This window comes from Odocoileus virginianus, chromosome 15, assembly GCF_023699985.2.
Source record: "Odocoileus virginianus isolate 20LAN1187 ecotype Illinois chromosome 15, Ovbor_1.2, whole genome shotgun sequence".
In the NCBI taxonomy this organism is placed as follows: Eukaryota; Metazoa; Chordata; class Mammalia; order Artiodactyla; family Cervidae; genus Odocoileus; species Odocoileus virginianus.
The window spans coordinates 13,669,655-13,914,711 of NC_069688.1; the positions used below are offsets into that span (position 1 = coordinate 13,669,655).

A 245,057-nucleotide genomic window follows, 5' to 3' on the forward strand; every position below is an offset into this window, starting at 1 on the left:
GAGAGCTGCAGTCACTGTGCTGCAGGGAAGAGTGAGCTGAAAGAAGTAAAGAAAATGCGAAATTATTCTTGGCGTTCTGATTGCTCGTTGGGGGTGCGTCCAGGTTACTGCAGCAGGGAAAACAAAAGGAATGAAGTAAAATCTGTCTTGAAAATGGGATTCCTTGGCAGATTCGATGACCCTGTCCCAAGAGCAATGGCTGATTCAATAGTGCCCATGAGGCCTGTCTCAATGCATCGTACTTTGTCCACATCTTTGGTACTTGGTGTCTTTTTTTAAGGAGGAAGGAAAGGAGGGAGAGAGAAATATTCTAATTCTCAAAACTATGCCTCAGTCAGCCAGCATCCTACCCAGAAAACTCCACAATTAATAAGAAAGTAAACTGCTAGGTCTCCTGGCTCAGGACCTTCTGAAATTTCTTACTGCTATTCAGTCATCGCTAAGTCATGTCCAGCTCTTTGTGACCCCATGGACTGCAGCACTCCAAGCTTCCCTGTCCTTCACTCTCTCCTGGAGTTTGCTATATTAGTTCAATCCATTAACTATGAGATTATTTCACTGCCTTTAACAAATAAGGTTTTTCCGAGGTGGCTCAGCTGGTAAAGAACCCACCTGCCAAGGCAGGAGATGCAGGTTCGATCCCTGGGTTAGAGCCCCTGGAAAAGGAAATGGCAACTCACTCCAGTATTCTTGCCTGGAGACTCCCATGTGCAGAGAAGCCTGGCAGGGCTACAGTACATGGGGCTGCAAAAGAGTTGGAACGACTGAGCTTGCACGCACCAACTAACAGAAAATACTTCACTTGCCTCCAGATTCTTCTCTATCATGGCCTCAGTCAAATTGTAAAAGGCCTTCCCACTTAGTGATAATGATGTGAAAAGAGTACTGTATGCCAGGAAGGTGTGCCTTGCGAAGCTCCAGGAGGTGTCATTTACAGAAGTGACAGTGTGCCCCTGGAACTGAGTGTGCAAAACCCACACAACTACACTCTCGTCTTACAAGAGAGGATCTCAGCTCAAGTTCCAGCTTGATGGGAAGGTCATGCACACACTGCTATATTTAAAATGGATAACTAACAAAAACCTATTGTATAGCACAGGGAACACTGCTTAATGTTGTGTGCCAGCCTGGATGGGAAGGGGATTTGGAGGAGAGTGGTTTCGTGTATATGTATGGCTGAGCCCTTTCAGTGTTCACCTGAAACAACCACAACATTGTTAATAGGCTATACCCCAATACAAAATGTTTTTGGTGTTAAAAAAAAATAAAAATTAAATTTTAAAAAAGTTCCAGCTTGATTTCTTAATGGTTATCAGCATCTCTGAATGAATCCCTTTCTCTCTCTAGGCCTTAGTTCCACTGGCTGCAAAATGGGAAAGAAAAAATGGATCAGATTGATTTTTCCAAAAATGTGTTTCCTGGAACACTCAACTCTATGGCTTATTATTAGGTCTTGTATAGAAAAAGAGTTCTAAGATAAAAAAGTTAGATTTTAATAGTTAAGGTGGGATTTTAAATGTTTTTATTTTTAAAAATTTATTAAGATGGGATTTTAAAAATGAACCTATCTGAACCTATAAGATAATAATGTACAATATGAAGCAATAAAAGTGGAGTTACAATTGCAGAGTCTCACCAAAGTTTGACATTTTTGGACCAAGAATATATTTTTATTTTTCAATGTATGATTAGCCTATGCTTGCTAGTACACTACTTTGTGGCTAGAAAAATTTTTTGCAACTTCAAATTATTCGCTAGAGTTATGACACTAAAATTAGAAAATACATATCAGTGAAAGAGAAAATGAAAACCACTCAAGGAATTGAAATATTTATAAAATGCTTCATTTAAATGTAAAAACTAAGATCTCCTGCCATCCAAAAAATCTACACAAGTAACGTTTTGTGTATTGCCTCCTGAATAATTTTTTCTCTACATATATTGGTATTGCCCAGATGGGATGATGGTATTTGACAAAGACCCATGATGCCAACCTTCTGAGTTGTGACCATAGGAAAATATTAATATACACATAAAGGATGAGGCCAGACAGCACAAGCTTTCATTACACTGAAACATTTGCTCCAAGTCCTGTGATGTCCTGGTGATCTGGCCTGGGAGAATGGAGGCTGCCTTTTAGCCAGGTTACATGAATTCCAAGTGATGGACATAGGTGGTAGGCTAAGAATACACCATGGTCCTTCCCCTGTGTCACAACCACACCTGAGCACTCGGTAACTTGCTATTTCAGTGGTAGAAAGTGTTTTCAAACACATGCACAAAGCAGACCAGAGCTGTCAGAATGTCATCACCCCAGACCTGCCTGGAGAAAGGGCATCTCTCAGAGGGGACACACCTCACTCTTGTTACAGCAGCAGTCTGGAGAGAACCCCCAACAACTAAATCCAAGACAGGCAGCACATATGTATACAAAAGGAGAGGGCCAGGCCACTTGACAGAAATAATCTTTTTCTTGGATCATTTAACCTGAGGATGGTGGAATAACTACTGTTGGCCACAGCCTCTTGGACCACAAAGGTGGCAATAATCAAGGACAGAGTTATTGGAAGGACTGTTCACATTCTGATCAAAGGGTCAGGGTGGGGGGATGTTGGCAGGGGGAGATGGACGGGCTTGGGGGTGTTCTCTGAGGGCCCTCCAGCACTTGTGGTCAATCCCTTTGAAGAGCAGAAGGACTTCCATCCCTTAAACTGGTGTTTCTGAGGTAGAGGATGTATATTCCTGGTTCTGTTCATTGATGATTTCAAGGCAAGTCATGAAACTGCATCAGCTCAGAGTGAGGGAACAATTCTCCTTTCAATTTTCTTTCACCTTTCCAATTGTATCAAGAGAAAGCAGTCCTTAGCAGTGTCTTCAGCAAGCAATACTATTTAGTTAGAGCCTGATTAGACTGCTCTGTTTTCGTAGTCATCATTTTGAGCGACCCTCAATTGTTGCAAGAATTGCAATAACAGAGAAAGATCTTCCCGATATAGATAGATAGATCTTCCCAACTATCATTTATGATAGTCATGTACAGTTTCCTTTTGAAATGAACTTAAGTTAAAAAGTGACTAGATTTAAAGAAAGCTATTGGGTAAATAATAACGTGGCTGGCATCCGAGTATGACAGAAACTTGGAAGTTGAAGGTGAGGAGAGACTGTGGAGGGAAAGAATTTGCATGAGGTGAGGATGTGCCTGTTAGGGATTCTCTAATTAGGAAGGACCATTGTTGTCCACCTCCCACGCTGGTTTCTCCAGAAAGGAAGTGATGCACACGAGGGCCAGGTTTCCGTTTCCGGGGAATGGAAGAGACACTTCTCTCTGATTCTCAGGTACTGCGAGGCAGGACAGAAATGTTGGGTGTTGGAAGTGGATGAGAAAAGGGAGCTAGACTGGCTGGCAGGGCGGGACTGGCGGTGTTTGTGATGCCTCCTTGGGAAGAATCAGGACATCGAAGCTGTGCCTCCTGGGACTCGGGTCCTTCTGTCTGTCCTCAGGACGGGAGACAGATCTACTGGAGGGTTGGTGGTGCATTCTGCCACGCTTTATGGTGATATCATCATAGGCAAAATTTCAGGACTTGAAAGCCCAAGCATTGAGGACAGACTAAGCCTCCGTGATAACTTACTGAGAGAAGGAATAAACACCCTGAGTTTCTGCTTACACTGTTTCTCACATTCTCTCTTTGGAGTCCTTGCTGCTGGCTGGAGAAGCTATTACTGGAGTTAAAAATGAGTTTGGTTTTTCTTTCTTTCGTCCCTTTTTTTTTTGCCACACAGCGTGGCATGTGGGATCTTAGTTCCCCAACCAGGGACTGAACCTGTGCCGCCTGCATTGGAAACATGCAGTCTCAAGCACTAGACCACCAGGGAAGTCCCAAACCTGAGTTTTCACTTGAAGATTTGTCTGATGTGAATATAACCCCTGGAAAAAAAAAACAGAGCAGCTCAGCAACAGCTGTGACATTTCAGTTTGACCAGAAAAACTTAATTTAATTAAGTTTAATTTAATGAAGTTTAGTTTAATAAAGCTTAATTTAAAAAATAAAATACCTTCTGGTTTTAAAATTACGTTCATGAACATTAGCTCACATTTCTGAAAAACACTTCCAACAGTGCCTGAGGCATATTCAACGGCATAGAGATGTTAGCTTGGTTCCTGTTGTTATTGTAATTTTTACTCACCCTGAGAGGTAGACAAGTCAGTGGTCAATACTGGAGTCATTTTATGGACAAAGAAAGAAACTCAGAGAGAATAAGTCACTTATCTAAGTCTGTACAGTAAATGAATGACAGAGCCAGGACCAAAAGCCAGATTTTCAGGCTATAAATTTCAGCTCTCAAACAATAACAAAACACCTCCACATATGAAGTGCTCACATGTGTGACTTCATTTGTCACCTCACCACCCTCTTAGGCAGGTAGCAGTGAGACAATGGAAGAACCAGTCATGGATGTAAGTTCAAGTTCTATTGCTTATCAGCCCTGTGACCTTAAGCTGGTTTCTTAGCCTCTCTGGGCCCCAATCCTTCTATTGGTAGATGGGCTGTGAATGAGGCTTGAGGGAGATATTTTGATGTAAGTCCAACACTTAGCACACCATGGCAGCTGTTATCATCACCATGTGGTCCTTTTTCTGAAGAGAAAATAGGCTCGGAGAACGCATGTGACTTTCTCAAGTTCTTGGGTTTCCCAATTCCAAGTTCAGGTTCAAATGATTCTGCCTCACTCTGAATGCTGTTAAAAATATTATCTGAACTAGGAGTTGGAGGAAAAGGGAAGTGGTGTGAACCTGTTTAAAGCTGAAAGCCCTCTGATGAGAATCAAGAGGATGACAGTATTGAATTGATCAGAAAGATCTGACTGCAAAAGTGTTTTAAACTCCCATATTTCTAAGAATCTTCTCCTTAAACAAGATAATGCAGTGAATCAATAATAATAAGTTCTCTTTCCTCAGACCAGGTCCCAGAAGTAAAGAAACTAACCAGAAGAGAGCCTCTGCTTCTGATGCTACAACCTTGGGGGAAATAGACCAATGAGCATCAAGCACTAATTTTGATGGACACGAGGGATGGAAGAAAAGACAGTCTGAGACGTTGCTGTGGAAATTCTAGTCCTGGGCAGTGCGGACATCAACTGAGCGTTTGTCAGAAATGCAGAATCTCAGACTCCAGCGCAGAGCTACTGAATCTGAATCTGCAGTAATATTTATGCATGGTTTCTACTCCTGGAACATTTAAAGTAATCAGTCTGGAGTGTTGTCTGGGCGTTAGGACTTTCAAAGCTCCCCACTTGATTCTAAGGGGATGAGCAGGGAGAAGAGGCAGAGACTTTGTAGTTGACCTACTGTTATCCTGTTGAGATAACAACTTCAGACAACCTGGGGCTCTGATTTTAATTGGAGACACAGTCCAGTCCAGTACTAGTCCATCAGGGTCACTAAAGTGCCTCTGCCACTAGCCATAGACGTTCTGCTCGTCCCTGGATTACAAAGACACGTTGCCATAAACCACGGGCAGAGATGAGGAGTAGACACATGAGCACTGGGACTTCCTTTCACTTCTGCCATTGTCCGCTACAACCCGTCAATAGGGCCCATCTCTTATTTTTAAAAGCTTCCTATTGAGGTCTGTTTGGTTGACCTGTGGGGTGTATTAGGCAGGATTTAGAAAAGTCTCAGGCTCGGAGCTTATAAAACTACAAATCCTTCGAGAAGAGGTCAAAGGAAAGACTACTTTCTGTCAACCACATTCTATTGGGGATTACTTTTCTCTTCTCTTCCTGAGGTCAGTTTGCTTATAAATTGAACAAGGAAACACTGGACCCTGGAGAGAGAGATAGATCTCACTAAATGAAGTTAGAGGGTAAATAAGACAAAAAAACAGAGAAAGTCAGGTTCCAACCAAGTATTTGCTCCTGGAGACATTGGAGGATTGCCAACCTAAATGTTTATTCAGGAGCGACCATTGCTCTAAGGGCTTTGCAAAATAAACTGAATCCTCACAATAACCCTATAATGTAGGAACTGCTACTATACCCACTTTACAGACATGATCACTGAGGCTCAGAGGAGTTCAGGTTGCTTAGCTAGTAAGGGCTGGAGCTGACCTTCCAATCCAGGCCTCCTACTGACTCCCAAGCCCACTCCCTCTCCTAAACACACTTTCTACTAAGACGTAGCACATGAGGATCCTAAGATAGGATCACTTTAATTCTGGAAAAAACGGAGGCATCATTTGTCAAAGAGACTAAATAGAAGAAGAGTTACACAAGGAATAATATGGAAGCTTCCCTGGTGTCTCAGAGGTAAAGAATCTGCCTGCCAATGCAGGAGACATGGGTTCGATCCCTTCAATCTCTGGGTCAGGAAGATCCTCTGGAATAGGAAATGGCAACTCACTCCAGATTTCCTTCCTGGGAAATCCCTTGGGCAGCAGAGCCTGGCGGGCTACAGGGCATGGGGTCTCAAAGTCAGACACAACTAAGCGACTAAACAACAACAAAAACATGGAAGCACTCTTCTGCCCAAGCAGCATTTAAAAGAGAATGAACTGCCTCTTAATTACTGATTTTCTATTGAAGTATAGTTGATTTATGGTATCATATTAGTTTCAGGTGTACAACACAGTGATTCAACGGTTTTACAGCTCATACTCCATCTAAAGTTGTTACAAAATAATAGGTGTATTTCCCTCTGCTGTAACTTCAACTTAGATCTCAGTTTTCTTATGGGTGTAAGGAAGTGTCCTTGTGGTCATCGGTTTAGCCTAATTTCATTGTAACAGTGCTGTGAAGTCCTAAGTTCCTGAGAACAAACACTCCATTGCTTTTTGCCATTAGCAAGTAACTGCTGTTAATGTCAAGTAGACATTTGGTAGCAAAAATATTCAGGTACTTGTCTGTTGCATGCATTTTTAAAAAGTTTTTTAGATGAAAATCACCTTTAAAGTCTTACTGAATTTGTTACAACATTGCTTCTGTTTTATCCTTTGGTTTTTTGGCACTGAGGTATACGGTATCTTAGGTCCCTGACCAGGGATTGAGCTCTTGCCCTCTGCATTGCAAGGCCGAGTCTTAACCACTGGATCACAAGGGAAGTCCCAGCGTGCATCTTTTGCAAGATTATTCAATCAGCATTCACTGAGTTGATGCCTTTGTCACACCTTATATTTTGTTTGTTATGCACACTCTCTAATAAAAGGAATGAGCATAATGTTCAATTTCATTTCATTTTACTCTATTTTATTTGACCTAGTCATGTGGCTTGCAGGATCTTAGTTCCCCGACCAGTGATTGAATCCAGGCCCTTGGCAGTGAAAGCTAGGAGTCTTAAACACTGTAATACCAGGGGATTTAAAGTGTTCCATTTTAGAGATGAAAACATTGAAGTTCAATGAAGACCTGAATATTCTCAACTGTAAGGGTCCTTTACTGTGTAATAAACCCTGGAAATCAAACTGGGGGTATCCCAGCCCAGTCAGTCCAAGACCACTGAGGCAACCCTATTGTCCAACACAGTCAGTGTTAATTGGCCCATTGGGATGAGGCAGGTCACATACCACAAGGCCTATGACGTTTCTTGCCAAACAAAGAAAGGATAGAGATATTGTAGGATTGGAGGAAGTGTGGAGTGTAGGTAAAACTTACAGTTGACCCTTGAACAACATGGGTTTAAACTTTGAGGGTCCACTTAAATGTGAGTTTCTTAAATAAAAGCACATAGTTCTACAAGATCAGTGGTTGACTGAATCCATGAATGTGGAACTGTGAATACAGAGGAATGACTAAGGTTAGACCTATGTAGTTTTGACTGTGTGGGGTTGGCATCCTTAGCTCTGATGTGGTTCAAGGCTCCACTGTATATGAAACAGAGCTCAAAGGAAACCAACTCTGTGGATGTAGGATCAACATCAGTTCTGGAGACAAAGTGGATGAGGACACCTTCACAACAAAGTGATACTAGGCGTAGACTAGTGTCTGGAAAACCCCATCAGATACTCTGTACCTGGGCTGGAAATGAAGTCTCTTTCTCAGGGTCATAGTGATTTAGATTCTCCAGGCAAAGGTGGAGCATGTCATTCTTGCTAATATAACTTCAAACAACCAAGTTTCTGATAGTCAGTGATTTTGTAGTTCAGGGTAAGAAAGTAGGCCATCACAGAGCAGGGGGATGTTATGACACTTTGAGGGTTATCTCAGCAGCAGCCTGTTCTGGGCAGAAATATTGTCACCTAGTTACTCAGCATGCATGTGTGTGTGCTAAGTTGCTTTAGTCGTGTCTGACTCTTTGTGACCCCATGGATTGAAGCCTGCCAGGCTCCTCTGTCCATGGGATTCTCCAGGCAAGTAGAGTGGGTTGCCATTTCCTCCTCTAGGGGATCTTCCTGACCCAGGGATCAAACCCACGTCTCTTCATGTCCTGCACTGGCAGGCAGGTTCTTTACCACTAGCGCCACTGGGAAGCACAGTCACTCAGCAGTTGATTTCATCTGTGTCTGTTATCTTATTATTTGATCTGTATGATCTGCATCTAGAATTATCATCTGTCTTTTTTATCTTATTTGTGTCTGATCTGATGAACAGCAAGGCAGATTTTTTACTTTCTTATTCTGGGCTAATTTTTATTTTCTCAGAGTTTGTGAGTGTATTAGCTTCCTGTGGCTGCTGTAACAAGCACCACAGATTGGGTAGCTTAAAAAAATAGAAATTTTTTTTCTCTCACAGTTCTAGAGGCTAGAAGTCCAGGATCAGGACTTTGGCAGGACTGGTTCCTTCTGAGGGTTCTGAGGGAGAACCTGTCCCCAACCTCTCTCGTGGCTGCTGGCAATCCTTAGCCTTCCTTGGCTTGGAGTTGCAATTACTGCAGTCTCTGCCCCCATCTTCACATGGCCTCCTCCCTGGGTATCTGTCTTCATGGGGTTGTTTTCTGTGAAGGACGCCAGTCATATTACATTAAGGGCCCAACCTATTCCGGTGTGATTTCATCTCAGCTCTTTCTGAGGTATTGGCGGTTTCAGATGTCAATGTATCTTTTCTTTTTTTTGGAAGACAAAATTCAACACACAACAAAAAACATAACAAACTTGTTCCTGAGTCACAGCCTGTTGAGAATTCGTGCCTCATCATGACTCGAGTGTGGCATGCAGATTAGCAGTTTCAGCATCTCCTGGAGCTTGCTGGAAACGCAGAATCTGGGACACCACTCCAGACAGAAGCCCCAGAATCTATGTTTCAACACAATCTCCAGGTGATCTGTCTGCACATTAAAGTCTGAGAAGCAATGCAGTCAGAGATGGCGCCTAAGCAATCCCACAGACATGCACGGTCATGTCAACACGGCCGGATCTGAATCTGTTTGTTGTTAGGAGTTAAGATCCTCAACAGCGGCTCTCTCTCAAAGAAACTGCTCCAAACCAGCAACCTGAAGGGTGGCAAGGAACCAAAGATGGGGAATGGAATGGGGGGAAGGCTTTCTGGGGTCTTAGAGCAGGCTGATGGAGAAAGAAGGGGAGGGAGCAGTATGGGGGCTGCCAGCACCACAGCTGCTTCCAAACCATGTGCTGGGCTGGGCTGTGCTGAGTCACTTAGTCATGTCCAACTCTTTGTGATCCCATGGACTCCTGCCAGGCTCCTCTGTCCATGGGATTCTCCAGTCCAGAATACTGGAGTGGGTTGCCGTTCACTTCTTCAGGGGATCTTCCCAACCCAGGGATCGAACCCACCATGCATTGGTAGGCGTGTTCTTTACCACTAGCGCCACCTTGGAAGCCCCCAAACCACATGACCACCCCTAAACTTTACTCTAACTTTCTGTTCACAGGTGTAAAGTGGAATGAATACCTCTTATCGAATGACTGGTGTGAGAATTAAGAGCAAAAATATACCTAGAGGGTCCAATACAGGATCTGCAGGGAAAAATGCAAAATGAAGAGTGACTGTGTCCACCTTTGGAGAAGAGGAAGCTTGAGAGGTGGGGCGAAGCTTGTTCAGTTATTTCTTCATTCATTCAGCATTTGGATCCTATGAAGCTAGCCGAGGCGCTGGGAATACAAATAGGAGTACGTCCTCCAGTGCTTCCAGGCCAAAGGGAGGAGAAGATGAGGCAGCTGCTGAGGCAACAACAACGAGGCTGGATCAGGAACTTCTCCCGGTGTGGCCCACGGGCACCAGGAGGGGCTGCACCCCCAGCTTGCAGCAGGCAGGCTGCTCCAAACCCCCACCCCCTGACTTACTATGCTGTGCTGTTTCACGCTTCCCTACCTAATTCTTTCTCTCACCAGTTGGGTTCTGAAAATCGCTGGTCATGAGCCTTTAGCTGCCAGATCTTAGAGTCTAACTGATGAACTACAACAGCAATGAGAAGGCAGCTTTCTTAGAATGGAATAGGACTTAACCATTCACCAGATGTTACCATAAGCACAATTCATGGATTATCTTATTCCAAATTTGAGGCAGACATTTGAGGGGTATATCAACTTCTGGCATCAATAAACCTAGGTCTGAACTCTGGGTAACTTGGATAAATTACTTAACCTCTCTGAGTCTGAGTTTCCTCCTCATTTTTAAGTGGGATAAAAATGGTACTGCCTGTAAGTGCCTGGAACATGCGATAACAGTATTTCATTGAATTGGACTGAACATTGTGAGTGTCAGTGGCAAGGAGACTCCCAGCCACTTTCTTTTTGGAAGACATTGGTGATACCCCCCAGTTCTCAGCTGTCAGCTAGGTATTCAGGAGCCCTCATGATGCTTTAGTGTAGGTTTTACTAGATTACAGGAAAGAAAGTAGAAATTAGACTTTTTATTTGAGTAACAACCAAATTGACATTTCTCAGAATTGTGTCTAAGCCATTATGAAGAACCCAAATGATCTGAGCTAATGAAAAGACATGAATATCACCTGGGAATGACTTTGGGCCTAAGCTTAAAACTCATTTTAAATTGGGACCCTTGGAGTAATCCAACTGCCAGACAAAATTTGTCTCATTTTCTCTCTCTCTTCACGTACCTTTCAGTGGAAGGGCTAAGAAAGTCTGGAAGGGGAGGAAGGAGAAGGTTAAGTTGAGATAAACACAACTGAAAGACTTTCCATCATCCTGCTCTAGTTTTGTCCTGAAATGTCTCACTTTCTGGTAATTACAGTTTCTCTGCTTTCCCTCCACACTGCATTCTAAGCTCCATGAGAGCAGTGACTGGCTCATGGCTATCTCCAGTACCAAGCACAATGTCTGGCATATAAAAGCCCAAGCTCAGGCACTTCCCCAGTGGTCTAGTGGTTAATACTCTATGCTTCCACTGCAGAGGGCATGGGTTTGATCCCTGGTTGGGGAATCAAGATCCCACATGCCGAAACAGCACAACCAAAGGAAAAAGAAAAAAGCCCAAGCTCAATACATATATGTTGAATGGATGAAGGAATGAATGATGAATGAATGAGTGACATAGTAGTGTATTTTTTTTTGACCCCTGACTATAATTCAATGGTACTGTGGGCTTTAAAATAAAATCAAAGTTTGTAGATTCTCTATCCTGGAAATTGTGCTACAGAAGGTCTATGTGTGAGGTCCCAGAAAGGGCACGTCTTAAAAATCTACCCATATCTCTGGAAAGACCCAAAAGAAATTGATAACATCGTTTGCTTTCAGGAAGGAGAATTGGCTGGTCCAGGGCCACAGAGGGAGATTTATTTTTCCCTTTTTGCTTGTGCGTCATTTATTTCCTACTCATAAAAGAAAGTAAGATTTAAATTAAAGATTAAAAAACTGCCTAGGTAATTCTGATGTGCGGCCAGGGTTGAAAATAACCAGCTGAAGACAAGTTGTTATGCCTACCCAGGAGCTGGTATTGGGCAGACGGTTGAAATATGGGTCTTCCGTGCTGAGTGAGTAATGGGCTGTCACTGAAGCAGGCCAGGAGGAGAATTTACTCTACTGACATATGAGGTCAGTTAATCAATTGGGGAGAAGAAGTGAGGGCTCTTGTCTGTCATGCCAGGTGCTCAGAAGCCTTGCAAGCCTGTGTTTGAGTAAAATAGGAAAGAAGTTTCCTGTGCTATGTGATAGCCAAGCATTCAACAAGAAGCCACCATGTCCATCCTTATCTGCTCATCAAAAGTTCACCAAAACATCAGATACATTTTCTTTTTTGGCTTATCAGATTGGTAGCGATTAAAAGACTAATTTCTAGCATTAGAAGGCTAGAGAAACAGAGACTTACACGCTGCTTGTGGGAGAAGACAGTGCTACTGGCTTCTTGAAAAGTGATTTTGCCATTAAACACAAAACCTTAAAGGCATTTCATGGTGTTTTGACTTAGTAATTCTGAATGGTCCATCCTGTGGAAGTCTTCAGGCGAGTGAAAAAATTTGTATACGTAAAGTTGTTTATAGGGACTTCCCAGGTGGTGCTAGTGGTAAAGAACCTGACGTGGGTTCACTTCCCGGGTCGGGAAGATTTCCTGGAGGAGGAAATGGCACCCCGCTCCAGTATTCTTGCCTGGGAAATTCTATGGACAGAAGACCTTCTCTGGCTATAGTCTATGGGGCCACAGAGAGTTGGACAGGACTGAGCACAAAGTTGTTTATCATAGTATTTATAATAGTCATTATGTTGGTTAAAAATTATAAATGATAGAAAAATCTACCAATGTAAGATCATTTTAACTATGTTGTGGGGACATCCCTCGTGGTCCAGTGGTTGGGGCTCCACATGGGTTCAATCCCTGGTTCAGGAACTAGAATCCTGCATGTCATGCAGCGTGGCCAAAAAAGAAAAACTAGTTTAAAAGTAAAAGAGGAAATTGTAAAACACTCAGTAATTATCCTGGGATAACAGCTATAAACTGGGACTGTCACAGACATGATGGGAACTATGGTCTCCCAATTAAAACCAGAAGCTGTGAGACTGAGCAGATCACTCAACCTTTTGGAGCCCCACTGAATCATTTACAAGATGTGACTAATAGTATCAACCTCTTAGGAGTGTAATGAGGATAAAGAGATACCATATGTCATGTTCTTACCCAGCACAAGGCTGTTAATTTCTCCCAGACCCAACACTAGCACGTTAGACTAAAATGATTACACAAAGGCAACTTTCCTCCCATGTCATCATTTCTGGTCTGTGTGGATATAAACAACCATGAGATAATTGCATTCAAACTTTGAAAAAGTGTGTATTAACTTAATTGCCTTCAGAAATGACCTGTGTTACTGGCAGACCAAGGGGGGCGTGTTGCATAGATGTTTTGTTCTTTCAATTTAATTAATTTTTATTTTCCAAATAGTTTCTCTGCATTAACTCTTGATTATAGTCTGGAGAAGACTCTTGAGAGTCCCTTGGACTGCCAGGAGATCAAACCAGTCAATCCTAAAGGAAATCAACCTTGGATATTCATTAGAAGGACTGATACTGAAGCTGAACCTCTAATACTTTGGCCACCTGATGCAAAGGGCCGATTCATTGGGAAAGATCCTGATTCTGGGAAAGATTGAAGGCAAAAGGAGAAGGGGGCGTGAGACGATGAGATGGTTAGATGGACATGAGTTTGAGCAAACTTCAGGAGATAGCGAAGAACAGAGGAGAGTGGCATGTTACAGTCCATGAGGTCATGAAGAGTCACAACTTAGCAACTGAACAACAACAACAGTTTTGGAGGCTCTGTTTTTAGGTGTTTGTAATTTTCATTTCATGGGACTTTGTAGCTTTAAAAAAAAAAAAAGACTAAGTAATCAACAGAACCCTGCATCAGCTCAGGAACTTCCAAATCCATGTGACCACCCTGAGTGAGCAAAGGGGCGGGTTGTGAAGTAGGTCAGTGTATCTCACTTCTCTCTTCCCCTGTGAAAGGGTGCTGGAATCCTTTAAGTCTGGAGTCAAATCAGTCACCACTTTGCATCAGCTACAAAACCTCTCTGACACTTAGATTCTTAACCTGAGAAATAGAAAGCATAATAGTGCTCATTTCACAGGATGATAATGAAAGCCAAATGAGACTATGCATTTGTTCCTTCTTAAGACTGGTCTCAGAATGGTGATGCTTCCAAAACAATAATGCCAGGACATTTTTCCAATCACTTTTCAAATACCACCCTCCCCAAAGTCCCACCCATGATGGTACCTCTCTCTCTTTTTAAAATGTTTATTGGGGTTATAGTTTCTTCCCAATGCTGTGTTAGTTTCTTCGGTACAGCAAAGTGAATCAGCTCTACACATACATGTATCCCCTCTTTTTTTGTGTTTCCTTCCCGTTCAGGTCACCACAGAGTGCCGAGTAGAGTTCCCTGAGCTGTACAGTAGGTTCTCATTCGTTATCTATTTTATACATAGTAGTGTCTGTATGTCCATACATAGTAGTGTCTATATGTCCATCCCAATAGTAGTGTCTATATGTCCATCCCAATCTCCCAATTCATCCCACCCACCTCCTTCCTGCCTTTGTGTCCAATCACTTGTTCTCTCTCTCTGTGCCTCAATTTCTGCTTTGGAAATAGGTTCGTCTGTATCATTTTTCAGGGCTTCCCTTGTGATTCAGCTGGTAAAGAATCCACGTGCAGTGCAGGAGACCTGGGTTTGATCCCTGGGTTGGGAAGATCCCCTGGAAAAGGGAAACATTACCCACTCCAGTATTCTGGCCTGGAGAATTCCCTGGAGTGTATAGTCCATGAGGTCATAAAGAGTTGGACACGACTGAGCAATTTACACTTTCACTTTCAGGTACCGTTTTTCTAGATTCCCACTAGAAAAAGGCTTTATCCCATTCCTGGGAATATACCTGGAGAAAACCATAATTCCAAACTGTACTTCTCTCTTCCTGCCCCCCGCTCTGCCATACTGCCTGTCTGTAATCCCCTTTTCCCACTTCCACGTCTTTCTTCTCTGCATAACTCTGAGACATTCCTTTTGCTTATTCACTAATCTTATTCCCACAAAAAGAAATCAGAAGCTAACGAACTGAAAGAACCCTCCTTAGAAAATAGGGAGATAAGAAATGCTGTGAATACCTATCATAGGTACATTTTTGTTGCTGTGACTGCTGTGGTTTATAATGCATCTGGGTACAAACTTATTGCTTGGTACATGTATATTCTCGTTTTCTTCCGGATTCTCTTTTAATCTCCTCCTCTCCTTCTTTCCCCTAGTAAGATCTAGTGCCCTCAATTTTCCTCTCTGTCACCCCACCCAGAGTCCAAAGTTCTTTTTATGGATGTTTTATATTCAGTTTCTTCTCTGGAGAAAGGAAGAGTCAGTAAGGTGTAAGTTTAGAGCTAATACCTGACTGTGGGTCAAGGAAAAGTGCTCTGAGTTTGGGAATCAGAAATTCTGGGTTCCAGTTAACCATGGTCAGGTTTTCTGTTGCAAATAACAAAGCAAACTGTTGCTATTTCAACCAAGAAAATAATCTATTTAAAGATAGTATGTAGGTACCACAGTCTGGGAGGGTAGGGAAGATTCCCTGGAGAAGGAATGGCAACCCACTCCAGTATTCTTGCCTGGAGAATCCCATGGACCGAGGAGCCTGGCAGGCTACAGTTCATAGGGTCACAAAAGTCAGACACAACTACATGACTAACACACACACATATACAATCTGGGAAGACTCAGAGATCTCTGAAGCTACATAATCAGTTTCAGCATCACAGGAACTGCTGTGGTGAAAGGCCCGCGAGGATCCGCACCCTCTCTGAACCCCAGCTGGGCTCAGGACTAGCCTCCAGCTCATCTACCTTGCATCACCCTTGACAGCAGACATCTCCATCTGTACATCTGCTTCCTCAGCAGGTGGACTCCTCCCTGGAATGTTCACGTTGGAACCCAGGCTTTGTGTGCATCTAAAGGGTGGAACCCAAGTCACATGTGGAAAATCAGCTGCAAAGGAATGTGAATGTGAGGTTTTTCAGAATGGCAGGGCTCATGATGTGAGTAATTGCCAACAGGGAGACAAGGGGTTCAGAGAGTTGGGGAGACACAGTGACAAGTGCCTATAATCATCTCTCCTGCCTGACCTTCATTGGTGATACTACATGAGACAGATTCCTCTGAATTTCAGTTACATATCTGAAATATCTGTCAAATGATCAAAACCTGGTGAAGATGGAGGTCATAGGATGAATAACCCATTTCCCCTAATTCTGGGTTCTAACCATGAATGTGTTGTCCAAGGAGCTGGGTAGGACCCAGTGCCAACTCTGGAAATAACAGCCAGCTAGTTCCCACGTGGTGCTAGTAGTAAAAGACCCGCCTGCCGATGCAGGAGACGTAAGAGACACAGGTTTGGTCCCTGGGTCCAGAAGATCCTCTGGAGAAGGAAATGGCAACTCACTCCAGTATTCTTCTCTGGAAAATTCCATGGACAAAGGAGCCTGATAGGCTATGGCCCATGGGGTCGGACAGGCTGAAGTGACTTAGCAGTGATGGATAGCTTCCTTGGTGGCTCAGATGGTAAAGAATCTGCCTGCAATGTGGGAGACCCAGGTTTGATCCCTGGGTCAGGAAGATCCTCTAGAGAATGGCGTGGCTACCTGCTCCAGGATTCTTGCCTGGGAAATCCCACAGACAGAGAAGCCTGGCAGGCTATGGTGCATGGGATCTCAAAGAGTCAGACACGACTGAGTGACTAACACACCCACACAGTGATGGATAACCCTCAGTGCAAAGCCCTTGGTGCAAAGTGTAATTCCTCATTTGGAGAATGTGACAGGACTGCATGTCTCTCCTGCAGAAATGGATCCGCCAGGTCCCAGGGATAGACAGTTTCAAGACGGTTTGGTCACAGATGGAACGGGCAGACTTTGGCTGGTCTTGCTCAGGCAGGAATCAGGAAACGCGAGCTCCGGTGCACCTGGGCACCAGATCTGAAGAGCAGGTTGTAACGCCCTTGGGAATCCTTGAGGCGTCCACTGTGCCAGCCCCGAGGCAGTGACGCGGAGAGGAGGAGCTAGAGGTTGCCTCATTACAGGAACATGCCTTCCTGCGCTGGGCACTGGGAGGATGTGAGTGGTGAAGGAGAAACAAGGTTTGAAACAGAGCCAGAAGCTACCAGAAGCATGTAATTATTTTGTCGTCAAACGTACAAAATTGTACATGGCGTGTTGTTTCCATTCATGCTGGGTCAAGATGGAAGTACTCTCCCGTCAGGAATAAATTATACAGTGCAATACTTGTAATTATAAATGCATCTTGCCCTTTTATTGATGAGAACTGGAAAAATTTATGAGAAGTTTTGTGTTTGTAGGACCCACATCTATAGTAGTACTTCAAGGAGTGAGTGCAGTCTTTGTATGACATTTCATGTTTTATGTACCTCAAGGTATCAGATTGCCCCTTCATATGTCTGATACCACCTGTTCTGATGAAATCTAATGACTCCAGGTGAAACAGCCTGAAAAAGCCCCTGTATTTTTTATTCCATATTTTAAACTTTTTAGTTTTGTGTTGGGATATAGCTGATTAACAATGTTGTGATAGTTTCAGGTGGACAGCAAGGAGATTCCAGGGTTCCCTTCTATACAGAAAGTCTTTGCTGATTATCCATTTTAAATATAGCAGTGTGTATAGGTAACCAGAAGTTTGTTCTTAAGTCTGTGAGTCTCTTTCTGTTCTGTAAGTTCATTTGTATCATTTCTTCTTATATTCCACCATATGAGGGATGTCATAGGATAGTTCACCTTCTCTGTCTGACTTCACTCAGTATGAAACTCTCTAGGTCCATCCATGTTGCTGCAAATGTCATTATTTCATTCTTTTTAATGGCTGAGTAATATTGCTTTGTACAAATACATCTTTATCCAGTCCTCTATTGATGGACATATAGGTTGTGAAGAAGCCCACATATTTTCAAGGTATTGAGTACTAGTTATCTTGGGATGCCCACCTCCTATTCCAAAGTCTAGACAAAGCAGCTTAATTCAATATATTCATTATAGTAATCCGTGCTGAATGGATTCCAATTCAGCAAATTGAAATGGAGTAATTAGCAATTATATGAGGTGGCCACTAGCTCAGATTTGGAGAATGGGGCAGCTGGAGAGTCCCAGCCTTCAAGGACTTGTGGGTTAAAAGTCTTTGGAAACAAATACAGCTTATTATTGTTAACTTTTGAGCAGCAAGATCATCAGTAGAGAAATCTAAGAAGGAGCTGAGAGCTGCTGGGAGGAAAGCCTCTCTCTTAGCCCCTATCATCTTACACTCACCCTACATGACTGTCCCTGCTGGAACATAAGCTAATTATAGTCTGATAGAGAGTGACAGTGGCATGGAACAGGAGACCAGGGTTAGGACAGGCCTGGGCTCCCCATGTGTGTGTGTGTGTGCACACACTTGTATTCGTGTATGCTTCCCTGGAGGCTCAGATGATAAAGAATTTGCCTTGCAATACAGGAGACCTGGGTTCAATCCCTGGGTCAGGAAATCCTCCGGAGAAGGGAATGGCAACCCACTCCAGTATTCTTTTCTGAAGAATTCCACGGACAGAGGAGCCTGGCAGGCCACGGTCCATGGGATTGCAAAGAGTCAATGACTAACAGGCACACACGTAAGGCCAGGAGTTACAGAACAAAATTAAATCATGCTTTCAATCCTTTCACTGTGATGACAACTACTCATTTCTAATGGATAGCAGCTGCTTCTTGAGGAAACAGGCCCAAGAATTCCAGAGAAATTAAATGACTCTTGAATGGCAGAGGACACCTGGTGTCACATAAGATGGGAGCTGTCCTCCCACTTTTCTGTCCCGTGCCTGTCAGTCTGGCCTGGTACCCCAGGTCCTTCCCACCGACTGTTGCCCTTCCATGGTAAGGAAGCCTAGAACGTGGCTATTCTACCTGGGGGACCCTTTCAAGCTACCCATCTCAGTTTCCAATCTCTCCTCCTACTGCCTAGAAATTCGGTAATAATTGATTAACTATATTTGTTTTCCAAGTGATGAGTCTCACAAATAACGAAGTAAGGTAATCTTTGAAAAGAGACATACCATTTTTAACTTACTGGATTGTCAGCTAAAACAAATACTCAGTGACGTTGAAGGTACAGAGGCTGATGATAGTTGCATAACTTGCTATAATTTTTCTGGTCCTTGGAGAGCAACTGGCTACCTGTTTAAAAGCCTTCAAGTGTGTGTATCTTTTAGGTTGGCTGTACTGTGTCCAGAAATTTACGCCAAGAAAATAATCAAGAATATGACAAATATTTAGCTACTTAGATGTTCAGTTCAGTTCAGTCACTCAGTCATGTCCGAGTCTTTGCGACCCCATGAACCACAGCATGCCAGGCCTCCCTGTCCATCACCAACTCCCTGAGTACACCCAAACCCATGTCCATTGTGTCAGTGATGCCATCCAACCATCTCATCCTCTGTCATCCCCCTTCTCCTCCTCCCCTCAATCTTTCCCAGCGTCAGGGTCTTTTCAAATGAGCCAGCTCTCCTTATCAGGTGGCCAAAGTATTGGAGTCTCAGCTGCAACATCAGTCCCTGCAATGAACGCCCAGGACTGATCTCCTTTATGATGGACTGGTTGGATCTCCTTGCAGTCCAAGGGACTCTCAAGAGTCTTCTCCAACACCACAGTTCAGAAGCATCAATTCTTTGGCGCTCAGCTTTCTTTGTAGTCCAACTCTCATATCCATACATGACCACTGGAAAAACCATAGCACTGACTAGACAGACCTTTGTTGGCAAAGTAATGTCTCTGCTTTTTAATATGCTGTCTAGGTTGGTCATAACTTTCCTTCCAAGGAGCAAGTGTCTTTTAATTTCATGGCTGCAATCACCATCTGCAGTGATTTTGGAGCCCAGAAAAATAAAGTCTGACACTGCTTCCACTGTTTTGTCATTTATTTCCCATGAAATGATGGGACCAGATGCCATGATCTTAGTTTTCTGAATGTTGAGCTTTAAGTCAACTTTTGCACTCTCCTCTTTCACTTTCATCAAGAGACTCTTTAGTTCTTCTTCACTTTCTGCCATAAGGGTGGTGTCATCTGCATATCTGAGGTTATTGATATTTCTCCCGGCAATCTTGATTCCAGCTTCTGCTTCCTCCAGCCCAGCGTTTCTCATGATGTACTCTGCATATAAGTTAAATAAGCAGGGTGACAATATACAGCTTTGACGTACTCCTTTTCCTATTTGAAACCAATCTGTTTTCCCATGTCCAGTTCTAACTGTTGCTTCCTAACCTGTATACAGGTTTCTTAAGAGGCAGGTCAGGTGGTCTGGTATTCCCATCTCTTTCAGAATTTTCCACAGTTTATTGTGATCCACACAGCCAATTGTATGGCTTTGGCATCGTCAATAAAGCAGAAATAGCTGTTTTAGAAGCCTTCACCTGTGTGTATCTTTTAGGTTAGCTGTGCTGTGTCCAGAAATTTAGGCCAAGAAAATAATCAAGAATATGACAAATATTTAGCTACTCAGATGTTCACTCCAGTGTTATTCCTAGTAGAAAAAAGTTGCTGGGGAGAAAAACCCTTGTCTGTCCAAACTACAGACAACTGATTTAATCAATTATAGCAATGTAAATCAATGCAGTGAAATAACATGCAGCCATTAAAATGATAATATGAGAGATTTATTTGTATGAAGAGATGATCCATTGAAAGCAGGTTATACAACAATTGAGCAGAGCTCTTCTGGGAGATGGAATAGACACTGTTTTCTTATTTCTTTCACTAAGTACAATTAAAACCCCCAAATGTGGCATATGGGCTTTCCCTAATGTCTCAGCGGTAAAGAATCTGACTGAAATGCAGGAGACCCGGGTTCAATCCCTCAGTGGAGAAGATCCCCTGGAGGAGGAGATGGCAACCCACTCCAGTATTCTTGCCTGGAGAATCCCATGGACAGAGGAGCTTGACAGGCTGTATGTAGTCCATAGGGTTACACTGAGTCAGACATGACTGAAGGAACTGGACTCACATGTGATGTATAAACCAAGTGGATGAAGAGTAGAGAGAAGAAGGCAAACTGGCAGAGACCTCAGGATCCAGCAGTGAGTCTCCTGGGTTTTATTTTGCCTCATATATCCTGGACTTGAGCTAATGAAATCAGCAACCTGGGAACATCATTGGGCACAAACATCAAAAGACCTAAGAAAGACTCATATTCTCTAGCCACCAAAGCAGAGGCTGCCCAGCAAGACAGAAAACTTTTAAGCAATAACTCCTCTACTCCAGCTAAACAGCGTAGAGAAAACTGCTCACCCACCCCATTAGCAAGGCTTAGTGGCAGCTGTGACTTCCCCACTCACCCAGCTGTATTGAGGCACCCCAATACCCCCCAGGATACCCAAACTCAGAAGCATCAAGGTTTGCCTGAGTCTCACAGCTGTTACAATCCTGTGCTGCTAAAACCACCCTTCTCTGTGTCCTGTAGTAAAACCTATACTGTTTTACTGGCCTTGGCTGGTTTAGCTCAGGGAGAAGAGTGTGAACTCTTCAGAGCAGGCAGCAGGTAGGACTGAGGGATGCGTGCATGCTCAGTCATCCGACTCTTTGCGACCTCAAGGAATGTAGGCCACCAGGCTCCTCTGTCCATGGGATTTCCCAGGTAAGAGTACTGCAGTGGGTTGCCATTTCCTTCTCCAGAGGATCTTCCCAATCCAGGGTTCGAACCCTCATCTCCTGCATTGCAGATGAATTCTTTACTGCTGAACCACAGACCCTTATTTCACCTGGGGGGATGGCTTTTATAAGATTCCAGGCTCCTGTGCCTTCCTGTTTAACTCAAGGTCGTGGTGGGGGGAGGGGAAGAAACACTAAGAAACAGCCCGAGGACAATGCAATCACAGGATTCCACTCTAACAGGGTGGTACAGCTGAAAGAGATACAGGGTGATTGAAGTTGAACCCACAAAGGGAGGTGGACTTCCAGAACCAAATAACCTAAGGGGATCACCCAGGTCCTCAGTGGGTGTGCAAAAGGGTCTTGCTCAGATGTTGCTGTTCAGTCGCTCAGCTGTGTCCGGCTCCTTGTGACTCAGTAGACATAGCCCAGCAGGTTCCTCTGTCCATGGGACTTCCCAGGCAAGAATTATTGCTCAGATGAGAAGTACTTGCACCTCTGTTCCCTCTGGCTTTGGAAACTATCTCCAGATTCCGAAGAGGTGCTGTTTCTGTGGGAATCAGACACATTATGGGGGGCTGAGAGCTGTTGCAATTCTGTGAGGTTGCTGGGAGGAAAACAAAACATTCAGCTTTCTCAGCAGGGGAACCTCAACACCCACAGCGTCACGAAGGAGCAGGATGCAAATATACCAGATTGAAACACAAATATGCGCAAGCCCAGGGTCTGGAAAATTAGTAGTCTTAGGTGTCCTGGAAGGTTCAAGCATTTTGATTGAGTTGGTTGGCTGGAAAATAGTCCAACTCTTTCTTGGCCAAGCTCAGAGGTGGTAGAACCAGAATTAGCATGCTTCCTATACTTTCCAAAGAGCTGATGGAAGCAGATTTTCAGTGGGACTTCTGAACTATTGTTTAAATTTGTATTTTAGCCTTCATTTGGACCTTCAGAATAAATATGTTCACTCTTGAGAAAATGACACTTTTTAAAGGAACCTCAAACCCACATGGAGACTTTTGTTTTAATTCTGCTTCTGAAACATCACCAGCAACCACTGGATATGCCTTTAGGATGTTTTTGAATAGTTTTTAACTCTAAATCATGTGGTTTTACTGGTGGCATGTCTTAAAATGTAGAAAAATTTAACAAGAAATTGACTTTGGGAAATCTAAATGTGTTTACAGAGCAGTTTTTAGAAAAAGATTCTGATGCATTTAAATAGCATCTGTGGGGATTTTCCCACAAAGTCCCCTCTCATCTGCCAGCTGGAAGAAGCAATTGATTAGTAAGGATTATACCATGTCAACAATTTATTGAGCACCTACCATAAGCCAGCCACTTGAGATATATTCTTTCCAATCTTTATGTGACAAGCAGACTCTTTTGATGTAGTTCTCACAAACATATCAGGATGCTGGTCATGAGGAAAGCCAGTGTGTGCAAGACCTACTGTGTCTAGCTCCACCCTCACCTGGTTTGAAATCATGATGAAGGACTGAGAGATTACTAAGCAGGGTGGAGGCGCCACCTTCCAGCCTCAAGCCCAGTGAAACGTGGGATGTGCTCTCTGACATCCCACCCACCTGCATGGTCAGATTGTGCAGAATCACTTGCTTCATGAACTGTCCTCTTCTCTCACCCTGGTCCCAGCTCCCCTCTTGGTTCCTGGCCTGGGTGATCTGAAGGAGCAGGAGGAGATGTATGGGAAAGAGTGGAAAGTCAGCTTCCCCTTCCCCACTGTTCCCTGAAACCATAGAGTTACTTGCAATATTATATTAAAGTACACACCATAGTGATTCGGTATTTTTATAAATTATAGGGCTTCCCTGGTGGCTCAGATGGTAAAGAGTCTGCAAGCAGTGTGGGAAACCAGGGTTCAATCCCTGGGTTGGGAAGATCCCCTGGAGAAGGAAATGGCATCCCACTCCAGTGTTCTTGCCTGGAAAATCCCATGGATGGAGGATTCTGGCAAGCTACAGTCCATAGGGTCACACAGAATCAGACACGACTGAGCGAACTCACTACTACTTACAAAGTCATTCTAAAATACTGGCTATATTCCCTGTGCTGTACATTACACCCTTGTATCTTATTAATATTTTTTAAAATTTTATTTATTCGGTTATTTGTTTATTTTTGTCTGTGCTGGGTCTTCATTGCTGCATGGGCTTTTCTCTAGTTGCAGAGAACAGGGGCTACTCTCTTGTGGTGCTTGGGTTTTGCAAGTTGTGGAGCAGAGGCTCTGAAGCACAGGCTTAATAGTTGTGGCTTAGCTTCTCCACGGCTTATGCGATATTCCTGGATCAGGGATTAACCCGTGTCTCCTGCACCGGCAGGCAGATTCTCTACCACGGAGTCACCAGGGAAGCCCCTTGTATCCTATTTTAGACCTAGTAGTTTGTACCTCTTAATCCTCTTTCCGAATCTTGCCCCTCCCTCCACCCTTATTCCCACTGGTGACCACTAGTTTGCTCTGTCTGACAGTCTGTTTCTGTTTTATAATGTTCATTTATTTGCTTTTTAGATTCCACGTCTAAGTGAAAACATGCAGCATCTGTCTTTCTCTAACTTATTTTACTTAGCATGACACCTTCCGGTTCATCCATGTTGTTGCAAATTTCATTCTTTTTTATGTCTGAGTGGTAATATTCCATTGTATATATGCCATGTCTTCTTCAAGCTAAGTCACACATTCAGAGTTTAGGGTCATTACAAAGGCCTGGACTTTCTAATTGCTGAATTGGGGCTCTAAATGCAGCCTTTAGACTATCAACTGACCAAATGTGAGTGGAATAGGCAGAAGCCTGCAGGATTTGTCACTCAGAGGCGAGGGGAGACCATCCCCCCACCTCCAATGAAGTTTAAAGGTAAGAACAACAGTGGAAGTGCATTTTGATTGCAGTGCCCCATTGCGTTTATGCGGCAACCAGTTACATTCAGCACCACCAACCACGTGGGATTATGTTCTCCTTTTGTAGATGAGAAAATAAAGGCCAGAGAGTTTAAATGACAGCTGGGAATCAGTTTCTGATTTCTCTGTCTTTCAAGTCTTATGCCTTACTATTTTTGGTTATTATACCAAAAGGGGAAAAGGTTAACTAAAGATTAGAAATAAGGAAGAAATAGATTTCTAAGCAGAAAAGGTCAGTTTCCTCTAACACCTGATTTTAGATATTGCTTATATTTTTAAGGCACTTTGACAAAGTCCACTATTAAAAGGTAGAGGTGATTTTTTTCTTTTTTTTAAAGCTAGGGATATTTTGTTTCATTCCAATCTGCATGAACCACACAAGGGTATATTATTTCCTCTGCTTCCATAGTCTCCCAGGATAGCATAGAACCCTGAGTCCTTTTCCATCTTGAGGGTATATTGTTCTGTGTGAAAACTTGAGCTTATAAATCAGATTTGAAGAGCCGAGTCTTTGCTCTGTAAAATTATTCACTGTGGGTTTTATCTACTTACAAATAGCAAGGGTGCCAATTGCATTTTGAATTTCATTTGATTTACAGAATTTAGGAAATAAGAAAGAGTCCAGGAACATATCAACGTCCAGAACTTCAGGGTGTGCCTGTAATCTATTTCATACAACTTCCCATTGATGATAATCTCTGGATGGATGGATAATAGGGGTGATGAATGAGGCTCAGACATACAAACAGTAATAATCAGCTGTGTAGGGAGAAACCTACGGTTATTCCTCCTGTGGATCTTTCTTTGTTACTAACACAGAACACTCCTGTTGCTTCTGGTCACCAAATGTGTGAAGCTTCTTCCCCACATCAAGCAATTCTCCTCAATGCCAGCTGGGTGTCCTACAATTTGGACACGGTTTACCCAGAGAAAGTGTCAGATTCTGCAAGTTGAGGGCTGGGTCCCATGAGACTACTCCCCCTGACTTCAGATGCCAATGGCAAGTAGTAGATCCCCGAGTTACCCGTGTTTTATGTTCCACTTGGAAAAAAATCAGAAGTTCCCACAACCTCTCCCCTCTCTCAGATTCCATTAATTTTTTATGTTGCTCACAGAACTCAAGGAAATATGTTTATCAACTTATTAAAGGAACCACCATCTCTGTTGAGTTGAGGTCTATCACCTTTCAGGTATGTGGATGTGTTCACCAACCTGGAAGGTCTTGAAATTTGTGTGTATATATATATACATATATATATACACACACACACATATATATATAGAAATTTTTGTATATATATATGTATATATACTTATGTGTATATGTATATATATATAGAGAGAGACTTCATCACATAGACACAATCGATCATTAACTCCATTTTTCAGTCCTTTCCCCTTCTAAAGGGAATGGGGAACAGGGCTAAAATTCCAAGCCTCTAATCATGGCTTGGTCTTTTTGGTGACCAGCCCTCATCCAGGAGCCATAAGGGCCCACCCAGAGGGCCTCTAATATTACCTCATTAGAACAAAAGATGCTCTTATTACCCAGGAAATTCCAAGGGTTTCAGAAGCTCTGTGCTAGCAACTGGGGACAGAGACCAGAATCTATTTTCTTTTATCTCATATTTAATCATATCCTTACTCATTGAAAAAGTCCCAATGCTGGGAATGACTGAAGGCAAAAGGAGAAGGGGGCAGCCCAGGATGAGATGGTTACATAGCATCACTGACTCAATGGATTTGAGCAAACTCCAAGAGACAGTGGAGGACAGAGGAAGCCTGGCGTGCTGCAGTCCATGGGGTCGCAAAGAGTCGAACACAACTTATTGCCCAAACAACAACATAGTCTCCTTCTTGAAAGTGAATTGTGTCAGGTGCTTTACATGTATAATCACCTGGAATCCTTACAGGAACTGTGAATAGTTCTCATTTCACAGAAAAAAAACAGGAAGAAAGAGGCTGTGACTTGTCCCAGTTAAGGAACTCACCCTCACTCTGTCTACCCGATCATGCTGCCTCTTGTGAGTCCTCAGTGCATTCAAGTCAAAGGTTGGCCGGCCCAGGGAAGAGGAGATGACTATGAGGGCTGAAGGTCAGGGCCAGGGAATGTCCTCTGTCTGCAAGCTGTGTGACCAAAGGCCACACCATCACACCCAACATGAGCATCTGCAAGCCCATCTTTGTCCCACCTTTTTTTAAAATTTAAATTTATTTTTTTGGTAACACGGTCCAGTTTATTGTTTTTTGTTTTCACAGGACTGTTTTTTTGCATACTATTTAAGACTCTTTAATGACAAGATCATGAAGGTATCTACTAATGTCTTCTTTTTATAGTTCTATTACTTTACCTTTCACATTTAGAGCCACAGTCTATCTGGAGTTGATTTTCATGTCTGGTTAGAATTTTGTCTCTTATGGATATTTTGATGATGAAGCACCATTTGTTGAAAAGACCATTCTTCTGCTCATCACACACCCAGTGCCACCACCTCCTTTTAAGATGTGTAATTGGGTCAGCCGATCTCCTCCCACTCCGCACTCCAAATTGAAGTTGTTAATGCACTAGAAATGCAATTGAGCTAAAATTAGTCTAGATTCAGTCTCCAAAGGCCATCTTTCCCCCTCCTTGCAGAGAAAAAATTTGCATAATTTTATTCTTAGAGGAAATCATCCCTCGGTCTTTCAAAAAATGAACCTCTTTAAATATATAGTTTTGCCCTCTTCAGTCACCTTTCACAAGCTGCCTGGCAGTTCTGCTTTATGATCTTTGTTCTCATTTCAACATTGGTAATAATCCCAACAAAATGGGGAGGCAGGCAAAGCAGGGAAGCTTGGAGTTTACATAAGAGCAGAAGAAAAGCAATGGGGGCTTCGCTGGTGGCCCAGTGGCTAAGACTCCACACTCCCAGTGCAGGGAACCCAAGTTCCTCCAGGGAACTAGATCCTACATGCTGCAACTAAGACCCAACTCAGCCAGATAAATAAATAAATATTAGAAAAAAGAAAAGCAAGGGCCTCCCCCTGAAAGGCTGTACCCCACTGCTTCATCATCCACCTGAGATCCACAGGGGCCCCAAATTATCTTTTAAAGTGATAAAACTATGCAGGCAGGACTCACGCAACATAAGATACCCCAGATCCACTGTCAGATGGGGCAGGCCCCTTTGCTTCCTTCAACTGTAAACTTTTCCATCTGGAAAACGGGAATTATAATCCAGAATCTTCTCCAGAGATTCCAGTGGCTCATTGTTTTTGTTTCGGGGAGAGTTTGTTTGTTTTAGGACCACATGAGCTTGGAGAGTGGTTATGGAAACATGATGGAGGTTCCAAGCACAGGTTCTCCTGTCTTGGGTTGCACTGCCGGGCTTATTCTCTGGTTGAGTTTCTTGGTGTGTTACTAGGTCATCATTTTCCCATTTGTTGTACCTTAAACCTCGCATTAACTGGGACTGGATTTCCATGTGAGCCAGATGACAGATTTCCATGTGGTCCTACAATGAGAAGACCCCTGGAGAAGTTCCTCTGCCCAGAGTAGGAATGCAGATACAGTCTGTATGTAGGGAGTTTGTATTCAAGTTTTCTGCCCCCAGCCTGTGTGTGTCCAGTTGTAGGAGCTGAGTGTTTCTCAGGCCAGTAGGCATCGCAGGTACTCTGGGGGTGATTACCTGGGGTGGACCCTCTCGTCCAGGTGCTTTCTCTGTGCTTAGGCTCCAGTCTCTGTGTCCTGGTCAGTACTATGTAACTAACTGCTTGTGCACCTGACTGGCCATGGATGGTTTAATTTTTCTAGAGGTGAACACTTGACCCTGCTGGGCTAATTAAATTTCTTCCCTAGAATTTGGAAGAAAGGGACCGAGACTGGGGTTCGTGAATCTGGAAGCAACGATGGTGAAGGCCAGTGACCTGCTGCTGAATCCTCAACCATGTGACACACACAGCTGTTGTTCCTTCCTTAAATATTTGATGGGTTTTACCAATGACATCATCTGGTTGTGTGGGGACATTTTGTACTATGAATGCAATTTCTCTGATAGAGCAGTATTTGAGTCATTCATTTTTCTCTTGTTAGTTTTGGTAAATTGTGTGTTTCAAAGAACTGGTTCAGGTACTGACGTTATCGGCATAAAGATGTTAGTACTATTGCCTTAGTGGGTACATGCTCAGTCATGTCCCACTCTCTGCAACTCCATGTTCTGTAGTCCACCAGGTTCCTCTGTCCATGGAATTCTCCAGCCAAGAATACTGGAGTGGGTTGCCGTTTCCTTCTCCAGGGGATCTTCCTGACGCAGGGATTGAAACTGTGTCTCTTGCGTCTCCTGTGCTGGCAGACGAATTCTTTACCATTTGTGCCTCCTCAGAAGGGGATAATATTGCCTTATTGTCCTTCTAACATCTGGGGTTATATCTCCTCTTTAATTCCTAATATTAGCAATTTTCTTTTCTCTGTTTTTTCCTTATTATTTTGGGCTTTGTTAACACATCTCGTGTTTGTTTTCCATTGTCGTTATTTCACAGATTTCTGACCTTTGTTATTTTCCTTCCTTGATTGCTTTTCTTTTTCTGATTTTTTAAGATAATTTAAATCATTAAGAAATTAGTCTATTTTAAACTCTTCTCCTTTTACTTATTGAGATATAATTGTCACATAATATTAAGGAAGTTGATTTGATGCCCTTTATGTACTGCAATATAATTACTGCTGTAGCATTAACTAACCCTTCTATCACATCACATAATTATTATTTCTTTTTTTAGTGGGAACAATTAAGATCTAGTCTCTTAGAAACTTCAAAGTTTATAATAACTTTTGTTGACTACAATAACTATGGTGTGGATTGGATCTCTATGACTTATTTATCCACTAATTGCAAGTTTGTGCTCTTAAATATCTCCCCAGTTCTCACTGCCCCACCCCCAAAACTATTCTACTCTGTTTTTATATGTTTAGCTTTTTATGTTTCACTTATAAACTGTATCATATAATGTTTGTCTTTCTATGTCTGACATCTCACTCAGTGTAATGCCCTCCAGGTCCATGCATGTCATCTTAAGTGGTAGGATTTTCTTCCTTCTCATGACTGCATAATATCCCATTGCATACACACACACACACACACACATTCATCACATTTTCTTTATCCATTCATCTGTTGACAGGCATGTCACTTGCATCTTAGCTATTATATATAATTGCATATAATATAATATTATATTGCATTTAATAGCAGAGATGTCTTTCCAATACCCTGTTCTCATTTTCTTTGGATATATACTAAAAGCCAGATTGCTGGATCCTATGGTTGATCCAGTGTTAATTTTTTGAAGAATTTTCATACTGTTTTCCACAATGGCTGAACCAATGTACATCCCCACCAACAGTGTATTGGGGTTCCCTTTTCTCCACATATTTGCCCGCACTTGTCTCTTGTCTTTTATTTTAATGTTTTTTTTTTTAGATAAATGGGAGTGTGCATTTTATTTATTTATTGGCTGCACCATGTAGCGTGTGGGATCTTAGTTCCCTGATCAGGGATCGCACCTGTGGCCCCTGCATTGGGAGTGCAGATTCTTAATCCCTGGACCAACAGGGGACAGGATATGAGGTGCCATCTCATTGCAATTTTGATTTGTATCTTCCTGATGATTAATGATGTCAATATCTTTTCATGTACCTGTTTGTCATTTGGATATCTTCTTTGGGAAAATGTCTATTTAGGTCCATTTTAAAATCAGATTTTTAAACATTAAATTTTATTTTGAGATAGTTGTCGATTCACCCATAGTTTTTATTGTTGTTGTTATTGAGTTGTATGAGATCTTTATATATTTGGATATTAACCCTTGTTAGATATTTTCAATATTTTAAAATATTTTCTCCCATTCCGTAGTTTGCCTTTTCACTTTGTCGATTTTTTCTTTGTTGCTCTGCAAAAGTTTTTTAATTTGATGTAGTCCCACTTGTTGATTTTTTATTTTGTCGCTTGTGTTTTTGTGTCATATCCAAAAAACCACTGCCAAGGCCAATGTCAAGGAACTTCTCTTGTTTTCTTCTAAGAGCTTTATGATATCAGGTCTTATGTTTAAGGCTTTAATTCATCTTGAGTCAATTTTCTTCTTTTTTCTAACATTAGTATCTAATGTGCATTTCCGTCTATATACTGTTTTAGCTACATGTCACATGTTTTGATGTGTTATATTTTTATCATTCAGTTAAAAATGTTTTCTAATTTTACTATTGACACATGATTGTTTAGCAGTGTTTTTTTGTTTTGTTTTTGGCTGCACTGTTGAGCATGTGGAACGTCCCTGACCGGAGACTGAACTCATGCCCCTGCAGTGGAAGCAAGGAGTCAACCACCGGGCCACCAGGGAAGTCCCAGCAGTGGGTCCTCATTGCCAAGTGCTTGGATGGGTTTTTAGAAGACTTTTTAATAATTTCAATTTTGATTCCACTCTGGCCAGCCAAGAATATACCCTGTAAGATTTTAAACCTTCATGTATATTAAGACTTATTTTATGGACATACATATGGTCTATCTTGGTAAATGTTCCTTGTACGTTTGAAAAGAGTATGTATTCTGCTGTCATCAACAGGTTTTAAATTCTGTAAATGTTAGTTCAAGTTGGTTGATAGAGCTAATAGTAGTTGATAAGTCTATCAAGTATTGAAAGTTAGAAAAAAATTAAAATTGTGTTAAAATATCCAACTGTGATTGTGGATTTCTCCCTTATTTTCTTTTAGTTGTGATCAATTTTTAATTCAAGTATCTTAAACCTTTGTGATTAGGTACATATTTATTCAGGATTGTAAAGTCTTAATGAATTGATACTTTCATTATTTAGAAGTGTCCCCTTTTATCTCTGGCAATAATTCTTTATCTTGACATCTGCTTTGTTATCAGTATATCCACACCAGCTCTCTCATGCTTAGTTTTTCATGGTGTATCCTTTTCTGTCCTTTTGTTTTCAAGTTATTAGTGTTCTTGTACTTAAAATACATATCTTATAAGATGGCATGTAATTGGATCTTGCTTTTTAAATCCAGTTTGACAATTGTTGTTGTTCGATTGCTCAGTCATATCAACTCTTTGCAACCCCATGGACTGCAGCACCCCAGGCTTCCCTGTCCTTCACCATCTCCTGGAACTTGCCCAAACTCATGTCCTTTGAGTCAGTGATGCCATCCAAACATCTCATCCTCTGCCGTCCCATTCTCCTCCTGCCTTCAATCTTTCCCAGCATCAGGGTCTTTTCCAATGAGTCAGCTCTTCACATCAGGTGGCCAAAGTATTGGAGCTTCAGCTTCAGCATCAGTCCTTCCAATGTATTTTCAGGGTTGATTTCCTTTAGGATTGACTGGTTGGATCTCCTTGCAGTCCAAGGAACTCTCAAGAGTCTTCTCCAACACCACAGTTCAAAAGCATCAATTTTTTGGTGCTCAGCCATCTTTATGCTCCAACTCTCACATCTGTACATGACTACTGGAAAAACCATAGCTTAGACTATACAGACCTTTGTCAGCAAAGTGATATCTCTGCTTTTTAATACTCTGTCTAGGTTTGTCATAGCTTTTCTTCCAAGGAGCAAGCGTCTTTTAATTTCATGGCTGCAGTTGCCATCTGCAGTGATTTTGAAGTCCAAGAAAATAAAATCTATCACTTTTTCCATTGTTTCCCCATCTTTTTGCCATGAAGTGATGGGACTGGATACCATGATCTCAGCTTTTTGAATGTTGAATTTCAAGCCAGCTTTTTCATTCTCATCTTTCACCTTCATCAAGAGGCTCTTTAGTTCCTCTTCTATTTCTGCCATAAGGGTGTTGTCATCTGCATATCTGAGGTTATTGATATTTCTCCAAGCAATCTTGATTCCAGTTTGTGCTTCATCCAGCCCAGCATTTTGCATGATGTACTCTGCTTGTAAGTTAAATAAACAGAGTGACAATACACAGCCTTGATGTATATCAAAATATACAGTTTGACAATACCTGCCTTTTAATTGGAGTGTTGAACCCAGTTTAACTTATTTATATGACTAGACTTCAGTCTGACATTTTGCTATTTGTTTTTTCTTTCTTGTATTTGTTTTTTGTCCCTCTGTTGGAACTATACTAAATTAAGCTGAGGGCAGAAAGAAAGTGAAAGTGTTAGTCACTCAGTCGTGTCTGACTCTTTGAGACCCCCATGGCATAGCATGACCACGTCAGGCTCTTCTGCTGATGGAATTCTCCAGGCAAGAATACTGGAGTGGGTTGCCATTCCCTTCTCCAGGGGATCTTCCTGATCCAGGGATCGAACCCGGGTCTCCTGCATTGCAGGAGCCATTCAGGAAGATCACCTTATCAAATCAGGGATTGAAATTGTTGGAAGCCTCTGTCCTTGGGAGGGATATTTCACTTCCCATTTACTGTTGCTTCTGGGATGCCTTCCTGTTTCCCAACTAAAATCTCTGCATAATTTTCAAAGCTCCTCTTCTTTGAAGGATGGTGAACCCATTTCATTTCCCTCTCGTCCTATGAGAATCCCTACTCTCTTGATAAGAAGTTCTACTCTCAAGTTCAGCTTTGTTGTTGTGTTGTGTTTAGTCACTCAGTCGTGTCTGATGTTTTGTGATCTCATGGACTGTAGCCCACCAGGCTCCTCTGTCCATGGGGATTCTCCAGGCAAGAACACTGGAGTGGGTTGCCATGCCCTCCTCCAGGGGATCTTCCCAACCCAGGGATCGAGCCCAGATCTCCCTAATTGCAAGCAGATTCTTTACCATCTGAGCCACCAGGGAAGCCCAAGACTACTGGACTGGGTAACCTATCTCTTTTCTAGGGTATTTTCCCAACCCAGGAATTGAACCAGGGTCTCCTGCATTGGAGGCAGATTCCTAACCAGCTGACTTACCAGGGAAGCCTTGGAATCAACAGTTGAACTTAGTAGTAAAGGAGTTCCAGTTTCTGGTGTCACTTCCTCTGGTTTTGATGGATCTTAATCCTGTAAATTATCTTTACCTTGGTAGCTCTTTGATTCCTTCAAATAACCACTATTTTGTGTAGGTTTTCTTATGGCCCTCAGTGGGATGGTTGGTCCTAGTCATTGATGATAGTGAAACTCACCCTTAAAATTTGTAGAAAAGTCAACTCAGAAATGTCAAGGCCTTATCTGGAAATCTAAGCTATATGACTTACTGCTATATGATTTGGGTGAGTCATTGCCCTGCCCTGAGATCTGGGTTCCACTACTGGCCAAGCACTCAGAAACCTCTGTCCTTCATGTGTTTTGGGGGCCTGGCAGGAGTTCACCTTGAAAAGGGATTTTTGTTGTTTAATAATTTTTTCCTTTCTATGGAATGATATTGCTTCATCAATCATCATATAATTAAGTTTCTGAAGCAATTAGCAATTTTTATTATCTGAAAGTGTCAGTTCATTTGATTTAATCAAAGTGTGGCAGGACAGCAAAACTTAATTCTGTTCTGTACCTATATTGCTCCACAAATATTATTAGTTTCAATTTATTTTTGCATAATAAAGATTTACCCAAACCTTTAGTGACATTTTCAGGACATAATTTTAAGTGTCATCTGTTATCTCATCAATTTGTTATGTTTTTGTTGTTTTATCATAGTTGATTGATTGATTTGTAAGAGTTTGATTTAAGGATTGCTCAGACAGTAAAACATCTGCCTACAATGCGGGAGACCCGGGTTCAATCCCTGGGTTGGGAAGATCTCTTGGAGAAGGAAATGGCAACCCACTCCAGTATTCTTGCCTGGAAATCCCATAGATGGAAGAGCCTGGTAGGCTACAGTCATGGGGTCTCAAAGAGTCGGACACAACTGAGCGACTTCACTTTCACTTTTCACTTACACTGGAAATATACAAGTAATTAAGTAATTTTTTGTTTCAATCATCCTACTTGAACTATTTATCACTTTATGAACTGAAACTTAGGTTCCTTTTTAATTGGAAAGGGGTAGGGATGCATTACATAAGAAATCAGTGAAAATGGAGCTCAGAAACAGAATGGGAGGGGAGCAGCTGGCTGGGAGGGTGGAGGAAGAGATTTTAAGAGACTTTGAGGTTCCCAACAGAATAAATCTTAAGAGTTCTCATCACAAGGAAAAAATATTCTGTACTTATGTGAGGTGATGGATGTTAGCTAGATTTATTGTGTGATCACTCTGAATATAATCAAGTATTAAATCATTATGTGCATACCTGAAATTAATATACCTCAATTTTAATAAAAGAAGAGAAAAAAACAAAATAAAACAAAGCAAAACATGACTTCTCTGGTAGTCCAGTGAGTTAAGAATTCACCTGCCAATGCAGGGGACACAAGTTTGATCCCTGGTCTGGGAAGATCCCACATGATCCCGGACAGCTAAGTCCGTGTGCTGAAACTGCTGAAGCCCCCTCACATAGAACCTGTTCTCTACAAGAGAAATCACCGCAATGAGAAGTCAGTGCACTGAAATGAAGAGAAACTCCCGCTCAACACAACTAGAAAAAGCCTGCATGCAGCAACGAAGTTCCAGCACAGCCAAAAAAAAAAAAAAAAAGCAAAACAAAAAAGAGACTTTGGGGGCAAAACTTGTTATGGAAAAATGCAATGGGGTGGGAGTTAGGAGACCTGAGTTCTAGTCTCTGGGCTTCTCTTGAACATCTGTGAAGCTTTGGGCAGGTCCTTTCTGCCAATAGGAAGCTCAGGAGGGTGAGACTTGGGAGAAGAACAGGTCTTAACAAGGTGGAGTGTCTCTTTCCTCAGCTTACTCTGAGGAGGATGCCCAAACAGTTGGTATCCCACGCCTTCTGTGTGCGCACCCTAAAATCAATCTGCCAGAGAACTCCCTATCTCTGGTCTTTGGTTTCATATTTGTAGAAATAAGGAAATTGAAACCAATCATCTTTAAAGCTCTTTCTAGACCCTAAAACTTAAGTAGAAGAGATTTTTCAGGTTTAACTCAGTTTTAGGGGCTCTGGGCACCTGATGAAACTGATGCATAATTTCATGTGCTTGTGTGCATTTGTATAGATGTGCATTTTTCTGGGGAGAGGGTTCTTAATGCTGTTATTCATTTCTGAGATATTCCATGAGTGTGAAGTATCAAGAAACAAATGGATAATAATATAATCACACTAATTCATTTAATTACAATAATCTAACAAATGACTATCTTTTATGTATTCACATCAACATGTAGATGAATAAGACAATTTAGTGACTAAATCATCAACACCATTGTATTGTTTCTCCTGGAATGTGTTGAATTGGGTCAGTGTTGGAAATTCTGGCATCTAGTCCTGCCTGTGGTGCTTGGCTGTGACTCTGACCCTCAACTTCCTCAAATGGGAAATAGACTTAAATATGTCCTACTCTTTAGGGATGACAACTCAGTTGATAAACAGGTTATAATAATACACAACACTATACATTAGGCACCTTGCTAAGTACAAGTGATACAGCCATGAATGACACTGCAACCTGTTACCATGGAACATAAAGGCCATTTGAGCTACGGATTTGATTTTCCTGGGGTAAATATGCTACCGTGTGGGACTGAGAAGTGGGAAATATCAATAATCCTGTTATTCTCCTCAGATTAGAACCTGAACAGATGTCTTCATTTCTCCTCCTTTTCTTCTCTCTGTATTAAATTGAATCAAAGAAATAAAGAAGCATTTAGACAAACCATGGATGTCACCATGCTTCCTGAATAAAGAAAGGTAACAGAAATGGTAACTGTGGGATTTCTCTAAAAGACAGCAAAGGGAGTTCTGCAAATTGATCTCTGGGCTTTTTGGAGATGGACTTCCTGGAGTCTTCTGGCTCCAGAAAAGGGTTGAGAGCAAATGGTCGTACTTCTCATCCAGATGTTAGAATGAGCATGGGGGAAAATGCCCTCATTTCAAAAACACATAGAAATAATAAAACTATTTTAAAATATTTACATATAATTAATGAAAATTAAAAAGTATATTATATGTGTAATTAAATCACTTTGGTGTACACCAGAAACTAACACATTGTAATTCAACTATACTTTGATTTTTAAAAACATAAATTTTTTTAAATGTGAAAAGGTAAAATTTTTAAAAAGAGTAAAATTATGAAATAGCATACTAAAATGAGGTAGAGAAATATTAAACACATCGGATGCCAGGAAACAATGGAGGATCAGTCTCCGAGTTTTGAGCATATGTACTTTGGTGTTTTCTTAATGATAAAATGATGATATGACTTATTTTATACAAATATTAAAACTAACAGGCTATTTCTTACATCAGATAATTGTGTAACAAGGATGATATATCATAAGAGTGTTAAGGTACATGACTTCAGGATATTCTTGGGAAATTTCCGAAATACCTTGGCTGTCTAGCATAAAACCAAGCTCTTTATTGAAGACCTGTTGATATACTTGATTGGCAGTGCCAAGGAATTCAGTGTATATTAAAAACAAAGAGAAAGTGGTTAGAGGATATGTGCCTTTGAACCCGAAATTCTTTATCAGCAAGGGTGGAAGAGCACTGGATTTCCACAAGACTTTCAGGTGATTCTCAGGCACATGAAATTCGAGAACCAACAGGCTTGAGCATTCTCCTGATAGACATCCTGGGAGGGCTTCTGATTTCTGACACCTCACTGTTAACTTCTTCCTTCCTGCAAATACTTGGAATTTGACTCAACTAATTTTGCCCACTTTTGCCAGCACCTGAAGTAGGTTATATATCAGGTAAAATATTTTTTTTAAGTAAATACATTTATTCTAGACTTTCTTGGAGTATGGGGACCATGAACATACATTCCATGTGTGTGTGTTTTTTCTAACAAAATCATACCCAAAATTCATGATCTGCACTCTCCAATTCTGTTTTTTTGTTTGTTTGTTTTTAATTTCCCTATTCTAAACTCTTTATTTGTACTACTTTTAAAATTTTTAACTGGAGGATAATTGCTTGACACTGTTGTGTTGGTTTCTGCCATAAAACAACATGAATCAGTCACCCTCACCCCCACCCCCAACCCACCCCTCTAGGTCATCACAGAGCACCAAGCTGAGCTCACCAGGGACAAGGTCTTAATCTAGAAGAATGCAATCACAATGATTGAGTTTCAGATACCCAAAGGCAGGTGTGAGTGGGACAGGAGGGGCTGAGTTAAGATGTGATATCTGGGGAGCTGGTCACCTTGTTCCATGAGGGTGTTGCCTGCTTGTGAAGCAGATCTGGTCCATGGGAACACGAGTCATCCTTGTCTTCCCTCAGCCTCAGTCCTCAAGGAGTGGAGGTTCTGAATGAGTGTGTCTGCCTATGTGTGTTAAATTATTTCTTTGCTCCAAGACAAAGCTAGAGATGAAATGTGTCATGAACCTACATGGAGGGAATGAGACCCATCTGCTCTGTTCTTAAGAGTGTTTATTTTCAGCCTCTTTAGTGCATGCCCCGCAGAAGCTCTTTAGAGATCTTTTCTCCCTGCTAGCTTGAGTGTTTACTGTCTGGTTTCTCTAAGTCTGAGTCCAGTTTCCTGGCTGAAGTCCTTGTGTCAGTTTTAAAGTGTTTATTTTTCTCTTTGGTAAAAGGAGAAAAAAATGTGAATTTCTCTCAGTCAGTAGTGGAGAAGTAGCTGGAAGCTTTGCTTTTCAATCCTAGCAGACTTGTCTCATTACAGTCCCAGTTGTTCAGTTACTAAGTTGCGTCTGACTCTTTGTGACCCCACGGACCGTCGCACACCAGGCTTCCCTGTCCTTCACATCAGGTGGCATGAGTGTTGGAGCTTCCGCGTCAGTCCTTCCAATGAATATTGAGGATTGATTTCCTTCAGGATTGACTGGCATGCTCTCCTTGCTGTCCAAGGAAGTCTTGAGAGTCTTCTCCAGCACCACACTTTGAAAGCATCAGTTCTTTGGCGCTCAGCCTTCTTTATGGTCTCACCTCTGTACATGACTACTGGAAAAACCATGTGTGTGTGCTGTGTGTGTGTGTGTGCACATGTACACGTGCAAGCTCAGTCATGTCTGACTCTCAGACCCCATGGACTGTAGCCCACCAGGCTCTGCTTTCCATGGGATTTTCTAGGCAAGAACACTGAAGTGGGTTGCCATTCCCTTCTCCAGGGGATCTCTGTGACCCAGGGATTGAACCTGCGTCTCTTGCATCTGCTTCATTAGCAAGCAAATTCTTCACCACTAGTGCCACCTGGGAAGCCCCATTTGACTATACGGACCTTTGGCTCAGTTCCAGAACCCAGACCTAATAGGGGTGGGTATAAGGTGGTCTGGGAGCCTGTAGGATCACTGTATACTCTACCTCTCAGACTCAGTCTCAGGTTATAAACTACTTTATTCATCAGCATCCAGCTCCAAGCACTGAGATGATGGTGGTGACCAGCAAATGCCTTTTGGATATGTGAATGGATAAATGAATGAACAAACACATTTTAAATTTTCTAGTTGAATTGGTTTCTATGTTTCCTGGCACCTGAGGCAAAAATTCAATCCCTTGGTCACTAGTTGCAAATATGTAAACAGTGACCTACCGTATATAGAGCAGCTCCACATCCACTGTTTGTGACTGATGTCCCAGGGGGCACTCTGAAGCTTGGGGGAAATGTGCTTTCCAGCTCCACTCATTGGATCAAGAGCCTGAGTCCTGGGAACATAAGGACATACATTCAGATTATACCTGAATTGAGACAAAAAAATCCATCTCTTTAGAATCTCCCTCTCAGTTAGGTGGGCAACAGAGTAATTGTATCTTCAGCCATACTTGCTCAAGAAGTGAGAAATGCTGCTGAAATGGAGAGCTTGACTTTGAATCCTGGTTTTGTCAGTGAATATATTTGGTAACAGGACAGGGAAGGAATAGAATAATGTAGTCTGTGTTTTGGGAGAATCCAGATAAATACCTAAGTTGATTATGATTGAAAAGGGGAAAGTCACGGAACAGAAGCTCCTTAAAAATTGCAGCACCACCACTGGATAATCCAAAGGTCATCCAGGGTAAATCTGGAGCATATTTTTCATTTTCCTTACTCATTGTTCTGCATCAGTTGATAAAAACAACTTTGCCTCCCAGAAGTATACACCCCATCTAGAGTACACAAGAAAATGTGCACATTTTAAACCATTTAAAAAATAGGTTTCATTATTTAAATTACTGGTCTTTTCTTATTCCTTTTGTTTAACTATAATTTAGGTGTGCTTTTCTTTCCTAATTCCCATGCTACAGATGTTTATTGTAGAAAGTTGGGGAAAAAAACAGAAGCAGAAAGAACATACAAATCACCAGCAGTCACAGCACTGAGAGCAGTGCTTTGAAACCGAGGGTAAGCATCAGTTAGATCCATTAAACTTATAACCTGTCCCATGGCCACCCTAGTCTCTGCCTCTGTCCACACATCTGTTCCTGCCCCCACAACTGGAGAGGAAATGAGGATGGGTGAACTGTCCTAGGTCTGGTTTAAGGTTTTATTTAAAAGCTTCTGGGGCTGAGTAAGTGAATACGACTTTTTAGGAGGCTGAGTTCCTATAAATCAAACTGGGTTAAAAGAGTCTTGACCTTGGGGTTATTACTGTTACTGTCATTACATTTCTGCACATCAGGGTGATAGGACCTGAAGAAACTCAGGACACAGAGGTGAATAAGGCATATGACAAGTACATATTGATTGCAGAGCCAGATAAAGTATGTCTGGATCATAGAAGAGGCCCAAGAAAAGTGCACCAGGGCTTGGCAGAAGGAAAGGCAGCAGGACAAGAATGAGCAGAGCATGAGGTGCCTTCGAGGCTGCTTATCTTAAGAACTGACATCAATGCAAATTGACTTCTACTTGGTGGCCTTGGCGGCTGCCTCTCCACGCCTGGATCCTCACTGCGAAGACTCCAGCTGAGCTGCCTGAGTCAAAGGAAGTCAAGTGCCACTGGGTGTTTCTTGAGAGCCCCAGGTGGACTCTTAGCAGCTGTAAGTGGTTCTGGTGAAGGAGCTCAGGAAAGCCGTAAAAATGATTCACCACCATCTGAATCATGGTGTTTTATTGAAAATCACTTGGCTTACACTTAGCAAGACATTTCATTAAATCATCATAAACATCACAAAGACTGATACAGGCAGAAAATGAGACAGTTCTTTAGGGAGAACTTAGTCTATATCCAGTATACTAAAATGTAATTATGTCACCAGCAAAAATTCTCTTTACTATATATTAGAAAGAGTGAAAACAATGTCAAAAATGCCACCACATTTGTTGACCTCCTAATAGCTACTCGTGACATCATCCACATTTGTAGCTCTACAGCTGTGGAAATCTGCTGAATTTCTAGAGCCATGGTTAAGATTTCCCTGATAAATTCCAGGTTTGGAATAAAATAGCACCAGCCTCCCCAGCAAAGTCCCTGTGTTCTACATGTGTGTTGAAACCTCTAATTGCAGGTTTAAAAAAGTGGGAATAAGGAGAGAAGATGGTTTAGAACCAAACAGAACTTCATTGTAATTAACTCTGGAGCCTTAATTTTTTGACGTGTAACCTGCAAGTAATCATACCCCCATGCAGAAAGCATTGCTATTGTTCACCAACACCTAGTTCTCCTCTGTTTCTGAGCACAAGATCCTTGATGTTGTTCAGTTGCTAAGTCACATCTGACTCTTTGCAACCCCATGGACTGCAGCACGCCAGACTCCTCTGTCCAATACCATCTGCTGGAGTTTCCTCAAATCCAGGTGCTCTAGTGGTAAAGAACCCGCCTGCCAACGCAGGAGACATAAGACACCTGGGTTCAATCCCTGGATCAGGAAGATCCGCTGGAGGAGGGCAAGGCAACCCACTCCAGTATCCTTGCCTAGAGGATCCCATGGACAGAGGAGCCTGCAGACTACAGTCCACAGGGTCACGAATAGTCGGACAAGACTGAAGCAAATTAGCACACATGTCCATTGAGTTGATGATGCCATCCAACCATCCATCTCATCCTCTGTCACCCTCTTCTCTTTTTGCCTTCAATCTTTCCCGGCATAGGGTCTTTTCCAATGAGTTGTTTCTTCACACCAGGTGGCCAAAATATTGGAGCTACAGCTTCAGCATCAGTCTTTCCAGTTCAATGTTAATTTCCTTTAGGATTGACTGGTTTGATCTCCTTGCTGTTCAAGGGACTCTCAGGAGTCTTCTCCAGCACCACAATTTGAAAGTATTGAGCACAGGGTCAGAGGATTATAGTTTCCTGCTCCTTTGAAGTTGGGCATGTCCACATGACTTATTTTGGCCAACGAGGTGTGGATGGCAGTGTCTTGTGTTACTTCCAATGGAAAGCACTGTTGGAGTCTGATTGTTCTGTTTTCCCTGGCCCCACATTGTGGGGCTTCCCAGGTGGCTCAGTATTAAAGAATCTGTCTGCCAGTGCAGGAAACACAGGAGATGTGGGTTTGATCCCTGGGTCAGGAAGATTCCCTTGGAGTAGGAAATGACAACTCACTCCAGTATTCTTGCCTGGAAAATTCCATGTTCAGGGCAGACTGGTGGGCTACAGTCTCTGGATCACAAAGAGTTGGATATGACTGAATGATTGAACCACATTGTATTGTCAGTGTTGACATGGAGAAGAAAGTATTTTATTTTATTTACTTTTTGGTCATGCCAAATGGCATGTGGGATCTTAGTTCACAGACCAGGGATCAAACTCACATCCCCTGCACTGGAAGTGCAGTGCCTTAACCACTGAACCTCTAGTGAAGTCCCAGATACAGTATTTTAGACCCTTTGTGATCCCATTTATAAACCGGCAGAGTTGGACACAATTTAGCAATTGAACAACAACATAATCTTCTACTTCTGTTCCCAGAGAAGACCACTACCCAAATGCCCAAACACAGACAATCCCATAAGATCTTACATATCCGAAAGATAACATTCAGAGTTGCTGAGTAACTCATTCAAGGTCACACCCAAGTTTCACATGCTATTATCTGAGTCTCCAAAGGCCATTTTTCTTTCTACTAGTAAAACAATTCAGTGAAAAATAGAGTGCTTTTTTCTCAGATCGCCCTTTATGAACTACAGAGAGCCAAGACACAGGTTTTCTCCAGATTTAGAAGAAACTACTGCTGTGTTAAAGGAAAGCTGAACCTAAGAGGCTTATTTGAAAACTCCTGAGGCAGAAATGCAAGAGGAAACAGCAGAGTCCTTTCATAGCCAGCTGCAAACACACCTCATCTACTGTGCTTGAAAGGACTTTAATGAATCAGGGAAGGATGGAATGGATCTTACCTTTTTCCCTGAGACAATTGTTGCTTGAGAGGCTGTACAACAAATGGAAACATCTTGTTCCAGAAAGAAAAGTGTCTGTGGAGCCTCCTTCTTTCCATACACCCATATAATCACCCCACCAGCTTTCAAATCTCTGTTGAAATGGTTTTCAAATTGAGCTGAATTAAAATACCAGGGTAATGCTCAGTGTGGCAGACAGAATAGTGCTTCTGTCTGCAAAAAAAAAAAAAAAAGTCTAGTCATAATCCCTAGACCCCATGAATATGTTACTTTACTTGGCAGTAGGGTATTTCAATGGAGACAAACTTGGGCAAACTCCCAGAATAGTAGGAGACAGGGAGGCATGGCATGCTGCAGTCCATGAGGTCGCCAAGAGTATGAACAACAACAGGGTCTTTGCTGATGTGATCAATTTAAGGACCTTGGGGTAGGGAGATTATCTTGGATTATCTGGGTGGGTCTGATGTAATCACACAGGTCCTTGAAAGCAAGAAAATGTCTTTCTACAAAAACAATGCACAGAGGGATGTAAACTTGCCGGCTTTGAAGATGGAAGAAGGGGCCACAGATCAAGGAATGTAGGTAACCTCTAGAAGAGCAGTCCCCAGCCTTTCTGACACTAAGGACCAGTTTCATGAAAGACAGTTCTTCCGCAGATGGGGTGGAGGGGGATGGCTCAGCGATGGGCAGTGATAGGGAACAGCAGGTGGAGCTTCCCTCCCTCACTTGCTGTTGCTCACCTGCTGCTGTGTGACCTGGTTCCTAACAGTCACCTGACCCATACAGGTCCACAGCTTGGGGGTTTGGGAACCCTTACTCTAGAAGGTGTAAAAGGCAAAAAACCAGACTCTTCCCTAGGCCCCCAGGAGGGAAGATGGGCACAATAAAGGGCAGAAATGGTATGGATCTAACAGAAGCAGAAGATAATCAAAAGAGGTGGCAAGAATACACAGAAAAAATATACAAAAAATATCTTCATGATCCAGATAATCATGATGGTGCGATCACTCACCTAGAGCCACACATCCTGGAATGCGAAGTCAACTGGGCCTTAGGAAGCATTGCTACAAACAAAGCTAGTAGAGGTGATGGAATTCTAGTTGAGTTATTTCAAATCCTAAAAGATGATGCTGTGAAAGTGCTGCACTCAATGTGCCAGCAAATTTGGAAAACTCAGAAGTGGCCACAGGACTGGAAAAAGTCAATTTTCATTCCAATCCCAAAGAAAGGCAATGCCAAAGAATGCTCAAACTACCACATTATTGCCATTATCTCACACACTAGCAAAGTACTGCTGAAAATTCTCCAAGCCAGGCTTCAACAGTACATGAACTGTGAGCTTCCAGATATTCAACTGGATTCAGAAAAGGCAGAGAAACCAGCACTCAAATTGCCAACATCCACTGGATCATCAAAAAAGCAAGAGAGTTCCAAAAAGCATCTACTTCTGCTTTATTGATTATGCCAAATTCTTTGACTGTGTGGATCACAATAAACTGTGAAAATTTCTGAAAAAGATGGGAATACAAGATCATCTGATCTGCCTCTTGAAAAATCTGTATGCAGGTCAAGAAGCAATAGTTAAAACTGGACATGGAACAACAGACTGGTTCCAAATTGGGAAAGGAGTACATCAAGGCTGTATATTGTCACCCTGCTTATTTAACTTACAAGCAGAGTACATCATGTGAAATGCCAGGCTGGATGAAGCACAAGCTGGAATCAAGATTGCTAGGAGAAATATCAATAACCTCAGATATGCAGATGACACCATCCTTATGGCAGAAAGTGAAGAAAAACTAAAAAGCCTCTTGATAAAAGTGAAAGAGGAGAGTGAAAAAGTTGGCTTAAAACTCAACATTCAGAAAGCTAAGACCATGGCATCCGTTCCCATCACTTCATGGCAAATAGACAGGGAAGCAATGGAAACAGTAACAGATTTTATTTGGGCGGGGGGAGGATTCCAAAATCACAGATAGCAACTGCAGCCATGAAATTAAAAGACAATTTCTTCTTTTGTAGAAAAACTATGACCAACCTAGACAGTATGTTAAAAAGCAGAGATGTTACTTTGCCAACAAAGGTCCATCTAGTCAAAGCTATGGTTTTTCCAGTAGTCATGTATGGATGTGAGAGTTGGACTATAAAGAAAGCTGAACTCTGAAGAATTGATGCTTTTGAACTGTAGTGTTGGAGAAGACTCTTGAGAGTCCCTTGGACTGCAAGGAGATCCAACTAGTCCATCCTAAAGGAAATTAGTCCTGAATATTCATTGGAAGGACTGATGTTGAAGCTGAAGCTCCAATACTTTGGCCACCTGATGCGAAGAACTGACTCACTTGAAAAGACCCTGATGCTGGGAAAGATTGAAGGTGGGAGAAGAAGGGAACGACTGAGGATGAGATGGTTGGATGGCATCACCAACTCAATGGACATGAGTTTGAGCAAGTTCTGGGAGTTGGTGATGGACAGGGAAGCCTGGCATGCTGCAGTCCATGGGGTCACAAAGAGTCAAACACGACTGAGCAACTGAACTGACCCCCTAGGCCTCCAGGAGGGAAGGTAGCTCTGCTGACATCTTGATTTTAGTTCAGCAGACTAAATCTGGTGGACTTCTTACCTACAAAACTGTATGAAAATTTGTGCTGTTGTAATCCACTGGGTTTGTTGTAATCTATTACAGAATCAATACTAAAGAAATACACTTGGGAATATTATGGGTTGAAAGTTTTTTCTAAAACATAAGTCTGATCATCTTTCCTCACTTCCAGGTCCAGTTAGACCACACATCCTGCTGATTCCACCTGTAGAGATAATATTTATGACACTAGCTACTATCCTTTGAGGACTTGCTTCATGCCAGGCACAGGCTAGACATGTTACATACCTTTTCTCCAATCTTCACAACTCTTGCCAAGTAGGTAATCATTCCTTTACATCCGATGAGAGAAATGAGACTCAGAGATCAAGTGACCTGCCCAGATAGAAAGGATGCAGCCAGGATTCAAACCTTCCTGTCCTCCTTTGCAGGTATCTTGGGTGCCAGAGATAGGGGTGGTGGTTGGGGAACCTCACCAATGTTCCAGAATCTGGCTCTTCCTGTCCATCCCCATGGCCATGGCCCTGAATCTGGTCCTCCCACCAGGGTTTTGGCTCATGTCATGTGTCATGTGCTCAGTCATGTCTGACTCTTTGCTGTGACCCCATGAACTATAGCCTGCCGGACTCTGTCAAAGGAATTCTGTCAATTCTGTCAAATAAATCCTCTGTCAAAAATTCCTCCTGTCAAAGGAATTTTCCAGGCAAGAATACTGGAGTGAGTTGCCATTTCCTCCTCTAGGGGATCTTCCCCACCCAGGGGTTGAACCCGCGTGTGTCTCCTGCACTGCAGGCAAATTCCTTTCCCACTGAGCCATCGAGAAAGCCCAGAGTTTTGGTTACTGCTTCCTGAAAGGTTCCGGCCTCTGGATCTCATCTTCATCCATCCGTCATGCACTGCAGGGAGAGCAACTTCTGTAATACATAAACTGGTTCTTGTCACTTCTCTGTTTAAACTCTTCCAGGGGTCCCCACTTTCTGCTGCAAAAGGTCCAACCTTCTTGCTTGGCAGTCAAAGCCTTTCATAGTCTGATTCTGAGTTCAATCCATCCTGCTCCATGATACAGACCCATCAACACCTGTTTTTCACCAAAATATGCCATGGTCTTTTCATCACCATATATGTGAACCTCCTTATAACACAGACAAGGAAAGTATAGATCAGAGATGTGAAGTTAGATGCCTTAGGTCACATAGCCTGTATGAAGCAGAGTTAATACCAGACCCCAAACTCCCCATTAGACCACCCTGGAGCCATTGAGGGATCATCTCAGATCCCTTCTCTTTCCTTCTTTACCACAGGTGCTGAGTGAAAATAACCATTCTCTCTTGTGGGAAGGATGACCTCCAGTCTGTTCTCCACATGAAATAAAAATCTATTCATTCTTTTCCACTTCTTAAAAATCCTCACTATTCACTGCCCTTCAAGTGAAGGCCGAAGCCTTTAAGGGTGTGGCCCCTACATGACTTTTCAGCTCCATCTCAGGACCCTCTGCTTCTCACTTGGTACCCACTGTCTTTTGCTTCCTCCCACCTCAGGGCCTTTGCACATGCTACTTTCTTCTGCTAGCATGCTCTTCCTCTCCATCTTTCTTCCTGACTGCCAGACTGGCTATGGGTCCTTGTTGAGATGCTCTTCTGATCCCAGTACTTTGCTCCTATTAAATCTATCAGTCTGTATTTATCTGGCTTTATGTGATTATTTGATTAATATCTTCTGTCTAGCAAACCCTATGCTCCTTTAGAGCGAAGATTTACTTTATCTAGAAAATTGTGTACTTTTGAGTCCCCAGAGTTGATCACAGCAATTGGAATTAGGATGGAACTCAATAGTTATCTGTTGAATGAATAAACATCAACTGGCCCCAGCTGTGCAAAGACAGTTTAGTTTTCCAATTTCTATTCATGTGTCTTTTGAGGGAAAAGAGCAAGAAAGGCATAGACCATTTCTATTACTGGAGAACTGGATATCATATCCTGTGAGTTGTTTCATGATGTTGTTGCTGGTATTCCATTTTTCTTAGTTAGTTTGAGGGGAAAGATTTAAATGTTGTTTTTTTTAAAAAAAAAAAAAAAAATAAGCAAAATCACTCTGAGCCAGATTTAAGCAGTAAGAACAACTCTAATCCATCAAACGAATAGATTTAAATTGATCAACCCTGTGGGATGGGATGGGGAGGGAGGTGGGATGGGGGTTAAGGATGGGGAACACATGTATACCCACGGCGGATTCATGTCAACATATGGCAAAAACCACTACAATATTGTAAATTAGCCTCCAATTAAAATAAATTAATTAATTTTAAAAAATAAAAATAAAAAAATTAATCCCATTGAAGAATACAAGTAGGGACTCATGACAGCTTCTTGGGAAATGGGTATTCTGCTTTAATTTTTAGAATTGTTTTAGTTTTTGGTTGTGCTGGGTCTTCTTTGCTGTTTGTGGGCTTTCTCTAGTCGCGGCGATCAGGGGCTACTCTTCATTGCGGTGCACGGGCTTCTCATTGCATCGCTTCTCTTGGCGCGGAGCACAGGCTCTAAGCGCGTGGGCTTCAGTAGTCGTGGCTCGAGGGCTCTAGGGTGCGGGCTCAGAAGTGGCACAGGGCTTTAACTGTTACACGGCATCTGGCATCTTCCCAGACCAGGGATCAAGCCCTTGGCAGACAGGTTCTTAACCACTGTACCACCAGGAGAGTCCTAAATTTTTAAAATTCTTGAGCTGTAGTTCCTTTAAGGCTAGCTGTGCACAGTTGGCCTAGAACATTATTTTATTTTATTTATTTATTTTCTACACAGGATAAGCCATGAATGATAATCTATATGTAAAAACACCAGACAGAGCTGATTCCAAAATTATCCTCATTTACCATTGCTCCTCACACGTTTCTTATAGCACCATATGATCTGAAAAGTGTTTCAAATACTTTTGCTTTTCAGCATTCAATATGACATCAAAGATAATTTGAGCTGTATTTAACTTAGAAGAATTTTCCATTTTTATTGTTTTCATTGTGGGTTGAACAATGTGTATTGTTTCGTCAAGTGTTGACTTGGCATTTCACTGTCCAGAATCCAGCAGAAAGCATAATACTTTCCTCCCAAATCTGTCCTAAAAATAAAGTTGTTCTTTTGCTTTTCAACATGGCCGCAAACGTGTGTTGTGCTTTTCCCTAAACGTCATCCATGAAAAACACATTCCTTATTTAGTGTTCTTCTTAGACAAACCATAATCTGGAGATAAACAATATCTTGAGGAGGTTCTGGATGCAAAATCCATGGCAACAAGAGGCTGCGTTTATCTTACCTCTGCTGTATCCCACTGCTATGCACACAAGGGACACTCAATACATAGTTTTAAATGAACATCTTTAAATTTATAATTATTTATTAAACATTTGATGTTAAAAACAAAGCATATTTATTTTAGAAGTCTTAGGAAAAATAGAGAATCAAGAAGGGAAAGAAAAGATACTGCTACTTAAAGAGACAGTGAAGTCGTTCAGTCGTGTCTGACTCTTTGCAACCCCATGGACTGTAGCCTACTAGGCTCCTCTGTCCATGGGATTTTCCAGGCAAGAGTACTGGAGTGGGTTGCCATTTCCTTCTCTAACTGCTATTTAAAGATGACCACTATTAACACTTTGGCATATTCCTCCAGACATTTAATTTATGCATATGTACATATTTTTCTTTTTAAATCATGCTATACATAGTTTTTTTTTAATTTACAGTGTACTCAATGTATATATTCCATGCCATCAAGTAATTTGAGCTATATCATTCTTGATGTCTGTTATTTCACAATAAGAATGATCCATAGTTTATGTAACTAATCACACTAGGAAACATCCTCATGCTATAAATGCTCTAGTTCTTGGCACTTCAAGAAAATAGGACATATGTTTACTAAGGAGTGAGTGTTTAGAATTCAGGGAACAACACTAATACCTCAATCTTTTATGAATCAGGAACATTCTAAATGACTTCTCATGTGGAAGTAACATGCGTCATTTTACAGAAATAACATATGTGTGAAGTGAAGTGAAAGTCGCTCAGTCATGTCCGGCTGTTTTCGACCCCGTGGACTAGAGTCCATGGAATTCTGCAGGCCAGAATGCTGGAGTGGGTAGCCTTTCCCTTCTCCAGGGGATCTCCCCAACCCAGGGGTCAAAGCAGGCCTCCCTCACTGCAGGCGGGCTCTTGACCCGCTGAGCCACGTGTAAGGCTGTCTAAAGAAAACAGCAGCCCCAGTGCTTCTGGTGTCGAGAGGGGAGCCCCATCCAGCTTCCTCCATGCCGCCAAATGGCCCCTCAAGAAAGAAAGAAAGAAACGGTTGCCACACTTATTCATGTTTAAGGCCACACATTCCAATTCTTCTGTTTCCTATTTCACCTGAGAACACTAGTCCCTCACTTCCGCTCCCTGCTTTAGACAGGATGGCAGATCTAGACTGTGTTACTTTGAAGATCAAAGATTTAATTTAAGAAAAACTGACCCCATCTGACAAGTGTATTGGGTATTGTTTCTAAGACTGCTTTTGAAATGAATCTGTGCTTAAGAGTCATGACAGAACCTACCATATATGGTGGTAAGACTGAATAATGCAAAGGATGGTTATTCACATCACGGTGTAGGGCTAGGGGAACACCATATTTGGTGGGGACTATATATATGACTAAAGAGAATTCCTACTGGTCTCATGGAGCTCCCCATCCTATTCACACATACCTAGAATCATATTTTAATTCCCACTTGGAAATTGCCATATGCTAAATCCATTTAGCATAAACACAAATGGACTTCTCCAGAACTCACTACTACTACTGAGCATGTTCTACAAGCATTTAATGGAGAACCAGCAACATCTCCTTTTTAGATGGGACTTTATTTTAAGTGGTATATATACAGTTTATTCTAAGCCAGCTTCTCAGCCTGAATAACTGAATGTGTCCTATAAACTGTAAGGATTAAAACAAGGTTAAGATATATGGGTCAGGTGGTCTGGTATTCCCATCTCTTTCAGAATTTTCCACAGTTTATTGTGACCCACACAGTCAAAGGCTTTGGCATAGTCAATAAAGCAGAAATAGATGTTTGTCTGGAACTCTCTTGCTTTTTCAATGATCCAGCGGATGTTGGCAGTTTGATCTCTGGTTCCTTTGCCTTTTCTAAAAGCAGCTTGAACATCTGGAAGTTCACGGTTCACGTATTGCTGAAGCCTGGCTTGGAGAATTTTGAGCATTACTTTACTAGTGTGTGAGATGAGTGCAACTGTGCAGTAGTTTGAGCCTTTCTTTGGGATTGGAATGAAAACTGACCTTTTCCAGTCCTGTGGACATGACTGAGCGACTGAACTGAACTGAACTGAAGATATATGGGACAGGTTAAACATCTAGTATTTTGCTAAAATGCTTTTAGTTAAATTTGCAGTAAAAAAAATTACTTAATACTTAAAAAGAAGTGTTTCCAATAATATCTGAGACCTAGAATTAAACTTCTCAGAATAAAACCAATTATGGAAAGGAAATATTCACCTAAGTCAATTTGAGGTCACCAGTGATTATTATAGGGTGAAGGAACCATTATTTCATGCTGCCCGTGGGCAAAACCATGACTTAAGGCTTTTCAGTTGGAAAAAGGGGTAGCAGGGGTTGAAGTAGGAAGGGACTGTTCCTCCTCCAAAAAGAGCTGATGTGTCTTTAGTTATAGGGAGTGACTCTTAGGTCTTTGGGTTTACCCCCTTAGCACCCAGTATGGTGCTTGCACAGAGCACACATTCTTATCTATCTATTTACAGATGAGAAAGAAGAGGGAATCAGCAGAAAGGGAAGGTCTGGATTCTCCATGACCCTCTACGAGCCCCCAACAATCCTTTGGCTGATGGCTCCCGGCAAGGTATAGATGAAGAGGACCAGGAAGATGATGAGGATGATCAGAATGAAACCGATGATGATGTACTTCTTGTAATTCCTCCAGATGAGGTGGTACAGGCACTTGAAGGGGCTCACGAACCAAGAGAAGGAGGTGTTCGGGCGGCTGAGAAGGAAGAAAGAGAAGATCAGGGAAGGTGCCAGGTTGTCAACACATCAGAATCTCAAGATCTCAGGAAGGATTTCTGACTCTGTTTTGTGAGGAGCCACAACGAGAGGCCTGAAAATGGGAGAAGACCATGTTGTCTTCAGGCAGGAGCAAGCTAACTTTTTATGTGATAATGATTCCTCATCATTCTAAAGAGTGGTCCTGAGGAGGGCAAGAACCTAGTTAGAACCTAGCCAGAGAACTGAAAGCCCTCTGTCTGCCCTACCCTGACCAGTTCAAGCCTCACCTCTTCCATGAAGCCCTCCCTGACTACCCCAGTCCACAATAATTCCTCTCATTCTGAATTCCTACCTCACTCATTGCTTGACCTACCCCCTTTTTGAACCTAACATGTGTTTTCCACACTCTCATAACTATTTTATGAATCTGTGTGCCCTCCCTAAATAGACTGAAAGCTTCTGGAAGGCAGAGTTTATATATTATATTTCTCTGGTGTTCTTCAAAGTGGTTTTTTTTTTTAAGTAGGTACAGTAGAACTTAGTAAATAATTTTGAATTAATGAAGCGACGATTATGTTCCCAACACTATGATAGATTAAATATAGGTGCAAAGAAGGGAACACCTACTCATCAGGAGACACTTGGGGTCCAGGGAGGAATAAGATAGCTGTAATTTGAGAGGGTATTTTGTGTACATATTTCATATCTATCAATGTATATGTTTACTTTTTTTAACTTTTTTTTTTTTTTTTAGTTTTTCTGATTTGGACCATTTTTAAAGTCTTTATTGAATTTGTTTCAATATTGCTTCTGTCTTACGTTCTGATTTTTTTTTACCACAAGCCATGTGGGGTCTTAGCTCCCAACCAGGGATCAAACTCACACCTTCAACATTGGAAGGTGAAGTCTTAACCACTGGACCACCAGGGAAGCCCCGTGTGTTTACTTTTTAATTGATATATAACCATGGTTTAAACTGAATATGGTAATCCTCGCTGCTAGTAATTCTACTTCTGGAAATTTATTTTAAGTGATAATTTATAAAGGGGAAACATTTTTATCATATTATAATAATGGAAAAAGGTAGATGTAAATTAAACATCCAACTATGCGATGGCAACCAACTTAAATATGGGTATCGAGTCTGTGAACAATTCCACAACCATTAAAAAAAATCCTCTGACAGTTATGGCAACAAGATAAAATTTTTCAGCCAAGGATAAGTGAAATATAAAGATAATTTTGCATGCATGATTAGAGAAAGACTAGGGAAAAAATTCATATAAAACTCACATTTGCATACAAAATTAGTTGAAAAAATATATGAAATTATTCTGGAATTGCTTATTTGGTAGTATTATGAAAAAGTGTCCTTTCCATTTGCCAGATAGTAGGATTTTTGGAATATTTTTCAATTATAGAACCATGCCAATAAAGAATCAGCCTGCAATGCAGGAGACACGGGAGACCTGGGTTTGATCCCTGGGTTGGGAAGATCTCCTGGAACAGGAAAATGGTAACCCACTCTAGTCCGTGGAGAATCCCACGGACAGAGGAGCCTGGTGGGCTACAGTCCATGGGGTTGCAAAGAGTTGGACATGGCTGGGTGACTAAGCACAAACAAAACACAAAGAAGCAAAAACTACATGAATTGTGCCTATTGACCCCTCCTCACTTCTCGCTTCTCCCGGAGGGATGTTTTGGAGAAATGCTTGCATCCACTGGTGTGGGGACCACAGAGGGCCTTTCCCGAGTCTGAGCCCCTCGCCCCCGTGACTCCACTCACTTGGGCTTGTCCAGGGGCTCTGGCTCCTTTCGGGCCTTGCCAACAGGATTTTTCTCAGCTTCCTCTGCCGTCACGAGGTGGAACTCGGCTTCAACCTTGCCCTGCACAAAGACAAAACTCTCAGTTTCTAGTCACAAAGCGCTGCGGGGTGGGGGCTGGAGGGGAGGGCAAGGCCAACCTTCTAGAAGAAGGGTTATCATGTGGGAGAACGCCAGGAAGGATTTTGACTATCTAGCTGCTTTATTTTGAGGAAATATTATCTTTTTGGTCCTGGGAGAAGCCATTTTTACGATGGGTAATAAAAGTCCTGAAATAATGTTACTCCACTTTTGTGAGGTGAGGGAGTCCCATGTGTACACATAGACACACAGATTTCACTTGTAATCATTTAATATCTGTAGAAGCAATATGAATTATAGAAAATAGAAAAGGAGACTAATTACTTGAGTAGCAAACCCCTTTGAATCTGCTACCATCTTTCTTCTCTGTCAATGACTCTCAAGCGGAGCTGGGTGTCTATGGACCTACATTTGCCAATTGGCTTTTCTGTCATCCTTGTTTTTGTTGTGCCCTCTAAGTATTTTAGAATTATCCTTTAATTCTAGCACTCTCTTCCCTTCTCTTCCCTCAGAGAGAAACAGTCTCTTTGGTTTGAAAATTATGAATCATATGATTCTTCAGAGCACCGTGCCAAGGTTATTGGCAGGGATGTAAGTCTTGGGTTATCAAAGGATGAGACAGGACGCCTGTAAAAGGTGAGAGTCATTCTTTCTTGTTCATTCACTACTTTTGGAGGCTCCCTACTGTTCTCGGCCCTGGGGACTTAATGATTAAGAAAAATAGGACCCTTGATCTACTAGAGCTCCTGTTCTTGGTGGAGGAAACACTCTGTCCTGCTCCTTTGGTTTTGTGGATCAAGATTCAAGGTGAGGGACTTCCCTTGTGGTCCAGTGGTTAACACTCCATGCTTTCAATGCAGGGGACACAGGTTTAATCCCTGGCCAGGGAATTAAAGTCCCACATGCTGTGTGATGTGGCCAAAAAAACAAAATTAGAAAAGATTCAAGATGATAGGAGGGACACAGAAGTGGCAGGAGACTGGAGCAACATCAAAGAATTTTAGCACCTATGTTTGCTGTTAAGTTTGCCTTTCTGAATCCCGTGTGGATGGGGCATTACCTGACTTCTGAGGTTGATTTCCTACCCAGTAAAAAGGTCTAAGGTTCTAATGAACCAATGATCTAGTGTTAACTTATTTATTCTTCCTGAAAAAGCCAGGGTTTCTTCATATATATATATATTTCATTTTTATTTATTTATTACTTTTTGTCTGTGCTGGGTCTTCACTGCTGCCCGGGCTTTTTCTCCAGGTGCATGAGTGGGTCTGCTCTCCAGCTGTGGTAGGCAGGGCTCTCATTGCGGTGGCTTCTCTTGTGGAGCACCGGCTCTAGCTCACGCAGGCTTCGGCAGGTGTGGCACATGGGCTTAGAGAGGCTCGACAGCTGTGATCTGCAGGCTTAGATGCTCCGCGGCATGTGGGCTCTTCCCAGATCCAGGATCAAACCTGTGTCTCCTGCTTTGGCAGGTGGATTCTTTACCACTGAGCCACCAAGGAAACCCAAGCCAGGGCTTCTTAACAAACAGGTTTAGTTGCTGGCAGCCACAAAAATGTAATCATGGGAGAAATTAGAGAGAAATAGAGTATTTGGGGTGAGTTTGGGTCCCTGGGTTGGGAAGAGCCCCTGGAGAAGGGAAAGGCTCCCCACTCCAGGATTCTGGCCTGGAGAATTCCATGGACTGTATAGTCCATGGGGTCACAAAGAGTCAGACACAACTGAGTGACTTTCACTTTCACTTTTTTTTCACTTTTTTGGAGCAGGCGCAGAGAGGTACTGTCATGGCTGTCTGAATTAGGAAAGAAGCACAGTGGGCTTTTATTATAAGTGAAGTCATGAGTTCAAATCTAGGTAGACTCATCCATTCTTTAGACTAGTACAGTGACCAAACTCAGAAGGGATTAAATTCATATGACCCAGAAATATTCCTTAAAAATATGTGTATATATACTCATTCCTGTTGAGAAATTTTGGCTCCATCAGCAATGACTTGCACATAAAGGGACTAAGGAAATACTTGGAAAGAAAGAATATAAAGCTTTTATCCATTCTTGTCACGCCTCTACACATCTTTTAACAGCACAATAATAGTAATATAACTCTAACTATAACTGCAATGCTTTATTGAATGCTTGTTTTGTCCCAGAATTGTTTTTTTGTCTATAATCTATCTATCGTAGTGACTAGCAAAGTAAGTTTCCTTTATACTGATAGAGAAATAAAGCCATAAAAGTCAAATAACTTTCCCAAGATCCCATAGGCAATTAGATAACCAACTGGAATTTGAACCAAACTCTGTATGATTCTGAAGTTCATGCTCTTTCCTTTATAGCAGGCTGCCTTCCAATTGCCAGATAATTAGACTAAAATTTTTATGAGACCCTTCCCAGCTCTAACATGAGATGATTCTATGATTGCCTTCATCATTGCCACCTAAAGGTATTTGTCTTCTTGGGCCTTAGTTTCCTCATCTATCAAATGGCCAGAGGCTCTTTAAACCAACTTGGCTCTAACTTTTAGGTTTCATGAAAGGCAGAGTTAGAGCTTAGGATAACCGTGTAAGATTTCATGACTGGAATAAACCCAAGAAGCCAGCTCTCAATGCATGGCAGAGAGGGCTTCCAGTCTGCAAGGTAAGACCCTCTGGCTGGTCTCCAGAGGTTTTTCAGCGATGATTTGGGCTCCACTGTGCAACACTTTTATATGCTAGGAGCCTCATTCAACTCCTCTATACTTGACAGAGCTTAAGAGTCACTAACCAACTGCTGGGCTCCAGAATGTTTGGAAGAGAGGACAAAAGCCAATGGCGAACAAGTGAGTATGAGAGTGAAGGGATCACAGGTGCCTTTTTTTCTTCATTGCTTAACAATAAGCTTAGCTAGAGTGTGTATAACTTGCATGGTGGTGTATTATTCCATTTAAACCACTTGACAGCTTGGCGAAATAGATGACATTTTTATTTCCAGTTTATAGCCCAGGAAACGAAGGCTTGATGATGTTTGCTAACTTATGTCACACAACTAGGATTTGTACCCAGGTCCTCTGACAGGACCCATCCTCCGCTATTTTGGAAGAAAAGCTATGACAAACCTAGTGTTTTAAAAAGCAGAGACATCACTTTGCCAACAAAGGTGCATATAGTCAGTGCTATGATTTTTTTTAGTAGTCATGTATGGATGTGAAAGTTGGGCCATAAAGAAGGCAGAGCACCAAAGAATTGATGCTTTCAAACTGTGGCACTGGAGAAGACTCTTGAGAGTACCTTGGACAGAGAGGAGATCAAATCAGTCAATCCTAAAGGAAAGAAACCATGAATATTCATGGGAAGAACTGATGCTGAAGCTCCAATACTTTGGTCACCTGATGTGAAGAGCTGACTCATTGGAAAAGATACTGATGCTGGGAAAGACTGAAGGCAAAAGAAGGGGACGACAGGATGAGATGGTTGGATGGCATCATTGACTCAATGGACATGAGTTTGAGCAAACTCAGGGAGACAGTGACGAATAGGGAAGCCTGGTGTGCTGCAGTCCATGGGGTTGCAAAGAGTTGGACACAACTGAGTAGCTAAAAAACAACATCTTCTGCTGTTTTATGTGTCTAAGTGGTTTTATTCTGTGGAAGAAGTGAGACAGCCTATTTATCTAACAATCAATCAATATGCCTTTTCTGAAATGTTCAAGAAGAATTTCACAATCACTGCCATTCCCCAGCATTAGAATATATTTTTGATGTTAAATGTTGAAAAACACACACTTTCTATAAAGAGGAAAAATGTTGCACAGATGAGGCCAGATACAAAATGATACACTATGCGTGATTTCATTTAGGTAAAGAGGGCAACGGATCAATTGATGAGGTCAGAGGTCAGGATAGCGGTCAGGACAGAGGCATGAGGGCTCTGGGTCACTGGAGAGGCTCTGCTTCTTTGTCTAGGTACTGATGGGAGTGTTCACTGTGAAAAATTCATGGTTGGTACACTTCTCTAGAATGTATATTACTCTTTTCTGTATGTAAACATATTATGTATTAATAAAATTGGCTTTAAAAAGAAAAGAAAAACATGTTTTTGATTTCCATCTAATGGCTGGCCTTCAGTAACAGGGAATAGTAGGGCAAGGCATAGCATAACACAGCACAGGAATTGAGTGAGTAGGATTTTGTGCAGATAAATTTATATCTGAAATCAGATTCTACCACTTACTAGCTGTGTGACCTTGGATGAGTTACCTGCCCGCTCTGAGTCTCACACATCTGGGGATGTTAATAGCATGTACCCCATAAAGTTGCTTTGAAAAATAAATAACACTTATACAGTGCTCACCCCAGTGCTTGGTGAATATCAAACTCTTAAAAAATCATAGTTCTTACCTTCAACACTACTTCATGGACAGAAACGCATAATTTAATGAGAAATATATTCCGCTTATTCAGAAAACTCTCAAAAAAGTCCCAAGGACCCATATTCTCACAGAAACATTTTAAAGGAGAAAAAAAAAAGGAGGCAGAGGATATGAAATGAATTCTGCCCAAGTCATAGGAGTCATCAGCTAATATTATGAAGAGCCTCGACCCCGCTTCACTGCCCTGCCTGAGTGGGCATGAAGGGTTTATCCGGCATCACAAAGGCGACAGGGGGAAGGTGTTTCCTGATGCAGTCTGATAAATGCTGCTCCTCATTCCATATCTCTCCACACAGAGGCCATATCCTATTTCAATCATCAGTATTCAACCAAGAACCAAGGAGAGGCCTTAAGTTAATAATATCCTCCCAAAGTAATTTTAAATCAGAGTTGGAAAAAGTGGACACTTTGAAAGACTATCTGTTAACCTAATGACATCTATGGATGGAAGAAAATGATAAGGAAAGGTCCTGACAAGACTAGGTTTGTGGTATCACGGCCATTGCTTATGGGCTTCACACTTCACTGAGCCCGGAGGGTGGAAGCTGGGGGAGGCCAAGAACTGATTCTGTTGAGGTTGGATATGCTGTCTTCAGCAATAATGATTGCTTTCTAAACACAGCCTTCACTTGTATGAGATGAGGCATTCTCATACATTAATGGTGGGAATGTATGCTGGTTAAATCCTTTAGGAAGAGGAATACATATATACACAATACATACATATACACATGAAAGTGAAAGTTGCTCAGTCATGTCCGACTCCTTGGGACTCCATGGACTATGCAGTCCGTGGGATTCTCCAGGCCAGAATACTGGAGTGGGTAGCCTTTCCCTTCTCCAGGGGATCTTCCCAACCCAGGGATCGAACCCAGGTCTCCCACATTGCAGGCAGATTCTTTACCAGCTGAGCCACAAGCGAAGCCCACATACCCATATATGTGTACATGTACATATGCATGTGTGTGTGACTGTGTGCATTACAGTACATGATCGCACCCTGGACCTAGGAACTCCATTTCTCGATAGCTAATTTAAGGAAATAGTCCAAAACTCAGAAAAAGCTTTAACACAAAACACATAGTCATTATTCTTTTGGATATTCAAATTGTCTTATTTGTTATAATGAGATGTCTCAGGGTCACATTGCATTTATCTGCCCCTGACCTGGAGTCAGCCATTTCCCCAAAGATATACGGATTCTTTTAGTAGGAATTGGTATTTAGAAACAAGTGTCAGGGTACTAGGGATCTTGTTTGCTACTGGGTTAGAAAAAAATAATTTTAAATTCATGAGTCAATGATGATACAAAAATATAAAGCAAGAGAAAAAAATCTCATTTACCACCACTAAGTATGAATCTTACACTAATTCTTGATTCAAAAACTTGGTAGTGAATGGAGAGAATTAAACATTTATCTGATTTTTTTTAGGGGATGTGGTGACTATAATATATATCCATTTGATGAGAAAAAGCTCTTCTTAACACATAAATGCCAACTAATAAATGAAAAACAATGATATAATTAGATAATATATAGATGGATGGATAGATAGCCAGATAGATAGACAGATGATAGATAAAAATGGCTGGGGGCCTATTTGAAAATAAAGTAGATCAAAAAGATAAGTAATAGCAACATATCAACTATGACTGAATCTTATTTAAAAAAAAACAGCTAGAAAATACATTTGAGGACAATAGGGTATCCTTTTTATAGAAGGAGAAATGAATATGATATGGATATCGAGTTATATTAGGCAATATTGTTAATTTATATGTGATGACGGCATTATAGTTATGTAAGAAGATTTCCATATTCTCAGGATATGTACATGGAAGTATTTAGGGGTTAAGTGTTAGAATGTCTACAACTTACTCCTAAATGGTTCAGCCAATGTATGTGTGTGTGAATCTATACCTATACATATATATATACACACACACATATATATATTCACATATAGAGGCAAATAAATATGGCAAAGTATCAACAAATGCTGACTCTAGATGGTGGGTATATGACTGACTGATCCTTGTCCTAGTCAACTTTTCTGCACACTTAAATTTCTTTAAATGAACACATGTTGAGGAAAAACACATGATTTAACTGTGGCATTTCTATTTTGAGAATATAAAGAGTTAATCATATTCATAATACTATGTAGAGGAATGCGTATTATAACATTGAGTAAAACAAAATGAACAAGGCATTATTTTTAACACAGAGTGAAAACGACTATATAAAATTAACCAAAATCTATATATATCGGGAATAACAGTATGTATTAACAACTGTTTTTTTGAGTAATGTGCATGTGGGCAGTATTTCTTCCTTTCTGCATTTTGGTGTCTTTTGAATTTTCTATAAATGCATATAATATAGTTTGTCTTAAAAATAATCTTCAGGTGAAAAATATCTCCCCTCTCTGTTCCTGTAGAATCTGAATTTGCCATGTACTCTTCAGATAGTTTGTCTGTCTACAGGTCTCCTCAGCTAAACTGTTAATTTCTGGATGGCAGGCATGTGTCTTATTGATTGCTGAGCCTTTAGTGCCTAGCATATGAGTATGTAGCCATAGCAAATGCTGACAACTGTTTTTTTTTGCACTAAACTGAAGGCAAAGAAACTTCTCTTTTAATTTTAGTTACTATGCTCTTGGGACTTACCTGGGCTACCTACCTGTAGACTCACAAGATTAACCTATAAAAGAAATTTATCTTCATCTCCTCGAAGACTGATTTCTTTGAAGGTTGCTTTTAGCAGGATAATAAGATGCATGATGCAATGTGTTTAATGAAAAATGTGTTCTATACATATTCTCGTTCCTTCACCAAAGGATGCCCATGCTTTTGTAATTCCATTTGGAGTTGTTTTTCACTCACTCTCCATATTCCACACTAGGAGCTGTATGATCCAAGTCTCTCAATTACACCACTTGGGTGTACAGATAAGTGGCTTTAAAAATAAGCCTGGCAGGTGGCAGAGCCCATAAACAAACCCCTCCTGGCTGCTGGTAATTGGAATAAGAGGACAGTGATGTTCTGACTGCTGGCTTCAAGGCACAGGAGGGGAGTTTACGCAGAGTTGGAAATACAGAATGTCTTTGCTAGAAACACATCTTGGAGGCACCCTGTCTAAACTACTCATTTTACAGGCATGGAAACTGTAAAAATGAGTAGACGGAAATCTCAATTTAAATAGAGTGGAGAGATCAGAAAAGGGGGCTCTCATGCCCTACGCGGACAGCAGAACCTAACAGGAAGAAGAAAGACTTCCTCTTCTCGCCTGGTCACAGCTTATCCAATGAGAGAGAGTCACGACTCTGCCAATGCAAAGCCACGGATTCTTTGTTAACTATAGTACTCCCAGCTTCTTTTTTCCCTCCATAAAAGAGTTCTGTCCATTTTTTTTGCTGGGGACTTGCACATGGCTAGCCATGGTTGCAGATCTTGAACTGCAGTTCTTTGTTAATCCCAAATAACCTGTTTCTGCTGGAGAAATAGCTAGCAGTCTACTGTTGGAGCATGTATCAACACTTTATACCTTTCTGTGGTTAAATTTTATTCCACTGTATGGATATACCTGATGGTGACATATTTAAAGCCACTTAAAACTCAAAATGGAGTAACTATGGTTCAGGTATCCAAAATGGATGCCAGGTGGTTTTGCGGATGCAAGTTCCTAAATCATTGAGAACTTCAACTTTCTGAATTATATCAAATTCTAAGACACCACTCAGTTCAGTTCAGTTCAGTCGCTCAGTTGTGTCCGACTCTTTGCAACCCCATGAATCGCAGTATGCCAGGCCTCCCTGTCCATCACCAACTCCCGGAGTTTACTCAAACTCATGCCCATCGAGTCGGTGATGCCATCCAGCCATCTCATCCTCTGTCGTCCCCTTCTGCTCCTGCCCCCAGTCCCTCCCAGCATCAGGGTCTTTTCCAATGAGTCAACTCTTCGCATGAGGTGGCCAAAGTACTGGAGTTCCAGCTTCAGCATCAGTCCTTCCAATGAACACCCAGGACTGATCTCCTTTAGGATGGACTAAACTAGCCATCTTCAAAACAGTATCTGCCACCAGCTGCTCCCTGCAACCTTGCAGTTTCAAAGTTCCCCCTCCTTTTGCAACAATGTAATCATTTCAAACCCCAACCAATCCTTGCTTAAAAAGCACTCTTCTTGCCAGCTGGTTTCTGATTGGTAACCAAAAATATTATGCTTAACTTTGTGGTGTTTTGCCTTTACCAGGCTCCCCCATATTGTAGTGGAACAGCACACAACTCAAGTGCTTCTTGAATCTGCCTCTCTCTGGCTGTAGTCCTAACAAATTTCAAATAAATGCGTCTTTACTTCAATCAGGTCTGTGTTTCTGAAATTTTTATTAATATATCAAATTTGTTTATCCATTCATCAGTTGATAGACATTTGGATGGCTCCAATTTGGGATATTATGAATAACATTGCTATGAACCATCATTTCTGAACTCATCCATTCATCAATCAGTTCACTAACTGAGCATCTATTATGTGCTAAGCCATGAAGCTTGGAATGGAGTGCAGAGGCTGCCACATAGTAAAACCTCAGTGCATCCTTGAGGGGACAGGAAAGAAGGAGCCTGCTTGAATCCTCATTCTTCCGATCCCATCTCACAGAGAGAACTGAAGTGAGAATGGAGGGAAGAGAAAGCCTCCAAGAAAACACACTAGAACTAGACTCCATGGAGTCAGGTCAGCAGCTGCCATTTACCCAGGTAGGCTCAAAGAAATCCTTGTCTTGCTCCCACTGAGCCCGTAGAACAGAGGGACTGAGAATTCAGTCTCTATCTAGACTTGCGACCTGAAAGGTCCTGACTTGGGTTTGCTTTGACCTCTGGGCACTAGGAGCAAAAGGGAGAACACGCTCACCCCAAGACAAGGACAGAAGTGAAAGGGGGCCATCCATGCGGTCCTGGCTCCTTTTCTCAACTTCACTGAGCACTGGAGTCCTCCATCCTCCCTTACGCAGGAGTGATGGGGGGGCTCAAAGAAAGGGTAAGAGAATTTTGTTCCCACTACTTGTGAAATGTCTGAACTCCTACAGTATGCGCCACGCAGGATGGAGCAAGTTGGCAAGTTGGGAGAGGGATGAATGGCTCTCCTTTCTGCCAGCATCCTCTGGAGCAAGTTTTAAAAGGATTGATTACTTTTTAAATTGAGTTTTTCATTTGAAGGTGAAGGCATGAAGCATTTGCATTAAAATTGCACATTCTTCAGGAATATATGAATAATTTCAAGAGATGTCAAAAAAAAATTAATGCCGGGGGCATATTGTTCAAGCCAAGAGCATGGAAACCCACCCTGACATAGATTGCTATTAAATCTAGCATGCCGAAATACGGAGGGCTTAATGCATTTATAAATTTTTCAGAATTCTTCCTTCTCAGCAGAACCTTTGCCCTAAAGGGTTCTCTGTCATTTCAAGTCATTTTTCTTGAAGTTTACAAAATGACTCATTTAAAGAGCATGGGTCCTCTGCCTGCCCCACCCCCACACCATGTTCACTTACTGTGAGTTCTTTGCTTTTAGCAAAAGGCCACCAGCCCCGCACACGCTTTTGCTGGAATATGGAAATCTTGTTCTCCTCACTTGCATTTTCAAATTTGGTGAGATCACAGGCTTTGGCAGACTTCGCTGCTCTGGGGAAACTATTGAGGTTCATCTCCAGGGAGCCTGTGAAGAGATGCCCTTAATGGGTTAGGGAAGGGCTTTAAAATCCATCATTATCCTCATTCACCCACCCATTCATCTATCCTCTCACTGGTCATTCAATCAGAACCACAAGGGATCAACAGCCTGTGCTAGGTATCTGCAACACAAATATGACCAAGACATGGTTATTGCATTTAAAGCTTTAATAATGTGGCAGCACACCAGGACTTGCCTGGCAGTCCAGTGGTTGGGACTTTGTCTTCCAGTACAGAAGGTGTGGGTTCGATCCCTGGTCGGTGAGTTAAGATCCCACATGCCTCGCGGCCCAAAAGCCAAAACATAAAACAGAAGTAATATCATGGCAAATTCTATAAGGACTTTAAAAAGTGGTCCACATTTTTTAAAAAGTATTAAATAAAAGAAAGTAACGTGGCAGCAGGTAGAAGACCAGGGCAGAGCAACCGTATGTAACTTTCAAGCCTCAGTTTCTGATGTCATCTGCTGGGCCTCTCCTCTGTTCCCCGAGTATGATCTAGATTCTGTATCTACCCTCTGAGCTTTTCCCTGCCTTAGCACCGATCAGCCTGTAAGAACGTCCTCCCCCCATCATCCCTCCCTCTCTGGGTCCACTGAACTCCTCCAGGTTGGGGGGGACTAAGTCTTACTGTCCTGGTAGCAACTCTTCCAGTACCTTCGTGGGTTCTCAACAGCGAATTTTCTCTTTTAAGAAAATTTATATACAATCTTTAAGGGGTTAGTTTCCACTCACAGTTGTTATAAAATATTCGCTGTATTTCCCTATGTTGTGTAATCCATCCTGGCGCCTATCTCACACCCAACGGTTTGACCTCCCACACCCCCTCCCCTGGGATGCCCCTCCTTCCTTCCCTCTCCCCACTGGTAACCCCTAGTTTGTCCTCTGTATCTGTGTGTCTGCTTCTATTTGGTTGCATCCACTAGTTTTCAACAATGTGTTTTCAACAAGTAAATATAAGTCATAAGAGAATGCCATGAGATGATATTATATTTCTCTCTCTTCAATAACCTTTCCTATTGCAAAAGTAATATTTGTTAAATGTGGACACTTAGAATGTGTACATGAGCAAAAAAAAAAAAAAAGTTATGTAATCCTACCTCCCAAAAATTGACCATTGCCTTACTTATTAGTTCATATCCTCATATCAGTCTTTCTGTCTCTTTGGCTGTCTCTGACTCTTTCTGCTATACAAATAAACACACTTTTTCCTCCAACTAATAAAAATAAATGGAAAAAAAAATAAACACACTTTTTTACCAAAAGGGGATTTTTTTTACATACTTTTTTCATTTAATGCATCTTGCCTAACTATCAACCGATTAAATATTCTAATATTTTAATGGCTGCAGGGTTATTACTTACTGAGCACTACTATGTATGAAACTCTGTACTTTGCTTTTAGATTATCAAATATATAGCTCCCAATACCCTCTGAAGTATATAATATTATTATTCCCATTTTACAACTGAGGAAAACTGAGGTACAGAGGAGACCAGTAATTAGCTCAAAATTTAATAGTTTCTTAGCATTGGAGCAAAGATCAATTTAAAGTTTCTTGAATATGTATCTTCTACCATAGGGATGTACCATAACTTACAGAGTCAACTACCTTATATTAAGGGACTATTTGGAATGTTCCAATATTTTGCTATGAAAATTATTAAACAGCATTGAAATGATTATTTGTGGAGCAAACTCAGACTAAGCTCTCCAGAAGTTGGGATAAAACCCTCAACATTAATATGACTTTGATGAAGTCTCTACCTTACCCAGAAAATCATCTGAAGACAGCCTTTCAAAATCCCAAACCTGGAGCACCAACACAGCTGGTGTCTTACACTCCATCTTCTCTAACGAAAATATATTCTCCCTCTTGGAAATGACCATTTGCTTCTCTGCTGGGAGATACTGAAACGGAAATAGAAAGCGCCAGTTGAAGTTCCCCTCTCCGGTCAGGGAGTTGTAATGCACGTCTGTCTCCTGCTTGTCATCTTCCAAACCCTTTAACCACCTGAATGAAGACAGAGAAATAATTAAACACTCTGAGCACATTATTCATGCATCAGCATCATCAAGAGTGATTGAAATGGTTTCATTGTGGTCATGGATTATAGCTTTAAAATTATGATATAGTTAGATTCAGATGGAAATTTCCATTGACTCTGAAAGCAATAAACAGGGATCAAAGGGCCTGAAGCAGAAAGCAGACTCTCATTCTAAGTCAGTTTAGGGAATTGTCTTCAGTAGTTCTTGAGTAGCTCTGAAGCCCCATGCAATAAAGAGGGAAAACTCAGGAAATGTGAAATGAAAGTTTAATATGAGTTTCTTCTCACCCTGGGAGACTTCTTGATGGGGGAGGGGGCATTTCCACACCCGCTATATTACATTACTCCGTTACACAGATAAGTTGTCTAAACTCTCTGTGCCTTTGTTGCGTCTGGAACATGGAAGCAATCACAGAATCTAGTTCATGGGAATTCTGAGGAATTACATGAGATAATATATGTCCAGAGCTTTATGTACTCCAAATGATCTATTATGTTATTTCCTCTTAGTATTATCTGGTCTTTCTCTTCCGTGCTGAGTATAAAGTAAGCTATTATGAATACATTTTCCTCTAGTATTTTATCCATGGCTAACTAACTCTTGAGAAAATAGGTACTTTAAATTCAAACTAATTGATAATGCAATACGACTTACTTTCTGAAAGCAAATATCCCTTCCTCTACCCCAAACTACCCCAGAACAGACAAAGATCCTTCTCTTCTGAGAAGAGTGGTACCACTCAAGGTAAAGGCACAATTATTTAGGTAAGGGTACCTTTTTTAGGTAAAGATGGTGCTCAGCCAATCAAGGTATGTGTGGTATCTGTTATGAGGTAAGGGCTGAGCCAGATGCTAGGGGCTGATGGGGAGCAAGCAGAGGTGATCCTTGCCTTTGTGGAGCCTCCGTCATGGAGGGGAGAGGATGGAGGGACGTGGGTGGGGTGGAAGAAGTCACCAGTGAGGGATATGCAAAGGCCCTATGGAAGAAGAAGTTAGGACACATTCTAAGACAGGAGTGAAGCTCAGTGTGACTAGAGAAGGCAAGGGGGAGAACTGATCCAGTGAGATGATAGGTAGCAGCTCATCATATGTGATGTTTTAGGACTTATGAGAGATTTTAGATCCTTGTCCAGAGAAAATAGGATGTCGTTAAAGGGTTTTAAGTACAGGACTGATGTGATCAGATTGTGTTTTTAAAAGATAACTCATTTTTCAATGTGGAGAACCAATTATTGGAGGTAAGAATGAATATGCTACTGCTAAGTCGCTTTAGTCGTGTCCGACTCTGTGCAACCCCATAGATAGCAGCCCACCAGGCTCCCCCGTCCCTGGGATTCTCCAGGCAAGAACACTGGAGTGGGTTGCCATTTCCTTCTCCAATGCATGAAAGTGAAAAGTGAAAGTGAAGTCGCTCGGTCATGTCCAACTCTCAGCGACCCCATGGACTGCAGACTACCAGGCTCCCCCACCCATGAGATTTTCCAGGCGAGAGTACTGGAGTGGGGTGCCACTGCCTCCTCCAAGAGTGAATATAGAGAGACCAATTCAGATAGTACTGACCCCAGCAAGAAATGATGGAGAAAAAGACAATGATGGTGGAGCTTTCCTGGTGGCTCAGTGGTAAAGAATCTGCCTGCCAAAGCAGGAGATGTGGGTTCGATCCCTGGTCCAGGAAGATCTCACATGCCTTGGAGCAGCTAAGCCTGTGCTCTAGAGCCCAGGAATTGCAGTTGCTGAAGGCCACATGTCCTAGAACCTGTGCTCTACAACAAGAGAAGCCACAACAGTGAGAAGCCCATGCACTGCAATAAAGAGTAGCCCTGACTTGCCACGACTGGTGAAAAACCTACACAGGAATGAAGACCCAGCACAGCCAAAAATAAATAAATATATAAGACCATTTTTCAAAAAAAGATGATGATGATGATGTGGTGACGATGAAGACAATGGATACTGCTGACAGCTATTTGGGACCTAAAATGAATGACTTAATGGCATACCAGAAATGAGAGTGCCAATGAGGAAGACGGTTTCTTGTTGGGGAAGACAAAGATAAAACTGAGAAGAATTTACTGTTTCTGAGATGAGTTTTATCTGAGGGCACATTTTATTGTTGTTGTTAAAAAATTTGTATACTTTATTACAATAATATTTATACTTTATTGTTTGCATTTGAGAGTATACTGAATATTTTGTTTGAAAACAAGTAGTTTATCGAGAAGATTTTGGATGAGAAACTCTCTATAGTTATTATTATAGATAACTTCTGCATGTTATTATGATTATTATTCTATTTTTTTTAAATCATAGAATGCCTTAGGTTATGCAATATTTATTTTGAAAACCTCTAAATAATTTCTTAACTTCCTCAGAGTTTGTGGAGAAAAAAATTATCTTTTGTTTCTTTGAAATTTTCCTGCTAAAAGAACCACAATTCTTTTCTTATTTTTTAAATTGGAGTGTAATTGCTTTACAATGTTGTATAGTTTCTGCTGTACAAGAAAGTGAATCAGCTACATGTATACATATATCCCCTCCCTCTTGATTAGGGTACATGTTTAAATCATATTGTTTCTGATTCTCTACCACCTCCTCTCCCTCCCTGACTAGGGGCTAAAGGAAACCTGCAAAGGCATTTGTGTCATAGCCAAGATGTAAGAGAGAGATACAAATTATTTAGTTTCCTAGGTCCTAGGTTGGTAAATTTTTTTTTTTATGAAACTAGCAAATGAAAAGGTATAAATTTCAACTTTTGTGTTAGGCTGTGGCTCAGCTGGTGAAGAATCCACCTGCAATGTGGGAGACCTGGATTTGATCTCTGGGTTGGGAAGATCCCCTGGAGAAGGAAACAGCTACCCACTCCAGTATTCTTGCCTGGAGAATTCCTTGGACTGTGTAATCCATGGGGTTGCAAAGAATCAGACACAACTGAGCGACCTTGGTTTCACTGTGGGCTTCCCAGGTGGTGCTAGTGGTAAAGAACCTGCCTGCCAATGCAGGAGACATAAGAGACTCAGGTTCGATCTCTGAATTGGGAAGATCCCTGGAGGAGGGAATGGCAACCCATTCCAGTATTCTTGCCTAGAGAATCCCATGGAAAGAGGAGCCTGGTGGGCTACAGTCCGTAGGGTCACAAAGAGTCAGACACACCTGATGCAATTTAGCATGCATGCATATAATCTTAACACTGAATCTTTCATCAATAGCACTATAGTTCACTACTTCCTGCTGGTGTAAACATATTTTGAATGTTATTCAAAAAGTTTAGGCAGTCAACATTTAACAGGAAGAGACATTCATATAAACAAATTTTCTCACAAAAATATTTCACGAGATAATCATTCTTAGTAAAATAACCAAATATTTGACAAAGTGACCTTTCTAACAAGGTGAGTAAGAAAGCCTCCTTTTGTGGGGTGTGTGTGGAGTGCCTTCCATGAGGCATAGTTTGGTTGGGGGTTAAAGGGTGAAAAGGAGAAGGAAGGGTGGATGGAGTTTGCTGATGATCTTACCCTTTAACATAAATATCACTCGATTTTTGTCCTGTGAAGATATTCTCATCCTCCAAAATGACATCTTCTGTGTTCCAGATGGTTACTCTCAGTTCATACCTGGGGTAAGGGAAGGGAGACATAGGCTGAAGACCCTGGAGGTTGAGTCGATTGGTGTCTATGTGATTCTGGTATTGCTTTGAGTCCATAAGCTTCCTCGACTTTACCAAGTTCAAAATATTAAGACAAGGGCTTTGTTCCATCAAAACCAAGTGTTCCAGCTGGAATCATCAGAATATGAGTTTCTCTGAGCAGATCCTCCTTCCATTAACCAACATATTTCAGAATGTGGAAGAATGTTGACAGTCAGGGCTCTTACCATAAAACGGGCCACTATTTCCATCCCCATTGCTATTCTTACTACCACCACTCACCTCCTGATGTAACCGACCAGGTGGAAAGTCAGGCATGATTATCAGGTGTCAGCCGACTGATGTAATGTATCAGACACCAGGTCTTTTAGCCTGAGACCATGGTCTCTTTCCTTGAAGATGGAGTTGCAACTACTTACCCTTTGGGTTTCCTTGGCGAAATGTCAACAGGAGGTCCAGGCTGAGGCGTATCTTCAGGAAACATATCCACCCACATCTGCAGACGGCCCTTGTTAAGAAAAGAAGACACTAGCTTTTTGGGGGAAAGTGTGGTTACCACATGGACACTGACATTCACAGTTTTAACAGATCTCTTTACTAGGGTTGAGTCTCTGGTGGCTCAGACGGTAAAGAATCCACCTGCAATGCAGGAAACGTAAGAGACTCAGCTTCAATCCTGGGTCAGGAAGATCCCCCGGAGAAGGCAATGGAAACCCGCTCCAGTATCTGTGCCTGGAGAATCCCGTGAACAGAGGAGCCTGGCAGGCTACAGTCCGTGGGGTCACAAAGAGTCAGACATGACTGAGCAACTAACACTTTCACTTCACTAGGAATAGTTATTAGGTAAATATAATATAATATAATATTATTATCCATACTGTTTTTAGAATATTTGTTGACAAAGACAGAACTTACATTTTTATTAAAAATTAGAGCATATATCTAAAGAAGGGCAAAACTTACTGAGCACCTACTATGTGGTAGATGCAGCCCTGTGCAATTGAAAGCAATGTCTCATTAATTCCTCCAATATCTCCACTAGGTAGAAATTCCTACTTGGCAGATGAGAAATGTCTTGCACATATTTACACAGGCAATATAAAGCAGAGCCTAAATTCAAATCTTATCTGCTGACTCTATAGAGACCTGGCTTTTCTTACCAACCCCTTAGGATTACAGATTACAGAGATTCTACTATCTGTCAGAAGTATCATGCTTCATTGCTCCAATGTACCTTAACATCCACTAGCTCCACCAATGCTCACCCCTAGCCATGAGAAAGTAAGGTTCAGAGAAGTCAAAGAAATTATCCAAAGTCTTGTGGCTAATTAGTGATAGAATAGGACCTTCCATCCATTGCTCTGGACTCCATACACCAAAATTTACCATTTCAAGGGATTGGAAAGCCCAGATAGGAAGAAGGTCCAGTGGATTCTATGTTCAGCTCTGTTATATGTACGCTAAGTGCTCTGTCAGCTCAGGCAAGAAGGTGAATGATCAGCAAAGGCTGGGATGGTCAGGGAAGATTTTATATGAAGTAAGTGAGGCTGTCAACAGAGTGGGGAGGAGTCGTAGGATTTGGGTGAAGGAGGAGCTTTGGCTAGGGGGACAAAAAGAGGATTTCCAGAGGAAGGGACAATGTAAGCAAAGAGCTAGCATTTGGGAAGTGATGAACCAATTCTGGGCTTCCCTGATAGCTCAGTTGGTAAAGAATCCTCCTGCAATGCAGGAGACCCCAGTTCGATTCCTGAGTTGGGAAGATCCACTGGAGAAGGGATAGGCTACCCACTCCAATTCAATGAAGGATTATACTCCTAGGATCTCTACAGAGACATTACGTGCTCAGTGGCTCAGCTGTGTCCGACTCTTCGCAACCCCTTGGACTGTAGCCCACAAGGCTCCTCTGTCCACGGACTTTCCCAAGCAACAGACATTAACATTCATCTTTAACCAAGAAGCCACATCTGACAGGTAAAATGAGGGATACCAGTAACCAAAAGATTTCAAAGATCTGGGAGTAAATCTTAAGAAATAACCATAAGCTGCTACATTTGATAAAAGTGTATTCTTTTCAGACACCCACACACATCCTATCACTAGGTTTATATTCCACCATGGCTGGGATAGCAGTGTGGGTCTTCCTGCCCCGTTATAGTCAAGCTCACCTGCTTTGCCCAGACTACACAGTGAGTGAATTCAGAGCCGGGACAGAACCAGGGACTCAAGCTGTCTGGGTTAAATCCCAGCTCTCTGTTGTGCTGTTCTTAGTTGCTCAGGCATGACCGACTCTTTGCCACCCCACGGACAGGCTCCTCTGTCCATGGGGATTCTCCACGCAAGAATACTGGAGTGGGTTGCCATGCCCTCCTCCAGGGCATCTTCCCAACCCAGGGATTGAACCTAGGTCTCCTGCACTGTAGGTGGATTCTTTACCATCTGATCCGCCAGGGAAGCCCAAGAACACTGGAGTGGGTAGCTTATCCCTTCTCCAGGGGATCTTCCCAACCCAGGAATTAAACAGGGGTCTCCTGCATTGCAGGCAGATTGTTTACCAGCTGAGTAACTTTGTGCAAGTTACTTACACTCTCCTAACCTCAGTTTCTTAAAAGTAAGGATCATAATAATTTCATCATGAGGCAATATTAAGAAATAAGGCTTAGGTGACCCCTACACCTCTGTTTGTCTAGGAAAACCCTGGCATGGGCCCTTTGTAGCAGCTTAATTATTAATAATGCCCTCTTTTACTCTCAAAATGGCCATAATATGGCCATAATATGGATAAATACATCCTTGAGTGATATATCCTAATTGAGTGAAATTATTTCCATAAGGAGTCTAGGACATTAAAAGTTTCTTAATAAAGTTATTTTCTTTTCCCTTCCAACTCGTAACCCAGATCTCTAGTTATCTTCCACACAGCTTGTTTTTGCTAATTCTTCATATTGCCTCTCTGGGAAAACTAGCGGGCTGTGTGGTTACTGATAGATTCTGGACAAGTTCTTGGGTACATTAAATGGGTTTTGAACTTTCTTAAATGCCAATATTCTTCTGAAAGAATTTGATTACTCAAATCATAAAAAGGAAAGAGCAATAAATCCAACTCTGATTTTAGGGCAGAGTTTCTCAATCTTAACGTTCACTTGGGGCTGAATAATTCTTTGTTGTTGGGGGCTGCCCAGTACAAAAAATAGGATGTTTAGCAGCATCTCTGGCCTCTTCCCACTAGAAGCCAGTAGCACCCTCACCCACCTGAGACAACCAAAAATACTGATATTTCAGACATTGCTAAATGTCCAGGCTAGGAGGGGGGAAATTGTCCCTGGTTGGGAACCATTACTATATGACACAAAAGATTAACTTTTAGGGCATAAGTCTCATTTGCTGGGGATGAACATTTCTTGGCCACTACCTGCTCCATTCCAGGCTTATCCTTGTGATACAGTGGCCGGGTTTCTATGTGCTCAGGAACCAGCCTACACCCAACCTCTGGAATATCCTCCCAAGAGTGTAAAACCCTGAGGGCCAAGTGCTCATATGACTCCACCGTCTCATCTGCACAGAAGAGAGAAAAATAAAGAGGCTTGTCAGATGCATGTTCCTGTAAGGGGGCAGTGATGAACTGTCATACATTCTCAAACACTTCCTTAAAGGTTTATTTAAATATACAAGTAGAGAGAAAATATACAGGTAGAGAGAAGAGATAGTAAAAAAGAAATAGGACAAATAACATGGAAAGAGGTGGGAGTAGAGTGGTGGGAGGGGGAAAGAGATTGAAAGTTAAGAGAGTGAATCTATCTATGAAATAGAAATAGACTCACAGACATAAAGATCAGACTTGAGGTTGCCAAGGGGGACGGTGCTAAGGGGAGGGATGGACTGAGAGTTTGGGTTTGGTAGATGCAAACTTTTATGTTTCGAATAGGTCCTACTGTATAGCACAAGGGACTATAGTCAATCTTCTGGGATAAATTATATTGAAAAAGAATATTTTTAAAATGTATATATGTGTATAACTGAGGAAAGACTTTGCTGTATATCAGAGACTGGCACAATGCTGTAAATCAACTTTACATCAATTTAAAAAATAAATTAATTAAGAAAAAAAGTTAAGAGATTGGGAAATGAGATGGGTTGACCAGAGGACTCAGAGCACAGTCAGGGTCTTGGAATACAGGACTCCCTTCACCCCTTGAATCAGACTCCTTCAGTCTATGAATCGCAAACTTGGCTTCAAGGGACAAGAGAGGGTACTTTTTCTGGAGACATAAAGCTATTTGCTAACACTATAGCAGGAGAGGGCCTGGGGGATCAGAATGGCCCTAAACAAGGTGGTGAAATAGACATAATGTGTGCTCATTGATGTCTTATGACTCTCATTATTGCTTGAGATCTCTCACTCCTACCAACACCTACTCAGGGAAGAGACTCTCTGCTCTATCATTTTATTTTTAAAAAAGGTAATTCATGATAAAAACTATTGGTAGAAAAAATACTTGCCAAATAAGACAAAAATTGTTGAAAGAATAAAATCTTCTTGACAAACTTTAGAATGGCGAAATTTGACATAGAAAAGTTGAACTTGGTTTAACCAAATAAATAAAAGGCTACCAAGAGAATCTCCCAACAGCAATCATTATAGTCAGTAAAAGTCGATAGGGATGAACAAGTAATCGATTAATTAAATCTTTGTCATAAAGTTTAATCAGTCAAGAACTGATCTTGATGAACATAATTTCAGGTTTTTGGTGGGCAAATAAATTGTTTAATCATGAAATGTAGAATAGTGACCCAGGACTAAATTGGCTTAATAGAGTATGTTGTGGAAAAGTATTTTTCTCACAGAAAATCATCTATATTGTTAATACACTAAATGTCAATAACTCTGCATGAGAAAAACCTTAGAATTTCTTGGGACCAAAATAACAAGGTAAAAGGAAATCTTGGTATTAAAGTGGTGGGATCAACAGAGTGTCAAAACACCCTGTAGCATGTACATAATTTGGTTTTTTGCATCAGAAGCACTGCACCATATATAGGTATTTTTTCAGCATCAAATGGATAGGTGTGATAGTACAGAAATTGTTTTATATCCTTAAAAGGGATTTTTTTCTCATCCTAAATTTATGAAAGACTTTCTGGGGTCCTCCTGGTATATTCTATGTTGCTCATATGGAAAAATCTATTTCTTGATGTTGGAATAAGAGAGTTGTTGGTGTAACACTTATGGGGGTAATTTGAGTTGTGTCCAAGTATTTATTCTATATAATATTCATTTTAAGGCATTGTATATCTTCTGACACAACAATTCTGCTTCTATGATATATACTGTAGACTCACCAGAAATATGCAAAAATATGTGTAAGGAGATTCATGGAAACATTAAGTGACACCATAAAAATGGACACAATGGAAATGTCACAGCCATAAAATAGAAAATTATCAAAGATCGTTTCAAAGAACAAAGAATTGTCATAATCTATTGGAAGTAGAAAAGGCAGAGTACGAAACTATATATATATATTAATGTACCATATATATGGCATATTTAAAATTATGTAAAAATGTGGCATATTGCACGCGCACACACACCCACACACACTGTGAAGAAATATACCACCATGCACCATCATTATCTCTGAATTTGGGGATTACAAGTGATCTTCATCCTCCTTATTACTTTTCCATGCATTAACTTTACAGTAGATGACCATTGCCTTCAGTCATCAATACCACTGAAAGCAGGCTTTTCAAAAGAAGAACCACTTGAACAGGATACATTGTGGGGAGTTACCCGTGTCCTCCTCGGTAAAGGTTGTTTTTCCAGAAAAGACCTGGTTTCCTATCTGTATTTTCCCAGGGCGGAAGTAGGGGCCATCCAGCTTGCTGTCTTTGCAGAGCCTGGTGAGGATTTCGGTGGGTTTGGATGTGTCTCGCCAAGCATTGTATCCTTCTCTGAAAAGTGGACAAAGGACGGAGGGTGAGGTCCGGGCTTCCTCAGGAGCCGCCCCCCAAGATCTCTGTGAAAGGACCACCTAAGGATGACCTGTGTGGTGTCCTTTAGCTTTTCCACCTGCTTGGGGCTAGTGTTTTTGTTTATTTTGTTTTCTCTCTTTTCTGGTCAATACCTCTGCATATGTGTGCTGGTATGAAAGGCAGAACTTCGGAGTAGCTTGACAGAGCATTTCTTTTCAGGTAGTTTCATTTTTTTTTTTTAAACAAATGCATCCTTTAAAAAACTGAAATGAAATTCACATAACAAAATTGGCTATTTTAAAGTTGACCAATTTGGTGGAATTTAGTATATTCATAATGTTGTGCAACCACTACCTCTATCTAGTGCCAAAAAAATTTTTTTATCACCACAAAAGAAAACTTGCTACCCCTTAGGCAGTCATTCCTCATTCCCCGTGCCCAGGCTCGTCTTTGGCAATCATCAATGTGCTCTCTGTCTCTACGGATTTCTTTGCAGGTAGTTTTGGTTTAGTTTGTCCTGTCACTAGCAGAATAGCTATTTGGCTGCTACTTCTTCTCAGAAGAAAACCAAGCTCATTCTTCCAGTTCCTCTGCTTCTTTCCTCCCTTCTCCTCCTCTTCCAAAATCATATTGTAGACTCACATCCCGGGCAGGAAGTCTTGAGGTGCCACTTCTCTAATCAGTTATTTCCTAGTGGTGAGTTTCCAGATCTTTCCAACCCCTTCTTTCCTTAAAAACAGCTATTTGGTTAAAAAAAAAATCATTAACTTGCAATGAGATGTTCCCTAGGAACCATGACTAAGATAAGCTTGGATTTCTCTGCTTCCTGGGATGCTGGATTCATCAGAATTTAATCCACTTAAACATTGAAAAAAAAAACAAACAAACACAACTGGAAAACAGTTTTCCTACCTTGGTTCAGAAATATGAGGATCCTGAAAAAGATTCCAAGCCAGGCCCAGAACCATACATAGACCTTCCCAGAAATAGGTGTTCTTGTCTATTTTTAAAACTTCAGTGAACAACTTACCTGACTAAACTATTCTGATACCTGGTAATTCCACTGTCAGGAAGTTCTACTGAAGAGAAGACATACCACGTTCGCTTGTGGTTTTCTTTACTGACTTCACAGTGCACACAGCTAATCATTCTCTGAATGGTACCCTCTCAGGTACTTGAGAATGATGTAAATACCCCAGAAGGCTTCTACATTCACTGAAGTCCCCAGACTGAGCTGGCATTCTCGGCTCAGAGAACAGGCCAGCAGTAGAGACTTGTCTGAAAATCATGCCATGTAGGAAATAGATGCTTGGACTATGTTAATGAGAGTCTAAATTGGTCCACCCCTTCTGGAGAGACGTCTGGACGTTATCATTAAAAGTCTTTAAGGTGTGCATTCCTTTCGATGGAAATAAATCCATGTCTACGGATGAACTCCGAATTAATCATCAGAAAGGTCTGCAATGGCTTTTGTATGGCAATGCTCATAGCAGCAATATTTCTAATAGAATAAAGAAGAAAAATGTAAATGCCCTGAAATTCAAGAAGGGAAATTGGTTGTATAACTGTATAATAAATTCACATAAGGGAATACCACAGAGCTGTTAAAATAATGATTTTGAAGAATATTTAATAACATCATAGAATGCTTATGATACAAGGTGTAAGTGCATCAAGAAGCTTAGGAAATTGCATGGATAGTATGAGTCCAACTCTGGGGGGAAATAGCATAGCAAAGGGCTTCCTCAATGTCTCAATGGGTAAAGAATCTGCTTGCAAGGCAGGAGACAGGATACACAGTTTTGATCCCTGGGCCGGGAAGATACCCTGAAGGAGGGCATGGCAACCCACTCCAGTATTCTTGCCTGGAGAACCCCGTGGACTCAGAAGCCTGGTGGGCTATAGCTCAAAGGGTCGCAAAGAATCAGACACAACTGAGCAACTATAAATGCATGCAGCATAGGAAAATTACTAAAAAGAAATACATACACATTTTTAATGTAAGTTTTATCTATGAGTGAAATAATTTGAGCGTCATTTTGTACTTTCTGTATTTCCTAAATTTTCTACAAGGAATATATATTACTTTATATTCAAAAATATTTCTAAAATTACACCATGGAAGCCTAATGAATGTTTTTATATTTTCCTTTTTAAATATATTTTCCTAGCTGATATTTATAAGAATTTTCTCTTATGGCTTATCAAATAAGCCACACTTAAAAAAAAGAAACCTAGTATACAATCTAAAATTAAGCAGAATTCAAAAACCTTTTAAAGAGAGAGACTTGGACCCACTTCTCCCTCATGCATAAGATGGGAATAACACCTCAGTGGGTTTTGAGGAGAACTGAATTAGATATACCATGTGAAGTGTGTGGTATATTTTAAGTACTTGTGAGTGTTGGTTGTAATTAACTAGGATATTGGCATTTGTGTTATGTTAATCATTCTTCTAGCATCATTCCCCACTGAGAGCTCAGTCCACCAGGCCCAGCTAATCAACTGAACAAATACAATTCAACTCTTGACTCTTGAAGAATTTGCCCTGGGTTCCAAATCAGTGTTGCCTCCCCAGCCCCAAATACCCTCATTTGCAGTGAGCGATTTCCAAGTTAGCAGTGAGTCCTGCAGACATGGAACCCATCTGAGATATTAAAACTGAGTCCTAGCTGGTCGTCCCAGCACCTGGGCTGCAGCCTCAGGACACCAACAGTGACTCCACAGGAGGAAGAACTTACATCTCGTACTGACTCTGCAAGCCACAGGTGGCTCGGTGTTTGCTGTAGAAGCGGTTCTCCAGGTCAATCCTGGTCTCACCAATGAGGTCGTCTGTCCCAATCAAGTCATGGTCGTAGATCAGCACGGAAAGCAAGGACTCCTTTGGGAACGTGGCCTGGATCTCAAATGACCTGCCGTCCAAGTAGAGGCTTTAGGAATCAACAGCATTTGGCACTGCAGAGAACTTTTTCCTGTTTTACTTTTAGCTTGCCTACAGTCCATTGTTGTTGTTCACTCACTAAATTATGTCCAACTCTTTGTGACTCCATAGACTGCAGCCCACCAGGCTCCCCTGTCCCTCACTATCTCCTGGAGCCTGCTCAAACTCATATCCATTGGGTCGGTGATGCTATCCAACCACCTCATGCTCTGCTGCCTGCTTCTCCTCCTGCCTTCAATCTTTCCCAGCATTAGGGTCTTTTCCAATGTGTTGGCTGTTTGCATCAAGTGGTTAAGTATTGGCCTACAGTCCACAGGAACTCACTAAACACTGAGCAACCCAATTACTACTTAATGGATATTTATGTAGTTTAATTTTTCATTGAGATGCAAACAATTTCCAACCCTTTTGTCAATTTCCAGTGGACAATCATCTACTCTCTCATGGGTCACATCTTATAGTCTCAGCTAGGGTGACAGCAAGAGGAAGAGCAAAGTCCTTAGATTTTGGTCTCAAACAGGACTGATTTCTAATCTTGATTTTGAATCAGCCACTTCCTGGTTGTAAAACATTGGGAAAGTTATTTCAGCTCTCTTGGCCTCTCTATATGTACATGAGGATAAATATGTCTTCTTTATAATATAGCATAGTGGTTAAATGGGATCTTGTTTATATAAAGCACAGATTTTACTTTTAGGCATTCAACTGGTGCCCAATAAATTGCCATTTCCTCTCCCCTCCATTGTCAATTATCAGGGGATATCAGCTGGGTTTATTTGAAACGAAAATCCTACTGACAATGGAAAACCATGAAAACATAGATGTGCAGGACTGGGATGTGTCTCTACAAGATTCTGAGCCCCTTGAGAGCAGAGACCTGCCCTCCTCATCTCTGCATTGTTGGAGCCTGTACTTCAGCTGCAGAAAGCAGACACAGTAAATGTTTGCTTAAATTGTGCAGGATCTCAGAAATCACCATATCCAATCACTTCCTTTTACAGCTAAGGAAACTGAAGTCCAGAGAACACAGGGGACTTGCCTAGGATCACAGATCAGGTCAAACTAAGATTAAGTATCAGTTTCCTTCTCCTAATTCCATGCTTTTTCCACAATCCCACCCCAATGCAGTGTTGAGAGGAATAGGCATGATGTCAGATTTCCTGTAACAATGCATTATCTGTTCTACTGAGCATTAGAGAAGGAATTAAGAATTAAATTGGGAGTGTAGGCCTGCATCTTAGGCAAATGTGTTCTTGAAACACCAGTGTTTCTCCAGCTGTTCCTGACTCTGCTCTGGGACAACACAGGGAGGCGTGGTCTGGGGGCAAGGGACAGAGAGGAGGCAGGAGGAGAGGAGACTAGAAGGCCCATTATTTCCCCAGGTGTCCTCAGGCCTGTCTGGGCTGTGACCTTCTAGCCCACTAGCCTTCAGCCCACTAGCCTGACTCTCACGCTCCAGGGTGGTAGGGAGGGCAATCACAGCATAGCCCAGAGCCAATTAACCCTCCCCAGAGAGAAAACTTCAGAGATGCTGGACAGCCCCTTGCCTGTAACCGACTGAGGCAGCCCTAGCAGGCCAGGGATACAGCTGTGCAGAAAATGATATCATTTCTTCCATCTGAAGACATAGTATCGCCTCCCTGGGTTTCCAAGATTTGGATTTGAAGCTGTAATGGATATTCTAGAGGCATCTCACCAGAAAGCCCCTAGCCACCTCTGAACTTGGCCATCACCAAGCTGCTGCCACCAAGGAAAGACTTATTAAGTGTTTAACTGCCCCTGGCCACCGTGACAGAGGACAGAGGGCTCAAATGTTCTGATCCATCTTTCAGAATGGCATGCTGTGCGCTCACCGGTTCACCCCTCCTGAATTTTCATTAGTGCTGTCCTTAGGAAAACTACCAAAAGCAGCTCGCTGTGACTGGATTTCCAGTCACTCTGGGGTAAAATTAGACTTAAACGAATGTGGGTGTCAATGTGATATGACCTCTAGATACAAAGTTGGTGTGAAAAAAGAGAATGCATCACGAAATGGGTAAAACCTGAGCCTTATAGAAATATTCAGTACTGTGAACCTTCAGAGAAAAGATGCCCTGTTGTTTCTTTGTCCAATTATTCCTTCTTTTTTGATTCATTTGTTCATTTGACATTTGTGAGACATCATAATATGTGTTGTGTGTATCAGATGCTGTGGTTATTAAGAAAATGAGGAACTCTCAACTCTTCAGGCGTGTACCCCCCTCAGGATAATGGGGTCCCCTGAAATCCCACTGAAAAATGACTGAAGGATGGTTTGCCCATTGTTTATTCATCCGTTTATTCTATAATTCTACAGATACTCAAAGAGCATCTGCTCTGTGCCATGCTCTGTCCTAGGCACTACGGTTACAGCAAGGTACAGGGTACAGGGTACCTGACCAAGTCCCCATTGGAATGGAGCACCTATTCTAGTGGGGAGACGGGAAACAACCATAAACACATAATAAACACACCAATTCATGCTAGAGGTTATGAAGAAAACTAAGCAGCTCAGGGGCCAGGGCATCAGGGGAGGAGCCTGTGACATCCTCTTATAAAGGTCTCAAAGAGGGGCTCCCCAGACCCCAGGCCAGGCACAAGATCCCTCCATAGTCCCTGCTGGAACTTTGCAAGACGGAGCCAGCAGTATCTTTCCCTGAGCAACATCCAACAAAACATCCACACCTGGAGGGCTTCTGGAAGAGGCTCTGAAGTGCCAGAGGTAAGAAGGAATATCCCATCAACCTCTCTTCTGTTTAAAATGGTCATAAATGGAGGTTATAAAACCAGTCTAATTCATGGCACTGTGGTGAGAGCAGCTCATAAAAAGTGACTACAAAGCACTTGGCAAAATGAAGTGCTGGTTACATAAACAGCAGGTACTGATAAAGGTCATCTCCAGATCAGGGAAGCAAGGGACATTTCCCTAGCACATCGTTTTAATCATTCTCTTTAATCTGAACAAGCAAGACTGCTTATTGTCTTATTTCCTGGGGAGCAATAACATGTAAGAGGCTGGTTCTGATCAAATGTCAAAAGTTCCAAAGCGACCACAATTGTGTAAATGAATTTAAATGAGGTGGATAGAGATTTCATCCCATGGTCCTTGGGACACGGGGAAAAAAGGAATGAGATACACCTGTGAACATTGCTAAACTGATTATCAAGGTGAAGAGGATGGAAGCTAATGCATTTTGAGTAGCTACTATGCAATGTCATAGACAATGCTGGGTGCTTGTCATACGTAATCTTCTAAAGGCGTATGAGGGTCAAGTGTCTCTGTTATTGCTCTACGGATCAGAGAGGCTGAGCCATCTGTACGATGTGGCAAAGTGAAACCTGGTGTGCTTGACTCCAGAGCTAATGGCAGTCAGGCTCACAAACAGCCCTTTTAGAGGGTGAGTGGGGTGATAGGGTTGCTGGAGGGCTGCCCTGGTGGCTCAGCTGGTAAAGAATCCACCTGCAGTGTGGGAGACCTGGGTTCGATCCCTGGGTTGGGAAGATGCCCTGGAGAAGGGAAAGGCCTGGAGGAGGGTTGTTGAGAACTGGAGAATCCGTGGCTCACCTAAACACACACAAATGCAATGCCTTGTAAACACTTTGCAGGAAAACTGGGAGTGCAGTTCAGCGTTTTGCCTGCAGTGTGCTGCATGCTACATCACTTCAGTCCTGTTTGGCTCTTTGCGACCCTATGGACCATAGCCCACCAGGCTCCTCTGTCCATGGGATTCTCCAGGCAAGAATGCTGGAGTGGGTTGCTTTGCCCTCCTCCAGAGGATCTTCCCAACCTAGGGACTGAACCCATTTACATCTACCTCATTTACAGGCAGGTTCTTTACCACTAGTGCCACCTGGGAAGCCCTAATGATCTGCAAAATGATACGATGCAAAAATCCCTTTGGTAACAGACAAAGACTAAACATCTGGCCCCTTCTCTTCTACTTATGAGTGGTGTGAACTTGAACAAGTTTCTAAACTGCTCTGTGCCTCGATTATCTGGTCTGTAAAAAGGAACTCTCTCCAAGGCAGGAGGCTGAACCTGATGACTGTTCAATGGGCCTCTTACATTTGAGATCTGGGAAAATCATTATTGGAAAATCAGGGGCGTGAAGATCATGCACAACCAAACTGCTAAAGAGACCAGGGAAAGAATCCGACCCTTCCCCATGAATATCAGCTTGATTGGCTGTTATCATGAGCAGCAAGAGCAGCAGCCAGCATTTAATCTGCACTGTGCATGCAGACCCACACAGCTCTACACACCAACCCCACCCTCAAAGAAATACCACAGGAGCAAACGCAGAGAGGACAGTGCAATGAGACTCAGATGGCCACTGACCTTCCAAATACTGGGTTCAGTTGTTTAGGGATGTATTTGTCCCGGTCTTTAATTTCAGTTTTTCCAAGCTTGATCACAATGTAGGGGTCTGACTTGCCATCTGGATCAGCTGGACTAAGATTAAATGCCTGGAGAAGAGGAAAAATAATAAAAATCCTTCAGTCCAGTGGTTCCCAATACTGTGCACAGGGACCGTCTGGGAATTTTAAAAAATACTGATGCCTGAGTTCTATCCTAAAGAATTGATGCTTTTGAATTGTGGTGTTGGAGAAGACTCTTGAGTGCCCCCTTGGACTGCAAGGAGATCCAACCAGTCCATCCTAAAGGAAATCAGTCCTGAATATTCATTGGAAGGACTGATGCTGAAGCTGAAAATCCAATACTTTGGCCACCTGATGTGAAGAACTGACTCATCTGAAAAGACCCTGATGCTAGAAAAGATTGAGGGCAGGAGGAGAAGAGGATGACAGAGGATGAGATGATTGGATGACATCACCGACTCAATGGACATGAATTTGAGTAAACTCCAGGAGTTGGTGATGGACAGGGAGGCCAGGCATGCTGCAATCTATGGGGTCACAAAGAGTCGGACACGACTAAGTGACTGAACTGAACTGAACTGAGTTCTATCCCCAGATATTTAATTGTTCCTGGACTTTGAGATTTTTTAGATGTTTCCTAGATGATTCAGCCAAGTTTAAGAACCACTGTTTTAGCCTTTCCACTCGGTTGTTAAAAGTTACCAGCTTTGCTCAAGTCCTGCTTTCCCTGGAGTTGTCTCCCCAGTGGAAAGCACTGGTTGGCACAGAGTAAAGAGGAATCTGCTGGATGAGGAGGCAAAAGGCATGAACCTGAGTTCCAGGTCTAAGTAGTCATGTGATCTTGGACAAAACAAGTCATCTCTTTGAGATTCATCTGTAAAATTATGGGCTAGACATAAAAGCTTCTTCTAAAACCAGTTGGCTTTGAAATGCATGAGCCCATCAGTCTTGCATTGAGTGCTGGGCAGCTAAGTAACAATCCATTTCCATCAGGGAGGACCAGAGTAGGGAGATGGTGAGGAAGGTTATGGAAAAGATGGAGAAACTTCGGAGTTGAGGGCTAGATAAGAAACAGTCTTATTTTTAGGACCCTATCCTACAGACAGAAAGGCATCAGCACACAAAGCTATATTTTCAAGGTTGTTCATTAGAATATTGTTTAATAACTAAAAATTGTGAACAACTTATATGTCAATTTCTTAGGAAAAAACTCAATTCAAAATTGGCCCTTCCCCATTTACTCTCATCACATCGCCCAATTTATTTTTGTTGAAGTAGTTGGTTACATCACCAATTTTAATTCTTTATGTGGCAGTTATCTCTAACATTTATCTTGCTTATTTACCTGTCTGTGGTTATTTTTATACCCTCTTAATCCTCATATCATCTCCAATTAGTTATTATCTCCATGAGAGCAAGAGTACTATCTGTCTTGTGCATTACATTATCTCCAGGACTTAAGATAGGGTCTTCCCAATTTTGATGAGTGAATGAATGAATGAATGAATGAATATTATGTTAATTCAGTAAAACACTAGGTGGTTACTAAGAGGAATGAAAAAGACCTATATGAAGTCATCTAGAAAAATATCCAAGGTACATTACTCACGAAAGAAAGAAATAGAAGATCAATATGTAATGCATGAAGTGGGACTCCATTAAATATATACCTGGATGTAGTTCAGTTCAGTCGCTCAGTCGAGTCCGACTCTTTGCGACCCCATGAATCACAGCACACCAGGCCTCTCTGTCCATCACAAACTCCCGGAGTTTACTCAAACTCATGCCCATCGAGTCGGTGATGCCATCCAGCCATTTCATCCTCTGCTGTCCCCTTCTCCTCCTGCCCCCAATCCCTCCCAGCATCAGGGTCTTTTCCAATGAGTCAACTCTTCACATGAGGTGGCCAAAGTACTAGAGTTTCAGCTTCAGCATCAGTCCTTCCAATGAACACCCAGGACTGATCTCCTTTAGGATGGACTGGTTGGATCTCCTTGCAGTCCAAGGGACTCTCAAGAGTCTTCTTCAACACCACAGTTCAAAAGCATCAAGTCTTCAGCGCTCAGCTTTCTTCACAGTCCAACTCTCACATCCATACATGACCACTGGAAAAACCATAGCCTTGACTAGATGGACCTTTGTTGGCAATGTAATATCTGCTTTTTAATATGCTGTCTAGGTTGGTCATAATTTTCCTTCCAAGGAGTAAGCGTCTTTTAATTTCATGGCTGCAATCACCATCTGCAGTGATTTTGGAGCCCCCAAAAATAAAGTCTGACACTGTTTCCACTGTCTCCTCATCTATTTCCCATGAAGTGATGAGATGTAGTTATAGACAAGTGTAAATAGATAGAGATGTGTTTGCATAAGAAGAGTATATATGCATAAGAAGGGTAAGCTATTTCTGGGGATGGAATTGCAGAATGGAGGGGATTTGATTTCTTTCTCTGTACAACTTTTAAGTAGTATAATTTTTTACTTCTTTGGTATTTTTATCAAATTAAGATATTTCAAGATTTAAATTGTTTAGTTACTTAAATCAGTGTGAGAAAGCAAACCACACATAATCATTGTTACTAGAAATGTCAAGGAAAAACATTGGCTGTCCATAGTCTATCCTACACCCTAAAACTCAGGGCTGACACTCTCTGATTCTTCATTCATTCAAGACCTGCTTGTGCTCAAGTTTCAGTCCCAGTCCTCCTTCCTCCATGCTGTTTCCTGAGCAGGAACCTGATCTGCATTCTAGGGGGTACCTGTATATAAATATAGATCTATACATACATACATACACATACGTATGTATACATATAAAAGTGTGCTACAGGTATTTGCTAAATGAATACACAAATCATAATCCTTCTCCAGTCTCTGTGGTCCAAGAGATTTCTCCCTCTCCTTCCTCCTATACAGATTCTATGTTCTATTTGATTCACGAGAAAGATGGCAGGGTTTTCTGTAGGGAGGAAAAATAGGTATGGGCAGTACATTTTGAAAATGCTGCTAAAGAATCAAGCTGTTAAATCAGTTTCTTTGCTTCTGGAATTCTCAGAGCATTCATCGTGCTAATGAGCTTTATGTATCTCAGGGGTTGGACAAGGGAAATGAATTATTATATGCACAATATTTCCTCAAATTTATTTGAAAACATGGTCTATTTCCTGAGGAATGCACAATATCTCTCCCAAGACATGAGTGATCTCTTGAACAAAATTTTGAGATTTATCTAAATTCTCCTGTGGCTGAGTGTTTAATATAGACCACTGGCATAGCCAGTAACACTTTACAAGTGCTTCTCATCTTTCCAACTAGATTGTGACTTCTTCGAAGGCAAGGACTGTTTTGTTTTGTTTTTCCCATCACAACATCCTTAGTGATTAGAACATGCCTCACACGTGGTGGTCATGGTGATGATGGCAGTGCTACTAATAATGAGGGAAACATAAGAACTGCATGGTGGAAAGGGGACATTTCATTCTACCTTAGCATTAAAGACTAATTCATCTTTGTTTTATGTTTCATTTCAGTTTCTTAAAAATATTTTATGCAATGTAAACAAGAAAGTTAATATGCAATAAGATGGCTATAAACCAGCTCCAAGGTCAGGAGATCAATACAAATACATGAACCATGAAAGCTGAGCACAGGGTCACTTTGATCAAGCACCAGATTTGGCCCCAAGCTTCCTGGCAATCAGGCTAAGAGGTTTCACAACGAAGGATCAGTGCCCTCACTATGAGAAAGGAAGCCTAGGGCAGATAATAGCTTTCTTGGAAATACTCTGGAAATGAAATGCCTGACTGCAGCAGAGCAGAGGCATAGCTGGGTGGGAGGGGGAGGCTTGAGCAGCGGCGGCTGCCCTGTTCCGCCCCGGTCCTTTTCACAGGCTGACTTGCCTGGGAGCTTCCTGCTTCAGTGCTGCTTGGTTCCCTGCTCAGCTAGCAGCCAACCAGAGAGAGCAAACAAAGCTACACAGAGTGGTCCTGTCAGCTTGGGAATGTTTTCGCTGAGTGAAAAGCCAGCAAACGTCCATGTTACCAAGCAAACTCTATTGTTCTTTAGTTGCTAAGTCACATTCGACTCTTTGCAACCCCGTGGACTGCAGCCCACCAGGCTCCTCTGTCCTTGGGATTTCCCAGGCAAGAACACTGGAGTAGGTTGCCATTTCCTTCTCCAGGGGATTTTCCCAACCCAGGGATCGAACCTGCTTCATCTGCACTGCAGGTAGACTCTTTACCTGTTGAGCCATCAGGGAAGCCCAACCAAACTTCATACCCTTATTAAGGACTGTGCTGTGTTTTCTCAAAATCCCTGTGTCAAAGCTGTGACCCCTCATGTGACTGTATTTGGAGACAGGGCTTTTAGGGAGCTAATTAAGGTTAAACGAGGTCCTCAGGGTGGTGCCAACAAAGGTCTGTCTGGTCGTGGTCATGTATGGATGTGAGAGCTGGACTGTGAAGAAAGCAGAGCACCGAAAAATTGACGCTTTTGAACTGTGGTGTTGGAGAAGACTCTTGAGAGTCCCTTGGACTGCAAGGAGATCTGATCAGTCCTGGGTGTTCATTGGAAGGACTGATGCTGAAGCTGAAACTCCAATACTTTGGCCACCTCACGTGAAGAGTTGACTCATTGGAAAATACCCTGCTGCTTGGAGGGATTGGGGGCAGGAGGAGAAGGGGACGACAGAGGATGAGATGGCTGGATGGCATCACCGACTCGATGGACATGAGTCTGAGTAAACTCCTGGGAGTTGGTGATGGACAGGGAGGCCAGGCGTGCTGCAGTCCATGGGGTCACAAAGAGTCGGACATGACTGAGTGACTGAACTGACTGACTGACTGAAGGGTGGTGTCCTAAACTGATAGAACCAGTGACCTTACAAGAACAAGAAAACAACCTATCTCCTCTCCTCTCTTTGTCTCTCTCCTTTTTGTGTGTGGGTCTCTTTCACCCTCACACACATACACACAGACACACACACACACATGCACACACAAAGGAAAGGCAGCAAGAGGGTGGCCATCTACAAGCCAGGAAGATACGCCTCTCCAAAAACCAGCTCTGGTAGCACCTGATCATGGGCCTCCAGCTTCCAGAACTGGAGAAAAGGAATGCTGTTTATGTCACCCAGTCTATAATATTTTGTTGTGGCAGCTCTTGGAGATTCCAACAACCCCTCAGAGTAAACGAGGATGCCTCACCGCAACAATGTACACCCTGATCAGGACTTTGATGGGGTGGTTGGGTGGAATCCCTTGCTGGATTCTCAGCTGCCCGCTGTCCTCAAAACTGGAATCCTCCAGGCTTTTGTAGATGCAGAAGGAGCCCTGGAACCACAAAGCACCACCCGTTGAAACAAGATGATGAAGGCTCCACTGAAAACCATATAGGGCATAGCACTGGGAATGAACCACACCCTGGGACCCAATAGGACTTGGGGTAGCTCTACCCTTGCCCTGGGGTGTCCTTGGACAGTTCATAAAACCTGCCTGCATCTGCACTTCTTCACGGTACATCAGTGAATCGGTGTTGGTACAGCAACACCTCCTCAGTGGGCTGTTTCATAAGAAACAGGAATAGGAGCATCAGATGGGATCCTGAGTGCCTTTTACATGTGAGGTGCTGAGCTAGCATTTTTTCCCATCATCTCATTTCCATTCCGACTGCAGTATTTCTATTTTTAGACACTGCAATCGAGGCTCAGGGAGGTCAAGTACTGCTCAAGATCACGAAGCTAGTTGGTATCACAATGAGGATTTAAAATCCAGATTGGCAAGCTGCAATGCCCATGTGATTTCCAACACATCACTTTGATATAAAGGGCCAGGCATGCAGTAGGTTCATAGCCAGTGTCACCTATTACTTTGTGAGGCTGACATCATAGGTCTGCCAGATGAAGGGCTTGTGTTGTTTGATCAGTTTAATCAATCATCTGGTAGGTTTGTGTCAATCATATGTTTGGGAGGCCAGGGGTGGGGAAAGGAAAGTAAAACTCAGTGATCTTTTTAGGTAATGACTCTGGTTTCTCATGTTCCACAGATTGAGCTCCAATCCACTTTACTGGCCACAAATAAAATACTTTAAAAGACTAGGGCTTGGTTTTGTGGAATTCTAGAGAGGGAGGGTCTTACATAGAGATCAAAGATTTTCCTTACATACATTGCACACCACAGTCCCACAGAATTAAGTTATATCTGATATTTATAGACAGGAGAGCCAAATAAAAGAGCTAACTTTGGAACCTGCCTTAAACTTTCCTATGACTCGGTCTCCATCAAGGCCTTGGTCATCTTCCATAGACTTGCCTCTGAGCAGATCAAAGGTTTTCACCCAGTCTTCAAAATTGTTGAATTCGCTCTCGAGATCCCCATCATATATCTTTAGGAAGAAGGGAGGAGAGAGTGCTTAAAGGAAAGCCCAGGATTGATTTAATGAAAAAATGCCAAGATTCTCCAAAACCAGTCTTCCTATACACCCCTTGGAAAAATCTAAGAGGAACTGTTAATTTATCTTTAGCAAAACAAGAAATATGATTGACTTGACATTTCTAGAACCAGCTACCACTCTGAAATGTATAAAACATTTCTGATAAACTTTCAAATACTAATAAGTATAGCTAAACCAAAGTTTTGTTTAAATGTAATATATAAGTATAAATGTAATATATAAGTATATGTGGCAAACCTTTGTATAGCTAATTGATGTCACTGATTGTCAGATACAGACTGCCATATTTTGAGGATATTCAAATTAAAAACTGCTCATTAAACATTTCATTCTTAATGCATATAAAGTGATGGAATATTTGATTTTATTATAATGCATATAGCCGTGAATTTTCCAAGTAGAAAATCACATGTATATTTTAGAAATGGAAAACTGAATTGAGTTTTTGGTTTAGTAATATAATTAGATCACTTCTTCAAATTTCCCATCAAAATAACTTAGCTAAATTCAGTATCTAGGTACATAATTTTCATACTCCCAATTTTCATATCCGTCAATTTGCCTCCAGCTAACAACCTCTGGCTAATGTTAGGATTGGTCTGATGGAGCTGACTTTAGTAAGAGCTAAAACTCTTGCTATTTCGAGTCTGTGCACATCTGCATGATGATGTCAAGCCCCAAGAAGTGATCCCAGGGGAACTCACACACTGTAAATTACGTTGCTGTATCCAAGCTAGCCAATGTAAATTATGCCCCTTCTCAATATGGGCATGCAGAAAACGGAAAAGAACAGGCTCTACTGTCTTGGCTTGCATGTCAGTTTGTTGCTTTGAATCAGCGATGATAACAAAGACAAAGCAAGTTATTTCAGACAAAGGCATTCCAAAGTTGGCTGAAAGACTAAAAAAACCCCCCTTCTGAGTTTCCCGCCCTAACCATGGCCAAGATGGCTGTGTCCACACACCTGCAAGACGGCCAGGTTGGGCATTTCATCTTCTTTGGGTTTTTTCTTGAGTATTTTGTCTTTCTTCTTCTTCGGGCTGTCTATATTTACCACTACCTCATCTGGCTTCGCCTCTGTGGATATTTAGCGGAAATGGTTAGACTTCTTGTGGCTGTTTAGATGAGAAAAGACAAGGTCAAGCTCCTCTTTTCCTTTGCTCTGGCATGTGTCATGACCCTTCTTTTAAAAAAGGAATAGAGAGACTCCCCTGGTGGCCCAGTGGTTAAGCAGGGGGCACAGGTTCCATCCCTGATTGGGGAACTAAGATTTCCCCATGTTCTGTGGCACAGCAAAAAAAGAGAAGAAGAAAAAGAAGAAGAAATTGTAACATTTCGTTGCAGGATTTCTGCCCTGAGTCCTTCAGACCATGCACTGCAGGAACAGAGGAGATTACGCTCAAGTAGCAGGGCGATGTCAGCAGATGCCTGGGGCTAGCAATGTGCTGGCCTTCCTGCCATATGCAAGAGCTCATTATACTAGGCACAGAGAGGGTGAGTAATTTGCCCAGTCACCCAGCTAGTAAAGAACAGACCCAGGATAAAGTGACACCCAAGCTTGAGATACAGTCCCCCTCAGATCTCTTTAGGACCTTGAGAATTGTCTAGTTCAACAACCTCAGTCTCAGAATTTCTCTGGGTGGTCCAGTGGCTAAGATTGCTCTCCAGCGCAGGAGGCCTGGGTTTGATCCCTGGCTGGGGAACTAGATCCCGTACACTACAACTTAAAAAAAATAGCCCACATGCCACAACAAAGACCAAAGATCCTGCATGCTACAACTAAGACCTGGTGCAGCCTAATAAATAAATAAAAATAACAAATATTTTAAAAAAATCTTCAAACTCAAATAGATTAATAGTCTTACACAAAGTCACAACTGTACTTTGAGAGATTATTTGGTAGTTTTTTAGGAGCAGGTTCTGGAGACAGACTTCCAGCTCTGATATTTTCTAGCCATATAAACTTTAGCAAGTTACTCAACCTCTTTGTACTTCCGTTTTACTATCTATCTGCAAACCAAGATACTATTGCTTATGTCCTGGGGATGGTCTTAGAATTAAATAGGCTAATAGGAGTGGCCTGAGGAACTGAAATTGACTCTGGTCTTCTTACTTTTGTGTTACCTGAAACAGCACTTGGTGTTCCTGTTGTTTTAGGCCCAGACCTACTGTTGGCTTACATCAAGTTTGCGGTCATTTCAAATCCCAGGGCTCTTTCATTTGAGCTTCTGCCAAACCAGCTCTATCCAATCCCTGTCAGCTGAGTTTTGGAACCTAAATCCAGGCCACCTCTATTAAAGTTTATCATGTTGGTTTTGGCCTGCCATCCCAGTTTGTTCCTATTTTTACTCTGCTGTTCCTACATTAAGACTTTAGGGTATTCCAATACATGTAAATCCATGGCTAATTCATTTCAATGTATGACAAAAACCACTGCAATGTTGTAAAGTAATTAGCCTCCAACTAATAAAAATAAATGGAAAAAAAAAATTAAAAAAAAAAAAAAGACTTTAGGGTAGAGATTTGAACCAAGGGGTCAACTTCAGCACTGAACTGAACTCAGGAGGCCTGGGTTCCTGGGATCTGGTTCCTGACCAGCTCAAATCAGCCACACAACCTCTTTGAAGTGCTGTTATCTTCCTAGGATTATTTCCTCACTTGGGAAATGAGGGTGCTGGGCTCCAAGGTTGCCCTCATGGCTCCCGTTTTACCATTTTCTCACTCAAATGGCTTTGTGCTGCATTTACAAGTCCCCAGAACAGCCACTCACCTGTGTTGCTTTTTTGTTCCTTGGAATTGCTCTCCTTTTCCTTTGAGAAAAGAGGGAAACAAGATGATGACACTGTCACATCTCATTTATTAACCCAGACTGCTAACAGTTCTCACTGAATTATCTCAGCCCCCAGCATTTTAAAAGAATGTCAAATGTCAAAAGTCTCGCTGTAAAGGCCTAGGACTTAAATGCAGGGAGACGCCCTGCCTTAGAGAAGAGGTGCCCACACATCCAGGACCAAGGCCACCAAGCTTGTTGACGCCCTTGTCCTCTAGATGCAGTCTCCTCTCAGCCGCTGGAAAAGCAACTCCTCTCCCGGCTATTCCTCCTCATCCCTAGAGCATCACCCCGATCTGCATCTGTGAGTTTCCCCGCTGACATTTTGGGTTGCTGGGTTTGTGCTGGGATTGCGGCGCTTAACAGAGAAAGAGGAAGGGGCTGCACACTCACCCAAAGTGCTAGGGCCCACTCCAGCGAAAGGAGGGGGTTTAGAGGCAAGGACTAACATTTGGTTGGTTATTTATTTAACGGTATATCAATATCCATGGATAGTCCTAGATGAAGAAACATGGGCCATGTGTCTTTCTGAGTTGTTCTTCTTAGGGTATATGCCCCATAGTGGGACTTCTGGGTCATATGGTAGTTGTATGTTTAGTTTTTTTAAGGAACCTCCATACCATTGCAGCACTATTTACAATAGCCAGGACATGGCTAACTGCCCATCGACTGAGGAATCGATAGAGAAGAAAATGGTACATATATACAGCGGGATATTACTCAGTCACAAAAAAGAATGGAATTGAGTCAGTTGAAGTGATGTGAATGAACCTAGAATCTGTCATACAGAGTGAAGTAAGTCATAAAGAGAAAAACAATCATACATTAATGTATATATATGGGCTTCCCTGGTGGCTCAGATGGTAAAGAATCCTCCTGCAATGCAGGAGGCCTGGGTTCGATCTCTGGATTAGGAAGATGCCCTGGAGAAGGGAATGGCTACCCACTCCAGTATTCTGGCCTGGAGATTTCCATGGGCTGTATAGTCCATGGGGTTGCAAAGAGTTGGACACACCTATATATAAGACTTCCCAGCAGGCTCAGTGGTAAAGAGCCCACCCACTAATGCAGGAGATGCAGGTTTGGTCCCTGGGTTGGGAAGATCCCCTGAAGAAGGAAACGGCAACCCACTCCAGTCTTGCCTGGGAAAGCCCATGGACAGAGGAGTCTGGTGGGCTACAGTCCATAGGGTTGCAAGAGTTGGACAAGACTTAATGACAAAACAACATCAACCCACACAAATGGAATCTAGAAAAACAGTACTGATGAGCCTATTTGAAGGGCAGGAATACAGAAAATGGACTTGTAGACACGGTGCAGGAAGTTGGCGGGGGGCGGGGGGTACAAACTGAGAGAGTAGCATTAACACCTGTACACTACCACACGTAAAACAGAGATAGCCAGCAGGAAGCCGCTGAGCAACACAGGGAGCTCCGCTCGGTGCTGTGTGATGACCTACAGGGCTGGGATGGGGAGGGAGGGAGGGAGGCTCAAGAGGGAATGTATGTATACATATAGCTGATTAAGGAAGTTTGAGCAAGCTCCGGGAGGTGGTGAAGGACAGGGAAGCCTGGGGTGCTGCAGTCCGTGGGGTTGCAGAGTCGGATGTGATTGAGCGACTTAACGAGAACAACATAGCTGACTGACGCTGCTGCAGAACAGAAACTAAAACTGTGTTGTAAAGCAATTATACTCTAAAAAAAAATGGGAAAAAAAATACGGTCTTTCCAAATAAAGAATCAGAAGAGTTCCTATTCAGTAGAATATGATGATAACATCAAAATAACTTTCTTTTCCATTTTTACTCAAGGATGAGAAGTCTTAACCAAATTCAGCCACTGAGCTTTTGCCTAAATCTCCAGACCCACTCCCTACTGGTTCTCTGACTTTATAACTCAATTCCTTTCTTATTCCAGGTGCATGAGGCTCTGCTGATTATTGCCATTTGCTAAGGCCAGGACCCCAGCCTTTACTTTGATAGTTTCCCCTATGAACTTAGACTCTAGCTGGAGAATGTTTTCACTTGGGTGTCTCCAGGTGAACCTGAAGCCCCCTTCACTGATGCCCACCTGTCTAGAGACCCCGTTCCTCCTGGCTGAGCCTCCCTGAGATGGGCAGATTCTCTGGATGCCAAGACAGACATCACATCCTGCCAGCATTTACAGCAGAGCCTGTGTCCTAGGGCCAGCGCCAGCCAGACAGTAAGGAGTCTGCAGTTCTGGACCCTGGTCCTTCCAGGCTTGTACCCTTCAGCAGTTAACGGAACCAGACCCAAGTAGAGCCTACCTAGAGTGGAACTGAAAAGAGGGACTAACGCAGGATTTTAGAGGGGGGTGCTAAAGGGCGTTGTGTGTTTATTGAGGCATGTGACTCTCACAGCCAAGAAAGAACCCACCTTCTGTGCTTTCTTCAGGGAGGCATAGTATTTTGACCACCAGTCAATGACATTTTCAGCCGATTCATCAGCAATGGTCCTCTTTCTCCTTTTAGTAGACCTCCGGGAAGGTTTCCTGGGGTCCTGTCAAGGAATGAGGGATGGATTATTAGTTCGGTGGCAAGAATCTGCATGCGGGTGGCTGAGCAGTTTACTAAGGAAGAGGATGCATGGGTACCCTCAGGAGATGGATGGAGGTGTCAGCAGGTTTTGTGATTACAGCTCCCTGTTCCCCCTTAATAAATAAAAGTTTAATAATCTGTCATCCATTCATTTGGCATTTATTGAGTAGTTATGAAATATACATCATGGTTGATATGGGAATCTAAGGGTTAGACACAATCCCCACCTTTGAGAAGTTTTGACTTGAGTGGAAGAGACAAGCAAGCTACATGATACAACGTGGTATAGTAGAAAGCGAATGAACTTCTAAACACAATATAAACAAAAATAGAAATTTTGTGATTCTTGGTTTCCTCAGCTAGGAACAATGATACCTGCTCACTTCACTGTCATGAGGATTAAGAGGCCTAATGTAGATAATCCCCCTTTAGCATCATGTCTGATCGGAACTGGTGCAAATAAATGACACCGACAGCACAAGTTGGGAGATGGAGAGGCAGTGTGTGTGATGTGTGTATGGCAGAAAGTGGGCCTTTAGGGAGAAGACAGCTAGTTGTGTCAATGCTGATTCATCATGACATTGTACACATCATTTGTTTGCTCTCATCTCCTGGCTACCTATGATGTGCCAGGCATCCTATCTGGTACAGGGGATACAAAGATATATATATATATTTTAAATTTATTTATTTTTCATTGAAAGATAATTGCTTTAAAGAATTTTGTTGTTTTCTGTAAAACCTCAACATGATAGAGATATTTTTTAAAGTCATCTTCGAACTGGGGAAACCCACAGTTTTATGGTGGTAAAAACACTTCAACTGAGATTTGTAATACCAAGCGGCAGGTACAGTGCTGGTGGGACAGAGAGAAACCTGTGGGTTGTCAGAGAGTCACATTGAGCCTGGAAAAGATGGGAAGAGCCTGAGAAAATATCAATTCATTTATCTCACTCTGCCTCTTATTTCAGCTTTTACCATTTGCTGGGTAGGCCCTCTCTTAGGACTTTCTCAAAACTGTGTTCTTCTTTGAGTCAACTGGTAGGTACACAAGGATTTTGCATTCAAAATTGTGTCTTAAAATATTACTCCCGTCCCCGCTTTATGGTCTTGTATACTTATCCATCTCCCCTTACAGAATCTCAGCCAACTGAAAATAAGTCTCATTTAGAATCCAGAAGACACATCTTTTTGGTCCCATGAGATGTTATACAAAGTAGGTTGTAGGTTCAAAATATTTGTGGAATAAGCCTAGATAAGGAAATCATTTTCTTTCCAAGCCAATGAGTAGAGAAGTATTTCTGTTCAGTTCAATACGATGTCACATTTGACTAACACTTTAATTCCATATACACTGACTTATCTGATTCTATGGCAATGCCATGAAGTGGGTATCAGTGTCCCCATTTTACAGATGAAGAAACTAATGCTCAGAAATGTGAAGTTGCTTGCTGTGGTCACACAACTAATAGGTGGGAGGATTAGTATCTAGAACCTTGTCAGCAAACTCTAATGTGCCTTGTAAATATGAAGACGGATGGCATTCTGACCTTAGCTTTTCCATCTTTTGGTGGCTCCTGGGATGCAGGTTTGTGTTCTGGCTCCAGCATAGGGGACAAGTCAGCGATGTCAATCAGGTTGGCTGCCTGAACCTGGGCTGAGTCAGGTACCACTGTGGGAGGCAGCTCAATATCCACAAAGACATGATCTTTTGGTTGCTCCTGAACAGAGCTGAGGGTCTCAGAGGGCTCAGTGGCAACTGATGAATCTGAAATATCTGAAATGAAAGGACATTGGATCAGGCAACTGTGCTACAATCAATACAGGGTGATCATTTCAAGGATCCCGTACTGACAATCAGACAGTTCAGGATTCAAATGTGACAAGTTCCTAACAACTCTGAGCCTCACTTTTCCTATTTATAAAAGGACTGTAAAAATATTCATGTCTTTGGGCAATAAATGAGATCATGATGTAATGTGTCTGTGGCATAACTGGTCATCAACAAATGATTGTACTTGTTATTGATCCCTCAGAGTAATTTAAAATAACCGTGGTTGTAGGAGTCATGTTTATCAAGATTTAGTGGACAGGTCTTCTGTGTTGATTGCCCTTTCCCACTGTGTTAACCAGGGGAAACCTTAGAACTCCCAAAGTGTTGGCAGAACTCTGGCCACAGAAGTCCATGTGCATAATAGGAAACCTGATATAGACTGGTGTATACTTGAATAGACTGGCATAGACTAGTGTAGACTGATGTAAACCAGTACTGCTCTCTGGAGCACACCCTGGAAGTACTGAATAAAATTACATGTATTCATCTCCTGGGAACCAGTAATCTCACTCCTACACAGGACTCTCCCTCAGTGAACACACACAGGATGTTCATCACAACATTGCAGAAGTGGGGAGCTGGAGGCAGCCCAGTAGTCCAATATGAGGGGATAATGAAACCAATGTAGGGTAGATGCACCAGATTGGGGTAACAAGTGAAAGTAACCATAGCAACATGGATAGATCTTAAAACATAGCTTTGAGGGATGAAAGTGGAAAACCAAGTGAATATTATAGTATCATATAATATATGTTAATTAAATAGATTTTACAAGTGTCAGCAGTGGGGGGCATGCAGTGGGGAGGAGACTAGGAATAAAGCATGCAGGAGCTGGTGAATGTAATGAGGCAGCAGTCTTGCAGAGACAAGTGATGACTGTACAGCAAGAACCACGTCACCCAATGAACTCGACCCTGTACCTGGATCCCAAACAGAATAAGTTCCAGTATCATCGAGCAAAGAAAATGTCAGGGAGTAGGGGCAGGAGGAGGAGGGCACGGCAGCCCACTCCAGTCTTCCTGCCTGGAAAACCCCATGGACAGAGGAGCCTGGGGGGCTACAGTCCACGAGGTCACAAAGAGTTGGACACGACTGAAGCGACTTAGAATTCACACATGCAGGGGCAGAAGGGAGCTCCAGTCACAAAGAACCCTTCTTAGAAGAGGTGACCCTGATGTCAGGCTTCAGGTCAGAACTTGGCAGCTAAGAAGCAAAGGGGACCACAGGAGCCAATTCTTCAGAAAGATCCATTTGACCTTGGGACATTTGTTTTGTGCTGGGGTCCTGGGTGGGCACCTACCACAGCTTTGTAGCCTGCAGCTCCAAGATCTGGACTCTTCCTACCTTTCTCAACTTGGGCTCTGTCCACCTGGGAGGTGAGGCTGAGGGGCTCCCTGGATTTACACAAGAACTGCTTCAGGCAGTTGATGGTGTAAGTGCCCACCAGGGTGCTCCTCCCGAAGGCTCTCCAGTCCACCACGCAGATGCTCAGGGGCGGGTGCAGGAGCTCGTTCTCAGGCAGCTCCTGCAGGGAGAGATGAGGAGGAAGCGGGGTGCAACCTGAGCTGACCTGTCTGGGAGCAGGACCAAAGCCAACCGGGCACCCATCCTTTCTCTGAGCCCGCCTTGCCCTATCCCTCCGGGTCATGCCTGCAGCTGGCCAGAGTCTGAAGCACTGTCTTCTCAAGTCAGGGAGTCATTATGCAACATACAAGGGATGGCACTAACAATTCAACCCACAAATAAATTGCAAAAATCACACACCCCCCAAGTCTCTATGGCAGTCGTCTTCAATCCTCTTACTTCGTCATTTTCTATCCAAACTCATCTCAGAGAAACACGGATCCACGATATAAAACAGATGGGAGTTGAGCCACTGAAGATGGAACTGAGGGGCCAGTGCCCCCTCCGTTTCTTTACCCTGGTAACCTCCCCCACCCCGGGCTCAACAGAGCCTGGTGTGGAAGGGTCGCAAACACAGAACACATTCTTTAACTCTAGTCATGACTCAGATAGTAAAGAATCTGCCTGCAATGCAGGAGACCTGGGTTCGATCCCTGGGTTGGGAAGATCCCCTGGAGAAGGGAATAGCTACCTACTCCAGTATTCTTTCCTGGAGAATTCCATGGACAGAGGAGCCTGGTGGGCTACAGTCCATGGGGTTGCAAAGAGTCAGATACAACCGAGTGACTAACACTTTGCTGATAGAAAATCTGTGTCTATTGGAGCTGACTGTGTTGGACAAAGCAAACTTTGACTTCACAGTTAGTTCCAAATCAGAGCATAAAACAGTACTGAAATAAACAAAAAGCACAGGTATCAAATATCACTTTAGAAGCATAAGTTCAAATGCAAACTGCTGAGATGCTATGTACAAATATTTTTTAAAACATCTGACCATAAGTTTTGTGACAGTATCTTCCAGGCCAGTGGTTCTCAAATGTCAGTGTGTATCAGAGTCTCCTACAGAACTTGTTAAACCAGAGGTGTCTGGGCCCCAGCTCACCCCTAACAGACTGATCCAGTAGTCCTGAGGCAGGACCTGAGAATCTGCATTTATAATAAGTTCCTGGGTAATGGTGATGAATTGGGGGCCACACTTTGGGAACCACACTTTGATTTACTAAATGATCTACACCTGGAAGCTTTAAAGACAAAACAACAACAAAAGTCTGTCTTAGATCATTCTGACATTCCGGCTTTTCACTGAATTAAACTTTCTTGTTCTTTCTTGTGAGTAGTGGACACCTGAAACTCTAAAACATCCCCCCAAATTCATGAAGGAGTGAGTGACATCTTAGGGAATGAAGGGAATGAGCACGCAGAGGCCTGGGGGTAGGAGGGGGGGACCCGCACCACTTCGAAAGCATCTGCCTGGATGCTGAAGTTTGGGTTGTTCTTGTAGCTCTGGATCACACAGGACTTGACGCCGCGTCCCCCACACTCGATGAGGACCTGGGGACGATCCACCGAGAGGAGCTGCACCTTCTTCATTTCTCGGACTCCCCAGAAGAGAACCTGAATAGAGAACAGGTAGCACTGTCACTCAAAGGCCTGGGGAGAAGCCAGCAGGTGTGGCTCAAGGGTAGGAACATCAGGTGCCCCAGCCCGGGAACCACGGTGTGTTCTTCCAGGAAGGGATGGTGCGGTTCCTCGAGGGCTCTCTCTGAGCAGCTGTGTCTCCCCCAGACCCCACCAGTCCCCTCACACAACAAAGCCATGATCGCAATGCACCAGTGCCCTTAGACCCAAAGAACAGCCCAAGCCTTCCCAGCCCCCTTACCTCCACGCGGTATTTACTCAGCACTGGCCGGATGCTGGCAGGAACAGGGTAGATCTGGGTGACATCGGGTGGGTCGAAGGGAGGGAGCCCCTGCAGCCCAGACGTGGGGACCTACCACACAGATCAAGGCTGGTTAGAAATCAGGAGAGGCAAGGAAAATGAAGGCTGCCACACAATCTCACCTCATGGGAAGGACTGCCACTGTTTTAACAAAAGGAATGTTTCTGGCTTAAAATGTACATTTTTATCACAGTTTTTTAATTGACAAACACATTCATTCATGAGGGTAATCCAACATTTAGTGAGCACTTACAATGTGTCAGGAGTTAATAGGTTCTTAAGCTTTCAGTGAGTTCACAGTAGAGAGGGGAGGGAAAAAAGACAAGTAGATGGAGCCTCACAATCTCACTAAATGGCATGGAACTCCAGCTGTGGAATGGCAGAGGGATTCATAGGATTCCAACCTCTGAGACTTCACTATTCCCCTAGTATGCACCACAGGAGATTCAGTCAACCACACAGACACTACGTTGCAAGCAATGAAACAGAAAATGAAGTCTTTTGAAGGCAGACCTCTGGGATGAAGGGTGTCATTTCCTGTGTCTTTGGAGTGAATGAAACTGCAGGAAGGCAATCACTGTGCTTTACTGAACTCTCACACAAAGGAATTAGAAAGTCTCCTACGGAAAGGGCCTTCTCCCTGGGTGAGCCACTGTGCATTACCTTCAAGACCCAGCTCAGCACGCATATCTTTTAAGAAGCCGCCGCTGATTTGGTCCCAGCCACTGGGGCTTCCCAGGTGGCGTTTGTGGTAAAGAACCTGCCTGCCAATGCAGGAGACCTAAGAGACGCGGGTTTGACCCCTGGGTCAGGAAGATCCCCTGGAGTAGGAAATGGCAACTCACTCCAGTATTCTTGTCTGGAGAATCCCATGGACAGAGGAGCCTGGCGGGCTACAGTCCATAAGGTCACAAAGCAACGGACACGACTGAAGTGACTTAGCACACAGCATGCACACTGAGCCATTCTACTCTTCAGTCCTTGGCACACAGCGTGTTTTCTCAGCAGGCTCAGTGCAGACTTTAGCAGACTGACTCCAGAAACCAGGGTCTGCTGTGTGACCCTGCTTGAGTCCTTGTCCTTCTCTGGCCCTCAGATACTGGACCAGTGGACCCTTGCCTTGGAGCTGGGAGTTTTCCTCATGGGGGAGTTTGTCTAATTTGGCCAAGAGGAAGCCTTTGTTTACTGCATTTCCTTCTCAGACCCTCAAGTGATGCTCCAACTCCAATGGATTCTTGATAAATGTTTATTGGCTGACTGACACATTAGCTCCGTATGCTCAAAAAAGTCTAATTGCTCATCAAAACCTGCAAAATACAAACATATCACCATTTCTTTTTTGCAGACATATTCTAGCTGGCAATAGCAGATGCAGTTCAGTTAATTAGAAAGAAGCCCGGAAAAAGAAGACAGCAGTCACTGTGAATGCCAAATAGACTCAAGATAATGAAGCTGCAGAATGAGCCAGACCAGAAAAAGAAGCTGGGAAAAGATGAGGTGAACACTGCCTGGTGGTGAGCTATCCAGGCTGCAAAACATCACCTCTCTGAGAAAGCTAATTTCTCCTGTGGTTTCAAAGATAAAGCCATAGCACAGCTGTGATGGTGGCATAGGATGGTGCTGCTACATGCGCTTTAAAAAGTACCATGTGTCTGCTCATCTTGGGGCTGCTGGGATGTCGACCTGGGAAATGCCCTAAAGAAGCTCATTCCAGAAGCACCTCAAAGATGTCCCTGAGAGTTTAAGCTGCCCCGGTGACACAGGTTTGATCCCTGGATCAGGAAGATCCCCTGGAGAAGGGAATGGCAACCCACTTCAGTATTTTTGCCTGGAGAATCCCATGGACATAGGAGCCTGGCAGGCTACAGTTCATGGGGCCTCAAAGAGTCAGACATGACTGAGCGACTAAAGCTTTGAAGGATCCCACAGCATGGTAGAGGTTGAATGACTTTACTTTCAGCTTTTTCAGAGTGAAATGGGCTGGCTGCGGGCCTATAAAACCACATAGTGTACGGTTACTCAGCAGGGTAGGCAAAAGAATTGTTATGAAGGCAAAGTGCAAAGAATCAGGATAAGTTGGTTCAAAAGCCAGACTGCTGTAATATCCCAGGACAAATCTAACATAACAGGACCTCGAAGGAGTTCCAGTGGCAGGACAGGACAGGGGACCCAGGCACAGAATTTAAGGGGGTGCCACAGTTGGAGTCATATAGGACCCTAGTCTCAGTTCCTGCCCATCTGAAAAATCACTGATGCTCAGAAGGCTTGCTTCTTTCTCTGTCTCCTCCAGTCCAGCCCATCATCCACACCTCCATTATCCCTCGTTCAGTATACTAGGTGGATACCAGTCTTGCACTTCATCACTTCTTAGCTGTGGAATTTGAAATAGTCACACAGTGTCACTGAGTCTCAGTTCTGTCATATGTAAAGATAATGATATCTGATTCATGAATTGCTGTGAAGAATGGATGAGGCAGCATGCAAAGCACTTGGCAATGCTCTCTGCCTCATAGTAAGCTCCCTAGGAATAAGAGTAAACTGGAAATTGACAGACCTTTGCAACGATTAAGGCTCAACTTTCAATCATCTTAGTCTCCAATGGTACACAGGTGTCCAAGGACTGCTAGTTCCTGAAACTATCCCAGAAGCATATTTAAATCCGCTTTCAGGTCTTGACTTAAATGCCACTTTCTTAGGGAGCCTGCCCTGGATGCCTAAAGTGTTAACTCTGCCCCCTCCCACAACACCCACATCTGCTTCATATTTCACAGGATTTCCCTTTCTCTTCGGCATTTACCACATGGCTGCTATGCTACAGTTTACATAGTGTTGTCTGTTAGCTTCCCTTCCCTAGAAAACAAGTCCCCTGAGGTCAGGGAGTTTGTTTTATTCACTGATGAATTCTTAGGAACGTTCTGGGACAAAATAGACATGTGATAATATTTACGTAAGTGCACGAATGAATGCATGAAGTAGATCTTGCCTTCAAAAAACTACAGATTAAGGGAGACAAGCCTATAAACAATGGACTTTATCAAAGGCTGGATTAAACAGAAAAAGAGGCAAAGTGACATCAGTAGGAAGAGAAGAAAACATTTGATTGAGGTGAGGGAGGGGGAAAGCTTCCTGGAGGAGGCCACTCTGGTCCTGAATGGTGGTGGTGATCAGTTTCCTAAATAGAAAGTAGAGTGCAGGGCTCAGGATGGGCAGAGTAGGGAGACATTTTGGAGCAGGATGATGGTGCAGCTAGAAACAGAGGAGGACGTTTGTGCGGTGAGGTCTGAGAATTCAGAATAGTCTGCTGTAAAGAGGCCACAGTATATGCAGAGTAACTGTGCTGACATGTGAGACTAAAAAAGCAGTCTGAAGATAAATTAATTAGGGGAGAGCTTAAATGCCCAGCTATGGACATCTGACATTCTCCTAGGGGCTACATTTTCTTTTCATGAAATATTAAGAGTTATCATGCAAAATATATATATATATATATATTTGTACTCAAAATCATTGGGGAAATGTTGAATTTCAAAAAAGAATTTCAAAAGTTTCTTCATAGCTGACTTCTCAGAGTCTTTACTATGACAATGGGCATTTCAAGGCCCCAAGAGGGATTTATAATACAATGAAAAATTTCTCAAACTTTCTTTTAACTGTAGATCCCCTGGAGGAGGGCATGGCAACCCACTGCAGTATCCTTGCCTGGAGAATCCCATGGACAGAGGAGCCTGGCGGGCTAGGGCCCATAGGATCACAAAGAGTTGGACACGACTGAAGCAACTTAGCAGCAGCAGCAGAAGAACTCATGTTCCGAAAATACAGACCTCAGGGACGTTTCCTGGAGGTGAGAAGCAGACAGACATTGTCATTTCTTAAGAGGAGAGTAGTATAGGGAATTGTCTTCTGGAAGGAACGTGGAGAACTGAGTGAACAAGAAAAGAGGAGTAGGTTAGCAGACCAGGAAAGAGGCAGGTGGAACAATCCTGATGAAAACGAGGGTCTATGGGAATCAGGGACAATCATTTGGCTAGAACAATTGGCCTAGCCATGGATACAGACCCAGAGTGAAGAACTACATTTGAGTCTGAATTCTCAAGGCAGAGAGTCTGGGAGAATGGGGTGGGAGGGGGGTGTGGGCCAGAACTGGGAGGACAGGGGCCAGCTAGCTGGGTAGGGGAGGAAAATGGAGATAAGGAATTCAGTCTGGGGCATTGAAGAATCCAGGTACCAAACCCTGCTTCTGAGACAGGGCAGCATTTCAGTAATGGAGAAGGCTGAAGGTAAACCACTCACAGATAGATGCTGACAGCCACAGGTGACAATGAAGGAATTTTCCAGCTCCTGCCTGCTCAGCTTGTATGAGATCCACCCTCTGAGACAGTTGTATTGATGATCAAATTACTTTTTTGGGCAAGAAATCAGCTGAGAGGAAGTCCTAATGAAACCCTAATGAATTGTGTCACTTAGGTTGCTTGCCTCTGACAAGGCTGCCTCCATCTACCCTGCTGTCAGGAAGCAGTAGGATCTTGCATTAGTCCACCCGGCTCATCATGGAGGGAGGGAGGGAAGGTCAGAGGTGGGACCATGGCATTGGGACAAAGCCCAGCCTTCAGAGAGCCTGTCAGGATCTGCTGGTTCAGCCCTCACTGATGGATTAGGGCAGCGGTCCCCAACATTTTTGGCACAAGAGACTGGTTTTATTGTGGAAGACAACTTTTCCATGGATGGCGGGGAGTGGTTTGGGGATGATTCAAGTGCATTACTTTCATTGTGCACTTTATTTCTAATATAATGCCACTGCTGATCTGACAGGAGGTACTAGTCCACGGTCTGGAAGATTGGGGACCCCTAGATTAAGGGACATCCTTCAAGAAGATTTGTGCAGTGAAAAGAGCAGCTGATTGAATCCAATCTAGCCAGACTTGAACCTCAGCTTTCTGCATGTAAAATGAGAGCATTATACTAGAGCTGGTTTACTCACATCAGTCCTTCTACTACTTAAAAAGCAGAGACATCACTTTGCTGACAAAGATCTGTATAGTCAAAGATACAGTTTTCCCAGTAGTCATGTACAGATGTGAGAGGAGGACCACAAAGAAGGCTGAGCTCCAAAGAATTGATACTTTTGAATTATGGTACTGGAGAAGACTCTTGAGAGTCCCTTGGACTGCAAGGAGATCAAACCAGTCAATCCTAAAGGAAATCAACCCTGAATATTCATTGGAAGGACTGATGCTGAAGCTGAAGCTCCAATACTTTGTCCACTTGATGCAAAGAGTCAACTCATTGGAAAATACCCTGATGCTGGGAAAGATTGAGGGCAGGAAAAGAAGGCAGTGACAGAGGATGAGACGGCTAGATTCAATGGACGTGAATCTGAGAAAACTCCAGGAGATAGTGGAGGACAGAGAAACCTGGCTGCTGCAGTCTATGGGGTTGCAAAGAGTCGGACATGACTTAGTGACTAAACAACAACAATAGCTACCACTTTTATCATTTGTGCTATTATCTAGTAAACATTTTCATTAGATATCATTTCATTTTCAGAAAAGAAACTTCAGGTTGCTAAGTAAAACAAAAGCCACTGGCCATCAATGGAAAGTAACTTTAAAAAAACAAAACAAAACAAAACTATGTTTTTGGAATATGTCATGTGTAGCATTTCTTAAACTTTCTTTTTACTCTGTCTGGAGGGACTGGTGTTCCAACAAGTAGACTCAGAGAAATGTTCCTGTAGATAATATTGATGTTTTATTAGAGGCATTGAAACTGAAGCCCGTGCTTCCTTAAAAAGGAAGGTTGCAAGTTTAAAGAGGGATTATACACAGATGGGCATGAGACTTTCTTCTAAAAGTAGTTAGAAGGATCAAAACAGGCAAAATTCCATTTGCAACAACATGGATAGACCTTGAGAGCACAATGTTAAGTGAGGTAAGTCAAAGATAAAGACAAATACATATGACATCACTTACGTGTAGAATCTAAAAAGTAAAAAACCACATAAACAGAGAGTAGATTGGTAGATTGACAGGGGTGGGGAGGTGGGGAATGTGAACAAGGGTGGTCAAAGGGCACAAACTTGCAGTTGGAAGATGAATAAGTTCTGGGGATCTAATGCACAGCATGGTGACTATGATTACAATACTGGGCTGTACACTTGAAAATTGCTATGAGAGTAGATCTTAAAAGTTCTCTTTCTCTCGCTCTCTCTTTCTCATACACACGGACACAGACACAGACACAGACACATACACACACACACACACACACACACACACAAGGTTAACTACGCGAAGTGATGGCTGTCTTCATTAATCTTATTGTGGTAATCACTTTGCAATACATACGTATATCAAATTACCATATTGTCTACCTTAAACTTAGACAACGTTATATGTCAATTATATAAAAAAAAACCTGGGGGAAAAAAATCAAAACTCCACCAATATCAATTCAACATTACTTAATACTTTACCCAATTGTGACCTAAAATCACTCATGGACAGCCTAAAATCACCTGGACCCTCACTTGAGGAAAGACGACCAGCTGGTTTTGAAGGTCACTCTTTCAGTGCTAACAGTTCACATTTCTGTGCAGCACACATCTATCTGCTGAGAGCTGGTTCTATTAAACTTTCACCTGATTGGGCATCCTGGAATCCTAGGACCTAAGATTTGTAAGACAAAGATTTCACCAGTCCTCTTCTCCCCTTCTAGACTACAGTCGCCGCAGAACTGAAGCCGATGCCTCGGTTTCTGCTACTCTGTCCCTTTAAGAGCTCATCCTGCTTCAGTTCCCCTGACAGTTAGATTGTTCTTTCTCTAAGGCAGCCACTCCAGCATTAAAAAGTTCATCCTTAAATGGAGCAAAAATCAGACCACAATCAAAGTCTGATTAGCTGTACTTCAGAGCTTATCTCTAATAGTCTTAAGCAACTCCCAAGATGCACACATGGGCAGTTTGGATTTGAGTACAAGTATGTCTAACCCAGTAGCTGTTCCCTTCCTCTTACACTCTCCAGTCTCTCCAGCTCTTGGGGGAATTGGTGTACCTGGATTCTAGGCTCCAACCTGCCATATCAGGTAGGCCATTGCCTTTCCATCCAGCTCAGTATCTTCACCTGAAATAGATGGGACTAGACTAGGTCTGTCTAGTCAAAGCTATGGTTTTTCCAGTGGTCGTGTATGGATGTGAGAGTTGGACTGTAAAGAAAGCTGAGCACTGAAGAATTGATGCTTTTGAACTGTGGTGTTGGAGAAGACTCTTGAGAGTCCCTTGGACTGCAAGGAGATCCAACCAGTCCATCCTAAAGGAGATCAGTTCTGAATATTCATTGGAAGGACTGATGCTGAAGCTGAAACTCCAATACTTTGGCCACCTGTGATGCGAATAACTGAGTCATTGAAAAAGACCCTGATGCTGGGAAAGATTGAAGGCAAGAGGAGAAGGGGATGACAGAGGATGAGATGATTGGGTGGCATCACCGACTCAATGGACATGAGTTTGAGTAAACTCTGGGAGCTGGTGATGGACAGGGAGGACTGGTATGCTGCAGTCCATGGGGTCACAAAGAGTTGGACATGACTGAGCAGCTGAACTGAGATATCCTGCTTTACTATTCCATGGTATAATAATATTAATAATAATAAAACAGGTAGCATTTACTGCATGTTGATTTCACTCCAGGCACTTTAGGGAGATTAATTATCATCTCCAGTTTTGCAGGTTAAACAGAGAGACTAAGTGGCTTACCGAAGGTTGCACACTAGTAAGTGGTGGGAACAAGATCCATACCCATGGGATCCACTTCTAACACCCTCCCTCTTACTCTCTAGCTGTGTCTTAGGATTGCTTGCTTCCTAGTTTCTGTACCTGGTGAGATCTTTCTAAAACTGGGATTTCTGGAAAACGGGCTTTCCTAGAGAGGGACTGATCTGATCCAAAGGGCAGGTGCCATCTGCCCCCAGTGAATGGGATGGTCAGGGAGAGAAACTACTCTGATGCTTGCCCACTAGGTCATTTCTTCCCAGGTCCTCTCTCTGTTCCATTTGGTCCTTGATGATTCAACCAGACTCAGCTTCCCTCCCCAAGTATCCTGCCTTTGCTTTCTGAGAAGTTCTTCCTAGATGTATGTTCATAAATTCCCCAGAGTCTTAGTAGGACAGATTAAGAACTCGGGGTCTTTGGAAAACTTTGCGATACAGGGTAAGGAGCAGAAGGCTTTAAAGGTCTTAAGTTCAGCTCTCAGTTCAACCACCGACTAGCGGCCTGATGAGGTAAGTCAGTCAATTACATTAATTCTCAGTTTACCATCTGTAAAATGGGAATCATAATCCCTACCTCATCAGGATTGAGGGAGATTTCAGTGTGATGAGAGGGATGTGAGGCAGCAACCACCACACAGGGCACGTGGGAGTGTCCGCAAACGTTTGCTCCCTTCCCCTTTCATATCCTCTCATGGTTTGTGTGGAGCATAGGGCTGCTCAAGCTTTGCTGGCCAAATCCATGAGGACCTTTCATCCTGGGACTCTGACTTGCAGCACAAGGGGTCTGGGAATAGCTGGGCACCTGAGTTCTTAAATGGTATCTCCCAGATCCCCAGAAAGAGCCACCTCCAGACACAGGACAGCAGGGAGGGACCAGGCACAGAGTGATGGACGTGCACCTCCCATGAGGCTGCTTCTCTGGCCAGGTAGACTAGATGGACGGCTAGTGCAGCTGTCACATCTGGTTCACTTACCTGCAGGAGTTCAAATACAGCAAGGAGGTCCCCCCCAGAGAGGTTCCCACAAAAGATGGGGTGATAGCACAGCTGGGGGGGCTCATAGTCCTGGTCAGCCAGCTTCACCACAGGAGCAGCCACAGTGGCACCCAAATATTCTGGCTTCCCCTAAGGCAGAAAAGAAAAGAGTTTTTGTTCCAAGTGGTCACCTACCTGGTGCCTTGGTGTGATTTTGCAATTAATCTTCACAAAACTGTCAGCCTCATGTCTCCCTTCTACTACTGTCTACATGTCTCAGTGTCTTTGGCTAAGCCCCTCTAGTCCTTTTCCATAGGCTCGGGGAGCAATGGAATCAATCTGGGCTCCCAGGGCAAACTCTAAGGTCATCTCAGGGGCTTCCTGGCTCAAAACCATCTTGGGGGCTATCTCTTTTCTCAGTGTATTGAGCTCAGTGGAATGAAGATAATCACCCAGGGTAGACTTGAAAGGGAAAAGGAAAATAAAGTGGCAGCACTCATTCTGAAAGATCTCCAGGGCAGGGCACCATTGTGGTCGAGAAAACAAGTTTGGAGTTCAGGCAAACATGAGTTGGAGATGCCAAATCTACTACTTTCTAGATCTCTAGTCTTGGACCATTTACTCAACCATTTTGATCCTCATGCTTAAAAAGGGGTTAAAAGTACATTGTTTTGAGAGCAAAAGTAGGGTACTGTGCATGTTCCCTGCACACAATATCACCTAAGGGGTGGGCAAACCACCTAAGGACAGTCTTACCCTCTCCCCATATAAGGAACAAGTTTGCTCCTCCTTTTCAGGGAGCAAGTCAGCAAGGGAACCTGTTGATTCTCACTCCCCCACTGCTGCCGCAGGGGCCCCAGCAAAGCCTTGCCTGAATTTCTTTTTTAAAAAAAGGTACATTGTTTACAGGGCCATGACAATTAATGTAATGATGGATGTGCTTTGCACAACAGCTGGTAAACAGTAGGTGCTCAGTGGCAATCCACTCCAGTATTCTTGCCTGGAGAATCCCCATGGACAGAGGAGCCTGGCAGGCTACTGTCCATGGAGTCACAAATAGCTGAACACCACTGAGCGACCAAGCACAGCACACACATAGTAATATGATGGTGATTAAGATCAGCATGTTTAAGTAACAGAGCAATTCTGCCCAATTGTTCTTGGTAGCAAAAGAGTATTAGAATGGCTTTGTATGTAAGTTTCTTGAAGAACTATTTGATGGTATATCTCTTGCCTTTTCCTAGTGCCTGCTCCCAAATTTGGTTCCACCCCAAGAAGCCTGGGGCTGGAGCATGGGGCTGCTTTGATGTTTATCTCAAGAACTGCTGTGATGTAAGCCTCAGGCAGGCAGGCAGGATTGCCTATTTTGTTCACTGCTATGTCCCCTTGGCACAGGGCAGGCACTCATCCAAGCTCTTGTTGATCCAAGAGTGAAAGAGCTTTCACTCTTGGATAAATGACCTCCAAGTCCAAGGACAGTGCCCATATTCTCTTTGGCTGAGGCTGGGTTTTAACACCTGTGCTGCTTCATTGCCTTTGGACTCATGAACCAGCATTTGCTTTTCTGGCTGTAAAAGGAAGCTTGGTGAGGGGGGAAAACAAACAAACGAAGCTGCCTGCTGATATCCAGTGGTACCATCAGACCTGTTCCGGGGATGATTGGAGTTAGGGCAGCTGGATATGAAATGAATGATCTGCTGCATAATTATTTTTGTCCATAACCCTAGCTCAGAAATATTAACTTAAAACGAGCCCTGGAAACAAAAGAGTAAACATAAACTCAAGCAACCTGCATGCCAAATACAAACTCATTTCTTACAGAGCTGGCAGACTTGAATGAGGGCACAGGCACTGCGTAACAAGGGAAAGCTTGAGACTGGAAGCCGGGCCCTGCGGAGTCAGAATCTAAAATTTGATCATCACCATGGGATTGTGATGGCTGCAGCCCACGGGTGTGAACAGAATCTTTTGCACATCAACACATATCTCAAGGAAAAAAGTGCAAAAAATGTTCATATTTTCTTTCTCTCCTACATTTTCTTTTCCTTTAGATGTGAGAATGTAGGCTTGCTTTTCTGAACAGTTTGGTTTGGGGTGGGGCCCAGGAAGGCAGTCGATGAATGGAGATCTAGAAGAGGGTCTGAAAAGCAAACAGACAAAGGGAAACCCACTGTAGCCCAATAGGTGGGTCTCAGTTTTTAATGATGACTGATTGCTGTTGCATATATTTGTGTGTGCATATGTGTGTGTGTGTGCGCGTGTGATAAGTTGTGGCCAACTCTTTGCAACCTGGTGGACTATAGCCTGTCAGACTGCTCTCTCTGCCCATGGAATTTTCCAGGCAAGAATACTGGAGTGGGTTGCCATTTCTTCCTCCAGGGGAGCTTCCTGACCCAGGGGTTGAACCTACACTTTCTGTGTCTCCTGCATTGGCAGGCGGATTCTTTACTGATGAGCAACATGGACAGCCTTTGATTGTTGTTATTGGTTGTCAAATAAAAATACTTAAGATTGGTACCATGTTGTTATGGACTCTTCTGAAAAGGTAACTATTTTGTGACCTTCTTTACAGAAAGTCTATTTTCTAGGCACAGCAGTAGAACACACATCTCCTGGAATGGGTTGCCATGCCCTCCTCCAGAGAATCTTCCTGACCCAGGGATTGAATCCACGTCTCCTGAGGCTCCTGCATTGTAGGAGGATTCTTTACCAGTGATCCACTGGGGAAGCCCATAAATATACCACATACCCAAACTTACAGATGGGGGAATAGACTCCAGAGAGTGACAAGGAGAAGCTGAATATGTATGTCTAAAGGAAGGCAGTCACAATGGCCACTCCACTTGTGCAGGAAAGAGTGGACACAGGAGGCTAAATTCAAATTCTGGCTGTGCTTCCAGCCAGCTGTGACCTTGAACAAGGCATTTGACCTTTCTGGGCTTCTGTTTCCTCTTCTCCAAAGGCAGAAGGGGCTTCATGCTCTCCAGTTCTCCCATCCTAATTTCCTCCTGACCTTGGATGAAGGTTGGAGCTGCCAGGTTGCTTGGAGGAGGTGAAGAGGCCTTAGGAAGGTTTCTTGCAACAACTTTTACACTTAATATATTTGTGCTTTTGCAATCTCCAGAGGAGGTAAAGACATTAAAGAAAACATTAAAACAAGCCTTTGCCTTTCCCTTTAGACTTCTTAGTTTAAAAAAGAAAAAGATTTGTTTTAGTGATTAAAAAAAAAATCCTCCAGTAAGCTTTTGAATCTGCTCAACATTTCAGAACACAGACATCTTTGGAGAGGAAGCAGTTTGGCTAACATCATAACAGAAATGAGATGGAGATAAACGCATTGTTTCAGGGCTTGGAAGCAACAACCAAAATAAAGATCCAGTTACAAGGCTGAATCGGTGACAATACAGCCATTTGCTTCTAGCCAGGGAGATCAGTAAAGAACTGTTTTCAAATGGCATGGACTTTTTTTACTAGCAGCAATAGAATATAGAGCTCATTGAGGGCTAGGAACAACTGTGAGTTGCCTTAATAATTATATTCCTAAAGAAGTGAATGTTCATTGAACTTTTGTGAATCAGATCCTATTTTAATTGCAATCTAAAGGATAATCTAAGCCAAAAAAAAAACCTTTAGTAAAACAAATGATCGTCACTGATTTCCCTAGTTCTGTAAAATCAGTGTTTTTCCCAGGTGAGGACTGCGTCCAAGCACCATCCCAGGTGGGTTAAAGAAAGGAAGGTGGCTGAAAACAGAGTGTTTCTGGTGAAGCCCAGTCAGCGCAGCCCTGAGACACTCACCACCGCATCGCTGTCATATAGCTCCACCACCACTAAGGGTGGGGATTCTGCCAGCTCCTTCTGGTCTCCGTGCAGCACCAGGTCATTGAACAGGAGCATCTGGTTCCAGGTGGGGGACAGGGTCTGGGGAATGACCTGTAAGGTGGGGCCAAGAGAAAAGCCAACACTCATTCAATTCGATCGGTCGGAGGGGGCTCTGGGAAGGGTAAAGAGGACACATCCTTATCATCATTGCTCACTTGTTCAACATTCAAGCAACAAAGGAAATTAACATACTACTAAGTACCGGACGCTAGGCAGGCAGAGTTCCTGCTCTGAAGGAGTTACCTAAGTTTCCTGAGTAGTACCCCACCCGATTGCCACCGATTTGCAAGCATGAGTGTAAGTGAGTGAAAGTCACTTAGTTGTGTCTGACTCTTTGCGACACCATGGGCTGTAGCCTGCCAGGCTCCTCTGTCCTTGGAATTCTCCAAGCAAGAATACTGGAGTGGGTTGCCATTTCCTTCTCCAGGGCATCTTCTCTACCCAGGGATTGAACCCGTGTCTCCTGCTTTGCAGGAGAACTCTTTACCGTCTGAGCACCAGGGAAGGCATTTGCAAACATAATTCCAGCTTAATCCTTGCTTCCATCATGACACCAGCTACCTTTCATTGAGCATGTACTGTGTGTTGGCTGCGGTGAGTCACATACACTGTCTTGTGCAAACTTCCCAACAATTCTGGGAGGTGGAAATAGAAACCAATGCTCACTTGTCCAGAGTAAGCACGTGGCAGAACCAGGATTTAACCTGGATCCTTTGGCCCAAACTGCTAACTTCAGCCATCCTCACCAAGTAAATGCTAATATCATCTCCATTTGGTTGTTGTTGTACTGTCATGTCCAGTTCTTTGTAAACCCATGTCTGCCAGGCTCCTCTGTCCATGGAATTTTCCAAGCAAGAATACTGAAGTGGGTTGCCATTTCCTCCTGTGGGGGATCTTCCCAACTCAGGGATCAAACCTATGTCTCTTGCATCTCCTGCACTGGCAGACAGATACTTTTACCACTGTGCCACCTGGGGAGCCCAGTGAAAGCCTAAACTGAGGATGAGGGAGATTTAGTGATGCTTCATTTGTTAACAAATAAAATTGCATCATCAAATACTCAAAAGCAGATTCTCAATATTCCAGTGGAATTCTACTGCTGTTGGCTACTTAATCTGACTAGGGTCTTCAAAATAATCCTCACCATTTTGCATGACATCATTCTTTCCTCCATAGCAAATTGCGACAGTGGAAATTAGCTGCACCCATTATGCAGATGGGAAACCAAAGGACAACCAAACTACATAATTTGTCCAGAACCATGAATGTCTCACCTAGAAGTGGCTCAGAGCTCCCCGCCAGGCCATTCAAGGAGTACCTTTAGAAGGTAGGATGTGACGGACTTGCATCCTCTACTTTACTGGCTGTTCGGAAGCATGCCAGTTTCACAGAGCTAGAAGCTAAGGCTGCTTGCAGGATGGGTGGACTTTGCAACTAGGCAAAAACTGTCATATTCATATGTTAGTACTGGAAAGAGGCCACAGTCACAGCCTCCCAAGCTGTGCAGGCAAATGGACAATTTCACAGCATAAATGCAGACCACACAGCGGCTGCTGGGTCCTGAGGAAATTTCCACTGTGCGCTACTCTCTCCAGGAGGGATTAGAGAGAGCTCTGGCCTGAACTAACTAACTGCTTAGGCTCCAAGGTCCAAATAAAACTGTCATCTCAGAGTTTTACATCAAGAGCAATTTCAAGTCACGGCCTTAAATCATTTGCACTGTGATCACGAAATAATATTTTTATTGCTCTTTTTTATGTGAGCCATAAAAATATCACGCATTCCACAACTTCCTTCCTTCCTTGCTTTTTTGCCTTTGGAGTATTTTATGCCTCTCACACAGTGAGGTTTTGAGCATTACATTCCAGAGAAAATCTTAATTCTTTGGACAGGAAAAGAATGGCTTTCACCAACTCACAAACAGAAGTTACGGCATTGCAATGCTAAGTTCCCCTGTGAAGGTGACTGACATCACAATAACCATGTGTGTTCAGGTTGCTTTTGAAAATAAAAATGTGATCATTTTTGCAGGCTGCCCCCAAGAGTGTGATACCAAAGCAATTTATGATTCTCACGGCATCTTTCCTCCAGAAATGTTCTGATGGCTTCCTTGGCACTTGGGGCTATAATTGCCACTTGGTAAGATTCCAGAGGCTAGCATTCAATCTTTCATTCATTATATATCTATTCCTTCAAAGTGCTGGCACAGTGTTCGGTATCACATGGCATCCTGTGCTGAGCGGGTGTTTGATAGCTACTTGCATGAACTAATGAGTGGGTATTGGCTTGTCCCGTGAGTGAAGGGACATGTGGCCACCTTTGAGAGGTACTGAAAGGCTCACCTGAGAAAAGTACATTCTCCCACTTTGTAACCGGGAAGGGTTAAATTTAAATTTACACTGGATCTGCTTCTTTGACTTCAGCCCTTTTTTGTTATTATAAACATACATAATAGCTTGCTTCAGGGACATAACCTGAGTACTGCACCTGGCAAGGACTCTAAGGAAATGAAACTAACACATCGCCTTGCCTGAGGCTTGACAGTCTAGGGGATATTTGCAAGGACTGAATAGCCTTTTTACTTTGTTTCCTTGCCTCTCCCCATCTCTGATCCAGAAAGAACCTGGCAACCAGGCCCTGACAAGAGGGTTATTTTGAGGTGATAGCTGCCATCTTCTCATCAGCTGGGTCATCGATTAAAGTCTCTTCCCTGCCTCAACCCCTCATCTCTAGGATTCATTGGCCTGTCATGCAGTGAGCAGAGCCAGCTTGAACTCCGTAACAACTTCTCTGCCAAGGTGAGCACAACTCATCTCATGTCCTCGGGGCTTCCTTCAGAGGTTATGCTTTAAAAACTGGTTCAATGACATTGCTGGAGAGATTCTAGCAACACTTAAGTTTGACGCAGGAGGAGAAGGGGACAACAGAGGATGAGATGGTTGGATGGCATCACTGACTCGATAGACATGAGTTTGAGCAAGCTCCGGGAGTTGGTGATGGACAGGGAAGACTGGTGTGCTGCAGTCCATGGGGTTGCAAAGAGCTGGACATAACTGAGCGACTGAACTGATCTGAAGTTTAACTCTTTGAAGAAGGAGTGAGATGTCATGGATGGAGTGTGGCTTTAGTCTCAGAGATGCCCCTGGAATGGAGCCCTGGTTTCACCATCTGCCTATGTCCTACTTGGGCAGGTGATTCAACCCCTCTGAACCTTAGTCTCATTCACTTCAATGGAGTTAGTATCTGCTTTGTAGAGTTGTTATGACCATTGTCTAAGATAAAGTGTATTAAGTGTCTGGCATACAGTAGGTACGCAATACTGTTATTGCCCACCCCAATCAACCCCAGCCACACACATTTACAAATGAGTGAACATTTATTGAATACCTACCACATGCCAGTCTTGGTCACTGGGTAACTCGTGTCTAATAAGAGACCACCTGTGTCCTCAGGACTCAGCATCCACCTAATTGAAATCTCAGGTTCCATGCTCCCCACCTGCTAAGATCCCCGTCCTTCTACTCCAAGCTCCATCTTAGCCATGCAATCTCCCTCCCCTTCTATCCCCAAAGTCTTTCTCTTTGGGAGCTGTCGCTCATTCCCTTTACTCTATCACCACAAGATTTCTAAGTTCCATGTCCTTGGTGGTGTCTGGAATAACTGGATTCCCTTTCTGAATTATTGTGTACCATTAAGTCACATATAAGGGGCTTCCCATGTGGCACAGTGGTAAAAAATCAGCCTCCCAATGTAGGAGATGTAAGAGATGAGAGTTTGATCCCTGGGTTGGGAAGGTCACTTATAAAGGACTGGCTGCAGAACCCACCCTTTAGAATCAGTTCTCCTTGAGCAACATATTCAAGACACATGCTTGCAGATGAATGGTAGACTGGCTCAGCTATGACTGTAGGGCCCCCCACCTCAGTCTTCTCCACCTTGAAGAACGCATGAGCTGGGCAAGTCACACAAAGACCAGTCCCACGGAGGCAGCACACATTGAAACAGGAGAGGGAATCCGGAACCCTTTCTTACCAAAATGGAAGCAGAGTGGTTAAGCAAAATGACTTTGGAATTGGACCAACTTGGGTATCCATCTTGGCTTCACAGGTGTTACTTTCTCAGTTGTGTCTGACTCTTTGCGATCCCATGGACTATAGCCCACCAAGCTCCTCTGTCCATGGGATTCTCCAGGTAAGAATACTGGAGTGGGTTGCCATGCCCTTCTCCAGGAGATCTTACCAACCCAGGGATTGAACCCAGGTCTCCCGCATTGCGGGCAGATACTTTACCGTCTGAACCACCTGAGAAGCCAAAGTGAAAGTTGCTCAGTTGTGCCTGACTCTTTGTGACCCCACGGACTACCTTGACCCAGGGATCAAACCCAGGTCTCCCGAATTGCAGGCAGATTCTTTACCAGTTGAACTCCCAGCGTAACTTGGCTCTACCATCTTCTATTAATAATTAAAGAGTCTCCAAGCCTTACCTTCCCCATCTACAGATGAAGGACACTAACAATACCTTAAACCTTTGGGCTGCAGTTAGATGTAGAAAAAAAATGCATATAAAATGCTTAGCATTGTGCTTGGCACAGAAGTAGTTTTCAATAAATGACAGCTATTATTATTATTAATAAAAATTAGGTACTTGGTTCAAAAGTATGAAGGCAAAGTCCAGGATTCAGCAGAACCTGTTTTCCCTTTCAAATGATTATTTGATAAATAAATGTCACCTGTCCCTTTGGGAAAAGAAGTGAAAGTGTTAGTGACTCAGTCATGTCCAACTCTTTGCAATCCCATGGACTGTAGCCTGCCAGGCTCCTCTGTCCATGGGGATTCTCAGGCAAGAATACTGGAGTGGGTAGACACTTCCTACTCCAGGGGATCTTCCTGAGCCAGGATTCAAACCTGTGTCTCCTGCATTGCAGGCAGATTCTTTATTGTCTGAGCCACCAGGGGAGCCCTTTGAGATGTGAGTCTAAATCAAATGAAGAGACTGTGCAGAGATGCAAAATAGAAGGAGAATTACACACCAGCTGAGGGAATTCACTCAAACTCCCTGCCCCCTACCCCAACCCCCCAGCCCTGAGATCACCTCTGAGGACCTGGAACTCCAAGCTATGCAGGCAGAGACAGCTTCCAGGGGGCCCCCTTTTGAGAATCTCCCTTGCTTCTGGTGGCAAGCCTCAATGGCCATATTAATAAGCAGTTACCCAGGAGCTGTTATAAACAAGACACTGTCCTGGGTGATGCACCCTCTGGGAGGCAATTCCAATATCCCTATTTTACAGAAACAAATACAGAAATGAAGAAACAGAACAAAGAGGATTTTGCTTAAGGTCACATAGCTCATAAATGGAAGGGCTCAGGCTTGAACCCAGGCACTAGGGCTCTCAGTTCAGTTGCATGGTCATGTCTGACTCTTTGAGACCCCATGGACTGCAGCACACCAGGCTTCCCTGTCCATCACCAACTCCCGGAGCTTGATCAAACTCATGTCCAACGAGTCAGTGATGCCATCCAACCATCTCATCCTCTGTTGTCCCCTTCTCCTCCTGCATTTAATCAAGGGCTTTAGAGTCTATACTCCTAATCGCCACACTACGTATTGCCTCTCAAAACACAGGGAAGAGAAAGGAGTCTGAAATCTTCAGGTTTTCATGATTATTCACTAAATGAGGATGAAATCACCTTCCTTCTTAGGTCTCCCCTGGCTTCCCTTCTAGGCAGAACCAACCCCTCTATCCATGTGGCTCTTGGAGCCCAGTACCATGGCTTTAACACAGTGCAGCCAACTCATCTGCCAAAGGACTGCCCAGCCCCACACCCGGATCCTACACTGTGCAAGCTCAGAGTCTGGTGCCCCAGCTCCTCTGAGCCCAGCCTGGGAGCTGGCACAGAGCAAGCACTCCTCACTCCTCTGGCGCTGGTGAAATGGACAAGATACGCTGGTGAAATGGACAAGATGCTAGTTCATAGGATAATCTCACTCTGTGTCGTAAATCAAAACACAGTCTCCCAGGTTACGGCCTCAACTTGGGGAGAAATGTCAGCCCTCTTAATACAAGCCAACGGAATGGCCACTACTCATTAATCTCTTTGTACACTTAACTTTTTGCTTCTTCTCAACAGTCCTATTTTAAGAGGATAAATGGAGGTTTAGTGAATAAGGGCAGCTGGAGAGTAGATGAAATAGAATGTAAGCTCAGGGCTCTCTGTGCCCTAATTCTGTCTTAACTCCCAGAGTTAGGCAAAGCCTTTATTGAGCTCCCTTCCCTCAAAACAGTGAATCCTCAGAGAATAGAGTAAACCCTTACAGAACACAATCTCATGAGAAAAGCAGCCTGTTGGACATGTGCTGATTAGGGCCTCTTCTCACATGTCAGTACTCAGTTCACAGGAAAGGAAGAATTCAGAAGAAACAGGTATAGATCCATCTCCTTGAATCCTCATAGCATCCATCAGGAAGCAGTATTTTCTAGAGGGAGACACTGAATTGCGGAGGGGTTAAAAGTGTGCCTAGACCCCCAGCTGGAAATACAAAGTCTAGAGTTTCCTGACCACAAAGCAGGAAAGCTTTCCTCCCCACCAAGACCCCTCAGTAGAGGCTACTGCACAAGCCTCGTGCAGATTGCACTGTTTTCTCATTCATTCGTTCCCACTGTGATGGGCATCGCGCCCATCACCCCAGGAGTGCTCAGGATGCCAGCTCCCTTCCCTCCTCATTCCTCTTTCCCCCCCCCCCAGTCTGCCTTTGCTTCGAGTACTTGACCTCTTGGCTTTAGGGCAACAGATCATATTGGATCAGTAGACCTTACCCATGTCTGTCCTTCCTTGCATCCCTGTTTTTGGGTCTAAAATACCTACACATCTAAAGACACAAGTATTTGCAATGTGCCCTGTTTTTTTTTTTTTTTTTTCTCTTTTCTTTCCTGGGGCGGGCTGTGGCTCAGCAGTGCGCTGCAAGGAGAAAGCAGGTGAGATTCCCTGGTTACCTTTGTGGTCTGGCAGTGGGAAAGGAACGTGACCTTAGCAAAAGGGTCTGAGAGTCCGTTGCTGTCGGCTGCGATGAGGCCCCGGGCTTGGTACATGTGAGCTCTCAGCTGAAAGACGTGCCGATCTGTGGACAAATAATGGGAAGGGGTGTGTATTAGCGGGATTCTTAGGAATGGTGAGTGTGAGTGGGTGGGTAAATCCAGAGACAGATGAGGGAGACCATGGGCACCGACAGCTGCTGAGACCGAAATGGTCACAGGGAAGATGGGGGAAGAGGTCGTGGTCATGGGTACTTTGGAGACAGGCATTCTCCTTGCTCCTTTCACCACATTTTGGGATTTATCTTCATAACAACTCGTGAAATACACATCAGTGTCTTCAATTTCTACATGAGGGAAATGGCTCACAAAGAAGCTAAGATCCATTTACAAGCTTGCACAGCTAATGCCAGAGCCCGGATTTCATTTCTCTCAGGTTACAAAGTCTGAACCTCTTTCTGAAATATCATGGTTTTTTGAATCTCTATGCAAAATGGAAAGAGATTCACAGATATATTAATAGAAAACAAACTTGTGGTTACCAAAGAGGAGAGGGACAGAGGGAGGGACAAATAAGGGCCATGGGATGAACCAATACAAGCTACTATGTATAAAATAGGTAATTAAGCAACAGGATATATTGTGCAGCACAAGGAATTATAGCCATATTTTCTTACAGTAACATAATGGAATATAATTCAGCAAAAATACTCAATCATTACTCTGTACACCTAATGATATAATATTGTAAATCAGCTATACTTCAACTAAAAAATAAAGTACCATATTTTACCTCTTAGTAAGCCTCCTGTTTCCACTGGTACAGGTGTGTGTGTGTGTGTGTGTGTGTGTGTGTGTGTGTGTTTGTGTAAGAAAGGGATGGTTCCACAAGTTGTCTTTGCTTCCATTAACTCAGTAAGGGAGGGGAATTTGGGGGAGAATGGATGCACACATGTGTATGGCTGAATCCCTTTGCTGTCCACCTGAAACTATCACAGCACTGCTGATTGGCTATGCGTAAGCGCGTGCTAAGTTGCCTTAGTTGTGTCAGACTCTTTATGAACCTATGGACTGTAGCTCACCAGGCTCCTCTGCCCATCGGATCCTCTAAGTAAGAATACTGGAGTGGGTTGACATGCCCTCTTCCAGGGGATCTTCCCAACCCAAGGACCGAATCCATGTCTCTTATGTCTCCTGCATTGGCAGACAAGTTCTTTACCACTACTGCCACTTGGGGAACCCAATAGTCCAATATAAAATAAAAAGCTTTTAAAAAATAAACTCAACAAAGTCTTGAGCCATCCATCCACCCATTCAGCCAGCCATTAGCATTTTGAGTGCCTACAGTGTACCAGGTACAGTTCTGGCCTCTGAGGATTCTAAAGCAGCTAAAAGAGCCTCCACCCTTGGGGGGCTCCAGGGAGGAGACAGACGATAAGCCACGTACATCAATTCTAGTGACAGGAGCCAGGGCTGAGTGTCCCGCAGGAGATATGGGCAGAGGACATGGGAGGTGAAGGGCAGGAGTGAGCACACCTGCTTGATGGGATGGGCGACAGAGAGAGGGCTGTGGGCAGGGGGCAGGCAGACCAGGGGACGGCAGGGGAACCCCAAGGAGGAGGTGACTTAATCATATTCCTTGGTCCATGAACTTAAGGATCCTTGACACATGGCCTCTCTTGTTTTTTATATTCATTTGTTCCCTTTAACTCTCTTACACAACAGAGCTCCTTAAAAGGCACAGTAAACAAAGAAATGTTCAGCGGATGGTTTAGGAATTTCCTGACTGGGGTATGTCAAGAGAGAGCCCACGTGTTCCTTAATAGGCTACAGCAGTGGGCACATCTCTCAGCTGGGAGTGAACTTGAGAATGGCTCATCCCTGAGAACGTCCACCAGCTCCCCCCGAAATGCCTAAACCCCAGAATGTTAGCAGAGCTCCCAATGCAGCCACATAGACAGGACAGTGCACAACTCCAGGGGCGACATGGACTTAGTCTAGGTTTTTGTTTTCCTGAAACCTTGAGTCTTACCAGCTCTGTTCCTTAGACTAGTAAAGTCGGCTTCCTCTTTGCTTTCATACTTGGTCCACCTCTGGGCTATGGCTCACTTTCCATGTGTGGTTATTAAAGACACGTCTGATGGCCCCCTCAGAGGGCCAGAATCACCTCTCACTCAGCTCTACATCCCCTCACGAGTTCTCCCACCGTGCCTTCCATATGCAGGGGCAAACTAATTATTGGTATTATTGGTTGAATGGATATGTTCTGAAGCATTAAATGAATGAAGAGACCAAATTCTCCAGGAGGTGTGGAAGGCGGCCAAAGCCATCAATGTCAAGGTACAGCAGAGAGAGTTTATTAGGGCATCCTGTGAAAAGAACATGCTTCAGAGGATCAGAAAGGTTTGGGGAAAATCTCTCCTCTCCTCTGAATTGTGCAGAGCTGGGACAGCAAATAAGTCCAGGTACTTTGGGTCTCTAGAGATAGTCTATAAAGTAAAAAGTCTATAAAAATAAAAAGATAACTTGATGTGGATGTTTTCATCCAAAGATGAAAACTCTCTAAAGACAAGATGGGAAGCAATGGAAAGAAAGAAGAGTTTGGAGATAGTTTACTCGCTGGGTAAGTGAAAATGTTACTCACTCAGTCATGTCCAACTCTTTGCGACCCCATGTACTATAGCCCGCCATGCTCCTCTGTCCATGGGATTTTCCAGGCAAGAATACTGGAGTGGGCTGCTATTTCCTCCTCCAGGGGATCTTCCCAAACCAGGGGTTGAACCCCTGTCTCTTGTGTCTCCTACGTTGGTGGCAGATTCCTTACCTCTGAGCCACCTGGGAAGCCCTTGCCACTGAACTGTACAGTTAAATATGATAAAAATCGTGTTTTATATTATGTGACTTTCACCACATTAAAAAAATGGAAAAGAATTATGTGAAAATGTAAACATGATGGAACTCATTGAAAATATCTATATAGAAGAAGGGATTACATAAACCATGCTGAATTTCTAAAAGTAGCCAAGTAAAGAACCAAAGTAGAGAAACATGAGTGACCCCAATGATACTAGTTCCTATTGGGTCACTACTGGAAAACGTAAATGCCTGTTCTTTTTGGGTCAAAACCCCAATACCATGCAAAAGGAAATCTGCTTTAATTCCACAGATCCTATGAGTACAAGAACTTACTGATGTTTCTTTAAACAACATCTTTTGCTTAAAATACAAACTCAATCTATGTCATCCACCTACAAAGAAGCTCATATTACACTTTATTAACAGAAACATGTTTACTCCAGATATGCTTAAAGACTTCATTGTTTCTAAATGGACATTGGAAGGTCAAAAAGAAAATTTAGATATTGTATTAAAAGAGGCAAATAAGTTGACCCTGTGCAAGCAACTCATGCATGTCACCCCTCCTTACTGTTTTCTCAGAAACCCACCAGAGACAGCTCATGACCCTCTTGGCCCAGTGGGCATCATACCTTGGTAGAGCAGGTTGTCTGGTGGTTGATGGGTGCCAGCCCCTTTGGAGGACATTTCTGCTTCATAGCCTGCTGGCAGGTTGTTCAAAATGGCACTAGAGTGTTTGGTGGAGCCCAGCCACAGGTACACATCAATTTTTGCTTGTACCGACCAACCAGCCGGCCGTTTTCCAGGAAGCTGGGGAAAGGTTACAAGGAAGATTGCCTCATTAGTAGGAACCAAATTGGCCTCACTCTTTGAGCTCCTTCCCTGGGGCTTGTATCAAAATGAGACCAATGACCCTAGTTGGCACAACACATGATCTTAGAGAAGAACCCAGGTTTAATGGGCCCTGAAGCTTAAACAGGCCTTGCATGAAGCACTTCCAAGCCCTGGATCATTTAAACCTAACAGGTAGGTGTAGTTATTGTCTCTATTTTAGAGATAAGGAAACTCAGGCTCAGAAAGGCTAACTATAACAACTTCCTAAGATAATACAGCTCTTTTTTTTTTTTAACTGAAAGAGTATTCATTTTACTGAAAATCTTCAATGTCTTAGTAACCACACATCAACAGACATAGCAAAGCTCTTTGTATCCATCATTGGTTTATGCATCATTCATGAAGAAAGTGCCCTGGATCCAATTAACTGACTAGCTGATCTGAATCTTTTGGGTTACTCAGGTAAGCTATTTCTAGCAGCTGAGATCACTCAGCTTTTCAGTGACAGAGCCAGGACTTGAATCAGGGGAGATGAAATCAGATCTGGGCTCTGGACTGTGAACCCACACAGCCTGCCTCACCCCACACTGAGCTGAAATCTCTCTTCTCAGAGCTTCCAATAGCCCAGAATTTCAGCCATAACCTCTGCCTCTCTGCTTCATTCAGAAGAACTCAGACACTCATTCCATAGGTCAGACCCCTGTGGGTTTTTAGGAACCTGCCTGCCTTATCACACCCTTTCTACCTGGCCGGACACCTCTCCTTCCTTCACCTCTTCTTCACACAGTGTGATTTCAAATTCCCTCACTACCCTGTTTTCCCTCCTTTGAATGTACTCAGATTTGTATAATATTTATGTTTATGTTTGTTTGGATTTGTATGTTTATGTGTGTCCTAGTCTGAGTGGTGTGTACACACAATATACATGTTGTGGATGGCGCACGTGTGCTCAGCATGCAAAGGACAACAGCTCAGTGTAGAGGGGCTTCTCTATTTCTCTGCCACCGGGATTAGGGGACCCCTTGGGTCGGGAAACCCCTGGAGAAAGAAATGGCAACCCCCCTCTAGTATTCCTGCCTGTAGACTCCCATGGACAGAGGAGCCTGGCGGGCTACAGTCCATGAGGTGGCAAAGAGTCAGACATGACTGAGTGACTAAACCATCACCAACATCCCATCTAGGGAGTCCCAGGCCCCGGACTCGGCTGCCTTCAGTACTTCCAGCCAGACTTGCATTCTGGAAGTGGCCGCCTCTCCAGGCTGTGTTGACTCTTCTAAGTGCCTCTCTGTTTCTCGGGCATTCCCATCAATACACAATTTCCCTTTCTTCTGTACCACTTCCTTCCCCTCAAGAGCCACAAAATCCCACTAGAAGAGGCTACCACTCGCTCTGACAATTTCCCAGGCACTCATGGAAAGTCCCAGAACCCAAGTTGCACCTGGTTGTTCGCCTGCCTTCCTATCTTTCTCTGTGAGTTTCCCCAGGAAGATTCTAAGCAACCCAATTCAGCAACTGCCACCAAGTGTCACCAGACCTTGCAGAGGGAGCAGGGCCAGAAGGGCATCACAAAGACTGAGACATAGTCCTGGGTCTCTCTTTCAAGAGCTCACATCTAGACAAGGAGGCTGCCCTGCATTCACTTACTCATATACAAAGTCAAGTGTATGTCTCCAAGAGAGAAGATGCCATTGGACCAGAGAAGCAGCAGCAGGCATTTCCACACTTTCTTTAAGACTCTCATATTCCATACCTTTGTATGGTGACATATCATAACTAGACTTAGCATAGTGACCATTTTGAAATGTACAGAAATATCAAATCATTACGTTGTGTTACAGAAGCTAGCATAGTATTGTAGGTCAATTATACTTCAAAAACAAACAGAGAAAAAGAGATTAGGACTTCCCTGGTGGCACAGTGGATAAGAATCTGCCTGCCAATGCAGGGTACACAGGTTCGATCCCTGGTCTGGGAAGATTCCACAGGCCTCAGAGCAACTGAGTGCAAAAGTCACAACTACTGAGCCCGCTTGCTGTAACTCCTGAAGCCCATGTGCCTACAGCCTGTTCTCCACAACACGAGAAACCACTTCATTGAGAAGTCTGTGCAAAGCAATGAAGACCCTGCACAGTCAAATAAATACATATGTACATAATAAAAAAAATTAAAAGACACCAGATTTATGGTTACCAGAGGCAGGAGGTATGTGAGGGGGATTGGATGAAGGTGAAAGGATACAAACTTCCAGTTAAAGATAAATAAATACTAGGGATGTAATGTATAACATGATAAATACAATGAACAGTACTGCTGTGTTACATATGAAAAAGTTAAGAGAATAAATCATAAGAATTCTCATCATAGAAAGAAATTTTTTTATTTCTTTAATTCTGTATCTATATGAGGTGATGGATGTTCACTAAACTTATTGTGATAATCATTTCAAAATATATATAAGTCAAATCATTATGCTGTATGCCTTAAACTTATACAGTGCTCTATGTCAATTATAGCTCAATAAAACTGGAAGGGAAAAAAAGACTCACATATTCCAGTGGGTTTTAAAAAGTACTTTGGGGATGGATCATAGAGAAAGCATCCCAGGAAGAGGAAAGTGCCTGAACAAAGCTACAAGGGCAGGAACTAAGAGTGGTGCTAAGGGCTGAAGTTTACTGAGTGCGTACTCTATGCCAGGGATGGATCTGCTGAAAGCTTTCAGCAAAGAAAGGGCTGGGGGGTTCAGGATGGAGAACGCATGTAAATCCATGGCTGATTCATGTCATTGTATGGCAAAAACCACTACAATATTATAAAGTAATTAGCCTCCAACTAATACAAATAAATGAAGAAAGAAAGAAAGAACTGGAACAGAGAATGACACAGACGAGGCTACAGGATCCTGTGGAATATATGGAGGAGTTTAGATTTTATTCTTTAGGGAGTGGGATGTCATTGTTTATCCAGCTTCAAAAAGACAAATAAGGTCATTTTGCTGTTAATAAAGAGAACCATAATTGCAACTCAGAATTTTTAAAATTATAAGACAAATAACTCTCCATTCACCACTTCTACAATAATAATTATTATTGTTGCTTGACTCTTTGCGACCCCATGGTCTGTAGACCGCCAGGATCCTCTGTCCACGGGATTTCCCAGCCAAGAATACAGGAGTGGGATGTCATTTCCTTCTCCAGGGGATCTTCCTGGTCCAGGGATCAAACCTGCATCTCTTACAGAGCAGGCGGATTCTTTACCACTGAGCTGCCAGGGAAGCCCACAGTAATAATGGTAATAGTTAAAATGTGCTAAGCACTTGTTCAACAAATAGCTATTGAGAGCCTACGGTTATTTTGTTGTCATAAAAGCAACCAAAAAAATCTGCCATTTGGATCTATCACAGGCCTTCAACTCACAACAGCAGGATTTCTGTCATATCACAGTGATGTCCTCAATGCCTAAAAGAGTACTTTGTACCCAGGAAGCACTCAGTAAATATTTGTTGAATTCTCTGTTTCTTGGTCTAATGATAATATTTCACATGTGCTGAGCACTTACATTGTCCCAGGCCCTGGTTGGATGTTCCTACACACAGAAGGTCCTATTCAGTTCAGTTCAGTCGCTCAGTCATGTCTGACTCTTTGCGACCCCATGAATCGCAGCACGCCAGGCCTCCCTGTCCATCACAAACTCCCAGAGTTTACTCAAACTCATGCCCATCGAGTCAGTGATGCTATCCAGCCATCTCATCCTCTGTTGTCCCCTTCTCCTCCTGCCCCCAATCCCTCCCAGCATCAGGGTCTTTTCCAATGAGTCAACTCTTCGCATGAGGTGGCCAAAGTATTGGAGTTTCAGCTTCAGCATCAGTCCTCATTACTTGCATACTATTAACAAGCCATAGGTTATCATTCATCTTTATGATGACTATAAAACAAATTCTTTCATTCTGTGTATTTTAAAGATGAGGAAGTGAAGGTTCAGAGAGGTTAAGACAATTGTCCAACATCACAGAGCAAGGCAGGAATAGAGCCAAGACTTAACCCTGCTCCACCTGGCTCCAGAGCCCGTCCTCTTAGCCCTCCTCCAATACTGATATGTGTACCCATGCATGTGAGTTGCCTGGACATCTGGTAGAATGCAAATTCTGACTCCGAAGATGTGGGGTAGGATTTGAGATTCTGCATTTCTCCCTATTAGTGCCAATCCTGCTGATCTATGGACCACTGTTCCAAGCAGTAGCAAGACTCTTCATTTACTGTATTGCATTGCCTCAAGCCAGACTGATATCCCTTGCTTCTTAAAACAAAACCACGAAACATCCTACATCTTTGCTGCTCTGAAAACAACCTGTATGTGTGAATCATGGTTAGAACCTAACACTCAGCCAATATCTTGTGCTGTTATACAAGGACCATGGCTGTGTGCCTAAATTTTCTAGGTTATACATCTTTTTAAAAATTCCCTGGTGGCTCAGTGGTAAAGAATCCACCTGCCAATCCAGGAGACGCGGGTTTAGTCCCTGGTCTGGGGAGATCCCACATGTCATGGAGCAACTGTGCCCGTGCTCCACAACCTCTGAGCCAGTGCTCTGGAGTCCAAGAGCCACGACTACAGGAACTACGGAAGGCCGTTGGTAGTGCCCTAAAGCCCGGGCCCTGCACCAAGAGAGGCCACCACAATGAGAAGGCGGCGCACCGTAACCAGAGAGAAGCCCCGGCCTCCGCAACTAGAGAAAAGCTCACACGGCAACAAAGACTCTTCCGGTGGCTCAGATGGTGAAGAATTCACCTGCAATGCGGGAGACCTGGGTCTGATTCCTGGGTTGGGAAGATCCCCTGGAGAAAGAAATGGCAACCCACTCCAGTATTCTTGCTTGTATAACCCCAAGGACAAAGGAGCCTGGCAGGCTACAGTCCATGGAGTCGCAAAGAGTCAGACACGACTTGGCACAACAATGACCCAGAAAAGCCAAAAACTAATTAAATACATAAATTTTTAAAAATACGCACATTGAACTTGCTTGCAAGACAATGCAGTCTCTCACTTAGAAATCCAGTTGTAACTCACGCAACATCATTGAGCACCTTTTCAGGCACTCATAGAAGCAACATCCCACATTTAATTTCATGTACATCTGCAGCCTGGGCTGTGTCTCCCCTACTCCCCCTTCCCCAATCTCTTTTCTTTCATGTGCTCCCAAAGTCTGACCAACCAAATCAACTTCTTTCCTTTTATTAATAGCTTGGCAAGGCAGGGAGGGAAAGAAAAATAAAAAACAGAAAAATATGATCACCAGTGTGTTCAAGTTTTGCAAGACAGAATGCTAAAGTCTGAGCTTCTCCCATAACCCACCCACCTCCCTCCAGGGTCCTGGTGAAATGCCAACTGGCTTACAAAAAAGGGTAATCATGGCCAGTCAGAAAAAGGGAAGAAGGATGGTCATTCACACAAACTGTGTTGAAGTTAGCCCATCAGTATTAGTAAGAGAAAGAAATGTTTGCTTTGTAGAGACTTCACTCTGTGGCAGGACCCGGCAGGATGTCTGCAGCTACCACTTTCTGCTGCACCCTGGGAAAAGCATCACCAGCTCAATGGACATGAATTTGAGCAAACTCCAGGAGATGGTGAAGGACAGGGAATCCTGGCATGCTGCAGTCCATAGGGTCACAAGAGTCTGATACGACTGAGAGGCTGAACAACAATAAAGGAAAAGCTAAATGGAAAGCTAGAGGCCTGAAAAGAAGAGATGGGACTCAGAGCTGTGGAGCAGAAGCCAGGATAGAGGCGGAAACAAGACTGAGAAGAGGTGGACTCAGCATTGACACGAGTCCCAGGGAGAAAAGAAAAAAAAGATTGGGCGCCCCCCTCTGGCAAGTGCATCCAGCTCCTCTCATAGGAAAAGCCTGCTTTGGGTAATGAGTGTCCTTTTCCGAGACAGAAGTGAGAGAACAACTCTGGGTGGTGGATTGGGCTGAGCTTTGCAAATTCTGTTCCAGCATTTTTAATAGCATTGTGAATATTAAATTAGGGAGAAAGAAAGATCTTGGGACAGGAACCACAGAATCCTGGCGGCCTTTCCAGATTTACTGTTCCCTCGCTATGTCTTCAGATGACATAGTTTTGTTTCCTCTTGATTAATATTCCCCCAGCTCGGGCTCAGTGTTCTTGCCAGGGATGGCGGAGCCTGGTGGGCTGCCGTCTATGGGGTCGCACAGAGTCAGACACGACTGAAGCGACTTAGCAGCAGCAGCAACTCGGGCTCAGGGCTTCCCAGGTGGCTCAGTGGTATAGAACCCGCCTGCCAATGCAAGAGATGCAAGAAATGCGGGTTTGGTCCCTGGGTCGGGAAGATCCCCTGGAGAAGGAGATGACAACCCACTCTGGTATTCTTGCCTAGAAAATCCCATGGACAGAAGAGCCTGGAGGGCTATGTCCATGGGGTTGCAAAGAGTCGAACACAACTGAAGCAAATTGGCACGCATGCACACAGCCTTTGGGTCCACTCGTTCTCCATGTTTGCTCAAGTCCACTTCCAGGAAAGAAATTTCTTTGTAGTAGAACTAAAATATGCAAGGTCTCCAGGAAAGCCTTAAATCTTGATTTAAAGACAGTAGAATCTATCCAGAGATTGTGCCTATAACCCCCGAAGGGTGCAGGGACCCAAGATGAAAAGACTATCATGCTTCTACAATGTAAAGCCATCAGGAATCCTGAACTAGTTCTGTGGACTATCAGCCTCTCCTCTTGTAATTTTCTTTGCAATCTATTTTAAAGATATAGATGAACTTGTGAGATGATGCTGTGGATAAATTACCCAAGAGAAAAAGTAGAGAGGAAACTAACAGAAAAATGTTCATTCTGCCCAGTAATCAAAGAAGTAAAATTTAAATAACCTTTAGGATACGTCCACTAGATTTAAAGTAAAAAAAAAAAAAGGAAAAATGGGAAAATATTAGGATGGTCTACTTAAACATAACTTGAATCAAGAGGGGGCAAGATGTTCTAGCTGTCCTCGGATTTTTGAAAGTCTTAGGGTTGAGTCATAAATCTGGACACATACTAGGAATTCTGCATAACCCAGGAAAAACAGAGATTTCCTGTCTTTGAGTAAAAAATAGCACAGACTTACTTTGAGGAAATGAGTTTTGATCTTCCCGCAGTGTTGACCCATCTGGTCCCTGATGGGGGAATAGAGCAGGTCCTTGGCGGCGATGCGGGCATATGCCACCCTCTTGTTGTTGCTCAGCATCCAGATGAAGACATCAGGGATGGTGTGCTGTGGCTGTCGGGGCAGAGGGGGTGGGTGCGATAGGTGGGTATTTACATAGGCATTTCCAGGGTTCTCCTGTCCCGACACAACCCCCTTCTGCAAAAGTTCTGTGACTTACACTGTCTGGGTACTGAGACACCTGTGCAACCAAGCAAGTTAAGTGTGGCTTCTTTAAGGAAGTCTTAGGTCACAGAAACCCCATATGCCAAACTGCTCATCACACTTTGACCATACACAAGTCAGACCCATGACTCGGCATCTTTGCTCGCCTACTTTTCTCCATCTGCAGAACAAACACTTTCTACACTTTCCCATGGAATTTTTTCTTTGCACTCTTGTAAGCACAATTTAGTTTCAAGCAGTGGACCTCCTAGGAGCCCGGTAACATTTCCAGAACATTCAGATGAAAAAACAAAAACAAAAAGCCATGAATGTCCTTGGATGTCTTTCCATCTTCAGGAAGGAAAAACAACTTTACAAGGGACTTTATACCTAAAATATGATTGTTAAGTATTTTCACTCCATTTTAGGTGTTTATTCAGGAGAAACTGCACTAAATTGTGTGGAAAATTAGAATTTAAAGTTGAGCTAATCAAGATAAGAATTGCAGAATTCCCTGCCAAGAGACCTATTACATTGCGAATGTTTAAAATGCACATTTCTGAGCCAACATAGCTTTCAAAACTAAAGGGAGGTGTATTGTCCTAAACTAGCTTTTGACATCCTTGGACTGTAAGTAGATGCTCTTTCTAGCCCCATAACCTCGATTGTAATTGGTACCCTTTCTCTCCTGACATGGAAACAGGGACACTCATCAAAGGGTTTCCAGCCACAGGGTTGGTTAGTCACAGTCCTGTTTCAAACATTCTGGGTGCTTATTAAAATGCCTGCATTCCAAAGTGACTGTCTCAGGGTTTTTTATGCTTCCTGGGAATGACTGATTTGCAACAAGAAAAACAACTTTCAAGAACAACAGAAGCCATAAATCTCCCCAAAACCTTCCCCCAGGAAACCTGGTTTTTATAACAGAAGCAAATATGAGGGCTTTGTAAAGCTCATTCTAGTTGTCACCAGAAGATATTACTTACAACTAATTTTTTTTTCCCCTTTTCCTGCTCTTTTTTTTTCCCCTTTTTTTTAAGCTTAAACCTTTTTTGGTATTGGGGTATAGCCGATTAACAATGGCTTACAACTAACTAAAATGAGAAGATTCGTTTTAACTTTTACTGAACATGAGCTTCAATTTCAGTTTTCGTAGTTAAAAATCTATCAAAGTTCTTGTGTTTATTTTGACTTTTTTTGAGCCTACTAAGAACTGTGGTTTTTTCTGTTTGTTTTTGTTTTAGGAACATGCTTTTTATTTCTGCTGACTACTCAGGCTTCGTTAAAAGAAATCCATAAAGTCATACATGTTTGACTTAATTTAAAAATCTCCCTTCTCACCCTTCAAGCGAATACTGCCTCCTCAGCTCAGCAGAACTAGAGAGAAAACACAGCTCCATCTTTCATCCTTAGCAAACATTCAAACCCCCCAGGAAGACATATTCAGTCTAATCTTCCAAATGAGCTTTGCCCGTAGAGTTGATTACCTCATCCACAAGAAAGCGGATTTTTTCCACAAAGCTTTGGGCCGTCTGGATCATTTCTTCAAGAGATAACTTTTTCTTCTGCTGCTGAGTGAGCCCCTTGGCCTCCCTGGCTATCGCCTCCTAAAACAAAACAAGAGTCAGTGTAGATCTTTCTAGAAATCTGGTTAAGAAGCACAGTCAAAGTGCTTGTAAGCTCCACACTGAGCCACTCACGAGGGCAGTTTCAGGGTCTGCACACTGCCCATTAAAAGAAAAAGGTGGCTCAGACAGTAAAGAATCCGCCTACAATGCAAGAGACCTGGTTTTGATCCCTGGGTTGGGAAGATCCCCTGGAGGAGGGCATGGCAACCCACTCCAGTATTCTTGCCTGGAGAATGCCACGGACAGACGAGTCTGGAGGGCTACAGTCCATGGGGTCACGGAGTCAGATCTGATGGAGCCACTTTCACTTTCTTTCACTTCAGGAATATGGAGAGAGTAAATATTATTTCACCTTCATTTGACAGATGAGAAGCTGAGGCCCAGCGAAGTCAGTGTCTGATGGGGTTCCTGGCACATGGCAGGAGTTAAATAAATGTTTGCGGGGTGAACAGACGAGTCAATAAACTGAGGACAAGCACCAAGAACTTACAGCACCCAGGGCCTGGCACCTAGGAAGCCCCTGACTAGAGGACCTGAATACCTGCAGTGGACCAGGCGCTCCCAGGAGCCAAGGCCTAGGGCAGGGGAAGGATACAAGTTTCCTTTCCCTGAGACTTCAACAGTTGGCGAGGTGAAAGCAGTACATGCAAATAACTAGGCCGTGTAAAACATCAAGGGACTGGAGGGGCCAAAGCCAGGTTTTATGAATAATATTAAATGTGATATTTTAGCTGAGTCTTTAAAAATACATTGAATTCATCAGTTGATTAAAAAAAGGACAGTGCAAAAAAAAAAAAAAACAGTCCAGATGGAAGGAGCAACTACATATGAAGACACATAATCAGGAAGGGTTCAAAGTCAGTGCTGCATGGATATACAGGAAGGGCGAAATGGGAGCTGGGATCGGGACACGCGCCTGGGCCCAGATGCTGGGCAGCTCCGTACGGCATGCACAAAGGAGTTCGGCCTTTATCTTCTGAACAACTGTGCTGTTGTTGTTCGGTCCCTAAGTCATGTCTGATTCTTTGTGACCCCGTGGACCGTAGCCCCCCCAGGCGCCTCTGTCCTCCACTGTCTCCCAGAGTTTGCTCAAATTCATGTTCATCAACACGGTGATGCCATCCAACCATCTCATCCTCTGTCACCCCCTTCTCCTCCTGCCTTCAGTCTTTCCCAGCATCAGGGTCTTTTCCAGTGAGTCAGCTCTTCACATCAGGTGGCCAAAGTATTGGAGCAACTGAGAGGCTTCAGTGATATTTTCATGAAGAGCGATATAAGCGAGTTTGTGTTTTGGAGACCATTCTGGAAGGTGGACTGGAGGAAGATGATTGCAATAGTCCAGGCCAGAGATGCTAAGGCCAGAGATGTCAGGCAGTGGTTCAGGGGATGAAGAATAGAGTAAAGGCCAGAGTCTTTAAAGGCCAGGGAACTGGCCATCTAGGGTGAGGCATAGGGTTCAAAGTTGATTCTTAGGCTTCTGACTGGAGCAACAAGGGAGGCTGGTGGTGCCAACATAGGATGGGGAACAAGCTTAGGTGGGAAGATAATGGGCTGAGTGGGGTATGTTGGGCAATGAGGCAGCAGTTGACATGTCCGCTAGGAGGCTGGAAACACAGGCGTGGAGATGAGGAAAGAGCCGAGCCACTACAAAGTACTGACATGGTGGGCTTGTTCAGGACAAGGACTGTCAGATACAGAAAACGAGAGGGCTCAGTGGGTGATACATAGGGGATGGATAGTTCAGAGGCAGGAAGGGCAGTCACAGGTACTGAGGAAGAAAGGAGTGGGAAGAAGATTTTCTATATGGTGGGAATCTCCCTGGGAGTAGGGGAGAGCACAAACCATTTATTATTCTGGAAAGAAAGATGAGTCAAATGTTCAGAGACTCAGGGTTTAGTCTCTGGAGTATAGTTAACTAGCTATGACCTTTAAAAAAAAAAGTCGGTTCATCTCTCCAGGCCCCATTCACATCTTTAAAATGTCCCTGGTTTTTTTGTAAACTGGAGGATAACTACTTTATCCCTCCCACCCCACCCCACCATCCCACCCCTCTAGGTCATCACCAAGCAGCAAGCTGAGCTCCCTAACACTGAGGAATTTCATTTCGCAGAATTATCATGACTTCATACAAGACGCTCCTTGGTGCCACGGCTGGAACTGAAGTTTCAAGGAGAGATACTCAGGGTCTGACTTGGCCTGGCAATTCCCAGCTGTCACTCACTCAACAGGGACCGAGTGACTCTCAGGCACCCCGCACTGTGCAGGGTTCACAAGATGCAGAGAGGGACCAGCCACCGCCCTACCCTGTCCTCAGGTAGTGCTCACAGCTTTTCATACAGTTCATAAAGGGAGGACTTCGAGGAGAGGAAGCCTAGTTATTTCTTTTTGTCTCTCAGCTCAGGAGGCAGAAGGTTAGGTGCAAGAGTCCACAGCCTCTGACAAGATACAATGCCAAAAACTGAACAAGCCCTGTATCAGAATAGGATGTAGCACTGGTGGGCTTCTAGCTCATTCTCATAAACATTCAATGCAGGCTAGCTCTTTTCCAGCACACTCATCTGTTCATTTCCTTCCCACTCATTCCTCTATGTCACACAAACATATGACCTTTAGAACCTTATCCTCATGTGGTCTATGACCTATGCTTCATCTACGAGGCTTATTTTTAAAGCGCGTGCTTTAGTGGTCCCCAAGTATAAATAGATTTTCACATACCAGCTCCTGCCAACAGAGCGTAAGTCGTTTCTTATCTAAATTGGTTTGGTTTAACATCTTGGGCTTCTTTTCTGCTTCAGAGGTAAAGGCGCTGGAAGAGAAGAAAAACAATTTCCAAACCTACTTAGTGAAAATTCATTTCTATAATTCCAGAGATTTGCAAGTATACTTTCTACAATGCAATGACAAAGTTGATGAAACCACGGAACCAAGGTATTTTTCACTAGGATTAAGCAATGATGCACTAACGTTTCTTTTCTTTATTTAAAAGATTTAGTTGTTTATTTGTCTGTGCTGGGTCTTAGTTGTGGCATATGGGACCTAGTTCCCCGACCAGGGATCAAACCTGGGTGCTCTACATTGGGAGTTTGGAGTTTTAACCACTGGACCACCAGGGAAGTCCCTATAATGTTTGAGACAAACGAGAATGGGAATTGATGCCCAGTCCCACATTGATTTGAGGAATGCTTGTTTTTCCACTTCCTTTTGGTATATGCCTAATGTGATGGCTATACAAGTTCATAAGAGCAAACACAAAATAATGCAGTTATTTTGCAATTCTTTTATTTTATAAATTTAACACACTCCAAAAGGTTCCTAAAAAGTTGTATGTCAAGCAAATATTTTAGTTTCAAAACTGGGCTATGTCCTCATATTTTTAAAAACATACAAAGGACTAAACAGTAACACTTTGAGAGATGGAGTTAAAAATGTGCTCAGTAAAAAATGTTATGAATGTGATGAGTTAGAAATGGCTTTAAACGTGGGAAAATAAGACATTGCCCTTATCAGCAATAATTTAAATGAAAATTAAAATTGATGCCATTTTCACTTATTAAAAACTGGATAGTATTCAAGATTGGTAATATTTGAGAGGAAAAAGTCACTCTCTTCTGTTATGATAGGAGAGTGTTAATTATTATAATGTTTAGGAGGTAATTTGACAGCACTTATCAATATCTAAATGTCCATATAATTTGATCCAAAATTATACTAGAATTCTATCCTTTAAAAATAACTGAAAGTTCTCACAAAAAAGGATATTTATACAGTAACGTTTATTGTAGCACCATTTATAGTAGCAAAATAAATCAGAACAAAAATATCAGGGACTAGTTAAATACTACATGATACATATCACATGACTGAACAGTGGGGAAAACCATTAGTTATCACTGTAGAAAGATGCTGGTGATACACTGTTGAGTGAAAAAGCAAGCTGCTGAACAAAGTGTGCAATATTTGTAAAGAAATAGAGCATTCTTATGAATGTGTATGTTTGCAAATGCACAGGAAAAAAACCAGAAAGACCAATCAAACTCTGCTTTCTGAGTGGGATTGGAGAGAGAACTGAGAACATTTTTACCCTACCCATCCTGCATTTTGTTATCGTTGTGCGATGAGCATGTAGTACTTTTGTGATGAAAAGAATCAATTACAAAGGAACAAAACGGGGGTAAGATGCCAAACCTCCCAGCTCGGGGTCCCACATAGAAGCTCTGCCTGGTGGCAGTTGGAAGCTTCGCCAGAAATTCTCTTTGGGCATACATACTAGTCATTGCATTTTCTCTTAATTTTTAAGAAGAATAAAAGGATTCCATTTTGAGGAAGGAGTCTTGTTGTCACATGTCTACCTTTCTTTCCTAGAGGCAGAAGGAATCCATTCCACTCCCAGGATGGATCAGCTCTAAGAAATATGATGGATGCTTCTGATCTCTCTCCCTTCCACACAGCGGGAGAAAGAGCTTATTTTCCCCTCAGAAGGGGGTAGATGACTTTGGCTCATGACTCTGATTGTTCTTCATCTTTCAGACCCAGCCCACCATGGGCTGTGGGCAGGCGCCTCACTTCCACACAGCAGGTGGTCTGGCCCTTATAGGGGAAAGCCCCAAAGTCAAGCTGCTCAACCTCCAACAGGTTGGGGGGAACTACAAAGCCTCCTTGACCTCAGGTCCAAACTGCTTTCTCAAATCCCTATTTACCAAACTTAAAACAAATGTCTGATCTCTGTCTGACCCTCATGTATATTTTTTCAGTTGGTTTTAAACTTGCAGAAAAGAAAGAGGAATGATTATTACATCAAGCAACCTCCTAGTAAAGAAAATTTTTCCAGCTATTAATGTGCCCACAATTTCTAAAAATGATCATGAAGCTTTTAAAAGATGCTTCAAGGGAATAGCAGGTGGCACTTAGCTCACAGCAGGAGTAGCACTGATTCATATTGCTTCTATGAAAAACAGAAGAGAAATCAAGATAGAAAAAACACATATTTATTTCTCTGCTTTCTTCCTTTTTTAAAAAAAGTAAAAATGCTTGGGTAGTTGAGAGATTAGGAAAGAAAACTTACAAAGCAAAACACCGGAATTTAGCTATCTGCTGTCTATTTGTTTTTTTCTTTCCATCAAATGAAATGCCACTCCTTTTCCATTCATCCTATTGTGACAAATTCTCACTGTTGCTTGAGTATTGACTGATTCATTTCAAGAGTTAATCCAAGTTGTTTTCTTGTAAGGGAGGCAGCCTCTAAGATGGTTCCCATGATCCCCACTCCTGCTATTCTTGCCATCATATAATTCCTCCCCTTTGAATATGCCTTAGTCCCAGGGATTGGTTTCTGACAGAACCCATCAAGACTGATGGGATGTCATGTCCAAGACTAGATTATAAAAGACCATGATGGCCATCTTACTGGCGCGTCCTCTCTAACTCTTCGGTCTCACACATTCTGATGAAGTCAGTTGCCACATTGTGAGATGTAGCGTGGGAAGGCCCATATGGCAAGGAATTGAGAATGACCTCCAAACAACAGCTGGCAGGGAGCTGCAGTCCTCAATCCTCCTCAACCCAACAGTTTAAGAAGAACTGAATTCTGCAAATGACCACGTGAGTGATCTGGGAAGTAAGTCCTTCCCAGCTGGGCCCTGAGATAACTGTAGCCTTAATCAATGCCTTGAGTGCAGCCTGGGATAGGTTCTGAGCAGAGGACCCAACTAAGCCACATCTACATTCTTGACCCAAGAAACCGTGAAATAATAAAATGTTTTAGTCCCTTAATTTGAGCATTATTTGTTACTCTGCAATTGGTAACCAACATACCCTATTCATTTTTTTTTACTATATTGTCTACCTCCTGGAGTAAAAGTCATTAATAGGTGCTTATTAATATGGTGTGCAAAAAAATCTGTTAAGTAGCATTTGATACAACTTATCCATCTAATTGGGAATCCCTGGTTGCTCAGCAGTAAAGAATCCACTTGCAGTGCAGGAGATGCAGGTTCAATCTCTGAGTCAGGAAGATTCCCTGGAGAAGGAAACGGCAACCCACTCCAGTATTCTTGCCTGGGAAATCCCATGGACAGAGGAATCTGATGGGTGCCATCTATAAGGTCATAAAATTCAAGTACAACTTAGCAACTAAACCACCACCCCCACCATCCAATTGCCAAATAGTTGTTGCATGTGTGCTAACTTGCTTCAGTCATGTCCGACTCTCTGGACTAGCTCACCAGGCTCCTCTGTCCATGGGATTTTCCAGGCAAGCATACTGAAGTGAGTTGCCATGCCCTCCTCTAGGGGATCTTCCTGAGACAGGTTTCGAATCTGCATCTCTTAAGTCTCCTGCATTGGCAGGCAGGTTCTTTATCACTAGCGCCACCAGGGAAGCCCAAATAGTTGTTGAGTACCTACCAAATGCAAAGAAGCATGCTGGGCACTAACACTGCTAGCAATTTTCTTGTTCCAAAAAGAGTCTCTGCAGTTAAGTCTTTCTTTTCTTCCCTTTTCCTTTTTTCCCCCCTTTGCTTTATATTTTAGTTAAGTATAAGAAAGCAATAGTGAGCCCACAGCAGCTAAATTACTGAACCAAATTAAGATGGATATAACACTATTCAATGTTCATTTGACTGCATGTAAAATTGGCTATTTTCTAAGGTAAGTAAAAGCTGATTCCATACAGCTCAGCTCCCCAGATGCCATCTGTCCCTCCAGTACCTGCTTTGACTGATAAATTCACTGAGCACCATCTTCATTTTCTCTTCTGGGGCTTCCTCTGAAATCTTAATCAATTCTTTTACTTCCTCTATACCTTCTTCCTGAAAACAAACCACGGAGGTGTAGGGATGAGAGATGGGAATGAGACTTTGTCGTGGAGACACTGATTCTAACATTCACAGAAATGATATTCAGCTCATATTTTGTTTTGAAAAGGAAAGAGGCAGGAGAGGACGCTGTCCATGAGATATGTGAGCTGGAAAGGGAAATGCGAGAGGAAGCGAAAAGGAATCACAAAGGGAAGGTGCAAGATACCAAAGCAGCAGCTTCCCTGGTTTTCTTTACCCCTGGGGCTTGGGTTGGTCAGCCTATATTTACTGCATGTAGGTGCTATTTTAAATGGGCTTCCCAGGTGGCTCAGTGGTAAAGAATCTGCCTGCCAATGTAGGAGACAGGAGTTTGATCCTTGGGTCAGGAAGATTCCTGGAGGAGGAAATGGCAACCCATTTCAGTATTCTTGCCTGGAGAATCCCATGGACAGAGGAGCCTGGTGGGCTATAGTCCAAGGGGTCACAAAGAGCTAGACATGACTTAGCAACTGACCATGCCTGCACACTGTTTTGAATACTTTCGCACATTCAATTCCTCAAACAATTCTGAAGGAAAAGAATAAGATATGATGGGAGAGGGTAAGAGGAAATGTCAAACAGCTTCTCTGAGGAAGTGCTCGAACCTGAGCTATGGAGGCTGACTGGGCTTCCTTGGAGAAACATGATGAGGAAAAGCAGCCCAGGCAGAGAGAAGAGCATGGAGGTAGCTAGGAGGCATGAAGGAGCTTGGTTTCTTTGAGACACTTGAAAGGACACCACTGTGCTTAGAATAAAGTGAGGAGGAGGAGCTTGTGAGAGACAGGACTGGAGAGGTGGCAGGGCTTGACTTTGGAGGGAATTATCTACTTTGTTAAAGACTTAGGATTTTATACTAGTTGAAATTAAGACCTATCAATTTTGTGGGAATGCTATCCATCCCCTGACCTTTGGAGATGAGGAAAATGGTCTAACCTTAGGTTCTGTGGGCCTTCTGGGTGGTGCTAGTGGTAAAGAGCCCACCTGCCAATGCAGGAGACTTAAGAGAGGTGAGTTCTATCCCTGGGTTGGGAAGATCCCCTGGAGGAGGGCATGGTAACCCACTCCAGTGTTCTTGCCTGGAGAATCCCATGGACAGAGGAGCCTGGTGGGTTACAGTCCACAGGGTCGCAAAGAGTCAGACATGACTGAAATGACTTAGCATGGATCATACTAGGTGCTATAACAGGTAGAAGCAGAGCAAGGATTTGAATTTGGAGAGCTTGATTTAAAGGTGAGGCATTTTGTAAAATGTATTTTCATTTCCCTGGATCCACATGGCAGGAGCCATGCATCATCCAAATGCAGAGGTCTCAATTCTTTGATATTGAAACTGAGGCCAAGACCCTCTACTGGGTGGGAGAAGATCCCCTTTGCCTCCCGCTTCCCAATATTTGAATCCATCACCTGTCAGAGTCACCTACCAGGAGGTCTGCCATCCTCTCCAGCATGTTGGACCAATGCAGCCTAAACGTCTGGTCTCCCCAAGAACTAACGAAGTAGACACAGGGCTTCTTGGCCTCAAATGGCAAATAGTTGTAATTCCTGGGAAAACACATTAGGTCTGGAAGTTAGGTGGCAATCAGTGTTTTTCAGGCAATTTCAGTCACATGTTCGTGTCGAACCTCCTGGGTGGGTTGGGGGAAGGATGGTGACATAATAGTCACACTATTAATTACATCCTTAGCCTTTACTTGAGGACCTATGAACACTAAACAATGAACAATTATATGGCTACAATGGAGAGGTAGTAACAGCTAACACCCTCTGACCCAGGGCAAAGCTTAGAATGATCTCCAGAAGGCAGGATTTAATTGGCAAGCTCTCTTCAAGGAAAAATTCTCTTTCTAATTGAGAGAAGAGAGAAGCGAGAAATACTAACATTTTCCTTTCCCTTTAATTCTATATGCTAAGAACTGACTGTGTAAGGATCAACTGAGATAACAGAGGTGAATGTATTTTAGAAACTGAAATCGCTTGAGATTTGTAAGAAGGTAATAATATTAATGAGGATGAAGTCATGTGCTTCAAACTCAACTTCAACATTCCATGGCTGCCATCCATCCAATGTTTGTTGTTGCTGGGCATTGGTGCCAATAATATACTGATAGGTGACCCACTTGACTAAGAAAGGACCGGAGAGATGGCAAAGTAGCTGGAAGGGGAGACATGGAGCCAAAGAGAATGGTTGATGGTGATGGTTGGATATGCTTAAATGATGATGAGAAATAGATAGTTCAGAGGATGAGACTGAAGACAGAAAAGAAGGAACTAACTGGTAGGATTCAGTTCCCCAGGATGTGGATGAGGAAGCAGGTAAGACGGGAGAGATGGAGCCAAAGGCTGAAGTTCCCTGCCTAATGACAGCTATATTCTTACCTAGTTCTGCCCTCAGCCCCCTGTAATTTTCCCACAATCATCTGGGTCGGTGTGAAGAGAAACATGGAATGCAGGCAAGAGCACATTTCTTGTCATGGGCATTGGTTGGACAGGGGCCCTAATAAATGTGGACAGTGTTAGGAGTCATGAGCTTCTAGAGGCTGGGGTGGAGGGAAAGTGAAAGAGATAGCTTTGTTTCCATTCCAAAAGCTACAGAGGACTTCAGCCTGAAAGAACGCACGGTTGCTCTTTTTAGCTCTCCAACCTAAGTTTCTTTCAGAGGCCATAAAGTTAGCGAAGATGCTCTGTGGTCTGTTCTGCAGAAAAGGAACCAGCAGGCAACCATTCAGAAGAGAAGCCAAATAAGTCCTTGGCAGAAACTGAGGTTATGATTACAGCAGGAGAACAAAATAAAACTTAACTAATAAGGAAGGTCAGAAACTGCTCCTTCCTTTATCTTGTTAAAAATGATGGCACTGAAAAGAACAAATATTGTATAACATGGCTTATATGTGGAATCTAGAATTGATATAGATGAACATATTTGCAAAGCAGAAATAGAGACACAAACGTAGAGAACAAACTCGTGGATACCAATGATGGGAGCAGGGGTTGGATGAAATGGGAGCCTGGGATTGACATATATACACTATTATGTACAAAATAGATAACTGATCAGAACTTACTGTAGAGCACAGGGGACTCTACTCAATGCTCTCTGATGACATAAGTGGGAATTTTGAACTTTTAATTTTGTATTGGCAGCACTAGTGATAGAGAACCCACCTGCCAATGCAGGAGATAAGAGACAAGTGTTCGATCCCTGGGTTGGGAATATCACCTGGAGGATGGCATGGCAACCCACTCCAGTATTCTTGCCTAGATTGCATGGACAGAGGGACCTGGAGGTTACAGTCCATAGAGCTGCAAGGAGTTGGACACAACTGAAATAACTTAGCACATAGCCAATTAACAGAGTTGTGATAGTTTCAGGTGAACAGTGAAGGGACTCAGTCGCATATATACATGGATCCATTGTGCCCCCAACCCCTCTCTCATCCAGGCTGCCACAGCACATTGAGCAGAGTGGGAAGGAAAGCTTAAAAAGAGGGGAATATGTATATGTATAACTAATTTGCTTTTCTGTACAGAAGAAACTACCCAACACTGTAAAGCAAACAAATGAAGTCGATTCAGTCGTGTCCGACTCTCTGCAACCCATGGACTATAGCCCACCAGGCTTCTCTGTCCATGGGATCCTCCAGGCAAAGTAATTACATTCATATAAAAATTTAAAAAACAAATTATGGCACTGAGAATCCTGCAACTAAATAAATTTCTACTCGATGTTGTGCTTTGTCCCAAGGTTTCTTTGCTCTGGATGATTTTGTGCTAACAGTGTTCAGAGCCTCTGTGTCTTTGGCTCCCAGGTCCTCCAGGTCTTACTGGGTCTACAGGGCTCAGGATGCAGTATTTTCTCAGGCAAACGACCATGCAGATGGAGAGCAGCAGATGGGAGGGTCCCACATTGCCAGCAGGAAGAGAAGCCTAAAGTTTGAATGGCTGCCCTGATGTGCCATCAGCCTTGTGACTCTGGGCAAGGGCAAGCCTGGAGCCCTGAGAATCCAACGATGAGCTGACCCTGGGCTATGCTCCAGACTCATTCCTGCACTCCAGCCCTATATGTAAATTATATGTAAATGCACATGCTTTAGAAAACTGGAAAGCCCAGAGTAATCCCAAGGGGATGTTTCAAGTGTCAGACTAAACTGCTCCTTATAAAGTGGTATTTCAATGGAGGCAACAGACAAATAAGTTGTATGTGTGTGTGTGTACACATATGTGTAAGTGTGCTCATGGGTATGGACACTGTGGGTGCATAGGCAAGTGTGTGTGTGGGCATGCACAAGTGTGTTGGGGTATATTCTATTATAGAACCTTCTAATTCAGTTGCTGCCATTCTTGGCTTGCCACTATGTGAATAGAGCTTCAATATAGTGACAGGAATATACAGAAAACCCGCAAACAGCAGCATGACTTATTTTGATCTCTTTGAGTGAGCTGGTTAGTAGTAATGTGTGGCCCACTGGAGGGTTCTGTAGGGCTCTCATCTCTCCTTAAGCACTTCCCATACTACATCTTCTGATATTACCACCACTATCAGCAATGGGCTAGTCTAATGAAGTGGGGATGTTTTCACTGCCTGTTCCCAGCGAAAGGATGCAGAGTACCACTGAGAGCCTCAGAAAAGCCTCCCAGAGCTGCAGACCCTGCTCATTGATGTCCTCAGGTTTTACATTGGACAGAGAAACTATTAAAGGACAGGGAAGTTTGGGGTCCTTTTTGGTGCATGGAAGGGAGGATAGGCCCCCAAGCATGGCTGCCAGGAGGTCAAAAAAGACCCCAAAGAAGGTGGTCCATGGGAGGGGGAAGATGGTCCATGGGAGAGACAGGATTTAGAAAATGTGCAGCCATGCTCAGAAGCGAGAGGACACGCACCAGGGTTATTTTCAGTTACCCCTTCCTACTTTGTCCCAGACGATCGCTTCCATCCTTAAACTCATTCTCACTCTTTACTGTGTCACCTTTGCTGTGACCTTTGCCAACTCTTCACCTCCTCCCCCTCCCTCTCTCTACCCCCATGGAACCCAGTGCCCAACCTGGTTGTAGCACTTCCTCAGCTCATTCAAAAACAGGTACGAGTATCTACTACATGCCCAGTGCGGAGATGAGCAGATACAAAGGTGAGCAAGACAAGTCCTTTGCCCTCTGACTGCACACCGCCTAACAGCAAGACAGACGAATAAAAACAGCTGAATGAAGTGTGATCAGTGTTTGATGGAGCTGAGCGAAGTCTAAATCAGCCTTGGGATTCAGGGAAGGGAACTTGAACTTACTCTTGAAAGGTAATGGGAGCTAGCCATTCTGAGGATGCCACTTGTAGCCTGGCAGAGGCAAGAGCATGTTCACAGGTCCAGATGGAGCAAACAGCAGGATTCATCTGGGGAATGGCACTAGAGGACTGGTGGAATTTGGGGAATGACCGGAGTTTATTGTAGAGAAGTAGATGCAAAAAGAGGTGGCAAGAATACACAGAAGAACTGTACAAAAAAGATCTTCATGACCCAGATAATCACAATGGTGTCATCACTCACCTAGAGCCAGACATCCTGGAATGTGAAGTCAAGTGGGCCTTAGAAAGCATCACTATGAACAAAGCTATTGGGTGTGATGGAATTCCAGTTGAGCTATTTCAAATCCTGAAAGATGATGCTGTGATGCTGCACTCAATATGCCAGCAAATTTAGAAAACTCAGCAGTGGCCACAGGACTGGAAAAGGTCAATTTTCATTCCAATCCCTAAGAAAGGCAATCCCAAAGAATGCTCAAACTACTGCACAATTGCACTCATCTCACACACTAGTAAAGTAATGCTCAAAATTTTCCAAGCCAGGCTTCAGCAATACGTCAACCGAGAACTTCCAGATGTTCAAGCTGGTTTTAGAAAAGGCAGAGGAACCAGAGATCAAATTGCCAACATCTGCTGGATCATCAAAAAAGCAAGAGAGTTCCAGAAAAGCATCTATTTCTGCTTTATTGACTATGCCAAAGCCTTTGACTGTGTGCATCACAATAAACTGTGGAAAATTCTGAAAGAGATGGGAATACCAGACCATCTGACCTGCCTCTTGAGAAACCTGTATGCAGGTCAGGAAGCAACAGTTAGAACTGGACATGGAACAGCAGACTGGTTCCAAATAGGAAAAGGAGTACATCAAGGCTGTGTATTGTCACCCTGCTTATTTAACTTATATGCAGAGTACATCATGAGAAATGCTGGGCTGGAAGAAGCACAAGCTGGAATTAAGATTGCTGGGAGAAATATCAATAACCTCAGATATGCAGATGACACCACCCTTATGGCAGAAAGTGAAGAGGAAGTAAAAAGCCTCTTGATGAAAGTGAAAGAGGAGAGTTAAAAAGTTGGCTTAAAGCTCAACATTCAGAAAACTAAGATCATGGAATCTGGTCCCATCACTTCATGGGAAATAGATGGGGAGACAGTGGAAACAGTGTCAGACTTTATTTTGGGGGGCTCCAAAATCACTGCAGATGGTGACTGCAGCCATGAAATTAAAAGATGCTTACTCCTTCGAAGGAAAGTTATGACCAACCTAGATAGCATATTAAAAAGCAGAGACATTACTTTGCCAACAAAGGTCCGTCTGGTCAAGGCTATGGTTTTTCCAGTGGTCATGTATGGATGTGAGAGTTGGACTGTGAAGAAAGCTGAGCGCCAAAAAATTGATGCTTTTTAACTGTGGTGTTGGAGAAGACTCTTGAGAGTCCCTTGGACTGCAAGGAGATCCAACCAGTCCATCCTGAATGAGATCAGTCCTGGGTGTTCATTGGAAGGATTGAAGCTCAGGCTGAGACTCCAATACTTTGGCCACCTCATGTGAAGAGCTGACTCATTGGAAAAGACCCTGATGCTGGGAGGGATTGGGGGCAGGAGGAGAGAAGGGGACGACAGAGGATGAGATGGCTGGATGGCATCACCGACACGATGGGCATGAGTCTGAGTAAACTCCGGGAGTTTGTGATGGACAGGGAGGCCTGGTGTGCTGCGATTCATGGGGTCGTAAAGAGCTGGACACGACTGAGTGACTGAACTGAACTGCGATGGAGATCAAATCAACAAAATACGGTCTCTGAGACTAATCCTGAAAGGCATGGGCAGGACTTCCCTGGTGGTCCAATGGTTAGGAATTTGCCTGCCCATGAAAAGGGCACAGGTTTGATCCCTTTCTGGGAAGATTTCACATGCCACCGGGCAACTGAGCCCCTGTGTGACAACTACTGAGTCCACACTCTAGAAGCTTCGAGTCACAACTAATGAAGCTCACACACCCTAGAGCCTATACTCCGCAACAAGAGAAGCCACTGCAATGAGAAGCCCTCAAACCTCAACTAGAGAGCAACCCCTGCTTGTCGCAACTAGAGTCAGCCTTTGTACAGCAACAAACAACCCAGGAATGCCAAAAATTAATTATTTATTTGTGAAAAACCACAAGCAGCCAATGGATAATGTCAAACTGGGGGAGTGGGGAGTTCGGATGGATAGTTTAGTGATTTTCTTGATACAGGTCCAAGCCAAGTAAGAGGTGTTTAAAATAACTTATGCCAAAGATACCAGTTGACCAAATTAAAGAAATGGCAATAAGGAACACACTTGAGAACTAGACTTAACCAGACTTCATCACTGGTTGGATGTGGGTAGGAAGGGAAAAGAGAACAATTGACAGATTTCCAATTTGTGGCTCAGAGGATGCAGTGAGTGGTAGGACCAGTCTCTGAGATGGGAAAGATAGGAAAAAGGGAAAAGCTGCCTGTGAAGACAATGAGTCTGATGACTAGCTCGGGGACACCCAAGTAGAGGTGTTGGATCTGCTGCTCAGAAAGAAGGCCATCTGGGGAAATAGATGTGAGAATTCTTGTTATTCTAACAGTGGTCAGTAAGCCATGGGTTCATGCCCAGAGAGACTGTCTAGATCCAGAAAAGCAGAGACTGATGAGAACCAGTGATGTGGTTCCAATCCCTTCCCATGTAATGAGCAATGTTCTCTTCTGACAGTCCCATGAGATCATATTTTTTTTACTCCTAGCACAAAGCTCAGAACACAGAAGACTCTCACTACATGTGGCTTTCCTTTCTCATAAGACACTTGGTTGACATCACTGTCTTAAGACAAAATTCTATAATTTCACTTCTCTTTGCATGTTGAAATGTCATGTGGGTTAAAGATCGGCGAGGGTGCATGTAGGAGCCCCAGTTGTTTTCTGAAATGGTCTTTTTTGATGGCTAAGAATCATTTTTTAATTCTTCAGTTTGTGCCCCAAATAAGATAAGAAATGATGTAATTAATAATTCCACCAAGTTGAGTTTACATTGTGTTCAGATGACTATAACTGTTGATAGGATTTTGGATTGAAATTTTAACTTCTGACCTTCCTATCTTGTTATGCTTCAAAGTTATAGGATAAAGGGAGCTTCAGATATGGTAATAAGAACCATCATTGTCACTCTGTCCTTGAATGAATTAACTGGATGTGTCATTTGGAGAATTGTCAACATGAGAATTCAGGACAGTGGCATTTATCCTGTCGACCTCGTTTGCACCTTGCACCCATAACTAAGATAAAGAATGTTTCTAGTTTTAGAGAAGAACTGAATCAAACAGTCATGGAAATTGGTCACGTTTCCACGGTCAGAAGTTTTGGCTACTCTTGCCTCCTGGGGCTCCTGTGTGTGCGTGCTCAGTCACTTCCGTCGTGTCCGACTCTCTGCAACCCCCTGGACTATAACCCAGCAAGCTCCTCTGTCCATGAAATTCTCCATGCAAGACTACTGGAGTGGGTTGACACTGCCTTCTGCAGGGGATCTTCCCAACCAGGGATCAAACCTGCGTCTCCTGCATTGCATTTACTGCTGAGGCATCAGGGAAGCTGTCGAGGAAGCTATGTCTCCTACCTGTTCCCTTCCGTCACGAGTGGCTTCTCGGGGTGCGTGGTGGAGACCAGAGGAATGGCGGCATCACGGGCTGCGTCCCCTTCTCCTCCGTGCAGCAGTGGCGCAGTGTCTTCTTCAGCTAAGTCTGCTGACTTCTTCCTACTCCTGTGATGCAGCCCTCCATCAGTCAGGTTCCCCAAATTACCTGCAGAGTGAGCAGCAAGGGGAGAAGGGCCAGACGTCAATGAGCAGAATCGGGCTGCTCGGCAGAAAGGACCCAAGCTTATGTCCTCCCAGCGCAGAGTAATAAGCTCTCAGTGTGTAGGTAGGATGATGGCCAGATCAAAGAAATAAGATTAGCAGTGATACTAAGCCAGGATCAGCTTCCATCTTAAGGTCTTTTTTTTTGTAAAAATGACTTAAGTTACAGATTAACTGGATTTCATCTCCATTTTTTTCTGCTCCAAAACTTCCCAAATGTAAATCAAGACCTTCTCTGATGGAATACTCTTTCTTGAAGTGGTTTTTCCAGATGCACATCAGTCCAGGAAGACTGCTGGGAGTTATAACAATAGCATCAATTATATACATAGCACGTTATGTGCATTAATTCATTAAACCCTTGCCATAGCTTCATAAGGAATTATCACTATTCCCATTTTATAGATGAAGAAAGCAAGACCAAGAGAAATTAAGTGATCCTAGGGTCAGGGAACCAGGACTAGTAGTCCAAGTCTGTCTGAATGCAAGCTATACTCTCAATCTTTTTATTTTAACTTATTTTTAATTGGAAGATAATTGCTTTACAATATTGGGTTAGTTTCTGCCATACATCAACAATAATCAGCCATATGTGTGCATTTTTAAATTTTTTATTATTTTTTATTTATATATATATTTTTTTTTAATTTAAATAAATCTATCCCTTACATATTGACTCTAGACTGGACAAGGAGTTATTCATTTCTTCCTGAGGTGCAAACCTCCAACAGAATGCTACCATCTGCACGTAAAGAATTGATTCATTTATTTAAGAAAGAGATATAAAGTTCATGCCATGTTCCAGGCACTATGCTTGTCTGCACTTACCAATAGAAACTTCAAAGCTAATGGGTTTATCTCCGATCCTCCGGTCGATCATGGTAGCTTCGAAAAATGCTCCAAAGAGTAAAAATTCCTCATGTTTTTCTGGTACAATCTATAGGAAGAAAAAAAAAAATACATTAGATGGGCCTGGATCTTTTTATAGTAGGAGGAAACTGAATTAGTGAGGCCAACCTGATCCAGGGTGATTTATAGAAACCTGAGTCTTGGTGTCAGCCTGATATGGTACATCATTTCCACTCTAATCAGACTGGCAGGAACCAGGACCTACACACTGCAAATCCCAATTCAGCCATTCGCAATGATGTAGTCTCAACCTTACAATCAAATTTCCTTTTATTTTAAAGGTAAGCTTGCTATATGTATCTTGTTAAGAGATTGATGGTTCAAGGAAACCAGGCGACACAACATCGCATTTCTGAGTGAGGAAGCTGAATGAGCTGGAGCTTTTTATTCTGTGCTTTCTGGTTTTACCCTTGGATTTATTGAGCCCAACTGAAACAGCAGTAAGGTTCATTGAAGGAAATAAAGCAGCTGCAGTTTCAGGGGCTAAGAGCCCCATTCAATCAAGAGCTCTTAACTCTGTCTCTTTCTCTCTCTCTTTTTTTTTTTTTTCGGCCATGAGGGATCTTAGTCCCCCCAATCAGGGATCAAAGCCATGCCCCTGCATTGGGAGCACAGAGTCTTAAGCACTGGACTGCCAGGGAAGTCCCCTTCTCTCTTTTTGAGACTCTTCCTTCACACACAAGCTCCCTGTGCTGCTGGCATCAGCAGGAAACGTTTCTATTCACCAGAAAGTGTAGGACAGGGTGGGTCCAGGTGCTGACTCTTAGTCATAGCACGTACTGCTCCCACCCGCCGCCACTGTGTCCCTTGGCTGTAAGTCAGCCCCTTATCACGCCTTCCTGAGGCCACGTTTACTCTCTGGGAGGAGATTAAAAATCACTCAGAGACCCAAAGGGAATGGAGGCCGTGGAACCTGGAAGAGAGACCGCAGGTTCCAAGGCCATGATCCCCTCTTTAAATCCCAACTCTGCTGCTTCCTAGCTGCTGACTAGGCAAGCCGTGTCCGCTCTCCAGGTGTCATGTTCCTTGTCTGTGAAATGAACATCGTAGCAGGACCTACATGGGGAAGGAATGAGATCATCCATGTGCAGTACCTAGGATAAAGCCTACGTGCGCCAATGCCATAGGTGGAGTCACCGTATTTCAACAAATTATAATGCATGTCTTAATCCCATCCACCTTTCAAAGTCCAACCCAAACGTCTCTTCTTCTGGAAGCCTCCTTTGATGCCCTGAGCTAGAAAAATGATGATGGTAGTGTTTGCAGAACTCTTATTGTGTGTCAGATGTGGAGAGACTGGCATGGAAACATATACACCACCATATGTGAAACAGATAGCCAGTGGGAATTGGCTGTATGACACGGGGAGCTCAGCTGGTGCTCTTGACAACCTAGAGGGGTGGGATGGGGTGGGAGGTGGGAAGAAGGTTCAAGAGGGAGGGGACGTATGTATACCTATGGCTGATTCATGTTCATGTGTGGCAGAGACCAACACAGCATTGTAAAGCAGTCATCTTTCATTTAAAATTTCTGGATCACTATGTTATACAACTGAAAATAACATGGTATTGTAAATCAACTATACCTCAATAAATTTTTTCACTTTAAATAAACAAAAAATTTTTAAAAAGAATTTTACCTGTATTATCTCATGTAATTCTTGTAACTATCCTATGAGAGGGATCTTTCTATTCTATCCACTTAAAGGTGAGAAACTGTAGTTTCATGAAAGTAAGATATCTGTTCATAGTTACTAAACATGATTAATAGTAATTGAGCACTTACTATGTGCCAGGCTCTTTTCTAACAAGCACTTTGTTGTATTAATTCATTAAATGAAATAAACCTAAGAAGCTTAAATCACTTGCCCAAAGACTCAAACAGATACTTGTCCAGAGACTGGATGGTAACCATTGCACCATACTGCCACATCTTAAACCCAACTGTCTTATTTGGGAGCCCAATATTTTAATCCTTACACTGCACTGCACTGACTTTATCTTTACCTGCTTAAGGCACCTTATCACATTCTGCTTCCTATGCATTTATTTTGTATGTCTTATCTCCCCTTCTATACCATAAATTTCATGCAGTCAGACTCTAGTTTTATTCCTGCCAATGCTGAGGATTTAAAAATGAACACAGGGCAGGAATAGAAATACAGATTAGAGAACGGACTTCTGGACACTTCTGGGAGGAAAAGAGGAGGGTGGGACAAAGTGAGACGGTAGCATTGACATATATATACTACCATGTGTAGAAGAGCTAGCAAGTAGGAAGCAGGTGCATAGCACATGGACTCAGCTCCGTGCTCTGTGATGACCGAGAGGGGTGGGGTGGGCAAGAATGGGAGGGAGGGTCAGGAAGGAGGAGATAGATGTATCCTCCTAGCTGATTCATGATGTTGTACAGCAGAAGCTAACGCAACATGGTAAAGCAATTACACACCAAGAAAATATAAAAATAAATTTAAAAAATAATAAAAATGAACACAAGGTTTTACAGAAGGGAGGTAAGCTTTGATGGTGATGATGATGATGAGTTTAGAAAGCCAGCATTATAGGACCTCATCTGTCCAGATTCACAATGAGAGCAAGGCTGCAGCAAAGGAGATTAGAGCTGGGGGAACCTGGAGAGCTAAACAAGAAGACGCTACAAAAAATAGATATTATCATGTTGGTAAGGGCACTCTGAGCTGCTGAGGTTCTGAGGAAGGTAGAAGCTCCAGTGTGGTAGTTTTAAACGATGTCCACAAATTTTTGGAAAATCCTCCCCTTAAAAGGTGAAGCCTCAAAAAAAAAAAAAAAAAAAAGGTGAAGCCTCATTCATTCCCCAACCTTGTTTCAATGTGGGCTGGACATGTGGCTCATTTATAACAATTAGAATGTGGCATCATAAATGTCTGTGTGATTCCCATGGATTTGGGCAAAAAAGGCATTGCATTCTCTGCCTTGCTCTCTTTTAGATCATCTACTCTGGCAGAAGCCAGATTTATTAAATCCCAGCAGTAAAATTAAGTGGCTCTTCCAAGGCTAAGTTGACCCACATACTAAAAATCCTTCCATGTCTTCTAGTCTCTACCAGGAATGGACAGCTCTGGGAGACCAGCCCATCCCTTCCCCATCTGAAATTAAAGTCTGGTTGACCTGAGAAACACCCTCCCAAGACGCAGAATCAAGCTACAACCTACCCACCAAAATATAAAATTCCTTCGTTGGTAATGACAAAGTACTATTACTGAACTTAATGACTGAGAAGATATTCATGGTTTATGTTCCTCTTGGGGTCCCAGAGCTCTCACCCCTAACACAGAACTGGGCCAGAAGATGCTACTCTGCTATTTGCTGAGTCACAAGCAATGATAACCATTCCCTCCAGCAGTGACTTCCCCACAGGCGTGGGGCAGGGGAACAGGTGTCTCAGTTTCTTGTGTCCCCACTTGTCACCCACTCTTCCTCCTCTTCATCCCTCATCCCACGTTATCTCATCCAGAACGTATGCTGAGCTAACAAAGCTAAACACAATTAGGCCCCAGACAGAGTTCAGTCCATCACCCGGCCACCCACTCCCAACAGCTCCTCCAGAGTGCTTTAATTTTATTTTACTTTGGTTTCCATGGGAATCTGTGTTTGGGGGAATGCAGACAGAATGTAACATGAGCAGATGGCTATGATCTGAGCAGAAAAAGGCAGAGGATTGGCCCCGGAATACAAGGCTGAGTCAACACACATTTTGCAGGGGCACCACACCTCTGTGAGTCTCTGGGGACCCGAGGCAGATGCTGTCTCTGCCCTGGGCTCAGGGCACAGTCTCAGTGGAGGAGCGCTCAGACCTACCTCTGGGGGCACGTCGAAAGGCTCCACCTCCACCTCTGTTGAGTTGGTTTTGTCTGAAGCCTGCTGGGGTTTGCCATCGTCGGTTTTGTCACCCTTGTCTTTACTCGCGCCTTTGGAAGATTTGGAGTCTTTGTCCTTCGGAGACAACTTGAACTCCTTGAGCGCCTTGGAGAATTTAGACTCCTGTGCCCCTCCCGAGAGGATCTCCACAGCGATCTCCACCAAGATCCTGCCCCGGAATGACACGCCTTCTCCGAAGCCTTCATTCAGTTCCTGGTAGTCATCCATCAGACTGTGGTTCCTGGGTGAGCCATACAGGTTAATCCAGGCAGGTCCAAACGTGGGCAGGAAGCCTAGAAAGAGCCCAAGTTTTAGTTGCCTGGTTATGCGTTCAAGCTGGTTACTGCTTGATGAAAGTTGTGCACATTTGTTTAGAAATGTATAAAGAGAAGACAAGAGAAAATATTTACAGATATCCCATCACGGGGAGTTCCTTGGTGCCTTAGTGTTTAGGATTCTGGCCTTTCACTGCCACGGCCCAGGTTCAATCCCTGGCTGGGAAACTGAGATTCCTGCAAGCCATGAGGCTCGGTCAAAAAACAAAACAAAACAGAACATCCCAGACTTCCCTGGTGATACAGTGGCTAGCAATCCATCTTGCAATGCAGGGGACACTGGTTCGATCCCTGGTCTGGGAAGATTCCACACGTCACAGAACAGCTAAGCCCACGAACCACAACTTTGAGTCCGCATCCTACAACTACTGAAGATGATATGCCTAGAGCCTGTGCTCAGCAACAGGAGAAGCCACTGCAATGAGAAGCCCACACACTGCAACTACAGAATAGCCCCTGCTCTCCAAAACTAGAGAAAAGCCCATGCATGGTAACCAAAAATAGAATAAAATTAAAGAAAGAAAGGACATGCCATCACAATTGGCATTTTGCTCTGTTTCTTTCTAGTCTTTCTTCCATGTATAGGTTTAGACTTGCCCATAATTTTAGCAAGACTATGCCAACCTGCATTTTCATTCATCAGACTTTTATGGACTCCTAACATGTGCCAGGCACCATTTTAGAGATGAAACATAGAACCCAATGGAGATTAAATCAGATACAAACATGAATCAAATATTCACATTACAAATGCTATGAAGGAGCTATATCTTGTGCTACAAGGACAAAAAACAGGCTAATGTGGCATGGAGAGGAATTAGGCAGAGAGAGGAGAGTTCTGGGCAGAGGAAAGAGCACATGGCAGTTGGAAAGGAGCTTGGAGGCAGAAGGAACTGGAAGACAAAGCCAGTGTGGCTGGAGTCCAGAGAGGGAGCAGGTGAGAAGAGTGTGGAGAGGTGAGTGGGTCTGACTTTATCTTAGAAATTATGGGAATATTTTAGAGGAGTTTGAGAAAAGATGTGACCTACTCAGATGTGTATTTTTAAATTCATTTTGGCTGCTATGTGAAGGGTTATAAGAATGGATGTGAGCACACTGGTTCAAGATCTCCTTCATCATTAAAATTCAAGACATGGATAGCTTGGACCAGGGTGATGGTAGTGGAAATTGAGAGAAGTAAATGTTCTGAAATGTGCTCTACACATAGAACTGAAAAGACCTGGTGATCTTAACTTAACTCTTAGCATAAGTTGTTTCCTTTCTTGGTCCATAGCATCTGGGAAAATATAAGTGTCTATGCAAACATCTCTTTGGCAACTGAATGTTCCTCTTGTTTTCTTTTCTGCAGCATGTAGGATCTTCATTCCTGGACCAGGATCAAACCTGGGCCCCCTGCAGTGGAAGCTCAGAGTCTTAATCACTGGACCACCAGGGAAATTCCCAGAATGTTCCATTTTGACTGGCAGTACAGTATGGCGGCCCTGAGCTTGACTTCCTGGGTTCAGACTCAAGTCTCAGCTCTGCCATTTTCAAGCTTTGTGACCTTGGAGAAGTCTTTTAACTTTCTGATGCCTCAGTATCCTCAACTGTAAAATGGGAATGCTAATAGTACCTATCTCAGGATTATCTATCGGGATAATCTAATCTATCAAGATTAAAAGAGATAATATTAAGTGCTTCACTTAAGTGAAGTCTTTAGGAAATGCTCTAAAGTATTAGCTGTTACTTTTAATATGTGCCTGTGTGCTAAATCGCTTCAGTCGTGTCCAACTCTTTGTGGCCCTATGGACGGTAGCCCTCCAGGCTCCTCTGTCCAAGGGATTTTCCAGGCAAGAATACTGGAGTGGGTTGCCAAAACCTCCTCCAGGGGGTCTTCCTGACCTAGGAATCAATATGTATCATAATTTGCTTAACAATTCTTGTTGAGAAAAGTTGCCATATGTTTTATTGTTATCAATAATTTTAATACCTGAAAGCTTCCCCTCCATCCCCTCACCCAATGCCCTATTCCTCCATGCACTAGATTCTATCCTGCCTTTGAATAAATTCTAAAAAGTAGTGATATTGTGTTAAAAAAGGTAGAAAGATTCTATGGCCCATGATGTCTACTTTTTACTGTTGCTATACATCTCCCTGAACCCAACAAAATGATTCTGAAAAGTTGTGGGTAAAACATGTCTATGTCTGGATGAGAAATCCTATAGACAGGCAGAATTTGCTTTCTACATAAAGCAATCTGGGGGAAACATTTCCACAACATGGAAAGTTAAATGGTATATATTTATTAAGGCCTTTCTATGATGACACTCTTATGCAGGGCACAAAAATGTGTAAAACTTGTTCGCTGCATAAGCCAAGCCTTTTACAGTATAATGTGTATACACACACATATACACAAATATATACATTAACTAACACAAATTTGTAGTGCAGAGAGAGCAAGATTCTCTTGGGATTTAAATAAAAGGAAGGTGGGTTGGGACATTTAGAGAATTATCAGCTATTAATTTATATTTTGCTAATACAGTAAGTCCCCTACATATGAACCTATAAGTTGCAAACTTTCAAAAAGATGCAAATGTGTGCCAACCCTTGTATGCCAGCTGCTGTACTATACTACTGTACTTTTCAAGGCACTGTGCTGTAAGATTAAAAATGTTTTAATTTTTGTGTTTGTTTTTTATGTATGTATGATTTGTATGAAAAGTATTATAAACCTATTATAGTACAGTACTGAATAGATGATTGTGTTAGCTGGGTACTTAGGCTAACTTTCTGGACTTACCAACAAATTGGACTTATGAACACACACTGGAATGGAACTCATTTGTATGGAGGGGCATTACTGTAAAGAGCCTTATCCAGGGTGAAAACTCTTCGGACTGACTCAGTGGATTAGCTGGGACTCTCAATTCTTCCCTTGGCTCTCTGCAGTCAGCTCATGCTCTTGAGTTTCCATCAGTAGTTGAGGGAACCATATTTTTTTAACCATTTAAACAGTAAAACCATTCTAAGCTTGGGAAATGAAGTTGCTCAGTTGTATCTGACTCTTTGCGACCCCCATGGACTGTAGCCTACCAGGCTTCTCCGTCCATGGGATTTTCCAGGCAAGTGAGCCATACATAAATACATAGTAGTTCAGATGTGGTCCATGGACCACAGTTTGCCAACCTCTGATCCAATCTAAAGTCTTCATTTTCCAGTTAAGAAGCATAAAGCCCAGAGAAAGGGAATGATTTCCTCAAGAACACACAGCAGTGTTCCTGGAAGACCTGGGATGGGGAACAAGCCTCATGGTTCCCAGAGTCTGGCTCAGTCCACTACCCTAAACCAACCCAATCCACAGACCACGCAGAGATGGAAAGTGCCTAACACATTGCCTGCTCCAATCCTCTGGTTTTGAAGATGAGGCTCTAAAGGAATCATTTAGAGACCCTACCTTGATGTCAGACGTGTGAGGCCTTACCTTTGTCTCCATCCTGTTCATTGGAGATTTTCTTCAAGTCAATGAAGTGGGTTGCCAGCACTATATCATTCATGCTGCCTTCATCCCACACCTGGATTTTTACCCTCCGACACAACGGAGGGAACATTTCTTTGAAGACCACCTGTTCATGCCACACAGGATCAGCACAGTTCTTCTGCACCGTGGTTCGCCCCTAAACACAAAGCCAGGAGGATGTGAACCATTGAAGGAAATGAAACAGGCCTTTGATCAACTAAAGAAAACTCTTCACACCAGCTGGAAATAAAAAGTAAGTTGCCAAAAATAATGAACCTGCTTCCACTAGGCATCCATGAAAATCAGTACATCCCATGAACATAACCAGTGTCCTGCTCTGTGCCAGACATGTCTTGGGCATTTGGGACAAAAGGAGGGTTGTCACAGGTCCTCCCCCAGAAAGTTTTCATCATCACATTGGGTTGAGGTGAAACTGGCACCTGTGTTATGAAGGCGTTCCATGCATTTCCAGGAAGGCAGCAGATACAATTAGACCCTGAGTTCATGTCTTATAAAAGTAGGACCAGGGATTTCCCTGGTGGTCCAGTGGCTAAGACTCCATGCTCCCGATGCAGAGAATCTGGGTTTGATCCCTGGTCAGGGAACTAGATCCCACATGCTGCAACTGAAAGACCCTGTGTGCCACAATGAAGATGAAAGATCTCACGTGCCTCAATGAAGACCCAGCGCAACCAAAAATATAAATAATAAATAAATAAATATCTTTTAAAATTAGGACCTGGTACAAATCCCTTCCCGTCTAGACCTCAGTTTCCTCATCATACAATGGAGGTGATATCCTACATGGGGGTTATATATGTCCTATATATGCCAATGAGACCCAAGATAAAAGTAGTCCAAGGTTCACCCTGCCAAGGGGAGGAGCTGGATAGAGACACGAGTGTTAGCTGAAGCTTCTGAGTCCAACTAATCAGGATTAGGCTCTGACCATGTGCCCAGGCCCTGGCACATCCAATGGATCTTGAGCAGGGAACAGCCAGACACAAGGATGTCCAGGCTTACATATGATAAGGACAAGCTGGGTAGATTGTGGAGCAGATTGAAAGGGAGGTGGTAATTCTCTGGGGACTGGGGACTAGCCAATAGCTCAGAGAAGTAGCCAGAGGTGAGGAAAGAGGCCTGCCTTCCTGGGTCCTGAACGGTGGTTCCCCCCTCCCAGCATGCCCAGTTTTTCTCCATGAAACTTCCAGGAAGGTGAAAGTGAGAGGAAGTAGGTGATCCTCCCCTACTTTCCTGCCATGTGCAAGGCCTTTTGGCGACAAGCTTTCTCTCTCCAAGCATGTCTTGATTTTGATTTTAATGTAAAGTCCCTTACCCAGCAGTGTCCCGGGGTAAAGAGCAGAATTCTGGCCCCAGGTCTGCCAGGATTGGGACAACGGACACTCACCGTCTGCCCAGCGAAGGAGACCTCCACAAAGGGATCCACGAGGTCTTTACTGTCACCCACAAATGCTTTGGTGACATTCGCCATGATGCTGGAGTTCACCTTGGGCAACCCTTCGGCTTTGTAGAGTCTCACGTAGAACCTAGCCCAAGGCCTCTCTGATGGAAACCCTTGAGGGATCAAGAGGTTCCTTGCAGGGGACAAAAATGAAACATAAAACAGCTGTTTCACTTGAAAGAATAGAAAGAAAAGGTAGAGGCAATTTGGAGGCAGAAAGGAGCATCCTGATACAGGAGAAAAGATCAGGATGCATCGCTAAAATGAGTTTTCTTACTGGTGTGAATGAAAGCGCAGGGTATGAATAGAATGAAAGCAGTAAATTGGTTCAGGTCCCAGAATTACAGGATAAACACTTAAAAGAGGTACATTAAATCTTCCCATTTCATAAGTCAGGGGCTGAAATTATTCTCCCTTCAAAGAAAAATCAGCTCAATTCAGATCAATAGGATAAGCTTTGGAATAGTTTATCTATTATGGGTTGGTATAGGAAGACAGGCTGTTCTTGTTCTAGAAGCTGACCTCCCAAAGGATAGTGATGCCTTTGGTAAGATACCTCACGGTGCCCCTGACAGAGCAGAATCTCAGGTGGACAGGCCCATTTAACTTGGCAGTTCTCAGGAACCCCTAAAGGGGGTTCCTTCAAGGAACCTTTCCTTAAGGAAAGGGAGAGGGAAAAGACACGGAAATGGGGACATGTCATTTCTCTTGTATGGTCCTCCATGGACCTGTCTCACTTTTCTATTTGCTCCTCGGCATCAGAGGTTTTGGGGTTGGGCTTTAAGACATCTCCTTTTCCAGTCACGCTGATGTCACACTTCAGGTACCCCTTTGTGCCAGTCCTGATGTCACCAGGATCCGTGAGCAGGGCCCACTTGTCACAGAACTGATGACCTGCAAGACATCCCAACAGCTCAGAAAACCTGCACAGGTGCACCCAGATGCTCCACCCACTTCTCTTCCAACACAAACCTCCCCACCCTCTGCTCCCCAGGAGGGGCTCGCTCATCACAGTTGTTTCCAAGTCCCATGCAGCCCCTCCTCTCCTCTCTTCCCACCTACTTCTCCATCTTTTTCCCCAACCTGCCACAGGGATTTGGGAAGCCCTCAACTGAGTGGAAAATGCCTGGACTAGAGTCTAGCTTTGACCAGAGAGAAGGACATGAATGCAGTGTAGAAGCCATGCCTGAGGGACCTCCCTGGGGGTCCAGTGGTTAAGACTGTGCTTCCACTGCAGGGACCACTGGTTGGGAAACTAAGATCCCATATGCTGCACAGTGTAGCCAAAAAAGAAGAAGTCACACATAATTTCACAGGCCACAAGTGCCACTCATGGATTTTTTGCCTGGCTTACACAGTGAGCTCAAACTTAAAAAGCTCTCACAAAATCTAGACTTTAAACTTCTCTTTAAAAAAAAAAACCTGTTAGATCTGGCAATAGTCCACAATGCCACACGGTGGCATGTAGGAAAGGAGCTGAGTAGATGCTATTCCTTCCATAGGAATTATGTCCCCTTGACTCCATTTCCCCCAGCCTCCCTCAATTCCCACTGCATTAAACCCAGTCCACTGCACTCAGTGATGCCCACTGCCTGGCCCCCTGGGGTCATGTGCGTTGGAATCACTGCTGAAGAGAAGGAAACTTTGATTAGAAGATCTATGTTTGCTGTTGTTTCTGTTACTTATTAACTCTTGACCTTGGACAATCTGCCTAGCACCTCTGAAAAATCAGGGATAATAGTAATAATTACAGAAAATCCATGTATTACCTCTCATAGTCATTATTTTGTGCTAGATCCTATGAAGTGCTTATGCATATATGCTTATGTTTATATTCACTTACATATATATTTACTTAATCCTTCAACAACTCTATGAAGGAGATGCTATTGTATCCCAATTTTTACAAATAAGGAAATTGTAGCACAGAGAAAACAAGTTATTAACCCAAGGTTGCACAGCTAAGAAACAGCAGAGTAGAATTTGAAGCCAGGCAAATCTGGCCCCAGAGTCCACATTCTTAACTTCCACCTTTCCTTCTTGTGTCTCACAGCAGTAAATTGGACAGGCTTTGGGAAAATATTTTTAAAAACTGCTCAGAAGTATCCCCTGGAGCAGGGCATGGCAGGGGAAGATCCCCTGGAGGAGGGCATGGCAACCCACTCCAGTGTTCTTGCCTGGAGAATCTCCATGGACAGAGGAGCCTGGCGGGCTACAGTCTATGGGGTCACAAAGAGTCAGACATGACTGAATGACTAAGCGCACAGCATATGGACATACAAGACAGCTTTATCATTAGACTGAAAACTTCGAAGAAGAGATCCAAAAGTTATACAGTTATGCCCCTTTGCATAACTGATGCTCAATGTATCAAATGAATGGATAAATGGATAAAGGGAAAAATGAATTGACTTCTGGGTGTCAGAAGAAGAGAAGAGTAAGAGAGACTGGGAGGCAATACTTTCTCACCAGGTTGGTTGTACACGGTCCCCAGGTCCACTTTGAAGGAGCCAATCAGTACACTTCCTATCAGCTTGTGGTGAAATACCTGGGAGAGATGGAGCAGTGAGTCTGGCAACATTAGGTTTCTGTTTGAAGCTAACTCTGTGAAAAGGGCTCACAACAAACCCATCAAGAGGATTCTATGCCTTGAACCTTGTCTGGCCTTCACTCTTATCTGGAGCACACTGACATTTGGTTATTGAATCTCAGGGTTGGCTGTAAGGGTGGCCAAAGAATCACAGCTGTACCTCACCCTCTAGCAGGATTTTAGCTAACTGTCCTTTGAGGAATACCCATCAAATCTCACCACCTAAAAGGTGTTTGTTTTTTCTTTGTTTGTAGCCAAAATGAACTCTAGAGTAGCCCAATATTCAAATCTATCTCTGCGTTTAGAAACTCTACCCAATCTTTTTTTTTTGCTTTGTCATGGGGTCTTAACTGCAGCAAGCAGGACCTTCCTTGCATTATGAGGGATCTTCTGTTGTAGCACATGGGCTCTATAGCTGTGGCACACAGGCTCAGTAATTGCAGCCCTTGGATGTAGTAGCTCCACAGCATATGGGATCTTAGTTCCCTGACCAGGGATAGAACCCATGTCCTCTGTATTGCAAGATAGATTCTTAACCACTGGGCTACCAGGGAAGTCCCAACTCTACTCATCTTTAAATGCCTAGAGCAAATGCTGCCTCCTTTAAGCAGCCCTCCCTGATCCTTCACAACTGAACATGTTCCCTTTCTCTCCTAAAATCCCACAATGCTTTGCTCACAACTTTCCCATCCTTACTGTCTTGAGAAGTTTGGGACATGTACAGTAGTCGGGACAAAGGAGGCTGTTATCCTCAATATTTTGTCTGATAAGTCAGTAGACTGCTGGCTGTTTACAGCAGAACACTTTTCATTCTAAATGCAATTAAGATAAGGAAGTTCTACAGGAAGCTGGCAGAGCTGGGCCTGGGTCCAGAAACCACAAAACTGCTGAAGAATCTGGACTAGTTTAACCTTTAACCCAGAAAAGAGAAAACTGAGGGGGTGGATGAAGGGTGACAGTAACTCAGGTGTCTTCCACTCTTGAAAATACTGCCATCTAAAAGCAGGTATAGGATCCCTTTGCAGTTCTCAAGCTGCAGGAAGAGAGATTTCAGCTTACTATAAGGATAATTTTTATAACAGAACTCTCCAGCAATAGAATGGGCCTCTCTAGAAAGAGTGACCTCCCCGTCAGTGGATATAGTCAAGTAGTGCCCAAGAACCCCATGTCATATGTCATGGAAGTGGTGGAGAGGGATTCCTGTACAGGCTGGAAGTTGGACTACATGGCCTCTGAGTTTCCTTCTAACTGTAAAATTCTATGAGATCCTTGATTCAAGGACAGTTTTCTACCTTCTTCTTCCAAGTTAGAGAAACAGAGATAGGCAATAACAGCTTTGATCCTCTGCTAAAAATCCACTTGCTCCATAGAAAGCCATGACCCTTATCTATGATGCTGCATAAAACCCAGCTATTAACTGTTCCTCTGAACTCTAGACAGTCCCCTTAGAGCCTGCAATAAAGCTGATCCCACAAACAGGTGGTTGTCTGACTGATGCAATGAGACAACATCCTGGCAATGTCCCAGGTCCCGAAATATCTTCTCACCACCTGTCAGCATGCCTGAAATTCACATGTGAAGAATGTTTGGCATCTGGTGACTTCTCATTCTTCAAGAGTCACATTCTTCAAGTACCCCCAAGCAAGATTCCACTATTACCTAAACCTTAATGCAGAACTTATATATAATACAATATAATATGATATAGATTGAATGGGTGAAGAAGATAGGCAAGGAAGTCTTCAAGACTTCCCAAAGCCTAGAATCTCTTCCACCTCCATCACCATCACCACCAATGATATACTTACTGAGATTTTGATGATCTTGTCAAAAAGATGCAACTGAGGCCCGATGAAGTCAAAGACAAAGTACTGTAAAACATAAAGTTCATTCTGCATGTAAGAACTTTCATGTAAGAACTCTGTTCTTCAATATTTCTAGTTCTGCATTGTTCTAACCAATTGCTGCAAGGTTTCCAATGGCATAACTGTATCATCAATTAATTGACTTGCTTAATTTGTTTGATTTGTTTCCACTGAAACTTGTTTAATTTGTTTTCATTTTTTTTTCAAATAGAAAACACTAATTACATCTTTTCACAACATATATGTAAGCTTTCCTCTAAAATGGACATGAGAATTGGAATTATTGGATCATAGCTTATGTGCATGTAAATTTTTAGTAGCTAGCATAATTTTTTTCCAAAGGAGCTAAAGCATTTTACATTTCCATTGGCAGCATACGAAAATAGCCATTTCTCCATTCCCTCGCTAGCCCTTGAATTGTCAGTTCTCTTACATATTCATTTTTATTGCTTATATATAATGATGACTGAAAATATATCTCACTGTGGTTTTAATTTAGAGTAAACTTGATTAAAATTTCATTTTCTTGGGATTTTTCAGCTTCAAACATCCTTGTGACATTCCCAAGACTGACCAGGAAAATAATAAAAAGAAATTATGGGGAAGATTTCTAATTTGAAGAAAGTGATTGAATTTTAGAGTTGAAGAAAATATATAGACTAGTCTCCATATTCTACATATAAAGATATCTGAAGATGAAAAAATTTAGAAGACACGCCTGGAGTCATATAGCTAGTTATTGCTGAACCTGGGACCAAAGTTGAGTTCTCCTAACATTATCATAAAAGGAATTCAAGTGCGAGATGTTTCACCATCGGAATTTTGTCAAGTTCCCAAAGTAGGTAGGATGCTCCTCATGTAGAAAGCTGGAGCAGAGCTTTGTTACAGACTGTTTTAAGGACTGAAGGTGGTGGCCGAGTCAGAACTAGGAAGTTGTTTCACGGATTGTTTGGTATTTGAGCTGCACGACAGAGGAATGAGACAAGGATATTAGAGATGAACATGACATCAGCGGGAGAGGGAGACGTGATCACTAACAGCTTGCTGTTAAAGGCAGAACAGAAAAACCAAAACATAGAAGAAAAACCAAAGATGTCATCATATCCTACAATAAGAGACCTTCAAAATGGCAGTCCTGCAATATCAATGAAAAGCTATATTAAAGTTATATTATGTTCAGTGTCTCCTGTTTAAGAGAACAGGAAACTATGTATAACATCTCAGGAAATTTTGCATATATATGTTCAAACTTTTTAAGAGTTTTGGTGTTCAGAAAATCTTTTCTGTGCAAAACTCATTTACATGAAGTTCTTCATTCTCTGGTATATGAGATGCTGTGGGTTCCTTTGGACCAGTAAATTAGTTGTACCATTTATTGCCTTCCACTGAGTTTCACATGTTTCAGACTCAACTGCCTCACATAGGGTCCTAGACCTCTGAAGCCACACACATTTTTCTAGCTGGGAAAGATTCCCCAGCCTCTACTAACTGATTTCTTCAATATCTGATGAACTTTACACTTGAAAATTAGAGTCCAAATCTGTAACAAAGAATTTTAATTTAACTTTTATGTTTTCACTTGATTTCCCAGTGACTACGTTTAGCCCAGCGGAATGTCACTTAGATGCAAGACTTGTTTGCATCAAGCAAATACTTATACTCATTAACAAATCTGTAGAGCTTTGCAGTTTTAAAGCACTTCCATGCATGTTATTTCATATCACATTCACACTCACAGATGTTATGGAAGTGGAGAGAAGAACAGTAGGAGAACACTGACACTTTAACTCATGGTAAAAGGCGCTAAGGCAGAAGTGACAAAGAGGAAAGGAGTTAACAGCTCAAATGTTATGGAGATGGGGAGTAGAACAGGAAGGAGACACTGCCACTTTAATTAATAGCTAAAAGCCCTAAGGCAGGAGTGATAAAGAGGAAAGGAGTTAGTTAAGAGCTCAAATGAGATTTGGGAATTTTCTGTTGATTTTATTATGCATCCTCCCCCTGACTTCCTTTTCAATTTCCACTCTCATTAAAAAATTAATTAAGAGTTGACTGCACTTTTTGACAATTCATGGTGTTGAAGTGCCTGGGAGGAACAAGCACTCTGGCACACAGTTGGAATGTAAATCATTACCTTTTTTGGAGGGCAATGTGGTGATATCAAATTTTAAATGCATATACTCTTCACCCCAATTATGCATTTAAATATCATTATAAGTAGTATCCAAAGGCTGAAAAAAACTTTTAATATCCATCAATGAGAGACTGACTGGTTTAGTAAATTATAATAAGTCCATGCAATGGAAAACTCTACAGCAAAAAAGGGAAAATAAGGTTGAACTAGATGTCTTGATACAGACTAATCTCCAGGATACAACATTTTGTGAAAAGGCCAAGGTCCAGGACAGTGTGTGTAGAACACTACCATTTGGCTACAATATTTATTCACATTCTTATGCACACCTGGAATATTTCTGGGAAGATACACAAATGCCTGGGGAGAAAGTCTGCCTCCAGAAAGGAGGAGTTAGAGATCAAAGATCAGGGGAAACATATACTGTATACGTTTTCTCATAAATCATTTTATACTTTTTGAACCTTTGACAGTTTTTAAAAACTGTGTAATCTTTTTATTTAGAAACAAGAAATTAGTGTGTATAAACTTAGAAGATCTATGTCTCTGATGTTTTCCTTTACAATTTTTATGCTGCTTAGAAAAATACCACTGCTTTACTTTCCAAATCAGTATGACTATGTCAAAATTAGTAATTAAATTCTCAGTGTTTCTGCTCTGCAAATGAATGTTTATCTTCTTACTAGCCAACACATTTATTGAATATATACTCAGAATTTATGATGGATGAAGATGAGTTTATAACAAATTAGTACAACCAATATGGGAAACAGTATGAAGGTTCCTCAAAAAATTAAAAACAGAACTACCATAGGATCTAGCAATTCTACTTCTGAGTGTTTATCTGAATAAAACACAAATTCGAAAGGATATAGGCCTCCCTATGTTCAGGACTATTTATAATAGACAAGATATGGAAGAAACTTTGTCCATCAACAGATGAATGGATAAAGAAGATGTGATATATATACACAATGGAATATTTCTCAACCATAAAAAAACAATGAAATACTGCCATTTGCAACAGCATGAACAGACCTGGACGGTAACATTCTAAGTAAAATAAATCAGACAGAGAAAGACAAATACCATATGATTTCACTTACATGCAGAATCTAAAAAACAAAACAAATCAGCTAACGTAACTAAACAGAAACAGACTCATAAATACAGGTTGCTAGAGGGGAGGGGTGTTGAGGGGATGAGTGAAATGGAGTAAGAGTTGTGACCTACCAGTTACAAAGTAAATAAGTCATGGAGATGTAAATTAGAGTGCAGAAAATATAGTCAAGATTATTATAATAACTTTGTGTGGTGCCAGATGGTAACCAGATTTACCACGGTGATCATTTCCTAATGTATTACTAAGTTGTACATCTAAGACTAATATAATATCATAAGTCAATTACACTCCATAAATATTTTTTAAGTAATAAGAAAATGGGTCTATTGAAAACAACAATGAATTTAAAATCAAGAGGACTTCCTTGCCTCGACTGTCCATTGTCGGTTAAATTTTGTTCATAAGGAGACTCAGCGAGTTTGCCTTGGGCTTAGATGAGGGATGGGAAGCAGTCAGGAGGAGCAGATTTTCTATTTGGCTGAAGAATGCTGCCATGTGGTGAAGAGCATGTTGGTGGAGAGGAAGCTGGTGACCCCCGTGACTTACTTCGTTGTAAAATGGGCTGTTGGTTCCTTCCTTCACTGTGCTTTGCTTCTTCTCGTCCCCGACCTCGATGATCACAACCGGATCTATGTTCTCGCCCACCAGCTGGCGGGCCTCCGTGATGGTTATGGCAATCTACAACAGAAAGCAGCGTGCACACACTCTGGGCCTGGCTGCTCATTCCCACAAGAAGAGCTGGGGGAGCGCTTCCCCGGTGACTCAGCGGTAAAGAATCCGCCTGCCAATGCAGGAGACACAGGTTCGGTCCCTGGTCTGGGGAGATGCCTGCCGAGGAGCAACTAAGCCCATGTACTGCAACTACTGAGCCTGTGCTCAAGAGCCTGGGAGCCGCAACTCCTGAAGCCCTTGCACCCCACAGCCCAGGCTCCGCAACCAGAGAAGTCACTACAGTGAAAGGCTCATGCACCTCACCTAGAGAATAGCCCCCGCTCACCACAACTAGAGAGAAGCCTGTACAGCAGCGGAGACCTAGCACAGCCAGCAATAAATAAATAAATAAAACTTTTTTTTTTTTTTTTTTAAAGACGAAGAGCTGGCGGAGGCTGGGTAGGAAGGACTCATCACTTACTTGGTAATTTTGGGATCTGACCTCCCCATCGTGGATCTTAGTCAACAGTTTTGATCTATTGAAAGAAAGTTAAACACATTTGTTTCATTAAGGAAAAATCTACCTGTGGAATCTAGAAAAATGAACCTATTTCCAGGGCAGGAATAGAGATGCAGATGTAGAAAACAGATGAATTGACTGAGCAACTTCACTTTCTTTAGAGTTACCTGGTGGCTCAGATGGTTAAGAATCTACCTGCAATGCAGGAGACCTGGGTTTGATCCCTGGGTTGAGAAGATCCCCTGGAGAAGGAAATGGCAACCCACTCCAGTATTCTTGCCTGGAAAATTCCATGGATGGAGGAGCCTGGTGGGCTACAGTCCATGGGGTCGCACAGAGTCAGACACGATGGAGCGACTTCACTTGCACCTTCAAAGGGATGGGGTAGGGAGGGTGGGACAGGCCGAGAGGGTGGCACTGACAGATGTGTACCAACTACCCTGTGCATAGGAGCTAGTGGGAGGCTGCTGAGAGGCTCAGGGCGCTGGGCTCCAGGCTCTGTGACGGCCTAGAGGGTGGGGGAGGGAGGTCCAAGAGGGAGGGGACATAGGAACACACAGAGCTGATCACCTCATTGTCCAGCAGAAACTAACACAAAATTGTCAAACAATTACACTGCATAAAAAATTATCAATGCTTCTTCAAAAAATGTAATTACTATTCCCTTAAAAAAAAAAAGAACCTATCTTAATCCATAAGCCACGATAATATTTTCCCTGGTCCTTCTAAGTGCTTTTATTTATATCAGATATTCTCTCTCCCTCTCTGGAGGGGATAAGTGTAAATGGACACATGACTTAACCTCTCTATGACTCAGTTTTCCCATCTTAAAAAATGGAGCTAATAATAAGCCATATACATGGAGTGATTACTACAATTAAAAGATGTAACATATATATTTAACCTAGCATCTGGCAAGTTTTAACGTCAACTCTTATTGTGAGTATGATTATCAGTATCATTTATTTCTTATTTTTACAGAATGAGAACTTGAGATGCCCTAGTAAATCAGTGGCAGACCTGGGTCTAAATAAGGATCTTCTTTGTCTGCTGTCTGGTCCTATCCAGATGACCACTTTGCCATTTCTTTTCTATACAGCAATTCTGGGTTTCATAATTGCTTTTAGGGGAAAAAAAAATTGGTAAAAAAATAAAAATAAAAAAGAAAGAAAATTGCAAGGAACAACCAGACATCTTAGTGAGATTTCACTTTCAGGGGACTTCACTTGTCTGGACTGTCGTGAGTAACTGAAAACAGATGTGCAACACCTGGGCATTTAGAGATTGGATAATAATAGATATGAAGAATCCTTGTTGTCACACAAGCAGCAATGGGTAGGGAAAAAAACAGAGCTCGAGTTGCTACAGAATTTTATTCTCTTTCCTTCTGGCAACACTGCATCTGATTTCATTCTATTTCTGCTGATTGTAACTGACTCTAGCAGAGAATAAACCAGTAAGAATCTCAAGGTTTTGGAGTCAGACTGATCTCTATTAGAATATTTGTTTTCCCCAGTTTTGTGACATTAACCTTAATTTCTTCATCTAAAAATAGAAATAATTTCTACTGCATAGGGTAGCACTATGGATTAAAAGAAATATTGCATGTAGGAAAAGATAGATATCAAAGGGTATCTGTTCTTTAATAAAATGGCAAACCTGTACCAAGCATTTACTATGTGAAAACTCTGTGCTAGTCTCAGGGAGAAAACAAGCATGAAGAAGCCATCATTTTGGCCCTTGCAGAGCTAGCAATCTATCCAAGAGAGACAGGACCAGAATACATAGAGAGAGCTATTAAGTACAAAATGCGTCATAGGGGAAAAACGTGACACAAGTTCAGAGAACAGAAATATCCATGAGAGCCAAACTAAGCAATAAAGATGTCACTAAAGAGGTCAAGTTTGAACTGAGCACTGGTAGATGGGTAGAATCTTAATTGATGGAAAATTCACTGACCAAGGAGAAAGGAAAAGGCTATACTTCTTTTCTTTCACCTGTCTTTCTCCACCAATTCAGTACTATTATCCTAGTAAAATAAATGTCAAAGGATCCATTAAAGGATACTAAAAATAATTGAAATCCTGATTCTGGGGATTGAGGTGGGGGTGGGCGTCATGGTGCAGTGTAGGGGGGAAGGAGATATTACAGTGAGTATGAGCATACAAATTTCATGCCTTCTTTTAAGGGTCAATCTCTGACCTATCACCTTTTCTGATTTCCATCTCTCTCTGCCCCCTTACTCCACCATTACATACATACACTGTGCATCCTGTCACAGCCCAGTAATAACAGCTCAGGATCTTCCTGCCACCCAGGGAAGCACTAATTTGCTCTACTGATAGTAATAACTCTGAGTAGAAAAGGAAAGGATAGCATAAGGAATTATCATAAATAAGAAATGGACACAAACAAAGCAAAGCACTAGCCCCAATTATTGGCTTCCTCATATCCAGACTGTTCACTCTGGAAATTGTAGTCTGCTCTTGCTGTGACATGGGCTGGACTTTGACTTGCGTTGGCCAATAGAATGCAGCATAAATGACTTTTGCCAATTTCAAGCCTAGGTTCAAGAGATCTTGTGCATACTTCCACTCTTTCTTTCAGAACTCTGGCATAAGCCCCACTGGAAAAAGTTTGGGGGGAATTCCCTGGTGGTCCAGTGGTTAGGACTCCCCACTTTCCCTGTAGCGGGTGTGGGTTCAGGCCCTGGTCACGGAATTAATATCCCACAAGCTGTGTGGCAAAAAAAAAAAAAAAAAAGCCTAGCTTGCTAAAGGATGTAACACTATAGTGAAAAAAGCCCCATAACCCCAGGTAAAGTAATCTTAAGCCAGCCCACAATGGACCAACCCTCAAACTAAAATCAACAGAGCTGCCAAATGAGGAAAGAAACATGAGTGATGTCCTTGTGACAATATGGAACCAGTAAAAACTAACCAACTAGCCCGTAGACTCATGAGCAATGATGAATTCTAATATTAAGCCTTGGGGTTATTTGTTACACACTGCTAGCTAACTGATAGAGCAGATTGCGTGCAGAAGGTCAGTTTGTTCTGAGTTTTTGCTGGGTAGTAAAAGAACCACTTTCTCATTTGGGACAAACACAAAGCTAAGACATCTAGCATTTCGATGACTTAAAGAACAGGTGAGGGACAGCTCCTGGTTGTCTGCTGCTGCTGTTATCATTCCTGAACAATGAGGGACATGAAGATTTACAACTAGGAGCTGGTAGAGCCGGGGCCCTGGGCAGCACTGCCATAGAAAAAGTGGAGGGGACACAGACTCCTGCCTCAGACCTTCAGCTCCTTGTAGACAGGGACTGGTGTTATTCACCCAGAGCCTGCAGGGTACCTGGCACAAGAGAGGTGCTCAGTAGGAGTAGGCTGATTGCCTGTGTCAACACTGTACCTTCTCTTTGGAGGAGATGAGGGGACAGGAGTGATGGAAGTATTGTCAGAAATCAAATCTCCTCCCAGGCCTTCCTGGTGAGAAGGTCCCTCCGGTGGTGCTTCTGCTTCAGCTTGACCGTCTAGAGAAGCAAACAAAGGGAAAAGCCTATTAAATGTGACACCGTGGCGACCTGAGCCTCAACTCTGTGTCCAGCGCTATGCCAGTCACCACGGACACACAAGGAGACCAGAAGACAGTCCTTGACCTCTTGGACCCTAACATTTTATTGGCAGAAAGGCCAGACACGTTATACATCTTCTGTTTCCAAAAAAAGGGTAGATTTGTATGCCTGGTGTTGTGGAGTTATGGCTTAGGAATTTAAAGATGCGCTTTCAAGTCACAACCTTGCCACATTTAGACTTTAGACAACTAATTTATTCCCTCTGCGTCTCATTAGCAAAATGTCATGTGCATAAGAATCACCTACGAAGCTCTTAAAATGCAGATTTTCATTCAGTAGGTCCGGCGTAGGGCCCAAGACTCTGCGTGTCTAAAAGCAAGGTCCCTGGTGAGGCCATTCCTGCTGTCTGTGGGCTAGTTTTGAGTAGCAAGGTGTCAAAGCTTGAATAATGTTCCCAAAAGAGATCAGACCCCGGACCCTTTCCATAAATGTAATTTTATACTAAACTTCAATATACAACACAAGTCTGTTGGCACCAAGCTGTTCTATGTACCATGGGGTGGAATGCAGGGCAGGGACCTTCTCCCAGCCTCACCATCACCCTCTTCAGCCACCCCTGAAGCCATTTCTTAGAACCCCGGGCTCTATGGGAAACTGGTAAGCTTCTAAACCCCTTCCAGCTTTGATGTATTTTAATTCTCTGATTTGAATTAGCAAACCAACAAAACAGAACCGAGTCAGAAGACAGAATAACGCAGCCCCTGGAGCCACAGGAGCCCATGGACCCGGACCTCATAGGTGTCCAGTATCATAGGAAGGATGACTGAGCCTGCCCTGCCTGCTCTGACTCCTCTGTCACTCGGGAAACAAAAGACAAGCCCAGCCTGCAGAGACCCCAGAGGAATGCCCGCACCTAACTGCCCAACTTGAAGTGTGAAGATGAACTTCAGCCTTGCTGCCCATCTTGACCACAAGGGCCTCAGGAACGAGGAGCAACTGTGACAGAGTCGGGTTTCCAGTGAACATTCTTAGGAACCTTACACATGCCAGAATCTGGGCCATGTTAGATGTGCAAGATGGAGGAATTAGCAAAACATGGACCCCTCCCTGTGGGGGTTTATATGCAGGAGGGTGAGACTGACCTGGAGGTGGGAAGGCAGTCAGCTGAAGCTTCATCCATAGCCAACATTCATTCACTCATTCATTCACTCACTCACTCACTCACCCATTCATTCACTCACTCACTCCTTCATTCATTCACTCCTTCATTCATTCACTCACTCATCCATTCATTCACTCCTTCATTCATCCATTCACTCACTCATTCTTTCATTCATTCACTCCTTCATTCATTCATTCACTCACTCATTCTTTCATTCATTCACTCCTTCATTCATTCATTCACTCACTCATTCTTTCATTCACTGAAATACTGTGTCCTCTCCAATCAAGTAACCAAGCAACATCCACTGTAACCTTCTTTAAAAAAAAAAAATTATGTTTCTCTTTTGAAAACCCCTCTTTTGAAAAACTGCACTTAGAATATGTCTGAAGTCTGCACAGGACTCTAATTCCCTACCTACCTGACTGCCGTCTCCTCCTGGGCCACCTGCCCCTCTGGCCCAGCCCTCATTGCTTTCTAGTTACTCACTCCCTTCCCTTCTAACAAGTCACCTCCTGCTTGGAGTTTTTCTTCTCAGGCTGCTCTGCCTGAGTTGCTCTCCCTGCCCTGGTGGGCTCCCACTCATCCTCGATGTTGTAACTTAAATATTTCCCCCCAGGAGCCCCTCTCAAACCACGCTTAAAGAAATCCCCCAATGGGCTCCACTTAAGCACATGGTCTGTTTTCTTTTTAGCACTTTTCTCCACTTGTAAGGCAGTTTCCTCACCAGGGCCCCCATGGGTAACAGATGGTCCAACCAGGACAGGATGTTCTGAAGACTTTTTACAAAGGTGTGGGTGTAGAAAAATTACAAAGGATTGTAGAGATATCTGGATCCCAAGGCAGCCAAGCTGATACCACTTGGAGACCCTCCTGGAGCCCAAGGCAGCCAAGCTGACACCACTTGGGGACCCTCCAGATGAGGAGAGGGAATAGTTACTAGCACCTGAGAAGAGAGGAGGTCAGGTCCCGTGGGCTTCCCTAGAAGGAGGGACGACCATCCACCAGTTGGGGGATACACCCTGACCTCCCTTTTCTCCCTCCCCCAGACCTCCTGCTGGAGTGCCCCACTGGGGAAGTGAGTTGGGTCATGTATCCAACGGGGTCAGCCTCCTAGAACTGAGAACAGATGAACAAGGGTGGAGAATAGATCTGAGACAAGTGCAAGAGTTCCCCACAGCACTGTCCTCCCTCTAAACTATCCAGTGTCACCACTATATACCCAGAATCTGGTGCAACACCTGACACTTAGGAGACATGCCATTGATATTTGTTGAATGAATGATGATTGTGGAAGGTACCCAACAACTACTCATTGGGTAACTAATTAATGGGTACGTGCTCATGTTACAAGCTCAGTTGTGTCCCAGCTCTTTGAGACCCCATGGATTGCAGACTGCCAGGCTCCTCTGTCCATGGGATTTCCCAGGCAAGAATACTGGAGAGGGTAGCCATTTCCTCCTCCAGAGGTCTTCCGACTCGGGGATCAGACCCACATCTCTTTTGTCTCCTGCATTGGCAGGCAGGTTCTTTACCACTGAGCCACCTGGGAAGCCCTAATGAAGGTTGGGTCAAGGTACCTGGAATTTTACAAAATTAAGGCATAGCTATCAGGTCTCAAAATACACAGATGTAAGAGCCACAGACTTTGAGAATCGCTAAACATTTCACCAGAGAAGTCCTAACCTCCCCAGTCATGCCAAGAAGGAAAGACCAACTTGTACTCAGGTCCATAGACTTTGTTTTGTCAGTCTGCAGGGTCAGGCCCTGGCCAGCAGGATGGACACTATTTACTTTCCAGGAGAGGCCTGATTCCTCTTTGCCCTGTTTGCTTTGTGGGCTGAAGACTCTAATTAGAATGAGCCATGGGCGCCGGGTCCTCTGAAATGCCTCTGGTCAGCTGCCCTAAATCTCTACCAGCTTATTCTTTCCCTGCTGCACAAGCAGTAAAGGCTCCTCACTGGAGGCTGACCCATGGGGCAGGAAAGCTTGGGCTCTGGTGTAAGACCAACCCAGCCTCAGAAGCCAGTTTCTCCGTCTGGTTGTGTGACCTTGTGTGACCTTGAGCAAGCACTTACCCTCTCTGAACCTCTTATAATATGGGGTCAAAAGAATCTACATTTCAGAGTCATGAATGATGTATGTCAAGTCAAAAGCAGAAGGGGCTTATTCAATGTGTCAGAGATGTTATTTTTCATATGGTCCTTGAAGAAAGGAACTGTTTTTCAACCTTGTACCTCCAGGACTACTGCAGGGTCCTACTTAGGGTTGTAATTTCAAGGACATCAGAAAAGACCCTAGAGTCTTTTCTACCCACTCCCTGATACCTTCTATTTCACCCAATAGGCAAGTGCTTCTCTTGAGCTTTAAACCTTGTCTCCACTTAAAATGTGATGCCTCTCCTGTCCCATCCAAGGATGACTTAATCATTATTATTATTAGCACTTCAGTGTGATGAGTCCCCATATTTTTCTTGTGTAAGATTGGGTTTTACATGAGAGTGAGGAGTGGAGTTGGAGTGGGGGAGGGCAGAGATAAGGCTACAGGCCACCTGCAGGAGACAGCAGTGAAGGGTAAATGGTGGATCCCTCCGAGGAGACAAGGAGAGCGAAAATAAAGCAGACCCACTGTACCATTTTGGTTTAGAAACAGTCCAGAAAGCTGGCTTTGAACTGGCTGTTGTCAGGGCCACCCAGCAGAAGTCTCCAGGCATCGCCCCAGACCTGTCCACTGGAAGCGGTTGATCCTCTTTGATTCAATACATTTGACTGTCTCCCTGATTCGGGGCCTGGCCTCCACCGCCACGGGTCACCTTGTAACTTGGGATTTTCTGCTTTTGGAGAAACAAGTAGCCCGTTCTAAGTGTAGAATATCGGAGAGTCTGGACTTGCATCCCAGTGCTGCTGCTTCCTGGCTCTGCGCCCCGCACCCTCAAGGCCGGCTTCATGGGTCTGTGCAGCCTGCTGAGCCCTGTGATGAGCCCTGTAATAACTCCTTGGCTTAGTGCTCTGCAATCCCCATCCAGCTATTCTTAATAAGTTCTTGACAATGGCTTTGCATTTTGGTTTTTCCACTTAGCCCTGCAATCCTGCAGCTGGTCTTTTCCACACTTCACGTCCTCTCACTGCATCTCGGCGACCTCATTTGTGAAACTGGGATGACCGCACTTTCTGGCAGGATGATGGAGGGGTTAAATGAGTCCGTGGATGGAAAGCCTTCCCCAGAGCAGCTGCTGCCCTCCCGCTGATTTTCATCATCTCACTTGCTTCTCTCCATGACTCCCACGGTCAGCTGAGCCCATACTCCAAACACTTACCAAAGGGAGAGGCTGGGACTTGGAGATGCTGCGTGATTTATTCTGGGGCACAGAGCAAATCAGAACAGAGCTGGGAGCCTGAATTCTTCTGTCACTGCCTCCCTGGGGGCCCTTTCATGGCCCAGCAGGTGTCCACCCATCCGTTTGGCTCAGCGACCAGATGACCCAGCACCGATGGGGATCGCCGTGGGTGCACACTTGGGGTTGGCAGGGTTCGAAGACCCAGACACAGTTCCCACCTCACTCCCACGGAGAGTGAACCCACTTTTCAGCCAAGTAGGGGTCAACTCTGGAGACCTGCAGGCCCCAGGGTAGTGGTCCCTCCCCAACCCCCAAAAGCCTCACCTTGGGCACCTTTGTTGGCTAGGATTAACCCCTTCTCTGCTTTATTCTTCTTCTTCTTCAGTTTTAGCCCAAACATTCCTTTTCTGGGGGGGGAAAAAAAAGGAAGAAAAACTAAACAATACAGCAATAGCAACTTTGGCTCATTCAGACATGTTAAGAGAAAATAAACACACACACACACACACACACACACACACACACACACTCTCTGAGTTTTTCTGGAAGCTGACCATCCTCCTCATCCACCCTGGAAGGGCATCAAAAGACAAGTGTCAAGGGAATTCCCAGTGGTTCAGTGGTTAAGACTCAGCACTGTCACTACTGGGGCCCAGGTTCGATCCCTGGTTGGGGAACTAAGATCCCACAAGCTGTGCAGCACAACCAAAAAAAATAAAACCCACACGTGTCAGGATGACCCAACACACTCTCCAGATAGGTCTACTTTTGCCAAAACCACGAAAGTCCCACCTGAACAGAAATCAGGAGATCCACCTAGAACCACAGTTAAAAGCACTAGCTGTTTTCGCCTCCATTTCTCTTTACTCACCTATGCCAGGCACTCAAAACAAATGATATCATTAAATCATCACAGCAACCCTCTCCTGCCCGTCTTACAGATGAACAACCAAGGCTCAGAGAGAGTAAGAAATGTTTCCACGGTCACACAGCCCCTAAATATCAGTGCTAGCCCTGGAGCCACATCTGCCTGATTTCAGAGCCCAGACTGTAACCACTGAGAAGCCTGAGGCTGCTGATGCCCCTGAGCAGACTAAAACACCCTCTCCACAGCCAAGCTCTGACCATCTCCACGGGCAAGCAGCCCTGGGATTTACTGAGGTCACGCCACAAGTGCGCAGCTCAGCTAACACACGGTGTATGCCCAGAATGTCAGCCACTCTCAGTGTTATTATTATGAGCCAAGAGCAGGAACCCATCTGGGGGATGGACGGATCCATCCTTCTCAACTCAGGGTTTCCCTGGTGGCTCAGCCAGTAAAGAATCTGCCTGCAATGAGGGAGACTTGGGTTCAGTCCCTGGGTCAGGAAGATTCCCCTGGAGAAGTGAATGGCTGCCCGCTCAAGTATTCCTGCCTAAGAATTCCGTGGATAGAGGAGTCTGATGGGCTAGAGTCCATGGGGTCATGAAGAGTCAGACGTGACTCAGTGACTAACACTTTCACTTTTCTCAACCCAGGAAAGGGCCCAGTCTGCTATCTCCAGCTGATGCCAGAAGCATCCTGACCCTCTGCTGGCCTCCTGAAAGAATGCCTCTCTGGAGCTACGTGGAAGGGTGGCAAGTCAGAAAAAGTCCTGGCCTTGCGTCAGGCAGGCTGATGGGGTGGCCCATAGAGGAGGGAAGAAGAGGAACAAGGACAGAAAGGAGGAGAGAGCAGCAAAGTTCAGACCCTTTCAGGGAGCATCCTGCAGTCCTGGGGCAACACAAGGACAGTGGAGGAACCACGGAATCTTTCCCTTTCACTGGCATATTTAGGGCTCGTGAGGGGGTGAACTGCAGTAGCCAAGTTTAGGGCCTCCACACCCAGACTCCCTGGGTTCTGATCCCATCTCTGCCTCCTTGAACAGGTCACTTAACCTCTCTATACTCCTGGCTCCTTGTGTGTAAATGAGGTAACAAACCTAAAGCATTTAGCCCAGTACCTGGAACATACTAGTTGCTCAATAAATGTTAGTTATTCTCATTATTTGAAAGGATAAAGTTAGGACCAATGAGAAGAAGCAACTAGGAGACAGATGTCCCCTCCACTCACTTATTGGCTTATTTATTCTTTTTACATCCTGCCTTGATCCAGATGAGGAATTAAGGAGCCTTCCTTGTGGGTGCTGTCTGAACAGTGAATGAACTGCACTGGGTGGGAGTGAGTTCCCTGTTCCTGGACGTGTGCAAGCAGATACCTGAGAACCACTTGTAAAGGATGCTATAGAGAAGACAAACATCGAATGTCAATGGGGAAGGGGGACTGGCCTAAGGGACCTGGGGGCGGGGGCAGTGATCCTTTGAGACCCTGAAATACAGTAAAATGGAAATAATAGGCTCCAAAACCACCCAGACATGGGTGGATTGGACAAGTCACAGCAATTCTTGGAGCTAGTTTCCTCCAGGGTACAATGGAGATAAATAACAAGGTACATTCTTCACAGGATTGTTCTAAGAATAAAAAGGGGTAAGTAAGCAAAATACCTAGGACAGTGTCCAGGATATGGAAAGTATTAAAACATACTCTTTTTTTAGGTGGTATTGTTCCCACTTTTATTTGCCATCAGCTGTGATAAGAACACCCTTTTACATCTCCCAGGAACCTTAGCTACACCCGGGAAATCCCTCTTTCCTGAAAGTCTTGAAGAAAATTTCCAATAATAGTTTTTCCTTTCCTGTTTTCAAAGGAGAGTTACCCAGCAGAGGTACCACGGCCAGCGCCTTCCAAACCCTGAATTGCTACTGTCGTCCCCAAAGGCTCACTGCCTGTGATCATTTCACGGAGGCAGAAGCGATGTTCCTGGGAACCTGGCCAGTGAGCTCTCAGATGAGAAGACTGAGCTATTTCCATTTGGTAACAGGAAGTTGCTACCAATAAATAAGAGTACCTACCAGAGGAAACTGAATACACCTTTAGGGAGCAGAAGTGTTCATCACGGAGGGCCTCAGCGTTCTGAACCCTCCCACGGGGCAGCTGGGGACTGAGGAATCGGGGCATGCCTTAGGCTGCTGTCATGGGCATGGGAGGAGGGAGAGGTGTCCCACCTCTTAGAAGAGGCAATCCACGTGGCAGACTTCACTGTTGTCTTATTTTAAAGAAATTGCCACAGTCTCCCCAACCTTGAGCAACCGCCAACCTGACAGAGTGGTCAGCAGCCATCAACATTGAGACAAGACTCTCCACCAGAAAAAAAGATTATTACTCACTGAACGCTCAGCATCTTTTTTCACTATAAACTATTATTTTTAGCAATAAAATATTTTTTAATTAAGGTACATACATTCTTTAAGACATAATCCTTTTGCACACTACAGTATAGTATGAACACCCCCCAACCCCCCACTTTGTTTATTGGCTGCACCATGTAGCTTGCTGGATTTTATTTCCTTGACCAGGGATTGAATGCAGACCCTTGGCAGTGAGAGTCATGAGCCCTAACCACTGGACCACCAGAGAATTCCCTGAACACCTTTTAGATGCAGCAGAAAACTGAAAAAATTCATGCAACTCGTTTAAATGTAATATCAAATTTAGGGCTTTCCTGGTGGCTCAGTGGTAAAGAATCTGCCTGAGACAGGCACCCCTACCCCTTAAAACCAAGAGCTCTTAACTCTGCTGTCTATTAGATACACCTAGGAGGTTTCAAATATGCCAACATCCAGAACCACCTTCAGAGATTTTTAATTGATTTGGGGGAAGAATCAGTTTTGAGAAGATCACAGCTCAGACCCCCTGCAGAGGAAGCCAGAACCCTTCTAGTAATGCCCAAAGAACTGACAACCCACTCCGCTCTCTGGAAAGGGGTTAATATTTGTTTCACAAACACACAAGGTTGTTTGCCTCGAACCCCGAGTCAGTCCTCAAGGAGACTCCCAGCATGATGTTCAGTGTGAAAGTTGATTTCTCCTCCTCAGCCCCACGACATCCAGAGTAGAGAGAGGACACAGCCAACCCAGAAATGTTGAGTCGCTGGCAGATCAGGCAGCAGAAGGTAAACTGGAGACAGAACCCAGCTCAGGGCCCAGCATGAACCCGCCTGTTAGCGCCAGAATCTGGGGCTGGATGCTTAGCTCAGATGAGCTTGTTTCATTCACATATAACACAATATTTCTTATCTAACCACCAAGTGGTGTTTAAAAAGGACACAATGCTTAGACAATGCGAAATGTGCTATGAAGTGAAGTGAAAGTCGCTCAGTCGTGACGGCTCTCTGCGACCCCATGGACCATACAGTCCATGGAATTCTCCAGGCCAGAATACTGGAGTGGGTAGCCTTTCTCTTCTCCAGGGGATCTTCACAACCCAGGGATTGAACCCAGGTCTCCCACATTGCAGGCGGACTGTTTACCAGCTTAGCCACAAGGGAAGCCCAAGAATGAGGAAGTGTGTAGCCTATTCCTTCTCCAGTGGATCTTCCCGACCCAGGAATTGAACCAGGGTCTCTTGCATTGCAGGCTGATTCTTTACCAACTGAGCTATCAGGGAAGCCCTAAATGTGCTATAGATTATTATTTTCTTGATGATAAGAAAATATTCTACAGTATTCCCCTGAGTTTAAAATTTTTTAAACATACTTTGACACTCACCATGTTCCATGAAATACCAGGCTATACACATTAGCTCTTAGGATCCCCGAAATATACCAGGCATGAGACAGATGCTATTATTACCCATTTTTACAAACAAGAGGTTGTCAGGGGCCACGAAGGGTGGGATTCAGGGAGGGAGGCTCAAGAGGAAGGAGATATATGTATACATATAGCTGACACATGTTGTAGTAGAGCAGAAACTAACACAACATTGTAAAGCAAGTATACTTCAATTTAAGAGATATATTTATAACACAGATAAAATTAAATTGAAAAGAAGAAGATCCCAATGTATTGGGATCAACCAGTAACTCAGGAAGAATTGCCTGGTAAGTCTTCAAGGCTGCTGCCATCACACACTCCCCTCCAGTGTGCCAAGGTTTCCAGCACGGGAACCCCACCACATACACTCCCAAAAAAGGATGCAAGTCTCTGGCTTAGGGTCTATTGAATCTCCTCCCAGGGCCACCCAAAGATAAGTCAAGATACACACAGAAACGTCCATACCCACCTGGTCTCCTCAGGGTGAAAGCTACCATGACTCCGATATCTGCGTCCAAACAATGAGAGCATTAAACAGTGTATGTGTTTAGCACGCTTCTGCTCATCTGTTCAAGGTGGTGTCACTCCATGTGGACCCAGGGCTCACGCAGGCGGGGAGGCAGCCAGCCCAGCACACAGAAAGAGGAGCCGGGCACTGGAGTTCAGGTCTCATCTATGTCACTTTCTGACTATGTCTCTGGGGCCGGCCGTGGGACTTCTCTGAGCTCCAGGCTCCTCTTCTGCAGGAAGTGGCGATGAAGTTCACTCTGCTTTGCTCACGGGGGTGCTGTGTGTGTGACCTCCGTGAACCCTCAGGGTGCACTGTTGAAAGTTCTACAGATAACTACTTTACACAGCTCAGGGGAGCCGGGATTAGGAAATGGCTCACAACCATGGTCTCTATGTGGTTTTCCACTTGTGCCACCAGATTCCTCTTCTAGAATCATCTTTTCTACCTTCAGTGCAGAAGAAAAGCAGCTCAGGCCAAGAGGCCAAACACTAAGTTAATTGCATCAGTGGGTGTGACCAATTCAGGCCCCTCCCACTCTCCTTCCCACCTAAGAGGACTCAGGTCACCTCTGCACCTCACCCTCCAAACACAATCATAACATCCAGTGTAGAAAAATATTTTTTTTTGATTTGTGAGTTTCTTTATATAACTCTTAAAGATGTTTTAAAATATATATTTGAAAAATATACATTTAATATACTAATGTTTAATAAAATTCCTTTGTCAAAAGAATGGTTTGCAGGTAATCAGGTCTATCTTAAAAAACAAAACAAAACCAAGCTTCATCACTATTTTGAGGTTATCCATAGAGCCTTGAGTAAGTTTCTAGCTCCCTGTTGGAAATACCTTCTTGGGTATATGCTCTCTGTATACTCATCCTACTTCTAAGACTGGCATAGATTTATTAAAGGCAAACCAGCAAATACAGAAATAGCTATAATGTGGGTTTTGCAGAAGATTGTGAAAATATAAATCCACATGACATCCTGCCTTGTTGTGACTCTGAAACTTTTCTTCCCCCTCCCTGTGATCTGCCCATTACTATTCTCCTGATTACATCCTATTTGTTCAGAGCAACGATGATCAACTTCGGTTGTACATCGGGTTCTTGTTGAAGGGCCTTCTAAAACTCTTTCACACACTATGGTCAGATCCCATCCCAGGGAGTCTGATTTCATTGGTCAGAGTGGGGCCAAAGCACAGTAGTCTTTTTAGTTCCCCAGGTGATTCTGAAGTGCAGCAGGGTTTCAAACTCCTGTGGCTAAGTTATCAGTGCCAATGAGCTGTGCTCTCAGAGACAAGGTTTGTATTTTTTAAGGAAGTTCAAAGATAATTTTTTAACCAGCGGGAACAATACCATTTAGGAAATTTAGAGTACTTAGTGAATTTATTTGGGTAGGCTGGGTGAATTTTATTGTCCAACTTCAACTCCTCTTCCACTCAACCTTCAACGCAACAATTAGTCCATAGAATTGGTTGTCTTCTCTAATTCTGCATGGGATCAGCTCAGTCTTGATGGAACTGAGTCCTTCAGTTTAAGAGAGAAGGGTCAGTCCTCTATTGGGCCCGAGGTGTCCCAGGCAATGACCTGAGTAGATGCAGTGTGTGCTAAGTCATGCTAAGTAGGTGCAGTCATGCCTGCTAAGTCGCTTCGGTCATGTCAAAATCTTTGCAACCCCATGGACTATAGCCCACCAGGCTCCTTTGTCCATGGGATTCTCCAGGCAAGAATACTGGAATGGGTTGCCATGCCCTCTTTCAGGGGGATCTTCCTGACCCATGGATCGAACTCCGTGTCTCATGTCTCCTGCATTGGAAGGCAAGTTCTTTACCACTAGCGCCACCTGGGAAGCCCCAGTAGATGGAGAACTGATTCCCAATCTGGTGGGAAACACTCCATTTTTGCCTACTGTAATATGGAATCTCCCACCTCATTGAGGTAAACGGATGTTTCTCTGGGAGGTCCTCATTTTGTATATTCCAGCCCTATTAGCCATCATAATGGATTCAGATATCACCAGCTCAACAGATTGTGACTGAAAACCTTGCTATTTCACCTGCCAGAGTCTAGGAAATGCCCCTCCAAGGATGCTAATTAATCCTCCCTCCTGTGGTTTCTCTGAGCCAAGGGTGACTTGGGAGTAATCTCGAGTCACATTGGGTAGAACCATCCTGGGTTAAGCCAGTCTCTGACAGTCCTTCAGAAACCCTTGCCAAAAACTCAAGGGCAAAGTGGTAGGAGGTGCTGTTGTAGGTCTGTTCCAGGAAAATGGAGACTTTTTCCTCACATGCCTCTTACCCACCCTGCAGCACACCAAGAGTGCCCACTACTGAGGTCATCTTCCAAGGGCTGGAGGAGACTTTTTAACCATGGCCACTGGCCTCCACCCTCTCCTGTTCCTCCTCCTCTCTAGCTAAGATCAGTGTGTGGCCAGGTTGGTTGGAGAGCAAGGAAAATAGAGAAACAAATATTGCAGGTCATGTCATTGACTCAGTATACTTAGGGCTGCTGGACTCCCCTGGCCCCAAGCTTTCTCTTTCCTGGGTCCCTAAGAAAATGTTAATTTTTCTTATTTCAGCCTCTTTATATGCTGGCTAATCAGAGCCTGATCTCTGTTCTTCTAAAGATAAAAGGATCAATCACAAAGTCCCAAATAGACTTATTTAGAACAAGCATCTGTTTCTCCCTATGTCCCAGCATAAATCAGTCTTCACGCTCCCACCCTTTTGAGACTTCCATCTTTTCTTTACTCCTGCAAATTTCCTTTCCACATCTATTCCCTGAGTATCTTTTGGCACAATGATAACAGTAGGGCATCCACTGGTTGGCATGTTTCTCTCGGGTAACGTTAAAGGTTTCTGTTCCCATGTGATCTCCCCTTCTTTGAGTCAGCTTTCCCACAGAACATTTGTATTCTGCTTTCTGTTCCTACTATAGGTGGAAGTAAGTCACTGAGGCACAGATTCTTATCCCTGCATGCAGCTGGGTGGAGGAGACCCTCTGATTCACAGTGAAGTATATGAAGACCAATCTGGACTCCACTCCATTCAGCTTCCTCCAATCTACCTTTGCCAGCAATAAAGGTGATATGTTGATCCCAATTTGCCAAATGGGTCTATTTCTCAATGGTTTTGAACACAACAGGGAAAGAGAAAGATAAAGTTATAACCTTAAGAACACCAAGAGACTGACATATGAAGATTTTGTTATAGGTAAGTATCATTCAACACCATAATGGGTAAACAGAGGATCTCTAAAATTCCTTTTGAGTCTCATGTAATGGACCTCAAAGACAGAAGGATGGGTGCTATATTAAATAAAATAATTAAATTAAATCCTCCCTTTGTAGGATTTTCAGAGCCTTTAATATGCTGACCTTCATCATGACTTTCCAAAAAGAGTGATAGAGTATTCAGATTTTTCTAAATGAATTGGACCACATCTTTATCACAAAACATCTAATAATAAAGAGCATCATTTGGGATGCCCAGAGAAAGAGAACTCTGACAACCTGTAGTGCTCTTTTCTCTTTTGAAATTTTTATGAGATGAGCAGTTACCATGTCAGAGCCGTTGAGGAGAAAGAGAACCCAGAGCATCCCTCCCTCGCACTCCCTCCTTACAGCCACACGGCTGCTACTCTTATCCAGACCTCACTCTAACTTGGCCTTTCTGGATCCATTCTTTCTCCTTCCTGCAAACTAGTCTCCATTCTGAAGCCATCTTTGCAAACTAGAAGAGCGTAGAACTTCCTTAATATGATAAAGAATATCTACCTAAATCCTAGAGTTAGTATCACATCAATGGTAAATATTAAAAGACTTTCTCTAAGATTTAAAAAAAAGGATGCAAAGATGTTTGATATCAAGACACAGAGAACAGACTTGTGAACACAGCAGTGGAGGAGGAGGGTGGGACAAGTTGAGAGAGTGGTGCTGAAACATATACACTAACACATACAAACTAGACGGCCAGTGGGGAGTTTCCGTACAACCAGGGAGCGCAACTCTGCGCATGGTGACAACCTCGAGGGGTGGGATGGGGGTGGGCTGGGAGGGCGGGGACATGTGTATACTCCTGGCTGATTCACATTGTTGTAAGGCAGAAATCAACAAACCCTTTAAGGCAATTATCTTCCAATTAAAAAAGAAAGATGTTTGCTATCAGTCCTTCTATCCAACACTGTACTTGAGGCCCTCTCTTAACAGTTCAATAAAGTTTGATTAGTTGAATTAATAAGTGGAGAATTTCCTTGAAGTCCAGTGGTTAGGACTCCTTGCTTTCAAGGCTGAGGGCCTGGTTGGGGAACTACCACGTAGCCAGTCAAAAAATAAATAAATAAAGTTTGATTTATTGAATTATTAAGTGAGTTCAGTAGGTCATCTAGAAACAAGGTCAATTTAATCTATTGTACCTTTCTATACCAATGGGCTTCCCTGGTGGCTCAGAGGTTAAAGCGTCTGCCTGCAATGCGGGAGACCTAGGTTCGATCCCTGGGTCGGGAAGATCCCCTGGAGAAGGAAATGGCAACCCACTCCAGTATTCTTGCCTGGAGAGTCCCATGGACAGAGGAGCCTGGCAGGCTACAGTCCCCAGAGTCACAAAGAGTCGGACACGACTGAGCAACTTCACTTCACTTCACTTCACTTCATACCAATAACGAGGGGATCCCATCGTAGCTCAGTTGGTAAAGAATCTGCCTGCAATGCAGGAGACCTGGGTTTGATTCTGCATGGGAAAGATCCCCTGGAGAAGGAAACAGCAACCCACTCCAGTATTCTTGCCTAGAGAATCCCATGGACAGAGGAGTCTGGTGGGCTACAGTCCATGGGGTCGAAAGAGTTGGACATGACTTAGCAACTAAACCACCACCACCACCACCACCATACCAGTAACAAAGTATTAACTAAAATTATAGATAAAAGGTATCATAAGAGCATCAAAAAATTTAAAAACCTGGGAATAAACCTAAGAAATATGAGTAATATTTCTACACCAGAAATTACAAAAAAAGATCAGTGAAGGGATACTCCATGCTCATAGATGGAAAAACGCAATATTGAAAAATGTAAAACCTCCCTAACTTAATAGAGATTACTGTTTACTCTATCCACTTGTGAAAGTTTTCAAGTCATATATTTTTAATTTGTGTGTGTATTTTACGTGTATATGTCAAGCGACAGGAAGATTATCTCGTGAAGGAAATGAAAACCTACTCCAGTACTGTTGCCTGGAAAATCCCATGGACAGAGCATCCTATTGGGCTACAGTTCACAGCACTGCACAGTTGGACACAACTTAGCAACTAAAGAATAACAATATGCTTCAACAAAATGCTTCACTTTTTAAAAACATAGATTCTGGGATCCAAATCTTGGCTTTGATTATCAGCTCAGCCACCTGCTAATTATGGAAACTTGAGCAAATCTTTAAGCTTTCTGCACCTCAATTTCTTTTTCTTTTTATATCCTTTTTTCCCCCCTTTTTTTATGTGGACCATTTTAAAAGTCTACTGAATTTGTTATAATATTGCTTCTGTTTTTTGTTTGTTTGTCTTGGTTTTTGGGCCGTGAGGCAGGCTGAGTCTCGGCTCCCCAAGCAGGGATCAAACACACACCCCTTGCACAGGAAGATGAAGTCTTAACCCCTGACTGCCAGAGAAGTCTCTGCACCTGTTTCTTCACCTATAAATTAAAGGATAAGTTATGCCTCTCTTAGATAACTGTCATGAAGATCAAATGATATAAAACATACAACATTCTGTTTGTTAACACTGAAGTGCTATATCGTATTGTTATTGCTGTTTAGTGGCTAAGTTGTGTCCAACTCTTTGCAATCCTATGGACTGTAGCCCACCAGGCTCCTTAGTCCCTGAGATTTCCCAGACAAGAATACTGGAGTGGGTTGCCATCTCCTTCTCCAGGGGATCTTCCCAACCCAGGGATAGAACCCACATCTCCTGCTTTGGCAGGCAAATTCATTACCACTGAAACACCAGGGAAGCCCACCATATCCTAAACATATTAATTAAAATAAAACACTGGATTCACATCCTACGAATGTTCCTCAGGCCTCTCTACATCATAGGCTCAGCCCATTAATCCAGTATTTGACTTCCCATACTCTGTTCTCCAGTCCAGTGGACAGCTCCTCCTAAACTCATCACACACTTCTGTCCATGAACCTGATCTCACTCCGGGGCCTCCACTGAAAGTTACTTCTCCCATCTCTACCGTCGACACCCACATCTTTCTTCTAGGAATGTTCAGCTACCTCCTATTATGTGAAAAGTTCTTAGTTTTGTAAGGAGGAATCAAGTCACTCTTTCCTCTGGATTCCACTGGCCCTTTGTCCTTATTTCTATAATATGAAATCATTTATTATAGGGATCATAAGAGTTACTTGAAAATATCCTTTTCTTTTATTAGATGCTGAAATTTTGAAGGCAGTAACTGTGCCTATTTTAGGCCTGTACCTTCATAATGCCTGGCATAGGCTAATTGACGGTAGGACACACAGACAGATAGATGGGCAGATAGAGAAAGGGCCACAAGAATTAATTGGAAGCTCTCTGTCTCTATTTAAAAATGTAAAGCATCAGGGGCTTCCCTGGTGGTCCAGTGGTTAAGAATCCAACTTGCAATGCAAGGGACACTAGCTCTTCCCTGATCTGGGAAGATCCCACATGCCACAGGACAGCTAAGCCTGTGCACCACAACCACAGAATCCACAGCCTAGAGCCCACGGTCCACAAGAGATGTCACCGTGCCGAGAAGCCCTAGCACCTCAATGAAGGGTAGCCCCTGCTCGCCACAACTAGAGAAAGCCTGCCTGCAGCAACAAAGACCCATCCCAGGCAAAAAGTTTAAAAATACATTTTAAAAATGTAAGAAAGGAGGTAAGACCATAATCAGAGCAAAGCATAATCAGAGAAGAGAACAATCTCAAAAGTCAGTGGCTAAGCCTTATCCTAACACTCACCTTGGAGCTGGGGAGAAAGAGGAAATTACTCGTGCTGGTACCTGATAAACCATTTGTTCTCTGTTAAATGGTGCATCACCCCTGGCTGTCACCCAGCCTTGGTCTTCATCCATTTCTTAAAATCACTCCCTTTTTCAATGCATCTTTTTTTCTCTCTCTTTATCGTGCCTGAATATCTTTTATCGGTTGGTTCTTTCTCTACTACTTGTCCCTTAGGGGTGATTGAAGGTGATTGAACAAAAGATCATGGATTTTGTTTGTGGCCCAGGCCCTGTGGTAGGCTCTGGTGTACAAAGATAAATCCAACAGGGTCCTTAGCCTTAGAGGCACTGAAGTGTGTCTGGAACTGCAGATGCCTGGGGGGTTCATGCTGAGGATGACTGAATCTAGATTGTTGACCAATGCCCAATACCAAGACTAGAAAGTCATGAGGAAGGCCAGTGCTGGCCCAGGGTGTGGCTGAGTCTGGAAGCCCGTCCCAGTTCAGCAGCCGTGGTCTGAAATGGGTAAGCATCCAAATACAAACCAGAGTGTTACAGTCTCAGGAAGCCCTGGGACATCCTTTATCCCAGAAGGACTCCTTTTCAGTAGGAATACAGTTCAGAGTGGGAGCAAAATCTATGACTGTAAGTAAACTTATGTCTTTGCTTAATATTTAAAAACAGGCTTCCTTGGTGGCAGTGGGTAGGAGACATGGGTTCGATCCCTGGTCCGGGAGGATTCCACATGCCGTGGAGCCACTAAGCCTGAGCATCACAGCTACTGAGCCTGTGCTCTAAAGCCCTTGAGCTGCAACTGCTGAGCCCCTGGGCCACGAGTACTGAAACCCACTCACCGAAAACCTGCGCTCTGCAACAGGAGAAGCCACTGCAGTGAGAAGCCTGTGCACCGCAACTAGAGAGTAGCCCCTGCTCTCTGCGACTAGAGAAAGCCTGCCTGCAGCGATGAAGAACTGTTGTAGCCATAAATAAGTAAATAAAGCACTGTGTACATGTCAGAAACACTTTTTAAAAGGTACGAAAATATTTAAAAGCAAGATTGTGCGTTATGCTCCCAGGAAAACAAGAGTAGGGAGGTTTGTCTTTACCAAAGACAAATTGACCACTCTTCTAACCTACTAAAGCAATGACTTTGAATGATAAAAGATAGTGTGACAAAAAAAAAAAAAAAAAAGACAGTGTGACTTATTGTAACCTAAGCTGGTAAAGCCAGTCATTCTCTTAGGAATTGCTTACATGTATGTCTGTCCTCCCCGTTAGGCAAGGTTGGGACAAACGTGTGTGCTTTGCATATACTAGGTCCTCAAGGGGTATTTGTTTGATAAAATATTTAATAAGTGAAATTTTCAGCTGATAAGCCAACCCTAGCCTCAAAGACTACAGTGATGAGGAGTTTACTACATCATAAATTGATGACTGCAAATACTTCCAAAACATACAAGGGGGAGATGAAAATTTATATGCATTATTCCAAGACAGAATAGTTCAGAGTGACTTATAACAGGACTATGCAATTTCAGTCAGGAAGAGATGAAATAATAAAGTCATTTTCACATCTATCTTTGGGCAGAATGACTACAGTAAAGATGCTGAGTGAAAGGAGAGGCTGGAAAAAGAATTCTAGATATTTGATGGGAGGGGTTATGATGTCAACGATGTCAAGAGGGGGGAGTCTACCCAGGGGGTTGAGGTAGGAAGAAGGAAGGAAAGACCAAGATGGCCCAGTCTGCCCCCTTCCCTCCCTCCCTTCAATCTGAAGGGCTTCATCGTTACTTGTTTTCTGTGTTAAGGAGTTCGAGGAAAGCTTAAATAAACTTTTCAAGTTTGAAAACTGCTCTTCAAGACAAGCGTACTTATTCGACAAATAGGGAAACTAAGACCCAGGGGAAAAAAAGCTAAGAGCTAGGAACCAGATCAAGGTCATATTTGCTTATTGAAATTGTTGGGGCTTCTGGGTACCCATTTATTCCCGTATTTACCCGCCAGGAATGCTAAGACTTCAGCAAGTGTGGACTTCCACACCCCTTCCTCTCCAAACATGGGTGGGGCAAAAGCTGATAACAGACCACACCTGCATTAAATAGGTAACCAAGGAGAACCTATTGTACAGTGCAGGAAACCCTGCTCACTGCTCCGTGGTGGCCTGGAGGGGAAGGAAATCCAATAAAGAGGGGATATATGCGTACATGGAGCTGATTCACTCCCTTGTACAGCAGAAGCTAACACAACACTGTAAAGCAACTGTACTCCAATAAAAATTAATTTAAAAATAAATAAATGAAAAAATGGCCTTTATTCTTCCACAGAGCTCTCCTTCACAGAACTCCTGTGCATTACGGAAAATATTCCAAGGGGTCAACGATGATAATCTAACCACTTTCCTCTGTCTACTTAAAAAAGTCAAATGAAGAGAATTTCACAACTGATAAAAGCAAAAGCAAATCAAGGCTGAAAATGAAAGGCTACGGTACTTCAGATACGACCTCCATAGGATCCCATCTCCTTTACACACTTGAATTCTTTAATGGCTCCTGCAACCCATGAGGAGGGAAAATCTACTTCACTCAAGCTGGTGTGTTCCCAAAAGGGCTTTAATTAGAGCAGTCCAGTGAAGCTCTCTGTCAGTTAAAACTTGAAATATAGTGAGGCAAGTCAATGCAATGACTCACAAACAGCTTCCAGTTAGCTAGACCCCAAACAGATCACAGAAGGAAAAAAAATCCCCACCAGAAATTCATTGCTTCTGTTTTCACTGATATCCTGCATAGAAGGAAATGAACCTGAAGGGTCATCTATCAATTCATGCAACCAGACATCACACTGAAGGCATTTTGGAGAGGTTTTGTAGAACAGCTCGTCTCGAGGGAGTCTTGTGTGAGATTTACAGGGTCTCAGGAACAGCAGAATGCCATCAACTGTCTCTCCGGCACTCAGCCAAGACGTTCTTGAAGGCTCTGCTGGGTTTCCTTTGAAATTACTTTTGCAAAAGCTGAAGTTTGAGCTTCTTGGCTGGGAAGACAAAAAGCCCTCTCCAGCAGTAACTGTCCTTGGGATTTCAGCCTCAGTTCAGGGCCCAAATGTATTGAGTCCCAAACTGGCAGGGGCATCCCAGCCCTGTCCCTCCCAGTCTCCACCTGGAAACACTAATAGAAGAGGCCTAAGTTATACTGAGTCCTTGACCCCAGACTCGAGACTCTCAGTAAAGATTTTTCCATATAAACAATGAAGAAAAACTCATTTACTTCCAATGCTCTCTAGGAGCAATATCAGAAGTGGAGAAGATTATATTGAACTCACACATGATCACAACATATCTCTACCTGTGTGTGCGCTTGCTCATTGCTAAGTTGTGTCTGTGACCCTATGGACTGTAACCCACCAGGCTCTTCTGTCCGTGAGATTTCCCAGGCAAGAACACTGGAATGGGTTACCATTTCCTACTCCAGGGGATCTTCCCAACCCAGGGATCGAACCCACATCTCCTGCATTGGCAGGTGAGCTCTCTACCACTGAGCTACCAGGGAAGCCTCTACTTCTTCCTGCTTAAAATCCCAGTTTACACAGTGATGAATATCACACACATAAAACAGAGGCAGTGGAGCCCAGTGGATGACAGTCTTCCCTCCCCCAAGCACTCTGTCACATGTGGGACCCTAACAGAAGCTCTGTGAGGGAACAGAGCAAGGCAGTCTTTCCATGGCATCCTGGGAAGAACACAGAATCACATCTAACCTTGGCCTCTGCGTTACAATCCATGCAACCTGAAGCAAATGACATAACTCCTCTATGCCTCCATTTCCTCATCTGTAAAATAGATATTAAAAAATATCTACTTCACAAAGTAACAAGGATTGAGTTTATATATGAAAAGCCCTTAGATCAGCGCCTGGCAAATAAAAGAAAATAGCTGCTATGATTCTTATTTCAAGTCAAGAAAATTGAGGCTCAGAGAGGTTAGGCAACTTGCTCAAACTCACCCAGCTACAAACTGGGGACAGAGTTGAGTCTCCCACAGCCAGCTGAATGCTTTTCCTTCTAGACCATGCTGGGATTAAACAGTTATCCATTGTACAGTGTTTAATTTACTCAATAGTCATCCATTTCATTATTGGCTGTCATTATTCAAAGTGCTCTGGGGAAATCTTAATAGCTGCTGTCCATTAAACTTGTGAAAGATTGAAGGCAGGAGGAGAAGGGGACAACAGAGGATGAGATGTTGGATGACATCACCAACTCGATGGTCATGAGTTTCAGCAAGTTCCAGGAGTTGGTGATGAACAAGGAAGCCTAGCGCGCTGCAGTCCATGGGGTCGCAAAGAGTCGGACACAACTGAGCAACTGAACTGAACTGATTAGGCATGTAGGATAAGTCAGGCATTGGCTTAAGGTCCTGCATACAGTTTTTTCATTTAGTTGTCCCAATAACCATCTGACAGCAGTGTTCAATCCCTTTTACAAATGTGAAAACTAGAGCGTAAGAGGTTAAGTAACCTGCCTAAGATCCCACAGCTCTAAGCTGCAACCAAGCTCCATCCAACCGCCACTATACCTCCTCCCAAATACCAGTTAGAGCCACAGGATTAACAAGAGTGCAATCCTCCCTTCCCAGGTGCTAACCCCCACAGCTCAGAGAGGTGTGGAAACTTGCCTACAGCCACACAGTATCCTTTGCTGAAGCCCAGCCTCTTTGCACTCTGAGACCTCACCTATTGTGACCCAGGTCTCTAAGCACCAACAGAGGAGCCACATCCCAGAGGGCTCCCAACAGCCCAGACTGCAACTGAGTCCTGCTCAGTCATGAGAAAAAGAGCCACCGGTCTCACCTTAATCACTGAGGGCTTCTGACCATGCCCGGAAGTACTCGTGCTCACTGTCTTCTTGGACTCAAGGCAGGGCCAGAGGCACAGTGTCCAGAACGAGTCTTGGGAGTAGAAAGTCTCCCCTCTAGCATGGAGCAGGTCACTAGACTGCCTCTGGAGGGGTGGGCATCTCCCTGGAAATGCCCCTTCTACTGTGTCCACCTGGAAGCTCCTTATCTGAAATCCAGTGCCTGCTGCTTGGCTTGGCCGCCACAGCCCAAGACCCTGATCGGCAAACACAGCAGCTCAGAGCAGATCCTGAGGGGAGGGGCCACTGGCATGCTTTATTCCAAGTCAGGTAGCCACAGGTGGGTCGAGGCTCAAAGAAACCCCAGCTCCAGACAGTGCCAAAGCCCTGGATACTTTCTAGCCACCATCTAGTCATCCAAGTTGGGTTTTTAGTAATTTTCACCATCCCCTACTAGTAATATGTTATGAGTTACAAGTTACATCCCCTAAACTTGTAATATGTTTTTGCACTTTCAGTTCAGTTCAGTCACTCATTTGTGTCTGACTCTTTGTGACCCCATGGACTGCAGGATGCCAGGCCTCCCCATCCATCACCAGCTCCTGGAGCTTGCACAAACTCATGTCCATCGAGTTGGTGATGATATCCAAACCATCTCATCCCCTGTCGCCCCATTCTCATATATACTACCACACATACTCCTACAAGTAAAGTGTTTTCACTTTACTTGAGGTCAGTTCTAGATACTTTAACAAGTATTATCCTATTTAAGTCCCACAACAGCCCTCAGAGGGAGGTACTGTTATTGTACCCAATTTATGAATGGTGAAACAGAGTCACAGAGGGGCTGGTAAGTGCTGGGGTTTGAACCAAGGCCAGCAGCCCTGAATATTCATCGGAAGGACTGACGCTGAAGATGAAGCTCCAGTACTTTGGCCACCTGACGTGAAGAGCCAACTCGTTGGAAAAGACCTTGACACTGGGAAAGAATGAAGGCAGGAGGAGAAGGGGATGACAGAGGATGAGACGGTTGGATGGCATCACTGACTCAATGGACTTGAGTTTGAGCAAACCGCAGGAGATGGTGAAGGACAGGGAAGCCTGGCAGGCTACAGCCCATGGGGTTGCAAAGATTCAGACACGACTTAGTGACAGATCACCACCACCACCTACCCTCAGAGCATGTGCTCTCAGGCTCTTCAGCCTGCTGTCTCCTCTCTGCGGCATTTCATTGGAACTTATAGTATGATGCTATTTCAAGAAGTCAAGTTTAGAAAGGAGAAAAATAAATAAAAAGAAGGGTCAAATTTTGGTGGGTCAAATGTCTAGAAGTCATGGCCTGTAGTAGGCTGAATGGTGGCACCCCGAAAGGTATATTCACATTCTGAAAACTGTGACTGTGCCCTTATTTGCAAAAAAAAAAAAAAAAAAAAGGATCTATGAAGATGTAATTAAGTTCTGGATTACCCCCGAGCTGTGCTGTGCTAAGTCTCTTCAGTAGTGTCTGACTCTTTGGGACCATAAGGACTGTAGCCTGCCAAGCTCCTCTGTCCATGGGATTTTCCAGGCAAGAATATTGGAGTGGGTTGCCATGTCCTTCTCCAGGGGATCTTCCTGACCTAGGGATTTAACCCACGTCTCTTGCATCTCCTGCACTGGCAGGTGGGTTCTTTACCACTAGAGCCACCTGAGAGTGGGGACTAAATCCAATGACAAGTGTCCTTACAAGAAACAGAAACGGAGAAGACGCACAGAGAAGGCCATGTGAAGACAGAGAGATTGGAGTGATGTGGCCACAAGCCAAGGAACACCTAGAGATACCATAAGCTGGAAGAGGAAGGATTCTTTCCCAGAGCCTTCAAAGGGAGCATGGTCCTCTCAGCACCTTGAATTAAGACTTCCAGCCTCCAGACATGGGAGAGGATACTTTTCTATTCTAAGCCTCCCAGTCTGTGGTCATTTGTATGGCAACCTCAAGAAACTGACCCACTACCCTTTGTTACTTCCTCTGGCACTTCAAAAAAATATATATTTATTTATTTGGGTTGTACTGGTTCTTAGCTGTAGTGTGTGGAATCTAGTTCCCTGATCAGAGATGGAACCCAGGCCCCCTGTGTTGGGAGCTCAGTCTTACCCACTGGGAAGTCCCCTCTTACACTTCTTGATGGCGCCACAGGAAAGGAGAAAAATGTTGGGTTCTTTCTACTGATCCCTCATGGGAAATACTGAAAGGTTGATGCCCATGGACCAGGCAGTGATGCAAGAGTCTCTGAGAGACAGGACAGGAAGACATAGGGTGGGGAGAAGATTTTGCAAGTGAGGACTCAGCCGGTTACCTAGTAACTCACAAAGCAACCTCATTCAAGAGCCCCAGCTGAGCCCTCACTGTCCCCAAAGAAATGGTCTGTGGCTCAGGGGTTCACAAGTGGGGCACAGGTTTCCTGAGGCACCCCTTCTTCCCTTTTTGATCATCGTGAACTTGACCCCAATCAGAAGCAAATGTGTCAGAGATCCCTGAGCCCCAATCTCAGGTGTTATAGATGGGGAAAGTGACGACTAAAAAGATGACGTGGTCTGAGGTCACACAGCCAATCATGGAACCATCAGAGCTGGAACCTCGCCTCCTGATCCCTGATCCTTTCAAAGCTTGCAAAACCTCCTCCCCTTGTCTGATCTGTACTTCACAAAAGAAGATCTGTAGCATCTCTGATCTGAGCTCAATAGCTCCAGGGTCCCTCAAGGATTCTCCAGCTAAAACTCACATTTCTCCTTCTAGAATTTAAGTTTATTCCTCCTTATTTGCAGAATGACAGTCTCGCCTTGCGGCTGCTATGTCTGACTCAGCTACAAGTACACATCATAACTACAGAAGTCAGCTGGCTACACAGTAGACAGTCATAAAGGTTTGTTGATTGTTCATCACAAGGAAAAACCCAGAGCTTTATTTCTCGGCTATTATTTCTGCTGTTTTCTCTCTCTGCTCTGACCACCTTTCTTTGGCAACTTGACGGGAACATGACCCTCCCTCAGGGTCTCTGCACATGGTCTTCTCTGTACCTGGAATCCATATGCCCTCACACACCTCTTCACCCTATTGACTCCATCCCGCCCCTTAGAAGGATGCTGCTTAACATCCCAGATATTCCCCCCTCTCCTCCTCAGCAGGTCCTCGTGTTTCTCATGCTTTTTCTTTTCAACGCTTATCATAGTTTGTCATTTTATTTTTACATGTTTTTTTTTTCACATGCATCCCTTAGACCATTAAGGTAGAAACTCTCTCTAGTTGATTCCTGCGCCCAGCACATCTAATTCACTCATTGGTTCATTCCACAAACATTCGAATGCTGAAAATGCTGAGTTGGTACAAAGCAATGTAGAAAGAAGGAACAGACAAAACTGTGAGTTCGCAGGAAATAGAACCAAACAGATGAGCTACAGTCAGCTTCTTAAGAAATTACCCAGTCACACTTCACTCCCACTATCCAGTTCCCTCATTCCTGTGCTTGCCCCTTAAACATTTTAGCCCCAACAGATTCTTCTCCAAAAGGGGGAAAGGATGAGTTGGTAAAACTCAAAGGGTTCAATAATGTAACTGATAGACAACTCTAGGAAATGAACTTCAGAGGAGTGATGCTGTAAAGTTATCTAAAAAGAAGATTGGGAATTGTCTTTCAGTCAGCTTCAGAATTATTTTAGAAATTCTCAAAAGAAAGGCTATATTGCAAAACAAGAAGGTTATGAAACTCTCCTCCAGTCTTCCCCACTCTGGGAAGAATAATGCCCTTTGCACGAAGCTGCTATGTCAATTCCAAATACAAGGGCAGATCTTATCAACAGAAATCATCCTCCACCCTCCACCATGCTTTGCCTCCTGCCATGTGGCCTTCTGCCAGAGGGAATAACTTTCAGTGTCTACTGTCATTATCCCACATACCATCTCAGTCATGGAGTGTTTCCTTGGAAGACTCTCAAAGGTTGTTATCATGATTCAACAAACATTTACTCATTACCTATTAGATGCCCAGCACTGCAGTAGGACTGTGGGAAATACAGAGCAACCTGGGAAAGACAATGCGTTGTGGTCAAGGAGCACAATGGCTTTTTAACAGCTAATACATTTGAAATGGCTTCGTTCACTCCATCTAATATTATTTTCTATTTCTAGAGTGCTTCACAGATTACAAAGAACTTTTACACACAGCTGTGTGTCACAGCTGTCGTGTGACATATAAGGTTTCCCTCCTCATTGATAGATTAACCATTTTGTTTCCAGAGCCTGGAATGACTTAATCAAGTTTGCACAGTTAAAAGTGGCCAAAATTGGAAACCATGGTAGTCATGAAAAAACGCCACTCAGATCTCTGGCTGCACGAAGCATGGTTCACAGACAGCCCCAGCTCCCGTACCTCTGATTCACTGCTGTGTCACACTGAGACCAGGCTACCCAGCAAATGACTAAGCACCGCAAGTGAGCTAGTCCTACAAGACATGGTACTCTTCTAACGGATGACTTGAGTCACAAGAGTCCCTACTGGCCTGGAGGAAATGTCTTTTAGAAGATTCTTCCTATCCAATTCCCCTTCCTTCCTGCTCTTCATCACAGGAGTCAGGTTTGCATCATAGTCTGAAAACTCTTTGCCTTCTGGTAATTCTTCCTCTTTATTCTTCCCATGCATCAGTGCTAAGTTGCTTCCAGTCATGTCCGACTCTGTGCAACCCTATGGACTATAGCCCACCAGGCTCCTCTGTCCATGGGATTCTCCAGGCAAGAATACTAGAGTGGGTTGCCATGCCCTCCTCCAGGGGATCTTCTTGATCCACGGATCAAACCTGTGTCTCTTGCATTGGCAGACATATTCTTTACCACTAGCACCACCTGGGAAGCTCTATCCCTCCCATATGTTTCCCAAATAAATGGGGGTTTTTTGGACACACCAAGTGACATGCAGGATCTTAGTTCCCTGACCAGGGCTTGGACACCAGCCCCCTGCAGTGAAAGCTCAGAGTCCTAACCACTGGACCACCAGAGAATCCCCTCTCCAAATAAATCTTGATCACACCAATGCCATCTTGGAATCTGCTCTTTGGAGGACCCACTCTAACTGACTCCAAATTTAGATCTTATCATTCAGAACTGGACCTTCCACAAATAAAGAGATTTCATTTTGAAATACATTTGGAAAATTCTGGAATGGCCCACTTTACAAGACTTAGATTCAAAAATAATACATTTAGATGAAATAAGACTCCTCAAAAGCAAAAAAGAACTACAAAGTAGCTCTCAATTTGATTTGACAGCAAAACTTTTTAAGTCAGTTTCCCTGAATTGGTGACTGAAATATTGGAGCTCAGATCACAGTTTGAGAAATCCTGCTAATAAGTAGACATCCTCCAACAAATTGACACCTATTGCCTTCTCCATCAGCATTATTTAGAAGCCTCAAAATGATGGTTTGATATTCCCTTCCTTTGCTGTGTCCAAACGGATGACAAAAAGTGGGAGGAAAAAGCAAGGGACCCAGGAAAATCTCAAGCAATGTAATATTCCCTGGAAGAGTAGGAAATTCATTATCCTTTATATTAAAGCTTTGCTCCTATTTTTAGCAAATGGTGTGATTTTGATTTCTTAAAATAGGTGTCGTCTTTAAGAGATGGGTGAGCTGAGTAAAATAAGAAACATAAGCAGTGGATTCTTTTTTTATAACTCTCTCTTTTTGTTTTTAAATTAGAATATAATTGCTCTACAATGTTGTGTTAGTTCCTGCTGTACAACAAAGTGAATCATCTATATGTATACACATATCTCCTCCCTGCTGAGCCTCCTTCCCACCCACTCGCCACCACCCCATCCCTCTCGTCATCACGGAGCACAGAGGTGAGCTCCCACTCGTTACTTTACACACAGTAGTGTAAATATGTCAGCGCTACCCTCCCGGCTTGTCCCACCCTCCCCTTCCTCAACTGTGTCCACACGTTAGTTCTGCACATCCGTATCTCTGTTTCTGCCCTGGAAAGCCGTTCACTTGTACTGTTTTTCTAGATTCCACATATATGTGTTAATATACAATTCTAAACTATCTCTAGATCTTAATACTGGACCTATTATTGTGGGTATTACCCTGTTGTTTTAATTGATACCAAATGTTTCCACTCAATGTTGAAAGTCATTAATTGTACCTCAACTCCCTGTTCCTCAGCAGCTGAAGAATCTGCCTGCAGTGCGGGAGACCTGGGTTCGATCCCTGGGTTGGGAAGATGCCCTGGAGAAGGGAAAGGCTACCCACTCCGGTATTCTGGCCTGGAGAATTCCATGGACTGTATAGTCCATAGGGTCGCAAAGAGCTGGACACGACTGAGCGACTTTCACGTCACCCCTTCATGATTCAACAACTGAATGAAAAGGAAATAAATCCACTGTTACAAATTGTGCTACAGTTTTTCTGCAAACTTCCTGGAGATGCAGCAGCTCAGTACATTGGAAGCTTAGTAGGAAAAGATACTGATTTCTATGTACCAAGCAGGTGTTCCCTGTGTAAACAGGCGAGAGTCATCTGAAAGGGCACATCAGAGTCACTGAGCGACAAGAGACCTAACATGAGTCTATGTGGGATTCAGTCTTCTTGAATTCTCCAAGTGTTCCTTCTTCTCCCTCCTTGAGATGTACCGTAATGAAAAGAAATGTTCTTGGCAAGACAGAAAGGGGAAGCCAACTAACTGTTTTTGATTACCTGTCATTGAAATAGGAAACAGAAACACGATTTTGAAACCTATGAGTCAACAGAAGTCACCAGGTGTTGGAATATAGAGAAATGAGCTCAGGGTAGCAGGAATCAGTTGAAGCAGAGATGGAGTAGATGAGTCTACAGAATGAAGGAGCAAGAAGGAACCAGAGGAAACCTCCTAATGTCCAGGGGCTGATGGGAACCCTGAACAGAGCAACAGTTCCTGAGCAATGCTCCCATCCCTAAAAGGGGCGGGCGGCGGGGTGGGGGTGGGCGCGGATGGCGCGCTGTGGACATTTCTGCTCATCTCCAAGGCTGCTTGCTGGAATCGACTCCACATATAATAATCATGATAAGAATAAGAAAAAAAATAATGACAGGACTTCTCTGGTAGTCCAGGGGTTAAGAAATCGCTTGTCAATTCAGGTGACATGGGTTCAATCCCTGGTCCGGGAAGATCCCAAATGCCTCAGGGCAACTACTGAGCCTGCGCCCCCTAGAGCCTGTGCTCCGCAACGAGAGAAGCCATCACAATGAGAAGCCGGTGCACTGCAGCTAAACAAAGGCCATGCGCAAACAAAAATAACAAGTTTAATTTAAAAAGTAATAATGGCTGGGACTTCCCTGGTGGTCCAGAGGTTAAGAATCTGGCTTGCAGTGCAGGGAAAGCCTGTTCTATACTTGGTCAGGGAACTAAGATCCCACATGCCATGAAGCAAGTAAGCCCGACCCGTGCCCCAACTAGAGAACATGTGCTGCAATGAAAGATCCCACGTGACACAATGAATGAAGATCCTGTGAGCCAATGCAGCAGAATAAATAAATATTTAAAGGAAAAAAATTTAAAAATAATAATGGCAATTATGAATTTGAGCATTTTCATATGCCAGGAACTGTGGCAAACACTTTTATTCTCTTATTTCATCCTCAGGACAACTCTGTAGAGTATCTACCACTGTCTTTATTTTACAGATAAAGAAACAGATATCAGAGAGTTTAAGCTGATTTGCCCAGGATCAGCCATCCTACAGATAGCCAAGACTTGACTCTGAACTTCCGCTCTTAACGTCCACACTTCACTGCTTCTCTATCCCATATTCAATATATCCATAAGACACAGTCCACCACGGTGGGTAACCTACATGTTATTGTGTTCTGTGAAATTAAAAAAAAACCCAAGTCACAGTTAGACTGCACAGCAGAGGGGAATCATAACCAAAACTGGCTAGAGGACAATTGTCTTTCTGGAAAATACTATTATGTTGTAAGAGACCCAGGAGAAACATACCATCCTCATTCCACTACTGCTGTACAGTGAAAAATGGATGACTCTGACTCTATGTAACTAAAATTCTCATAGATTGAAAGTGCATTTGAGAACAGTTGCTATCACCCTTGATTTTTTTCCCAAGCATACTGAAAAGCTCTTAGAAGAGACGAGATACATTTCATTTTTCTTGCCCCCATCATCCCATCCATTGTAGGCATCCAATTAATACTATATAGAAAGTTTTGAAACTCTGATAGATTACCTGTGTCTGCAAGAGGCAAGACAAAGGAGAACAGTAGTGTGTGTATTTGCTGACTCAACTCCTAAATATCCCCAGGAAGCTGACTTTCTAAAGCTTGAACACTACCCATCTGTTTTATTAATAGTCACTCTCTTCTCCTAACAATGGGAAGACCAGAAAATGCGAGGCGGTTGGGTCCAAGTGAATGGATGTCACAGCACCCTCATTTTGCTTAGAAAATTCGTCACCATTTATTGAAAAGATCAGACTGCAATTAGCTTTTATTTAAAAATATCAATGCACTTTCCAGACTCAAAGGACAACATCATAATTAACTAAGTCCATAATACTAAAGGGCTTTGAGCCTCTATGGTGAAAAAGTAGGGCACCATACTATGGGCTCAAAACTAGCTGGTTTTCATCTCTTCCCCAGGACCTGGCCTTCTCATCGAACTTGAGGAGTGTGGGCCAACTTCTCAGCTTCTGTCCTGAAACAACTGGGAGGGTTCAGAGCAATTTTAAAGCATGTGGGCAGTTGACTTGGGACATCCCAATTGGCACGCATCCTAGTGTAATATGAGGTCACTGGTGACAAGGCCACTGGCTACTTCCAACCAAGTGGTTATTCTTCCATCCTCATACACAGCTCTATTGCTTGCTTTCCACACACTCAATTGGCATTGCAAAGTTCTTTAAGGGATGCTTGCCAAGTGACATACAAACTATCTAGAAGTCTCTGACCCAAAATGTCTCTGCCTTGAAGAAACATTTTGACATTTGACTTTTTTTTTTTTGCATCAGCCAGTTTGGGAGATTTTTTTCACCTCATCACCTTTCTCTATTTTCCTTTTGTTGTCTCCCTTTACTGAGGATCCTCATCTCTACAGATATGAGAGTAAAAGACATTTGCTTACTAAGTTGCTTCAATTGTGTCTGACTCTTTGAGACCCTATGGACTGTATCCCTCCAGGCTCCCTTGTCCATGGGATTCTCCAGGCAAGAATACTGGAGTGGTTTGCCATGATCTCCTCCAGGGGACCTTCCTGACCCAGGGATTGAACCCATATCTCATTATGTTTCCTGCATTGGCAGGCAGGTTCTTTACTACTAGCACCTGTTTAAATTGGTGCAAAGCAAAGAGATAATTTTATAACTGGTTTGCTGCTCTCCTGGTGTCATTTGGGAAACAAGAGTTCAAATCCCTGGATGAAATCATTTTCCTTGTGGCTTTAATTACCATATGCTTCCCATCTCCCATCACCATGGATATGTGCCAGGGGTTATGTTGACCAGTTGGCCACAAGTCTGCACTTGCCTGAGCCCACAGGTCTGTCCATTACCAGCAGCATCTACCCTCAGCCACCTCTCACAGAAAGGGATGACTTTCCTAGGACCCATTTCTGGAGCTTCAGTGACCAATAGGACCAGTCCAGAACCTGCTGGGTTTTTGCCAAAGTTCTAGGATGTGTTTGCCAGTGTTGAAGCTGGGAAATTATTTTTACCTTCTTGCTTTTCTAACATAATCACAAGAGGTTAGATAGGAACCTGGAAAGTCTCATTCCAGAAAGAAAGAAACTGCTCAAAAAACTGATGGGGGCATGTAGAAAGGACACAGGAGCCAACCTGAAGGTGCTTTCCCTGGAAAAATAGGAGACAATTTGAGTATCAAAATCAGTAACAGGAATGGATTATAACACATTAGATGACAATCCAAAAACCCATATTAATACTGAAAAGGGGAAGGGCTAGATGAAGAAGAAAGTGGGGAAATCTCTTTTTATACTCAGAGTAACAATAGAAAATAAGATTTTCATCCCTAGCATGCATGCTCAGTTGCTCAGTCATGTCCAACTCTTTGAGACCCCATGGACTATAGCCTGCCAGGCTCCTCTGTCCATAGACTTCTCCAGGCAAGAATACTGGAGTGGGTTACCATTTCCTCTTCCAGGGGACCTTCCTGACCCAGGGATCAAGCACACGTCTCCTGCATTGCAGGTAGATTCTTTACAGTCTGAGCCACCAGGGACCATAATTAGCTAAGAGTGATCACTTAGAGTGATCACTAATTAGCTAAGAATCACCAGTGAAGGCTAAAACCTTTCCCCACGTCCCCTAAATCTGTGCTTATCCCACCAGCCTGCTGAATGCACCCTGTGTCTGTAACTAAGAAACAGTTCACTACTCTCCTCTCCACAACTGCCCACACTTAATGGGTTAAGTCCCTGCTCTATTGAGATTGCAAGAATCTCTAAGGGGAGAAAAAGACAGTAGTATTGCATAGCACACAATGAATTGTTGAGGATGCCGTGTGAAATTTGTATACAGAAAGTGCCTTCCCAGGTGCTCTTCAATTTTATCCTTAAAAAAAATTGTCTCTGCAGCTCCCCAGACAGGCCTTTTCCTGTGGTGGCCTCTGGAAGTGGATTTGACAGTTGGCAAAGGGATTCACAGATGGTTTTTAGCCCGAATCCTGTTCTACTAACTGCCTTTTGCCTTTGTAACCCAGGATTTATTTTCTCACAGCAGGTGTGTACACGACAAAGGAATGTCAATGGAACCAAGAGAGGTCTAGACACCCTACCCACAGATCAGACCCACAGTAAACACCTCTCCTAATCACATGAAGAGGAAGTGGATGAAAAGGGAGCTGGTTCTTAGGAATAAATTCCTACAAGCCTCTTTGTTAGGAAGGAGGGCAGGCTGGGGTCAAACTCGTCCACTGACCAAGTGTGCAAAGTGTAGGTGGGGCTTTTCTACACAGCGCTCTGGTTAGTCAGGAGGGCAGCCACTCAGGAAGTTCACAGACTCCCAGATTAAACGCTCATTAACAAATTATTTCCTGGGACTTCCCTGGTGGTCCAGGGGTTACGAATCCTGCCCGCCAGTGCAGCGGTCCCGGTCCAATCCCTGGCGGGAGAATTACGGTTCCACATGCCAACTAAGTGCCTCAACTGAAGAGCCTGTGTGACCCAACTAGAGAGAAGGCCAGGCACCACAACAGAATATCTGCGTGCCGCAGCTGAGACCCAGGAAAGTCAAAAGTAAAATTTAAACAACTAAAAAATAAAAACAATCTTTTAAAAAACAACTTCCTCATAGAATGCATTTAAGAAGAGACAGGGCATTAAAATGGCATTAAAAATGCCAGCAAGGCCTCAGGATCCTCAGTGAGAGTGACCATCAGGGCGAGAACCAAGAACCACTGTGGCGGGGGTGAGGCTGGGTGTCGTCTGAGAACTGTCTCCCACATCAGCCTCAAGGAGGAAGAAGCTCAATCCACACCTGTTCACAAAGGCAGAATGAGACAGGACTTCAGACTGGGTCATTGAAAGACCTTCTCAAATTGCTAAAAGTGAGACTAGTAAGAATGGCCTCTGTTTGCTGAGGTGAGTCTTACCATTTTCCTGGCACTCTTATACGTGCACCATTGCAGCTTATTCCAAGTGACCTCTGAAGTGGCTACAATGTCCTTTCTATTTTAAAGACGAGAAAACTGCGCGGGCCTAGAGATCTGCCTGGTGGGGATCACTCAGACATTTAGTGGTGGAAAGGGAATTCAAACCCAGGCAGCCAGGCCTTCGTGGAGTCCTCGAGCTTAGTCACCACGCCCTCCAGTCCAAGTCACGAGTGTCCCTCACTCACTGTGAGGCTCTGCCTCCTTCTCTGACCTCAAGGCCCTGCTCAAATGAATGGCTTCTTCCTCCCCTTCAGAGGACACATATAAATACAAAGACAAATATAAATGTAATGCAATCTCTTATGGCATTGTTAGTTCATTTATTCTTTTTTTTTTCCATTTATTTTTATTAGTTGGAGGATAATTACTTTACAACATTGCAGTGGTTTTTATCATACATTAAAAAATATTTTATTTTAGGTGTTGTTCAAATGCCCTTTTTTATGTTACTTTGTGTTGTGGGTTTTTTTTTTAATTACTAATTATTTATTTGACTGCACCAGGTCTTGGCTGTGGCACACAGGATTTTTGATCTTTAGCTGTGGCATGCACACTCTAAGTTGCAGCATGTGGGACCTAGTTCCCTGATTAGGGATCAAACTCAGACCACCTGCATTGGGAGTTCAGAGCCTTAGCTACTGGACCACCAGTGAAATCCCTTCATTGATTCTTTATAGACACCAAGGATACAAAACACACAAAATATAAAGCCAAGGAGGGAGGGAGATATGGTTATAAAAATATAAAAGGTCAGCCCATGGGCTCCTCATAGTGATGGAACAGTTCTGTATCTTAACTGTGGTGTCAGATCACAACCCAACACAGGTGATACAACTGTATAGAGCCAAACACATACTCTACACACACTCACACACACACACACAAATGAGTACAAGTAAAACTTAGGAAGGCTGCGTATAATCAGTGGATTGTTCAAAGTCGATATACTAGTTGTGATATTGTACTATAGTTTTGCAAGATGTTACCTTTGGGGACACCAGGTAAAGGGTACATGAGATCTCTCTGTATTATTTCCCATAATCACGCGTTATCTTCACTTCTCAACAGCCTACAATTGTCTCAATAAAAATTTCAATTAGAAAAAAAGAAGGAAATTAATGCCACCTAGTAGAATACATATATGCACAGGCCTGAGGATAGAAATGACTCAGTGTGTACATGCTTATCTTGCCCACTAGACCATGGTACCAGCGAGGGTGGGGACCACGTCTTTTATAAAATCGCAGCCCTAGGAGGAAATGGCTAAGTAGATAGGGCTCCCTCTCTCTCCAGTTCTCACACTTGACTATATTTGAAGCTACCTTTCCTGGTGGCTCAGACGTTAAAGTGTCTGCCTGTGTCTGCCTGCAATGTGGGAGACCTGGGTTCGATTCCTGGGTCGGGAAGATCCCCTGGAGAAGGAAATGGCAACCCACTCCAGTATTCTTTCCTGGAGAATCTCATGGACGGAGGAGCCTGGTGGGCTACAGTCCATGGGGTTGCAAAGAGTTGGACACGACTGAGCGATTTCACTTCACTTTCTACCCTCATCCCAAAGATGTCTGATGTTTTCCCTTCCCTGAATATCATCCATCAAGGGCATCTCTCGATACTTTGTTTATTATCAAGATATAAATGAGAGAGGCAGCCTGGGGTAGTACAAATGCAGAGTGGAAGTAAGACCACAAGCCCTAGAAAGTGAGGTCCTGCCTCTATATTTACCAATTTAACCCTTCTCTGAATCAGACTCCCTTCCAAGAAAGGTATTATTTTCACACCTGTCTCTCACTGTTGATATGAACTCTAGCAGGTAAGGAGGGCTAGCATCCTGGAAAAATGTAAGATTCTGGAACCAGAAGAATTGAATTTGATTCTCAGTTCTACTATTTACTGGCTATGTGTTGGTGTATAAATCATGTGACCTCTCCAATGTTAATCATCTTCAGTTATACTAAAACTTACTGTCCTTCCCTCAAGTATATATGGAAACACTCTGAAACCCCAGAGCATCATGTAAAGGCCTGTGTAGCTCTGCCTAGTTCACCACCATCTCCTTAATATTGACATTTTTGCGTGTGCATGGTACAGAATGGATACTTAATAAATATAGTTGGATGAATGTGTAGAAGAATTAAATCATGGGCCTCCAGTGAAACTGTATTCTTTATTTAAATCAACTCCTAATAACACACAAGCTAAGAACCTGGAACCTTTCCAGAAGATCTCTATCTTGAACCTCTTCATAGTTCATCTTTTAAAGCCATTTCCTAAGGCCACTGGACATGACCTAGTGTCTGAACAACAACAAAAAGGCCACTGGTGAGTCCCAAACTCATAGTCATTCATTGGCATTAAAACACCCTCTATTTCCCTTAGACACATTCTACCTGGGTGTGTATCACTGTCTCTAGACTGCTGTTTTAAAACATGAATCAGTTGAAATAGATGATAGCTACTGGAAGAAAACCTGGCAAAGAGTCTTGTTCTACTGATGTCTTTCAATAGCTAAAATGAGATACATGTGGAAAAGTCATATTTCCTTCTCTTTTTTCTCATATTCCAGTTGTATCAGTTGGATTTCTTAGTTGCAAATTACAGAAACACTCCCTGACTAGATTAACTAGAACAGTAATGTGTTATAGGATATAAGACAGTTTCAAATTCTCAGAAGTGAGACGTGAAAATGAAGTCACTCAGTTGTGTCTAACTCTTTGCAACCCCATGGACTGTAGCCCACCAGGCTCCCCCATCCACGGGATTCCCAGGCAAGAATACTGGAGTGTGTTGCCATTTCCTTCTCCAGGGGATCTTCCTGACCCAGGGATCGAACCCGGTCTCCCACATTGCAGACAGACTGTTTCCCATCTAAGCCACAAGGGAAGCCCCAGATTCTCAGGTAAACTGGGAAAACCTTGAAGACTACAAAACCAGGAGCCATGCCTCACATCACAGGCAGCCCCTGGGTAGACCCCACCTCTGGGTACAGATCCTTCAGCATACCCACCACACTGCAAACCAGAGGTACTGCCAGGAGCTCTGGTACTGCTCTCTCTGAGAAAATGGATATTTGGGGACTTGCCTGGTGGTCCAGTGGCTAAGACTGCACTCCCAAAGTAAGGGACCTGGGTTCAATCTCTGGTCTGAAAATGAAATTTCACATACTGCAGTAAAGAGCTGGTGCAGCAAAAATAAATAAATAAATAAGAGAGTAGGCTGTTTGCCCTTCCCCTCACCAGAATCATTCTACGCTGCACCTGTTTATTTGTGTCACTAGCTTTCAATTTAAAAATCTCAAGTGCACGCACCTGACTGGTGCAGCTGGAGTTTAATGTCAGCATCCTAGCTGCAAGGGAAGCAGGTTTATTATGGGTTTTAACTTGGGAAGAATTTACAAAAGGGAAAAGAAGATTAAAGGTGTAGAGCAGTTGAAAAGAAAAATATAGTCTCGTTCCACCAACAATAAATAACTTCAATAAATCACCACCAGGCAGCAGTGATATTGGTTAATCCAAATATGACTTTTTGCTCTAAAAAATTGAACATGTTGGAATATTCATCAGTGAATTCATCTGTATCTTTTGTATGCAAAGGTAAGCATTTAATGAAAATTTATGGAGAAATTTTGATGAGAAGACTTTTTTCAAATTCCATTAAAAGGTAATTTACAAATCAATGAACCTTTGATTCACAATCAAGTATTAATAGAGAAATTAATATTCCTCTCTAACCCTTATCATCATTTGTAGCAATTACATAAGTAGAGCCCTGCATTATTCACAACATGAACTTTGCATACCTTTCCAGAAAGGGAAAAAGAAGCAATGAGAAAAAATCTCATCAGACAACAACTTTATAAACAGGGATATATATATAGAGAGAGAGAGGTGTAAGACAGCAGTCAGTAAAGCTTCATAAAGAACAAATCCTGTCAAACTAAAGTAACTCAGCAGGACATGGATGCAACCTAGATGCCCATCAGCAGACGAATGGATGAGGAAGCTGTGGTACATATACACCATGGAATATTACTCAGCCGTTAAAAAGAATTCATTTGAATCAGTTCTAGTGAGATGGATGAAACTGGAGCCCATTATACAGAGTGAAGTAAGCCAGAAAGATAAAGAACATTACAGCATACTAACACATATATACGGAATTTAGAAAGATGGTAATGATAACCCTACCTGCAAAACAGAAAAAGAGACACAGATATACAGAACAGACTTTGGAACTCTGTGGGAGAAGGCGAGGGTGGGATGTTTTGAGAGAACAGCATTGAAACATGTATATTATCTAGGGTGAAACAGATCACCAGCCCAGGTTGGATGCGTGAGACAAGTGCTCGGGCCTGGTGCACTGGGAAGACCCAGAGGGATCGGGTAGAGAGGGAGGTAGGAGGGGGGATTGGGATGGGGAATACAGGTAAATCCATGGCTGATTCATGTCAATGTATGACAAAACCCACTACAATATTGTAAAGTAATTAGCCTCCAACTAATAAAAATAAATGAAAAAAATAAATAAATAAAGTAACTCAGCTCTCTTGCCAAGGTAACTGCAGAATGTAGAAAAGAAGCTATAAATGTGATCTATGTTTATTTTGTCTGCATTTGGGATTCTGCCTTGAATAATGCAGGCGTTAGTAAAGTAAGACAGTATCAGCCAGCCCACCCATCTACCAACCAGAAGTACAACTTTTGAAAAAGCATTAAAATAAGATCTCTACAGACATGAACGTTGCTTCCGTTCATCACAATCTTCCAATGTGAAGATTTTCAAAACATAGGATGTTTAATACAGACAAAGCCAAAAATTCAATTTCACAAATAAAAACTAGGTTGCCCTTCAGATATTTGAATAAAGAAATGTGACTTCTATCATTGAATCCTTACCACTCAGAGTTCACTTGGTTTTCCCAAAGGATTAGTACAGATTCCATTTCCACTTACGAGTTCCAGTAGAGACCTAGAAATTTTTTTTTCATCAATCCTCTTATCTCACGAATAACTAGACTCACTATTATGATGACTAGCCCTATCTTTCAGCCAAGCCATGAGTTGAATCTTCTATTTTCCCCAAAATGAGATTGGTTGTTAAAGTCTCATTATTGATGTCTGACTCACTTCTGTGATATAAAACTAAGCTTCCAAGAAGCTGTCTTTTTCACTGCCTGCCATTTACTGATTATTCATGACTCTAGGCAAATTGCAAAACTTCTCCAGACTCTTGCTTTCTTACCAGACATTTCCTCACCAGCTTTGGAATAAACCTTGGGGGCAAATTCCTCCATCACCGTGTCGGGGTGATGATGGCCAAGAGCCACTGCTCTTGGCGCATAAAAGTAGAAACTCACTGTGCAGCAACCCCTTCCCAGGACAGGAAAAGACATGGCCGGAGGAGAACAAAGAGGGCAAGACAGGATGGGGGGCAAGAGATCACAGCTGTTGTATTTTTGGAAACCAGAGCCAGGACACATGATTCAGAGGAAAAGAAGAGCTTTGGATGAGTCAGTCTGGGTTCAAAGCTGACTCTACCACCTTTTTTTTTTTAATATGGACCATTTTTCAAGTCTGTATTGATTTAGTTACAGTATTGTGCTTCCATGTTTTTTTCTTTTCTTTTCTTTTTTTTTTTTTTTTTTGGTTTTTTGGCCACAAGGCATGTGGGTTCTTAGCTTCCCAAGCAGGGATCAAACCCACACCCCCCTACACTGGAACATGCTAAGTTGCTTCAGTCGTGTCTGACTCTTTGTGACCCTACGGGCTGTAGCCCTCTAGGCTCCTCTGTCCATGGGATTCTCCAGGCAAGAATACTGGAGTGGGTAGCCATGCCCTCCTCCAGGGGATCTTCCCAGCCCAGTCTAGTCTTGGTTCTTCATGACAACCTAGTGTCACCCTCCAAATCCTTGATTTTGAAGTGGATTACAACCCTCGGGGGCCAGACAGTGTGCTTATCCATTTACAGGAAGCCGCAGAGTCACAGAAGGATGCCAGAGCTGGCCGGAGCACACCCACTCCGAGCTGCGGTTCACACTGGCCACCCTGTGTCCCCCGTGGACTGACCGCCCCTTGCTGCCCTGGTTTTGCCCCATGCCTCACATTGAAGGGGCACTCATGAAATATTTGTTGAATGAGAAGAATCTATTCATTCAACTGCCTTTAAGCAGCACTCTCTAAGAGGTAACTTCAGTGAGGACGGGCCAGCTATTTTTAAGGACTCCAAAACGAGGTCACTTCACTCACTTTCTCTGAAACTGCTTCCAACACTCAATGACCATTTCACCTAAAAGCATTCACTCTTTGGCTGTCTACTTTCTGGACTGTTCTATGATTGGGCCATGAGTTCGAAGTCCCATCAACCCAGCTAAGCCTCGAGCTTCCACAACTTCTCTTGCCCCATAATAGCCCCTGATACAAATATAGATTAAATTTTAAAAACCTTTGACCTCAGCCAGATTCTCATTTCTAGAAATTTATCCTGAGGATGCAATCATGCAACTTTGCCAATGAACAAAGTTGAACACACAAGGATATCTATTATGGAATGATTACATTAGCCGAAAATGGGAAATAACTCAAATATTCATCAGCTGGAGGCTAATTAAATAAATGTATTTTTATATACAGTGGAGTACCAGGTATTTATTAAAAACTACAGGGCAATATGTACTTGTTGAATTGAAAAAGAATCACCATACAAGACCAAAGCACAAACTTGATTAGTTCAAGAAGAAAATGCAAGAAAAGGATTTAACTCTCACAGAATCTTGGTATGATATGAGAAAAGAAACCATTAAAGTCACAGTGCTTTTTAATATTAAACACTTCTTTTCAATCACCCACTGGATAATGGAATTTTCAGTGCATATTGATAATATTCAGAGGAAAAGTAGGTTACAGAGTGGCAAGTATAATACAATGTAGTCGATGTTTTTAAAAAATGCATATAAGCATAGAAAGATGCCTGAAGGGATTTTCATCAAAAAGATGAGTATTAATCTCTGGGAAGCAGGGTTGGGGTAATTTCACATTCATCTTTGTACCTTTTACTGTGTCACTTTCCACTTTTATAAAGTCTGTGCATTATGTTTACTATCAGCAAAAATTGTAAGGTTCTTTTCATCTAGGGGAAAAAAAATCCATCTGGAACAAGAAGGCTCTTATCAAATACTAGTTAAATGGAAACTGACTCATAGTCTTTTGGTACAGGCAGGCTTATATAAATGACATGAATAGATGAAGAGCTAAAAGGCCTTCCTGGCTGCTAAATTGTACCAAAATGCCCTAGTCTGCCGTCTGAGTCAACACCATGGAAGAAACGTCTCTACTGATATCATGAGGACTCACTATCAGTGAAATCCTCCCCAGTTTTGAAAGGCTTGTGCTTTCAACATCTCGTTCAACCTTCAAAACTAGATTTGTGACCAGTTTCCCAAACTGAACTCCCTAAATGTCTGTCTGGTCACCATTAGGCAACATTTCCAGGTTGGGGATGCACAGTTGTTTGTTGGATGGATGAGCGGTAGTTGGATGGATGGGTGGATGGATGGATAACAGGAGTGAATTATTTTCCCTCTTTTAAAGACAAGAAAACAGAGAAGCAGAGGTGAAGCGACATCCCTAGGGTGAAACTGTTAGTCAATTAGTAACTCAAGGGTTGGCATCACTCCTGTGTATGGTTTCCTAATCAGCTCTCTTTTATCAAAAGCCACTCCCACCCCAAATCTTTCTTTAGGAGGAAACTCTTCACTATCACTGACAGGCATATATCTGATAATCAGAGATGATATTCAAAATGGCATGGGTATTGACCTGTCAAAGAGGCATTGGTGCAGGACCCTGGAGACTTCCTGCCTTGATCAGCATTAACCCATTAATTGCTGGATGTCAGTGGATCCTGGGTGTCAGGACATTCACTGGGTTCAAGATAGGAGCCCACTCAGCCACTGGTTTAGAACAATTTCATTATTTTACCAATAAATGCAGCCAAACACATGCATAATGGTTGGATACGAACCCTGCCAAAAACCCTCCACAGCACTGAAGTGTTACTCCCCAAGTGAGAAATTCCACTCTCTCTCCATGCACAGCACGGCCCTTGCTCTGAGTACTATTTATAACTCCACTTGAAACTTTCATCCTGACACATCCAATTTGCATGCACAAATGAAATCAAATGTCATTATCCTCTTCTGAAAATTTTCCTGAGCCCGGCCATAGCAGAGGATCAGGGCAGGTCTATAGAGGGAAAGAATGACTATGATGGGAGAGAGGATGTGATAAAATCTCAAAAAAAGAACTTCCTAGTCCAGTGGTTAAGACCCCACTTCAGGGCTGCACAGGTTCAGTCCTTGGTTGGGGAACTGAGATTCCACATGCAATGCAGTGTGGCCAAAAAAATAAAATAAAATCTCAAAAAGTACAAGACAGCCCCACAGAAGACCAGTCCTTGCTTGAGCCCAGCTCTCCCTGGACACACGTGTGCTGTGTATGTGCAGTTTTGTTCCAGGCAACAGGTAAGATTCTGGAAGACAGGGTGTCCCTGACCTCAGTCTGCTCAGAGTCCCAGAAAGTAGCAGGAGAGACCTTGGATGTAGCTGTTGCATAAATGGAAAGTGAGAGAAGACAAGAGCACTGTGGGAATCCAGAAGAGAGCGAGTTTCTTCCCCCAGAGGAAATCTAGGAGGGCTGCCTGAGGAAGGTGACCCCCACCTCGGTCTTCCTGAGAAACTGTGCCAGTAACACTTGAGGAGGAAGGGAAATGTGCTATCAGAGGTCAACACAGGCCAGTCTGGAAGCAAATGCTATCTTTCAAGGCATTTTCCAGGAAAATATGCAGGGCAGACATTGCAAGTACTTTACTGAACTTGTCCTCTCAGAGCGATCATGCTTTCTCACCTCCCAGCTTCTACTCCTGCTGTGTCTTCTACCTGGAACATTCTCTCACTTCCTCCACATTCAAGAATGTTGTTTACCATTCACCCTCCACTTCTCAACTTAGATGCACTTTTTCTGAAAAGCCTTCCTTGATCCTCCAAAATGGATGAAATTTCTCTTCCCACCCGGGTTCCTACTCCTGTCATAATTTCACAGCATCCACATCATAGTCATCTATTTTGCTATTCATCGATACCACTTATCTGTAAGTGCTCTGAGAGAAGATCTGGGTGATCCATGTGTGTGGACCCAGAACCTAGTAAAGAGCTGTACTTGTAACAGATATATTTAACAAATGATTGAGTTTTCAAAAATGATTCAGCAGCCCATTTGTATACCATTACCCCAAACCTGTCCCCAAGAAGAGCTGACGATGTGCCCAGCTAATTCTACCAAGTTTCTTTGTAGATGAAACAGTACAAATATACTTAGACCCCTTTTCACCGGCCCCAAGCATAATGAAGAACCAAGGCTTGTTCTGAACACACAACTAACTTCCCCAAGGCCCTTGTGGCCATAGGGGTTCAGACTGAGCCCCAGCAAAACTCCCCAGGCAAGTCCAAGAATGAGACCATAGGACTAAAAAGACCCCACTTCTTATTTACAAACTGAGAGAAGAGACTTTGAGGCAAGAGATGGCCAGAGCGAGAAAAGAAACCACAAGTTTAAGCTGGCTTTATAGGTTAGTGCAGTTACATCAGGAAAGGTCCTGGTTTGCAAAAATACAAAGCGTTTAATATTAACCCTTTATAGCTCCCCTGTGGTTCAAACTGTAAAGAATCTGCCTGCCATGCAGGAGATCCGGGTTCGATCCCTGGATCAGGAAGATCCCCTGGCGAAGGAAATGGCAACCCACTCCAGTATTCTTACCTGCAGAATTCCATGCACAGAGGCCCAGCAGGATACAGCCCATGGGATCACAAAGAGTCAAACAGGACTGAGCAGCTAACACTTTTACTTTCACTTTTCACCTTATGGCTCAGTTGGGAGAGCTAAAGGAATTTGTTTAATGTTCAGAATGTTAACAATGGTTATCTCCAGTGATACTGAATGATTTTTAAAACCCTCATAGCTTCTATATTCTCCAAATTTTCTACAATGAATATGATATATTTTCTCATCAGAAGGGGAAAATTCTGTCTCTAAGGTGCATGTATGAACTCAGTCATGTCCAACTCTTTGTGACCCCATGGACTGTAGCTTGCCAGGCTCCTCTGTCCATGGAATTCTCCAGGCAAGAATATTGCAGTGAGTTGCCATTCCCTTCTCCAGGAGATCTTCCTGACCCAGGTATCAAACCCATGACTCCTGCATTGGCAGGCGGATTCTTTACCACTTGAGCAACCTGGGAAGCCCTTTAAGTGCATGGTCAGACCCAGCTGTCCTTTCTGGCCCCTTTCTGGCCCCACGAGCTTCCCCTCCTAAGCTTTAAATCTCAGTTAATCTTTAAGGATTTTTTGAAGGGAGGCCCTCCTTCCCCAGCTCCCAGCCCTTTGGCTCTGGCCACACCCAGAAACCTTGTTAGCAAAAGGAAATATATTACTTGGCTTTGGATGGCTTCTCCATTCTTCCTCTTCTTGGTGGCTCTTCTGGGCTAGGAAGTGGCAAAATCCTGGTGTCTGGCTTTATTCAGATCCTGGGCACAAGCTTCTGAGTTTCACAGTCAGCTGGTGGGTGAGGCTGTTTGGGGTGTGGCTGAATCAACACTCACTGGCGTGCATGGCTATTCTCAAGCATCATGTTATCCAGTGTAATCAAAAGTGCAAAAGGAAACTGTCCCACGAAGAGTGGACCCATCTGTCAGACACACCTAGCGGCATGTGTCCTCAGTGACAGAACCAAAGGCTAAGTGCCTTCAAGCCTCAAACTCATACTCTTCTAAGAATTATGTTTTAAGACCATGGTGGCTCAAGCGCTAAAGAATCTGCCTGCCAACCCTGGAGATGCAGGTTCGATCCCTGGCTCAGGAAGATCTATTGGAGGAGGAGATGGCAACCCACTCCAGTATTCTTGCCTGGAGAATCCCATGGACAGAAGCGCCTAGTGGGCTGCAAAGAGTTGGACATGACTGAGTACAGACACGCACACATACCATCTCATTGCAAGGACAGCATATCATCGCGATCACTCAGGGAGTTCCCCAGTGGTCCAGCGTTTAGGACTTCTCACTCTTGCTACTGAGATCCCTGGGTGGCGAACTAAAATCCCATAAGCTGCTCAGTGAGGCAAAAAAATAAATAAACCACTCAGTTCTCCAAGAAAAGGCTATTTCTTCAACAATGAAATGTTTTATTATCAACACTGATCACTAGCACATGACTACCAAGAATTTGAAATGTGGTGAGTGCAACTGTGTACACTTTTAAAAATTAATTTAAATTTAAATGGCTACATGTGGCTAATGGCTATTGTTTTGGCCACTGCAGTTTAGGATCCCAAAATGTTAGACCTGGAAAGAACCCAATAAATCATCTGGATCTGTGATTCCCAACCTTTGTATTTGGGAAACACATTCCTAATATTAAAGATGCATTCAGACCTTCCTCATATTAACAGAATGTGTAGTATCTTTTGTTAAGAACATTGTAATAACCCAAATGAACAAAAGTTCAAGAACATTTTAAATTATATTTTAATTAAGAAAATTATGATGATCAAAATAAGTAAATATTCAGTAACAGTTTTAATGGCATTTTAATTAAGAAAAGCATAGTGGCCAAAATTAGCAAAATTTCAGTAATACTTTAAATTGCATTTCATAATTTACAACAACATCCTTATACATATGTAATAGATGTATGTAAGGTGTGGTTTTCTTCAGCCTTCAGACTTGTCTAATGTATGGATTTCCAGACCTTCTCCAATAATTCCATAGCTCGTGATGACCATTTCTGAGAGTGCACAATTCAATGTGCAAACCAGTGGTTTTATGTAGCCCTAGTTTGAGAGAGAGAGAAAATGGAGACCAAAAAAGAAGAACTGCCCAAATTACATAGCTAATAACCAATGGCATTGGCCAAACCACTGTTATTTTCATTGTCACAAAGTCAGAAGAAAGGAAACTCACCAGGGAAATTGTTGCTATTGTTAAGTCACTTCAGTCATGTCTGACTCTTTTGCGACCCCATGGACTGTAGCCCACCAGGTTCCTCTGTCCATGGAATTCTCCAGGCAAGAATGCTGGAGTGGGTAGCCATTTCCTTCTCCAGGGGATCTTCCCAATCCAGGGATTGAACCACGTCTTCTACAATGGCACGCGGATTCTTTACCACTGAGCTACCAGGGAAGCCCCACTGGGGAAATACAGCTGGCCAAATTGAAAACATCTCTCTTCTTTTCCTTCTTTGAAGATCTTGAGGAATTAAAGAAGCAGACATTTGTAATACCAAAGAGAAATCAATTGATGAGTAATTACCTAAGTATGCCTAAGAAAGGAATATGAGAAAAAACAGAACTAGCCCTATAACTTCGAGATTTCTATGAAGCTTTTACAAATTCCCCAGTCTTTGTGGGGCTTGTTAGCACCTATGGGTATCTTCCCAGACACAAGCAATAAAACAAAAAATATCTTAAAAAATAAACCAGGTTTATGAGCTCCTTACATGGCATCCAGTCCCATCACTTCATGGCAAATAGATGGAGAAACAGTGGAAACTGGTAGACTTTATTTTTGGGGGCTCCAAAATCACTGCAGATGGTGACTGCATTCTTGAAATTAAAAGATGCTTACTCCTTGGAAAAAAAGTTATGACCAACCTAGACAGCATGTTAAAAAGCCGAGATATTACTTTGCCAACAAAGGTCCATCTAGTCAAGGCTATGGTTTTTCCAGAAGTCATGTGTGGATATGAGAGTTGGGCTATAAGGAATGCCAAGCACGGAAGAATCGCTGCTTTTGAACTGTGGTGTTGGAGAAGACTCTTGAGAGTCCCTTGGACTGCAAGGAGATCCAACCAGTGCATCCTAAAGGAGATCAGTCCTAAATGTTCATTGGAAGGACTGATGTTGAAGCTGAAACCCCATACTTTGGCCACCTGATGCGAAGAGCTGACTCACTGGAAAAGACCCTGGGAAAGATTGAAGACAGGAGGAGAAGGGGACGACAGAGGATGGATGGCTGGATGGCATCACTGACTCACTGACCATGAGTTTGAGTAAACTCTGGGAGTTGGTGATGGACAGGGAGGCCTGGCATGCTGCAGTCCATGGGGTTGCAAAAAGTCGGACACAACTGAGTGACTGAACTGACTGACTGATGAGCTCTTTTCAGTGACAGCAAGCAGGAAACAGAAGAAAGAGCCAATGTGTTCTTGGCTTACAACAGCCAAGTTACAACGGCCGCACAGTTCACCAGGAAGAAGAGAAGGATCTCAAATTCAGAGCTCTGGCATCCATTCTCTTCCCATTTTGATTACGACATGCTGCCTCCAACACCATGCACTCCGCTGCTCTTCCAGGTCACTGAGGTTGGCAGGAAAATCTACCAAAGTCAGTTCAAAGCATTTAGTGTAATCAGGCTTTCAACCCCGCAGACTTCTCCTTTTAGATTCACATTGCATTTCTTTCTTTTTTTTTTTTTAACTTGACCATAGTGACTATGAGCTTGGACTGAATTAAGACTCTAACACTTATAAACTGTAGGAAGTTTGGTGATCTGCTTCACCTCTCTCAGTAGTCTCATCTGTAAAATGCAGATAAAAATTCACTGATTAGCCATGTTAAAAAAAAATTAAAGGTGACTCTCATAAATCTCTTAGAAGAGGGCCTGGTAGAAAAAGTCAGCGCTCCCTGAGATAGCAAGTGCTTTAATTAATCATGCTTGTGCACTGTGCATCCCATGTGAGACTATCAATTTCATGAGGGCAAAACTTTGCCTTTATTTCCCAGTCACCCAGCATTCCCAAGGGTACATAGCGTTCTAAGTTCCACACAGGTGTGTCCAGTGATTACAAATGTCAGCTTTGGCATCAAACATACCAGAGAATGAAGGTGATAACCTGGCTCCACTACTCATGAGCTTTTTTTTTTCCCACACTGACAAGTTTCTTAACGTCCTTGGGTCTCAGTTTCCTCACCTGTTAAATGGGTTTAATCGACTAACTGGTAGCCCATGGCAATTAAAGACCTTGATACCTGATGAGAACTCCATCAAAACTGGCTATTGTGAGCATATTCATGTGTCATTTCTGCTCCCTTCCAGGTGTGGTACCATGTGACATTCGTGCTAGAAGTGGCTGATCCACAAGAATCAAGGGGTTGATTTTCAGTAAACTCCCTTATTTGTTTAATCTGGGCCACAGCTACCCGCTGCCAGGAGAAGCCAGAGGCAACACCATAAACCCAGGGTGTGGGGCCATTCCAGACACAGCACAGCACGCAGGCCAGCTGTTCGCTCGGGAAGGGTAAGTTTTCCCTGTAATTCTCAGCAGACCTATCTGTGGAATCACATGGAAATTTAGGATGGCTGCACCCCAGAGACATCTAGTACAGATGATAGGTTACTGCTGCGAGAAGCAGAGCCCCACGTCTGAGAATCTGACCTCACCAGTAACTAGCTGTGTGCCCTTGGGCGGGCCACTTCACTGCCCTAGACCTCAGATTCCTTTTTCTCCCAAAAGAAGGGCCTAGACTGAACAATCTGCAAGGATCATGGCAGCCCATCTGTTTTAGCATCCTAGGATGAGCCAATCACCAATGCAAAGCCCAGAAGACCTGAGTTTGAATCCCAAGCTGTTCAACTTTGATCAAGCCTCTTAATCTTTCTTCCCAACTTTCCTGCTGGCTCAGACAGTAACAAATCAGACTGCCGTGTGGGAGACCCAGGTTGGATCCCTGAGTCGGGAAGATCCCCTGGAGGAGGGCGTGGAAACCCACTCCAGTATTCTTACCTGGAGAATCCCATGGACAGAGGAGCTTAGCGCTATAGCAGAGTCTTAGCCACTTGACCACCAGGGAAATCTCTAATTTCTTAATTTCACAATACCGATTAGTTTTGTTTATGAGGAACTTCGAATAGTTTATCTCATGGACTCCTGTGACACCATCATCATCATCATCATCATTGTTATAGAAGGGCCAACACCATCACATCTCCATTTTTCAACACCTGGGGTCCTGCATGATTGAGAGATTTACCTGCAAACACAATGCCCACCCAACCAGGAAGGCATAGGACTTGGACTTGAAGTTAAGGCTTCTGACTGAAGCCCAGGATTATTCCACTCCACCATCAACTTCATGAGTTAATTCAGCCTTGTTCTCACTGTCATTGACATGACTAGTCTTAAGACATCTTCCTTTTTTAAAGCAATGGCCCATCTATAAAGGAAGAATTTGAAATACAGTATTTTTCTAATGTTTAACCTAAACTTCTGAGTCTATTCAGTCATATACCATCTAACTTCACCATTTAAGCAAATTGTAGATGACCTCTGTTTTAAATTCAAGCACCTCAAAAATTATTATTCTCAGTTCAGATGAATAGGTGCAGTGTTTTTATATAGCCTTTTGGTTTCAGGAGGCTTGGCTAACTCAAGTGAATAGTGAAGATTATATTAAGGACTCCCACTGAATGGAATTATATAGAACAAAATAATGAAAGTTAACATGGCTTCATGGAAAATACAGCAGAAGAGTAGTTCTTGACCTAAAGTAACTCCAGAAATGCTGGAAGTGAAAGATCTTGGACCATCTCCCTAGTGTTCTACCATCTTCCTTCTACCATCATCCCCCCTTCTGCCTAGGGGTCTGCCATGTTACCCATCTACCCCATGGTCCTTATGCCATAGATGGGATGCTTTACTTTCTCATTCAAATTTCCTATAGAAATTACCTCCTGGCTCAGTTAATTACCATTATTCCCATTTGGAAGGGTCCCTTTGACACAAGGGCACATCTTAGACCACTGATGTATCTGCTGCTGCTGGGTGAGATGTAGCTTGAAGGATCAAATGCAGCTGCCTTGAACTGAGCCCTCAACTAGGATAGTGGGTGGGTCCATTTTGCTTAGAAGTGGCTGTAAATGGACTTCCCTAATGGTCCAGTGGCTAAAGCTCTGTGTTCCCAATGCAAGGTGCCCAGGTTTGATCCCTGGTCAGGAAACTAGATCCCATATTCTGCAACTAAAAGAGCCCACACACATCAAGGAAGATCTGACCTGCTGCAACTAAGATCAAGTAAAGTCACAGAAATAAATTTTTTTTTCAAAACAAGAAGTGGCTGTAAGACTCAGCATATTCTGTGATTGTCACTACTCACAGAGACAGAGGAAGTCTCTCCTCTCCAGATGCTGCTATTGTTTCATATAAATTTTTTTTAAAAATCATCATTCTTTTAAATAATAATTTTTCATGTCTCCTTATGCTTTTAAAATCCTAACTGATGTGGAATCCCAGAACTGGCTAAAATTACACAAATAAAAATCACTTCCATGATAATCTTGTCCTTTCCTACACAGTCTGTGCTTGTAAATAAATTAGCATGCCCATCCTCATTTCAATTAGCCTGCCCATCCCTATGTCCCCAGATCACTTCCATGGACACAGTCCTTTATAATGATGGTTGCTCTTTCAGGCTCTCTGCTTCTCTGGATTGCTGCAGCATCCTGAGTTGACAGGACGGTTATCATTGTCACCACATGGCAGAAGAAAAGCTAAAGTTTAAAAGGAACAATTGGCCTTAGGCCGCAAAACAAGTTAGTGGTCTGTCTGTGACTTAGACCTCAGTCTTCTAAATCAACCTCTCAACAAATGGAAAGAAACCTTTCTTTTTAGCCAAACATGAATATTTTTTGACTGTTCATATATCTCGCTAGCCCTGTTTTAGTCCAGGTTCAGACCCTCATCAGTTTTCACCCTGAATCTCTGTAGCATCCTCATGTTACTGAGTTCAAGCTCACCCTACTTGCTGCATGACAGGCCAGTTAACTGAGAGATGAAGTGTTGAGACAGGGCCTCCCAGGGGGCACTAGGGGTAAAGGACCCACCTGCTAATGCAGGAGATATAAGAGACACAGATCCCTGGGAAGGTCCCCTGGAAGAGAGCAAGGCAACCCACTCCAGTATCCTCGCCTAGGGAATCCCATGGACAGAAGCCTGGCAGTCTACAGGAATACAACTTTGGAAAGTCTCAAAATAACCATCTTATCAGGGTCTGGAGGCCAAATTTTTTATAGAACACAGATGGGGAAAGTGAGAAAGCAAAATAAAAAGCCCATTAATAGATGGGGAAACAATGGAAACAGTGACAGATTTTATTTTCTTGGGCTCCAAACTCACTGCAGATGGTAACTACAACCATGAATTTAAAAGAAGCTTGCTCTTGGAAGAAAAGCTATGTGGTCATAGTTAGACAGCAGAATAAAATTCAGAGACATTACTTTGCCAACAAAGGTCCATCTAGTCAAAGCTATGGTTTTTCCAGTGGTCATATATGGATGTGAGAGTTGGACTATAAAGAAAGCTGAGCTCCGAAGAATTGATGCTTTTGAACTGTGGTGTTGGAGAAGACTCTTGAGAGTCCCTTGGACAGCAAGGAGATCCAACCAGTCCATCCTAAAGGGAATCAATCCTGAATATTCATTGGAAGAACTGTTGCTGAAGCTGAAGCTCCAAAACTTTGGCCTCCTGATGTGAAGAGCCGACTGGATAGAAAAAACTCTCATGCTTGGAAAGATTGAAGGCAGGAGGAAGAGGGTTCGACAGAGGATGAGATGGTTGAATGGCATCACCAACTCAATGGGCATGAGTTTGAGCAAGCTCCAGGAGCTGGTGAAGGACAGGGAAGCCTGGCATGCTGCAGTCCATGGGATCGCAGAGACGTGACTGAGCGACTGAACAACAACAGATTTTGCAAATATCCTCTAGAATAGAAGATATTTCTTTCTTCCTGTAGATATCCACAGGTGGACAGGGTCTTGAATAAAGGCACTTTGGTTTTAACATTCAGCAAGAGGGGCTGGTTCCCTGAGGCAGGTCATTATTATGATTATAATAACAAAAGCAACAAAAAGCAAATCAAAGAACAGAAGCAACTTTGAGTGAGATTTGGATCTTCCCTGCAACACTCTTAACTCATTCTCTGTCCTCAACTCAACAACCTTTTCCATTCCTTCCTCCAGGGGTTCTTGTTGCTTTATAAAACAGAGTTTTCAACAAGCCATCTCCATAATCACCGACCCCCAACAGTTCACAGAATAGGGTCCGAACTCCTACAAGTAAATTCAGTTCTCAAGCTGTACAGCCCTAGCCAGCTCTTTGTCTTATTGCCCTGGACTTGCAACCACTCATATCCACATACATTCCAGCAGTGTTTGTTCCCCAAGCATGGCTTGTCTCTTTCTCCCTCTCTGTCTCTGTCAATCACCCTCTGCAGACAGATTTAGATAGGTTTGGATCACATAATGTTACCATGGTTGTTGTTTTAGCTGATTCATTGGCAACATTTAAGAATTCAGGGACTCCCCTGACGGTCCAGTGGTTAAGAATCCGCCTCTCAATGCAGGGGACGCAGGTTCGATCCCTGGTTAGGGAACAAAGATCACACATGCTACAGAGCAACTAAGGCCATGAACTGCAACTAGAGTCTGTGCCACGATGAAAGATACCACATGCCCCACTAAGACCAAAGGCAGCCAAACAAATAAATAGATGTTGGTGTTGGTGTTTAGTCACCAAGTTGAGGCCGACTCACTGCTACCCCATTGACTGTAGTCAACCTGGCTCTCCTGTCCATGGGATTCTCAGGCAAGAATACTCTGGGTTGCCATTTCCTCCTCCAGGGGATCTTCTCAACCCAGGAATCGAACTCATGTCTTTTCTAAGTAAATAAAGAAAATATTAAAAAAAGAGAAAGATTTCCAGCTTTTCTCAAACCCAAAGCTTAGGAAACATGTGGGATTGGAGACATAAACTTGAAAGTCATCAGTACACAGATGGTGTTGAAAGTCATTATTTTCTACCTAATCTGGGTACTATTTTTACACAGTGAGAAGCACAAATATAACTTAGGGTTTTTAAAGGTAAAGCCAATCAGGGTAATACTCAAAGGTAAAATGGGGAAGGGGGAAGGACATCAAGATAAAAGAAAAAAGATAGAAATTTTAAAATGAGAAACTCAGGACCTTTCAGGAAAGAAGGAAAAGTTACAAATCACTAGCAAGAAAACATCCTTCCCAAATCTTTCCAGATTCAAAGCAGAAAGGCAGATTCCTTGCAGGAGAGTCAAATCAGCACAGTTTCAGAGCTCTTGTGAATAACACAACATATAACCACAATAACAAACAAACAAAAAATTCCATGTGTTCTGCCTGATTTTACCTTTCTGCAGAGCGGAAGTAAGGAAGAAGCCAGGCTTTCTCAGCTGTGCAAGTTAGCAGCACATATTGTATTGGACAAAAGATTCATCTAGGTTTCTGCATAAGTTGTTATGAGCTTTTCAGCCAGTGCAGTAAAATACCTCAGTACCTTTGCTCCAAAAGGGACTTAAAATCCTACTTGGAAGGAATAGCACACGAAGGTGAGTGTGTTGTTAGAACTGGAATCTGGAGGCCTTTGAGCTGAGCGTGCTCCCCTCTTTTACCCAACAGCCCCTCAGCTCACTGTGGTACCCCTGGCTGACTTCCTTCATTTGCCACCTCCCAGGATGATGCTCTGTACCACCACCCCTTGCCACCCCCCTCCCAGGACCGTACTTGCTTCTTCTAGAGTGGTTGCTTCCAGAACAAGCCCTCTTTTTATTTGGCCCCTAAGAACCCTGATTATGGTTTTTCCAGTCATGTACAAATGTCAAAGTTGGACTATAAAGAAGGCTGAGCGCCAAAGAATTGATGCTTTTGAACTGTGGTGTTGGAGAAGACTCTTGAGAGTCCCTTGGACAGCAAGGAGATCAAACCAATCAATCCTAAAGGAGATCAACCCTGAATATTCATTGGAAGAACTGATACTGAAGCTAAAACTCCCATACTTTGGGCCACCTGATGCAAAGAGCCAACTCATTAGAAAAGACCCTGATGCTGGGAAAGATTGAGGGCAGAAGAAGAAGGGGACAACAGAGGATGAGATGGTTGGATGGCATCGTTGACACAATGGAGATAAGTTTGAGCAAACTCCAGGAGCTAGTGAAGGACAGAAGAGCCTGGTGTGCTGCAGTTAGAGTCAGACATGACTGAGAGGCTGAACAACAATAACCCTGACTCTGTGGCCTTCACCCCCAGGAGCCTGTATTGTGTGTTGTATAATCCCGCCCTCACTTTGAACCAGGCATGGAGAAGACTAAGAATCCATCCTTATTCTCATCTGTTTGTTTTGATATTCTCGTCTCTCTTTTCTGGCACCAAACAATAATATTGTTTTTCCTAGATTTGATTCTGCATATCTTATTACATTGAGCTGAGCAATGGGCAAGACCACAGATAATATATCCTTAAGATTGACTTCATGAGTGAAATGAATGATTTTTCAAGGTTCCTCCTTCAACCCCATCAGGCCTCTGCTCAAATCCTCAGTTGCTCAAAGACGTCATCTCTGACTACTCACTTCAATGAAAACCCAGCCCACTGCACACCCTCCTTTGGTATTCTCCATTAGCATAGGTCACTCTCTGATCCACAATATACCTATCTCATTTGTTTATTGTTTGTTTGCTGAGAGGCAGTACAGTGCAGTAGCAAAATCCCAGACTCCAGAACCTAGACAATCCTGGCTCTTACTACCTACAGCTGTGTGATCTTGGGCAAGTTACTTAACCTCTCTGCGCCTCAGCTGCCTCATCTGTAAATTCAGTTACTGACTCATGGGGTTGTTGTGAAGAGAAAATAAGTTCACGTGTGTAAGACATACAGAAACCGTGATCTCATCCTTAGACCAATATTGAACTTTCACCAGTTGTGTCAAGGTTGCCCTTCACAACCAAAGGACGCAGGTCAGACTCACATATATTTCAGTAGAGTCTCATCTATACCTGGTCTTGGTGGCAATGTAATGATGGGAAGGACAACACAGTAAGAAGTACAGCCTCTTGCACAGAAGCTGTTAACTGACACTGGTGTCCATGGAGAAGCATCATGAGGGAAAGAGTCTGGGGAGCCCAAGTGATAACCAACAGCACGTGCTTCCCGCAGAGCTGGGGATGGTGGAGCAATTTACAAGTGCCCAAGGCAGGACAGATGTGAGGGTCAACCTCCATTTTTCCAAATACATCTTTATTTTTTAATTTTTTGAAAATCGGGGCTGCACAGAAGCTCTGTGCTTACTTGTTTATGTATTTGTGTATTTTGGCCACACTGGGCCTCCGTTGCCCTGTCCTGGCTTTCTCTAGCTGCACTGAGCTGGGGCCGCTCTCTAGTTGCGTTGTTTGGGCTTGTCACTTCGGTGACTTCTCTTGTGGAGCAGAGGCTCTAGGGCATGGGCTTCAATAGTTACAGCTCACAGGCTTAGCTGCTCCGTGGCACGTGGGATCTTCCCAGGCCAGGGATTGAACCCATGTCCCCTGCATTGGCAGGTGGATTAACCTCTGGACCACCAGGGAAGACCCAAATACGCATTTGACTGTGTGTATGAACTGTGTGTTTCCCTGGTGGTCCTGAAATTATTTTAGATGAGATTATATATTATATTGTATATAACATACAATATTATATACATTGTACAGGAGGCAGGGATCGAGACCATCCCCAAGAAAATGAAATGCAAAAAGGCAAAATGGTTGTCTGAGGAGGGCCTTACAAACAGCTATGAAAAGAAGAAAATCGAAAGGCAAAGGAGAAAAGGAAAGCTATGCCCATTTGAATGCAGAGTTCCAAAGAATAAAAAGGAGAGATTAAAAAAAAAAAAGTCTTCCTTAGTGATCAATGCAAAGAAATAGAGGAAAACAATAGAATGGGAAAGACTAGAAATCTCTTCAAGAAAATTAGAGATACCAAGGGAACATTTCATGTAAAGATGGGCACAATAAAGGACAGAAATGGTATGGACCTAACAGAAACAGAAGATATTAAGAAGAGGTGGCACAGATACACAGAAGAATTATACAAAAAAGATCACAATGACCCAGATAACCACAATGGTGTAACAACTCACCCAGAGCCAGACATCTTGGAATGTGAAGTCATGTGGGCCTTAGGAAGCATGATTATGAACAAAGCTAGTGGAGGTGATGGAATTCCAGTTGAGCTATTTCAAATCCTAAAAGATGATTCTGTGAAAGTGCTGCACTCAATATATCAGCAAACTGGGAAAACTCAGCAGTGGCCACAGTACTGGAAAAGGTCAGTTTTCATTCCAGTCCCAAAGAAAGGCAATGCCAAAGAATGCTCAAACTACCACACAATTGAACTCATCTCACACACTAGCAAAGTAACGCTCAAAATTCTGCAAGCCAGGCTTCAATAGTACGTGAACTGTGAATTTCCAGATGTTCAAGCTGGATTTAGAAAAGGCAGGGGAACCAGAGATCAAATTGCCAAAATCCTTTGGATCATCAAAATAGCAAGAGTTCCAGAAAAACATCTACTTCTCTTCTATTGACTATGCCAAAGCCTTTGACTGTGTGGATCACAACAAACTGTGGGAAATTCAGAAAGAGATGGGAATACCAGACCACCTGACCTGCCTCTTGAGAAATCTGTATGCAGTTCAGGAAGCAACAGTTAGAACTGGACATGGAACAACAGACTGGTTTCAATTTGGGAAAGGAGAACGTCAAGGCTGTATATTGTCACCCTGATTATTTAACTTATATGCAGAGTACATCATGAGAAATGCTGGGCTGGATGAAGCACAAGCTGGAATCTAGATTGCTGGGAGAAATATCAATAACCTTAGATATGCATATGACACCACTCTTATGGCAGAGAGTAAAGAGGAACTAAAAAGCCTCTTGATGAAAGTGAAAGACCAGAGTGAAAAATTTGGCTTAAAACTATAAACATTCAGAAAACTAAGATCATGGCATCTGGTCCCATCACTTCATGGCAAATAGATGGGGAAACAGTGAAAACAGTGACAGACTTTATTTTTTTGGCTCCAAAATCACTGCAGATGGTGACTGCAGCCATGAAATTAAAAGATGCTTGCTCCTTGGAAGAAAAGTTATGACCAACCTAGACAGCATATTAAAAAGCAGAGACATTACTTTGTTAACCAAAGTCCATCTAGTCAAAGCTATGGTTTTTCCAGTAGTCATGTATGGATGTAAGAGTTGGACTATAAAGAAAGCCAAGCACGGAAGAATTGCTGCTTTTGAACTGTGGTGTTGGAGAAGACTCTTGAGAGTCCCTTGGGCTGCAAGGAGATCCAACCAGTCCATCCTAAAGGAAATCAGTCCTGAATATTCATTGGAAGGACTGATGTTGAAGCTGAAGCTCCAATACTTTGGCCACCTGATGCGAAGAGCTGACTCACTTGAAAAGACCCTGATGCTGGGAAAGATTGAAGGCAGGAGGAAAACGGGTGACAGAGGATGAGATGGTTGGATGGCATCACCATCTCGATGGACATGAGTTTGAGTAAGCTCTGGGAGTTGGTGATGGACAGGGAGGCTTGGCATGCTGCGGTTCGTGGGATCGCAAAGAGTCAGATAACGACTGAACGACTGAACTGACTGATATATTATATAATGTATAGTAAAATGTATTATATATTATATAATAAAATCATATGTTTAATGAAATATATACACAATAAATCTATATAATAATATAGATTTCATTATATAATGAAATGTATAGTAAAATTATTACAACTCTCTTTCTCCCTTGATCCTTGTGGTTACAACAAAGGGTAAATTTCATTTTGGTGCCAAATCTCACTTTTTAACAGAGAGAGAGACCTCAAGCTCAGAGCCTGACACAGGGAACAGAATACACCTAGAATTTAATAACATTGTTTTGTTTTCCTCATTTTTATTTTTAGTTACCTTCTTTTTATAACGTGGCCTTCCATTTTTATTAGTAACTAAGTTTCCTTTTAAAACAGATATAGTTACATGTAAAAGTTTTATAGAAAATGAACAGGAAACAAAGTATTTGGACAATGCCAAAAAAAAGTATTTTATTTAATGTTCACATTGTTCTTGCCATGTGCCAAGCACTATGCCAAATGCGTCACAAACATTTACTCATTTATCTCTAGGATGAGCCTAATGGGTGCCGTAACTGGCAGTCCCACAGCTAGTGCAGGCAAGGCTTGAAGTGAAGACCTCAGGGTGGGGTCCGGAGGCGTGGCTCCCACCCCTGCCTCTCCGGGAGCTCTGTGCCTGGGACAGAGGTCGGTAAACATTGCAGGGGAGGGGAGTGGCTCTCTGGGAGGTGGTAGGTTAGGGCGTGGGCCATGATGATGATCACCATGTCTTGATCAACTGTCCTGTATTTAACTTCGTTGTTGTTTAGTCACTCAGTCCTGTCTGACTCTGCGACCCCATGGACTGTAACCTGCCAGACTCCTCTGTCCATGAAATTCTCCAGACAAGAATACTGGAATGGGTTGTCATGTTCTCCTCCAGGGGATCATTCTGACGCAGGGATTGAAACTGGGTCTCTGCATTGCAGGCAGATTCTTTAACATTTGAGCCACAAGTGGTGAAATTCAGGTCTTGATCAACTGTCCTGTGTTTAACTTACTCCCATCCAGACTGCTCCAGGCTCTCCTTAGGACTTTGACTCTAGGAACTCAGCATAGCCTTGGCCATGCAAGAGTTAAAAAGTGGATTTGTGAGCAAAATGCTACCAGTGAGTCTCCTGACTTCCCCTGCTCTGATTCTCAGCAGTCTTGACACAGCCAGCTTCTTCCTGTCTCCCATCTTTCCTGTTCTGGAGCATATCACATTACTCTATTCCACCCCAACCCCTTCTCCCAGCTGCTTTTAATTTTCTCTAAGACTTGTTCTGTGGGAAAGTGAGACAAGATAGCTTAGAAATCTTAAACCTGATTTCTTAAAGAAGATGCTCCATTTTATTTTTAAAATAATAAAATAAAACAATGAGAGAACTTTCTTGGTGGTATAGTGAGTAGGAATCCGCCTTCCAAAGCAAGGGACACGGGTTCAATCCCTGGATCAGGAAGATTCCATATGCCACCGAGCCTGTGCTCTGCAACTACCGAAGCACACACAGCCTGGAGCCTGTGCTCCACAGCTAGAGATGCCACTGCAGTCAGAGGCCTGTGCACCATCACACCCCGCTTGTTGCAACCAGAGAAAGCCCACATCAGCAACAAAGACCCAGAGCAGCCAAAAGTTAAATTTATTAATTAAAATATTAAAACCAAAATTAAAAAATTTAAAAGGTGGCAAAAATGTGTTCATAAAAAAAAAACAATAAGAGCATCAAATTCTTAACAATACCAAAAAGATTTATGAAGAGCTAGCTTACTCTCTCTTATTCTTATGAAAAATGTGCTTAAGCAAAATAATAATAATAATAATTTGTTGGCCTCTATTATGGCTGGTAATTCTTTTACGTGATGGTAACAACCTTTTTAGGGAAGAATCAATCTCACTAGAGATGATAATTTCATTTTCTTTGCAGGGGCAGGTAAAAAAAACAAAGTTACAGGAGGCTTTTTTTTTTTTAATGCATATGCTAGAGAATTTTTTGCATAATATGTGATGGTGCTTCCTGTCATTGGAACAACCTGATGAAAATGCTAACTCAAAGCCTGAGCCACTTAGGCTGAAACAACAGGAGGCCACCAGTGAGAACACTCACAGAACAGGACCAGAAACTGCCTGTCACAGCAGCAGGATGACAACGGCCCTTATCATGCCTGCCATTCTAAAGTGCTTTGCTGTTTCTCACCCCTTCATCTCATTTGATGCCAAACACGTCCAGTTGCTGGTGGCTCAACTCCCAAGTGTCCTGCTGAAACCCACGGGAGCCAGAGAACTCAGGTGTGTGAACCCAGGATCTTTGCCAGTTTATACAAACAGCATCAATCAGAGAAAATTATAGTGCTATTTTGGGAGCACAGAGGAAATGAGACATGGAAAAATATGCTAAATAGACAGAGGTTGGATAAATTCATGGCAATGAACAAAAAGAAGGCTAGCAATGGCAGACAAGTCCAATAAATCAACTGTAATTAAAAATTATATGAAAGAATGATTCTTGGGTGAGGGTATGCCAAGTTGTTTTCACATAAATTATATCATTTTGTCCCTCACTAAGCATTTCTATGTGTCAAGTGTTGTAGTAGGTGTCAGGGCTATGAAGCAGAGAAGGAAGGTCCATACCTAAGAAGAAAGTCTTACAATGATAAGAAACTCTATCACACATTATGCACAAAATCCCCTAGCATCTGCATATAATGTATAAAAGATTATATATGTGTATATATAAGATTATATATTAATATAAAAGATTTTATATATATACAGGACTATAAAATCTTTTATATAAATATTCCCTTTGAGATAAATAGAGAGCCACTGGAGGGCTTTGAGAAGCCGGGAGACCAGATTTGACCTACGATTTTCGTGGATTATTCTGGATTCTGAATGGAGGCTAGACTATAGAGAACATGGCGGGACAGCAGTGGGACTTCCTAAAACAGATAGGAGCCAACACTCGCTTGGGTCAGTATGGTAGAGACAGAGGTGGGGCACAGGTCCCTGCATCACTCGGGCTCACCTGCATCTCACCTGGCAGGTGACAGCGAACAACTCTCCCTCCCTGTCTGCATCACTGGTTAACTCACCGATGGCGCTTTCTGCAGAGCTATGCTCCTGATGTCTTCCTATTATGACTCTCTTGAATTGTCTTACAACTCTTTGGTGACTTCCTGCCTTGTGAAACCAATAGCTCAGAATTTGTTTTGTAGCTCTGCTGGTGAAAGATAGAGAAAAATGATTACATCTCCTGAAATTAAGTAGACAATGACTCCTACTAGAGTATAGAAAAAAAGATAAATATCAGTTCAAGTCAACAAACTTACTTCTTTATTGCACAAACACGCCAAGTCCACATGGCAGTGCTTAGGGAAAGAAGCAATGCGCTGACTGGGGGCCACCTCCCCAAACGTATGCAGGAAGCAGAGATCACTTCTGGGAATGGAAAACATGCGGTACTTTGAATGTGTTTTCATTATATAAAGAAATGAACCTCAGTTATGATATATAAAATCCCCAGGAAAAAAATTCTAGAAAGAGCGTGACTGAACAGAGGTCTCATCTAGCAACTGGCCTGCTTTGAGACATTGCCCCAGAACACACGCTAGGTAAGTTTTTGTTTATCATTACTCTTCTTTACTGATCCCTTCCTCAAAGCCCAAGTCACTAATGGGCTCTTCTGACCACACTTGGGAAACTTAAGTGCCAGGATTTTAACAAGGCAGCAAAGTTTGCCCAATCCCTTTAACTAATCTAAGAAGCAAGTTTTCCTCTTAAAAAATTTCTATGCAGTCACCCTCTCATATATTTTCCCCTTGTGCTGGCCCTTTATTCTTTCCCAGTAAACAGGCAGAGGGGGACAAACGGGAGGTGGGGGAGAATGGAACTTACAGATACAATGTTGAGTGAATGAAGCCAGATACACACAAAAAGTACATGTGATATGATTCCATTATACAAAGTATGAAAATAGACATGAAAGAATCGAAGCTGTTAGAATTTAGACTCACGGTTTACTCTTTGTGGGGAGTAATGACAGGTAGGGAGCAAAAGGGGTTATATGAGTACCGGTGATGAGTCCTGTATATTAATCATGATGCTAGTTATGAGGATCAGTGCAACTGGAAGAAATTCATTAATCTGCACACTTGTGATATGTGAGCTTTTATTTTACTTGTTTGACTGTTTCATTGTAGCACACCACTGCATCTTTGTTGCCACTTGCAGGATCTTCATTGCAGCATGTGGGCTCTTAGCTGCAACTTGCGAGCTCATATGGGATCCAGTTCCCTGACCAGGAAATCAAACCTGCGCCCCCTGCATTGGGAGCACAGAGTCTTAACTGCTGGACCACCTGGGAAGTCCCAGCTTGTTAGTAAATACTTCTTACTTCATTAAAACTTTTTTTAAAAAGGAAAATACTAGCCATCTTCACTAGTATGAACCCCACCTGGGCTTCCCTGGTGGCTCAGAGGGTAAGGAATCTGCCTGCAATGCAGAAGACCCAGGTTCGATCCCTGGGTCGGGAAGATCCCCTGGACAAGGGATTGACAACCCGCTCCAGTAATCTTGCCTGGAGAATTCCATGGACAGAGGAGCCTGGCAGATTACAGTCCATGGGGTTGCAAAAAGTTGGACACGACTGAGTGACTAACATACAGCCATCCTCACAAAAACAACCACATCCAAATATTGTGAGAAATAGTTGACACTCAACATATAAAGTGCATCCCCCATGGACCAGGCAGTTCTGAGCACACTGTGGGTAAATGAACTCATTTTTATCCTCAGAAAACTACTCTGCAAGGCAAATACTAAGGTTATTCCCATTTTACAGATAAAGAAAGTGAAGCTTGGATAAGTAACTTGCCCAGCATCACACAACTTGCCCAGAACACACTAGACTCTGGATTTGAACCCACGTCATTGGAACTCCAGAGCTCATCCCTTATGTTGGAGAAGTGAGGGCACTGGAGCCAGAACAGGGCACTAGGATTCCCAGCTCATGTCGCCCCATGTGACCTCAGACTAGCATCTTTCTCCCAACTTAACTCCCTGTAAAGTAAACAGGTGGAGCCAGTTACTCTCTTGTGGGGCTGCCCAGCTCAGTCCAGGATGTTTATCACTCCTGTCCCCTGCCCACTGCACACCAGTAGTGAGCTCATGACTGTCACATTTAAGACAGCACCACACTTGTCCACCTGTGTGGTCCCTAAGAGGATGGTGCCCTGCCCTGGTTGAAAACCATTGTGCCACATGGCGATTATAACAAAACACCAGCCTTGTGTGGATATGGATAATGGGAGATGTTACACTTGTGGGTGGATGGCAGGAGGTATATAGAACATCTCTGTACCAGTGACTCAATTTTGCTGGGAGCCTAAAACTACTAATAAATTCTATTTTAAAAAAAGAAAAGAAAGAAAACAACTAGGGACTTCTCTGGAGGTCCAGTAGTTGAGACTTTGCACTTCCACTGAAAGGGGCGTGGGTTCGATCCCTGATTGGGGAACTAAGATCTGCATGCTGCATGGCATAATCAAAAATACAAAAACAAAAACTAAGGCTACAAGCAAAAATATGGATCATGCGACAAACATATTGATGAGCAAAAGAAGCCAAATACAAAAGGGTACAGACTTCATGATTTCATGTATGTGAAGTTCAAGGTCATACAAAAGTAACATGATAGAAATCAGAATACTAGTTACCTCTACGGGGAGTGGGGGGGCAGTGGTGGGGATTAGCTTGGAAGAAGTAAGAGAGTTTCCTAGGGCTTTGTGAATGTTTATTTTAGATCACACACACACTATATTTGAGTCTTTGGATTTCACAAAGAGAGCAGAGATGGAGAAGAGTTGAGGGGCTATTCCAAAAAGACAGCCTAGGTGAAGCAATGATTTAGGGCTGGTAGAATCTAGACTAAGTCACTAGCCAAGGTTCTTTTAGTCTATCTTCTCTGTAACTTCTCAGTAGAAGCATATTTTATATCAATTTTAGGAAGACAATTTATTTTGTCAATTTCCTTAGCCTTTGAAATGGATTGTGTGAGCTCAATTGGTACAAGTTAATTTGGAGGATGGTATCAGAGGGTATGTAATTACTTGCTCAGGTTTCAAGTTGCTCAACCCCAAACATGGGCTTTCAGAGAGTTCCATAGTTTTTCCCATTTATATTCAAACCAGAGATGCTGGTGAGGCGCCAGAACCAGCTGGAGGATCTGTTTGAGCTGTGACCCATTCATGCCCCTGCAGTTCACCCAAGGTCTGAAAATTTGATTACTGCTCAGTTTCTAAAGAGAAATGATGTGGACTGAAAGGCTGAAACCCTTCTTCATGAATCTTTTTTTGGAAAGGAGAACAGTTTGGCAGGGACACTGTAACTGCAGAGGTAATGAGAGTAACAGAATGTTGAGCGGTGTGTGTTTGGCAGGACTCCCTGAGGGTGACGATGCTCTGTTCAACTTCTAGACATCAGGAGCTCTCACTTTTTACCTTGTGTGGTCCTGGCATCAATCTTTGAGGCTAAGTCTTACTATTTCCATTTTTCGGATAAGGAAAGTAAAGCTCAGAATGATTAAGCAAACTTTACAGGTCCTCTTAGCCAGTATCCTGAAAACCCATATCCCAGCCTCTGTTTTTAGAAAGCATGATTCTCTCTTTTTCCCGCATCTACTGCGAGAATGAAGACCATTCTCAGCAATCAGACTGTCGACATCCCAGAAAATGTCGACATTACCTTGAAGGGACGGACAGTTATTATGCCCCAGAGGCACCCTGCGGAGGGACTTCAATCACATCAATGTAGAACTCAGTCTCCTTGGAAAGAAAAAGAAGAGGCTCCGTGTTGACAAGTGGTGGGGAAACAGAAAGGAACTGGCCACTGTCGCACAATCTGTAGTCACGTACAGAACATGATCAAGGGTGTTACACTGGGCTTCCGTTACAAGATGAGGTCGGTGTATGCCCACTTCCCCATCAACGTTGTTATTCAGGAGAATGGTTCTCTTGTGGAAATCCGAAATTTTTTGGGTGAAAAATACATACGAAGGGTTCGAATGAGGCCAGGGGTTGCCTGTTCAGTATCTCAAGCCCAGAAAGATGAGTTGATTCTTGAAGGAAATGACATTGAACTTGTGTCAAATTCAGCTGCTTTGATTCAGCAAGCCACCACAGTTAAAAACAAGGATATCAGAAAATTTTTGGATGGTATCTATGTTTCTGAAAAAGGAACAGTTCAGCAGGCTGATGAATAAGATCTCAGTGATCCTGCTTCAGAAACAAGATAGCAGATGGTTCTGTGGACTCAGTTGTGATATTTTAAAGAGACAATAAAAATTCTTGATTTGAAAAAAAAAAAATAGACAGCATGATTCTGACAAGTGTCCTGACAAGAGACACACACTGGGGGAAACACAGAGGGGAAGGTCGAGTGAAGGTGGAGGACTGGAATGATGCAGTTACAAGCCAAGAAATTGCCCAGAGCCACCAGAAACAGGAAAAGACAAGAAAGGATCCTGCCCTGGAACCTCAGGAGGGAGCATGGTCCTACCGATACCTCGATTTAGAACTTCTGGCTTCCAGATCCATAAGAGAATAATTTTTATTTTTAAAGTATGGTTCTGAGAACCATTATATCTTGGCTCCTGGTGGGGGCTGTTACCCATTGTGTCCTTCACAGCATGAAAACTCAAGATGAGTGATGGCTGGACTGGAAAACTATAACAAGGAAAAGCTCCAGCATCTAGACGAGTGAGCCCCATAGTCTGAAGAACTCATTGAGTTTATGAGCTTCATTAAGTCCAATGAACAGTGAGACTCAAGGGTCTAAGTACTTTCATGGGATGGGAAACTTTACTTATCTAAGTCCTTAGAGTACACCAGCCCTTTTCAAATGAAAGACTATTCATCTCCTTGAATAGTAAGGAGCCAAAGGAATATTCCTAAGAATAAAAGCATAAATTGGGCAAGGAAGGAGGAAACGTATTAGGTATCTTCAAACTGACCTTTCTGTTCACACTGTTTATTTAAATCTTTAATGGATCATGGTGGCTCAGAGGTAGAGAATCTACCTGCAATGTAGGCAATTGGGGTTCCATCCCTGGGTAGGGAAGATCCCCAGGAGAAGGAAATGGCAACCCACTCCAGTATTCTTGTCTGGAGAATTCCATGGACAGAGGAGCCTGGTGGGCTACAGTCCATGGGGTCACAAAAGAGTTGGACACAACTTAATGACTAAACAACAACAAAAGGGAAAAGGTATATCTCTATTTTACAGGAAAGGAAGTCAAAGTTCAGAGAAGTGGTAGAATTTATCCAAAGGCTCACTCCAGGGAAATGATTGAACTGGTATAAGAGAGAGAAGTCAGACAGCTCTGCATGCAAATTCAACCCCAATAATTCCTAGTTCAGTGACACTGGATAACTTACCTCACTTATTTGAGCTTTGGTTTTCCAGTCTAATAAATCATTTATCATTTAGGATGTTTTGGGTTACATGGAATAGAAAACTCAAATCAAAATGCCTTATAAGATAAGGAAATTTTGGGACCTCCCTGGTGGTCAAGCAGTTAAGAATCCACCTTGCAACGCAGGGATTTGGATTCCATCCCTGGTTGGGGAACTAAACTAAGATCCCAGGAGAAGGAAGGTGCATGGTGTGGCCAAAACAATTAACTAATTTTTAAAAAGATAAGGAAATTTCATTATCAAGTAAGAAGTTCCAGGGTCAGGTATCAGGCACTGATTCAGTGAATCAGTGACATCATGAGAGATCCAGGTTCTTCCCAATTCCCTGCTCTGCCATCTTCCAAATGTTAGCTTTGTCCTGCCGTCTGGTCTGCCCTTGTGATGGTCTCGAGATTGCTGCCACTCTTCCAGGTGTCATATTTAGACAGGACAAAATCCAGAGGAATGAGAGAGGTCAGTTCCTTTTATGTTTCTTTCAATTAGCAAAGAAGACTTTCCCAGAATCCCTACCCCAGTAGATTTGTTCTCAAATCCCATTGTCAAGAATTGAACTATATACCATGTCTAGACCAATCACTCTCAAGGAGAATGGAACTACTATGGCTCACTTAGACCAATCAGGATTAACTTCTGAAGTAAATCCACCTAAGAAATAGACTCCCAAACAAAATCAGGTCATTCAATGCCAGGAAAGAAAAACTTTATTAGATAGGGTAACATGATGTCTTCTAAATAGGCTTGACAGGTAAAATACGAGATACCCAGTTAAATTTGAGTTTTGGTTAAATGGAACATATACTTTTACCAACATTTTAAAATCAAACTTAACCAGACATTTTGTATTTTCATTTGCTAAATCTGGCAAACCTACTTCTAGAATTACCAAGATTAAGAGGAGAGAAATGTATGGGGTATAAAATTTCATATTCTGGTAGAAGCTGCCCTGGGTCTTGGTTTAAATTTGGTGAAAAGAATAACAGGGCTTTTGGACTTCCTTGGTGGTCCAGTGTTTAAGACTCCACATTGCAGGGGGACACAGGTTCAGTCCCTAGTGGGGAAACTAAGATCCTGTATGCCATGCTTCGAGACAAAAAAAAGAATAAGAGGGTTTTTATGAAACCCCAAAAATGTGAAGCAGGAAAACTTATGCACAACTGGCATGTCTTATAGATTGTTGTCTCTGTTCTTTCTTCATTCTGATCTTAATTCAAAGAAAAACTTTCACTCGCAGTAATAGTTTTTCTTTGGAATGAATCAGATCTTTCACCTGAGTCATTTTCTGGGGCTAAGGCACTTCAGCTGTATCTGACTCTTTGGGAGCCTATGGACTGTAGACCACCAGGGTGCTCTGCCCATGGAATTGGTAGCCATTCCCTTCTCCAGGGGATCTTCCCAACTCCGTGATTGAACCCATATCTTCTGCACTACAGGCAGATTCTTTACCATCTGACCCACCAGCAGAGCCATCTGACCTGGTGTTCAGCTGGGTCCTTTACCATTAGTGCCACTTGGGAAGCTCTATGTAATGAAACCTTCATAATAAAACCAAAAGGACTGGTTTTGGGTGGCAAACATGTGGAGATGCAGAGACGGTGGCACAAAGAGAAACAAGACTTGTCTCACCTGAATCAAAATTCCTAAACATAAATTTTACTGCCTCAGAGAGCCTGGAATCCTTGGATCATGTATCTTGTGAAGCATTTCTTGGGCTTCTATACATTTAAGATTTGGAAAGATCATCACCATGACAACCAGAGTCAGTACTGGTATTTCTGCTTTGTTTTCTTGATGAGCCTTAGTGAAAGTGAAAGTCTCTCCGTGGTGTCCGACTCTTTGCAACCCCATGGACTGTACAGTCCATGGAATTCTCCAGGCCAGAATACTGGAGTGGGTAGCCTTTCCCTTCTCCAGGAGATCTTCCCAGCCCAGGGATCGAACCCAGATCTCCCACATTGCAGGCGGATTCTTTACCAGCTGAGGCACAAAGGAAGCCCAAGAATATTGGAGTGAGTAGCCAATCCCTTCTCCAGCAGATCTTCCCAACCCAGAAATCGAACTGGGGTCTCTTGCATTACAAGTGGACTCTTTACCAGCTGAGCTACCAGGGAAGCCCTAATGAGCCTTAGACAAACAGTAAATGCCTGATTTTCTTTTTCATTGGCTATTTTATATTCTCTGGTCAGCCTCTTCTATGTTTGAACCACAAATATCAGGTTTTAAAATTTTCTTTCTTGTAGCTCCTGTGATCAAATTCAGACAAATAAAAATTCAGCAAGAATATTTGGAGTACTGTAGATGAACGACAATTGGCAAGATGTTTAAACTTAGAAACTGTCCAAAACACTTTTATATAATTTAAATTTGTTGAAAATCTCTGCAGGATGAAGCAGCAATTATAAATATAAATATCTCTCTTAAATACCAGAGGTTTTATTAAGCACACAAAACAAATGATTTAAGCCTAAACAGAAAAAAAAGTAAAAAAAAAATTAGTTTCTTGTTGTTTCCAAATGTCCAGTTTCATTATTTAAATACAACTAAAGAAACTGACAATGGATAGAATATAGTCATGATCGTTATCTCTTACACTAGACTTGTTTTATGATTTTAACATCTGAATTCTTCTCCACATACCTAGATTATACATCAAGCAGAGAAGTTTACATTTCAGAGGGATAAGAGATGGACTCTGAAAGGAAACAATTTGACAAGAGAATTGTTATCTCTTGAGAGAAAATGTCAAGGAAAATAAAGAAGAAAATGATTTTTTAACTATGAGAACTTTGTCTCAAGTTGATTAATTCATAAAGTAGGTTCTTTGTGTAGCCTGCCTGGATCCTTGCAAGAATCATGAAAATCCAAAGACTATAGAACATAGAATCTCAAGACACAAAATACTTATAGATCCAAGCCGTTTACTTCATTTTCCCTGTAATTAAAGGCGGTTCCTGGGACCTCTGTCAGTCCAGTGGTTAAGGCTCTGCTTCCAAATCAGGGGGTGCGAGTTTAATCCCTGGTTGGGGAACTAAGTTCCCACATGCCATTTGGCCAAAGAAAAAAGATATGATTCTCTTCTCCAAGAGACTCATACTTCTGATGCCATACTTTCCCTTTTCAGAGACCAGGTTTAGCACCTTTTTTGCTTTCACAGTAATCTATAGTGTTTGAATCAAGTCAACACCTATATTTTGACCACCAGTCATGAGTCATATCCACCATGAGCCCAAACAACCTTAGAATGAGTAAGATTCATTTCACGCTTACCTTCCAAGAGCTCAAAGAGCAATCTACCCACAGTGTTTCCAGCTATCCGGTGGGACATCAAGATTTAAATGCAAAAGTCTCACCCAAAAACTTTCCCCTTGCTTAATTGGGTGAGGTGAACACAAAAGCAACAAAGATTCTAATGACATTCAGAATACTTAGGTGACTCAGCTTATTTCTGGTATACAAGATGACCAGAGGCATTCAGCTTTCTCCTGATTGCAGAAAGCAATGTTCTTTACCCTTTTGTTATAGCATTGGCCATGGTTATGCTCTACAAACACAGAGTACTTGCCATTACTTTAAAATGCTGAACACTGTCTTGCTCCTGTGTGTCCCTTCATGCTAACTCCTGTGCATTGGATATACACTCCTGCACTCCTTGTCTGGAAAACTTTTTTTTGTTTTTTAATTTTTTCCTAAAGAGCCTCAAAACCAGCATTAGGTGTTGTATTTATTTATTGGCCATGAGGAATGTGGGCTCTTAGTTCCTGATCAGGGATCCAACTCACGTCCCCTGCATTGGAAGCACAGTCTTACCCCCTGGACCGCCCCACTCCAATTAAATTTTCACAGCAGACTGTCATAAACCCCACCCTGACTCTCTTCTCCTTTCCTCTCAGCTCAACACCCTCCTCTGTGTTCCGCACCTCTTTCTTTCTTTTTTTTCTCCATTTATTTTTATTAGTTGGAGGCTAATTACTTTACAACATTGCAGTGGTTTTTGTCATACATTGAAATGAATTAGCCATGGATTCACATATATTCCCCATCCCGGTCCCCCCTCCCACCTCCCTCTCCACCCCATCCCTCTGGGTCTTCCCAGTGCACCAGGCCTGAGCACTTGTCTCATGCATCCAACCTGGGCTGGTGATCTGTTTCATCCTAGATATACATGTTTCAATGCTGTTCTCTTGAAACATCCCACCCTCGCCTTCTCCCACAGATTCCACAAGTCTGTTCTATACATCTGAGTCTCTTTTTCTTTTTTTGCATATAGGGTTATCGTTACCATCTTTCTAAATTCCATATATATGTGTTAGTATACTGTAATGGTCTTTATCTTTCTGGCTTACTTCACTCTGTATAATGGGCTCCAGTTTCATCCATCTCATTAGAACTGATTCAAATGAATTCTTTTTAATGGCTGAGTAATATTCCATGGTGTATATGTCCCACAGCTTCCTCATCCATTCATCTGCTGATGGGCATCTAGGTTGCTTCCATGTCCTGGCTATTATAAACAGTGCTGCGATGAACATTGGGGTGCACGTGTCTCTTTCGGATCTGGTTTCCTCAGTGTGTATGCCTAGAAGTGGTATTGCTGGGTCATATGGCAGATCTATTTCCAGCTTTTTAAGAAATCTCCACACTGTTTTCCACAGTGGCTGTACTAATTTGCATTCCCACCAACAGTGTAAGAGGGTTCCCTTTTCTCCACACCCTCTCCAGCGTTTATTGCTTGTAGACTTTTGGATAGCAGCCATCCTGACTGGCGTGTAATGGTACCTCATTGTGGTTTTGATTTGCATTTCTCTGATAATGAGATGATGAGTAATGTTGAGCATCTTTTCATGTGTTTTTTTTGCCATCCGTATGTCTTCCTTGGAGAAATGTCTGTTTAGTTCTTTGGCCCATTTTTTGATTGGGTCATTTATTTTTCTGGAGTTGAGCTGCAGGAGTTGCTTGTATATTTTTGAGATTAATCCTTTGTCTGTTGCTTCATTTGCTATTATTTTCTCCCAATCTGAGGGCTGTCTTTTCACCTTGCTTATAGTTTCCTTTGTTGTGCAAAAGCTTTTAAGTTTCATTAGGTCCCATTTGTTTATTTTTGCTTTTGTTTCTAAAATTCTGGGATGTGGGTCATAGAGGATCCTGCTGTGATTTATGTCGGAGAGTGTTTTGCCTATGTTCTCCTCTAGGAGTTTGATAGTTTCTGGTCTTACATTTAGATCTTTAATCCATTTTGAGTTTATTTTTGTGTATGGTGTTAGAAAGTGTTCTAGTTTCATTCTTTTACAGGTGGTTGACCAGTTTTCCCAGCACCACTTGTTAAAGAGGTTGTCTTTTTTCCATTGTATATCCTTGCCTCCTTTGTCGAAGATAAGGTGTCCATAGGTGCGTGGATTTATCTCTGGGCTTTCTATTTTGTTCCATTGATCTGTATTTCTGTCTTTGTGGCACTACCATACTGTCTTGATGACTGTGGCTTTGTAGTATAGTCTGAAGTCAGGCAGGTTGATTCCTCCAGTTCCATTCTTCTTTCTCAAGGTTACTTTGGCTATTCGAGGTTTTTTGTATTTCCATACAAATTGTGAAATTATTTGTTCTAGTTCTGTGAAAAATACCGTTGGTAGTTTGATAGGGATTGCATTGAATCTATAGATTGCTTTGGGTAGTATAGCCACTTTGACAATATTGATTCTTCCAATCCATGAACACGGTATATTTCTCCATCTGTTTGTGTCCTCTTTGATTTCTTTCATCAGTGTTTTATAGTTTTCTATGTATAGGTCTTTTGTTTCTTTAGGTAGATATACTCCTAAGTATTTTATTCTTTTTGTTGCAATAGTGAATGGTATCGTTTCCTTAATTTCTCTTTCTGTTTTCTCATTGTTAGTGTATAGGAATGCAAGGGATTTCTGTGTGTTAATTTTATATCCTGCAACTTTACTGTATTCGTTGATTAGCTCTAGTAATTTTCTGGTAGAGTCTTTAGGGTTTTCTATGTAGAGGATCATGTCATCTGCAAACAGAGAGTTTCACTTCTTCTTTTCCTATCTGGATTCCTTTTACTTCTTTTTCTGCCCTGATTGCTGCCACACCTCTTTCTAAGTAGCTGTAGGATCCTACCCTTTCTAGTTGTATTATTGTCAACTCTGTGTGTGCTTCCTCTGCTTGGCTGAACGCCTTTGGGAGGATACAGCCCCATTCATCTCAGGGTCCTCTGCATATGTCATGGATAACAACCTTGTTTTTTATTAGTGGTCTTGCATTTATGTAATTCTCTACCTCTGGAAGTTTAAGAAATGTGTCTTGTCCAATTATTGTACACATAACTGAAGGATCATTGCTCCATTTCTGGAAAAACCAAACCTGTACTTCTGTCTATCCTCAGAAACAGACCCTGGTTTTCCCAGGCTAATAAGAGAATAATTCTTTCAATGAGAATTCTTTGAATGACTTCACTGTGCCTAATGAGAGGAGTCAAGAAAATTAGAAACCCTTTCCACAATAGGAATAGCCATTGCTATTCCTGATACTTAACAATACAGTAATTAGTATTGAGTCAGGTGTCCCCTGGCTCCAATCTAATCTGCTCACATTCGCCTACTAGAAGCTAATGGCTCGTCTTCACCTTCCCCGCTTACACCGCCTTTGCAGGAGCACGGGCTTTTCTGGGACTGTCTCACCATGTCCTCTTGCTCAAAGCTGTGTGGTTTTGAAACGGAGCAGGACTCTAGAGTCCTTGCCCCCCACCATGTCCTCGGCCTGCCTTTTGTCTGTGGAAAACTCTAGTCAAAGTTTAATCAGAGAAATGAGAACTACAGAAATAAAGGAAAACAGTCAAAGGAGAATAAATAATAATGATTTAGTCATTAGGCATAGTCAAGGACCTTTAGTTCTTTCTCAAGGGCTATAGATAATATTCTGAGCCACATCCTGTGAGCTTACAGACACTAAACAGCAGGTGGAGAAGTTAACTACATGTGACCAGACCATACCCAGGACATGAGCTGCCACAATTCTGAGAACTGGCCTCAAACAAATGGGAACAAACAAACCCTGGAACTGAAGGTTAACTGTACCTTAAACAACCAAGATGCTGCTGGTCAGACCACTGGTGACCAGGTTGAAGATGACTGTCAGAGATGACTGCTGTTTCTGCATCTTGGTCCTTCCCACCAACATGGCCTGTTTATTGTTTTTCAAGGGGCGAGAAGCCGGAACCCCCGCCCCACACTCTTTTGGTAACAGATCTCCCACATTATCTTCCAAGCTTCACTAAATTATTACTGCTCTCTTCTGATGCTCTTATGAGGTCTCATGTTTATCAACCAAATTGACTTAAGTATGTAAACATGCCACCACTACACAACCACTAAATATTAGACCTAGAAGGTCTCGGAAAAGCAACGAGATAGGATCCAAAGACCATGGATGGGGTTTCACTTCCCCTCATCGTTCAGTCGTTTTTTCAGTTTCCCTTTGGGAGGGGTGCCCTCCCCAACAGACCTCCCATGCTGTTTCATCAGCCAGAATTAGGTCACACAGCCACTTAAGGACCAATTACAGGACAATCAACTGGAAGAGTAAGTCCCGTTGTTCTCAAAGTAGTTATCCAAGCGAACTCAGTCCACAGCTAACAGGACTGGAGGCAGTGGGTGGCGAGCGGGGCTGTAAATGAATTTCGCTTGCTCTGCTGTCCTCACGCAAGCGAAGTCCCTCAGAAAAGGAAAGATTAAAAAGTGAAACACTGCCACCCACTGGGAGAGAGAAGCCTGGAAGCAAACAAAGAAGCTACCGAAACCACTCCAGACCTCAGCTGCCTGAACCCTGAACTTTAAACACAACTCCCACTCTTTGTCCACAGGAACCCGGACAGTGACTTTTGAAATACCAGAAATAAAAACACTGAGAGATGAAGTTAAGAAAAGTTTAATTGGGCAGCTGCTCCCTTTCGGCATTCTAAATTTTCAGTGGTGTTCAAAAGATAACAGCAAAGGCCTAAATGTGGGTTTCAATTTGACTGTCCTGCCCGGCATTCAGCAGATGCCTGCCCGGAAAATGAAAGTCATTCATGTATTTTTCTTCCTCATGAGCAAAACATACAAAAGCAGACTGCTGCCGTTCTCGCTCATGGCACCCAACTAGCACCATGTACTGGTTTCATCAAAGACAGTTTTTTCAAGGACCAGGGAGTGAGTTGTGTTTGGTTGGGGGGACGAGGTGGGAGGGATGGTTTCAGGATGATTCCAGCACATTACATTTATTGTGCACTTTATTTCTATTATGATTAATCAGCTCCACCTCAGATCATCAGGTGTTAGAATGTAGAGGTTGGGGGCCTCTGATATATCTAACACAATTTACCCTAGCTCCATCTTTTTTTTTTTTTTTTTCCAGACATGCATGCCAGGCATGCTTCTACCAGTTAGCCTTTACAAAAACTATTTCTTCCTGAACACTCATCCCTAGATGTTTGGCCCACACTCTTCTTTGCTTAAATGCCACCCTCTCATTAAGGTCTTTTCTGACCAGCTACTGATAAATAGTAATTCCATTTCCTAATATTTCCCATCCTTTTTACTATTTTTTCCCTATAGCAATTACCACCTTCTAACCTGCTATGAAATTTGTTTACTGTCTCCACTAACTAAAATGTAAACTCCACGAAGACCAGAATTTCTTATTCACTGATCCATCCCTTTCCTAAACTAGTACCCTGTCTGCCATTTAGTAAATCTACAGTAATAAGTGATGAATGTACACATGAAAGATTATTTACCCCTAAACAATACAGTGAGCTAAGAGTGCTTCACTCTGTAATCATAACTCTCATATAACTTTTTCAGGATTTTAGTCCTATTTTTTTACTCTTCCAAATTAAATCTATTATTTTCATTCAGAAAAGAAATTTAAGGTTAATCAGCATCTTTGCTTAGCATTCCTTTCATAAAACAGACATTGTGAATAAATCTTATTTAAGATTGATCTAATGATAAACTTGGTCTTTTTATATTTGAAAATGTCTTTTCCACACTTGTTCTTGAAAGATAGTTTTGCAGGATTCACAATAGTTAGGTCAACAGTCATTTTTTCTAAGTACTTTTCTGATGTAATTGATTTGTTTTCTGAGTTCATTACTGATTAAATACTATTGATAAATACTATGCACTGTATTCCTGTATCTCTGGATTCCCATCTTTCACCTGTTGTGGATCATTCCTGGGCATTTTCTCTTTGGAACTGATCTCACTTGATCTTTTTCATATTCTTATCTCACAAGATAAAAGGACAGCAAGAGTACACTATGAAAAATAAATACCCTTAAATTCAGTAATATAGGGGAAACAGACCAATTTGGTGAATGATATAAACTACCAAAACTCACTCAAGAAGACATAGATAATCTGAATACATCTATTATAGAAATTTAATTTGGAGCTCAAAACATTTCCAAAAAAAAAAAAAAAAGAAAGAAAGAAATCTACATAACAGTGAGCCAACAAAAATCAAAGAAGTTATAGAAAGATTTGTTAGGTCAGTCCTCCTCCATCTGATCTATACAGTCAATATAATTTTGATTAAAATCTTTGCAGGCTTGTGT

At 43.0% G+C, this 245,057-nt stretch overlaps 1 protein-coding gene, 1 non-coding gene and 1 pseudogene across 2 annotated transcripts; 2 read left to right on the forward strand and 1 right to left on the reverse strand.

Annotated features, from left to right (window-relative positions):
• Positions 1-48,684: 48,684 nt before the first annotated feature.
• FER1L6 (fer-1 like family member 6) lies at positions 48,685-214,012 on the reverse strand. Its single transcript, XM_020891147.2, has 41 exons — positions 213,937-214,012; positions 175,103-175,185; positions 170,117-170,237; positions 166,667-166,721; positions 166,081-166,212; positions 162,221-162,283; positions 160,292-160,370; positions 158,560-158,716; positions 157,769-157,955; positions 156,325-156,517; positions 152,464-152,816; positions 148,547-148,655; positions 147,479-147,662; positions 139,992-140,112; positions 138,443-138,543; positions 134,453-134,543; positions 131,597-131,716; positions 129,867-130,019; positions 122,539-122,716; positions 119,012-119,136; positions 111,937-112,071; positions 108,140-108,289; positions 99,342-99,452; positions 98,915-99,076; positions 97,403-97,583; positions 95,775-96,001; positions 94,064-94,186; positions 91,609-91,648; positions 89,803-89,915; positions 88,638-88,769; positions 87,593-87,718; positions 82,351-82,478; positions 77,794-77,964; positions 74,871-75,031; positions 72,489-72,631; positions 69,499-69,587; positions 68,949-69,047; positions 65,161-65,402; positions 63,211-63,374; positions 53,142-53,242; positions 48,685-51,353 (listed from the first exon to the last, which is right to left on the reverse strand). Exons 1-41 carry the CDS (start codon positions 213,957-213,959, stop codon positions 51,170-51,172), a joined length of 5,610 nt encoding a protein of 1,869 aa, XP_020746806.2. The 5' UTR covers positions 213,960-214,012; the 3' UTR covers positions 48,685-51,169.
• TRNAD-GUC (transfer RNA aspartic acid (anticodon GUC)) lies at positions 175,384-175,455 on the forward strand. The gene has a single exon. It is a non-coding gene; the product is annotated as a tRNA-Asp (tRNA).
• A 19,643-nt stretch (positions 214,013-233,655) lies between the features above and the next one.
• Positions 233,656-234,354, forward strand: LOC139038384 (large ribosomal subunit protein uL6 pseudogene; annotated as a pseudogene).
• Positions 234,355-245,057: the final 10,703 nt, after the last annotated feature.

Excerpts from the sequence above, each read along its gene's own strand:
- FER1L6 (XM_020891147.2), bottom strand. The coding sequence starts at position 213,959 with ATGGAGAAGCCATCCAAAGCCAA. Across the intron at positions 108,290-111,936 it reads TATATGACAGCGATGCGGTG|GGGAAGCCAGAATATTTGGG; the intron begins GTGAGTGTCTCA and ends TTTCTGCCTTAG. Across the intron at positions 69,048-69,498 it reads TCGCCAAGGAAACCCAAAGG|GTATGAACTGAGAGTAACCA; the intron begins GTAAGTAGTTGC and ends CCCTTACCCCAG.